At 42.9% G+C, this 288,358-nt stretch overlaps 1 protein-coding gene across 3 annotated transcripts; it reads right to left on the bottom strand.

The window, feature by feature from the left end:
- Positions 1–46,508: 46,508 nt before the first annotated feature.
- On the bottom strand, positions 46,509–280,844 carry HIVEP2 (HIVEP zinc finger 2). Of its 3 annotated transcripts, none has more exons than XM_073671380.1 (10): positions 280,478–280,844; positions 225,804–225,929; positions 154,658–154,742; positions 94,901–94,949; positions 79,190–84,554; positions 75,814–75,965; positions 73,979–74,154; positions 59,229–59,330; positions 52,317–53,200; positions 46,509–48,470 (listed from the first exon to the last, which is right to left on the bottom strand). In XM_073671380.1, exons 5-10 carry the CDS (start codon positions 84,254–84,256, stop codon positions 47,664–47,666), a joined length of 7,188 nt encoding a protein of 2,395 aa, XP_073527481.1. In that variant the 5' UTR covers positions 84,257–84,554; positions 94,901–94,949; positions 154,658–154,742; positions 225,804–225,929; positions 280,478–280,844; the 3' UTR covers positions 46,509–47,663. The 3 variants fall into 3 exon arrangements, with proteins under 3 accessions (XP_073527481.1, XP_073527482.1, XP_073527484.1); XM_073671381.1 differs by lacking the exon at positions 280,478–280,844 and adding an exon at positions 280,080–280,438; XM_073671383.1 differs by lacking the exons at positions 225,804–225,929; positions 280,478–280,844 and adding an exon at positions 202,260–202,665.
- Between the last annotated feature and the right edge of the window lie 7,514 nt (positions 280,845–288,358).

Genomic DNA, 288,358 nt, shown 5'->3' with positions numbered 1-288,358 from the left:
CCCAGGCCACCCCCCCAATCCACACCCATTTACCATTTCATTCTCCCCTGACAGGAGGAGATGTCAGTGGATCGGTGGCAGAGAGGGAAATTCAAAGGCCTGATACTGCAGGCTATAGACCCAAATCAGGGACTGTCCCCTGTAATTGGGACAGTTGGGACTAGAGATGAGTGGATCGATTCACAGGTCTCTGGTCCAGCTTCCAGGTCAGTGGCACCTAGCGGCTGGACTGGAGGCCCGCAACTCTCTTACTATCTGGTGCTCCCAATGCGGCATCATCTGTGTGTCATGCTCATCTCTAGTTGAGACCAATGGATTTCTTTTTTGTTCATTTATTTTTTTGTTCATTCATCTATAGTCGTAGCAGCCAGAACTTTCTCATCTTGATGTAGCTTCACTATATGACATTTGGCTTTTTGGTGTCTGTAAGGTCATGTTCACATGTTGCATAAATACTATGTTTTGTTTTCTGCAGGTGTCTGCAATTACACAATAATAATCTTCTCTGATTATTGTATCTTTTGCAGCTTTTTTATTCCTTTTCCCCCTTATTTGATGCATTTCTGGTACAGATTGAAAGCCGCGATTTAAGTGCTTTTTATAGTATACAGAAAAGCTTTGATTCTGCACTTAAAAAGTAACTGCAGTTTTTTACATGCGTTTTTTAGGCTGCACATAAAAGCCTCTAGAGAAAAGAAAGCACCAAAACTGCACAGGAGGCGCAGTTTTCACCACCAAAAATGCATCAAACATGGGGGAACACGCAAAAAAGAAATGCAGCAAACACACAATAATCAGAGCAGCTGTTAAGACGGCCACAAAACATGCAGGGATTGTCTGACAAACACGGGCAATCCCCACATGTTTTGGGGCCTTCTAACAGCCGTGAAACATGTAGCTGAGAGGACTCAAACTTGTCACCCGAGCACCCTAGGCAAACTTGAGTAACGAGCACTTGCGCTCATCACTAATCTGTATGTAATCTGCCTGTGGAATCAGAGCCTGCAATACAGATCAAGTACACAAAATTCTCTTAGCGACATTACCAGAGCCTTTTGGCTTAGTAGCTTTAGCTCTGTCTATAATGTTTAAGGTTGTGGCTTCAAGACCTGGATACAGGGCCGGCTCCAGGTTTTCTTGGGCCCCGGGCGAAAGAGTCTCAGTGGGCCCCTTTAGCACATACCACGATTCATGATGCACAAATACGGCGGATAAATATTGGTATACACCACAGGGCCCAGCCTGCCACCTTATCCTTCATATATGCAGACATGCACACACACACACAGTATGCAGACAAGCACGTACACACAGTATGCAGACATGCACTCGGTGCTGTCCGAGTCCTGCTTTGCTTCATGCAGCAGTGGTCAGTGTGAGGTCAGTGTGCTGCTGCTCCACCAATCAGGCCCAGTGCTGTCACTTTCCAGACATGGCCGCACGCTGCGTGCTGTGCGGCTGTGTCTGGTAGTAATGACGTGGCAGGTGCAACACACAAGCACAATTAATGGAACAGTGTTGCCCCTGCGTGTCATTACTACCAGACACAGCCGCACATCGCACAGCGCGCGGCCATGTCTGGAAAGTGACAGCACTGGGACTGATTGGTGGAGCAGCAGCACACTGACCGCACACTGCTGCTGCATGAAGCAGAGCAGGGCTAGAACAGCACCGCCAGCCCTGTACAGATGCCGGGGAAGCGGCCCGGGCCCCGATGGCGAGTTGGCCCCCTTGATGGTCCAGGGCCACGGCACTAACCCGCGTACGCCGGGTGCTGACGCTGGCCCTGCCTGGATAGACTCACAGGAAATGAGAAAACAACATTTTTGTAATTGCTTTTTAGTATTTTTAGTAGTTTTATAGGAACAAAAAAATCTGAATTTTCCTCACCTCAGTATACAAGTGCAAAGAAATACACTGCTGTATACAATGTACATGTGTAATCTGCTTCTGAGTTCACTGCCTGCAATACATCTCAAGACTACAAAATTCTCCTATGCATATTATTGTGGGCTGTTGCTCATAGCTAGAGCTGCTGTCTGAGAACATGGATGTGCAAGTTTGAGTCCCAGGGAGTCCTGATCACACGAGAAGAAGCAAATATTATAATTTAATGTATGCACTGAGCAGAGAGATGCCACCTTGCCCCTTGATGAGGAGGAGCTATGGAGCGATGAAGACGTCAGAGAGCAGTAAGTGTTAGAAGCAGGGACAAAACCCCTGACGTGCAGGACTAAGCCCTAAAATCGGGACAGTCCCGCTGAATCTGTTGTTGAGTTGTGCCAATGTGCAAAAGTGCCATGGCTAAACCTGTGAGGTTTTTTTTATCAAAAACTGTGTTTACTAAGTACCCAATGTTATTTATATGCACTATTGCTTTTACTTACGGTATTTACTTACAGCAGGGTATATGTTTATTTTGTTTCTGTCTTAGGTTTTTTCTATTAATGTATTTTTGTTACCTGATGCTATTAACAAGTGATATACTAACATAACCTGTTTTCATTACTAAAACATTTCTTTAAGCCTCTGTAACCTGTTCTTTCTCCTTTCTGCTTTAACGCTTTGAAGTGTCAATAACACCACCTACTCCGCACATAGGTAGTCATACCCACTCTGCTAGCCCCCAAACACATACTAAATTCACAGAACACAATTCATTTCCTAATACTGACAGCTTTTAGATGCCTCAGATCACACTGCTATTTTTAAAATACTCATAAACAGGGTCATGTTCACATTGTATATACCATATAGAAGCATTCCAAACCAACATTGCAGAAGGCAATCTGCCTCTCCCATAGTAACAGCACAGCCCTTACCCTCAATAAGGCTACAATTAGGGTTCGCTCAGATCAGCGTATTAAAAATAGCTCCAATATTCATCCCAAAAAGTTGAACGAGTGGAATTCAAATGATTTTCCTTTTGTCATGCGAGTGCTATGTGATTCAGAGGCGCCAGGTCTTGCAAAGCACAGTGTGGCGTCCCTGCTGCGCATTGGTGCCACAAAACCCAGAAGGGTGCATGGACGGACTTCTCCACAAGAGGCCCTCACTACATTCATACACCTCCACCTTCCACCTCAGACCAGCAGAGGGAGCCCATTAGGGATATATAAAGGGAAGGTGGAGCCAAGCAGCTCAGTGAAGTCTTGGTCTTAGTTTCAGTTCAGTCTGTGAGTTTCCAGACAGGAACACAGCTGAGTGAGCTGAGAGCTTGCCAATGCTCAGAGAGCGGTGAAGACGCAGCACGCCAGCTGCCAAGTAGTAAGGACCCCGAGTGTGGTCGACGGCGAGGCGAAAACAGAGAGTGGAACTTAGGGGGCAGAGGGGCATAGTCAGCTCACCCCGATATATATATACCGGACACCGGGCCCGTGCCTACAGGGACTCCTTATACCCAGTAGGAACCACCGGAACCCCTGGAGAACTACGGGTCCCAGGTCTACCTATTGCTAATTGTAGTACCAGAGCCAGGAGTCACAGAGGTCCCAGCGTCCAGGGAGAGTGATCTCCAACGAGAATACCCTACCACCAGGTCAGCAGGTGCTAAGAGGGACAGTAACCAAGCTAGGCCTAGTTCCAGGCAGGCCAGAAGCTTAGAGAGTAAAGCAACAGTTCAGGAGGCCCTATACCTGCTCACTGGGGAGAGTCCAGAAGTGCGCCCTTCACCTGGAATACCCTGGACCATGCCTGCAGCATCACCAGTAAAGGTACTGAAGCTTACCCCTGTGTGAGTGTACATCCTTCCTCCGGGACCAACCTGCCGTCTCTCCCCTGCACCACCATCCAGTACATCCCCTACACTGCCCTGAGGCCTGCTCCACCTGTGGGGAGCTGTCCCATCATTTGCTGCCCTAACATCTGCCTCAGAGGACTGTTGCACCGCTGGTGATCCTCACCAGACACCACAGATGGTGTTGCGAATAATTCCAAAAACCCCGAATAATAGAAGTTTCCCCATATCACTGATCGCCCTGGGTCACGGACCGGGCCAGCCACCGTGATATTCCCCGGTAACCAGAGGCCCAGCTACCAAGTACCCCACGGCTCTGGGGGCGCGTCATGTTCTGGAGTGACCAACAGTATTGCGTACCCGCTGCCATCGAGTACTGTGCGCCGTTATTGAACTGAACTGTGTGTTAAACTGCGGTGAGGAACGCCGCCATTATCGGGCTGCAGCGCGGGAAGAAGAAGGGCGTAACCGTGGGAACCTGGGAGGCGTAACCACTAGAAGCGCGCGTAGTTGAGGACATGCCCCGCCCCTGAAGTCGAACCAGCAAGCGTCAGATCCTGGAAGGAGCCAGAGGATGCCCTGACATCAGACGCAAGGTCCTAGAAGAAGACCGTCGCCCGTGGAGCTGTGGCCTACCTGTTGAAGAAGGTAGACTCCGGTTCACTAGGGGGGTGCAACAATGGCCGACGACCAGCAAGCCGCCGGAGCACCAGTTAACGCTCCTGATGCCCAACCTGTGCCCGGCGCCGCACAGGCCAGAGCGGCCGCTCCACCAGCAGGGTTCGTAACTCCGTTGATACCTATGGCCCTCTCGTATATCCCTGGAGTGAAGTGGTTCCCCCAGTATAATGGTAAACCAGACACACTGTCCGGATTCAAGAGGAAAATATGCGGCATACTGGATATGTATTCTATGACTGGCAAGCAGAGAGCCGCTGTAGTGTTAGGACAATTGACTGGTGCCGCTGAGCGAGAAGTTGAAACCTGGCCAGCCGCAGACCAAGAATCAGTGTCCATCATCTTTAAAAGATTGCAGACAGCGTTTGAAAACCGCACTGAGACAGATCTCCGGATGAGGTTCTACCAGTGTGTCCAGAAACCCGAGGACAGTATCCGGGACTATGCCTGGCGCTTACAGGAGGCCCTGCGGGCCCTGAAACAGGTTAGTCCAGCCAGCATCCATGAGGAAAATAAAATGCTGACGGAACAGTTCATCTGGGGGTTGAAGTTCCAGGAAGAGAGCAGAATTGTACGGTGGTGGGCCTTAGACCATCCAGATGCCACCTTTGACACCCTTAAGGACATGGCTATAAAGGGCCTGCAGCCCCTGGAAACAACAGACACTGCTGTCCAGCGTTACCAGGGTGGGGCCACCCCAGTGCCTGCAGCACCCACCGCTCCTTCACTAACGGCCAAAACAAGGATGCAAACCGTGCCCCCTAGCGAGCTAGACAGCCTACGCTCTGAAGTGCGCCAGCTAAGTAAAACCCTGGCCACTGTCATGAGCCCCCTGCAGCTACAGACGGTGCCTGAGCCGGAAGGAAGGATCCTGCTAGCTGATAGCCCTGAGGATGTCCCCTGGATGAGAAGAAGAAGGAGGACAACGCCACCCCGTAGGAGGACAACGCCACCCCAGAGGAGGACAACGCCACCCCGTGGGAGGACCAACGACCAACGATGCCCTCCAGAAGACTTCATCTGCTACCGCTGCAATAAAGCAGGCCAGACCACGTGGACCTGCCCTTTAAACGAGGAAACCCTTGGGCCGAGGGCCGACACCCAGGAGTAGACCAACCAGGCCCATCAAACTGGTACCGCCGGTTCGTGGGAGGAAGACCTTTCCTGTCCATTGTGCTGGATGGCATCGCGACACCTGCCCTGCTGGACACAGGATCTCAGGTAACCATCATGCCTGATGTCCTCCACAAAAGGTTCTGGTCCATAGACGAACTTCACCCACCAGATCCAAACCTTTCTGTGTATGCCTCTAATGGCCTCCCCCTTAACCTAGTCGGGGTTAAGGATGTGGCAGTAAAGGTGGGAAGAGTGGAACTGAAGGACCAGGGACTAATTCTAGTAGAGACTAATCCTGATGATACAGACTTGTATATGGTACTTGCCACAAATATTGTTAGTAACTGTTTGGGAGAAGTGTTGTTCTTGCTCCAACAGATGGCTGACACCGCCAGACCAGGGCAGAGGAGGGTGCTCCAGAAAGAGATCCGAGCCCTTATGTACCAGCAAAGGGTAAAGCTATCAGGTGGTGAAATTTGTAATGTACGGGTGACAGACCCGATACCCATTGTGATTCCCCCAATGAGTGAAATGCTGATTTGGTGTAGAGCAGCAATAGGTCTCAAAGGACGGAGCTACCAGGCGGTAGTAGAGCCCCTTAGCTCGGAGTATAAACCTACACTCTTGACTGCCAGAGGGGTAGTGGATGTACGCAATGGGAGGTTGCCCGTACGCCTCCTAAACTATGGGGAGGACGAGATTAGATTGCCACGCTACGCCACTGTTGCCAAACTGTACACAGTAGATAACAACTGGATACACACGACGGAGTCCTTAACCTCACCAGACGGAGTGGAGGATAATGACCCGGGAACCCAGGTGGAGGATTGGTGTCAACAGCTCCATGTTGGGACAGACACCACTCCTGCCCATCAGAAACAGGGTGTACACCGGGTGGTTCAGGAATACGAGCAGGTATTCAGTAGACACCCACTTGACTTTGGGAGGATTAAAGGGGTACAACACCATATACCCACAGGTGATCATCCACCCATCAAAGAACGTTACAGGCCCATACCACCAGCACACTACCAGAAGGCGAAGGAGATGTTGCACAACATGAACAAGGCAGAGGTAGTAAGGGATAGCTGTAGTCCCTGGGCAGCTCCACTGGTCCTAGTCAGGAAAAAGGATGGAAGCATGAGAATGTGTGTAGATTACAGACAGGTAAATCGCATAACACACAAAGATGCATACCCTTTGCGCCGTATAGAGGAATCCCTGGCTGCATTAAAGTCTGCAAATTACTTCTCCACCCTTGACCTCACTAGTGGGTACTGGCAAGTAGCTGTTGCTGAGGAGGATCGGGAGAAGACGGCCTTTACTACCCCGATGGGACTCTGCGAGTTCAACAGTATGCCGTTCGGACTCTGCAACGCCCCCGGAACGTTCCAGAGATTGATGGAGTGCTGCCTGGGACACCGCAACTTCGAGACTGCGCTGCTATACCAGGATGATGTGATAGTGTACTCCAAAACGTACGAGGACCATTTGAAGCACCTGGCAGAGGTATTTGAGTCGCTGTCCCGGTATGGGATGAAGCTGAAGCCCTCCAAGTGCCACCTGTTCAAGCGAAAGGTACAGTACCTGGGGCACATCGTCAGTCCAGAAGGAGTAGCACCGGACCCGGAGAAGTTCACTGCCATCCAGAAATGGCCAGAGCTGAAGAGCCTCAAGGAGGTACGTCAGTTCCTGGGACTAGTCGGGTATTACCGGAGGTTTGTGAAGGACTATACCAAGAAAGCGGCGCCTTTGCAAGATCTCCTGGTAGGGCAGTCCGGGAGAGGCAGAAACCCCCCATTCCAGTGGGGTAAGGAGCAAGCTGAATCCTTTGAGGTGATGAAGGGGATCCTGACCGGCGAAGAGATCCTAGCCTACCCTGACTACAGCCAACCGTTCCTGCTATACACTGATGCCAGCAACGAGGGATTAGGAGCTGTGTTAAGTCAGAAGCAGAATGGCTGAGAGAAGGTGATCGCCTATGCAAGCAGGAAGCTCCGCCCGACCGAGAGGAACCCAGACAACTATAGCAGCTTCAAGTTGGAGTTCCTGGCCCTGGTCTGGGCCATCACCGAGCAGTTCAAGCACTACCTAGCCTCCAGTAAGTTCACTGCCTTCACTGATAATAACCCCTTGACTCATCTGGAAACAGCCAAGTTAGGAGCCATGGAGCACCGATGGATGGCTCGGCTGTCAAACTACCAGTTCACCATTAAGTACCGGGCAGACCGCAAGAATGCCAACGCCGATGCCCTGTTCAGGATGCCTCACCAGTCGGACACTGAAGAAGAAGTGGATGACCTGGAGGAGATTGAGCTACTTGCCTTCCACTGTAATGGGAAGGTCCACGAGCAACGAGCCTCCAGGAGGCATCGCAGTAAGACATTAAACCCTTTGCCTCACCACAGCTGGAAGGAGACCCAGGACAGCGACCCGGTTGTCAGCTGTATCAAAGAACTGATAACCCAGGAAGGTTCCTCCCTGGAGAAGGACGCGTCTCCACAAGCCAAGCAACTGTGGAATGAGAGAAGCCGGCAGTTTATCTATAGAGAGAAGCTGTGCCGAAGGTACGTCAACCCGATGACCCATGAGATGGTATGGCAGATCGTAGTGCCTAGGACAGACATCCAGATGGTGTTGGAGGCCTACCACGATCAAGCGGGGCACTTTGGCTGGAAGAAGCTAGAAACCTTGCTGAAAGGTCGGTTTTATTGGGTTGGAATGCGCAGTTCCATAGAGAGATGGTGCCGGGATTGTGGACCCTGTAGCCTCAGAAGAAAAGACTACAGCAGCCAGAAGGCACCCCTGCAACCCATCAAGACAACTCGACCCTTGGAGATCGTGGCCCTGGATCATGTCAAGCTGTCACCCAGCAGGTCAGGATATTCCTATGCCCTGACCATGGTGGATCACTACTCAAGGATCTGACGGCAGAAAGATGTTTCAGGCGAACTTCTGCAGGCCCCATGGATACCTGGAGCAGGTGCTGACAGATCAAGGCCCTGCTTTTGAAGCCGAATTGTTCAAGGAGTTCAAGGAGTTCTGCCATCTGTACGGGTGTAAGAAGATCCGGAGTACACCGTACCACCCCCAAACCAATGGGTTATGTGAAAAGATGAATAACATCATCATCGACCTGTTGAAGACCTTACCGCTAGAAGAAAGAAACCAGTGGCCCGACAAGCTACCTGACCTGGTAGATTTGTACAATCACATACCTGTGAGTTCCACCAATTGTACTCCAGCATATCTCATGCGAGCCAGACCCGGGAAGTTGCCCATGGACCTGGAGCTTGGTGTAGTAGAACCCGAAGCAGGTATGTCCACTGAGGACTGGGACACGACGCGACAGTAACAGTACAGGAGAGTACAAGCCTGTGTCGAAGACAGTCTGAATAGGGTAAGAGACAAGCAGGAAGCACAGTACAACAAGAGTGCGCCAGCAGAACCCTTAGCACCTGGAGAAGTCGTGCTAAAGAGAAAAAGAAGAAACCACAAGCTTGATGACCAGTGGGAGAGGGAACCCTACACTGTGTTAAATTCAAGATTTGATAACAGGAAGACCAGTTTAATTACTAAGGACGGAGGAAGAATGACTGCAAGGGTATCTAGAGACTATCTGAAGTTGTGTCCAGGTCTGCTAAAGCCCCAGGAAGAAGTGCCTCTCATCATACCGGAGGAGCCTAAAGAAGCAGTAATACATACTGAATTAGGAGATTTCCCAGCAGATTAGCCTCAATTGGATGGAGCAATGATAATACCTGTGATCCCCTTCTACCAACAGCCAGAAGACCCTCCACAGCAAGAAGAACCTGTACGTGCCCCAGAAGAGCCTGCTCATGAATAATCCCCGGAAGAAGGATTGCCAGTCCCGTAGGGAGGTTAAGGCAGTCTTGCAGCCCCTTCACACCTAGAACTGACAGATTGGGAGGTAGTACAAACACCAGTACCACACGCATCCCAGTACTACGTAGGTCAACACGTAGCACGCAAGATCAGACCCCTGTCAGATATAGAGAATAGAAAGGAAAACTCTGATATTATAAATAGTTGCCCCTGGGGTATGTTACTCTTATGTAATTTTCATGTATTTAATTACTAATGTGTTTTGCCTTACAATGGACAATTTATATGAACATTAATTACCCGTAAGGGTATATATAAAGGACTCTGTGGCTGAGGACTGTGAGCAGCCCAAAAACTGTTCATGTACATAATTGCACTCCCTGGAGTGCCCCTTAAGTAACCACTGAACAAAAAAACAAAAACCAGTTTGGTGTGGCTGAAGACGTGGTCCATCACCTGGATCACTTATGCCCTGCAGCCACGCCCAGGGCCTACATTGAGGGTTTTCGGATGAGTCCCTCCTGCTGCTCATCTTCACCAGTGAGATGGACACCAGTTAATGGATCTCACTGAGACTTTAAGAAAAGTGTTGTATATAAGAAAATGTATTAATGTTATTATTGTATTATAATGTTACCTGTAGCGTTTAAGAAAAGAGCCTCCCGTAAGGGAAGAAATGTTATTGTTAACCTGTTTTTGAAAAATGCTTCAGTCCAGGAGTACTGAGTTTTACTAGGGGGGAATGTGGCGCCCCTGCTGCGCATTGGTGCCACAGAACTCAGAAGGGTGCACGGACGGACTTCTCGACAAGAGGCCCTCACTACATTCATACACCTCCACCTTCCACCTCAGACCAGCAGAGGGAGCCCGTTAGGGATATATAAAGGGAAGGTGGAGCCAAGCAGCTCAGTGAAGTCTTGGTCTTAGTTTCAGTTCAGTCTGTGAGTTTCCAGACAGGAACACAGCTCTGAGTGAGCTGAGAGCGTGCCGACGCTCAGAGAGTGGTGAAGACGCAGCATGCCAGCTGCTAAGTAGTAAGGGCCCCAAGTGTGGTCGACGGCGAGGAAAAAAGAGAGAGTGGGACTTAGGGGGCAGAGGGGCATAGTCAGCTCACCCCGATATACAGTACAGACCAAAAGTTTGGACACACCTTCTCATTTAAAGATTTTTCTGTATTTTCTTGACTATGAAAATTGTACATTCACACTGAAGGCATCAAAACTATGAATTAACACATGTGGAATTATATACTTAACAAACAAGTGTGAAACAACTGAAAATATGTCTTATATTCTTGGTTCTTCAAAGTAGCCACCTTTTGCTTTGATGACTGCTTTGCACACTCTTGGCATTCTCTTGATGAGCTTCAAGAGATAGTCACCGGAAATGGTTTTCACTTCACAGGTGTGCCCTGATAGGTTTAATAAGTGGGATTTCTTGCCTTATAAATGGGGTTGGGACCATCAGTTGTGTTGTGCAGAAGTCTGGTGGATACACAGCTGATAGTCCTACTGAATAGACTGTTAGAATTTGTATTATGGCAAGAAAAAAGCAGCTAAGTAAAGAAAACGAGTGGCCATCATTACTTTAAGAAATGAAGGTCAGTCAGTGTGAAAATTTGGGAAAACTTTGAATGTGTCCCCAAGTGCAGTTGCAAAAACCATCAAGCGCTACAAAGAAACTGGCTCACATGAGGACCGCCCCAGGAAAGGAAGACCAAGAGTCACCTCTGCTTCTGAGGATGTTTCTCCGAGTCACCAGCCTCAGAAATCGCAGGTTAACAGCAGCTCAGATTAGAGACCAGGTCAATGCCACACAGAGTTCTAGCAGCAGACACATCTCTTCAACAACTATTAAGAGGAGACTTTGTGCAGCAGGCCTTCATGGTAAAATAGCTGCTAGGAAACCACTGCTAAGGACAGGCAACAAGCAGAAGAGACTTGTTTGGGCTAAAGAACACAAGGAATGGACATTAGACCAGTGGAAATCTGTGCTTTGGTCTGATGAGTCCAAATTTGAGATCTTTGGTTCCAACCACCGTGTCTTTGTGCGACGCAGAAAAGGTGAACGGATGGACTCTACATGCCTGGTTCCCACCGTGAAGCATGGAGGAGGAGGTGTGATGGTGTGGGGGTGCTTTGTTGGTGACACTGTTGGGGATTTATTCAAAATTGAAGGCATACTGAACCAGCATGGCTACCACAGTATCTTGCAGCGGCATGCTATTCCATCCGGTTTGCGTTTAGTTGGACCATCATTTATTTTTCAACAGGACAATGACCCCAAACACACCTCCAGGCTATGTAAGGGCTATTTGACCAAGAAGGAGAGTGATGGGGTGCTACGCCAGATGACCTGGCCTCCACAGTCACCAGACCTGAACCCAATCGAGATGGTTTGGGGTGAGCTGGACCGCAGAGTGAAGGCAAAAGGGCCAACAAGTGCTAAGCATCTCTGGGAACTCCTTCAAGATTGTTGGAAGACCATTTCCGGTGACTACCTCTTGAAGCTCATCAAGAGAATGCCAAGAGTGTGCAAAGCAAAAGGTGGCTATTTTGAAGAACCTAGAATATAAGACATATTTTCAGTTGTTTCACACTTTTTTGTTAAGTATATAATTCCACATGTGTTAATTCATAGTTTTGATGCCTTAAGTGTGAATGTACAATTTTCATAGTCATGAAAATACAGAAAAATCTTTACATGAGAAGGTGTGTCCAAACTTTTGGTCTGTACTGTATATATACCGGACACCAGGTCCGTGCCTACAGGGACTCCTTATACCCAGTAGGAACCACCGTAACCCCTGGAGAACTACAGGTCCCAGGTCTACCTACTGCTGATTGTAGTACCAGAGCCAGGAGTCAGAGGTCCCAGCGTCCAGGGAGAGTGATCTCCAACGAGAAGGCCTTACCACCAGGTCAGCAGGTGCTAAGAGGGACAGTAACCAAGCTAGGCCTAGTTCCAGGCAGGCCAGAAGCTTAGAGAGTAAAGCAACGGATCAGGAGGCCCTATACCCGCTCACTGGGGAGAGTCCAGAAGTGCGCCCTTCACCTGGAATACCCTGGACCGTGCCTGCAGCATCACCAGTAAAGGTACTGAAGCTTACCCCTGTGTGAGTGTCCATCCTTCCTCCGGGACCGACCTGCCGTCTCTCCCCTGCACCACCATCCAGTACATCCCCTACACTGCTCTGAGGCCTGCTCCACCTGTGGGGAGCTGTCCCATCATTTGCTGCCCTAACATCTGCCTCAGAGGACTGTTGCACCGCTGGTGATCCTCACCAGACACTACAGGTGGCATCACGAATAATTCCAAAAAGCCCAACTAATAGAAGTTTCCCCATTTCACTGACCGCCCTGGGTCACGGACCGGGCCAGCCACCGTGATATCCCCCAGCAACCAGAGGCCCGGCTGCCGAGTACCCCACGGCCCTGGGGGCGCGTCAACAGCGTGAGCTGGGAGTAGCTGCTGCTAAAAGCTTATGGAGACTCATAACAAGTCTCCATAGGCTTTTATTGTCGTAATCGTGTAACGTCGAGGGAAGTGCTGGACTACGTTGGACCTGCGTGGAACCCTCATTTTCTAATAAATTGGTGAACTAGGGACAGCGACTTGTTTTTATTTATTTCTTTTTGTGTTTTTCAGGTTTCCATTTACGGACTACATCGGATTCGGTGGACTACATCGGATTCGGTGGACTACATCGGATTCGGTGGACTACGGCGAACCTGCTTGTATTTTTTTTTTAACAAATTGGTGAACCAGGGAAAGAGTCGGGGATAGTTTATTCAAATAAAGTATCTTTTTTGTGTGTGTGTGTTTTTTATTACTGGGTTAGTAAAGGGGTGTCTGATAGACTCCCCTCCATTACTAACCTCAGGGCTTGATGCCAGCTGTGATTTTTGACATATCAACCCCGAACCTCATTACCAAGATAGCCAACGCACCAGGGCAATCAGGAAGAGTGAAGGCAAAGCGCCTGACTTGGAGCATCTCATGTGATGCGCCACTTCTGGGGCGGCTGAGGGCTGGCATTTTTAGACTGGGAAGGGCTCAATAACCAGGGACCTTATCAGCCTGACATCAGCCCGAAGCTGTCTGCTTAGCCTTTGCCGGTTGTCAAAAATAGGGGGTATCCCACATCATTTTTTTCATTAATTTATTTATTACGTTAAACAAGGCAAAACACCCTCTAGTGCCACATGAAAGGCATTAAAGGGTGCAAGTTTATAATATGTAGGGGACTTGTGAAATTATATATCTACAGGACATCTATCTATCTATCTATCTATCTATCTATTCTGAGGGTTCAGGCTGTGAACTTCCTGTGCTTGGCTGATGAAATTTTTTGGTTCCTTTGACATGTGCAAATAAAAATCGGACGGCTGACAGATGGTCCGTGTGCCATCAGTTTTTTTCTTGCACCCACTGACTTGTATTGGTGAGTCTCGTCCGATTTATATGTGGGTACATGCAGCATACAGAAATTTTTTTCCTCACGCCGAATCTGGCTGAGGAAAAATTTGCAGATCAGCAATGACTCTTTGAATAACATTGGTCAGAGTGCAATGCGATGTTTTCTCACATTGCACTTGTCCGATTTATACGCTAATGTAAGCAAACCCTTAAGTTCACCACATTTGGCAGACCTCATTGTACAATGCAGTTCTTGAAATATGTTGGGGGGGGGTATGAAAAAAATAAAATAAAACCCTAACAGACTAAGGGAGAATAATTAACTTAATGGAATCTGTCACCAGGTTTTTGCCACCTAATCTGGAAGCAGCATAATGTGGAGATAGGGCCCATGAATCCAGCAATGTGTCACTTACTGGGCTACTTTCTGTAGTTTTGGTAAAATCACTGTTTTATCAGCAGGAAATTATCAATATAGGACTAATAAATCTGTGATTGGAACAACGGTGGATGTTGAAGTGGGATGGCAGCTGGATGAACAGAGACTGTAGAACAGGAGAATCAGCGCAGGAAGACTGAAGAAGCAGAGTCAGGTCAAAGGCACAATAAAGTAGTCTCATAGATGTAGTAAAGCTGAGGTTAGAAGAATTATGTTAGAGATGGAACAGAGTAGAGTGCTGTAGCAGAGCCCAGCAAAACAGAAGAGATGGGTATATCAGTAGAATAATTTGTAATGATATAGTAGAGCACAAAATATGGCAGAGCTGGTTATTTCAGGAGGCATATTCATGAAGATGTAGTAGGACCAACAACAGCAAAGTACCAAAGCTCAATTTGTCAGGAGACTCATTTTATGAATCTAGCAGCAGTTTTTAAGTCCAGCAGTTGTTGCAGAACTGAATTTTTGGATTTTTCAGCAGACACCTCAATGGCAGATAGATGATATAGCAGAGCCTAACTGTAGTAACAAAGCTAGATTAATTAGAAGGCACCTAAATGACAGATAGGGGAGCCCTTCGATGACACAGCGGGGCCACTAATTAAGTGAATACTGTGGTAGATTGCTCACTCAGCTGCACACAGAGGTAGATACAGGTACGCTGTCTCTTTAAAACTTCTGGTTGGTTTATTAAAGTGCAGCATAAACCAACATTGAATCCATAAAAGAAAACACGGCCCGCTGGGCAAAAAAGGAAAGACAAAGCAAAATGGCAACACAAAAGCACAGTCTTCGTGGTAGCAGGGATCCGCCTGCTCAGCGTTCAGCAACTCCACATGGTTCAGGCTAGCTCCACACAAACAGATCTGGAGTTCCTCACTCCAGGCCTACTGAACCCTGAAAGCCTCAGCAGGCCAAGTATTTAAACCCCAGACCACACCTTGGGATGCAGATATGGAGAACAACCTCCCATCCGCTCTATACGCTCCCTTACAAATGGTGCTTAACCCCTCTCAGCAAATAACATGCTGGAGGAAACTTAACTGTTTTAATTCACTGAAGCTAATAGCCTCAGGGAAACATATCTCCCCTCCAGCACTTTACCAGTGACTTTGTCACAATACTCATTCAGCATCCCACCACCTGAGCCAGTCTATAAAATTTAGAAGCATGTCATCAGCCATGCAAGGTTCTAGGTGCACAGAGAATAGAGAGATCTGACCACTGGAAGAAGAGGACAGAGAGAGCCAACCACTTGCAGAAGATGGATGGAGAGTCCAAAACTGGACCCAGGACAGGTGAGTAACAGGTTTACTTTGAAACACTTTGGACAAATTGACAAGTTCAAAAAGTATGTTCCAGGTGGCTTTTACCTGCGTACTTAGGTCAGATGACAGGGTTTTTTTCTCTATACAAACACATCTGAGCTAGTCAGCGAGAAGACGTCAGGGACCTGCATCTTGAACTAATGAACTTGTCTCTTGCCATACTTTCAATTATGTTTTTCTCTTAAATGATGCAGTGTTTAAGAGCAAAAAAGCTGTTTAGAATGCAGGAGCTGATTTCTGATTCATCAAAAGAAATTATTAAAGCACACTGAGTCTTAACCCCTTCACGACATATGAAGTAAACTTATGTCATATGTCGAGTCCCTGCCTTTGATGTGAGCTCACATTTGCGCTCCACGAGAAATTAGGCATTGCTGTGGTCTGGAAAAATTACATAACGGAAGAGTCTGTTTCTCCTATTACCGCTGGTGAAAATTAAATGTATGAGGCTAAATTTAAATTTTAGTGGAAAAGACCGAATTTTTATAATTCCACTTTGTGTTAATTATTGTGAAGCATCGGAAGGGTTAAGAAACTTTACGAATGAGGTTTTGGAGGGGCCCGTTTTCTAAAATGGTGTCACGGTTGGCGGGTTTCCAATATATGTCTCCCTCAAAGTCATATCAAATGTGAATCCCTAAAAATATAAATTTTGGAAATTTGCTTGAAAATTTTAAACATTGCTAATAAATTTGTAAGCCTTCAAACTGCCGATATAAAGTAGATATATGGCAGAAATTATTCTTTAACTATTTTGTGTTGTATGGCTATGTATTTTAAGCCAGGGTCAGACGTGAATGTGAAAAATCTTCAGTTTCATCCAGAAATCTCGGATGTTTTATATTATTTATTGTTATGCATGTTTCCGCTTTTTATGTCCCAGTGACATCCGTTTTTATACTTCGACATTTTAAAATGTACATGGTCAAATACTATTTCCTTGACTAATAATTGAAATGTATCTTTAACCCCTTAACGACCTTGGGTCTTTCTGTTTTTGTGTTTTCATTTTTTGCTCCCCTTCTTCGCAGAGCCAGAAGTTTTTTTAATTTTCATTCAATATGGCCATGTGAGGGCTTATTTTTTGCGGGACGAGTTGTGATTTTAAATGCTATCACTGGTTTTACCATATCATGTGCTGGAAAACGGGAAAAAAATTCCAAGTGCGGTGAAATTGCATTAAAAATGCAATTCCACAGTTGTTTTTTGGGTCCTTTTTTTGCCACGTTCACTGAATGCTAAATATGACCTGCTATTATTATTCTCCAGGTCATTACGAGTTCGTAGACACCAAACATGTATAGGTTCTTTTTTATTTAAGTGGTGAAAAAAAAATCCAAACTTTGCTAAAAAAAAAATGGCGCCATTTTCCGAGACCCGTAGCGTCTCCATTTTTCAGGATCTGGGGCTGGGTGAGGGCTTATTTTTTGCGCGCCGGGCTGTCGTTTTTGTTGATACCATTTTGGGGTAGATACGATGTTTTGATCACCCGTTATTGCATTTTATTGCAATGTTGCAGCTACGAAAAAAACGTAATTTTGGCGTTTAGAATTTTTTTCTCATTACGCCGTTTACCAATCGGATTAATTCTTTTTTTATATTGATAGATCGGGCGATTCTGAACGCGGCGATACCAAATATGTGTATGTGGGGGTTTTTTTAAATTATTTTATTTTGAATGGGGCGAAAGGGGGGTGATTTAAACTTTTATATATTTTTTATATTTTTAATATTTTTAAAAACATTTTTTTACACTTTCTGCTTCTATAACCTCCATAGGAGACTAGAAGCAGCAGTTGTCTAATTGCTTCTACTGCATACAGGCGATGAGCAGATCGCCTGTATGCAGGAAAAATGCTCCTGTGCTATGAGCGCAGACCCTGGGTTGTCATGCCAACCCATTGGTGACCCGTGATCACCTGACGGGGTCACCGATGGGCGGGGCCTAGGACGCGTCCCGGAAGCGCGAGTTAAATGCCAGCAAATTGACAGCGTGGGTGGATCGCGATTCCACTCGCGACTGTTGCAGGCACATGTCAGCCGTAAGAATCAGCTGACATGTGCTCGGTTCAGTTTGGGATCAGCGCCATAGCCCCCGCTGAACCGGCCTTTCTGACCTGGTGCATACTATTACAGACCAGGTCGGAAAGGGGTTAAAAATCGGATGCTACACAATTGATCTGTATGGGATCTGATTTTTTTGCTCTTCCATAGGCTTGTAAATGCTGTTTTCTAGATTGTTACTTGGACAGCACACGTCTGTATAATATGCTCATGTGAACAAACCCTTAAAGCGAACCTCTGAGCAACATTTTGCTAAGTAAACTAGATCAGCAAGATAAGACTTGCCCACATGGCCACCCCTATTTGTCTCTAAGTCTGGCTGTCTCGATGATGAGGAACATACTTGTGTTTCGGGGCTGCCGGTGGGCAGGTCTTTTCTTGCTGATCTGGCCTAGAACACCAAGGAAAGACCCAGCTTACAGTCCCACCCTGGAGCACGAGCATCTCATTAACTCAAAACTGTAAACACTGATTACACAAGAACCACAAGATGGATTTCTTCACCTCAGGTATCATATTAATCAGTGCAGCAGCCCCAACATGACACTGCCTGTAGTTTACTTAACAAAATAATTGTGACAGGTTCGCTTAAGCCTTATTCAGATGTCTCTTTTTTTTAATCACATTAAAAAAAACAGACCAATTTTCATCAGTGTTTAGTGTTTAGTTTTTTTCCATCAATGTTTTATTTGTGATCTTCTCATATGCAAAAAAAAATTGCACAACTTCTCCTTCCAAGCTTCTCCTAGCATTACAATGATAAAAACTGACAGCAACCGGATTGCATCCGTGATTTTCAGGGACCCATGTACTTAAATGTGCAATTTTGATCAGTGACTCAAAATCAAACATTTCTCGAAAAAAAGACAGACGTGTGAATAGCCCTATGGATTATGATGGTTACATGTTCTATCCATGAAAAACACAGATTGAACACGCATGTGAATCACGGATGCCTAAATGAGGCATTAAGGAGATTACATTTTAAAGTTTGAAAATTGACAATTTTTCAAAAATGTTTGCCAAATTTCAGATATTTTTATAAATAAACTCAAAACATATTGACCTAAATTTACCACTAACATAAACTACAATGTGCCCAGGAGAAAAACAGTCTCAGAATCACTGGAATACGTAGAAGCATTCAAAAGTTGCCACAACATAAAGTGACTGGTCAGATTCGAAAAATGGAGCTTGGTGATGAAGGCACAACCAGGCAGAGATAGGAAAAGGTTAAAAGGTTGGTCCAAAGCCTTAAATGACCTTTATGATTATCTGTTTTTACACCCTATGCACTTTTTTAATTTTCTTTATTATAACATACCCTACACTTCTCAGTATCCAGCTAATCCTTAAATGTTTTTTTTTACTTCACTTCCTAAACGAAGCGTCATCAGGAGGCCTGAGCCTCAGAGTAACGCCTCGTTTGAGAATCCTCTGAGGAAAACACTTTTTCAGGATTAGCTGTGTAAGATGAAGAGTAGGGAATTTTATAATAAAGCTAATTACTAAAGTGTCTAGGGTGTAAAAATAGATATTTATAAAGGACATTTTAGGAATAGGGCCACCCCATTCAAATTTTTGATAAAACGCATTAAAAAGATACAATGCAGTAAATACATTTTAAAAATAATTGGAATAATGGAATTTCAAGTTCTAGAATAGTGCTACATATTATTTTACAAGGTGGTTGTTGAATGCTGTTTCCAAGAGTGTTAGGAGGTCAGATTTGGGAAGGATGGAATCAGTAGGGACCATCCAATGGGTTACATTATCCAAAAGAATATTGAGCGTTGCCAGTCGGTGATGTAGTCCTATACAGCAGGGGCTACAACCACTACTAACAATTTCTGATTATGTGGAGACACTGCTTTGCCACTGGGAATGCTAGCACCTAGTAGTCAATAATCTGATAAATATTCAGGAACGACACAAATAAAGGTCTATGAAGGAATGCGCCAAAATTGTAATTTCATTGGAATAATAAACATTTAACAAAAAAAACTAACATATCTTTAGGGATGAAGTCACATATAGACAGAAATGGATGCTGAATCACACACTAATATTGCAAATTCCTGATTTTATACCATATTTTTTTAGGCTACTTTTTCAGTTAAATACTTATTTTTTTGGGTTGCATTCTAATTCTATACTTAGAGTTCACTTACACTGTATATCTACTTATGCATTTGACATTTAGGCTATATTTATAAATAGCAGATAAATGAAGATAAGAAACTTTGTAGCATATCTTATCAGAGAAACATGCAATTTTTTGGCAAAATGATTGTTGACTAGAGATGAGCGTTGTTCTACTCGAACTGTTCGCCAATCTCAAATTCGAGCTGTTTTGGGCGGTGTTCGAGCCGTTCGGCGAACACGAACAATTTGAGAAAAATTCGGCTGTTCGAGGTTATGTTCGATAACTGTTCGTGCACCAAAATCATAACTGGATTTTTTCTCAGTAATGATGAAAATTAATGTTAATACGCAGTTTGAGTGTACAGCGGGGTGGGGGGAGGGGCAGGGGATGGATCTCTGCAGGAACAATGAAGATCTCCATTTTTTTTTCTCTTTCCCGCATTTGCAGTGGGGAGGTGCAATCTGTCAGCCTATCAGCAGCGCACACACGGAGCGAAGTGCTTTTTTTCACACAAGCAAGGGCATGTGTCATTGGCAGTGTATGTCACATGTCCTTGCCCTATAAGACCAAGCCATTTTCCCCGTTGCCACCATTTTCTCACTGCTGCAGCTGCGTGTTAGACGGCACCGCTGTTGCTGTGTGCGCTATACCTTGTTAATTTCAAGCCAATTTTCGCACAAATATACAGATAGCTTGGGAGTAGGGAATAGTTGTGATTGCAGTCCTTTTAAGGACTAGGTTACAGCATTTCCTACGACTTTTATCAGGGAGGTCTGTGCTCTTAAATAGATAGGTTGTGGGAGTAAAGACTAATTGTAATTGGAGTCCTTTTCAGGACTAGGTTACATGAGTTCCTATCAGTTTTTGCCAGGCAGGTCTGTGCCAGTGCTGTGCAAGTTTTTTTCACAGCATTTGGCTGAATCTAGCAAAGCTAATCCTTTTTGGCCTATTGCAGAGTGTGTTAGTCAGTGGAGTAGCCTATCTGTGTTGCAAGATATAACACCTGTGTATAGAATATCAATTTTTTTACTGCACCTAGTGAAGTAAAATCTTTTGGGCATAGCATCATTCTATTAGTCCATCTATACTGACCTCCATCAGGTTGCAAACTGAATATAATTTTTTTCTGCATCTAGCTCTGAAAACATATTTGGGCTTCTAGCAGTGTGTGGGACTTGGTCTATTAGTCCATCTATACTGACCTCCATCAGGTTGCAAATTAAAAATAATTTTTTTCTTCATTTAGCTCTGAAAAAATATTTGGGCTTCTAGCAGTGTGTGGGACTTGTTCTATTAGTCCTTCTATACTGACCTCCAGCAGGTTGCAAATTGAATATAATTTTTTTCTGCATCTAGCTCTGAAAAAATAGTTGGGCTTCTAGCGGTGTGTGGGACTTGGTCTATTAGTCCATCTATACTGACCTCCATCAGGTTGCAAATTAAAAATAATTTTTTTCTGCATCTAGCTCTGAAAAAATATTTGGGCTTCTAGCAGTGTATGGGACTTGGTCTATTAGTCCATCTATACTGACCTCCATCAGGTTGCAAATTAAAAATAATTTTTTTCTGCATCTAGCTCTGAAAAAATATTTGGGCTTCTAGCAGTGTGTGGGACTTGGTCTATTAGTCCATCTATACTGACCTCCATCAGGTTGCAAATTAAAAATAATTTTTTTCTTCATTTAGCTCTGAAAAAATATTTGGGCTTCTAGCAGTGTGTGGGACTTGTTCTATTAGTCCTTCTATACTGACCTCCAGCAGGTTGCAAATTGAATATAATTTTTTTCTGCATCTAGCTCTGAAAAAATAGTTGGGCTTCTAGCGGTGTGTGGGACTTGGTCTATTAGTCGATCTATACTGACCACCATCAGGTTGCAAATTAAAAATAATTTTTTTCTGCATCTAGCTCTGAAAAAATATTTGGGCTTCTAGCGGTGTGTGGGACTTGGTCTATTAGTCCATCTATACTGACCTCCATCAGGTTGCAAATTAAAAATAATTTTTTTCTGCATCTAGCTCTAAAAAAATATTTGGGCTTCTAGCAGTGTGTGGGACTTGGTCTATTAGTCCATCTATACTGACCTCCATCAGGTTGCAAATTAAAAATAATTTTTTTCTGCATCTAGCTCTGAAAAAATATTTGGGCTTCTAGCGGTGTGTGGGACTTGGTCTATTAGTCCATCTATACTGACCTCCATCAGGTTGCAAATTAAAAATAATTTTTTTCTGCATCTAGCTCTGAAAAAATATTTGGGCTTCTAGCAGCGTGTGGGACTTGGTCTATTAGTCCATCTATACTGACCTCCATCAGGTTGCAAATTAAAAATAATTTTTTTCTTCATTTAGCTCTGAAAAAATATTTGGGCTTCTAGCAGTGTGTGGGACTTGTTCTATTAGTCCTTCTATACTGACCTCCAGCAGGTTGCAAATTGAATATAATTTTTTTCTGCATCTAGCTCTGAAAAAATAGTTGGGCTTCTAGCGGTGTGTGGGACTTGGTCTATTAGTCCATCTATACTGACCTCCATCAGGTTGCAAATTAAAAATAATTTTTTTCTGCATCTAGCTCTGAAAAAATATTTGGGCTTCTAGCAGTGTGTGGGACTTGGTCTATTAGTCCATCTATACTGACCTCCATCAGGTTGCAAATTAAAAATTATTTTTTTCTTCATTTAGCTCTGAAAAAATATTTGGGCTTCTAGCAGTGTGTGGGACTTGTTCTATTAGTCCTTCTATACTGACCTCCAGCAGGTTGCAAATTGAATATAATTTTTTTCTGCATCTAGCTCTGAAAAAATATTTGGGCTTCTAGCGGTGTGTGGGACTTGGTCTATTAGTCCATCTATACTGACCTCCATCAGGTTGCAAATTAAAAATAATTTTTTTCTGCATCTAGCTCTGAAAAAATATTTGGGCTTCTAGCAGTGTGTGGGACTTGGTCTATTAGTCCATCTATACTGACCTCCATCAGGTTGCAAATTAAAAATAATTTTTTTCTTCATTTAGCTCTGAAAAAATATTTGGGCTTCTAGCAGTGTGTGGGACTTGTTCTATTAGTCCTTCTATACTGACCTCCAGCAGGTTGCAAATTGAATATAATTTTTTTCTGCATCTAGCTCTGAAAAAATAGTTGGGCTTCTAGCGGTGTGTGGGACTTGGTCTATTAGTCCATCTATACTGACCTCCATCAGGTTGCAAATTAAAAATAATTTTTTTCTGCATCTAGCTCTGAAAAAATATTTGGGCTTCTAGCAGTGTGTGGGACTTGGTCTATTAGTCCATCTATACTGACCTCCATCAGGTTGCAAATTAAAAATATTTTTTTTCTGCATCTAGCTCTGAAAAAATATTTGGGCTTCTAGCGGTGTGTGGGACTTGGTCTATTAGTCCATCTATACTGACCTCCATCAGGTTGCAAATTAAAAATAATTTTTTTCTGCATCTAGCTCTGAAAAAATATTTGGGCTTCTAGCAGTGTGTGGAACTTGGTCTATTAGTCCATCTATACTGACCTCCATCAGGTTGCAAATTAAAAATAATTTTTTTCTGCATCTAGCTCTGAAAAAATATTTGGGCTTCTAGCGGTGTGTGGGACTTGGTCTATTAGTCCATCTATACTGACCTCCATCAGGTTGCAAATTAAAAATAATTTTTTTCTGCATCTAGCTCTGAAAAAATATTTGGGCTTCTAGCAGTGTGTGGGACTTGGTCTATTAGTCCATCTATACTGACCTCCATCAGGTTGCAAATTAAAAATAATTTTTTTCTGCATCTAGCTCTGAAAAAATATTTGGGCTTCTAGCAGTGTGTGGGACTTGGTCTATTAGTCCATCTATACTGACCTCCATCAGGTTGCAAATTAAAAATAATTTTTTTCTGCATCTAGCTCTGAAAAAATATTTGGGCTTCTAGCGGTGTGTGGGACTTGGTCTATTAGTCCATCTATACTGACCTCCATCAGGTTGCAAATTAAAAATAATTTTTTTCTGCATCTAGCTCTGAAAAAATATTTGGGCTTCTAGCAGCGTGTGGGACTTGGTCTATTAGTCCATCTATACTGACCTCCATCAGGTTGCAAATTAAAAATAATTTTTTTCTTCATTTAGCTCTGAAAAAATATTTGGGCTTCTAGCAGTGTGTGGGACTTGTTCTATTAGTCCTTCTATACTGACCTCCAGCAGGTTGCAAATTGAATATAATTTTTTTCTGCATCTAGCTCTGAAAAAATAGTTGGGCTTCTAGCGGTGTGTGGGACTTGGTCTATTAGTCCATCTATACTGACCTCCATCAGGTTGCAAATTAAAAATAATTTTTTTCTGCATCTAGCTCTGAAAAAATATTTGGGCTTCTAGCAGTGTGTGGGACTTGGTCTATTAGTCCATCTATACTGACCTCCATCAGGTTGCAAATTAAAAATAATTTTTTTCTTCATTTAGCTCTGAAAAAATATTTGGGCTTCTAGCAGTGTGTGGGACTTGTTCTATTAGTCCTTCTATACTGACCTCCAGCAGGTTGCAAATTGAATATAATTTTTTTCTGCATCTAGCTCTGAAAAAATAGTTGGGCTTCTAGCGGTGTGTGGGACTTGGTCTATTAGTCCATCTATACTGACCTCCATCAGGTTGCAAATTAAAAATAATTTTTTTCTGCATCTAGCTCTGAAAAAATATTTGGGCTTCTAGCAGTGTGTGGGACTTGGTCTATTAGTCCATCTATACTGACCTCCATCAGGTTGCAAATTAAAAATAATTTTTTTCTTCATTTAGCTCTGAAAAAATATTTGGGCTTCTAGCAGTGTGTGGGACTTGTTCTATTAGTCCTTCTATACTGACCTCCAGCAGGTTGCAAATTGAATATAATTTTTTTCTGCATCTAGCTCTGAAAAAATAGTTGGGCTTCTAGCGGTGTGTGGGACTTGGTCTATTAGTCCATCTATACTGACCTCCATCAGGTTGCAAATTAAAAATAATTTTTTTCTGCATCTAGCTCTGAAAAAATATTTGGGCTTCTAGCAGTGTGTGGGACTTGGTCTATTAGTCCATCTATACTGACCTCCATCAGGTTGCAAATTAAAAATATTTTTTTTCTGCATCTAGCTCTGAAAAAATATTTGGGCTTCTAGCGGTGTGTGGGACTTGGTCTATTAGTCCATCTATACTGACCTCCATCAGGTTGCAAATTAAAAATAATTTTTTTCTGCATCTAGCTCTGAAAAAATATTTGGGCTTCTAGCAGTGTGTGGAACTTGGTCTATTAGTCCATCTATACTGACCTCCATCAGGTTGCAAATTAAAAATAATTTTTTTCTGCATCTAGCTCTGAAAAAATATTTGGGCTTCTAGCGGTGTGTGGGACTTGGTCTATTAGTCCATCTATACTGACCTCCATCAGGTTGCAAATTAAAAATAATTTTTTTCTGCATCTAGCTCTGAAAAAATATTTGGGCTTCTAGCAGTGTGTGGGACTTGGTCTATTAGTCCATCTATACTGACCTCCATCAGGTTGCAAATTAAAAATAATTTTTTTCTGCATCTAGCTCTGAAAAAATATTTGGGCTTCTAGCAGTGTGTGGGACTTGGTCTATTAGTCCATCTATACTGACCTCCATCAGGTTGCAAATTAAAAATAATTTTTTTCTGCATCTAGCTCTGAAAAAATATTTGGGCTTCTAGCGGTGTGTGGGACTTGGTCTATTAGTCCATCTATACTGACTTCCATCAGGTTGCAAATTAAAAATAATTTTTTTCTGCATCTAGCTCTGAAAAAATATTTGGGCTTCTAGCAGTGTGTGGGACTTGGTCTATTAGTCCATCTATACTGACCTCCATCAGGTTGCAAATTAAAAATAATTTTTTTCTTCATTTAGCTCTGAAAAAATATTTGGGCTTCTAGCAGTGTGTGGGACTTGTTCTATTAGTCCTTCTATACTGACCTCCAGCAGGTTGCAAATTGAATAGAATTTTTTTCTGCATCTAGCTCTGAAAAAATAGTTGGGCTTCTAGCGGTGTGTGGGACTTGGTCTATTAGTCCATCTATACTGACCTCCATCAGGTTGCAAATTAAAAATAATTTTTTTCTGCATCTAGCTCTGAAAAAATATTTGGGCTTCTAGCAGTGTGTGGGACTTGGTCTATTAGTCCATCTATACTGACCTCCATCAGGTTGCAAATTAAAAATAATTTTTTTCTTCATTTAGCTCTGAAAAAATATTTGGGCTTCTAGCAGTGTGTGGGACTTGTTCTATTTGTCCTTCTATACTGACCTCCAGCAGGTTGCAAATTGAATATAATTTTTTTCTGCATCTAGCTCTGAAAAAATAGTTGGGCTTCTAGCGGTGTGTGGGACTTGGTCTATTAGTCCATCTATACTGACCTCCATCAGGTTGCAAATTAAAAATAATTTTTTTCTGCATCTAGCTCTGAAAAAATATTTGGGCTTCTAGCAGTGTGTGGGACTTGGTCTATTAGTCCATCTATACTGACCTCCATCAGGTTGCAAATTAAAAATAATTTTTTTCTGCATCTAGCTCTGAAAAAATATTTGGGCTTCTAGCGGTGTGTGGGACTTGGTCTATTAGTCCATCTATACTGACCTCCATCAGGTTGCAAATTAAAAATAATTTTTTTCTGCATCTAGCTCTGAAAAAATATTTGGGCTTCTAGCAGTGTGTGGGACTTGGTCTATTAGTCCATCTATACTGACCTCCATCAGGTTGCAAATTAAAAATAATTTTTTTCTGCATCTAGCTCTGAAAAAAATATTTGGGCTTCTAGCAGTGTGTGGGACTTGGTCTATTAGTCCATCTATACTGACCTCCTTCAGGTTGCAAATTAAAAATAATTTTTTTCTTCATTTAGCTCTGAAAAAATATTTGGGCTTCTAGCAGTGTGTGGGACTTGTTCTATTAGTCCATCTATACTGACCTCCAGCAGGTTGCAAATTGAATATAATGTTTTTCTGCATCTAGCTCTGAAAAAATAGTTGGGCTTCTAGCGGTGTGTGGGACTTGGTCTATTAGTCCATCTATACTGACCTCCATCAGGTTGCAAATTAAAAATAATTTTTATCTGCATCTACAGTACCTCTGAAAAAATATTTGGGCTTCTAGCAGTGTGTGGGACTATTTGTATTAGTCCATCTATACTGACCTCCATCAGGTTGCAAATTCAAAATAATTTTTTTCTGCATCTAACCCAGCCAATAGTTTTGGCCTAATACCACAGTTTGGCCACTCAGCTCTGCTCGGTTACCATCCATTGTTTTTTTGTGCAAACAACTCCAGAGTTGTGAATTAGTTAACCACCAAAATGAGTGGAAAAAGGCCTGCTGCTGGTGGAAAGGGGAATAGGCGTGTTGGGAAGGGGAAAAAAGGTTGTGTCCGTGGGGTAGGTGTTAAAGCAACAGTAACATCTGCAGAAGAAAGACCATCTTCCAGCCAAACTAAAATGTCTACTTCTTTTAGCGGACAATGTGATAAGATCCCTTTCTTACGGCCACGCCAATCGCTACAAATTCCAGATGAGGCACAAAAACAGCAGGTGCTTCAACGGATATCAAGTGCTACTTTAAGTGGGCTCTCCTCCACATCAACTTCAACATCACAAATACTCCAGTCCTCAAAGGTGTCACCCAAATCGCACTTGCTTCCTCACAGCTCCCAAATCTCCAGCTGCCCGTCTGAGTATGAGGTAGAACAGATGGTTGAGTCTGCAGAGCTGTTTACTCATACTATAGCCTGGGAATCAGAGGTCGACTCCAGCGCTTCTGTGAATCCAGACGAGGAAATGATCTGCACTGATGCCCAGAATCTTTATGAGTCGGATCCAGGACCAGACGCAGAAGGTTCTGACCATAATGTAGACCCTCATTCCCAAACTGTAACTCCTGTTGGTGGAGACAATGAGGAATACGATGATAAGACTCAAATACCTGATTGGAGCGACAACTTTAGTTTTTTGTCAGGGCAGTAACAGGTTGGCTCTAAGGACGACGGGTGTGATAACGCACAGGGTGATGATGATGAGGTCGGAGATCCCACTTACTGTCAACCCACAGTCAGCCAAGAGATGAGGTCAGCAGAGGAGGTGGAGGAAGATGCTAGTGACGACGAGGTCAGGTTGCGCCTTCCTGGACAGAGACGTAGTACTGGAAGCACGTCAACAACTGCATCCTCAAACACAACTCTGCCTCTCACCACAAGTCGTGGTGGCTCTTCAGGTCGCATGGGTGCTAAGCCTTGCATAGCCTGGGCATTTTTTCAGATCGATAAAGATGACCCAACTCGTGTTATCTGTAACATTTGTCAGCAAAAGCTAAGTAGAGGCCAAAAAATACATAGTTTGAGTACTTCATGCATGAACCGGCACATGGACATGAAGCATAAGTTGCAGTGGGAAGCTCAGTGTGCTACAATGCGGCCTAGCCGGCCGGGCCAATCACCGTCTGCCATATCTTGTGCATCCGCGGCCTCTTCATCCTCTGTGACTGGGGGGACAGCAGTCACACCTGTTTTGGGGCGCAGACCTGCCACCTCTTTACCCGCAACAGCCAGCGTGATTGGCAGGTCATCATTTTCGTTGGAGGTGGTAACACCAGCTGGTGTTGAGCGCTGTCCGACATCGATAGCACCACCTTTGGATCAAGGCAACCTAACATGTCCGCCTGCATCTTCCTCACAGACCGGCAGTTTGCCGGGGACACCCTTATCAACCCCGTCTAAGCACAATAGCCAGCCCTCGGTCCCTCAGATGTGGACAAGTAAAAGACCATTTCCTCCTAGCCATGAGAAAGCTAAGAGGTTGAATTTCACCATCTGCAAGCTCTTGGCTACAGAAATGCTGCCTTTCCGCCTGGTGGACACAGAGGATTTTCGAGACCTTATGTCCGTCGCAGTGCCCCAGTACCAGATGCCCAGTCGGCACTACTTCTCAAAGAAAGGTGTGCCTGCGCTCCACCAGCATGTCGCACACAACATCACCGCTTCTTTGAGAAACTCTGTGTGTGACAGGGTGCATTTCACCACAGACACTTGGACGAGTAGGCATGGACAGGGGCGTTACATGTCGCTGACTGGGCACTGGGTAACTATGGTGACAGCAGGACAAGGGGCTGCTGTCCAAGTCTTGCCGTCGCCACGAGTTGTGCGTCAATCCTCTTTATGTCAAAGTTCCTCCACTGCTTCTGCCTCCTCAACCTTCTCTCGGTCTTCCACCTGCACCCAAAGCCTGTCTGGTCATGCCACAAGCTTTCTAACTGCGCAGAAGGGATCCTGCACACCTCCTTACTATGCTGGCAGTAGGGCTCAACGTCATCAGGCGGTTTTTACATTGAAATGTCTGGGAAATGTGAGTCACACAGCTGAGGAGTTGTGGTCAGCTCTGGAGAACCAATTTCATGAATGGTTGTCTCCACTGGACCTGAAACCAGGGAAGGCCGTGTGCGACAATGCTGCAAACCTGGGTGCGGCCCTTCGCCGGGGCAATGTCACACACGTGCCTTGTATGGCTCACGTGTTGAACCTGGTTGTCCAGCAATTTTTAGCCCACTATCCCAGACTAGATGGCCTTCTGCAGAGGGCACGGTCGCTGTGTGCTCACTTCCGCCGTTCGCATCCCGCAGCTCAGCGACTTACATCTCTACAGAAGTCGTTGGGCCTGCCACTTCACCGGCTAAAATGCGATGTGCCTACCCGGTGGAATTCAACTCTGCACATGTTGCAGCGACTGTGGCAGCACCGACAAGCCCTGGTGCAATACGTTCTGACGTATAGCCTGGGCCAACGAGATTCAGAGGTGGGGCAAATCACGCTGGAGGAGTGGTCTCAGATCAGGGACCTATGCACCCTTCTGCACAGTTTTGAAATGGCGACGAAGATGTTTAGTGCTGACGATGCCATTATCAGCATGACTATTCCGGTGATTTACATGCTGGAGCACATGTTAAACAGAATTCGGAGTCAGGTGGTGGCACAAGAGGAGGTGGAGGAAGTAGAGGAGGAGGAGTTGTATGCGGAAGGGCTAACATCTGCAAGGTCCAGACGGTCGGCAGCACCAAGGCGGCAGGCATGTGAGGGTGGGGGAGATGGTTTTACCAGGGCGCATGGTAGCAGCCAAACTAGTGAGGAAGGTGCAGGAGCCCAGGAAGAAGTGGAGGACGAACTGATGGAAGACTCATCAGATGAGGGAGACCTTGATCACATTTCTGTTGTGCGAGGTTGGGGGGAGAGGACAGAGGAAGGAAGCATGATTGTTACCTCGCCACCAACACAACAGGGACTTGGTGCTCCTGGATGCGCAACACACATGAGTGCCTTCTTGCTGCACTACCTGCAACATGACCCTCGAATTGTGAGAATTAGAAATAATCCTGACTACTGGGTTGCCACACTGTTAGATCCCCGGTACAAAAGTAAATTTGCAGAAATTATTCCTGCCATAGAAAGGGATGCACGCATGCAGGAGTATCAGCAGAGACTGTTGCAGAATCTTACATGTGCTTTTCCACAAAATACCAGTGGTGCACGTAGTGAATCTCACAGTTCCAACTTGCCAACCGTGGGACCGTCAAGTGTTCAGCACTCAAACCGTAACAGAACCACAGTATCTGCTGGTAACATCAATTTTGCGGAATCATTTCACCACTTTTTTAGCCCATCCTTTGCAAGGCCACAGGAGACAAGAAGTCTGACACATAGTCAACGCCTAGAGACGATGGTACAGGAGTATCTCCAAGTAAACATTGAAGCCACGACTGTGTCACTGGACCCTTGCTCTTTTTGGGCTTCCAATCTGGATAAATGGCCGGAGCTAGCCACTTACACCTTGGAGATCTTGTCATGCCCCGCAGCCAGCGTTCTGTCTGAACGTGTGTTCAGCGCTGCTGGTGGTGTGCTGACAGATAAGCGCACGCGGCTCTCCACTGATAATGTAGACAGACTCACGTTCATAAAGATGAACAAATCATGGATCCGAAACGACTTTTCTACCCCTGTGTCACCCTGGGGAGAGTAAAAGCTTGATGATTGGTTAAAATCACCCTACCAACCGTTTTAAGCTTTCAAATTACTAATCATGTTTATCTGTATCTTGACTGGAAAATAATTAGGCCATCTATACTAAAGCTTCACCAGATTTAAAATTAAAAATAATTTTTAGCTGCATCTAGCCCGGAAAATAATTTTGGGGCTCCGAGATGCGCAAGGCACATAAGTGCCTTCTTGCTGCACTACCTGCAGCATAACCCTCATATTGTCAGAATTCGAAGTAATCATGACTACTGGGTTGCCACACTCTTAGATCCCCCAAACTTTTCGATCAACCTTTTCATTTTAATAAAGACCAAAAAAATGGTCATTTTTGAAATTATAAGCATTAGCAGGTTGTTAGAAACTGAAATCAAACAGTTTTCAACTCAAAACTTTATTCTAGGTGATGTTACATTTTCACATAGGACCCCTTGTTCGAAAGGAGCTTCTGAACTCTCTCGTCCATTGAATTTGTCAGGTTTTGGATGGTTTCTGCTTCAATTGTTTTGCATGAGGACAGAATACCCTCCCAGAGCTGTTGCTTAGATGTGAACTGCCTCCCGCCATCATAGACACTCCTTTTAATGATGCTCCAAAGGTTCTGAATGGGGTAGAGGTCAGGGGAGCATGGGGGTCACACCATAAGTTTGTCCCCTTTTATGCCCATATCAGCCAGAGATGCAGATGTTTTATGTGCAGCATGAGATGGTGCATTATCATGCAGAAAAATGATCTTGCTGTGAAATACACGGTTCTTCTTCTTGAACCATGGCAGGAAGTGCTGTTTGAGAAAATCCACATACATTATGGAGTTCATCTTTAGCGCCTTGAGGGATCCTAAAGGGGCCGACAATCTCTCTCCCCATGATTCCAGCCCAAAACATTACTCCACCTCCTCCTTGTTGGCGCTGTAGCCGTGTTTGCGTGGGGTGTCCATCAACCAGCCATCCTCCACTCCATCCATCTGGACCATCGAGCGCTGCACGGCACTCATCCGTGAACAAAACAGTTTTGAAATCAGTCTTCATGTAATGTTTGGCCCACTGGAGCCGTTTCTGCTTGTGTGAAGTGGATAGAGGAGGTCGACAGGATGGCGCATGCACAGCTGCAAACCTCTGAAGGACCTTGCATCTTGTTGTTCGGGGGACGTTGGAGGCACAAGCAGCTTCAAAAACTTGTCTGCTGCTATGACAAGGCTTTTTTGCCGCTGCTCTTTCAACCTGACGTAATTGCCTGTAGGAAAGAGTCCTCAATTTGCCCTTATCAGCACGCACACGTGTGTACTGTGAATCAGCTACATACTTCTTGATTGCCAAGACACTTCATCCTGATCATCGCACAATGTTGATTGTAGTCATGCCTTGACCTAAACACTCCACAATTTGTTGCTTCTCAGCAGCCGACACATCCTTTTTCTTTCCCATTTTGGCAGAAAATGTAGGCTGCTTAATAATGTGAGAGAGCCTTCTTAAGTAGTCTTGCCTTTCATTGGACACACCTGCCAAACTAATTAGCACAGGTGTCTGCAATTGCTTACAGTGATATAAAGAGCCCTGACACACATCACCATCAATGAGTTTAACTGACAAACAAACAAATTCTTCCCTTATCACTCCTAAACACTTTTTGTATAATAATTTGGAACGCAGTGTACATGTGCTTTTCCACAAAACACCAGTGGTTCACGTAGTGAATCTTACAGTTCTAACTTGCCAACCGTGGTCTGTATGGAGTTGTTCAATAAAGGGCCCAAAATTAAGATAACATAGATGGGAGAGGTCTCTATGAATAGGAATTCCTAAGTATTTGATACCCTGTGAGGGCCAGGCAAAGGGAAAGTTGGACTGGATGGAATCCTATATGGATTTGGGGAGGGAGACATCGAGGGCCTCAGACTTCGCTGCATTGATTTTAAAATTTTACCATGTAACAAAGTGATCTATTTCAGCCATAACAGCATGGATGGATATATGTGATTGAGTGATATATACTAGGACATCATCAGCAAATAGAGAGCACTTGTACTCGGTGCCTCCCACCTCAATCCACCTAATATTGGGGTTATGGCGAATTGATGAGAGCAGGTGCTCCGTCACTAGGATGTATAAGAGAGGGGACAGAGGACATCACTGCCTTGTCCCATTGGTGATTGTGAAAGGTGATGAAAATGTTCTGACGCACCCCCTGGGCCTTGGGACACCCGGAGCCGGACCCTTTTTGGTGGATGCTGGTGGTTGTAGTCTTCGTGGCGGCGACCCAGTTACGTGGCTCAGGGCGGTCAAACCAGTGGCGGAACTATTTATGTGGTTTTCATGTTTAAATGTCCGACTACGCCACTCGTGGATTGCGGTCAGAGTGAACCGCCGCTACAGGGCAGACCACTGAGGCTGGTGTTGTGGGTGCAGCAGAGCGTAGCATAACTCCCCACGGGAGGAGTATAGCCTCAGGGCAGTGTATGCGGAGGATGGGGGTGATGGTGCAGGGCAGCAGCAGTAACGACACGGAGTCAGTGATGCAGTTCAGGGCCTTTACTCACAGTTCTTATTATCCAGACCACGTCTGCAGGTAACGGCTGCCCACGTCGTACTGTGCTCACCAGGTGAGGGGCTCAGACAACTCCCAGATAACTTTGGAGCACTTCACAGGACCCCCTTTGTGTGTCCTTTGTCTGGCCTTTCTTACCAACACTTCTGTCCGGCTGCCTCGGGCCTCCTCTTGGTAAACTTGGCGCCAGTTTCCCTGACCCTATGTGGTGCCTTCCTAGCGGGTGTAGCGAGGGGCTGCGCCACATAAAATGTCAGAGCCTCCGGTTTCTAGCTGAGGGTCGTTTCCTGCCTCCACTAGTTCGGGGACCGGTCTCCCCCTTTGGCCTGACCCCTCCACGCAGGTGGATTCGGGCGTGCGGTGGCGACTCGCCCGTCCGCACCCCTGGGATCCCTTCATTCCTCGTTCCTGGAGCCTTCTCCGCTCCTCTTCCTTCCTTCTCCCTCTTCCAGGCCTGGGCCTCTGTTACTAGGCCCGCCTCCGGAGCAGAGCTCATGCAGAGCCCCTGCTCCCTGCCACTTCTGCTCAGACTTCTCTGCACTGAACTAAGATGGTGCCCACCTTTTATACTCCCTTCTCAATGCACCCAGGAACTGCTTCCTCCCTGCTCCTGCACTACAGGGTTCCCCTTCCTCAGTGTTCCCTCCCCCCACTCCAGCCAGGGACAGGGACTGTCGTGCCCATCTCAGGGGCATATTGGTCGCCCTGCCCCACGGCAATGTGGTGTAATGCATGCAGGTGTCGGGTCCTGATCCACACTCCATCCTTACCTGAGAGTGAGATATCACACCTCTGGGTGAGGTGCAATACGCCTGTAGCAACCGAGCCCTCAGGGTGCTACAGTTCCATTTATCTTCAGCCTAGGTGACGTATTGCGATACAGGGCCGTGATTTTGGCTATAAAAGGGTCCCCTAGACCCCTACCCCAAGCTTTTTAAGAGAATCATATATGGCGTGCCAGTAGACTCTATGGAATGCTTTCTCCGCATCCAACGAGAGTATCTAATTACAAATTTTTAACTGCATCTAGCCCAGGAAATACTTTGTGCCTAGTAGCAGTGTCTGCTAGTGAGCGGATTATCCCGGCTGTTAAGCAAGCTGCACCACCTGTAGTTTAGACACTTAATTTTTTCAAAGGAAATGCTTCGGGACCATGGGATACTTAGTGAAGAGCATCAGGAGGCACCCCAAGGCATAGGGGCTGGGACTGGCAGTAGGATGCCTTGCGGTGGACAGCCGAGCTCGATCCTTATAAAAGCTTTTTAACTGCAGCAGCTTTAGTGGACGCTACTGGAGCTGGAATTACCGCGGCTGCTGGCATGAGACTTGCCCTCCAATAGATCCTTGTAAATGGATTTAAAGTGTATTCATTCAAATTAGAGAGACAATTTAAATTAAAAAGCTTAGAGCTGCCTCCACCACAGGGGGGCTCGCTCGACCCACCAGCGGACAGGCACCAGTATTGGGAGAGGGGGGCTGGCCGTCAGGGTTCACCGCGGCTCTGGCACAAACCCGGCGACACGGAGGTGGCACGGGCAGGAGCGGACTGGCCGTGTCGGCTTCTCACTTTTTGGATTTTAGAAGGGCATGACATGCCTATATCTGTGTCTCCCCCTCCTTTTACTCCTCCACCTCTTTTATTTTCGCATGACTATATGTACTTGTCACTTTTCCATGTGTTAGTTATGTCTTCTGAGCAGTTTGTCAGCTTTTGGACACCTTTGAAGGTGTTTTCTATGTGTTTCTATGTGTTTTTGTTTGCCTGCCATTGGTTTTAACGGTGTTCGAAGGTGTTCGACGAACAGTTCGACGAACAGTTCGGCGAACACACGGGTGTTCGACGAACCGAACCGAACTCGAACACTACGGGGGTGGCTCAACACTATTGTTGACTGGTGACCAGATCTCCTCCTTCTATCCAAGTTGATGTGCAGCATGTTTGATATACTTTTTATGTATTTTAACTAATTTATTTTTGTGATTAAATAAAAAAAAACTCAATAGAAAATAAATTGTTTGGCAGTACTGTTCTATATCCGGTTGTTATTTAAAGGAAATTCTTGACAGCATTGTTGGCGATGGTCATATGTGGAATTACTGGTCTCAACAGGACTGATAGCAACATCAATGAATGAGTACACTGACACTGTGTGACAGAAAGGGAGGATTCTGAATAATGTGGTTTCTGCGCGAAAGATCATAGATGTGTTAAAGTTATATTTTATCTGTTTTTACAGTGAACCATGTTGGACCACGTCATTAAACTTTGCCAATAACTTTAGGTACTGTCACCTTCTTATTAGCTTGAACTAGTAAGGTAATTGTAGTTAAAGAGTATCTTTCACCAGTTTGAGCATGTTAAACTAGTCACATTGTTTAGGTTATAATTGATAAGTCCAAGGTGTCATGAAGAGGAACAAAGAACATACCTTGCCCTGTGTAGTACAGAGCTGTCAGTGTGGGAGAGTACAGAAGAGTTGCGTGTGATTATAAAGACTTCAAAATCTTGTCTTAGGACAGTTTCAGTGAAGGGAGAAAGACAGAGCTGTGAGAGGAGAGCTGCAGTTACAAACAAGTTTGCAATCACACTCACCTCTGCTCTACTCAAGACAACAGCTAGAGAGATTAGGACATGTTCTTTTTTCCCCATGTTGCCTCCTGCTTATGATTCATCAACATCATTCAGGAGACAAAATACATGCCCCCAGAGAAGAATCTCTGCTAACACCAGTTTATAACCTAAACTTTACTAGTTAATATCTCCGCAAAAAGATGAAAAATTAAAAAATAAAAAAGATGCTATACTCAGCTCTGCAGCTACAATTCCATTATGTGGCCAGTTTCACATGTTAAAACTAGCAAAAGGTCCTCTTTAAAGTCAGAGACAGTTAAACCATACCACTGTCTGGCTCTTAACAATCATTACTTTGATAGAAAAATTGATTTAAGCAGTTTTGCCAATTTTCTACCTCATTTTCCAACAACCATGTCTATAAGTATGTATCCATGGTTGTTGGGAAATAAGGTGAGAATGGATTATATGTATGATAGAGATGAGCGGTGTTCGACTCGAACTGTTTGCCAATCTCAAATTTTTCGATTTGAAAAAAATCTGTTCGAGGTTATGTTCGATAACTGTTCGTGCACCAAAATCATAACTGGATTTTTTCACAGTAATGCTGATAATCAATGTTAATACGCAGTTTGAGTGTACAGCGGGACGGGGGGAGGGGCATGGGATGGATCTCTGCAGAAATAATGAAGATCTCCATTTTTTTTTCTCTTTCCCGCATTTACAGTGGGGAGGTGCAATCTGTCAGCCTATCAGCAGCGCACACATGGAGCGAACTGCTTTTTTTCACACAAGCAAGGGCATGTGTCATTGGCTGTGTATGTCACATGTCCTTGCCCTATAAGACCCAGCCATTTTCCCGGTCGCCACCATTTTCTCACTGCTGCAGCTGTGTGTTAGACGGCACCGCTGTTGCAGTGTGCACTATACTTTCAGTGTTAATTTCAAGCCAATTTTCTCTGAAATATACAGATAGCTTGGGAGTAGGGAATAGTTGTGATTGCAGTCCTTTTGAGGACTAGGTTACAGTATTTCCTATGACTTTTAGCAGGCAGGTCTGTGCTGTTAAATAGATAGGTTGGGAGTAAAGACTAATTGTAATTGCAGTCCTTTTGAGGACTATTTTACAGCATTTCCTAGGACTTTTTGCCAGGCAGGTCTGTGCCAGTGCTGTGCAAGTGTTTTTCACAGCATTTGGCTAAATCTAGCTAAGCAAATCCTTTTTTGCCTCTTGCAGTGTGTGTTAGTCAGTGGAGTAGCGTATCTGTGTTGCAAGCTACACCACCTGTGTATACAATAAAAATTTTTTTACTGCACCTAGCCAAGTAAAATCTTTTGGGCATAGCATCATTCTATTAGGCCATCTATACTAAGCTCCACCAGCTTGCAAATTAGTAATAATTTTTATCTGCATCTAGCTCGGAAAATAATTTTGGGTTTGTAGCAGTGTGTGGGACTTATTCTTAGTCCATCTATACTAAGCTCCTCCAGCTTGCAAATTACAAATAATTTTTATCTGCATCTAGCTTGGAAAATAATTTTGGGCTTGTAGCAGTGTGTGGGACTTATTCTTAGTCCATCTATACTAAGCTCCTCCAGCTTGCAAATTACAAATAATTTTTATCTGCATCTAGCTCGGAAAATAATTTTGGGCTTGTAGCAGTGTGTGGGACTTATTCTTAGTCCATCTATACTAAGCTCCTCCGGCTTGCAAATGACAAATAATTTTTATCTGCATCTAGCTCGGAAAATAATTTTGGGCTTGTAGCAGTGTGTGGGATTTATTCTTAGTCCATCTATACTAAGCTCCTCCAGCTTGCAAATTACAAATAATTTTTATCTGCATCTATCTCGGAAAATAATTTTGGGCTTGTAGCAGTGTGTGGGACTTATTCTTAGTCCATCTATACTAAGCTCCTCCAGCTTGCAAATTACAAATAATTTTTATCTGCATCTAGCTCGGAAAATAATTTTGGGCTTGTAGCAGTGTGTGGGACTCATTCTATTAGTCCATCTATACTAAGCTCCACCACCTGTGTATGTAATAAAATTGTTTTACTGCATCTAACCCAGCCAATCCTTTTGGGCTAATACCACAGTTTGGCCACTCAGCTCTGCTCGGTTCCCATCCATCGTTTTTTGTGCAAACAACTCCAGAGTTGTCAATTAGTTAACCACCAAAATGAGTGGAAAAAGGCCTGCTGCTGGTGGAAAGGGGAATAGGCGTGTTGGGAAGGGAAAAAAAGGTTGTGTCCGTGGGGTAGGTGTTAAAGCAACAGTAACATCTGCAGAAGAAAGACCATCTTCCAGCCAAACTAAGATGTCTACTTCTTTTAGCAGACAATGTGATACGATCCCTTTCTTATGGCCACGCCAATCGCTACAAATTCCAGATGAGGCACAAAAACAGCAGGTGCTTCAACGGATATCAAGTGCTCCTTTAAGTGGGCTCTCCTCCACCTCAACTTCAACATCACAAATACTCCAGCCCTCAGAGGTGTCACCCCAATCGCACTTTCTTCCTCACAGCTCCCAAGTCTCCAGCTGCCCATCTGAGTATGGGGTAGAACAGATGGTTGAGTCTGCAGAGCTGTTTACTCATACTATAGCCTGGGAATCAGAGGTCGGCTCCAGAGCTTCTGTGAATCCAGACAAGGAAATGATCTGCACTGATGCCCAGAATCTTTATGAGTCGGATCCAGGACCAGACGCAGAAGGTTCTGACCATAATGTAGACCCTCGTTCCCAAACTGTAACTCCTGTTGGTGGAGACAATGAGGAAGACGATGATGAGACTCAAATACCTGATTGGAGCGACAACTTGAGTTTTTTGTCAGGGCAGGAAGAGGTTAGCTCTGAGGACGGCGGGTGTGAGAACACACAGGGTGATGATGACGAGGTTGCAGATCCCACTTAATGTCAACCCACAGTCAGCCAGTCGATGAGGTCAGCAGAGGAGGTGGAGGAGGATGCTAGTGACGACGAGGTCAGGTTGCTCCTTCCTGGACAGAGACGTAGTACTGGAAGCACGTCAACAACTGCATCCTCAAACACAACTCTGCCTCTGACCACAAGTCGTGGTGGCTCTTCAGGTCGCATGGGTGCTAAACCTTGCATAGCCTGGGCATTTTTTCAGATCAATAAGGATGACCCAACTCGTGTTATCTGTAACATTTTTCACCAAAAGCTAAGTAGAGGCCAAAAAATCCATAGTTTGAGTACTTGATGCATGAACCGTCACATGGATATGAAGCATAAGTTGCAGTGGGAAGCTCACTGTGCTACAATGTGGCCTAGCGGGCAGGCCAACCACCGTCTGCCCCATCTTGTGCATCCGCGGCCTCTTCATCCTCTGTGACTGGGGGGACAGCAGTCACACCTGTTTTGGGACGCAGACCTGCCACCTCTTTACCCGCAACAGCCAGCGTGATTGGCAGGTCATCATTTTCTTTGGAGGTGGAAACACCAGCTGGTGTTGAGCGCTCTCCGACATTGAGAGCACCACCTTTGGATCAAGGCAACCTAACATGTCCGCCTGCATCTTCCTCACAGACCGGCAGTTTGCCGGGGACACCCTTCTCAACCCCGTCTAAGCACAACAGCCAGCCCTCGGTCCCTCAGATGTGGACAAGTAAAAGACCATTTCCTCCTAGCCATGAGAAAGCTAAGAGGTTGAATTTCACCATCTGCAAGCTCTTGGCTACAGAAATTCTGCCTTTCCACCTGGTGGACACAGAGGATTTTCGAGACCTTATGTCCGTTGCAGTGCACAAGTACCAGATGCCCAGTCGGCACTACTTCTCAAAGAAAGGTGTGCCTGCGCTCCACCAGCATGTCGCACACAACATCACCGCTTCTTTGAGAAACTCTGTGTGTGACAGGGTGCATTTCGCCACAGACACTTGGACGAGTAGGCATGGACAGGGGCGTTACATGTCGCTGACTGGGCACTGGGTAACTATGGTGACAGCAGGACAAGGGGCTGCTGTCCAAGTCTTGCCGTCCCCACGAGTTGTGCGTCAATCCTCTTTATTTCAAAGTTCCTCCACTGCTTCTGCCTCCTCAACCTCCTCTCGGTCCTCAACCTGCACCCAAAGCCTGTCTGGTCATGCCACACGCTTTCTAACTGCACAAAAGGGATCCTGCACACCTCCTTACTATGCTGGCAGCAGGGCTCAACGTCATCAGGCGGTTTTTACTTTGAAATGTCTGGGAAATGTGAGTCACACAGCTGAGGAGTTGGGGTCAGCTCTGGAGAACCAGTTTCATGAATGGTTGTCTCCACTGAACCTGAAACCAGGGAAGGCCGTGTGCGACAATGCTGCAAACCTCGGTGCGGCCCTTCGCCGGGGCAATGTCACACACGTGCCTTGTATGGCTCACGTGTTGAACCTGGTTGTCCAGCAATTTTTAGCCCACTATCCCGGACTAGATGGCCTTCTGCAGAGGGCACGGTCACTGTGTGCTCACTTCCGCCGTTCACATCACGCAGCTCAGCGACTTACATCTCTACAGAAGTCGTTGGGCCTGCCACTTCACCGGCTAAAATGCGATGTGCCTACCCGGTGGAATTCAACTCTGCACATGTTGCAGCGACCTTGGCAGCACCGACAAGCCCTGGTGCAATACATTCTGATGTATAGTCTGGGCCAACGGGATCCAGAGGTGGGACAAATCACGCTGGAGGAGTGGTCTCAGATCAGGGACCTATGCACCCTTCTGCACAGTTTTGAAATGGCGACGAATATGTTTAGTGCTGACGATGCCATTATCAGCATGACTATTCCGGTGATTTACATGCTGGAGCACATGTTAAACAGAATTCGGAGTCAGGTGGTGCGACAAGAGGAGGTGGAGGAAGTAGAGGAGGAGGAGTTGTATGCGGAAGGGCTAACATCTGCAAGGTCCAGACGGTCGGCAGCACCAAGGCGGCAGGCATGTGAGGGTGGGGGAGATGGATTTACCAGGGCGCATGGTAGCAGCCAAACTAGTGAGGAAGGTGCAGGAGCCCAGGAAGAAGTGGAGGACGAACTGATGGAAGACTCATCAGATGAGGGAGACCTTGATCACATTTCTGTTGTGCGAGATTGGGGGGGAGGGCAGAGGAAGGAACCATGATTGTTTCCTCGCCACCAACACAACAGGGACTTGGTGCTCCTGGATGCGCAAGACACATGAGTGCCTTCTTGCTGCACTACCTGCAACATGACCCTCGAATTGTCAGAATTCGAAATAATCCTGACTACTGGGTTGCCACACTGTTAGATCCCCGGTACAAAAGTAAGTTTGCCTAAATAAATCCTGCCATAGAAAGGGATTCACGCATGCAGGAGTATCAGCAGAGACTGTTGCAGAATCTTACATGTGCTTTTCCACAAAACACCAGTGGTGCATGTAGTGAATCTCACAGTTCTAACTTGCCAACCGTGGGACTGTCGAGTGTTCAGCACTCAAACCGTAACAGAAACACAGTATCTTCCTGTAACGGCAATTTTGCAGAATCATTTCACAGCTTTTTTAGCCCATCCTTTGCAAGGCCACAGGAGACAAGAAGTCTGACACATAGTCAACACCTAGAGACGATGGCACAGGAGTATCTCCAAGTAAACATCGAAGCCATGACTGTGTCACTGGACCCTTGCTCTTTTTAGGCTTCCAATCTGGATAAATGGCCGGAGCTCGCCACTTACGCCTTGGAGATCTTGTCATGCCCCGCAGCCAGCGTTCTCTCTGAACGTGTGTTCAGCGCTGCGGGTGGTGTGCTGACAGATAAGCGCACGCGGCTGTCCACTGAGAATGTAGACAGACTCACGTTCATAAAGATGAACAAATCATGGATCCGCAAGGACTTTTCTACCCCTGTGTCATCCTGGGGAGAGTAAAAGCTTGAGGATTTCGTAAAATCACCTCACCATCCGTTTTAAGCTTTCAAATTACTAATAATTTTTAGCTGCATCTTGTCTGGAAAATAATTTTGGGCCTGTAGCAGTGTGCGGTACTCATTCTATTATGCCATCTATACTAAGCTCCACCAGCTTGCAAATTACTAAGAATTTTTAGCTGCATCTTGTCTGGAAAATAATTTTTGGCATAGTAGCAGTGTATGGTACTCATTCTAACCAACCGTTTTAAGCAACTCTGGGGCAATTGATGCCACTTAAGTGGTGTCTGTGCCACAAATTTTTGGAAAAAATGGAGACTCTTTTTGGAGTCCCCTTGCTTTGTTTTACGTGACGTTGCCTTCGTCAATTAGAGGTGGGTTGGGTCTCCCCCCCCCTTTTAACCGTAAGAAAATACATACACTATGGCTTGGGGTAACACAGATGGTTGAGTCTGAAGAGCTGTTTACTCAGAGGTCTGCTCCAAAGCTTCAGTGTCTGCTAGTCAGCGTAGTAACCCAGCTGCAAAGCAAGCTGCACTGCCTGTGTATCTAATAATGATTTTTAAATGCATCTAGCCTAGGCAGACTGTGGGGACCCCTAACCAAACCCAGACGCTCAGCCCCCTAACGCCCCCCTTTCATTGACAATACAATCATGTAACTCTTACAACTGGATGGGTGAGGATCAGTCACAGCTTTATTAACTGTTTATACTCATTCCATTAGAAATGCATTTTATTTCTAAAATAATTCAGCTTGTTGCAGCATGCCCTGTGTCTCCAGTCTCCACAACGGCAAGTGGGCCAACAAGTGTAACTCTCCAACATGTCCTTTCTATTTCCAGGCCACGGAGGATCCTGCTTACTCGTATGCAGGACTCCGACCCCCATCCATCACTCTTAACGCTTGTTCCACTCCGTCCTGGAGTCCTGACAGGAATATGTCCAGTCCAATATCCATTAAGTGAACACCGTCGGGCCGTATGAGGCCTGCTTTATCTCCTTCCAGTTGTCGGTGTCGTATCACTACACAGCCTCTGTCTCTTATAAATTTTGCCATCCGAATATTTATTACCTGCCTTGTCCGTTCGATGGCTGTGATGTCTCATGCACCTTGCCATACCGTTCTCAGCACAATCTCTGACCATACTATAGTTAGTTTTGTGAAAAATTCTCTGAAGTGCTCAGTGTCTAGTTTCATTATTGCCATTAGTTATGCGCTCTTGTGATAATCTATGTCGTTTCCCCCGGCCTGTATAACTAAGATGACCGGACCTCTTGCCTCTCTCCCTACCTTGATTACCTCCATTAGTACCTGTGGCCATTGCAGGCCTCTAATACCTCTCCAGTTCAAATATGTGTTATGAAACTCCAATTTCCTCCCGCCTAGGCGGACTTTCACCCCTCTTTCTGCACAATATATATACAAGTTCTTAATCATTGCATAGCAAAAAAACAGCAAGGAAGTGGTATTTGTATGTCATGTTCTGCTATGCACCTGTTCAAGGCTGAGTTAATCAGAAATTTAAACACACATACCATGTTAAAATCGTATAGCATAGAAGCAATGCATATAAATGTAAATAATCAAAAAGAAAAAGAAAAGAAGAAAAAAGGAACATATATATAATAATAATCTATAAATGATCACTCATAATGATACATCAAATCATGTCTGATGTTTCAACCCGCTGGTACACGTGTATTTAAAGTATAAATCCACCAACTTTCTCTATTAAGGAGCTTTCTCCTATAATCATCCACCAAATCTCCACCAATCGCCACGGCCCACGGAGGGGCCACCACAGTCAGTGAATCCTTCCTTATTTAGTATAGAGTCTACCAATACTTTGGGCGTATTAGCCCAGCTGCGAAGCAAGCTGCACCGCCTGTGTATCCAATGAGAATTTTTAACTGCATCTAGCGTAGGCAGACTGTGGGGACCCCCAACCAAACCCAGACGCTCTGCATCTAACCCAGCCAATCATTTGATAGTATTGCTAGTAGCAGAGTCGCATGGGCTCTAAACCTTGCATAGCCTGTGCATTTTTTCAGATCGCTAAGGATAACCCAACTCGTGTTATCTGTAACATTTGTCACTAAAAGCTAAGTAGAGGCCAAAAAATCCATAGTTTGAGCACTTCATGCATAAACCGTCACATGGATATGAAGCATAAGTTGCAGTGCGAAGCTCACTGTGCTACAATGCGGCCTAGCGGGCCGGGACAACCACCATCTGCCACACCTGTGTCATCCTGGGGAGACTAAAAGCTACTGCGTAGTCTTTTCCAAAAATTTGAGGGAATTACCACGGGAATGGTTTGGAAGAGGTATAAGAGTTTAGGTAGGACGTTCATTTTTAGTATACTTATTCTGCCGAACCAGGAAAAATCCTTCACCGTCCAAGTAGTAAGATCTTTATTGAGTTGTTCAATAAAGGGCCCAAAATTAAGATAAAATAGACGGGAGAGGTCTCTATGAATACGAATTCCTAAGTATTTGATACTCTGTGAGGGCCAGGCAAAGGGAAAGTTGGACTGGATGGAATCCTATATGGATTTGGGGAGGGAGACATCGAGGGCCTCAGACTTCGCTGCATTGATTTTAAAATTTGACCATGTAACAAAGTGATCTATTTCAGCCATAACAGCAGGGATGGATATATGTGATTGAGTGATATATACTAGGACATCATCAGCAAATGCAGAGGACTTGTACTCGGTGCCTCCCACCTCAATCCACCTAATATTGGGGTTATCGCGAATTGATGAGAGCAGGTGCTCCATCACTAGGATGTATAAGAGAGGGGACAGAGGACATCCCTGCCTTGTCCCATTGGTGATTATGAAAGTGTTCCATTTATCTTCAGCCTAGCTGACGGATTGCGATACAGGGCCATGATTTTGGCTATAAAAGGGTCCCCTAGACCCCTACCCCAAGCTTTTTAAGAGAATAATATATGGTGTGCCAGGAGACTCTATGGAATGCTTTCTCAGCATCCAACGAGAGTATCTAATTACAAATTTTTAACTGCATCTAGCCCAGGCAATACTTTGGGCCTAGTAGCAGTGTCTGCTAGTCAGCGGATTATCCCACCTGTTAAGCAAGCTACACCACCTGTAGTTTGGACACTTAATTTTTTCAAAGGAAATGCTTCGGGCCCCCGGGACACTCAGTGAAGAGCATAGGGGAGGCACCCCAAGGCACAGGGGCTGGGACTGGCGGTAGGACGCCTTGCGGTGGACCGCCAAGCTCGATCCTTATAAAAGCTTTTTAACTGCAGCAGCTTTAGTGGACGCTACTGGAGCTGGAATTACGCGGCTGCTGGCATGAGACTTGCCCTCCAATAGATCCTTCTAAAAGGATTTAAAGTGTACTCATTCAAATTACAGAGACAATTTAAATTAAAAAGCTTAGACCTGCCTCCACCGCAGGGGGGCTCGCTCGACCCACCAGCGGACAGGCACCAGTATTGGGTGAGGGGGGCTGGCTGTCAGGGTCCACCGCAGCTCTGGCACAAACCCGGCGACACGGAGGTCGCACGGGCAGGAACGGACTGGCCGTGTCAGCTTCGCACTTTTTTGGTTTTAGAAGGGCATGACATGCCTATATCTGTGTCTCCCCCTCCTTTTACTCCTCCACCTCTTTTCTTTTCGCATGACTATATGTACTTGTCACTTTTCCATGTGTTAGTTGTGTCTTCTGAGCAGTTTGTCAGCTTTTGGACACCTTTGAAGGTGTTTTCTATGTGTTTCTATGTGTTTTTGTTTGCCTGCCATTGGTTTTAACGGTGTTCGAAGGTGTTCGACGAACAGTTCGACGAACATACGGGTGTTCGACGAACCGAACCGAACTCTAACACTACGGGGGTGGCTCAACTCTAATGTATGACAATATGTGCAAGTTACAAAATGTCTTCAATTGTGATGGTACATGCAATGAGCAGAGGATGTTTTTCTTTGGTAGGCTATATACAGAGGTGGCCCAAATGCAAAATCAGCCCCCATTTACCATGTGCCAACAATAATGCTAGTGTCTTCTTATTGGGCAGAGGAGTCTTTCGGCCTGGTACCAGAATCTGGGTCTTCCCACTATCTCTGCACTGCCTCTAATGACTCTTTCAAATGTCGGTTATTTTCTTGTACATGAAAAAAATGGTCTCAGTTTCATCAGTGTGTCTGATCAGATTTTCATCTGTGTCATCAGAGACTGTCTGAGCTTCATCAGTTTTTCTAGGAAAAAAAAGGTTTCTCTAGCTTTTTCCATCAAAAAGTCCATGAAAAACGGACAGCACATGGATGGCATCAGAGTGCTATCCCATTTTTTTCACTGACCCATAGACTTGCATTGGTGATTTTAACTCAACACTCGGATCAATATTTGACAAGTCTCTGTGTGTAGGTCACTTTGTCCCAGGAAAAAAATCAGATATGTAAACTACCTCATAGACTATCATAGGTACGAATGTTATCTGTGAAAAATGTGGCTACAACTTGTATGTGAAAAGTGACGTCTTAATGAGCCCTAACTATACCCTTGCCAAGTAAGACCTGTTTTCACACTGGGATATGGATTATGAATGCAGGAGAAAAAGCGGAATGAAATTGCCAATGCTATGTTAACAGCTACTACGTCACTGCCCAAACACACTATATATACAGTACATAGCCCTTTCCAGTCTGAACACAATATGGATGATAAACGTTCAACACAGTTTCTGCATGTAACTGTATATTTATTTCTTTTTTAAAGAACACTCCTTATTGATCTGTATTACAAACTCGGTTTCACAGAATTATAATCCAGTAATAGCACAATAACCCATTTCCACATAGTCAGATGTGCTTTGTCACCTTTTTTAAAGACACTCCAGTACATTTATTAGGTGATGTGTCCAACTGATAGTTACATATACCTGTACCAGTGATGCACTTGTACATATACATGGGGTGGAATGTTTCCCATATGTATTATTGGAGTATACCAAGCAAAATGTTCACATAAGACCATATACTTGTGATATATTCATAACTGTGTCATACAGCTATTGGAGAAATAAAACCTCACAATAAGCACGTGTTTGTACTTTTAATGCTTTACATTACTATAATTTTAAAATCACAATCCGCAGTTAAGTTATAGTCAATTCAGCAAACAAGGGACAAAAAAATGACAAGAGTAAAGAACTGACTGATATATCCGTAATTTTTGTTGTTTAACCAATGCATAAGTGCATAATAAGATGATATTTCATTTAAATATCTTGCTTACACTATACATTTTTTTTTGTTCTATTTACGCAACAGTAATCCCCATGCTTCACATAGAAAAAAGCAATTCACGACATTAAGAAAAAAATGTACAATTTATGAAACAAAGTAAATAAATATTAGTATTACAGGATTGGAGCTGTACATAAAAGCTGTCGAGTTTCAATCATATAAAAATATGTTTTAGTGCAACCTCACATATATATTGATGCTATTTTTTACTTTTTACATGTAGGCCCAAGTGTCCAAAAAAGAATGAAATTACAATTATTACAAAGCAGATACACAAATTCTAAAATATATACAGGGTACTGCTAAAAATGCTTATAAGAATATAAGCAAAGTAAAGGAAAAGGCACAAACATCTGTACAATTAAAAGTACCAGACCCATTACAAGAGTTTAAAGTTTCGTTTTGGTCAGGCTCATGATGACTTATACAGTAGATATATATATACATGTCTATATATTTATAGTTATCTGTTTTCTTATAATAAAAGTACTTTCAAGAACAAATCATCGTTAAGTACATCAGACATGCTATGAATGTGTTTTCTACAAGAAAAAAGTTTTTTTATTTTATCGTCTACATGCCCATTCAAATCAATGCAAGTTACTAGACTCGCTTGCAGAGTCCTTCCTTTCCTGTGTGCTCGATGGCTCTTCATTCCTGCCATGAAATCCTAACTTTGTCATGTCCATGCTCTTACTATAGAATTTGGAATGAGCTAATGTAGACTGCGATGTACCAAAACTGTCTTTTTCTCCGTGCAAGTCAACATGGGTGGGTGAGGCGCATGCAAGCGACATGCCTGCCTCGTGTCCACTAAAGTGCCTAATGCCAAACTGTGCACTTTCTAATGTTTTTTGATTGGGCTCAGGAGGATGAGACAGCTGGTCCCGCTTCAGCGATAGACCTTCCTCTGTAGCAATCCTCAGGCAAGCAATGGCTTTTGTGCAAGTACGTAGATTTTCTTCTTGCTCCCTCTCAGCAGGCTTGGAGCTTTCATCTGAAGGGCTTTGCCCTGGTGAAGGTAAGAGGGTTGGAGTAACTCCATGTATAGGATCTCCAAGAGGGAAGTCAGAAGAAGAATGTTTCTCAAGGTGCAATGGGTTACATGATTCTGAAGATGGGATTGTTTTGTCATCTGAGCTGCTTAGGTGCAAAGTCGTGGTTGATGACGAGTGAGAACTGGACTGGATTGCAGAATTAGAATTAATAATCTGAATCCCACCTATTGGGATCATAGGTAAAGGTGCTCGTATTTGCTGCTGTGAGTGCAATGGCAAGTGGCTGAAAACAGAGTCTTTGTGGCCAACATGGGCTGGGCCATGGCTTTGGTGTCCAGTAATATCTTCTGGATAAGGAGGACCAACATATGGAAACTGTGGCCAGTTCTTTCGTAAACTCTGCAGTAGATATAAAGTAAAACATTTAGTTAAATGATCACTGTTGTATTAACAAACTCTACATAAATCAATTTTACAAATTACATTACAAATATTACATTCTTTAAATGTCTCTCCTCAGAAGTGGTAATGTGGGCATCACATTGGGTGATATAGTTGCCATAGGATCGATGCCCAAGTCTCTTCCGCACATCTCCTATTCCAATTATTAGGATCTTGACAAATTGTACAGCCTAACATGATAGTCGCATTTCACTTTAACAATTTCTGAGTGTCTATTACTCTGAATTTTTATATATATATATATATATATATATACATATATATATACATATATATTACACTTCGACTTATGTCACCTGATTTCTAAAAGAATATGAAGAATTTCACTCTGCAGAAATACAATGGTTAACATAGTGCCTGCAGTAATAGGATGTAACATGTTTTGCCAAACCCTGTGAAAACAAAGTTTATGGACGCCATTTGTTATGCTCTCTAGATTTCGCCTGCTTTGCTGTTTTATACATAATGGTCCTAATGGGGAAAATAAGATTTCCCAAAAATTGTAAGGTTCCAGCCAAATTTATGACTGTGAATGTTAACGACATAAAAAGTATTTAAAGTTAATAAATGTAATACTCAAGGTGATAATATAAATCTGTTACATCTCACTGGAACAATATGTTCTAAAACAAACAAGAATGTATGCCACAATGGAATAACAGCAGACCATCATACCAAAAGAGGTAGGCAGGTGACAATGCACTGTAAAATCTACATTGTTTACAGTGGAACCAAACTTCATAATGACCTTCAACTCTCTAGACAACATGTTAGAAAAACAGCCCACTCTTTTACACTAGAGGTGGGGAATCTTTTTTCTGCCAAGGGCCATTTGGATATTTATACCATCTTTTGGGGGCCGTACATATTGTGCGCTAACTCCGCCCACAAAGTACGTCCTGACACTGGTGTCATTACGAAATCTTTCATTGCACGCGCCTCAGCGTTCAGCAGTGAACAGTTCATGCGCGTGCTCAGAGCAAGAAGAAATTAATGAGCCAGCGGCCGGCAAAGTACAGCTGGCAGCCCAAGCTCTGTGGTCCCTCGGAATCTGCCTGGGGGCCGGATAAAGATCAATGAGGGCCGTAAATGGCCTGAGGTTCCCCACCCCTATTTTACATAGTAGAGAGTAAAACATATACAGCTATCAGAATTAATCAAATAGTAACATTTTTACCCAAAAAACACCCTGGTGTTGATATATAAACCTCAGCTTTGAGAGTGCTTAAACCATGACCATACTTTGAAACTTATAATGGCCACGAATATTAAATATATCAGTCAAACATTTAGCGAATATACTACGCTTCAGACAAAGATTTAGGCAACCGATATCGATCATAGATGAGCAGAGGTGAAAGTTGATGCTCATGGGCCTCAAAAGTTTGGACACCCCTTCTCATTTAAAGATTTTTCTGTATTTTCATGACTATGAAAATTGTACATTCACGCTGAAGGCATCAACACTATGAATTAACACATGTGGAATTATATACTTAACAAAAAACTGTGAAACAACTGAAAATGTCTTATATTCTAGGTTTTTCGAAGTAGCCACCTTTTGCTTTGATGACTGCTTTGCACACTCTTGGCATTCTCTTGATGAGCTTCAAGAGGTAGTCACCGGAAATGGTTTTCACTTCACAGGTGTGCCCTGTCAGGTTTAATAAGTGGGATTTCTTGCCTTATAAATGGGGTTGGGACCATCAGTTGTGTTGTGCAGAAGTCTGGTGGATACACAGCTGATAGTCCTACTGAATAGACTGTTAGAATTTGTATTATGGCAAGAAAAAAGCAGGTAAGTAAAGAAAAACGAGTGGCCATCATTACTTTAAGAAATGAAGGTCAGTCAGTGCGAAAAATTGGGAAAACTTTGAAAGTGTCCCCAAGTGCAGTTGCAAAAACCATCAAGCACTACAAAGAAACTGGCTCACATGAGGACCGCCCCAGGAAAGGAAGACCAAGAGTCACCTCTGCTTCTGAGGATACGTTTATCCGAGTCACCAGCCTCAGAAATCGCAGGTTAACAGCAGCTCAGAATAGAGACCAGGTCAATGCCACCCAGAGTTCTAGCAGCAGACACATCTCTTCAACAACTGTTAAGAGGAGACTTTGTGCAGCAGGCCTTCATGGTAAAATAGCTGCTAGGAAACCACGGCTAAAGACAGGCAACAAGCAGAAGAGACTTGTTTGGGCTAAAGAACACAAGGAATGGACATTAGACCAGTGGAAATCTATGCTTTGGTCTGATGAGTCCAAATTTGAGATCTTTGGTTCCAACCACCGTGTCTTTGTGCGACACAGAAAAGGTGAACGGATGGACTCTACATGCCTGGTTCCCACCGAGAAGCATGGAGGAGGAGGTGTGATGCTGTGGGGGTGCTTTGCTGGTGACACTGTTGGGGATTTATTTAAAATTGAAGGCATACTGAACCAGCATGGCTACCACAGCATCTTGCAGCGGCATGCTATTCCATCCGGTTTGCGTTTAGTTGGACCATCATTTATTTTTCAACAGGACAATGACCCCAAACACACCTCCAGGCCGTGTAAGGGCTATTTGACCAAGAAGGAGAGTGATGGGGTGCTACGCCAGATGACCTGGCCTCCACAGTCACCAGACCTGAACCCAATCAAGATGGTTTGGGGTGAGCTGGACAGCAGAGTGAAGGCAAAAGGGCCAACAAGTGCTAAGCATCTCTGGGAACTCCTTCAAGATTGTTGGAAGACCATTTCCGGTGACTATCTCTTGAAGCTCATCAAGAGAATGCCAAGGGTGTGGAAAGCAGTCATCAAAGCAAAAGGTGGCTACTTTGAAGAACCTAGAATATAAGACATATTTTCAGTTGTTTCACACTTTTTTGTTAAGTATATAATTCCACATGGGGTAATTAATAGTTTTGATGCCTTCAGTGTGAATGTACAATTTTCATAGTCATGAAAATACAGAAAAATCTTTAAATGAGAAGGTGTGTCTAAACTTTTGGTCTGTACTGTATATCTTATCAGAGAAATCCGCTTCTTTTTCCGCCAAGACTGATTCATTCATTCTCAAAATTCTCAATTCATGGGTAAAGGCTGTATTCAGTGAAGACAGATTATTATTTTACTGTGACAGGAGATGACAGTTGGTGCTGATAAGATTCTATGTAGAGGGGAGGGTGGAACTAGATAAAGAACTGCACCCTCCTCCTCCTCCCTCTACAAAGAATCTTATAAGTAGCAAATGCCATCTCCTATCTCAGTTATATAATATTAAGTCTTCACTGAATACAGATTTTAGCCAGGAATTGAGAATTTTGAGGTTGATCAGTCCTGGTGGAGAAAGAAGCAGATTTCTCTGATAAGATATATTACAAAGTTGCTTATTTTCACATGTACTATTGATTTATGAAACAATAATTAAAACAATGGTTACTCATTAATACAAATCCATAGTTGTATCTTACTGTAAGTATTTGGTTAAGCCATTGCCAGTGAACACATAAAATTTTTTTCTTATAGATTTGGGAGACAGATTTGCCCATAAAATTCTGATGCCAGGTACATATTGAGGGACAAAAATTGCATACTACTAAGTCTTTTTACTGGGCCTTTTAAAAAAAAAGTAGAAAGAAGAAGTTGTGATATTTAAATTAAAACCTCAAATTTGGATAACAATTTTTAAATAACAAAAATAAGGTAGGGTGAGGGGTGTGGGTGGTTTTGAATTGTATGTTACTGTAATGTTTAAAAAAACAAATCAAAACAATAAAATAAAAAATTAAATCAAAGGTAACTTACTCCAGGGCCAAGTAATCCTGAGTCTGAGTGCAAATAGTGACTCATTGGCAAACTTGGGTTGTGGTGTAAACGTCTTCTAGGTGAAAGTGCTCTAAAGCTGCCCATGTATCTCCGTTCTCTTCTAGGAGACAGATCTCGCCCGGTAGAAATATCTTTCCCAGGTGACACTGGCCTCAGTGGTGAAAGATGACGTCTTGGTGATACGTCTCTTCGGGGCGAGAGTTCCCTTCTTAATGCAGCTTCTTTTCTTGGTGACAGGTGCCTCATTGGTGAAGCGTCCCTTCGTGGTGATAAGTGCCTTCTGGGGGACAAATCTCCCCTAAGTGATAGGTACCTCTTTGGTGAATTATCTCTGCATGGCGAAGAATCATATCCTGGAGAGGAATGGCGACTACAGGATGATAAGTCCCTGGGAGATGAACTGGGTTCAGAAGTAAGCATATAGTCCTCATCCATGCTGCCAGGTACATCCATTTTTTCTCTATCGTGTTCCAAACTAGCAAGGACAAGCTTTTGATAGTTTACCATTTGGGAGTCTCCACCCAAAGCATTTGAATTCATGAGAGGTGTAACTTGAATACTAGGCATGGTGGACAAATAGCTCATCAAAGAAGAGTGACCAATGGAGACCTCTGGTGATGATCTTTGTGAAGCTGAAGCAGCAGTAACAGACAATGTTGAAAATCGAGGGGGTTGAGGGCTTGTACTTCTCGATCTCGTTTTTGGTGTTGAGTCACCCTGGGTATCATCAAAATCTTCCTCCTCATCGTCATCATCATCATTATCATCTCCATCATCGCCATCTGATTCCTCTGCATCTGAAAACTGGTGATCAATAGCTATAGTATTCTTTTCTGATTCTTTCTGCATATCTTCAATGTTTCCTGAAATAACAATATTAGAGACATAAGAATTCTATTATGAAGAATATAAAAATAATTTCAGAATTTAGCTTTAAATTTCAAAATATAGTGATTTCAGTGGTCTACTTAGAGAAACATAGACCCAAACAAAATTATTACCATTACAATAAAACTAAGAAATAAAATCTGAAATGCAAATGCATGGTATAATAATTCAAGCTTACATCATGTTTTATTACCTGATGTAATAATTTAGACTTGTAATAAATTTTCTTGATGCAGTGAATGTGTCAAAGGCCAGCTACCAAGTGTATTACACTCTTAGTCACGTTAGGCGACATCAGAACAAAAGCTTGACCATTACTCATCTTCTCATCAATGTAACTTGGCACCAATTCATGGCACTATTGCCACACAATCATTTAATTCTATACTTCACTATTTAGTAGCTAAAGTCACTTTTTTCTTAGTGCAGAAGTCACCTTACCTATATCAATTGTAACATTATTTTGGCCATAATGACAAGCAAATGAATAGGATTGGATCACTTCCTTGCGTCTTCTCAATTCTGTTTTTTAAGGTGTGAACTGTACGAACTGCATGCTATATCTAGTGGAAATCTTAAACTAGAGCCTACATATTTGTCAATTCTATTGCCCAGATGTCTCTAAGTAAGTGACTAAGGGTCCCTAACTGAATGTCAGAATTCCAGTTGTCCTTCTACAGTTTGACCACTAATGGCTGCTATTGTTCACATTGTAATCCCACTCCTTACCACTGGAGGTTGCTGTTGTGTTCTGCAATTGCCCTTTACTAAGATGGCAGATTCTGAACCTGTGGACTCCATCTCCTTTCCTGTTTGGGCCTACTTAAAGCCGCATGGATCTCTCACTCATTGCTTGAGTATTGTGTCTAGCTGTTAGCCTAATTTCCAGTCTCCAAGCTCATGAACATTCTTACCTAGATAGTTCTCACATACCTACGGATTGTTTCCTACAACTCATTTTGTTAACGACAAGAACTTCTACTACCGCTTGCTGTTCTGCTCATGCTCCTTCGACCACTGGTTTCCAGCAGTGCTACGCCAGTATTGGAACACTGCCAGTACTAATCTTTTCAGCAATTAAGGCACTTTTTACCCTACTTTTACATATATATATATATATATATATATATATATATATATATATATATCAAAGAAATATACAAAATAACAATAACACTGATTTAATACTAAATATCTATCTGTTTAAAGTAATAATCTAATCACTTTTCCAATATGTTTTAATTAAAAATTCCCCACCAATCCCTCTCTACTATACTTCTTTATTTATGTTTTTTACCCACTTCCCATTAATTACATTTTGTTTGAAAATCCCCAGTGGATGCTGGGATACTCAAACAAGACATCATAAGGGGGCAGAGGTCATTACCACAGCCTCTGTCTTCACCCAGAAACGAGGCATCATCAATGACGTCCATTTCAGGGACTGGGCTAATCTCTGCTCTACTGAGAATGCACCAGTTGTCAATTTCAACATATGCTCAGTAGGATCTTGTCACTGTGCTAAATTATTTTTAATGCACAGTGATAGTGCGCTTCCTCACCGGCTCTGATGAGTAGTGACGATCCAGCAAGAGAGTGAACTGTCAGTGTGCATTTTAAGGAGAGAACCCGGTGAGCAGGAACAAGCCATGCCCTCAAAACCCAGGGGCTGGTCTCTGTTCTTCTTAATTGCCGGATTATCTCCTTACAATGCACAATGACAGTGTGCTTGCTGGCTTATCACTCTGTAGCCCCTGCCTTTGGCTGCTTCCAGATAAGCCTATTTCACGCTCTGTATATAGACTGCAATGCACGGACTGGCTGTGAGTCTTCCAACTCATGGCCTCACAGGTATATATGGGGCTTTTAGTTTTGGTCAGAGTACACTAAACACAGCCCATGGACTAAAATGGCGGTGTTTCTAAACAAAAAATCCAGGAAACCCATATCATTCATTATCAAACTTATTATATGACCAAAATAAATGTAAACACTGTTGTCTTAGGTCAGCAATAGCAGTGTTTGCCTCTTATATACGGCATTACAATCCATCACTTGTAGTTTAAGTCTGTGTACACTTTACATTCAGGCTTTTATACTTGGTCTGACACTTGGGGAGCATTATAAGTTAATATATATTATATTTAAGTATACCGTGTTGTAGAGACAACCCCATTCAGATGTATGAAAAACATTCCAGCTGCATTATTTTCTGCAGGAGCAAATCTGCCATGTTGAAACCTACTCTTGGGGGCCGATACACTGTGGATTCTGTAAGGATTTGTGGGTGGAAAATCTGCAGGGTATTACAGTAGCAGCAAACCGGATGAGATCTTAATTTAACAATTCTTATTCAGACTTTGCATTAAAAAAATCTGTGCAAACATTGACATGTGAGGCTCATTTCAAATCTGCACCGTTTCAACTTGCGTTGTTTGGTAAATCCATGATATATTGGCAATTTTGTTTAGTCAGGTAACCAATTACCTATAACAATTTAGCCAAAACTGAGATGGAATTTTTAGGATTTATAAATTCCATTCACATTACAGTTTACATACACTGTACAGTCATCTATAATGATACTGCACATGTGAATCAGTAAGGCGAAGGCAAAAACATACCACTAATTTTATTTTAAGGGTTGATTAGGTTGTAAGGTCTGAAATCTTGAGGGGCAAAACAATGTAATCAATATTAGGATATGGTCAAAGTTCGGGTTGATTTTACAATAACGAGAGCTTTGGAATTGTGTTCAGGCGATCTGTTCACTCCCTTGCCTTTCTGTGGCCCTGTGCTTGCTTTACATTTAATATCATGACCTTGTCACCGATACAAATAACAGTCATTACTAAGACAATCACCATTATACAAGTCAGTGAGCTGAACACTTATCTGCTGCTGGTGTCGGGATTTCAACTATTGCTTCAATTAGTGATCCAAGCTGGACTGTGCATACAGTGAGACACCTGTCAAAGATGCACACTCCTTTTCAAGGTTACCCGTGTGTTCATGTAAATTCAAATCTGACCTGGACTCTCATCTCTGATCTGTAATTGTTTAGTTTCTCTGATGTACTTAAATTTCTAAAGCCCCCCATACACCTTAGTTGGCTGTCAGAAGACAAATAGTTCGACGATCATTTCAGCCAGCAGCTATCTCGGCCAACTCTCCCATTTCGGTCACTAGCTATTTCAGCTGTCTTCTCTATGAGAGACCAACTGCTAGACATCCCGGGAGGCGGCTTTTCTCAGGGAGAACAAAAGGATCGGAAACTAAAATCAGACATGCCAGATCCTCATCTCCCTCAATAATCAATTGTCCAAGGATCCCATACACATTACAGCGTCGGCTAAAAACATTGACATCGGTGGGTTCGGCAAACCTTGCTCTAATATGTATGGGCGGGCTTAACAGTTGTGTCCTGTCCTTGACTGTACTTATATGCCTAGCATTTTACACAATGTGTTATAGTATAAAATATAAATATCAAAAAAATAAATAGATAAAGACTATATATATATATACAGTACAGACCAAAAGTTTGGACACACCTTCTCATTTAAAGATTTTTCTGTATTTTCATGACTTTGAAAATTGTACATTCAAATTGAAGGCATCAAAACTATGAATTAACACATGTGGAATTATATACTTAACAAAAAAGTGTGAAACAACTGAAAATATGTCTTATATTCTAGGTTCTTCAAAGTAGCCACCTTTTGCTTTGATGACTGCTTTGCACACTCTTGGCATTCTCTTGATGAGCTTCAAGAGGTAGTCACCGGAAATGGTTTTCACTACACAGGTGTGCCCTGTCAGGTTTAATAAGTGGGATTTCTTGCCTTATAAATGGGGCTGGGACCATCAGTTGTGTTGTGCAGAAGTCAGGTGGATTCACAGCTGATAGTCCTACTGAATAGACTGTTAGAATTTGTATTATGGCAAGAAAAAAGCAGCTAAGTAAAGAAAAACGAGTGGCCATCATTACTTTAAGAAATGAAAGTCAGTCAGTCCGAAAAATTGGGAAAACTTTGAAAGTCTCCCCAAGTGCAGTTGCAAAAACCATCAAGCGCTACAATGAAACTTGCTCACATGAGGACCGCCCCAGGAAAGGAAGACCAAGAGTCACCTCTGCTTCTGAGAATAAGTTTATCTGAGTCACCAGCCTCAGAAATCGCAGGTTAACAGCAGCTCAGATTAAAGACCAGGTCAATGCCACACAGAGTTCTAGCAGCAGACACATCTGTACAACAACTGTTAAGAGGAGACTTTGTGCAGCAGGCCTTCATGGTAAAATAGCTGCTAGGAAACCACTGCTAAGGACAGGAAACAAGCAGAAGAGACTTGTTTGGGCTAAAGAACACAAGGAATGGACATTAGACCAGTGGATATCTGTGCTTTGGTCTGATGAGTCCAAATTTGAGATCTTTGGTTCCAACCACCGTGTCTTTGTGCGACGCAGAAAAGGTGAACGGATGGACTCTACATGCCTGGTTCCCACCGTGAAGCATGGAGGAGGAGGTGTGTTGGTGTGGGGCTGCTTTGCAGGTGACACTGTTGGGGATTTATTCAAAATTGAAGGCATACTGAACCAGCATGGCTACCACAGCATCTTGCAGCGGCATGCTATTCCATCCAGTTTGCGTTTAGTTGGACCATCATTTATTTTTCAACAGGACAATGACCCCAAACACACCTCCAGGCTGTGTAAGGGCTATTTGACCAAGAAGGAGAGTGATGGGATGCTACGCCAGATGACCTGGCCTCCACAGTCACCAGACCTGAACCCAATCGAGATGGTTTGGTGTGAGCTGGACCGCAGAGTGAAGGCAAAAGGGCCAACAAATGGGAACTACTTCAAGATTGTTGGAAGACCATTTTCGGTAACTACCTCTTGAAGCTCATCAAGAGAATGCCAAGAGTATGCAAAGCAGTCATCAAAGCAAAAGGTGGCAACTTTGAAGAACCTAGAATATAAGACATATTTTCTGTTGTTTCACACTTTTTTGTTAAGTATATAATTCCACATGTGTTAATTCATAGTTTTGATGCCTTCAGTGTGAATGTACAATTTTCATAATACAGAAAAATCTTTAAATGAGAAGGTGTGTCCAAACTTTTGGTCTGTACTGTATATATATATATATATATATTTCTGAATTATATTGTAACAAACACATTGAAGGCGTAAGATGATGGGCGTAGAAGAACAGAACACAACTGTTAAACCCCCCACTCAAAAATATGTTACTGGTACATATTTGTCTTATACTTTATATTTTGTTGGAGTTGTCTGGTATGTTGGTCCTATACTATACTAGGTTTTGTATCATACAGATTTCCTCTACCCCAGCTCTCAAAATTGAACCTCTTTAAATGACCATATTCATTAGATTAATATTGGCTCAACCTGCTGATTTTGTTGGGAAAGGTCAACCATCTAATGGTTATATGGCCCTCCCTAGAATGATTGAGCAGTTGGATTTTAACATGCCTGATCCTTTTGTTCTTAGAGGAAATAAGCCGTCTCCAGAGGTGTCACTGTTTCTAGGGGCCCAGTCAAGTGTGGGGTGGGTTTAGGGGGACAGTTGTCTGAAGCTATGGCCAGCTTTAGACACTTTATTGGGAGTAGTGACCTCACTCCTTATATTACACCTTCCCTCTCCATAGTCTTTTGATATGAATATGATATTGTGCTGGCTGTAAGCTCTAATTCTGACTTTGCCCTCTCAAATTAATCTGAAAAATATGTCAAAACTTTTCTGAGTGAATCAAAATAAATCTAGTATTGATAAAAAGATTCTACTAAATCTTGCCTGTACATTACACTGCTAGAATTACATTCACCCTACGTTATTAGGACAATTTCTAATTCAGTACTGGGAAATGAATATATTCACAGACTTGCTGCTGAAATGTATTTTCCCATGTTAGGCAGTTGTGTGGGCGATCCATCTTCTCACACAGACGATGAAGAACCAAATTTAAAGTATGACGTACCTGACTCTTCTATTTCCGCATCATCTACAGATGTCATTGCTACTCCGAGCTCCAGGCACTTCTTCATGTGGGCTTTTGACTTCATATGTTTTGTCAGGTTTCCTTTAAAGACATAAGGAATCAGGTAGAATTAGTCCGGTGAGGAGCTCTATTTTAAGTAATGACATCATTCTCATATTTCTCTACATACTGTGGAACAATACATAATACATTACAATAACGGCAGCTTTGGAAAAACTATTTCTTGTAATGAAGAAGCTGTAAGAATGTAAAATAAATTAACAGACAATATGAAATGCTTAGACACATAGTGTTTATAGCTAATAATCCAATAATGAGGCCATAGGGCTGTTCTAGCATTTATTTTATGTGAAAGGATATAGATTTACATACTAGTCAGTATAAGGACGATCATACCAGTCAGGTAACCATGAAATCATTTAACCTATTAAAGAAGTTTTTTGGTTATGGATAATCCCTGTCCATAGACTGCAGTTTTTTTTTTATAACAAACAGCAAACAACCCGTGCTCTTCTTGCCCTCCACAGATCCAGCGCTGAGTCTCTGTCTCTGCCCCTGGTGTCTGTATTTGTTTTCAGCGCTGAGTCTCTGCCTCTGCCCCTGGTGTCTGTATTTGTTTCCAGCGCTGAGTCTCTGTCTCTGCCCCTGGTGTCTGTATTTGTTTTCAGCGCTGAGTCTCTGCCTCTGCCCCTGGTGTCTGTATTTGTTCCCAGCGCTGAGTCTCTGTCTCTGCCCCTGGTGTCTGTATTTGTTTTCTGCGCTGAGTCTCTGTCTCTGCCCCTGGTGTCTGTATTTGTTTCCAGTGTTGAGTATCTGTCTCTGCCCCTGGTGTCTGTATTTGTTTCCAGTGTTGAGTCTCTGTCTCTGCCCCTGGTGTCTGTATTTGTTTCCAGTGTTGAGTCTCTGTCTCTGCCCCTGGTGTCTGTATTTGTTCCCAGCGCTGAGTCTCTGTCTCTGCCCCTGGTGTCTGTATTTGTTTCCAGCATTGAGTCTCTGTCTCTGCCCCTGGTGTCTGTATTTGTTTTCAGCGCTGAGTCTCTGTCTCTGCACCTGGTGTCTGTATTTGTTCCCAGCGCTGAGTCTCTGTCTGTGCCCCTGGTGTCTGTATTTGTTTCCAGCGCTGAGTCTCTGTCTCTGCCCCTGGTGTCTGTATTTGTTTCCAGCGCTGAGTCTCTGTCTCTGCCCCTGGTGTCTGTATTTGTTTTCAGCGCTGAGTCTCTGTCTCTGCACCTGGTGTCTGTATTTGTTCCCAGCGCTGAGTCTCTGTCTCTGCCCCTGGTGTCTGTATTTGTTTCCAGCGTTGAGTCTCTGTCTCTGCCTCTGGTGTCTGTATTTGTTTCCAGCGCTGAGTCTCTGTCTCTGCCCCTGGTGTCTGTATTTGTTTCCAGCGTTGAGTCTCTGTCTCTGCCCCTTGTGTCTGTATTTGTTTCCAGTGCTGAGTCTCTGTCCCTGGTGTCTGTATTTGTTTCTAGCGCTGAGTCTCTGTCTCTGCCCCTGGTGTCTGTATTTGTTCCCAACGCTGAGTCTCTGTCTCTGTCCCTGGTGTCTGTATTTGTTTCCAGCGCTGAGTCTCTGTCTCTGTCCCTGGTGTCGGTACTTGTTTCCAGCGCTGAGTCTCTGTCTCTGCCCCTGGTGTTTGTATTTGTTCCCAGCGCTGAGTCTCTGTCTCTGCCCCTGGTGTCTGTATTTGTTTCCAGCATTGAGTCTCTGTCTCTGCTCCTGGTGTCTGTATTTGTTTCCAGCATTGAGTCTCTTTCTCTGCCCCTGGTGTCTGTATTTGTTTCCAGCGCTGAGTCTCTGTCTCTGCCCCTGGTGTCTGTATTTGTTTCCAGCGCTGAGTCTCTGTCTCTGCCCCTGGTGTCTGTATTTGTTTTCAGCGCTGAGTCTCTGTCTCTGCACCTGGTGTCTGTATTTGTTCCCAGCGCTGAGTCTCTGTCTCTGCCCCTGGTGTCTGTATTTGTTTCCAGCGCTGAGTCTCTGTCTCTGCCCCTGGTGTCTGTATTTGTTTCCAGCGCTGAGTCTCTGTCTCTGCCCCTGGTGTCTGTATTTGTTTCCAGCGCTGAGTCTCTGTCTCTGCCCCTGGTGTCTGTATTTGTTTTCAGCGCTGAGTCTCTGTCTCTGCACCTGGTGTCTGTATTTGTTCCCAGCGCTGAGTCTCTGTCTCTGCCCCTGGTGTCTGTATTTGTTTCCAGCATTGAGTCTCTGTCTCTGCCCCTGGTGTCTGTATTTGTTTCCAGCGCTGAGTCTCTGTCTCTGCCCCTGGTGTCTGTATTTCTTTCCAGCGTTGACTGTCTGTCTCTGCCCCTTGTGTCTGTATTTGTTCCCAACGCTGAGTCTCTGTCTCTGTCCCTGGTGTCTGTATTTGTTTCCAGCGCTGAGTCTCTGTCTCTGCCCCTGGTGTCTGTATTTGTTTCCAGCATTGAGTCTCTGTATCTGCCCCTGGTGTCTGTATTTGTTTCCAGCGCTGAGTCTCTGTCTCTGCCCCTGGTGTCTGTATTTGCTTCCAGCGCTGAGTCTCTGTCTCTGCCCCTGGTGTCTGTATTTGTTTTCAGCGCTGAGTCTCTGTCTCTGCACCTGGTGTCTGTATTTGTTCCCAGCGCTGAGTCTCTGTCTCTGCCCCTGGTGTCTGTATTTGTTCCCAACGCTGAGTCTCTGTCTCTGTCCCTGGTGTCTGTATTTGTTTCCAGCGCTGAGTCTCTGTCTCTGTCCCTGGTGTCGGTATTTGTTTCCAGCGCTGAGTCTCTGTCTCTGCCCCTGGTGTTTGTATTTGTTCCCAGCGCTGAGTCTCTGTCTCTGCCCCTGGTGTCTGTATTTGTTTCCAGCATTGAGTCTCTGTCTCTGCTCCTGGTGTCTGTATTTGTTTCCAGTGTTGAGTCTCTTTCTCTGCCCCTGGTGTCTGTATTTGTTTCCAGCGCTGAGTCTCTGTCTCTGCCCCTGGTGTCTGTATTTGTTTCCAGCGCTGAGTCTCTGTCTCTGCCCCTGGTGTCTGTATTTGTTTTCAGCGCTGAGTCTCTGTCTCTGCACCTGGTGTCTGTATTTGTTCCCAGCGCTGAGTCTCTGTCTCTGCCCCTGGTGTCTGTATTTGTTTCCAGCGCTGAGTCTCTGTCTCTGCCCCTGGTGTCTGTATTTGTTTTCAGCGCTGAGTCTCTGTCTCTGCACCTGGTGTCTGTATTAGTTCCCAGCGCTGAGTCTCTGTCTCTGCCCCTGGTGTCTGTATTTGTTTCCAGCATTGAGTCTCTGTCTCTGCCCCTGGTGTCTGTATTTGTTCCCAACGCTGAGTCTCCCTCTTTGCCCCTGGTGCCTGTATTTGTTTCCAGCATTGAGTCTCTGTCTCTGTCCCTGGTGTCTGTATTTGTTTCCAGCGCTGAGTATCTGTCTCTGCCCCTGGTGTCTGTATTTGTTTCCAGCGCTGAGTCTCTGTCTCTGCGCCTGGTGTCTGTATTTGTTTCCAGCGCTGAGTCTCTGTCTCTGCCCCTGGTGTCTGTATTTGTTTCCAGCGCTGAGTCTCTGTCTCTGCCCCTGGTGTCTGTATTTGTTTTCAGCGCTGAGTTTCTGACTCTGCCCCTGGTGTCTGTATTTGTTCCTAGTGCTGAGTCTCTGTCTCAGCCCCTGGTGTCTGTATTTGTTTTCAGCGCTGAGTCTCTGTCTCTGCCCCTGGTGTCTGTATTTGTTTCCAGCGCTGAGTCTCTGTCTCTGGTGTTTGTATTTGTTTCCAGCGCTGAGTCTCTGTCTCTGCCCCTGGTGTCTGTATTTGTTTCCAGCGCTGAGTCTCTGTCTCTGGTGTCTGTATTTGTTTCCAGCGCTGAGTCTCTGTCTCTGCCCCTGGTGTCTGTATTTGTTTCCAGCGTTGAGTCTCTGTCTCTGCCCCTGGTGTCTGTATTTGTTCCCAGCGCTGAGTCTCTGTCTCTGCCCTTGGTGTCTGTATTTGCTTTCAGCGATGAGTCTCTGTCTCTGCCCCTGGTGTCTGTATTTGTTTCCAGCGTTGAGTCTCTGTCTCTGCCCCTGGTGTCTGTATTTGTTCCCAGCGCTGAGTCTCTGTCTCTGGTGTCTGTATTTGTTTCCAGCGCTGAGTCTCTGTCTCTGCCCCTGGTGTCTGTATTTTTTCCTAGTGCTGAGTCTCTGTCTCAGCCACTGGTGTCTGTATTTGTTTCCAGCGTTGAGTCTCTGTCTCTGCCCCTGGTGTCTGTATTTGTTTCCAGCGCTGAGTCTCTGTCTCTGCCCCTGGTGTCTGTATTTGTTCCCAACGCTGAGTCTCTGTCTCTGGTGTCTGCATTTGTTTCCAGCGCTGAGTCTCTGTCTCTGTCCCTGGTGTCTGTATTTGTTTCCAGCGCTGAGTCTCTGTCTCTGTCCCTGGTGTCTGTGTTTGTTCCCAGTGTTGAGTCTATGTCTCTGCACCTGGTGTCTGTATTTGTTTCCAGCGCTGAGTCTCTGTCTCTGCCCCTGGTGTCTGTATTTGTTTCCAGCGCTGAGTCTCTGTCTCTGCCCCTGGTGTCTGTGTTTGTTTTCAGCGCTGAGTCTCTGTCTCTGCCCCTTGGGTCTGTATTTGTTCCCAGCGCTGAGTCTCTGTCTCTGCCCCTGGTGTCTGTATTTGTTTCCAGCGCTGAGTCTCTGTCTCTGCCCCTGGTGTCTGTGTTTGTTTTCAGCGCTGAGTCTCTGTCTCTGCCCCTTGTGTCTGTATTTGTTCCCAGCGCTGAGTCTCTGTCTCTGCCCCTGGTGTCTGTATTTGTTTCCAGCACTGAGTCTCTGTCTCTGCCCCTGGTGTCTGTATTTGTTTCCAGCGCTGAGTCTCTGTCTCTGCCCCTGGTGTCCGTATTTGTTTTCAGCGCTGAGTCTCTGTCTCTGCCCCTGGTGTCTGTATTTGTTTCCAGTGCTGAGTCTCTGTCTCTGCCCCTGGTGTCTGTATTTGTTTTCAGCGCTGAGTCTCTGTCTCTGCCCCTGGTGTCTGTATTTGTTTCCAGTGCTGAGTCTCTGTCTCTGCCCCTGGTGTCTGTATTTGTTTCCAGTGCTGAATCTCTGTCTCTGCCCCTGGTGTCTGTATTTGTTTTCAGCGCTGAGTCTCTGTCTCTGCCCCTGGTGTCTGTATTTGTTTCCAGCGCTGAGTCTCTGTCTCTGCCCCTGGTGTCTGTATTTGTTTCCAGCATTGAGTCTCTGTCTCTGCCCCTGGTGTCTGTATTTGTTTCCAGCGCTGAGTCTCTGTCTCTGCCCCTGGTGTCTGTATTTGCTTCCAGCGCTGAGTCTCTGTCTCTGCCCCTGGTGTCTGTATTTGTTTTCAGCGCTGAGTCTCTGTCTCTGCACCTGGTGTCTGTATTTGTTCCCAGCGCTGAGTCTCTGTCTCTGCCCCTGGTGTCTGTATTTGTTTCTAGCATTGAGTCTCTGTCTCTGCCCCTTGTGTCTGTATTTGTTTCCAGTGCTAAGTCTCTGTCTCTGTCTCTGGTGTCTGTATTGGTTTCCAGCGCTGAGTATCTGTCTCTGCCCCTGGTGTCTGTATTTGTTTCCAGCATTGAGTCTCTGTCTCTGCCCCTGGTGTCTGTATTTGTTCCCAGCGTTGAGTCTCTGTCTCTGCCCCTGGTGTCTGTATTTGTTTCCAGCATTGAGTCTCTGTCTCTGCCCCTGGTGTCTGTATTTGTTTCCAGCGCTGAGTCTCCCTCTCTGCCCCTGGTGTCTGTATTTGTTTTCAGCGCTGAGTCTCTGTCTCTGCACCTGGTGTCTGTATTAGTTCCCAGCGCTGAGTCTCTGTCTCTGCCCCTGGTGTCTGTATTTGTTTCCAGCATTGAGTCTCTGTCTCTGCCCCTGGTGTCTGTATTTGTTTCCAGCGCTGAGTCTCCCTCTCTGCCCCTGGTGTCTGTATTTGTTTTCAGCGCTGAGTCTCTGTCTCTGCACCTGGTGTCTGTATTTGTTCCCAGCGCTGAGTCTCTGTCTCTGCCCCTGGTGTCTGTATTTGTTTCCAGCATTGAGTCTCTGTCTCTGTCCCTGGTGTCTGTATTTGTTTCCAGCGCTGAGTATCTGTCTCTGCCCCTGGTGTCTGTATTTGTTTCCAGCGCTGAGTCTCTGTCTCTGCGCCTGGTGTCTGTATTTGTTTCCAGCGCTGAGTCTCTGTCTCTGCCCCTGGTGTCTGTATTTGTTTCCAGCGCTGAGTCTCTGTCTCTGCCCCTGGTGTCTGTATTTGTTTTCAGCGCTGAGTCTCTGACTCTGCCCCTGGTGTCTGTATTTGTTCCTAGTGCTGAGTCTCTGTCTCAGCCCCTGGTGTCTGTATTTGTTTTCAGCGCTGAGTCTCTGTCTCTGCCCCTGGTGTCTGTATTTGTTTCCAGCGCTGAGTCTCTGTCTCTGGTGTTTGTATTTGTTTCCAGCGCTGAGTCTCTGTCTCTGCCCCTGGTGTCTGTATTTGTTTCCAGCGCTGAGTCTCTGTCTCTGGTGTCTGTATTTGTTTCCAGCGCTGAGTCTCTGTCTCTGCCCCTGGTGTCTGTATTTGTTTCCAGCGTTGAGTCTCTGTCTCTGCCCCTGGTGTCTGTATTTGTTCCCAGCGCTGAGTCTCTGTCTCTGCCCTTGGTGTCTGTATTTGCTTTCAGCGATGAGTCTCTGTCTCTGCCCCTGGTGTCTGTATTTGTTTCCAGCGTTGAGTCTCTGTCTCTACCCCTGGTGTCTGTATTTGTTCCCAGCGCTGAGTCTCTGTCTCTGGTGTCTGTATTTGTTTCCAGCGCTGAGTCTCTGTCTCTGCCCCTGCTGTCTGTATTTTTTCCTAGTGCTGAGTCTCTGTCTCAGCCACTGGTGTCTGTATTTGTTTCCAGCGTTGAGTCTCTGTCTCTGCCCCTGGTGTCTGTATTTGTTTCCAGCGCTGAGTCTCTGTCTCTGCCCCTGGTGTCTGTATTTGTTCCCAACGCTGAGTCTCTGTCTCTGGTGTCTGTATTTGTTTCCAGCGCTGAGTCTCTGTCTCTGTCCCTGGTGTCTGTGTTTGTTCCCAGCGTTGAATCTCTGTCTCTGCACCTGGTGTCTGTATTTGTTTCCAGCGCTGAGTCTCTGTCTCTGCCCCTGGTGTCTGTATTTGTTTCCAGCGCTGAGTCTCTGTCTCTGCCCCTGGTGTCTGTGTTTGTTTTCAGCGCTGAGTCTCTGTCTCTGCCCCTTGTGTCTGTATTTGTTCCCAGTGCTGAGTCTCTGTCTCTGCCCCTGGTGTCTGTATTTGTTTCCAGCGCTGAGTCTCTGTCTCTGCCCCTGGTGTCTGTGTTTGTTTTCAGCGCTGAGTCTCTGTCTCTGCCCCTTGTGTCTGTATTTGTTCCCAGCGCTGAGTCTCTGTCTCTGCCCCTGGTGTCTGTATTTGTTTCCAGCGCTGAGTCTCTGTCTCTGCCCCTGGTGTCTGTATTTATTTCCAGCGCTGAGTCTCTGTCTCTGCCCCTGGTGTCCGTATTTGTTTCCAGCGCTGAGTCTCTGTCTCTGCCCCTGGTGTCTGTATTTGTTTCCAGTGCTGAGTCTCTGTCTCTGCCCCTGGTGTCTGTATTTGTTTTCAGCGCTGAGTCTCTGTCTCTGCCCCTGGTGTCTGTATTTGTTTCCAGTGCTGAGTCTCTGTCTCTGCCCCTGGTGTCTGTATTTGTTTTCAGTGCTGAGACTCTGTCTCTGCCCCTGGTGTCTGTATTTGTTTCTAGCGCTGAGTCTCTGTCTCTGCCCCTGGTGTCTGTATTTGTTTCCAGCGCTGAGTCTCTGTCTCTGCCCCTGGTGTCTGTATTTGTTCCAGCGCTGAGTCTCTGTCTCTGCCCCTGGTGTCCGTATTTGTTTTCAGCGCTGAGTCTCTGTCTCTGCCCCTGGTGTCTGTATTTGTTTCCAGCGCTGAGTCTCTGTCTCTGCCCCTGGTGTCTGTATTTGTTTCCAGCGTTGAGTCTCTGTCTCTGCCCCTGGTGTCTGTATTTGTTCCCAGCGCTGAGTCTCTGTCTCTGCCCTTGGTGTCTGTATTTGCTTTCAGCGATGAGTCTCTGTCTCTGCCCCTGGTGTCTGTATTTGTTTCCAGCGTTGAGTCTATGTCTCTGCCCCTGGTGTCTGTATTTGTTCCCAACGCTGAGTCTCTGTCTCTGGTGTCTGTATTTGTTTCCAGCGCTGAGTCTCTGTCTCTGTCCCTGGTGTCTGTGTTTGTTCCCAGCGTTGAGTCTCTGTCTCTGCACCTGGTGTCTGTATTTGTTTCCAGCGCTGAGTCTCTGTCTCTGCCCCTGGTGTCTGTATTTGTTTCCAGCGCTGAGTCTCTGTCTCTGCCCCTGGTGTCTGTGTTTGTTTTCAGCGCTGAGTCTCTGTCTCTGCCCCTTGCGTCTGTATTTGTTCCCAGTACTGAGTCTCTGTCTCTGCCCCTGGTGTCTGTATTTGTTTCCAGCGCTGAGTCTCTGTCTCTGTCCCTTGTGTCTGTATTTGTTCCCAGCGCTGAGTCTCTGTCTCTGCCCCTGGTGTCTGTATTTGTTTCCAGCGCTGAGTCTCTGTCTCTGCCCCTGGTGTCTGTATTTGTTTCCAGCGCTGAGTCTCTGTCTCTGCCCCTGGTGTCTGTATTTGTTTTCAGCGCTGAGTCTCTGTCTCTGCCCCTGGTGTCTGTATTTGTTTCCAGTGCTGAGTCTCTGTCTCTGCCCCTGGTGTCTGTATTTGTTTCCAGCGCTGAGTCTCTGTCTCTGTCCCTGGTGTCTGTATTTGTTTCCAGCGCTGAGTCTCTGTCTCTGCCCCTGGTGTCTGTATTTGTTCCAAGCGCTGAGTCTCTGTCTCTGCCCCTGGTGTCTGTATTTGTTTCCAGCGCTGAGTCTCTGTCTCTGCCCCTGGTGTCTGTATTTGTTTCCAGCGCTGAGTCTCTGTCTCTGCCCCTGGTGTCTGTATTTGTTTCCAGCGCTGAGTCTCTGTTTCTGCCCCTGGTGTATTTGTTTCCAGCGCTGAGTCTCTGTCTCTGCCCCTGGTGTCTGTATTTGTTTCCAGCGCTGAGTCTCCGTCTCTGCCCCTGGTGTCTGTATTTGTTTCCAGTGCTGAGTCTCTGTCTCTGCCCCTGGTGTCTGTATTTGTTTTCAGCGCTGAGTCTCTGTCTCTGCCCCTGGTGTCTGTATTTGTTTCCAGCGCTGAGTCTCTGTCTCTGCCCCTGGTGTCTGTATTTGTTTCCAGTGCTGAGTCTCTGTCTCTGCCCCTGGTGTCTGTATTTGTTTCCAGCGCTGAGTCTCTGTCTCTGCCCCTGGTGTCTGTATTTGTTTCCAGCGCTGAGTCTCTGTCTCTGCCCCTGGTGTCTGTATTTGTTTCCAGTGCTGAGTCTCTGTCTCTGCCCCTGGTGTCTGCACATGGTGACTGCAGACTTCTCGATTTGGACTGGACAACCTCTTGAAATTCGGTATCACCATAATTGTACTAACCTGAAGAATCATGTGGCCATGTAATTTTTTGCTGCGCAATGAACAGCGTAACAACAAGAGCCCAAAAAAAAATTGCAGATTTTTATTTCACCATTTTTGTATCCTATTTATCAGTACATTATATGGTAAAGTGAAGCATGTCATTGAAAACTACAACACTTCCTTAAAACTCAACTCAAAATCAAGCTCTCCTATGGCTATGTCAACAGAAAAATCTAAAAAAGTTATAGTTCTTGGGAAAAAATTAAAGGGCAAAAATGTAAATTTGCCTCGAAGCAGTTAAATTAGCTCAATATCTGCACAAAGCTTTATAAGAAGTCTCATTTTATTAATATTATAATTTTAAAACCCCCACATGTACGCACGCGGGCACATTCCTAAATATGATCCTGCCCCCGTAATAATATGGGCATGCTTTCTGAAGTACCCGCTGCTTGCATATGCTGAGTGCATTAAAGTAAAATAAAAACCTTGCATGTTTTACCTAACAATTAAAAGATTACATGAAGAGCAAAGTCGACTCGACATGATATAAGATTTCTATTACAGCTCATATCGATTTCAAGGACTTCAATGCAAATCCCGGCTTCAATTAATAAAAGCATCTCTAGACCAGTGGCATCAAATGGAAGTCATTTTCTCTGCAAATGAATGTATGTGAACACTAGCTATCAGGACTTCATCAATAATGGATGTAGATACGGATGGAGAGGGCCACCGGGGAGACTGAGGGCCTTTACATTATTGATAAACTTGAAACTGACCCACTGAAAGGACCGTAAAAGCATACTTTTCTTTGAATACCTCTCTATTATACAGCTTGTGTCATCTTTGTTTGTAAGGGTGTACACATCAGCACAAACACGGCAGACGTTAGCGCTGCAACAAAAATGTGTCATGGAGACTTGTGACTGCTCGGCCACTCACTGTAGACAGGGTGGCATTCCTTGTCGTCTACGTATCACATCCATTTAGCAAGCAGCCTGGGAGCTTATCTATTATCTACTGCCTCCTAATAAACACAAAATAAAATAACAGTAATAATATGCTGTAGTCACTCACCTTTTAAAGATAACAAGCTAAAATTTATTAAAGAGCACCCGCCACCAGGTCACAAATGGCCAGTATTTGCTCCTATTTTATACCCGCCGCTCCTTGAGTAATTCGTTTTTTATTGTTTTCTTTTTTTAAAAATTTGCCATACAGTTCCCGAGACATGGGCATTTTTATGTAGTGCTAATTTTTATAGTCTTTACCAAAAGGGTGGTGCTCACAAGGCAATAATGCAGAGGAGCCTAAAGGCATGCCCCAGAGAATCCTATGAGTCACACCCCCTTGGTGAACATCATAAAAACTAGTAATAAAAAAGACCCATATGGCAGGTTTAAAAAAAAATGACAAACGGGATACTCAGGGGAGTAACGGGAATAAAATAAGGTAAAAAATGTGCCACTTTTGACCTGGTGACAGGTCCTCTTTAAGACTGAGGCCTCTTTGATATTGATCATGGGTTTTACATTTTTCTCATTGCGTTTCATTCTAGACTAGTAAGAGAATTGTCCCCAGTAACGTGCAGCTCTATTGCTACAATGATTGGCAAGAGATCTGTACACTATGAGGAAGGGCCTTGTAAAATGTAAATGTCACTACAAGTAGCATTTCTATTGAATGATTGTGGCCCTGATTATGATTTGTGTAGCCATATAACTTGATTAAAGTTCATGGTAGACATGGATTTATCATATATTCCTCATCTTTATAAACACGCCTTTATATGTAAAATCTTTTTTTTTTATAATGGCCCTCCTTGTTTGATTTGTCTATTTGTATTGTGAACATGTGCTGATATACCATGTTTTATAAGGCCCCCATACACAATAGAAAAAAGTTGGGCAAACCTACTGATATCAGCAGGTTTGGAGCAATACATAATTTGCATGGGAGCCTTTTAAATGGGGAACATAAAGATTTGGAGATTGAAATTCAATAGCCTCATCCTTTTGTTCAGTGGGAGAAGATTCAGGCAGCGGCTCTCTCATAGAGTACCGGAGCGCCGTGCTGAGACTGGCGCTCATCTGTATCGGGGTGTCAGGAGAGATAATGGTCAGCTGAATGATCGTTCGGCCGATAGCTATCTAATGTAGCTCGCAATTAAAACCTTATGTGGGAAAGATGGATGGATAAGGGGGGCCACATCCCCCGATATTTACTACAAAAAAGAAAAAATAAGACCTGCACACCTTTAGTATTAAGTTAATATACAGGTGCACAAATACGCTATGTGGTCAATATACGAATATATACATACAGGATGCGTCAGCGCACTGCGACTAATGAATACATGAAGTCCAATATTTTTCCTTTTCACTCCCCATTCAGACGAGGCCCTGTTTGGCACACAGAGGTAGGACGTATAGTGGTTAGGGACCATCCATATTTAGGTACATCTTCATGTGGTTGGATGGCTTTTGCTCTCTTTGATCAAAAACCGCTAACTGAGCACCTTACGTTATTAACATAGTATTATTATTGGACTTCATGTATTCATTAGTCGCAGTGTGTATGTATATGTTAGCATTTCGGTCAGATAGCGTATTTGTGCACCTGAGCATTAATTTAATTAAAGGTGTGTGGGCTCTGTTTTTTCTTTTATTATTTTTTTGTAGTACATATCTGAATTTACAATGTCTTGGCATGTAGCTACTGCTTAATCGTATTAGACCGTAATGTAATTTGCTAATTATTTTTAGAGCATGGTGGTGTGTGGCCAGGACGCTTACCATGTGTAATGTGTTGCTTGGGACATTACTGCACATGCCATATGTTAAGAGGCAGACAATCTCTTCCAACTCACGCAAATGACATCGCCATGAGACCCATCCTGGGCCTATATCTCCCAAATACTAGCTCATTTATTGTGCACAGATCTGAACGAGTCGGTTTAGATGCATAGATTCAGCCTTGCTGAGGTTTGCTGTATGCAATCAATATTTCTATCACTGGCTGCTTAGCAACGGACGACAACCTGTCACTCTGTCACCATTTACTAGTACTAACATAATAACAGTTAGTAACCTTTCACGAGGAGCAAGTGAGGAACAACTAAGATTATTTTCAATGGAATTTTATTCTAATTATAACAGTTTCTCTGCACAGTTTATATATATATATATATATATATATATATATATATATATATATATACATATATATATGAATATATATATAAAACAGTACAGACCAAAAGTTTGGACACACCTTCTCATTTAAAGATTTTTCTGTATTTTCATGACTATGAAAATTGTACATTCACACTGAAGGCATCAAAACTATGAATTAACACATGTGGAATTATATACTTAACAAAAAAGTGTGAAACAACTGAAAATATGTCTTATATTCTAGGCTCTTCAAAGTAGCCACCTTTTGCTTTGATGACTGCTTCGCACACTCTTGTCATTCTCTTGATGAGCTTCAAGAGGTAGTCACCGGAAATGGTCTTCCAACAATCTTGAAGGAGTTCCCAGAGATGCTTAGCACTTGTTGGCCCTTTTGCCTTCACTCTGCGGTCCAGCTCACCCCAAACCATCTCGATTGGGTTCAGGTCTGGTGACTGTGGAGGTCAGGTCATCTGGCGTAGCACCCCATCACTCTCCTTCTTGGTCAAATAGCCCTTACACAGCCTGGAGGTGTGTTTGGGGTCATTGTCCTGTTGTAAAATAAATGATGGTCCAACTAAACGCAAACCGGATGGAAAAGCATGCCGCTGCAAGACGCTGTGGTAGCCATGCTGGTTCAGTATGCCTTCAATTTTGAATAAATCCCCAACAGTGTCACCAGCAAAGCACCCCAACACCATCACACCTCCTCCTCCATGCTTCATGGTGGGAACCAGGTATGTAGAGTCCATCCGTTCACCTTTTCTGCGTCGCACAAAGACACGGTGGTTGGAACCAAAGATCTCAAATTTGGACTCATCAGACCAAAGCACAGATTTCCACTGGTCTAATGTCCATTCCTTGTGTTCTTTAGCCCAAACAAGTCTCTTCTGCTTGTTGCCTGTCCTTAGCAATGGTTTCCTAGCAGCTATTTTACCATGAAGGCCAGCTGCACAAAGTCTCCTCTTAACAGTTGTTGAAGAGATGTGTCTGCTGCTAGAACTCTGGGTGGCATTGACCTGGTCTCTAATCTGAGATGCTGTTAACCTGCGATTTCTGAGGCTGGTGACTCAGATAAACTTATCCTCAGAAGCAGAGGTGACTCTTGGTCTTCCTTTCCTGGGGCGGTCCTCATGTGAGCCAGTTTCTTTGTAGCGCTTGATGGTTTTTGCAACTGCACTTGAGGACACTTTCAAAGTTTGCCCAATTTTCGCACTGACTGACCTTCATTTCTTAAAGTAATGATGGCCACTCGTTTTTCTTTACTTACCTGCTTTTTTCTTGCCATAATACAAATTCTAACAGTCTATTCAGTAGGACTATCAGCTGTGAATCCACCTGACTTCTGCACAACACAACTGATGGTCCCAGCCCCATTTATAAGGCAAGAAATCCCACTTATTAAACCTGACAGGGCACACCTGTGAAGTGAAAACCATTTCCGGTGACTACCTCTTGAAGCTCATCAAGAGAATGCCAAGAGTGTGCAAAGCAGTCATCAAAGCAAAAGGTGGCTACATTGAAGAACCTAGAATATAAGACATATTTTCAGTTGTTTCACACTTTTTTGTTAAGTATATAATTCCACATGTGTTAATTCATAGTTTTGATGCCTTCAGTGTGAATGTACAATTTTCATAGTCAGGAAAATACAGAAAAATCTTTAAATGAGAAGGTGTGTCCAAACTTTTGGTCTGTACTGTGTATATATACATATATATATATATATATATATATATATATATATATATATATATATATATATATATGTACAGATAAATCTGGAGTATAGTGCTACAAAAAGGCTGTACATTAGTGTACAATCCTTGTGCTGTCTGTGTATAACATTGTAATGTACAGGAGAAGCTTTGTCATTTATTTATTTATTTATACATGAAAATCATTAATGAAAGGGTAAAATCCAATATACTGGCCAAACTCTGATTGAAACTGGGATCTAAAACACTGATGACATATGGACCGTTTTTCACATATGTGTAAAATCACTAACGTCTGAATGAGGCTTAAAGAATATCTGATATATATAGATGACTTCTTCAACTTGGTCAAACAATACAGTAGATAGCAGAAGTTAGTATATAATAGTACATATAGTCACAAGGTTTCTAAAGCTGCGTAATAAAGGCCAAGGATACATGTGCCTGGCCCATACACCGCACAGCTTGCTGTAACCAACATTACACTGGAGATTGCTATTTACCTTTAGTTTTGAAAGCAAAGTTGCACAGTTTGCACACATAAGGCCGTACATCCGTGTGGGTGCGGATATGCTTCTTCAGCATGCTTGGTTTCTTACAGCGTATGCCACATTCTTCACATATGTACTTTCCACGACCTCTCCCTCGCACATATACATAGTCTTCATTGGATTTAAAACTGTTGGTTACAAAACAAAAACAAAGTAAAATGTGTTGATTCACTCAATGTTTGTAAAATGACACAAGCAGACGGTATTCAGGAGCTATGAGACAGAAGTAATGAGTATAAGCTAACCTGCTTCCACCAAAACGGAGCTCGTTAGTTCTGAAGTGAAAAGAGTCCCAGGCTTAAAGTGCACCAAGATTGGAGTTACTTTTCTGCAAATACTTTTTTGCTTCCATAATTGATAAGCCCTACAGCTCAAGCTCAAACCAGTATTTTATAAGGTAGGATGTTTTTTTAATAGATATGTTAAAAATGTCATAGATAGATAAAAGATAGAGAGGGTTAGTTTACCATATATCAATAGGTTGCCCTCTACTTTGATATTGATGGCTTATTTCAAGGATAGGGCATCAATATCTGATTGGTGCGGGTTTAGATGCAATCACATCCATGTATCCATTCTGGGAATTGCGTCCATATATGAATCCGGCCTTAGTTAAACAGCAATCTAGGGGCACAAATTCTCATTCCACTGAAAACAAGGGCTCTGTATTCCAAGCATAGTGATGGGGCCTGCTGACATCCAATTTATCCCTTGAGATGATCCTTTATCATTCTGACTGGCTTAAAGGGGTTGTTCAGCCTTAGCCTACAAGTCTGCAGTCACTCCATGTGACTGCAGACTTGTGAATTCTGACATTGTGTGCACTGTGTGCTGTGAGGTTCTCCGGTGCCAGCTCTGGGCACGTGACCAGAAATATATGATTTGCATACATGTGGTCACATGCCGACAAGATGAGCGTGGCCTCGCTCAATGCAAGTGTATTGAGACAGGACACAGTCTAGTTGGAATGTGGCCGGAAGTATGTAAATCGCATACTTGCAATCACATGACTGCCCACTCCCGGCAACGGAGAATCCTCACAGCACACAGGATGTGAGGATTCACAAGTCTGCAGTCACATAGAGTGACTGCAGACTTGTAGGCTAAGGCTGAACAACCTCTTTAACATAAACTGCTGCAATTAGAGCATTTAATACTTTTTTGGAGCAATTCATTTCCATCAATTTATCCTTCACACTTCTCTCTAACATCATGAGCAAAATCAAATGATATATCCAGGGACGAGAGTTGTGAGAATGTGCCTTTTAAGAAAATCTGTCAGGCGATCCATACTGCCCATACCACGGTCAGTGTGAATCAAAGCCTGGCAGCACTAATGCAGTCACGTATATTATTCTATGAAATGCTCTGGCATTTAGTTTCAGAGAAAATATATTTAAAGATCCATCTGGCCACCATAGCCAGAGATGAGAGTAGCCGGCTGTTCTCAGCACCACTGCAGATGATTGACGGGTCTCTCTCTCACTTGTAATAGAGCGAGACCTGGCAATCTCCTGCAGCAGCATTAAGCCATTTAAGCCTTTTATTAGACTGCACAATTTTTACAATGAAGTCATAAAAGGCCCTGTGGTATGGGAATACGAGTCTTCATGCACAATGATTCATGTTACATGTCTAGAAAAATAGAAACTTGTATAGATGTCATTAAAGAAAGTCTACAAATCATAAAATCCTAATAACACAATATTGCTATTGCAAAGATGAACTTATTTTTTCATATGATAAATATTGTCCTTTTATTTGTAAGTAAATGAATATTATCTTACCCTCCTTCAAATATTTTTATCCTCATAGGTTCTGTTTGTTTAGCTGAAATATCTTTCTCTCCATGACTTTCTCCCTTTGTCCTTTCTTTGCTGTTTCCAGCGGTCTTCTTTTCAAGTTTACTGGTAACCAGTAGGGACGGCTCAGGTTTCATCTAAGTCATAAAAATAAATAACAAGAAAGTTGCTGTATTTTCTCTAATCTAATTATATGCATCTCCTTTAACTCTATCAATCTTAATTTCTCTTGTTGCATTTTAAGAGAAGGCAGGTTAAATTCCTGAATTATTCTGGACTGCCCATAGACTTTAAACATCAGGGTGGTCTACGTTGTACTCTATGGTGACATTCTAAAACATCACTGCATAGTAGAGCAGCTGCAAGAGCAGGAAGCCAGCTGTAAGACACAGCCAGACTCCACACAGAGAAGGCAGAGATGGTTTGTTACCGCCTCTACCTTCCCAATCGCTGTATACACAGTGCTGAACAGGCGCTGTGTATACAGTAATAAGAAATGCTGATGACGTTGCCTTCTCCAGACCCAATGGTCATGAGATCGCTGGGTCTGGGGATGAAGCAGGAACTGCTGGATCCTAGGAAACCCAGTTAGCTCTGCCAGCTGGGGCTAATATACCAGCCTCAGGTACAAGGGAAATCAGATTTTAAAAATGTATTTAAATGTTGCAATACTTCCCAAGTTCTGTCCTGACCTTATGGAGGACATATATGAAATAAACAAAAAAACACATAAATAAATAAATAAATAAAAAGTAGGGGAAAAGAATAAATAAAAAGAGCCACTGTAAAAAAAAAAAAAAAAAACGTATCCGATATTTAAAAATAATTTTTAGGGAAAGGAAACACATTTGAAAATGTATTTCAGTTATCCTTTTTGGTCATAAAAAAAAGAAGGAAAACTGCAAAAACAAACGTATTTCCTCTATTTTCCAACAGATATCACCCAATATCGGCCAAAAAATCTAAAAAGATATTCTGAAAATAGCATAAAAAAATAGGTTCCACTCATCATAAAAAAAGATGCAAAATGCTGTGAATCTCCAAAAAATATTACAGCTCTTTAAACCGAGCAAAAAAATCCAAAAATGTCTCTTGTCTTGAACTGGTTGAGTAATATTAACTGAATTAAAACATGTATTACGCCTCTATTTTTTCAGGAGTCAGAGCTCTGCTCTCTGACACAGAACTCCAACTCTTCACACAGTTCCCAGATTAGGTGATACAACTTGGTGACAGATTTCCTTTAACATTCTAGTGGTTGGAAGCAGCAATTTGTACTTAATACAAATAGGTCCCAGAAACCTGAAATCTTTTGTAAACTGCTACTAGAAACACCAAATTAAATTGACCAACACAAGCGAACGTCTTAGTGTTTAACCTTTCACAATACATAAAAAAACATTTAAAGGCTAAAATATATAAAAATAAAATCTGTAAATCTGGTACCACCATCATGGTACTGACCTAAAGAATCATTTTTGACATGTCACCTTTACTGTACAATGACCAAAAGGAGGAAAAGAAAGCAATACAATATCGATGTGGACACATACAGTATATAATATGAAATATATTTGATTGAAAACCAAAAATCAATACTGCATAAAAACTATTACAATCCCCCCAAAAATGCAAAACTATGACATTCCAGTATAAATATACATGTAGAAAATATACATAAATAATAATAGATCCCATACACAGATATGTGTAACGATATATTAAAGGGGATGTCCGGTCAAAAGCGATAAGTCTTCAGTCACTCTGTGTGACTGCAGACTTAAGAATCCCCCTAGTGCTCGCACTGAGCGCTGCGGGGCTTCGCTGGTTTCAGACCCGGTAATGAAGGGTATGTATGAGTTATACATACCCCCGGCCAGTGGGCGTGACCTCGCTCTCCATACACTTGTATTGAGCGAGGTCGCGCCCTCCTGTCAGAAGCGCCAACTGGCCTCTGTGTCACTAGACAGGGCATGGCCTTGAATATGGAGCGAGGCGGCGCTGAATGGCCAGGGGTGTGTATAACACATACATACCCTCTGTTCCCGAGTCTGAAACCAGCGAATCCCTGCAGCGCACAATGTGTGTATTGGGGGGGGATTCATAAGTCTGCAGTCACACATCGTAACTGCAGACTTATCGCTTTTGACTGGACAACCCCTTTTAAGAAATAAACCCTAAGCATATATACATTTCTCATATACTTGAGGTTTATTCCTTAAAATATTGTCACCCGTATCTGTGTATGGGATCTATTTATTATTATTTTTGTGTATTTTGTACATGTATATTTATATTGGAATGTCAGTGGTATGGATCTTTTATCTTAGGGTTTTAATTGTTTTTTAATTGTTTTTATGGAGTATTGATTTTTGGCTTTCTATAAAATATATTTCATATTATATAAAGGTGCGAACATCAATATTGCATTGCTTCCTTCTCCTCCTTTTGGTCATTAAATGTTGTTCTGATGCAGCACCCTAATGATATATCTTTGGGCTGTGCAACTACTGCTACTTCTATATTCTGTACAATGAACGCTATAAGAACAAAACCCAAAAACATTGGCAAAATTGATTTTTTTTTCACCATTTCACCGCTGGTGGAATTTTTTTCCCTGTTTTCTTTAGCACATTATATGGTAAAATGATTCAAAATTACAACTCGTCCAGTTAAAAAACAAGCTCTCATACGGCTATGTGAATGGAAAATAGAAAAGTTGTGGCTCTTGGAAAGAGGGAAGAAAAAATTAAAGCTCCTGTGTTTTTATTAAACAAAAAAAATCTGGAAAAAATGTGCTAAAAACATAATAAAAATGCTCTGTGTGGGAATCCTCTTTGCTATGATGTATCTCCTCTACACATTGCAAATTAGGACTAATACACACTATAATTGTGAATTTATATTTCTATCCATTAGGTGTGTTAACATCATGTTTTGTGATGTCTACTTAGCATGAGGCCATTAACACAATGTGAATAGAGCCATAATAAATCTGAATATAAAAAATATGTCTAAAAATATGTATATATTACTATTCACTCATAGTGCTTGCTGGTTAGGATAAGACTCTGTTCACACCAAGTTTGTTACACATGTTCTGCATATACATCAGAAAAAAAAAATCTATGCCAATTGTACATGGTTTCTAGCACAGTGAAAAATAGATATATGATCATATACCAAAGGCAACCTTTAGGTCCATGATATCCTATGGATTCATTTGGCTTACACATTGGAAGTAATGTGAGCATACTCTTAAATGCATTTTACTACTCCAATTTTTGTGTGCTAATAGTATTTCATTCTCTAATAATATGTGTGTTAGTGGGTAATTTATTACTTATATATTACAACTCACCTTTGCAAACTGAAGTTTCCATACACTTGAAGAAGTTAGTTTTCCAGCACCAGATCTGTGCATAGCAGCCATGGTGTAAATTTCACCCGTATTCTTCTGCTTAGACCTCAGAAGTGATAATGATGTTCTTGTACTAAGGCCTGAAGGGTTGGGATTGCAAGAGCTAATACACCATGCAGCATAAACAGATGACTTCAGTGATTCCTGTTCTGTGTGGTTGGGTTTGGCATAGTTAAGGAAACACCAGCTGACGGTAGTAGTAGTCCGCAGGCTTGGGAACTGGAGAACTTGTTGTACGTCCTCTGTTGAAGAGGAGCTTTGTGACAACTGCATTAATATTCCCACAGAATGCTTTTTGTCTTTCAGTGGTTCATCCTCAAGAATTTCACTTGATGACCTCTGTGGACTTAAGCTCATATCAGAAGCCGTGTCCTCATCGTAAAACTCATCTGGTGACATTCGACCTTCAGGAGCATCACTGGACTTTGAGTCCAACAATGTTTTTTCAACACAAGATGATATGCTTAGTGGTGAATTTGACAGTGAGGGTGAAGGTATCTGAGTGGCTGAAGTAAGACTGTCTTTTTGATCTAATGTTCGTCCTTGTCTTACCAACTGAGGTTTTGAGGTCCGTGACAAATTCTTTTTTATGTCTGAATTAGTCAATTCTACTGCACTTAATTCTTTAACAATTTGTCCATACATCTTTTCATCTTTCACTCGTTTTTGCTGTTTTGTTTCCATGAATAGTTCTAGACTACTTGCAGGAGAAAGCATGCGTTTGCCACCTCCGAAAGATGATGCATTGTCAGAACTAGACACCAGACATAAAGGGATTGCAGAATCTAAACCTAATGGCAATGTCTGTGGCACTTTCCATAAAGGATATTGCTCCAGTTCTCCACAGGGTGCTAGCATTTGGGCTATGTTGAATCCTAAACCTTTCATAGATGCACTTGTTGCCATTACTCTTTGTGATGTACTTCCATCCACTTTGCAGCAGATTACTATGGACGGACTATTAGTTTGAGAGTGAGTAACAAGAATTTGTGAAATGCTAGTATACATGACACTACCATACGATGGCACGTGTGTTTGAATCCTAACTGGAACAACAGGCCCTGACAAAGGCTGAAGTGAGCCAGCACTAGGAGACACAGATAGCTGTTGATCAGTAGAAGAATCACTTGAACCACCACTGTGATCTCTTTGTAGCTTTGAAAGAATATTTTTAGATTTCTTAGAGGACGATGATGATTCTAAATATGGTTGATATCCTTTTTCCATACTATGAATATAGCTTAGAGACTTGCATACAATAGGATCTTGAGTAGTACCGAGGTAAAAGGACGATTGCAGCTCTGACTGTGTTGGAGGCTTGAAATATGTATTTTGTAAAGATTGCAAATGATGCTGGAAATGTCTCTGCAAAGGATCTATACAGGATGGCCACAACAAAGGAGGATGAGTTGGCATTTGAGCCATGCAAACAGAAGTGTAAGGTAACTGAAATGTATTATGAACAGGTGGATATAACATTTTCTCAGTATGTGGAAATATATGCTGCTGTTCTGGCAAATGTCTTTTGGCGATGTAAGAAGATGGTGGTCCTAGCGGATTTCTCAACACATCATGACTTGTTATAGATTGCTGTGAATAATGTGATGAAGTACAGGTAGGTTGGGCAGATGTACCAACAGCTAGATTTAAGGATTCATCAGGAAGATTTATGGATCCTGATAAAGAAGATGATGAAGAACGCTGCCAGGCAATCTGTGAAGACCTACGATTTGCGTAGGCAACATCAGGCTGTTCTTGGTTCCCAAGTTGCTCTTGCTCTGATGGAGAATTTTCAGGGAATCCGCTAAAAGAAGCTTGACGAACGAGAAAACATTTTTTACGCTCACGGGCTGGAGACAAGGTTGTAGTGATGGCACCAGGGACAGATGCATGTGTTAGGTTTCCATAGTCAAAAGACTTACTCCTTATTTCAGGAATCTCGCTTAAACTAGGGCATGGTATCTGCTCAGAAGAAGACCGTCTCATTTCTTTGTGATGGTGGTGGCTGGGTACTGAAAGTGAGTAAGCTCCTGGAGGAACAGTTAAAAATTCAGGTGGCCTACCAATTTCATCCTGCTTTGTGGGGACTGTAGATTTTATTATTTCTTCTCTGTCAAAAGACATTGAGAAGCTAGAACTGTGAGATAAGTTACTTTCCTGACTTGGACTGCGAGACAAACTTGTTCCTGTTGACTCAAAGCTAGATTCACCTGATGAATTTTCCATGTCTGCCAAACGAAGACGCTTCTTCTTTGGAGGTAATTTCTCTGCAGGTAGTTGAGACAGTGTTTCACTTCTTTGGGGCCATTGAAATTCTTCTTGCGTTTTTTCCGGCTCTTTGACAGGAATTTCTGGTTCCTTTTCAGGTTTGTCTGGTTCCTCTGTAACGCGAATCTCAGGTACTGTAATATTGTGTTGACGAACCAATTTAGGAGGCATGTGATATGTAGACTGTTGCTGGTTTTGAGATGGAGATGGCCTTCCTGTAGATTCACTAAGGTCAGGTGTCTGAGTCCATTCTGGACTCATAGAAGACATTGTATTTCCACTGTCACAAGTTTCAGAGGGAGAGCAGGCCTTATCTGGCTGGATAGAGAGAAGTTCTGTGGATTCAGATCTTTCAAAAGAGTTAGGTCTACTCAAAGAGTTAGTGTGTTGTATTACTGATATGACATTACCAGGAGGTTTTCTACTGATTATATCTACTACCCTATCTGTGTCAGAAGATGATTCATCTAACACAGGTACAGGACTTCCAATTTGCTGATGTGATCGACTAATCTCAAAACGATCTTGTGGCCCACTGTAAACATATTCTTGCCCTGAAATAGAAAATCCAATCCTGGCAGGTTCTTGACTTGGTGATTTTGTATCAAAATCTAAAATCACAGGGCTGCTTGCTGAACTGCTAGGCATAGAAATATCTTCTTCATCTCCGACACTCTTTTCTTTCCTACGTTTTCTGTTTTCAATTGTTGTTCCAAAGCGAGGAGGAGAAGGTGCTGTAACATCTACAAAATACTCCCCTGGCTTCATTCCGCCTACATACTGTACATCTCTGTATCCTTGTTTGTGAACTTCATAATCATCCCACCTTTTAGGCTGCATTCCTGAGACATATTCATACACTGAAGCCATTTTCTTTTCTTTCGATGAGACAGGTTTTTCATGCATTGTTTTCCTGCAATATGCAGCAGCAGCATTCTTTGACATTCTGGAATATGCATCAAACTCTGAATGACCCTCTAAGACCAATGGTAACTCAAAAGCACCTTGCCTCCTAAGGAGTCTTTGATGAGAAATACCTGTTGGACCTGGGTAAAACACATCATCAGATCCTGTCATCCGTTCATCAAATGAGTGACTTCCTCTAATAGAAGTAGGGACACTTAAACTCACACCAGAAGATGTTGGCATTGAATTGCTTCTCATAAGTGTTGATGTCTCTCCGGAAGGCTCCAAAAACACTGCTGTTTGGCCCTGTGGCATTTCTGAGTACACCTTTGTTTCTTTCTCAGGAGATTCTCCGATTAGATGTGTTTTTTGCAAATCAGAAGTATGAATTCCAGATAATCTTGATTTCATATTCTTTAATTTGTTATGATCTAAATCCCTCTTTGTCATATAATGTGAGATATGTTCTTCGATCATGCTGGAGTTAACAATTGATACACTGCCTTCTTGACTTTGTAGTGAAGATCTAGGGCTAAGTCTACAGTATTTACCAAAGATAATTTCTTCATAAGAGGTTGCATTGGTATTTGGAGGACTTATATTTTGCTCTGCACTTTCTGATCGAGAAAAATAACCAGAGTCTGTGCTTCCTTTACTATGGGGGCTCAGGAGATTTAAGGACTTCTCATAGTCATGCCCTTTCTTTTCTGTAAGTTTTAGTGCAAGTTTTTGCCTAGCAGTATGTAGTTCATCACTTTTTCCACTTAATGATGGGTTGTGCATTAAATCAGATGTCACATAATGTGGGCTTTCACTAGGTAGGTGGATGCCACTCTTAGGGATTATCAGTATTGGCACTTTCATTGGACCTCCTAATGATTCCTCTGAAGTATGGAAACCTGGATCTATAAATTCCCCACTTCTAACACTCACGTCCAATGGAATATGTGAAATGGGGCTTAGTTTTTCAGAATCTTCAACTAGCAACAATGTCTCTTCATCAGTGTCTGTACTTTGTTCCCCATCAGAATGTATTTCATTTTCTACATCAATGCAAGAAGCCTCAAGGTCTAATTTGGACATACCAGAGTCAGTAAAAGGAACTAATCCAGCTTTAATGGCATGCGCATGCGACTTCCTGTGCTTATATAAATTGCTTTTCGTTTTGAATGAAAAACCACAGGGTACACATGGATACGGGCGCTCTCCAGTGTGAGATCTTATATGTTTTTTCAGCACACTTGGTTTGGCACAAGCCCGTGTACAATACGGACATATATATTTGCCAGGTTTTTTGGGCTTTTGCTCCTTTCTGTGAGTGTCTTCTGGTTGATCAATAGACTTCTGTGAGTATTGGCTATATGATGAAGCAAGTGAAAATTTCTTTCTGGAAAACTCTGCACTTTGTCCTTGAATACGAAGGAATAAGTCCTCTGAAGCAACAGGCAAACGACTGTGATATGGATAAGCATGTCCTTCAAGGCTCTGATGAGGCTTAGCACTGTGCACTAGCCTCTGTTGGTGCAGATTATGCTGGGGAAAAGAAAGTGAATGCCGATGAGAATAGGAGCCAGAACGCTTCTGTGCATATTGCTTTCCTGGCACCTGCTGGCTACTTTCATTTTGTGATCCTACCTTTAAAGAACTGTAATGCTGTACGGACGTTGGGTTTGCAATCAGTTCAGGGTTAGCCTGTCTTTCTCCTTCGTGACTGTCATAAGTGCTCATTGTAACAACAGCTGGATGCTCTTGTCTCCATCTGTTTGATACTTTCTCGGATTCTCCACACCTTGAGGTAGATTCTTGCTCTAATATGGTGTCTCCAGAGTCCATTTTGATTAAGTTGGTCTTCAGTGCTAGCTCACTTTAATGCTATACAGACACATGGAGTGTGACTGACTTTACTCATTAAATCAGAGTCACTGCCATTTTCCTTTTTATCAAGTCACCAATATGTATTTTTATAAATATCTCCATGAAGCAGTATATATTCATTAATCAAAAGGTTCGTGCATGACCAGAAGCTTCAAAAATGAGGTTGAAATATTTTTGTCAATCAAGATATGGATAATCCAGGGAAATTTGTATGACTAAGGTGCAATTCTTGTCAGTGACAGCGTGCATACACAGCCTGAAAAACATAAAAAGAAGAAATCAGAATTACAGTATGAGAATATTTTCCAAGCAATATTGTCCAACCTTAATTATATAATATTATTTATTTAATATTATTGCTTATATAGCACTGACATATTGTGCAGTGCTTTACAGATTGTCATCACTCACTGTCCCAACTGGGGTCCACAATCTAACTTTCCTAACAGTATGTTTTTTAAGTGTGAGAAGAAAATGTAGTTCCCAGAAGAAATCCACAAACACTGGGACAGTATACAAAATGCATGCAGATGTTGTCCATGGTCAGATTAGAACTCAAATTAGTATTCTATGGTTAGATCTGGTTTACTATTCATTTTAATTGAGCAAAGCAAGATGGCTCCACTAATATAATGCAACCAATCCAAGACCAAAAAACACTTGAGATAGGGTTCCTCTGAGCACCCATGGGCTTTGGGCACTAAAGTAAGCAATTTAGAACACTCTGCAGGGGTCACGCTAAGTGTAATGGACTGAAATACTTAAGATGTATTCTGCCAGCTCGAGTTTAAAAAAAGATCTAAGAAGAAAACCCTTCCCATAACTGCTCATTCACGTCATTTAAAAAATTAGCAGCACGAGTGTGAATTTTCCAGGAATAGCCTAGTCACTAAGCTACTAAAACACCCTTGTGATTGGCTGATTAGACTCACTTCTTGCCTTAATTCAACAATCCAACAGAATGAATGAGTTGCAATATATATAAAGTAAACTTTTCTATGAAAAATAAGTGATAAAATATAGTAAGAAAATGACTACACTGACATAGTTATCTGCCAACAAGAACTTTTCAGTAACTATTTAGATAATTCTGGGATATGTCTTTGTTTTTAAGTTCAGCAAAGACGGAGGCGCAGGCACTACCTCAGAGAGAAGAAAAGTTAGTTATCTCTTAGATCCTCTCCTATCTTTCTGACAAGTCTAAGCTCAGTACTTAGTCATTTTCTTTTCTCCATCTAAACATATTGATTTACCCAAATTGTCAAATTATGATTTTCAATACCATCTATATGAAGATGACACCTAAATATATGTTTCTATTTCTAATCTAGATTCTAGCGTCTCTGCTTATTAGCAATTTCCTTACTCATGTCATACAAGCCATCTAAAACAACACAAGAACAAAACAGAGCTTATCATCGTTCACCCAACTAAATCTATTTTTGCACCCAAAATAACCTTATCATTTAAAACCACCCCAATGTCCTCGTCTCTAAGTTTGTTGCCTGCGGGAATCCTTTTATTCTTATTTGAACATCATTTTCACATTCCCAACTCCTCTTACCATCACCAACATAAAGACATTTCCCATGTCCAGCCTTATTTTACATAGGAGTCTAGCAACATGAGATCACAGACACTTATAATCCCGGCTAGACCAATGCAATACCTTCTCACATACTCCTCTTACCACACTTACTACTGTTCTCCTATTTCTCTCCTGCCAAATCATCCCCTCTTATTAGTCAATGGCTGCTCTTTGCACAAAGAATCAAATTGAAAATGCTCATGTAAATTTTACAAATTCCCATCTAATTCTGCTCCATAATACCTTACTATTTTTGATAATGTAAGCAACTCTACATGCAACCACAGCTGTCCTACTGTAGTCACCTCTTTACATTTGCGCATACAACATTCTCTCTTCGAATTCCCTCCCTTGATCCCATCAAACACTCTCCATGTGATTGAAAATGTACCTCTCCTGCAAACATAATCTAAGTTAAAGAGTTCCCAACTGGTATTCCAAGAGGGCCTCCATCTGACATATCTACAAAAGCTCCCTTTTTTTCCCTGTCCTCCTAAATATATTCTCTGTAGATTGCAACGTTATAGAGGTTCTTACATAATGTGGCATATTTCTCAAGCTAAATGTACCAGAAAATTTGCACCTAAAAACTTATTTCTTGACTTGTCTGGTCTTTTGGCAGAGTGGTGTGGCCAAACAGGCAACACTTTGTACCCAAAATTTTGGCACAAATTTCTGGCACAAAGCCAACTAACAGGTGGAGACAACTTAGAGTAGACATTCTAATGATGTACCATATTTATAAAAGAGCATAACCACTGTGATAAACTGGCACATTTTATGACTAGTCTAAGTTTACAATTAGACTAAGGCTGTGTGCCCACGATGCGTTTAAGCGTTTCTGCAGTGGCAATTCCGATGCAGAAACGCTTAAAAAACGCTTGGTAGAAGGTCTGCCATGTTTCCCAATGATAATCCGCATGTGCACATGCTGCGGAAATTTCCGCTGCGGATTATCATTGCGGAAAAAAACGCAGCACTACCAATTATTTTGCGGAAGCGCTGCGTTTTCGCCGCCATTGACTTGCATTGGAACGCTTGGAATCTGCATCACTGGATCTGTACATGCAGAATCCAAGCATTTCAGTGTGCGGATGGTACCCAGGTCTGGAGGAAAGGAGACTCTCCTCCAGACCCGGGTACCATAGAACCTGTAAAAAAAAGAATAAAATAAAAAATAAATATTATACTTACCTTCTGATGGCCAACAGTGTCCTTGGCTGTGCTTGCCGGCAGATCGCGGTGGACTCAAGGACCTGCGCTGACGTCATTTAGTCATGTGACGGGTCACGCGACGCTGACGTCGGCAGGTCCTTCAGTGTACCGCGAGCTGCCGGCAAGCCGAAACGCATCGAATAAAGACAGATTTATTTTTTATTTTTTAACATTCTTTCGGTCACACTATATAAATCCATGCCGTTTGCATGGATTTATATAGTGTGACCAAGTTGTCAAGCACTTTCCAAGTGATGCTAAAATCGCTTGGAAAGCGCTTGTCAACCCGCATGCGGAAATGCAAGTGAAGAATGCTTCACTTCCGCATGTCCCTGGCAGGAAAAACGCATGTAAAATCCGCATGTACAATCCGCATGTACAATCCGCATGCGTTTTTTCTGCCATTGAGATGCAGAAACGCTCAGGAAAAAATCCGGAGCATTTCTGCATCGTGGGCACATAGACTAAGAATTAAACAACATTGATAAATATGCCCCAAAGTATCTTTTGTAATGTACCCTTTGTAAGGATCCCCATTCCCTCAATATTATGCTGTAAAACGCTAAGAAAGGGGATGGTGTTATACAGTGGTGTGAAAAAGTGTTTGCCCCCTTCCCTATTTCTTTGTTACTTCTACGCCAAATGTAATGGGACATACACCTTCCAAAAAGTTCAACTTTTGTCTTGTCAGTCCACAGAGTATTCTCCCAAAAGTCTTGGCGATCATCAAGATGTTTTCTGGCAAAACTGAGATGAGCCTTTATGTTCCTTTTGCTCAGCAGTGGTTTTCGTCTTGGAACTCTACCATGCATGACATTTTTGCCCAGTCTCTTTCTTATAGTGGAGTCATGAACACTGACCTTAACTGAGGCAAAAGAGGCCTGCAGATCTTTGTATGTTGTTTTGGGGTCTTTTGTGACCTCTTAGAAGAGTCGTTGCTGCGCTCTTGGGGTAATTTTGGTCTGCCGGCCACTCCTGGGAAGGTCACCACTGTTCTGTGTTTTCGCTATTTGTGGATAATGGCTCTCACTGTGGTTCGCTGGAGTCCCAAAGCTTTAGAAATGGCTTTATAACCTTTTCCAGACTGATAGATTTTAATTACCGCCTCTGGCTGGGGCTGAGGCAGAGGCCTCTGGCTGGGGCTGAGGCTGGGGCCTCTGGCTGGGGCTGAGGCTGGGGCCTCTGGCTGAGGCCGGGGTCTCGGGCTGGGGCCTCTGGCTGAGGCCAGGGTCTCGGCTGGGGCCTTTGGCTGAGGCCAGGGTCTCGGGCCTGTACCGGGCTGCGGTCGGTGCAGGGCTGTAAGTGGCGAAGCAGTGCGGCCTGCACAGGTTTTTGGTGTGCGCGGCCATCTTCCTAGAGCTGTGATCTACAGGAAAATGGCCACCGGAGCTACCAGTCCGCGCATGTGCCGGCTCGGGCGGCCATTTTCCTGTAGATCACAGGTCTAGGAAGATGGCCGCGCACACCGGAAACCTGCGCAGGCCGCATGCCGCTCACAGCCCGACACCGGCACCAGCCCCAGTACCAGCCAGGCACAGTTGCCGGCCCCAGCCGCTCACCTCTGCTGACGCCGCCGCTACCGCCACCGTGTTCCTGGAGGGCCCTGCAATCCCACTTTATCACCACCACAGCTAACGTTCGGACGATAAGAAAAAAAACAAACATTTTACTCCCAAATACTGGGGTAAAAGAGTGCGTCTTATGGTCCGAAAAATACAGTACTTTGTTTCTCATTTGTTCCTGAATTTCTTTGGATCGCAGCATGATGTCTAGCTTTTGAGGATCTTTTGGCCTACTTCACTTTGTCAGGCAGGTCCTATTTAAGCGATTTCTTGATTGAAAACAGGTGTGGCAATAATCAGGCCTGTGTGTGGCTAGGGAAACTGAACTCAGCTTCCCAAATATGTGATAAACCACAGTTAATTTATGTTTTAAGGGAGGGGCAATCACTTTTTCACACAGGGCCCTGTAGGTTTGGATTTATTTTTCTCTTAATAAAAAAGACCTTCATTTAAAAACTGCATTTTGTGTTTTCTTGTGTTATCTTTGTCTAATATTTAAATTTGTTTTGTGATCTGAAACATTTACATGTGACAAACATGCAAAAGAATAAGAAATCAGGAAGGGGGCAAACACTTTTTCACACCACTGTATAAATGAAAATTAATATCAGCTGCATAATCAAGCCTACATTGATGTCTTGCTCTTTCTATTTTTTACCATTAGGAATCAATGCCCATTATACTCTGTCTAGAGCACATATGTCAAACTCCGGCCCTTAGGCCAAATCTGGCCCACAGAGTGAGTATATTTGGCCTGCGACGCTGGGCATGTCACCCGAGCATATTTGACCCACGACACCGAGCAGATCCCCCTAGTGTATTTGACCTGCAATGCCCGGTCCCTCGCCCAGCATCGCACTTTCATCCAGCATAGCACTTTCAACTATACCGGCATCCTGGATGCCAATACAGTTGTAAGCAATGATAGAGTAGGAAGTATCAGCTGACGCTCCCTTACTCATCATTTCCCCTCTACGTCTCACAGGGGCAGGGGCAATGACATCATTACAAAGCGCCCGCTGTACTGAGATATGCAGAGGATCTGAAGACACCATGAAAAGAACAGAGCAACGGGGGAATGGGCAGAGGTGAGTATTTATTCATTTTTTTTAAATATGTGACCCATTGTAATGTATGGATCACTATGTGGGGTGCATTATACTGTATGGAGCACTATGTGGTGCTCATTATACTGTATGGAGCACTATATAAGACCATTATACCGTATGGAGCACTATGTGGGTCCATTATACTGTATGGAGCACTATGTGATGCTCATTATACTGTATGGAGCACTATGTAAGACCATTATACTGTATGGAGCGCTATGTGAGGCCCAATATACTGTATGGAGCACTTTTTGTGGCCATTAAACTGAATGGAGCACTGAGTGGGGCTATTATAGTGTATGGAGCACTATGTGGGGCCATAAAACTGTATGTAGCACTATGTGGGGCCATTATACTGCATGGAAGGCAATGCAGGGCCCCGTTATACTGTATGGAGGATTAAGTGGGGCCTATTATAATGTATGGAGCATTATGTGTGGCCAGTATACTGAGGGGCTATTATACTGTATAGAGCATTATGTGGGGCCATTATACTGTATGGAGCACTATGTGGGACCATTATACTGCATGGAAGGCAATGCAGGGCCCCGTTATACTGTATGGAGGACTACGTGGGGCCTATTATAATGTATGGAGCATTATGTGTGGCCAGTATACTGAGGGGCTATTATACTGTATGGAGCACTATGTGGGACCATTATACTGCATGGAAGGCAATGCAGGGCCCCGTTATACTGTATGGAGGACTAAGTGGGGCCTATTATAATGTATGGAGCATTATGTGTGGCCAGTATACTGAGGGGCTATTATACTGTATGGAGCACTATGTGGGGTCATAAAACTGTATGTAGCACTATGTGGGGCCATTATACTGCATGGAAGGCAATGCAGGGCCCCGTTATACTGTATGGAGGACTAAGTGGGGCCTATTATAATATATGGAGCATTATGTGTGGCCAGTATACTGAGGGGCTATTATACTGTATGGAGCACTATGTGGGGTCATTATACTGTATGGAGCACTATGTGGGGCCATTATACTGCATGGAAGGCAATGCAGGGCCCCGTTATACTGTATGGAGGACTACGTGGGGCCTATTATAATGTATGGAGCATTATGTGTGGCCAGTATACTGAGGGGCTATTATACTGTATGGAGCACTATGTGGGACCATTATACTGCATGGAAGGCAATGCAGGGCCCCGTTATACTGTATGGAGGACTACGTGGGGCCTATTATAATGTATGGAGCATTATGTGTGGCCAGTATACTGAGGGGCTATTATACTGTATGGAGCACTATGTGGGGCCATTATACTGTATGGAGCACTATGTGGGGCCATTATACTGCATGGAAGGCAACGCAGGGCCCCGTTATACTGTATGGAGGACTACGTGGGGCCTATTATAATGTATGGAGCATTATGTGTGGCCAGGATACTGAGGGGCTATTATACTGTATGGAGCATTATGTGGGGCCATTATACTGTATGGAGCACTATGGACCATTATACTGCATGGAAGGCAATGCAGGGCCCCGTTATACTGCATGGAGGACTAAATGGGGCCTATTATAATGTATGGAGCATTATGTGTGGCCAGTATACTGAGGGGCTATTATACTGTATGGAACACTTTTTGCGTGGGGATTACAGCTGGAGAATCATACTGTAATGGGGTCACCATTCTTTGTTGGTGGGAATTGAGGGAGGGGGTACAGTAGGGTCATCATACTGTGCATGTGGAGGGTACTGTGGATGAATTCACTGTGGGTGTATCATACTGTGTTTGGGGGCACTTTTGTTGGCATCATGCTTTATTATCTGTATTATTCAAGGTTTTTTATCCTTTGTTATTACATATTTAAATTAGGCCATTGGACCATATGCTGTTTACTGATCTTACATATTATATTATTCCAATATTTTATGTTAAGATGTATTAATTAAAATGTACTTTATTCGTGGGACAAGCCTATCTGATTTTTCTTTGCTTATGTAGAAAGCAAACCAAACTGTTTAGAGCTGGTTGATAACACAGTCTCAGCTTCATCTTCCATAATGTATTTAATACAGAAATGGGAAGCATTTACCGTGCTGTGAAATTATAAAAAAGACACATCATTGGACACAAAATAATTTTTAGCCATTTACATGCTCTATACTCTTCAATATTTTGGATGAGTCTCGACGGTTCAATTCTATAAATGCGCAAAAAATAATAACGGATTCCAAACAGAACCACAGTATAGTATCTGATTGATTTTTACAGATACATTGCAATTCTTTAACATCGAAAACTGTATTTTGTCTTGTAAATTTTAAGAATTGCTGATTTATAAAACGGATTCCGTAGAGATTACTTATGGTTAACAACAATACAGATGGATAATTGCCCATGTTTTCTGGATAACGATCAGGCAATTTTTTTATACTCTTATGTGAACTTACAGTGAGAAAGCATGGCAGGTTGAGCAATTTTGAAAAAAAAAATAGCAACACCCTAAATGCATGAAATCTACTGACAACATAAAAAATAAATACATATATATACCACGTATTACATACATACGTATAGAGAACAAAAGAAAATAAATGAGCTTCAGGTTGATAAAAGACCGAAGTTATACATGCCAATCATAATGAAATGGTGTACGCGTAAGATATGCCTAGTTCATTAAGCTGAATACGCCATTTAATGAATTAGGTGCATCTTATAAGTGCCATTCCCCACTGCCAGAGATATACTTGCCCTCTCCTGGATATCCTCATACCTCAATAACCACACATTCTATGTCTCACATTCCCATTCTACCTCCTTATCCTGCCTCTTGTTTGTTGGTGCTCTTCAAGGCTCTGCCCTGGGACCCCTATTCTTCTTCATCTATACCTTTGGCCTGGCACATCTCATAAAGTCCCATAGCTTCCAGTACCACCTATATGCTGATTACACTCAGCATATAGTCCAGACGTCACCACTCTGCTGCCCAGAATCCCACAGTATCATAATATAGTCATAGTCATATAGTCATAATCTCCTTCTCACGCTTCCTAAAACTCATCTTTCTTCCATCTCACTCAACCCTCCTACCCAATCTATCACAATATATGACATCACACTTTTCTCTGTATTACAAGTCTGCTGTCTGAGTGTAACCGTTGATTCCACCATATCCTTCAAACTGCGCATCAAAGCCCTCACCACCTCCTGCCACCTCCAATTCAAAAATATTTCCAGAATCCGTCCTTTTATCAATCCCGAATCTACTAAAATGTTAGTACATACCTTCCTCAACTCACGCCTCGACTACTGCAATATCCTCCTCTGTGGCCTCACGGCTAACACTCTCACACACTTCCAGTCTATCTTTAACTCCACTGCCCCATTAATCCATCTCTCCTCTGACTCCTACACCTCTTCCCTCTGCCAACCCCTTCACTGACTTCCAATTCCCCAATAAATTCAGTGTAAATTTCTAACAATGATTTACAAGCCTGTTCATTATTTTTCTTCTCAATACATCTCCAAACTAATCTCCCGATACCTTCCCATGCGAAATCTCCGGTCTTAAGAAGACCTTCTTCTCGTCTCAGCGCTCATACATTCCTCACCCCAATATTTCCCTGAACATCCCCCATACTGTGAAATTCAGTGCGTCAACACTTTCAACTGTTTCCCATATTTGGAACCGTCAGATGCAACCTGAAAACGCGTCTCTTCAGAAGAGCCAAGCACCTGCAATAACCCCTCTGCCACCTCACTACCACCGGAGGTGCTCCAACCACCTGACCTACTGCTTCCTTCCCAATTACCCTGTAGATTGTAAGCCATGCTCCTCACCGCATTGCACCAGTCTGTAACTGTTATTTACTTTGTTTCATAAATGTTTTCTATATATTATATGTTTGTAATCCTTTTCACATGTACAGCACTCTGGAACTAATGGTTCTTTAAAAATAAATAATAATAATAATGATCCAGTCAAGAACTGGAGTACATTTCTGTCAAAATGTATGCTACAAAAATGGTGTAGATCTTCATGAATCAGCCACAGCTGATTTTAGAAAAATATATCAATAAAATGCACCAAAAAGAGCAGATGTTCGAATAATTTTTTAATCTTTGTCTCAAAAAGAAGGCAATGTTTTGTCAAGCTGCAAAACTGGTCGGATGTGGCATCTGCCAACTTTTTAGGTAAAAAAAAATACTAGTCTAAAGCAGACTACCCAAGAAGTGGTAAGAAAAGAAAGAATCTAATGTGTGCCAAAGATGCACCAAATCTATCTAATAGCTTAAGCTGCTGTAATAGATTGGGGGCCTCTTTTGACTGCGTTGTCTACATTTTTGCCTTTAGATGGCATTAGTAAATCTACTGTAGTATAAAATGCTAGTATAAAAATCAGAATACTATGTTGTATGTTGTAATAGTACTATAACTAAAATGCTACAATGCTGCATTGAAAGGCTTTGGTAAGAAAGGTAATATTAACTTCAAGGAGATAATTAGACTGAAGATATTTCAGATCATTTTATGGTACATATTTAAATCTATTAAGTGGATCTAAAGTCAGTCTGGGTGAACGAAGTGAGCCACTGCCAGAATTATTTGGCAGAATAGTATCTTCCGGCACAACAAAGGGATCGGGCAACTGAATTCCAACTGCCTAATCCTTATCTCCTCCAACATCATCTGTCAGGAGTGAGTCTGAAGGCCCCAATACACATCAAATGGTCAACCTCCCGTGTAGATGTTGATGGGATCCTGACGAGTTTGTAAAGTGAACTGGTAAATTTCTGCAAAGTATGTTACCTTTAAAAATATGTACCCTATTATCCAGTATCATCTCAGCCTATGGTATATCAGGTACTTTACAGCAAGCCCACTTTCAAAACCTTTATCCAATCAGCAAATGTTCTGGTACTTATATACCACTGCAGTAACATTTTTCAAGCTATTTAACTCCATTGATCCACTGAATATTAAAGCATGCACCCAAGATATGAACCGTGACAAACTTCAGAGCAGGCAGACAATGAAAAAATGCACAGCACAAATCTAACACGTACCGTAGTTTCACTATTACATCCTGTGTGAAATAGAATAGATTCTACATTATATCTGCAGTCATCAAGAATAATAAAAAAAAGAAGGTTTTATATATGTACCTGTTCTTTTCAGAAATATCATACACATGGCGGCTGCCTGTGATCTTGCCTGTAGAAGAAAAGAAAAAGTGGTCAGAAGTTCAGCACTTGACACAGGAAAGAAGCCCTGAGATCATAAACGGATGGGACAATATAGTAAACTTTTGAATTCCCTCACACGCAAGTTTTTGGGCAGACCTCATGTTTGCATAATGAAAATCATTGCACCCAGCTGCCAAGAATAACAAGAACAGGAAATGAGCAGTGAAAGCTTTTTGCTCTCGACAAGACTGCTCCTCACCTGGCGTTCTCTGCACCTTTCTATCAATGCAGTCATTTAACACAGGGAGGAGGTTTGTATACTCCACCTCATAATGTAACTCTGGTTAGACAGTAAGCTGAGAAGGTTACGGTATATACAGGTACTAACATTGTTCTTCACCTAGAAATTGAAACAATGTTGTTAAAAAATGACCATACATTATTATACAATGGTGATAAAAAGAAGTAGAGAGGACTTCCACATTTCCATCAGCCATACACTAAAATTCAAAACATAAAAAACTAAAGGTTTGGTTTCGTCATACTGGACACTTTCCATCTCTGACAATAGAAAGTACAGATATACCAGCTGACACTTTTGAATTATCCTTTCTGTATATTGTCACTTTGATATTGCTGAACACAATCACAAAATTATTGCATTTCCTCTTAGAACTTTTGCAAAAAATAAAACCTGACCTAAAAAAAAATGATTTTGAAAGGAAATCAAGAAGAATTACGAAACTTTGGATACTGCTCTAACTTACGATTTGCTAATATGTGACCAATTTTAGGATTGTTAAAAAGTTGCAAAAATTGAACATTTTATGGAGGTGACTGAAGATCTCGTTGTCATGATTTCATGATCATTAATAGTCAGACTAAATTCTGAAAATGGGTTGTCAGAAAACCAGTCTAAAACATGCCAAGTGAATGTGCAGGAGTAATTATATTGACATCAATTTATGGAATTATTCTCAATGCAATTTCCTTATATTTTACAGACTACATTTACTGTATAGGCAGCCGAAGTTTCAGTGATGTGACCATTACCGAGGAAAATCATCACATGATATAGTTATATAATTGTTTACAATCCAAAATAAAGACAGCAAAATGAATGTGTATAAATATTGACATAAAACTCATTATTTGTACATGAATTATTCAGAAGTCTTACGTCTTGTCAAAGGGGTTAAACAGAACATTTTATGATCTGTAATGTAGTGGGAAAATGTAGTAACTCCAGAGCTGAACTTGCTTGAGAACCACATCAACACCTTTTTCAGCAAAGCAGTTGTGGAGAAAGCTGTTGGTGCATACTTATCTCCTCTAGATGTAAAATATTCACAGTGATATACAACCTGATTTAGAAGGCCTAGTGCTGAAGAGATGAAGACATCTTGACATGAGAGCTAAATTCTACTAAAACCAGTAACTTATGTTTAAAGGACACAACATCTGTAGATCTGGAGGCATTTGTAGATCAGAAACCCACATTGTGATAATGTAACCTAAGAGGAAGTCATTATATCAAATTAGAATTTTGTAATATGAGGCTTTTTATTTCTGTTCCATTTATGCACTGAAAAGAATTAGACTATGCATGGTCAAAATTGTAGCCAATTTTATTAAATTTGATTAGAAAAATAGCACCAAATAAGTTATCAGCACCACAGTGGAACCAAACAGACTCCATTATAAATCAATGGGATCTGCGGTCTGCCAATCTGTTAGTTGGATCAAGCACTGCATTGTGGTTTTCATTTATAATCCAAATGTTAATAGAGACTAAAGCCCCCGTCTCACATAGCGAGATCGCTAGCGAGATCGCTGCTGAGTCACAGTTTTGGTGACGCAACAGCGACCTCTTCAGCGATGTCGCTATGTGTGACACTTTGCAGCGATCAGGCCCCTGCTGTGAGGTCGCTGATCGCTGCAAAGTGTCCTGGACCATTTTTTGGTCGTTGCTCTTCCGCTGGTCAGCACACATCGCTGTGTGTGACCAGCTGGAGCAGCGATCAGGCTGGTATCCATGGTAAACATCGGGTTACTAGGGGCACGCGCGCACTTAGTAACCCGCTGTTTACCATGGATACCACTCTGCTACGGTGCGCGGGAGGTTACCGTTCACCTTAGCAGAGTCGTATCCATGATAAACAGCGGGTTACTAAGTGCGCGTGTGCCCCTAGTAACCCGATGTTTATCATGGATACCACTCTGCTAAGGTGAACGGTAACCTCCCGCGCACCGTAGCAGAGTGGTATCCATGGTAAACAGCGGGTTACTAGGGGCACAAGCGCACTTAGTAACCCGCTGTTTATCATGGTTACCAGCCTGCTCCTGCTTCAGCAGCAGGCTGGTAACCGGGAGCAGGACATCGTGGAAAGATCCTTTCCACGATGTCGCTGCTCCCCTGATCGTTGGTGAGCCTGCCTGTTTGACATCTCACCAGCGATGTATTAGCGACGCAGCAACGATCCCTGACAGGTCGTATCGTTGTCGGGATCGCTGCTGCATCGCTTAGTGTGACGGGGCCTTTAAAGTGCATTTAGTCAGGCTGATTTCATGCTGTTACACAGGCCCAACTAACAGTGATGGGGACTAGAGATGGGAGAATTGATTTGCATTTGTAAGACTCTGAGCTATTGGCTATGTCAGTAATATGTAACTACTGGATAGGAGGTCTATGAATCTCCTTATCTCCTGGCATTTCCAGGTCTCCTTTTGTGTGCGTCAAGCCACAATGATCACATCACACCAGCCCAAGAAGAGCCAGGAGTGCTGGGAGGTAGAGAGATTCATAGGCCTCCCAATCAGCGGTCACATATTTTTGACCTGGCCAATGGACCAGAGTCCTGAAAATGTATTCTCCCATTTTTAATGGGGTCAGAACTATCATTTATTAATTTATTTACTTATTTTACTCGCTTTACAGACATCATCATCTCTGTCCCAATTGGTCTCACAATCTAAATTCCCTATCTGTATGTTTTTGGAGCGTGGGAGGAAACAGGAGGAAACCCACACAAACACGGGAGAACATACAAACTCCTTGCAGATGTTGTCTTTGGTGGGGTTTGAACCTAGAACCCAAGCTTTGCAAGGCGACTTGGGCCAGAAGCTGTATTTTGCCAGCCGCCAGCCCTTTCATTTCTTCTTGCTCTGAGCACGCGCACCCAGTGTTCACTGCTGAATGCTGAGGAGTGTGCAAAAAAAGATGATGTCCTGAGATTAGTCCCAGTGTCAGGATGTACTTTGTGGGCGGACTTAGCGCGTGATATGTACGGCTCTCGAAGAATGGTATAAATATCCAAATGGCCCTTGGCAGAAAAAAGTATCCCCACCTCTGCCATACAGTATCATGTTATTGGCAGCATAACCACTGTTTACACAGAGCGATGAGCTGCCATTAACAATTTTTTTTCCGGTACACACAATTTGATCATCCGCGATCAAGGTCTTTGCTTGATCATCAGGTAATCGCCGGCCTGTTTACACAGACACATATTAACCAGTTACCTACTCATCTAAATGTCTAAATGCATTAATTGCTGTTGACATTGTTGCGGGTTCTAAGTATATGATGGAATCGGGCAGATGTACTGCTCTTCATTCTTCCCAGTAAGCAGCACTGCATTTTCCAATTTGTCTACAAAGTATTTAGGATCATGCCACACCAATTAAGACTTTAAAAACCTTTCCCACACCTTTTATTTAATATAGTGGCAATAAATGATACAATGCTGCACACAGAATCCTTTACTCAACACCCTGGGGCTCACAATTCAGTTTCTCTACCTTATACACATGCATGATAGGAGTCGGATGAACATATTAGTATGCTTACGTTGTGAGAAAAAAAGAATGAACAGATAAAAAATAAAGCACAGGAAGATTATATAAACAATGAAAGTATTGCTTGAAACACATGGCCCCGTAGCAGGGTGTGTGGCACACTGGGTGACATTCGAAATACTTGTGTCTTCTTTATGTGCATCAGCAATATAATGTACCCTCCATTGTTATAGTTGTATAACTTCTATGAAAATATTGCCCTGGTATGATTCTAACCCATGATCCTATTTTACAAAGTTATAACAACTACAGGTTTCGAGGAATTCTACACTAAAAAAACAAAGCAAATATTATATAACTGTTTGCAAGCGCTTCGTCTAGAGAAATAGGAAGACATGACACTAGTCTATAGAGGTCATTGTGGATGAGCAAATAAGTAACACATATTTTTGATAGATAAAGAGGAATGATAGAAATGTAACATATTCTCAGTATGAATTCCTAAGTACTAGCTAGGAAACCTTCCACTTGAATAACCAATGTGCCATTAAGACACATTAATGTTCTGGAATATTTGTGAAAATAAGCTCTGGTGACATTTCTCCTTATTTTATAAGGTTAATGTATTAAAAGGAATGAGAAAGCTAATGAAACCCAAATATTATTGTAAGTACTTTGTGTCCACATTTATATTGGCTGACAAAGAGGAAGAAAAGTACACAAGTTTTATTGGTCACTGCACTGTTGTCCAAGGCTGTACCCATTACAAGACGCTTAAAAATTACTTCATTTCCTAACTGAAATCTGGAAAATCTGATAATAAAATCAACTCTGAATAGGGCAGAGATGCTGCTTTACGCTTGGTACAGAAAGTGAATGTCTTAAAATTGAAAGTGTATTTTAATTCTGCAAATAAATGATATAATACAAACAATGGAACATCATATCCATTCAATATACATGGAGGCTACTGTTACATAAGTTCTATTACATAACTACCAAATGCCTTCATTTTCATCTGCCAGTCTTATGGTCCTGTTGGAGCAGAAGGCTGGTATCCTGACGGGTACTATCATGACGCACAGCAGTGATGGTTGGCTTCAGCTGCAGAACCAGGTTTCTTACACTAGCAATAATGGAATTGCAATAGTAACAATGGGGAGCTGTAGTGCTAGTGCCTGCGGACACTTTAAGCTGACTGCTCGGAACTGAGATGAATAGAGATGTGTAAGAAACATGGCTACTTGAGATGAACAGGGACTATCCTGAGTGGGTACACCTTGTCGTGGTGGGATAGTTTTCACACTTTTTTTTGATCAAAAAGGTGTCAATTATTTACCCTAAGTTATATATATGTCCTGCTAATATTTGTTTATTTACTTACTGCACGGCATTTGCTCATTGTTCTTATCCAAGGCTTAGTCTGTTAATGGTCACAATATGAAACAAAATGGCAATTATCATGTAAATAAGTAGTCAATTGCCTTATCTGAACAAAATGATGTATGCAAAGAACAAGACAATGAACAGCACCAGCAAAGATTTCAGTGCAAAGCTCACCAGGTACATACCAGTCCACAATATATCCAAAAATATGGAAGCAGCACCCAGAAATAGTGAAAAAATAGATGATTTTAATGGCCCTTACGGCAACATTTCAGTCCAGCAATGGGGGCTTAAGAAAGGTTCCCATTGCTGGCCTGAAACGTTGCCATATGGGTCATTAAAATCATCTATTTTTTCACTATTTCTGTGTAATGCTTCCATATTTTTGGACATAATGACGCATAAACATACATTACCATCGTAAGGTCAGGCAGGCACCAACGGACGGAGCATATATACAAAAAGCACATCGAGCTGCGGGTGCTGCCTGATCTTTATTATATGCTCTGATCAGGCTGTCTCCCAGTTTCCCATTATCCTTACCCAGGTGCAGTTTTCATATTTTTTAATGCTATAATAAAGGTTATTTTGATACTTTACTAATATTTGTCCAGCACTTTTTTCATACGGGTCTTTTTTATGGTGCTATAGTGGATACTATAGAGTTCTCGCATGTGATACTATATGTTTCTGGTGGGACTTATTAAACAGTACAAATATAGTCCACAAAATTGGATGAGTTACGGGTAACATATGTTATTTTTTATTTCAGTTTTCCCCTCCTGCCTCGTTCAATACCAGCAATCCTGTATTCACAAAACTTGACTGCATGTGAAAATGTTCAATGTATGAACTTAAACATGAATTTTAAAAAGTCTACATGCAAAGGGAAACCTGAGATGGGGCAGCATGATGGCTCAGTGGTTAGCATTACAGCACTGCACTGGGTTCAAACCCCACCAAGGACAACATCTGCAAGGAGTTTGTATGTCCTTCCCGTGTTTGTGTTGGTTTCCTCCTGGTTCTCTGGTTTCCTACTGTAGCATCGGCGTCTCTGCCCCGTGCTAGGCAGAGACGCCGTCCCTCTCACCTCCCCACTCCTGGCGCGGCGTCCTCCAGCGCTTCTCTCCCCGCTGCTTCCGGCACGCGCTCCTTCCCCGGCAGTGTGCTTAGGGCACGCGCGCGCTCCCCCGCTCTTAAAGGGACCGCGCGCGCCGTCCTAAGGAGTCCCCGGCCAATTGCCGGAGGACCTCCCATTTATAAGGCACCTCCTCCAAAATGGAGGTGCCCGAGCTATGTTGTTTGCACTGTGTCTCACCTGTGCTTCAGCCCTCAGGTTCCGCTGCTAGCCTGACTTCCCGTCCTGCATGCCAGCCTGTTACTTGCCTAGTCCGTCTGACCGCTCACTTGGGAGCATCTTCTACTTACCTGCCTTGTCTGCCAGTCCGCTCAGCTGGGAGCGTCCTTCAGTTACCTGCCTGTTACCTGCCTCGTCTGTCAGACCGCTCACCTGGGAGCGTACACCAGTTACTTGCCTGTTACCTGCCTTGTCTGCTGACTGCTCACCTGGAAGCGCCCACCAGTCACCTGCCTGTCTCCTGCCTCGTCTGTCAGACTGCTCACCTGGGAGCGTCCACCAGTTACCTGACTGTTTCCTGCTGTCTCAGTCTGCCCGCTCACCTGGGAGCGCCCGCCAGCTACCTGTCAGGTACCCGCCTCGCCTGTCTACCCAGAGACTGCCCCGGTCACTTGCCGTGACCACCTGCCTATCTACCCAGAGACTGCCCCGGTCACTTGCCGTGACCACCTGCCTATCTACCCAGAGACTGCCCCGGTCACTTGCCGTGACCACCTGCCTATCTACCCAGAGACTGCCCCCATCACTTGCCGTGACCACCTGCCTGTCTACCCAGAGACTGTCCCCGTCATTTGCTGTGACTACCTGCTTGCCCTCCCTGGGAGTCACCCGCTTCCTTACAAGGACTTCCCCCTAGTATTGCAGCTCAGAGGTTCCACTTCCCGGACCCGTAACAGTTAGCTCGGGCCATGGAACCCGGTGGCACCCAAGCTCCCTCGCTCTCTGACCTATACCATGAACTCTCCCGTCAGAGATCCCAGCAGGAGTCCATCCTGAACCACCTGCGGAATGTCAACTCCCGCCTGGACACACTGTCTGCTCCACCAGCAACCACCGCTAGTGTCACGACTCGCACCCCGGCAGCACCGTTGCCCACCAATACCATGGCATCCTGTCCCGGACCCCGGCTGTCTGCACCTCCTCGCTTCGGAGGCGACCCCGCTCAAGCTCGGGGCTTCATAAACCAGTGCACCCTGCACTTTGAACTCTTGACTCACCAGTTTGTCTCCGACCGGGCCAAAGTGGCATTCATCATGTCCCATCTCACTGGGGAGGCACTGGCATGGCTTAACCCCCTGTGGGAGAGAGGGGATCCCCTGGTGTCCGACCTGTCGTCTTTCCTCATTGCTTTCCGGAGAGTCTTTGATGAACCGGGACGAAAGAATTCATCTGCCTCCTCTTTGCTACGTCTCCGTCAAGGGAGTCTCACCGTGGGCCAATATGCCATACGGTTCCGCACCCTTGCTTCTGAGCTTGCCTGGGATAATGAGGCCCTGGTGTCCGTCTTCTGGGAGGGCCTTTCCGGTCGGATTAAAGATGAGCTCGCCGGTCGGGATATTCCTACCACCCTGGATGACCTGGTGTCGTTGGCTACCCGGATTGACATCCGGTTTCAAGAACGCACCAAAGAGACCACCCGTGAGAGAAGGTTTCCCCGCCTAGCTCCTACTTTCCAGAAACCTGTCTCCTCTTCTGTCACTCCCCGGGCACACTCACCCGAGCCCATGCAGGTCGACCAGACCAAGATGGTCAAATCTCGCCAAGAGTCTCGCCGAGCCGAGGGGAGCTGCTTCTATTGTGGCAGTAAGGAGCACTTGATTCGTTCCTGCCCGGAGAGGCCGGGAAACTCCAGTGTCTAGGACCGCTCGGAGAGGTCGCCCTAGACAAAAATAAATCCTCTCCAACCCTGACTTTGTCTGTATCTATCTCCTGGGGAGAGACCCGTCACTTTGAACTCGCCCACCTGGATTCTGGATCCGCTGGAAACCTCATCTCTCAGTCCCTGGTTGAGAAATACCGTATTCCCACCAAGTCTCTGGCTGAACCCTTGTCGGTCACCTCAGTGGATGGAAGACTCCTTCTGGTGACCATCCTGCTCGCCACAGAACCCATAACCCTGCAGGTGGGAATGCTGCACTCTGAGGTAATCTCCTTCCATGTGTTGCCCGGACTCTCCCACTCCCTATTGCTAGGTCTACCTTGGCTCCAAACACACGAACCCGTGTTGAACTGGCATTCCGGTGAAGTACTCCGGTGGGGGCCGGACTGCCATAAGACCTGCCTGGTTCCGGTTCGTCCGGTTCGTCCTCCACCTACCCCAGCTAATTTACCCGGTCTTCCGGCTCCTTACTGGACCTATGCTGACGTCTTTGGTAAGAAGGAAGCAGAGACATTGCCACCTCATAGGCCATATGATTGCCTGATTGACCTGGTTCCTGGCGCCACTCCACCCCGTGGGCGTATTTATCCGTTGTCTGCGGCCGAAACCCGGGCCATGTCTGAGTACATAGAGGAGAATCTGGCCAGGGGATTCATCCGGAAGTCTACTTCCCCGGCTGGAGCCGGATTCTTCTTTGTCAAAAAAAAGGATGGCTCGCTACGCCCCTGTATTGACTATAGAGGACTCAATCAGATCATGGTTAAAAATAAATACCCCCTTCCGCTCATCTCCGAGTTATTTGATCGCCTTAAAGGCGCCAGGATCTTTTCCAAGCTGGATCTACGTGGAGCGTATAACCTGGTCCGTATCCGTCAGGGAGACGAGTGGAAAACGGCATTTAATACCCGTGATGGACACTATGAGTACCGTGTGATGCCCTTCGGTCTCTGCAATGCTCCCGCCGTCTTCCAAGAACTGGTCAACGACATCTTCCGTGACCTTCTTTACTCCTGCGTGGTGGTATACTTGGACGACATCTTGGTCTTCTCTCCGGATCTTCCCTCACACCGGAGGGATGTTCGTCAGGTCCTGCTGAGGCTCAGGCAGAACCACCTCTATGCTAAATACGAGAAGTGCCTTTTTGACCTCTCTTCCATTCCTGGGCTATGTTATCTCCCAGACGGGTTTGCGAATGGATCCCGAGAAGCTCTCTGCTGTCCTAAAGTGGCCCCGTCCGGAGGGCTTGAAGGCGATACAGCGATTCCTGGGCTTCGCTAATTACTATCGTCTCTTCATTCCTCACTTCTCGTCTCGGACTGCGCCCATATCTGCGCTCACCCGTAAGGGAGAAAATCCCAAGGTATGGCCACCCGAAGCTGAGGAGGCCTTCCTTTCCCTGAAGCAAGCCTTCTCCTCTGCCCCTGTGCTGCACCGTCCGGACTGCAACAAACAGTTCTACCTGGAGGTTGATGCTTCTTCCTCTGGAGCCGGAGCGATGCTCACCCAAAAGTCTTCTTCCGGGAGAATGGTAACCTGCGGCTTCTTCTCTAAAATCTTCTCCTCCTCTGAGCGCAATTACTCCATTGGAGACCGAGAACTGTTAGCTGTTAAATTGGCGCTGGAGGAGTGGCGTTACCTGCTTGAAGGGGCTCTATACCCGGTGATCATCTACACGGATCACAAAAACCTGGCATATCTCCAAAATGCCCAGAGACTTAATCCACGTCAGGCCCGGTGGTCTTTGTTTTTTGCCCGCTTCGATTTCATCCTTCATTTCCGCCCGGCGGACAAGAATGTCAAAGCTGATGCCTTGTCTCGATCCTTCCTGTCCTCCGACCAAGAGGAGGAGCCTATGCACATTATCGACCCCTCCAAGGTGATGAATGTGGCCCCCCTGGATTTGACTCGTCTTCCACCCGGCAAGACGTTCGTGGCGCCTCCTGACCGTGAGAAGGCTCTTCACTGGGGTCATTCTTCTAAACTTGCTGGCCATGCCGGCCAAAAAAAGACCTTCCTACTCATTTCCCGGCATTACTGGTGGCCTACCCTGCGTAAGGATGTGGTAGACTTCGTCTCTGCATGTTCATCTTGTGGCTGCAACAAGGTTCCCAGACACTTACCAGCTGGTCATCTCCTGCCGCTTCCCATACCTGTTGCCCCGTGGCAACACATCGCTATGGACTTCATTACCGATCTTCCTGTCTCTGCCGGGTGTACTGTCATTTGGGTGGTCGCTGACCGCTTTTCTAAAATGGCCCACTTCATTCCCCTGCCTGGTCTTCCATCTGCACCTGAGCTGGCTAAGGACTTTATCCGCCATATCTTCCGTCTTCATGGCCTACCCCTCCACATCGTGTCGGATCGAGGAGTTCAGTTCGCCTCGCGCTTCTGGAGAGCCACATGTAAACTGCTGGACGTCACCCTGGACTTCTCCTCCGCTTACCACCCTCAGTCCAATGGTCAAGTGGAGCGGATCAATCAGATCCTTACCAGCTATCTCCGGCACTTTGTTAATGCCCACCATTCTGATTGGGTGGACCTCCTCCCTTGGGCCGAGTTCTCTTACAATAACCACGAGAGCGAGTCCTCTTCCAAATCCCCGTTCTTTGTTGTCTTTGGCCAGCACCCCCGGATTCCGTTTCCCGTCTCCGCCTCTGTGGACAACCCAGCCGCGCAGTCTCTTGTCAGCGAGTTTTCTACCATTTGGGAGAGTACTAGATCCGCACTTCTTCTGTCCTCCGAGCGGATGAAGAGATATGCTGATAAGAGACGTCTGGATCCGCCTCGATTTCGTCCGGGAGACAAGGTTTGGCTCTCCTCCAAACATGTACGGCTCAAGATACCCTCCTACAAGTTAGGTCCTCGCTTCATCGGCCCATTCGAAATCCTCAGGCAAATAAATCCGGTGGCCTACAAACTAAAACTCCCGGCCACCTTACGGATTCCTAACTCCTTCCATGTGTCTCTCCTCAAACCCGTTGTCTTTAACTCTTTTTCCAATAATCCAGGTGCCCCTCCTGCTCCGGTTTCCGCTGATGACGTCTTTGAGGTAGAGAGTATTCTGGCCTCCAAGAGGGTAAGAGGAAAGACCTTTTTTTCTGGTAGATTGGAGGGGGTTTGGTCCTGAGGAGAGAACTTGGGAGCCCAGGGAGAACATCAACGCCCCGCTTCTCCTTGAAAAATTTCTTTCTGGCCAAAAAAAGAGGGGGCCTAAAGGGGGGGGGTACTGTAGCATCGGCGTCTCTGCCCCGTGCTAGGCAGAGACGCCGTCCCTCTCACCTCCCCACTCCTGGCGCGGCGTCCTCCAGCGCTTCTCTCCCCGCTGCTTCCGGCACGCGCTCCTTCCCCGGCAGTGTGCTTAGGGCACGCGCGCGCGCGCTCCCCCGCTCTTTAAGGGACCGCGCGCGCCGTCCTAAGGAGTCCCCGGCCAATTGCCGGAGGACCTCCCATTTATAAGGCACCTCCTCCAAAATGGAGGTGCCCGAGCTATGTTGTTTGCACTGTGTCTCACCTGTGCTTCAGCCCTCAGGTTCCGCTGCTAGCCTGACTTCCCGTCCTGCATGCCAGCCTGTTACTTGCCTAGTCCGTCTGACCGCTCACCTGGGAGCATCTTCTACTTACCTGCCTTGTCTGCCAGTCCGCTCACTTGGGAGCGTCCTTCAGTTACCTGCCTGTTACCTGCCTCGTCTGTCAGACCGCTCACCTGGGAGCGTACACCAGTTACTTGCCTGTTACCTGCCTTGTCTGCTGACTGCTCACCTGGAAGCGCCCACCAGTCACCTGCCTGTCTCCTGCCTCGTCTGTCAGACTGCTCACCTGGGAGCGTCCACCAGTTACCTGACTGTTTCCTGCTGTCTCAGTCTGCCCGCTCACCTGGGAGCGCCCGCCAGCTACCTGTCAGGTACCCGCCTCGCCTGTCTACCCAGAGACTGCCCCGGTCACTTGCCGTGACCACCTGCCTATCTACCCAGAGACTGCCCCGGTCACTTGCCGTGACCACCTGCCTATCTACCCAGAGACTGCCCCCACCACTTGCCGTGACCACCTGCCTGTCTACCCAGAGACTGTCCCCGTCACTTGCTGTGACTACCTGCTTGCCCTCCCTGGGAGTCACCCGCTTCCTTACAAGGACTTCCCCCTAGTATTGCAGCTCAGAGGTTCCACTTCCCGGACCCGTAACACCTACCACACTACAAAGACATACTGATAGGGAATGTAGATTGTGATCCCCAATGGGGACAGTGGCCATAATGTCTGTAAAGCGCTGTGGAAATAATAGCGCTATATAAGTGAGTAAAATAAATTAAAAAAATCATAGTTTGGTTGCAGTAGGCCTATAGACTGTAAAGCCATGGTGTATGAGGAAAACTCATGAAAACAAGAATCACCCAAGTCTTCAAAGAAATTACACCAATTGAGAGCGTGTATGTAAACAGCGTTAAAATAGACACCAATTCTTCATACACATGCAGATTTCAGAATGATGCAGTATATACAAACACAGGAAGTGCGTGAAGAAAGGAATATACAGTGCTGGCCAAAAGTATTGGCACCCCTGCAATTCTGTCAGATAATACTCAGTTTCTTCCTGAAAATGATTGCAATCACAAATTCTTTGGTATTATTCTCTTCATTTAATTTGTCTTCAATGAAAAAACACAAAAAGAATTGTCCTAAAGCCAAATTGGATATAATTCCATACCAAAGCTAAAAAAGAGGGTGGACAAAAATATTGGCACCCTATGAAAAATCATGTGATGCTTCTCTAATTCGTGTAATTAACAGCACCTGTAACTTACCTGTGGCACCTAACAGGTGTTGGCAATGACTAAATCACACTTGCAGCCAGTTAACATGGATTAAAGTTGACTCAACCTCTGTCCTGTGTCCTTGTGTGTACCACATTGAGTATGGAGAAAAGAAAGAAGACCAAAGAACTGTCTGAGGACTTGAGAAACCAAATTGTGAGGAAGCATGTGCAATCTCAAGGCTACAAGTCCATCTCCAAATACCTGAATGTTCCTGTGTCTTCCGTGCACAGTGTTATCAAGAAGTTTAAAGCCCATGGCACTGTGGCTAACCTCCCTAGATGTGGACGGAAAAGAAAAATTGACTAGAGATTTCAACGCAAGATTGTGCGGATGGTGGATAAAGAACCTCGACTAACATCCAAACAAGTTCAAGCTGCTCTGCAGTCCGAGGGTACAACAGTGTCAACCCGTACTATCCGTCGGCGTCTGAATGAAAAGGGACTGTATGGTAGGATACCCAGGAAGACCCCACTTCTTACCCCGAGACATAAAAAAGCCAGGCTGGAGTTTGCCAAAACTTACCTGAGAAAGCCTAAAACGTTTTGGAACAATGTTCTCTGGTCAGATGAGACAAAAGTAGAGCTTTTTGGGAAAAAGCATCATCATAGAGTGTACAGGAAAAAAAAAGAGGCATTCAAAGAAAAGAACACGGTCCCTACAGTCAAACATGGCGGAGGTTCCCTGATGTTTTGGGGTTGCTTTGCTGCCTCTGGCACTGGACTGCTTGACCGTGTGCATGGCATTATGAAGTCTGAAGACTACCAACAAATTTTGCAGCATAATGTAGGACCCAGTGTGAGAAAGCTGGGTTTCCCTCAGAGGTCATGGGTCTTCCAGTAGGACAATGACCCAAAACACACTTCCAAAAGCACTATAAAATGGTTTGAGAGAAAGCACTGGCGACTTCTAAGGTGGCCAGCAATGAGTCCAGACCTGAATCCCATAGAACACCCGTGGAGAGATCTCAAAATGGCAGTTTGGAGAAGGCACCCTTCAAATATCAGTGACTTGGAGCAGTTTGCCAAAGAAGAATGGTCTACAATTCCAGCAGAGCATTGTAAGAAACTCATTGATGGTTACCGGAAGCGGTTGTTCGCAGTTATTTTGGCTAAAGGTTGTGCAACCAAGTATTAGGCTGAGGGTGCCAATACTTTTGTCCGGCCCTTTTTTGCAGTTTTGTGTGAAATAATCAATGATTTGATTTTTGCTTCATTCTCTTTTGTGTTTTTTCCTTGCAAGCAAATTAAATGAAGATAATAATACCAAAGAATTTGTGATTGCAATCATTTTCAGGAAAAAACTGAGTATTATCTGACAGAATTGCAGGGGTGCCAATACTTTTGGCCAGCACTGTAACATTTCACACACTAGAAGCCAAAGCACCTTGGAATGATTGGTAGCAAAACAAATAGGGAGAAAAAGAAGAGAAAGAAAAAAACAAGAAAAAGCTAATGGAAAGAATTAAAACCTAACTGAAATAACTGTTCCAATTAAGGAAAGAAAGATTAATGAAGGAAAGAAACAGTCACTTTGTGTGGAGGGAAAAAGTACTCAATGATTCATTGAAAAGCCAAATTTCTGTTGTGAAACAATGCAGCAGGCCTATTTAGTGGGAGAAATAGTACATGACAACACTGGAAATGCTGTTATGCAAACACTGGATTGATGTATTTATTACCTGTAAATACATAACGCTTTACATCGTATGTTTGCCTGGAGACAGGCTTGTTTGGTTGTAAATTTGCCATCCTACTTTTGTGATTATTTGGGGGATTTTCTCATCACCCTGTGACTTAGTCCATATTACAATTCTACAGGTTTTACAAAATAAAAGGGTTTTCTGACCCATAAAAAACACATTCATGTGGCTGAAATTTTTTAAAGCACCACTCCAGCTCTTTTTTTATTTTACTGCTGGAGTGGTGCTTCCAATCTAATATCCATGTCCTTACTCTTATGCTCACCTGCCGGTGTCTTCTCCTTCTATCGCCGCCACTCTTCTCGTTCTCCGGAGGTCGCAACTCAATACACATCTATGAGAACCTGGTCCTGCCACCCATGGACTTGCATTAAGAGCTTGTGACTTAACTTCTAACTTCTGGCCAGTCAGAAGTTGCAGTCATAAGATGACGCTGTTGTACCAGAGCGGCACCGATAAAAGCTGAAGATGCCAGAGGGCGAGTACAAGGCTGGGTGGGGGCAAGGACCTTACATTAGAGGCACCACTCCAGTGCTGAAAAAAAATGCTGGAGTCGTGCTTTAAGGAAGTATTCTAGTGTTGCAAGGATTTCCAGTCACTTTATGTTGTCATCTAGTGCCACATGGGCAGCCCTTGGCATTAAACGACCAATATATGACACTGGCAAGTCTGATCCAGCCTGCAGCTTGTAAACATTGAGGAGGCTTCACACCTTGCACGGGTGCTACGGCTTCTTCAAACGGCTAACCAGAGGGGGTGCTGATAGTCCCCTACCCATCTAATATTGATGACTAATCCTAAGAATATGACAATTTTAAAAGACTGCATAAGGACTTCAATATTTCATTTGATGGCCTTGTAAGAAATATTAGTATTTGCAAAAAAAAATCAGAAATGCATTGCATCTCAGCCCTTAAAAATTCAGTTTGGTGCTGGAAATGTGTTGAGTCCCCCACCACTTCCTTTAGTCATTACAGCTTGACGATAAATAACCAATTTGTTGATTGTTGTGTGATCATGATTATATGGGTGGACAATGAGTGTTTATTTGGCGATGATCTACTTTATTATAATATTAATAAATACATGGCACCTTTGCAACTAGCAAGCTGCACCCCTGCCATGCCACTTTTGCTTAAGTATGCCATTTATCCCTTTTTTAATGGGAAGTGTGACCGCATTAAGAGGATATAGTCATTTTTACGTAGACAAAACCCTACAAATCGTATCAATCTTGGATTCACTTCAGTCACAGTTCACCTCTGATCACCTATACAACATTTGGAAACTGACTTTTGAAAGAAAAAGGGAGAAAATGGAACAAAAAATGTCAGTGTAATCTGAAAGAAATGTTACATGTCTGGCAAAGTCTGGTTGCCTTCAAATACACTGGACACATTCATGTTACTATTGTAGCATAATCGGCCACCTGATAGCATGGTAACAAAGAGTGGGAGGACCAAAAATAATGAAATATTTGTGCTGGAAATGGCAGAAAATCTGACATATTTGAACTGTCAAGTGATGTCCACATTTCATGCCTCAATACCACATAGAACAAACTAAGAGTGGATGGAAAATGTTTCCCGAAAAGCATGGCGCACACCCAGAGTCAAACTAAACACAGACTTATTTCCACAGGATGGCTATAAAACTCGTACATGGTGCCAAATTCATTTCTTTAGACACCTTCTTTACTGGCAAGAGCAGTTGGCCTGGCCCTGGCTAGTCTCCTATTGAACACGTTAATTGTATGTGTAAGATGCCAAGATACAAAGCATATTGAACTGTGCTGGCTAATGTTCCTTCTGCGTTCACGTGGACAAGACAAATATTTCTATTTTATTCATTACTATTGGGTACACATCTAAGGCTGGCTGCCAGGATCTGTTTTTGTGAACTATGTGTATATGTGTAATTCATCCTTTATGCTTCCAGTATACAAGTACCTCTAAGTGTAGCCTGCAAACTGTAAAGTAGCAGGCCATACATGCCAAAATTGTCACCTACGATGGGCTGTGACCCTCATGAATGACTCAAATTGTTTTCCTGGAAAACCTCTTTTCCTTGGTATTATTACCTACTGTACTTCACACAGTTTGCAGGAGGTATACCTCTGATTTTGAGGATCCAGAATATTAGGGCGCTACAACTATAAAATACAACCGCTCTGCTTCCCTATAAAGAATATTAGCAAGCTATATCCATCTGTAAATTATAGACTTTTCGAAATGGCTTGCTGATGATAGCTCCTACAACCAAGGGAAATGCCAATTTCTTTGTAGCGCTTGATGGTTTTTGCAACTGCACTTGGGGACACTTTCAAAGTTTTCCCAATTTTTTGGAGTTACTGACCTTCATTTCTTAAAGTAATGATGGCCACTCGTTTTTCTTTACTTAGCTGCTTTTTTCTTGCCATAATACAAATTCTAACAGTCTATTCAGTAGGACTATCAGCTGTGTATCCACCATACTTCTGCACAACACAACTGATGGTCCCAACCCCAATTATAAGGCAAGAAATCCCACTTATTAAACCCGACAGGGCACACCTGTGAAGTGAAAACCATTTCCGGTGACTGCCTCTTGAATCTCATCAAGAGAATGCCAAGAGTGTGCAAAGCAGTCATCAAAGCAAAAGGTGGCTACTTTGAAGAACCTAGAATATAAGACATATTTTCAGTAGTTTCACACTTTTTTGTTAAGTATATAATTCCACATGTGTTAATTCATAGTTCTGATGCCTTCAGTGTGAATGTACAATTTTCATAGTCAAGAAAATTCAGAAAAATCTTTAAATGAGAAGGTGTGTCCAAACGTCTGGTCTGTACTGTATGTGTGTTTTTGTAAGGAGAGGGAAGTAATCCTCTGCCAAACACTTGTGGCAAGGGCTTTTCTCCTTTGAGAACTTAAAGTGAATTTGTCAGTAGGATCAATCTCCATTAGCCACTTATACAGTGGGTACGGAAAGTATTCAGACCCCTTTAAATTTTTCACTCTTTGTTTCATTGCAGCCATTTGGTAAAATCTAAAAAGTTCATTTTTTTGTCATTAAAGTACACTCTGCACCCCATCTTGACTGAAAAAAAAACAGAAATGTAGAAATTTTTGCAAATTTATTGAAAAAGAAAAACTGAAATATCACATGGTCATAAGTATTCAGACCCTTTGCTCAGTATTGAGTAGAAGCACCCTTTTGAGCTAGTACAGCCATGAGTCTTCTTGGGAATGATGCAACAAGTTTTTCACACCTGGATTTGGGGATCCTCTGCCATTCTTCCTAGCAGATCCTCTCCAGTTCCGTCAGGTTGGATGGTGAACGTTGGTGGACAGCCATTTTTAGGTCTCTCCAGAGACGCTCAATTGGGTTTAGGTCAGGGCTCTGGCTGGGCCAGTCAAGAATGGTCATAGAGTTGTTCTGAAGGCACTCCTTTATTATTTTAGCTGTGCGCTTAAGGTCATTCTCTTGTTGGAAGATGAACCTTCGGCCAAGTCTGAAGTCCAGAGCACTCTGGAAGAGATTTTCATCCAGGATATCTCTGTACTTGGCCGCATTCATGTTTCCTTCAATTGCAACCAGTCATCATGTCCCTGCAGCTGAAAAACACCCCCATAGTATGATGCTGCCACCACCATGTTTCACTGTTGGGATTGTATTGGGCAGGTGATTAGCAGTGCCTGGTTTTCTCCACACATATCGCTTAGAATTATCACCAAAAAGTTCTATCTTCGTCTCATCAGACCAGAGAATCTTATTTCTCATAGTCTGGGAGTCCTTCATGTGTTTTTGAGCAAACTCTATGCAGGCTTTCATATGTCTTGCAGTGTGGAGAGGCCACTCTGCCATAAAGGCCCAACTGATGGAGGGCTGCAGTGATAGTTGACTTTGTGGAACTTTCTCCCATCTCCCTACTGCATCTCTGGAGCGCAGCTACAGTGATCTTGGGGTTATTCTTTACCTCTCTCACCAAGGCTCTTCTCCCACGATTGCTCAGTTTGGCTGGATGGCCAGGTCTAGGAAGACTTCTGGTGGTCCCAAACTTCTTCCATTTAAGGATTATGGAGGCCACTGTGCTCTTAGGAACCTTGAGTACTGCAGAAATTCTTTTGTAACCTTGGCCAGATCTGTGCCTTGCCACAATTTTGTCTCTGAGCTCCTTGGGCAGTTCTTTTGAGCTCATGATTCTCATTTAGTCTGACATACACTGTGAGCTGTGAGGTCTTATATAGACAGGTGTCTGCCTTTCCAAATCAAGTCCTATCAATTTAATTAAACACAGCTGGACTCCAATGAAGGAGTAGAACCATCTCAAGGAGGATCACAAGGAAATGGACAGCATGCGACTTAAATATGAGTGTTTGAGCAAAGGGTCTGAATATTTATGACTGTGTGATATTTAAATTTTTCTTTTTTAATAAATTTGCAAAAATTTCTACATTTCTGTTCTTTTTCAGTAAACACGGGGTGCAGTGTGTACATCAATGAGAAAAAAATGAACTTTTTAGAATTTACCAAATAGCTTCAATGAATCAAAGAGTGAAAAATATAAAGGGGTCTGAATACTTTCCGAACCCACTGTATGGGCATGTAGCTCATATAAAGTTGAATAAAATGATACCTTAATATCTTATTCCAGAGAAATCCACATTTTTCTTAATTTGTAAATGATCTGGTATGATCTATGGGTGGGACATAGATCTCCCTGAGAATCTGCCTCTAAGGATTATTTTAAATGAAAGGGGGTGTTACCAGTGTGAGACATGTAATGACTGACAGTCTGCTCCCCTGATCTAAATGTCTTACACTGGTAACACCTTTCGCTTAAAATAATCTCTGGAGACAGATTCGCCTACAGATCAGTGTCCGGCCCATAGTACTGAACAGCTCATTTACATATAAGAAAAATGCCAATTTCTCGAGAATAAGACATCAGATTACAGATATCAAGATATAATTTTAATCAACTTTCTATGACCTACATGCCCATATAGACGGCTTAGGAGGGTTGATCCTAATAACAGATTCCCTTTAAGGAGTGGTGATTGACTCCTTCACCCTGATATATTTCAAGGGAGATTTAAGTGGATCCCATACACCTTAGATTATCAGCCTGTTGTAACAAAATTGGTGGGTGAATCCGACTTTGCTTTAATGTATATGGGGGCCATTAGTATATGTAGTTAGAATGGTAGGCAATATTAAGGAATGTCAAGGTCCTCATTTATATGGTTTTAACAAACAATGGTTCCAACCATTGGACTCTGCAGTAACAAGAGAGAAATGTGTAATCTTATAAAATTTACAAACAAATTAAAGGGGTTGTTCAGTCCAAATCGAAAAGTCTGCAGTCCCTCTGTGCGCTGCGAGGATTCGCCAGTCTCTGAGCCGGGACCGGAGGCTAGGTATGTGTTATACATACCCCCGACCAGTGGACGCGGCCTCACTCCATACACTTGTATTGTGCGAGGCCCGACTAGCGACGCAGCTGCCCAGTGGGCATGGCCGACTAGATGGCATGTATGTAGCGAGACCTGTTCAGTTATTTTTATCTAGCACCAGAAAACTCCACAGCGCAATCTAATTCTCCAATGTCATGCACTTTCAAGGCCCAATTTCATAGGAAGCCAATTAGCCAAATAACTAGGTGCTGCAGGCAACAGCGCTGCTTTGAGCCATTTTATGTATATGACTGACATGTATATAATCAGCGGATAATTCTCTGACTTCTTTTTCTTCTGTGGGGCAATTTCAATTCGACAAATACTGCATTGCTATTGCAATTCTGAAAAAAAATGTAGTTTAGGTCAATTTTTACATCCTTCTGCTGTGTGGACAAAGTGAGAGACCAAAGACTGACCCTGAGGTTACACAATGTGGGACGTGGGCACTCGCTGGATTACAGCTGCTGTGTGTGGATTGCTGCGTTCCAGGCAATATGAGCTGTGAGATGATGCTGATGAGCTGCTGGCTACAAAAGAAGACATAAAAGCTACAGAAGATTTCTTGCGTCTACTTACTGGAAACAACAGGGATTTATTTTTACCACATACATCTTCATGTTGCCAGCATAATGCCAGGACCCAATAATTTAATCTGAATGCAGCAATCAAACGTTCACAGAAACACTAACAATCAGGAGCTGAGCGTCATTAAATGCCATTATTATTCTTCTTGGGCCCTTTATTGACATGACTTCTACCAGACAGGAGAAAATGCTACATTCATGACCACTAATTGTTCTAATTGAAGCGGAAAATGGACTCTGTGGCAAATGTAATGCTGTGCTCTTACCACATACCACAAAAAGCAGCAATGACATAATTAAATTCTATAAATTGTCACTTTCTGTGGCTTTAAAGACAAATAAAAAAATTATAGACTAAACTAATCTACTATCCTTAATCTAAAGTCTATCCCAAGTTATACTGGTCAACATTATTGGGAAAAATAATCTGGTAGAAATAAGATGGATCTCAAATTATGATAACAATCTGATCACATTGTATCCAGCTCATACGTCCTCCAGCAATCAGCTGTATGTTGGTGGGAGAATGTGTTTAGGCTCTGTTCACATGTCCAGTAATTAGAACGGATCCAGCAGCAATCCGTTGACAAAAAAGTTGTGCAGATAGAACTTTTGTCCCGCTAAAAGAAAATGAAAAATGACTGGATCCATTTTTTAAACATTGAAGTGTATGGAAAACAGATCAGTTAAATAACCATCCATTATTCTTTCATTTGAAAAGGATGCGTTTTTTGCTTACTGAATCCATTTCAAAGGGAAGAAAACGAATAGCTAATCAACAGATCCGTTTTCCATAGAAACAAAAATGTTAAGAAAATGGATCCAGCTGAAATGAGTTTTTGTAGCCAGTCAAAAAACAACTTATTTATCAAGGGACTGCTGCTGGATCCATTCTAACGGATGAATACTATTACTGGACATGTGAACATAGCCTTAGTAACAGTTTCCTTTTGCCACAGTGCCTCCGTAGGTGCAATGAAGAATTACATAGTTACCATCAAAAGGGTTTTTTATATCTAATAAAGTGATATTAAGGCATGCCCTCATTTAATGATGGTAGAAGTCTGCCTTTACGATCCCCATAAATCCTGAGGGTAAATGGGGTGCAGCGCCTTATCCCATACTAAATTTTCCCTTCACACTGGTGCACTAAGCCACCTGGCAAGGGCCTGAAGGTGGCCACTTCATATGTATAGAGCTTCTCGGCAGTTCTTTGCACATTAATGGTCTGGTCGCTGCTGTGCAGAGAAAAAGCAGCACAGGAGACAATATATTGGTAGCCTCTTCAGACCAGTGGGAGTCCTGGGGTTGGACCCCGACGGAGCTTTTGGTGAGATTTTGTCGCTGAGTATTTTTGCTGCATCCAGTCCGCAGCGTCTTACAGCTCCAGCAGAGTACATGGGATTTCTAGAAATCTCCTGCCCACTCCCACTGGGCTTCTTTTTTATTCAGCATAAACTGACCTGCGGTGCGTGTTTCACATCCACAACATGTCAATTTCTCTTCCGGACACGCTGAGTTTTCTGTGCAAATTTTCCCCTTAGACTTATATTAGATGCGGAAAATTTGCGGGTAAAAAAAAAAAGGACCTGCGTTTTTAGTGCGTTTTCCACTGCGGAAACACATCAGAAACGCAAGTAATCCGCACCTAAGTATATCAATAAAATACCAAATACCAGGAAGTATCAAAAATAAAGCAGTTTTCTTTAACCCCTTCATGCCGCGATACTTTTCCACTTTTGCGTTTTCGTTTTTTGCTCCCTGTATTCCAGGAGCCATAACTTTTTTATTTTTCGGTCAATATGGCGGTATAAGGGCTTGTTTTTTGCAGGACGCATTGTACTTTTGAACGACACGATTGGTTTTACCGTATCGTGTACAGGAAAACAGAAAGTAAGTTCCAAGGGAGGTGAAATTACAAGAAAAGTGCAATTCCACAATTGTTTGCTTTTTTTTTTAATTTTTTTTACCATGCTCACTAAATGCTAAAACTGACCTGCCAATATGATTCTCCAGGTCAGTACGAGTACACAGATACCAAAGATGTATAGGTTCTTTTTTACTTAAGTGATGAAAAAAAAATCCAAAGTTGGTTAAAAAAAAAAAAAAGTCCCAATTTTCTGAGACAAGTAGCGTCTCCATTTTTCGTGATCTGGGGCCGGGTGAGGGCTTATTTTTTGTGCGCCGCCGAGCTGACGTTTTTATTGATAACATTTTGAGGTAGACACGATACGTAATTCTGGCGATTTGATCTTTCTTTCTTGTTATGCCGTTTACTGATTGGATTAATTCTTTTTATATATTGATAGATCAGGCGTTTCTGAATGCGGCGATATGAAATATATGTATATTTGATTTATTTTTATTGCTTTATTTTGAATGGGTCGAGAGTTGGGTGATTTTAACTTTTATATTTTTTTTATATTTTTAAAAACATTTTTTTTTTCACTTTACACTGGTTTCAATAGTCTCCATGGGAGACTAGAAGCTGCGATCATCTGATCGCCTGTGTGTAGCAGAAATGCTCACTTGCTATGAGCGCAGACAGCGCTCGTAGCATCTCGGTAATGACAACTGCAGGGGTCTCCTGCAGACCCCGGGTCGTCATGCCAACCCATCAGTGACCCGCGGTCATGAGACACGGGCGCCGATGGGCGGGATCAGTGATGCGAATCCGGCGCAGTCATGTTAAATGCCGTTGTTGGAGATTGACAGCAGCATTTAACATGTTAACAACCATGGGTGGATTGCGATTCCTTCAGGGGCACATGACAGCAGATCAGATCAGCTGTCATGTCCCTGGAAAGGTGCGGACTCAGTGCCGGAGCCCACATCAAAGAGGAAGACATGCCATGCGGAGGAAAAGTATAATAGAAACACGTCACCACTTCTGTATTTTTCACCCACTCCTGGTTTTGGTTTACAAATACTGAGGTAAAATACTGACCAAATACTGAATGTGTGAACGTGGCCTTACAATGTTATTCACAGACAGAACACTGACTGCATGCTGATGTTATCCGTGTTCTGTAACATGATTTTCACAGATCCATAGATTCCTATGTGTAGTCGTCATGTGTGAAGTCCATAAAAAACGGACATGTCTGTGATTTTTTTTTGCAAACACATTGTCCCCAAACATCACGGCCATGTGAACAGCTCCACAGACTATAATGGGTACAGAACATGTAAGTGAAACATGCAGGTCTGAATGAGGCCTAAGAGTTGTCTTGGAGACCTTGCGTGGAGTCAACGTTTAGATCCTAACCGGCTTAAATAGCGGCAGTTATGTGAGGACATGATAATGTCTTTGGCGACGCAGGGTTTCCATGGCAACTGAGCACCTGCAGAAAGAAAAGGAAGCGTTGGCAATAACTGATTTTATCTTAGCAAACCAGTAAAGTATTAAAACACAGATTTTCAGTTTGTAATGTACAGAAAATGTGTCTAAAAATACTTGCAGGTAATATCGCCGTATGCCAGGCCTGAAACACATGCCCTGGTATAATCAATGACGTCCTTGGTTATTATTGCACTGCGGGTCTTACAGTAAGTTCTGCCCACAGGAAGGAGGAAGTTGGAAATTTCCAAGCACGACATGAGACGAATTGTTCTCACCGCACAGGATCTCTCCTTCACTATTTCACATTGGTCCTTGTGGTCTTTATTCTAGATATGGGCAGCATGTGCTCTGTACGTGTAGGGCATTAGAGCTCCATTACTTCACTGCTGCACCTTTGTAGAGTACGTGACTCACATAGGAAGCCTGCCTGACACTCGCAGAGGATGTCAGCTCGCCGACTGCTTTCACTCTGTACAATGGAGCACATGCAAACCTCAAAACTGCAAGGGAATATACAGCACTCAGTATTCTGCAGCTGAGAAAACAGTGATTTTATCAAAACCGAAGCAAGCAACCCAATACATGATACATCTCTGTAATTAGGGTCTCTGCCCCTACATCATGCTGTCTCAGATGGGGTAGCAAAAAAATAGTGACAGATTTCCTTTAATAAAATATTGCTTCAAAAAAGATTAAAAAGGAAAATGTAAAGTAGTATTAAAATATAGCATTTAATAGATATACATTAAAATCAATATTTAATAATCTCAAAAATAGACAAAACCAGAAGTCGTCCACAAACTTAGGGTCTTCTGATTCAACCATCAACAGCTAATGGCCGTGCATACATGCATAACGTATATACTGAAATGCCAAATCACAGATATATAGGGTTCGATAATCAACCTCAGTTGTGTAAAACACAAGTGTGTACAGTTTTAAACATTAACCCCTATTGGCATTTAAAGCTCAAATTCATCAAGGGATAAAATAATTATGCTCAAAGGGACATATACTGTGTAGTGCTTTCACTCAACACCCGAGCATATATGATTCCTGTGGACCTGTGGATAGTCTCCAAAGGTGTATGCCATACATTTCATATAGTTAAACCGTTAATCAATGCGTACACAGGAGATACCAGGATTTAAAAGTCAGTGCAGATTGAAAGAACAATTTATTACACGGCGTGGACCTAATTTCATACTGTTGCTACCCATCTTCTTCCTACATCTATGTAACTGATCAACACCAATATCATTCTGCATGAGGGGCTACAACTTTCTCTACTCGTGACTAGTGGACACCATTCACAAACTTTTACTGAATTATACTCCATAAAAACATAAAATTAGCCATATAGTAAAGCAGGTAACCAATATGCCAACATTTCCTAATGTCACTTTTTCAAAAATGACAACCACAAGGAAGAAGAAAAATATCAATAATCTTTAAATTAACAAAACATAATTTACCATATTACCTCACCACAATACTAGGTGTGAACAAGTACATAGACAGTTCATAGAGATTTCCAATATCCTGTATATTTTGTGTATATTTTCCAGTAAGGGAGTTCATTATTCATTACCTATACAAGGTTGTAGGCTAAACTCAGCAGCTTGTATGTATTGATCGTTGCTGTTCCAGCCACGTGTCATATTTGCTCAGTACGGGTCATTCTGTTCATTAAAGGGACCCTGTTATATCAGATCTATCAGGTATGACCTAACTATGATACCCTGAATTGTATTAGTGTGTCTGATTATATCCACTAAATATCCACCAAAGTACCAGAGGGGGCTAAAAAGAAAATTCTGTCATCTGTAGTATAATCGCAGGTATTACATGGTTTTGTCAGTGCTGCAGATTTTTAAGAAGGATCATATGTAAGCTGGGAAGTCTCAGATAGCAAAAGGGAATATGGAAAGAAAAAAGTACTGTAAAAGCTGAGGGGGTATATGTGCGTTACTGGTAAACGACCGGACGAGGAGAGGCTGTTTGTAAACCTCAAATCAATCTTATTGTTAAAATACTTGAAAATGTCAACAGATGTTGTGCAGAAAGTCAATGGCATCAGTGGAAAAGAATGGAATGAGCCAGCAAGAAATTTTCAAACACTACATGGAAAAGATGACTAAAAGCAAAGGAAAAGGATTAATGGAATAAAAAAAAAGCAGAGACTGGACTCAAAGATTCTAACACCCCATAGAGTATGCTACCAGCTGATGGGCATGGCTCCATTGAAGACTAGCTTCACACATCTGTGTGTTACCATCCCATAAAAACATAGCAATTTTTCTCAGGTGTCATCCTAGTAACATCCATTTTTTTCCTCATCCTCCTTCTCACTCTAGCAGATGGACTGTCTGAACTTTTTTATCCACTGACTCTTATCATTGTATTACTTAAAAACAGAGGAAGATAGGAATGAACTCTGAAGTACAAAGTCTGCCTTCCTAATTTCAGCTGTGTCTCATACAGTTGTGGTCGAAAGTGTTAGCACCCTTGAAGTTGTTCCAGAAAATGAAGTATTTCTCCCAGAAAATTATAGCAATTACACATGTTTTGTTAGACACGTTTATTTCCTTTGTGTGTATTGGAACAACACAAAAAAAAGAGAAAAAGGCAAATTGGACAGAATTTCGCAGAAAAAAAACAAAAATGGGCATGACAAAGTTGTTAGCACCTTTCCAAAATTGTGGGTAAACAACTTTGTTTCAAGCATGTGATGCTCGTTCAAACTCACCTGTGGCACGTAACAGGTGTGGGCAATATGAAAATCACATCTGAAACTAGATAAAAAGGGGAGAAATTGACTCAATCTTTGTATTGCGTGTCTGTGTTTGCCACACTAAGCAAGGAGAAAAGAAAGAGACGAGAACTGTCTGAGGACTTGAGAACCAAAATTGTTGAAAAATATCAACAATCTCAAAGTTACAAGTCCATCTCCAGAGATCTTGATGTTCAAGTGCACAACATAATCAAGAAGTTTACAACCCATGGCACTGTAGCTAATCTCCCTGGACGTGGACGGCAGAGAAAAATTGATGAAAGGTTACAACGCAGGATAGTCCAGTTGGTGGATAAGCAGCCCCAATCAAGTTACAAAGAAATTGAAGCTGTCCTGCAGGCTCAGGATGCATCAGTGTCAGCGTGAACTATCAGTCAACATTTGAATTAAATGAAACGCTATGACAGGAGACCCAGGAGGACCCCCCATGCTGACACAGAGATATAAAAAAGCTAAAGTGCAGTTTGCCAAAATGTACAGTACAGACCAAAAGTTTGAACACACCTTCTCATTTAAAGATTTTTCTGTATTTTCATGACTATGAAAATTGTACATTCACACTGAATGCATCAAAACTATGAATTAACACATGTGCAATTATATACTTAACAAAAAAGTGTGAAACAACTGAAAATATGTCTTATATTCTAGGTTCTTCAAAGTAGCCACCTTTTGCTTTGATGACTGCTTTGCACACTCTTAGCATTCTCTTGATGAGCTTCAAGAGGTAGTCACGGGAAATGGTTTTCACTTCACAGGTGTGCCCTGTCAGGTTTAATAAGTGGGATTTCTTGCCTTATAAATGGGGTTGGGACCATCAGTTGTGTTGTGCAGAAGTCTGGTGGATACACAGCTGATAGTCCCACTGAATAGACTGTTAGAATTTGTATTATGGCAAGAAAAAAGCAGCTAAGTAAAGAAAAACGAGTGGCCATCATTACTTTAAGAAATGAAGGTCAGTCAGTGTGAACAATTGGGAAAACTTTGAAAGTGTCCCCAAGTGCAGTTGCAAAAACCATCAAGCGCTACAAAGAAACTGGCTCACATGAGGACCGCCCCAGGAAAGGAAGACCAAGAGTCACCTCTGCTTCTGAGGATAAGTTTATCCGAGCCACCAGCCTCAGAAATCGCAGGTTAACAGCAGTTCAGATTAGAGACCAGGTCAATGCCACACAGAGTTCTAGCAGCAGACACATCTCTTCAACAACTGTAAAGAGGAGACTTTGTGCAGCAGGCATTCATGGTAAAATAGCTGCTAGGAAACCAATGCTAAGGACAGGAAACAAGCAGAAGAGACTTGTTTGGGCTAAAGAACACAAGGAATGGACATTAGACCAGTGGAAATCTGTGCTTTGGTCTGATGAGTCCAAATTTGAGATCTTTGGTTCCAACCACCGTGTGTTTGTGCGACGCAGAAAAGGTGAACGGATGGACTCTACATGCCTGGTTCCCACCGTGAAGCATGGAGGAGGAGGTGTGATGGTGTGGGGGTGCTTTGCTGGTGACACTGTTGGGGATTTATTCAAAATTGAAGGCATACTGATCCAGCATCGCTAGCACAGCATCTTGCAGCGGCATGCTATTCCATCCGGTTTGCGTTTAGTTGGACCATCATTTATTTTTCAACAGGACAATGACCCCAAACACACCTCCAGGCTGTGTAAGGGCTATATGACCAAGAAGGAGAGTGATTGGGTGCTATGCCAGATGACCTGGCCTCCACAGTCACCAGACCTGAACCCAATCGAGATGGTTTGGGGTGAACTGGACCGCAGAGTGAAGGCAAAAGGGCCAACAAGTGCTAAGCATCTCTGGGAACTCCTTCAAGATTGTTGGAAGACCATTTCCGGTGACTACCTCTTGAAGCTCGTCAAGAGAATGCCAAGAGTGTGCAAAGCAGTCATCAACGCAAAAGGTGGCTACTTTGAAGAACCTAGAATATAAGACATATTTTCAGTTGTTTCACACTTTTTTGCTAAGTATATAATTCCACATGTGTTAATTCATAGTTTTGATGCCTTCAGTGTGAATGTACAATTTTCATAGTCATGAAAATACAGAAAAATCTTTAAATGAGAAGGTGTGTCCAAACGTTTGGTCTATACTGTACGTAAGCCAGAATCCTTCTGGGAAAGCGTCTTGTGGGTAGACGAGACCAACATATAGCTTTTTGGTAAAGCATATCATTCTACTGTTTACCAAAAACAGAATGAGGCCTACAAAGAAATGAACACAGCACCTACAGTCACATATGGTGGAGGTTCAAAGATAATTTGCTGTCTCTGGCACTGGGTGCCTTGACTGTGTGCAAGGCATCATGAAATCTGAAGATTACCAAAGGATTTTGGATCACAATGTAGTGTCTAGTGTCAGAAAGCTGGGTTTGCGAGCTAGGTCATAGGTCTTCCAGCAGAACAATGACCCCAAACAGACTTCAAGAAGCATCCAGAAATGGATGTGAACAAAGCACTCTAGAGTTTTGATGTGGCCAGCAATGAGTATGGATCTAAGTCCAATTGAACACCTATGGACAGATCTTAAAATTGCTGTTGGGAGAAGGCAAACTTCAAATATGAGAGACCTGGAGCAGTTTGCAAAAGAAGAGTGGTCCAAAATTCCAGTTGAGAGGTGTAAGAAGCATGTTGATGGTTATAGGAAGTGATTGATTGCAGTTATTTATTCCAAAGGGTGTGAAACCAAATATTAAGTTGAGGGTGCCAACAATTTTGTCTGGCCCATTTTTGGGGTTTTGTGTGAAATTATGCCCAATTTGCCTTTTTTTCTTAGTTTTTTTTTTGTGTTGCTCCAATACACACAAAGGAAATAAACATGTGTATAACAAAAAATATGTAACCGCAATCATTTTCTGGGTGAAGTACTTAATTTTATGGAACAATTTCAAGGGTGTCAACACTTTCAGCCTTGACTGTAGATCTCCAGTCTGATCTGCAAAGCTAAGAATAGGACATGGTCTGAGTCCCATAGACTGGAGACATGGATCCAATTTTAAAACTGATATGTGTATCCATCAGTGAAACTTTCTGGGTTGGTCCTCATGCCGTCCCGAGAAAAAAACGAACAACACAAGGATGTGTCACTCATGTGGTAATAATGATGATGGCTAGAGATCAAAAAGACATTATTATTGTAAAGCTAACAATATGAAAGTATGCTCCTTATGATAGGATATTACATCAGAGAAGTTCAAAGCAAAGTAAGATTGTAGTACCACCAAAACATTTCGACCTCCCTTATTGCAACTGAGATCATTAATAGTATGTTGGGATGATGCAAAATTGTGGCAGTATTAAGGCAGTGTGAAAAATTACCATCCACATTCAATAACTGTAGGCCAACCCACCAATCCCCAGACACACTCAGCTCAGCATTTATTCATGTGTTCTCATTGTGGAGAGGGGAATAAGTCATAGCTGGACACTTCTAGTGGTGGTTTATCTTCTATAAAAACAAAGGATCATGCATGTTGAAATGTAACATGTCCAATCCTTCTTTCTCCTGAATAATATGGGCGTCCTGTGGCACCACCGTGATGTCAGCCGCATGCATTGAGACATATCTCTTTAGCACAAGCTGCGTTGTTTTTCCTTTTCATACGCATAGAAACAGGATTTCAGGACAGCCTATTCGCAACGAGATATAAATCATTACAAGGCAGCCTGCTCTGTCGGTTCCTCAAAAGAAGACAAAAGATACAAAAATATCTTGTGCAAATGAAGTGAGCACCACGTCAGCAGCCAGATGAACGTGGGTGGCCAGATAAGACTCTGTTGCTGCAAAGGGCAAATTATTAAGAGAATACTTGTGTTTTTTTTTAGCTTTGTTCTTCCTGCTTGAGCTCACCCATCACAGCACATGATAACATAAGTGACACCTGACAGCCTTCCTCCACCCACGCAGTAATTGCAGTTTCACAAGGGCCAAGGAAATCGTAGCCATCTAGAAACTTGAGGCAGATCTGGTGTCAGAAAAGTGTGTGTTATAAATAGGCGCAGCTGGGTTTATATTTAGCTCCGTGAACTTTTTTTTTTCTTTGTGAAAATCTGTTATCTGACTTAACTATCTGATGCCCAACAGCTTCCTGTTTCTATTTATAATAGGAGACGGCATGACCTGGGTTGAGGGGGAGGACACCTAGACGGAAAAATCAAAGTCAAATCTTTCCACTGCTGCTGTTCTAATCATTTCCCTAGAACAATGCGTTGTATATTGTTACACAGCCTGCCGGTGCAGATCTGACAGTAAAACTGTGCTGCTCCTCCATTTAAGTCCAAAAAAAGAATTCATTTTTTCCAAGACTCTCGTAACATTCTTGACTAAATTCCCCAAGGTTATATTGCAAAGAAGTCATGAAGATGATGGACGTTCGGTATTGCTCCCTGGACTTAGATAAAAGGATCTCCTCGTCCTGGTTAATGTTTCAAAATCCAATTGACAAAATAATATATAATCCACATTGCTCTTTGAAACAGACTTCACGTAATATAGGCTAATAATATGGGATCATCTACATTAATGCATTATAAGCACAGGGAGATCTTTTCCATAGCTACTCCCCGATACACTTCGTGGCCACCTGTACACCTGCCAGATAAAGCTAATATCTATTCAGTCAATCATATGGTAGCAATTAAATGTAGCAAAGCCCACAACATCAGAATATCAAAGAAATGTGTCTGACTATGGAATAGCTGTTGAGTAACTTGAGTATCTCAGACACTGAAATCTTAGTTTCCGCAGCTAGATGCTATGGTCACAATATGGGCACAAACCACATGAATTCATCCTGGGTTCGGTCTACACATCAGGCTGGTGGTGAAATAGTAGGCCAAATGTTTTCTTGGCACACATTAGGCCTTTGAATACCAATGTATGAGTGAACTTCACTTCAAGACCACAATCTACCAACCTATGAATGTTCCTCAAATTGAAAGCTCATTTTACCCTTCTGGCCTGCACACTTACCAAATCATTTCATCAGAGAACGCTTGGACATAGCTGCCAACTTCCATAAATTGTTCCCCGGGAGAAATTAAATTATGGGGCATCCCCTTTTCCTAGACAAACCCTTTTCACATCTCACTCCTGCCTCCTAAATCTGCATCTGGATGCCCCATGGCACAGCAAAAGAAAATGTGCTGGCTTGTCAAAGGCTTGTGCAAGGAATGCCAACTTTTCTTTGAGGCCAAGAGGTGTCCACTTTCTTCCAGAAGACTCTTGGACATTTCAGGAGAGTTGGCAAGTATGGCTTTGTGATGTGCTGGAACAGGATGTGAGCATCGTGTATGGCTAACAATTCTGCAGCAATAATAATATTTTTGGAATTTTATTCAATTAATAACGAAGAGGAATTTGTGACACTTATTGCAGCACCGTAATGAATGAAATCGGTGGTCAGACCACAGCAATGCTCCGCTCTAAGTTTATAGTTAGCATTGAACACGAGACTGTAATCGTAAAATGCCTCAATAATTCACGTTAATCAGGAGTGGAGAAACCTCTGGTGTAACTCGTGCAGCCGCACAAGTGCCCAAAAGGCAAGGACGTCCATTTCTACCTCCAAAGCGACAAACAGCTTATGTCACGGACCCATTATTTGGACTGCGAAGGGCCCATATATTGTTCTTACTGTTCTGTATCCTTAATTATCAGCTTTCTTTTTTTTTTTAGGGTGGCCCAAATTATTTCTACAGGTATCAACTTGCTTAAGAGGTCTTCCAATCAGTAGACAAAATACCAAAATATGTCCTGAGAGCTTCAGCGCAGTTTCTAATACCGTTTTTCTGCCACAGCAGAAGCTTAGGCTTGCTCAGATGTGTATCGTCTACCTCAAAGGAAACAAACCCATGGGATGATCCTGACAGAAGACTGTGCACCACTGGGAGTATCATTCAGGCCCTGATGATCATTGCTTCCAATGGTTGAACGCTTCTGGTGTTCAGATGAACAGAAGTGGGGGTGTTATGAGCTAACCTTAATGCTCGAGTGATAATCCCAGCGGTGTGTTCACATGGTTGTCCGTACCAAGAGTATGCTGCCTTCCAGGCTTTTGTAATGCTTGTCTCACGTAGCAGAGTAAGGCAAGCATTTGATACTATTTTCCAAAATAACTGATGTATCTGTAATTTCAATTTCACTTGTAAGACTACTCTATGTTATAGTATTTTCTATATAAGCCTCTAATTGTGAACTATATTCTTCAGAGAATTAATAATCTCTTGCTTTCATTTCCTTGATTCACAAGCATCATTTTATCAAGCCTGCAGCCAGAGCTTATGTACGTCAGAGGAACAGAATAGCTGCACAGCATTAAAATGTCGAGGCCGGAAGTCAGTCACCCAGGTAAACAGTAAAGGGATTTTGTGTGCTACGGTATATTTACTCCAGGAAACATTGCATCAGCAGAAAACTGTGATTCCCAACCTCCGGCCTCCAGAGCAAAGCGAGGCAGGTTATCCCAGAATGATTGGAAAGTCATTGTAAGAAGTTCATTCTACTGCAGTGAACAGTGAGTAGCCTGGGGAAATTCTAATAAGCATCAAATAAAAAAGTCCCACACTAACTGAGCAGTCTGCAAAAAATAGGAAAAAGAAGCATACTTTTAGAAAATCTCCTTTGTGTTACACAACATTTGATGACTACACAAAACATGTCACAATACAACATAGAAGGATGTTAGGTATAATAATGTTTGTCAATCAGTCGTCAGAGATTTTAAAAATGTATCATCACGGAACCACATTGAGTCAAAAGTCCTCTGACATAAATATTATAGTCTGTCTGGTCGTGTAGTGATAACATACAATGTTATAAGAATACATCAAAAGCAATATACATCAAGATCATGATAAGAAAGTGAATCAATTAGGCTTTAGTATACCCATGATCTATGCTTATACGCTCCAGCCACCAGGAGGCGGATATTTTGCATGGACATGGTATTGTTACAAACGATCTGCCTCCTGGTGGCTGTAGTGAATGTGCATAGATCATGATTAGAATACCTAGCTCTAAAAAGTAAGTCATATTTTTTGGAGAACTGCTAAGTAAATTGGAAACATAATGGCTTGTTATTAGAATGTAACAGGCATGAAAAAACTGGTTGGTCAGCGAATAATAACTGCTATGAAAGTCTTCATTTGCTATATTTTTCCTTTATTAGTATTCTTCTAAGCTGTGTACATTTATATGTATGTATATATATCTATCTATATATACAGGGTGGGCCATTTATATGGATACACCTAAATTAAATGGGAATGGTTGGTGATATCAACTTCCTGTTTGTGGCACATTAGTATATGGCAGGGGGGAAACTTTTCCAGATGGGTGGTGACCATGGCGGCCATTTTGAAGTCAGACATTTTGGATCCAACTTTATTTTTTAATGGGAAGAGGGTCATGTGACACATGAAACTTATTGAGAATTTCATAAGAAAAATAATGGTGCGTTTGGTTTTAACGTACCTTTATTCTTTCATGAGTTATTTACAAGTTTATGACCACTTATAAAATGTGTTCAAAGTGCTGCCCATTGTGTTGGATTGTCAATGCAACCCTCTTCTCACACTCTTGACACACTGATAGCAACACCGCAGAAGAAATGCTAGCACAGGCTTCCAGTATCCGTTGTTTCAGATGCTGCACATCTCGTATCTTGATGGTATGGTGTGGTATATGGGGTACAAAGATAGTAGGGCCATTCTTCGTCAATGGAAACCTCAATGCCACTGGATATCTGAAATTGCTACATGATGATGTGTTGCCCTCTTTATTCACTGAAGATGGCACGTTCCCTGAGTTTTTCCAACAAGATGGTGTACCACCACAATATGGGTGTCAGGTCCGAGCATTCCTACATGAACAGTTTCCTGGAAAGTGGATTGGTCGTCGTGGGCCAGTTGAATGGCCACCAAGGTCTCCCGATCTGACCCCCTTATACTTTTATCTTTGGGGTCATCTGAAGGCAATTGTCTATGCTGTGAAGATACAAGATGTAAACAACGGATATTGGAAGCCTGTGCTAGCATTTCTTCTGCGGTGTTGCTATCAGTGTGTCAAGAGTGGGAGAAGAGGGTTGCATTGACAATCCAACACAATGGGCAGCACTTTAAACACATTTTATAAGTGGTCATAAACTTGTAAAAAACTCATGAAAGAATAAAATTACGTTAAAACCAAGCACACCATTGTTTTTCTTATGAAATTCTCAATAAGTTTCATGTGTCACATGACCCTCTTCCCATTGAAAAAAATAAAGTTGGATCCAAAATGGCCAACTTCAAAATGGCCGCCATGGTCACCACCCATCTGGAAAAGTTTTCCCCCTCCCATATACTAATGTGCCACAAACAGGAAGTTGATATCACGACCATTCCCATTTAATTTAGGTGTATCCATATAAATGCCCCACCCTGTATATATATATACATATATATATATATATATATATATACACATATATATCACTCACTCAACTGTGTTGTAGTTTCAATGCAATCAGTGTTTTATCAGCAGAAGATTATCACTGTGTGACTAGGTCTTATGTGCACAGCAGTCCAGCTAATCTTTGTAACCCGGCCCCCAACACTGATTGGCAGCTTGCTGAGAACGTACACAGGAAGCTGCTAATAAGAGGTGTCGGTGGGGTTATACACAGCTCAGCATTCTGACCATTGCTACATCTACAGTAGAGAAAACAGGGATTATATTAAAACTGCACCAAGGAGTCCAGTAAGTGACAAAGGCTGCCCTAATAGATTGATACAATGCACACTGGGTTTGGTGCTCTTGCTAGTGTAATTGGTGACTTATATAGCCATCCAGTGGACAGCATGGCCACTCAGAATCGACGCCAATAGGCAGAGGAAGATTGAAAGTGCGAAGTGCCCCAGGAGTAGTGACCCGGTGGTGTCTTAATTCACTGTGATTGGGAAACCCACATGAATTTTGGCTGAAGTGTACTTGCACTTCACTATTTTCATTCTTCTAGCACACACCGTTTTCTGGGCCTTTTTGGCAGTAGGATGGGGATTTTTTTTAAACTTTCAGTTGAAGGTCCAGTCAGTATTACACTGAGTAACCTTCACTATTTATTTTTATATATAGTGTCAACCTTTGCACGTGTCCACTTGTCACTAGGATTTTGGCAGGATGTGGTTCTCTTACAGGTTCCTCTCTTGGCAGGTTGAAGGGGAAAGTGTGGCCATCAGGCTCCGCTTCCCCTTGACCCCTGACTCTCCTCTCTCGGGGGGAGTAGACAGTTGAAGGCTTCCAGTTCTTGTCTGGGGGGGGAAATCAGGCAGATGCTGGGAGTAAGACTGAGTCTCCTTTGGCTTCGGCTAGATGTGTCTATTTGTCCTTGATCCTCGATGTGGACTTCTGGCTCAGAGGGACAGGGAATGGTTTTGAGACCCTTCTCCATTTGAGAGGGTTTCAAGAGACCAGCATCCTACTGATTTTTTTTTGTGGCACTTAACCACTTTTTTAAGCGCACTTGAGTTTAGAGCACGAATTCGGGCTTTCAAAAAATAACCCTGAACAAGCGTAGATGAGTGTGTAGAAAGCTACATTAATCCTCATCCAAGCATATCATGTATCTTGACCAGACCCTGGTAAAAACAAGACAGGTAGATTTATCACCAGCACCAATTCCTGTGATTTGATGACCACATGATGAGCACCACTAACTGTACCTGTGAGGTGTAGATGGTTAATTTATCATTAAACTCTCCTTCCACATCTGGGAATGGTACCCAATATAATTATGATATTTGGCGGTATTTAACCTTAAAAAACGGAGTTGAAAAAGGCCAAATTTGCTCAAAACATTGCCATCTCCTATTGTTGTTACGTACTTTTAAATATTCTATGAAAGCTAAGTTTTTAGCAAGAGGTTAATTATTTTGATGCCTTGGATTTTTTGAAAAACAACTGATATTTTGGCTTAGTGGGAAGCCAAACCGAAGGAGAACAGAAATGTTCTGATCCTGCACGGTGCACGGGATCTTTAGATTCTAATGGTACCTGATATCATTCAGGCCAAGGCTTACTGTCTGTAATTCAGTTCTATATGAACAGACGGAATTTCTGGAGTACTCATAATGTCAAATAATAACATCCCTTTATTCCAGTATATGGCAGTCTAGAGATTACTATAACTTGTCATTCTTACCAGCTCAAGAACTGCAAGACAATATGACGTTTTACAATACTCCAAACCAAAAAATAGACAAACATTTGTTACAAAAGCATTTGTTTAATTTTAACTAAAATGTATAGTTTTTACAATTTTTGACTGTACATTTTCTACGGCTGTCTGGTAATCTGACTTCTATGATGTCCTAACTACATAGTAAAATTATTTTACTATATCTATTATATTGATGTGCAGTTTATAGATACTTCTAAAGGAAAAAGAAATTCCAAGAAATCCTATGATCTTAAACAGTGACACAAAGTGAACTGTTATCATAAATATTTGCATGCAAAATTTACATGTCACGGCTCCAAACAAATGAGGCCACTAAAAAAGTCTTTGCTTCCCTTCTCATATAAGGCTTGCCTTGTTTGTTCTACATCCCCATTCAAATCACCAGCTAGTTCTGTACACGTGAACACAAACAGCTGAATGATTTTTATGTATGCTACTGTGAAGAAGGATATCCATGTCATATTTTGGGGATTGTGTCATAAACACAGATGTCACAGACAGGGCCCCACTACCCTCTATGTCTTCCAATTGACTGCTCATTTATGTAGGCCTTGCAATACAAAATTATATCAGTGCAGTAATAATAAAAAGGAAAAATATTGCTAAAGCTCTGGTCGGGGTGGATACTAACAGTGAAGGGTCCCAGTTGGGGATGAGCGGACCTCTGGATGTTCGGGTCCGTAGGGTTCGACCGAACTGTCTATCTCCGTGTTCAGAGTTCAGCACCGTCCGGTATAAACCCTAATTTTACAATTCGGGTTCACTCATCTCTAGTCCCAGTGAAGGACTTGTGTCTAAGCCCCCCTCTATCATGCCCCACCTGTATGTACACACGCACATTAAGATGCATATTCACATTAAGCACATATATATATATAAAATATGTATATGCTAAACATGGTATACGTACTTACACATTAAGCATGTATATACATAGCACAAACATGCACATAAGCATATATAAAATATGCACATACACGTGTTACACATGCATATACACAATTACATTTTTGTGATCCACAAGATTTTTTTTTGCTCATTCATTCACAGCTGAAACTAACAGCCTTAACTTTTTATTTTTTATGTAATCTTCACTTGCTTCTTTTTTTTTAGTTTTTTATGTCATTTTCACAAACACGTATGTAAGCATTACATTTGTGTCAACTTTTTCCATGGGTTTCATGGAGAGAATAAAAGAAATATGCCCTATTTACTCCATCTGTTGATCACCGTAAATAATCTGTTCACTTTATTGTACAGGTCATTATGATTACCACAAGTACCAAATATATTCATGTTATTTACTGGTTTATTTTTAAAAAGTGCATTAAAAATGTGATTATTGTAATTGTTCTTCACTGTGTTTTAGTAATTTTGTAGGAAAAAAAAATATTAAATTTTATCCTTGATATAAAAGTATGTTAGAGATGTACTTGTACATAGTGATGTATCAGAGATACAGAAATCTACTGGTATGTAGAAATGTATCTCTATGTACCAGTACAATATGCCAGTGAAGAAGAAGAATACTATTTAGATATTTAGGCAGAAAAAATCCTCCTATACTGAAAGCTCTAGCCTGTAGCTCACTGTTAAACTGTAAGCATTCCATGCTACAGGTTGTGAGTTTGAATCCTGGGAAATACCACATTTTAAGAAAAGCAAGTCTATTAAATATATATAAAGGCATTCATTAAGCAAAGAAAAAAGCTGTTCCCTATGTCCTAAATCAGATGAGGAAAACTACAAAAGAGAAAAAAAAAAGAGATACATGAAGTGCGACTGCTATCCCATGAACCCGTGTGCAGATGAAAAAGCTGCACATGTAGAATGTGAGCCCTTGAACGTGGCCAAAGGACTTGTGTATGTGAATATATTACAGCTCTGTACATCCTACGAGAAGAAGTGTTATGCGCTTTGAAGAGGGACCCAGCAAGACTGGCACCAAACCAGAAAAACTTGGTACAAGCTGCCCAGCTAGGTGAACCTTTAAGGGCTGGGAATACTCTTCACCCTGCTCCCAGTAAATGGAAGGGGGACTTTGGCAGAGCCCTTCCCAGGCCCACTGTCGCTGGACAGTTGGCATCTGGTGACGCGGCTTGTATTTAGTTAAGACCAGGTGAGTACCTCTGCAAGAAGCCCAGGAAGTGTAACCAGAAGAGAAAATGAGAAAACCCCAGAAAAGATAGCAGCACTAATGCTAGCACCACTCACCACCAAGCACATAGGAACTGCAATCAACAGCAAAGGACTTAGCAGGGAGCAGGATTAAATAGGCTGCCTAATGATCAGGTGTTGAATACCTCCCAATGATCCCCAGACCGCCACTCCCTGCTAGTTTGAACACAAGAATGGACAACATCCCACCACTGCATAGTGCCAGACACCGCAGCATCCGCCACTGCCTGGCAACTAGAGAAATCAGTGAAAGACCGGGCATCCCATGTCCTCACACATCCTAAAACACCAAAACGCGATGCTCCATAAGATTGGTTCAGTCTCCGTGCTTGTGTAGTAACTCCGCCTCCAGGGTCAGGACAATGGCAGTGCCTGTGACAGGAGTAGCGTAGCACTCGACCAGCTCCATGCTCAGGTGGGAGCAGGGGTGGATTAAGAGTAGCAAGGGCCCCGGGCAGTTTAGACGGCAAGGGCCCCCCCCCACACACACACACACACACCTGATGTATCACATGACTTGTCACATGATCCCCCTTTGATAGATCATGTGATAGTTCATGTGAAATTAATTCTGCACAATATTAATATATTAATTATAATTAATTTTTTATATTAATTGTATGACTTAATATTGAGCACAATTAAGTATGCTGACATCCCCCTATGTATGTAGGGTCTCATACTGTATAATATGAGCTTTCACATAATCCTCCTATACACAGCAGGAGGCCGCACGGTGCCCTCCCCCAGATACAGCAGGAGGCCGCACGGCGCCCTCCCCCAGATACAGCAGGAGGCCGCACGGCGCCCTCCCCCAGATACAGCAGGAGGCCGCACGGCGCCCTCCCCCAGATACAGCAGGAGGCCGCACGGCGCCCTCCCCCAGATACAGCAGGAGGCCGCACGGCGCCCTCCCCCAGATACAGCAGGAGGCCGCACGGCGCCCTCCCCCAGATACAGCCAGAGGCCGCACGACGCCCCCCAAGATATAGCCAGAGGCCGCATGACGCCCCCCCCCCCAGATACAGCCAGAGGCCGCACGGCGCCTCCCTCAGATACAGCCAGTGGCCACACGGCGCCCCCCCCAGATACAGCCAGAGGCCGCACGACGCCCCCCAAGATACAGCCAGAGGCCGCACGACGCCCCCCCCCAGATACAGCCAGAGGCCGCACGGCGCCTCCCCCAGATACAGCCAGGGGCCGCACGACGCCCCCCCCAGATACAGCCAGGGGCCGCACAGCGCCCCCCCCCCCAGATACAGCCAGGGGCCGCACGGCGCCCCCCCCAGATACAGCCAGAGGCCGCACGGCGCCCCCCCCAGATACAGCCAGAGGCCGCACGGCGCCCCCCCAGATACAGCCAGAGGCCGCACGACGCCCCCCCTCAGATACAGCCAGAGGCCACACAGCGCCCCCCCCTCAGATACAGCCAGAGGCACCCCCCCAATACAGCCAGAGGCCGCACGGCGCCCCCCCCAGATACAGCCAGAGGACGCACGGCGCCCCCCCCCCCAGATACAGCCGGAGGACGCACGGCGCCCCCCCCCCAGATACAGCCGGAGGACGCACGGCGCCCCCCCCAGATACAGCCGGAGGACGCACGGCGCCCCCCCCAGATACAGCCGGAGGACGCACGGCGCCCCCCCCCAGATACAGCCGGAGGACGCACGGCGCCCCCCCCCCCAGATACAGCCGGAGGACGCACGGCGCCCCCCCCCAGATACAGCTGGAGGACGCACGGCGCCCCCCCCAGATACAGCCGGAGGACGCACGGTGCCCCCCCCCCCCAGATACAGCTGGAGGACGCACGATGCCCCCCCCAGATACAGCCGGAGGACGCACGGAGCCCCCCCCCCCAGATACAGCAGGAGGCCGCACACACACAAACAAATATATACAGACATATACAAAGACAAATACATACACGCATAGGCTGCGTGCCCACTGTGCGTTTTACAAGCGTTTTTGCCACGGAATTTCCGCAGCGAAAACACTGAAAAAACGCTTGGTAATACGTGCCCCATGGTCCCCAATGATAATCCGCATGCGCTGTGCACATGCTGCGGAAATTTCCAATGCGGATTATCATTGCGGAAAAATACGCAGCATGTCCATTCATTTTGCGGACACGCAGCGTAATTGCCGCCATTGGCTTGCATTGAATCGCTTAATATCCGCATGACTACATGTGCACATGCGGATATTAAGCGATTCAATGTGCGGATGGTACTCGGGTTTTGAGAAGAGGAGACTCTCATCCAGACCCGGGTACCATAGTACCTGTAAAAAAAAGAATTTAAAATAAAAAAAATAAAGATTATACTTGCCTTCCGATGGCCTCCAGTCTCCTCAGCGATACGTCCGGTCTGTTGTATGCGTTGCGGTGGTGTGAAAGGACCTGCCATGACATCATTTAGTCATGTGACAGGTCACACGACAGCTGACCGGCTGTCGCGTGACCTGTCACATGACTAAATGACGTCATGAAAGGTCCTTTCACACCACCGTGAGCCGCCCAACACACCGGACGCATCGCTGAGGAGGCCGGGGGCCATCGGAAGGCAAGTATAATCTTTATTTTTTACCATTCTTATTCTTTTTTTTTAACTATTACTTGGTCACACTATATAAATCCATGCTGGTTGCATGGATTTATATAGTGTGAACAAGTTGTCAAGCACTTTTCCAAGTGATACTAAAATCGCTTGGAGAAGCGCTTGATAACCCGCATGCGGAAATGCATGTGAAGAACGCTTGACAAACGCTTCTACCTGGCAGGAAAAACGCATGTAAAATCCGCATGCGTTTCTCCTGCCAGGGAGAAGCGGAAAAATATGCAGCATTTCTGCATCGTGGGCACATAGCCATAAACACATTTGAAACACAAAAATACATATAAACAGACATATCACACAATGATATCTGCACACACTGACACATCACTCACCGTCCCCCTGCTCGGCTCCAATCGTCCAGCTCCTCTATGGTGGTAAGAAGTAGTGCAGGGCGCACTGCATGACGTCACGCTAGCAGACACTGCCGCGCACAGGGCCGTGTCTTCTAGCTGTGATGCACGATATGCAGATATGCGCACAGACACATGCACACGTACATATCTTATAAACACATAAAACTGTCCTGTCCAGCAGAGGGGCCCACTCGCCGTTGGGGCCTGGGCTGCTTCTACAGCATCTGTGTAGGACCTCTGGCGCTGCTTGATTGCCGGCACTTCACCTGACATGGCCAGCGGTCCTGCACAGAGGAAGCAGCCCGGGCCACGACAGCGAGTGAGCCCCTCTGATGGTCCACAAATACATAGATATAGATACATACACACACACATATATACATACATACATATATATATATCTATAACACACACACACTGCACATGGACTTACCCTTTCTGTACATGATGCAGGTTCTTCCATCTTCTCTGTGGGGCAGCCTCCCCTCCTCTTGGGGCCCGACTGCAGAGCTCTGGTGTAATTGCAGGGCAGGAGGGGGAGAGCGGAGAGGTAACATTCAGACCCAAGTAGGGGGCAGGGAGAGCAGTGGCCATGCTGTAAGCTGGCTCTGTGCTTTACTGGAGGCCGGAGCAGGTGGGCGGAGCCTCCTCTCCTGCACTTACACAGTCAGCAGCTGGTGAGTCATCCTCGCAGCGCCGCCGGACACAGCAGAGCAGATTCCATCTTCCGACTCCCGGGCCCTCCTGGCAGTACCGGGCCCCGGGCGGTAGCCCGGATTGACCTCATTATAATCCGCCTATGGGTGGGAGCACAGAACCACGATTCCTAGCAGTATGCAGCCCTACTGTGCTTATGGAGGCAGTTTTTTTATGACAAATTTCATGCTATGTTCTATTGGATACTGTATTAGCCCAATGGTTTCAGAGGACAAGACATCTTGTAGTTACTAAGAACAATTGAGCAGATTATTGTTATAAAGTAATCAAACCAGATCAGACAAGAAGAACAGCGCTGAATTTATCACAGTGGAGCATGCTGTGTGATAGACTTGCCACATATCACTACACGTTAGCCACTTTTCTTCTTTGTGTGGGAACTCTTAGCTGATTTAGTTTACACCAATATTTAATACCAAAACAATGTCATACATAATGTTGCGCCTCATCCTAGCTATGCCCACTTTTCTAGACAGTTTTCAAACCTGTCCAGTGAGGTGTAAAAATGTCGAAAACACAATGGAAGGAATCTATTCATACTGGCGTTTCATACCTTGTTCTAGTAAAATGCACCAGATTTTTTAAGAGCGTGCCCCTTAATAAATTTAGTGCATTTGCGCCTGTGCATGTGCTAAAAATATAATCTATGCCAGCTATTAAAAATGGTGTAGATCTGCGCTATAATATTTGCCAATTTCTTCCTACCCAACTTTGCACATTTTTCTGATCACTACTAAAAATCATGAAAGAAGGGCAAAAACTGCAAAAGGCCTATTTTTTGCACAAAAATGTGCACCAACAAGTCTGTATTGTTCTATGTCAGAGAAGTGGAGTGTAGATCTTGATAATTCACCCCCCCCCCCCCCAACCTCATAATGTCCATTGAAAATCCATGGGGTATTTTTGGAGTAAAGAAATAAGGGTAAAGTAAGCAAAAAAAACCTAGGGGAAAAGAAGGAATTGGGACTTGGTAAGCTAGGGAAGGTGAGAAATTATAAAAAGGGAGCAAGGAAGAACATTACAAAAATGTATCAGTGGAAAAAGCAAAAGCCAACAGGAAAAAGAGTCAAGCCGGTATGTACGAAGACACCACTAGACAAAAAATTCATCTAATTAGGTCAGTTTCACAAAATCCAAAATTTATGCTCCAAATATGGACCACAGTTGCAGTTCTCTTGAGCCGAACTCAATAGCCTTATAGAAGCCTATGATGCTGTTGAGATTGGGGCAAGAGTCCCATCACCAGTATGTACATCACTGTTTGTACTCCGGCTGTGAATGACGGATGTCTAAATACATCCCTATAAAGTAATAAGGGTTATTCTGTTAGCAGTCATGCTACTGGATATAGGAACAGCCATAGTATTATCATGACTTTATATTCTTTTATTGATACACTGCCTAATGCAATATCATATAACTGTTCTTTATTGAGCACATATCTAATTTTTATTTCTTACATTTTATAAGTTGACATGAAAAATCAATTTCACCGATAATATCTTACTAACAATATAAAGACCAGATCTAGTTGTTGACTGCTCCACACAAACTTTTTATAAAAGCATGATGAAGTGTATGTTCCATTATCATGAGGCCATTCTGTCTCCCCTAGGGAATGGAAATAGGGATGTTCTTTTCTCTTAAGTGCAATGACTGCAGTGAAAAGAGGAAAATCAATGCTTATCAGGAGATATTTGTCTGGGACCATGTGTGCTTAATGACATTATTAAGTTCTTACCCCCTTGACAAATGTGTAGAGTGCTGACGTTCAAACCACACCTCTGCATTAAAGTCACATTAACTTCCACTTCAACACTGATTTCCAATAACTCGTAAGATCTGATTTTTCTGTGACTCACGTGATGTTTGAGTGATCCCCACAGTGTCTTTTCGGGCATGAAAACAGAAATGTGGTTCTCAAATAACATGAAAGTGTGTACTGATTTGTACACTGTCACAATTTATTTTTGTCAGTTTGAAAAGAAAAAAAAGAACATAGGGCGTGCCAAGTAAAAAAACATAAAAAGATATCAATTCTTTAGCCATAGACACGAATGGAGAAAAAAGACTGTACAAGATCCGTAGAGTGAGTATTTGCAAAAGTTACTTAATATTTTATGTACAGTTTAATTGTGAAAAGTTTCCCTTTAAGCTTTGCCACCCTCACTATATTTTAATAGCATGTTATTAAAGAGCAATGTAACATAACTCTAGGTCCTTAATATGGAAAGCATTTGAGAACCCTCAAATAGAGTGGAAATAGTAAAAAATATTTTCTGTTTTTTATATCACTGAACACTGTGTAATCCTCCACTTCACCAGAGGTGGCGCTGCAAAAAATTAAACACTTGCTGCAAGCTTCTGCCCCAGCTAATCAAGGGGGTCCCAGTAGCAAAGATCCTGTGATCAGCTTATTGTTGGGCAGCCACAAAAAGTTATAGTTCAAAGTCAATATGCAAATTGCCTCTTCAGAGAAAAAGAGAACTTGAACTCTATAGCACCATCTATTGGAAGCAGCAATCCTAAAAGTCACAATCAACCCTTTAACGAGTCGTGCAATATGACTCTTTTTCTTTGAAGAGGCAATTTGCATATTAAATTTCCCAGTGGAGCATCGCACGGCGAATAAGCCTCCTTACTTTGGCATGCCAGAGAAGGATGTCACTCTCCACAAGGAGAAACGTTACCCCTTAGATCTCAGTTCAAAGTCAAAAACTTCCAGAAGATAAGACTAGAAAAAAGTGTGCTACATTATTGCTGGCTACACATGTGTTATCACAGTATACCATCATGCAAGATGCAGAATTAGAAAAGCGTGTAAAGCCCAGTTTAAGATTTATATACACAGTGTCACTTCTTGCTATTACTATGGATGGCCCACTGCAATTTTCCTGGTTTGGCCACCAAATAACCTCATACACAATTTTTTTTGTGGAATTAAAGTAACGACTCGCTGGTGTTTTATCAGTTTATCGTCTAATAATAATTTTATATATACAGTATATATATATTTATATATATGTATATAGATATATATCTATATACACACAATGGATATAATGTTATATATATATATATATTCATGGGCGCACCCAGGATCAAAACTAGGGGGGGGGGCAAAAAAAAAAATCAAATACTCACCTCACGTCTCATCTGCTGCCGCTACTCCGGGCTCCTCAGGGTCGCCGGCCTCATCCCACTCTGCGCTGTGACTGCTCAGGAGAGAGCGCGGTGGAAAGACGTCACTGCGCCCTCTGACCTAAGACGTCACAGTGCAGCAGCCGCTGAGGATGCAGGACCTGCTGCGGATGACCGGGGAGAGGTAAGTATTGTGCCGGGTGCCGGGGCCCTGAGCAAGCGGGGGTGAGCGGGCGCTGACGGTGAGGGGCCCCCCCGCCTGCTCAGGGCCCTGACATTTGCCCGGGTGCGCCGGGTGCTGACGCCAGCCCTGGTGTGCGGCTTGTGTGTATATATTCCTTATATTATTTTATACATATATATATATCTCCAAAAAGGAAAAAGGCAGCACCCCATAGTCCAAAAAAGTGATAGTTTATTGACCCATCATGCCAGGGCGACATTTCGTTCCACACTGTGGAACTTTTTTATATATAACTGCACAATATATATAAAGAAAGTGCAGCAGCACTTCATTATGGCCAAAATACATGAAGACAATAAAAACATTTGATCTAAACGGTGTTATTACTATAGGAGGTTGTAACTGCCTCCTGTCTACCCTTGCACTTCTCCTATTTAACCAGCAGGTGATGTATATTCTATTCTACCAGCCCATTTAAATTGTAGGTGTTTTAGCCCAGAAGTGACGTGTTCTGTCCAGAGTTATAGGCTTGTAGCCCAAGAGAGGCATGTAGGCAGAGTAGTACCCATCAGACGGGAGATCACCTTGCAGCGGTTGATGGGCACACATGAATTGGCCAATTTATGCGCTAAGAACCTCCATTTTTTTGTAAGTAAAGCTTATTGAGTAATAACACAGTTTAGATCAAATGTTTTTATTGTCTTTATGTATCTAGGCCATAATGGAGTGCTGCTGCGCTTTCTTTATATATATATATATATATATATATATATATATATATATATATATATATATATATATATATATACATATATACAGTTATATGAAAAAGTTTGGGCACCCCTATTAATCTTAAGCTTAATGTTTTATAAAAATTGGTGTTTTTGCAACAGCTATTTCAGTTTGATATATGTAATAACTGTTGGACACAGTAATGTTTCTGCCTTGAAATGAGGTTTATTGTACTAACAGAAAATGTGCAATCTGCATTCAAACAAAATTTGACAGGTGCATAAGTATGGGCACCCTTATCATTTTCTTGTTTTAAATACTCCTACCTATACACAGACGATTTTGCGAGTTTTCCCACCTACAAAGAATCGAGAGGTCTGTAATTTTTATCGTAGGTACACTTCAACTGTAAAAAAAAATCCAGAATATCATATTGTATGATTTATACATAATTAATTAGCATTTTATTGCATGAAATAAGTATTTGATACAATAGAAAAACAGAACTTAATATTTGGTACAGAAACCTTTGTTTGCAATTACAGTGGTCAGACGTTTCCTATAGTTCTTGATCAAGTTTGCACAAACTGCAGTAGGGATTTTGGCCCACTCCTCCACACAGATCTTCTCCAGATCTTTCAGGTTTCGGGGCGGCTGCTGGGCAACATTGTGTTCCAGCTCCCTCCAACGATCTTTTCTATTATGTTCAGGTCTGGAGACTGGCTAGGCCACTCCAGGACCTTGAAATGCTTCTTACAGAGCCACTCCTTAGTTGCCCTGGCTGTGTGTTTCGGGTCATTGTTATGCTGGAAGACCCAGCCACGACCCATCTTCAATGTTCTTACTGAGGGAAGGAGGTTGTTGGCCAAAATTTCACGATACTTGACCCCATCCATCCTCCCTTGAATATGGTGCAGTCGTCCTGTCCCCTTTGCAGAAAGCACCTCCAAAGTATGATGTTTTCCCAACCTTGCTTCACGGTTGAGATGGTGTTCTTGGGGTTGTACTCATCCTTCTTCTTCCTCCAAACACGGCGAGTGGAGCTGATACCAAAAAGTTATATTTTAGTCTCATCTGACCACCTGACCTTCTCCTATGCCTCCTCTGTATCATCCAGATAGTCATCGGTGACCTTCAAACTTGCCTGGACGTGTGCTGGTGTGAGCAGGGGGACCTTGTGTGCCCTGCAGGATTTTAATCCATGACGGCGTAGTGTGTTACTAATGGTAATGTCTGAGAATGTGGTCCCAGCTCTCTTCAGGTCATTGACCTGATCCTCCCATCTAGTTCCGGGCTGATTCCTGATCATTCTCAGAATCATCTTTACCTCACAAGGCGAGATCCTGCATAGAGCCCCAAATAGAGGAAGATTGACAGCCTTCTTGTGTTTCTTTCATTTTCTAATAATTGTGCCAAAAGTTGATTTCTCACCAAGCTGCTTGCCCATTGTCCTGTAACCCATCCCAGCCTTGTGCAGGTCTACAATTTTGTCCCTGGTGTCCTTAGACAGCGCTTTGGTCTTGGCCATGGTGGAGAGGTTGGAGTGTGATTGATTGAGTGTGTGGACAGGTGCAATTAATACAAATAATGAGTGCAGAGTAGGAGGGCTTCTTAAAGAAAAACTAACAGGTCTGTGAGAGCCAGAATTCTTGCTGGTTGGTAGAAGATCAAATACGTATTTCATGCAATAAAACTCAATTTAATTATTTAAAAATCATACAATGTGATTATCTGGTTTTTAGTTTTAGATTCTTTCTCTCACAGTTGAAGTGTAGCTATGATAAAAATTACAGACCTCTCCATTCTTTGTAGGTGGAAAAACTTTAACAACTGGCAGTGTATCAAATACTTATTTTCCTCACTGTGTATGTATATATATAAATAAATAAATATATATATATACATATATACAGTATATATTCATAGACACTAGAGATATTCTGTTTTGATGTTTAAAGGAAACATTTTTAAAAAAATGTAAAAATGAAAAACTAACCTATATTCTTTACTGTTGCGTCTCTATAGAAGCCATACAATCTATGCAAGTGAACTTTGTTCCTCTGTTCTTAGCAGATGCAGATCATGAGAGATGGCGGATAAAGCTGTTTTGCTCTCAACCACAGCTGCTACTGCGTGTCACTATCAGGAAATAGCAGGGGAAGCTCTATGATAATATCATGTGGGTAGATATGCCAAAAAGGGGCTTCTCCGGTTTAACTTGGAAGGAAGTGGTAGCCCGTCCCTTTCATGGAAGCATGGCTCATTGTCTCCATGTGTCCACAGTGTACATTACGTCCTACACATAGCTGTACTGCTGACCTAACGCAACCCCACGTCTCTGCTGTCTCTTCTCCTTCCTGTGTGCATCAACTACATGCTGCTCCCACTAGAGGAAAAAAACAGCCCTGTTCATTCTTAATTGCTGATGGAAACAGTGTCATATTTTCCACAAACCAAGCTTGAAACCATTACTGTACCACCTTCATTAGTTTTTCCACAACATTTTACAGAAATGTCAGGAAACAGCTGCCTGTGAACTGACTGACGAGCTGGGCTTAGCGCAGGAGCGCCACTTCTCCAGGCAGCACATTTCGTTTCTGGAAGCAATAACGAATTTCTCATTGCGGAGTTCAACAAGCTTGTTTTATATACAGTTGCTCAAGGGGTTTTTTTAGACAAGATCTGCTTGCCCGGCTCTGGTGTCTCAGTGGTCGGAGAATCTGTACGGATTTGGAACTGCATACTTCTAGGAAAAGATTGCTTCCTGCAAATTACTCAGCTGTCTTTCTTGGACTGCACTCAATAAAGTTCAAGCCTTGCAAAGGAGTGAAATTCACCAGGATCACAGCAAAATTCTGCCACAGGCGGAAAAACAACATCTTGCTTAAATCGCGCGGCGTTTTCTCTCCCGATTATTGATCTCTTCAGACTGCTTTGCACATAACCACACCGCCTTTATATTCCTGATCCTCACAGTGCAGTCTAAGACCCATCAAACCACACATTGTACATAGTTTTTGGCAAAAACAGTGGAATAGTATACTTCATCATTCAAGCTATTCAGCCGCTGAAACTCTATGAGGCTTTACTTCCAAACTAAGACCTGCCATCTGGTAAAGACTTCAAAGACCTTCAGTTTGCTGGCAGGCTGAATGAACTTGAAAATGATGGTGACAGTGCATTAATGCGGGAGTTAGATTCCTACACAGTTCACAAAAAGGTGTACAGGTCTTAATATATCCAGTTTACTTTCACTTTAAAGAAGGTCCGTCCTCGGACAGTGATGTTGGACCTTTCTCCGATAAATCTTCGCAGATTGTTTAATTCTCACGGTGTCTTTACCAAAGAGCACCGCTGTCTGAGCAGCATTTTTAATTATTTATTAATTAGGCTTTGCTTATATAGTGGTATCATATTCCACAGCGCATTACAGACATTATCTCTGTCCCCATTGGGGCTCACAATCTAAACTCCCTATCAGTATGACTTTGGAGTGTGGGAGGAAACTCACACAAACATGGGGAGAACATACAAACTCCTTGCAGATGTTGTCCTTGGTGGGATTTGAACCCAGGACCCCAGTGCTGCAAAGCAACAGTGCTGGCCACTGAGCCCCTGTGCTGCCCAAACTTCCTACCTCCTTATGAAACTTTCACTTAGAAGTTCGATATCTTCAATACACTCTCAGCATTTGATGGACACTCCAGATTCCTCAGCATAGTAAATGCTGCTTTATGACAATGTATTGAAGGATTTTTGTTTGTCTCATTTCCAGGCTACAGACTCATGTAATAGGAAATCTACAACTTTTTTTTACTATTTAGCAGCCCCTTGACCTCCAAGGGCCTCTACCTTGACAACCCCGACAAACTAATCCCAATTCTGCTGGAACCCTCAGCTGTAAGGTATCCCAATGTATTTAGATAAATGGGATTTCAACTCAGTCCCACCAGATTTAGAAAAGCCTTCAGTCCTGGATTATAGAGAGGGGTATATGAACAACAAGAGTTGTCTTCTTGAGACAACCCTTTAAGGCATCATGCACAAAGTTGTATTACAAGTGAAAATAATTATATCTACACCTTTACATCTTCTATCTGTCGCTGCATTCCTGAATGATTCACTCATATTCCTGAGTAATTTGATTCATAAGTAAAGGAGGCATTACATGCTCTGGGTGTGACAGAACACTTAAAGGGGTTTTCCCATGAACAAAAGTTAATTTTAATCAATAGATCTTGGAATAATAATAATTTCCCCAATTGTATGTGTTTAAATAAAATGTTCCTGTGCTGAGATATACTTATAAATGTGCCCCTGCTGTGTACTTTGTAATGACTGTGTCGGACTGTGTACTAAACATGGTCTGATCATACCACAGCTCCTGAGTGTGGATATACAGACATTACAGAAGGGGATCACAGCTGATTCTTTCTGTGGGGTAAAACATTTCTCTGCCTGTTTTTAAACAATGTTTTACCTCACAGAAAGAATCAGCTGTGATCCACTGCTGTAATGTCTGTATACTCTTTTGCTTCCTTCCCTGCTGTAATGTCTGTACACTCTTTTGTTCCCCCCCTGCCCAGGAGATGTGGTATGATCAGACCGTGTTCCTGTATGATCAGACACATCCATTACACAGTACACAGCAGGGGCACATTTATAAGATTATCTCCGCACAGGAACATTATATTTAAATACATTCAATTGTGGAAATTATTTTTATTCCAAGATCTATTGATTAAAATTAACTTTTGTTCGTGGGAAAACCCCTCTATGGGGTCACTGCCTCCCGAGGTTGTTTCCCTGCCCTGCACAAGCCTCTCCTCTAATATGGTATAGTATTGGGATAAAGACAATTCTACTGGTAGTACTAATAACAGGAGAGGTGGGGGGTATTAACACACATAAATGAATAGTGCACTGAAAATAGAAGCCATTGTGCTTTACTAATAATGCCATGTGATGAGAGAGACCATTTATGCACAAAGTGAACACATTGATAGCAGTCTGGTAGGGCAGGCCACTTGGGACGGTGAATTACTGTCACAGCGTGATAGTTTTATTTTAACTGCTTGCCAATGCAAACACTCAGCTTTTGTGGCAACCTCTGATATTGTCACCTAGTGCTATTAATATTGTTTATATGGCTCATATCAGCACCTTGCATGATGGTTACATTTGCCTACACACAGATCCACTGGCTGCAGAATGAGAACAAAAGAAGGTTCCAACAAAGCTGCAACCATCGCCCCTCGATGCTGCAAAGGGCACTGGCCAGACTTCTCCAGACTTACTCCGTCTCTGTCTGTATTCTCTCTCCCTATCTGCTATTTTTCATACTACTACACACATGTATAGAGAATATGAAAAAGTAATAGCAGTTATGTGTGGAGGCCATAAAGCAAGTAAGCTATAAGCTATAACACACCCACGGTATAACAGATAGTCTTTGCCATCCACGCTATTCATTGGCAGTTAATTTAACAGCCGGTAGTGGTTACATTATTGTCTTTCATTTACAAAGTCTACCTTCTCTCATTATGCAGGCAAGCTCTTTAATTGGTGTAAACCTTGCTCATGAGAGCTCTTAAGAGGGTGGTTTATTCTGCTAGGAATATGAAGTATGAATTTAGAACAATAACAACGTTATTGAGAGAAGCATGATTGCAGCTTGTTTCATCAAAAGGTATTTCTTCAAAAATCGGCACTTGTTTTTGGTGATGGAAATGTTTAAACCATGTACGGTGATAATTTTGGGTTCTAAAGTCGGTTCCACTTTATTGTCTCTAATTAGAAGCCAAAATAGAAAAAGACCAAGAAAACCCACTTGGTGCCGAAAAATCTGGAAAGCAAGAGAATCCAGGACAGAAATCCAAGGAACAGTCAGTTTGAAATGCAGCATACCCACACAAGGATTAGCCCCGCTCAACGGGCTAATCTGCACATGGATGCCCAATGCAGGTTCTGTGCAGAATCCATGCCAGGACGTGAGATGTCCCATATTTTTTTCACAAGACAACTTCCACTGTAAGATCATATCCATGAAGGCAGACACCTTCAGCTTAGCATGGCTTTTGATGCCATGGCTGGAATGGATGTAGATAAATAGCCTCCCAGTGATCTTCTAGGAACAAATATTAGCTCAATGTATTTACATGAACTTTCTTGCATAAATGAGACATACCTAATGTTAAAGCACCGCTCCAATGTTTGTTTGTTTTTATTTCAGTGTTGGAGCAGTGCCACTAATTTAGGTTCCCTGGCCCTAGTATTATACTTACCAGCCGCCGTCCTCTGCTCCTTCTGACACCGCTTCGGTCCCGATCTGCCATCTTGTAACAGAAGCTTCTGACTGTCCAGAAGCCACAGCTAACGGTCACAAGCTCTCAGTACAAGTCTGTAAGAGCATGTTCTGGCTCTCATAGACTAACATTGAGAAATGACTTTCAGCAAATAGTAGAGCGATCCGGCAGATCACAAACTGTAGAAGACAACTGGAGTGGCGCAGATAAAAGATGAAGACCACAGCTGGTATTAGTTGCAGGGAACTTAGATTAGTGGCACCATTCCAATGCTGCAATAAAAATCAAAACACTGGCGTGGTGCTTTAAATATATGTGAAGCCTCTGCACTATTTTTTACAGCACCTAGAAATGTGTCAGGACTTCAGAGTAATGCATCATATTATTACTATTCTATTTCAGTCCAACCAGGCATTGCTTTCAGCCTAAAGCAGATCCATGAACAGATTTATCAATGGACACTAGTTACTAGGGGAGAGGTACTGGTGTGCGGCTCACATGGTCTGCCAAAATTGATACGTTTCCCCCAGGGTGTATGCATGTGCTGTTACTTGACTTCTTTTTACCACATCATATAGAACAAATGTGCATATGTTACTATACTGTACTTATCGGCCAAGGAGAGTTGTAAGGCTATAAGCATGCTTTATACCATAAGATAAACAGTAGTGATGAGCAAGCATGCTCGTTACTTGAGATTTACGAGCATGCTCGGGCATTTTCCGAGTATCTTCAGCGTGCTCGGGTGTTATGTTTGAGTCACGCCATGCACATGATTTGCGCCTGTTTGACAGCTTTAATACATGTGAGGAATACCTGTTTCTTAGACATTCCTCACATGTACTAAAGCTGTCAAACAGTCGCAATTAATGAGCACGGAGTGACTAAAACATAACACCCAAGCACGCTGAAGATACTCGGCGAGCACCCGAGCATGCTCGCCGAAAGGGTTAACAGAACATACTCGCTCATCACTAATAAACAGCTCATATTTATGCCTTTAGCTCAGCACATAGCATGGCATTAATGAAACAGCTTTGCCCTTGTTCTAACATGCCAAACAGTGAACTCTTGCATTTCTTGCTCTTGTCTGCAAAGTGAGTAATGATAAGGTTTTCTTCTTACTTCTTTCTTCTTACATTTTCAAGTGTACATCGATATTACAATTAGGTGATGTTGACAGAGAAAGTATATATAACAACTTTACTATTATTATTATTTTTGAAGAAAACCAAGAAAACCTGTTATTTATGTAAAACTATATATACAATAGCCTTTTCCTTGAAGAGTTGATTTTTTCAGTATACAAAAACCTATCAAATCCTTGTAGCCTGATGAGTGATGCTTGTGATGAGCAAGAACTATATCCCAAAATAATATATAATATGAGCCACAAAACATAAAAAAAAATATGACCAGCACCTCTTAGCAGAAAAAAGTAAATGTGAACACGGGCAAATTGCTGTGATTTCAGTATACACATATAGAAAATGCAGCTGCACACTGTGTGCGCCAAGACTAGGCAAACATCGAATATGACTAGGCAAACATCGAATATATGAATACTGAGCTGTATTATTGCAATGCAGACTATAATGATTAAACTGAGGTACTTAGGGCACAATTTCTGTGATATAATTTCATAACAGACCTTAGTCTAACAGTGTCCTGGCTAAAGGTTCTGAGGAGTTTGGCAAGGGATTATTTGCTTTTTTTCAGTTATTTTTATTTTTATTAGTTTATTACTTAATGTTTCAAAAATAACTTCTCAAGATTACAGCTTTCCTTATACCTGGAGCTGCCTTGTTAAGCTGGATAAAAAGCTCTGTAAGGCTATGTGCCCACGATGCAGAAATGCTCAGGATTTTTTCCTGAGCGTTTCTGCATCTTCCTGGCAGAAAAAACGCATGCGGATTGTACATGCGGATTGTACATGTGGATTGTACATGCGTTTTCCTGCCAGGGACATGGGGATGTGAAGCGTTCTTCACATGCATTTCCACATGCGGGTTGTCAAGCGCTTTCCAAGAGATTTTAGCATCACTTGGAAAGTGCTTGACAACTCGGTCACACTATATAAATCCATGCAAACAGCAACCGGCATGGATTTATATAGTGTGACCGTAAAAGAATGGTTAAAAATAACAAAATAAATATATACTTACCCTACGATGGCCCGCGCTGTCTTGCTTCGCTCGGTCTCGGCTGCCGGCAGCGGTACACTGAAGGACCTGCCGACGTTAGCGTCGCGTGACCCGTCACATGACTCTGACGTCAGCGCAGGTCCTTCATTCCATCGCGAAGTGCCGGGAAGCAAGGAGGAGAGCTGCGCGGGCTGACAGAAGGTAAGTATACATTTATTTTTATTTTATTCTTTTTTTACAGCTTTTTTAATGGTACCTGGGTGTGGATGAGACTCTCCTCTCCTCTACACCCGGGTACCATCCGCACATTAGAACGCGCCAATTATGTAAGTACAGATGCAGTCTTGCGGAATTGGCGCGTTCTAATGCAAGTCAATGGAGGCGAAAACGCAGCACTTCCGCAAAATAATTGGTAGTGCTGCGTTTTTTTCCGCAATGATAATCCGCAGCGGAAATTTCCGCAGCATGTGCACAGCACATGTGGATTACAAATTGGGGGACATGGCAGGCCTTCTACCATGCGTTTTTTAAGCGTTTCTGCAGCGTTTTTGCCGCTGCGGAAACGCCTAGAAAACGCATCGTGGGCACACAGCCTAACAATGGTAGTTGTCTTGGTTTTCAGTGCAGCAGCACTGAGCAGAAACACTATGATCTCCGGTGACATTATTGGAGACAAATTGAAATTTAGTCTAAAAAAATTTGTATATTCACAATAAAGTTTGACAGTAACTGAACTGTTTTTAGAGTGTTATGGACGATCCAATACTGCTCTGTCTATATATTCTCTTTTACTTCCTCCCCTGCTGTAATGTCTGTATACTCTTTTGCTTCCGCTCCTGCCCAGGAGCTGTGGTATGATCAAACCATGTTCCTGTATGGTCAGACACAGCCATTACACAGTACATAGCAGGGGCACATTTATAACATTATCTCAGCACAGGAACATTGTTTTTAAACACATCCAATTGTGAAACTTATTATTATTCCAAGATCTATTGATTAAAATGTACTTTGTTCTTGGGAAAACCCCTTTAAATCTAAATAATGAGATACAGGTAAGGAGTTTATTTATATAACTGTTTTTGCAGGTTTGATATAGGGGAATATATTGAAGAAAGAACTTAGTTTCAATTATTATGGGTAAATGAAACATTACAGAAGGATTTTATTATTATTATTTAGCTATATTTTTTAAAAGTGCAAAATAAACATTTCTATATAATACAGACTTTTACACCGATGAGTACCATCAGTTATATGAGGTTGCTCTATCCTACTTATATAAGCAATGTTCTAAGCATGAAAGCCTGTCTGTGGTAGTCAACGATGGCTTGGAGGCCAAGCCACAGCTCTTAGGTGACCATCAGGATATCATTAGGGAAGGTCGTAAACTGAATATTTTTATAATGCTGTACGTTACTGTCATTTTCTATATTTATGAATGTCAAAATAAACCACAAAGGTAGAAAGAAGCCTGTTCCTGTCAGCAGCTGCCACATCGTAAACTCCGAGGAATGGTAGAAGTAACTTTGCTTGTTTTAATAGGAACAAATCAAAGCAAGGGATTGAAGAGCTGCATGAATGACCATGCTTTTCTCAGGGAGCCAAGTTCAAAAATGGTGAAAAGGATCAAAGACGACTTGCCTGTTCAACATTTCTACCTTGTAACTTCCACCACAAATCAAACTCTATAAGGAGCAGGTCAACTTTAACTTCCAACCTCAACATATTCCTACTGGAAGTCACCTGGTCCAAAATCCCAAAACAAGCAGTCACACCCAGCTAAAGAATGATGGGCATTATGTGCTTCAGCAAAACTGTCCTAATTGATTTATTAGGTAAAGTACAGGACCTCGTGTTCAGCTAGAACAGACCACAGGGCTCAGGTACAAAATAAATCTCTTCCTGGCTCTTGTTTTCTTTAGTTTGTGCCACTTTGGCAACATAAAGATTGAATCTCCTGTTTTCATTTACTGTAGGATCGCAATGATGGTGTTACAAAATTTAAAGGGGTATTCCCATCTCCAAGATCCTATTCCAATCTGTAGTAGGTGTAATAATAATAATATTAGCAAATATCTCCAATTAGAAATGTAGTATAGGTTTTCTGATTCGCTATGTCACTTTCCTCACGGGCGGGCATTGCAGGACCTTAGGTATCCATGGTTACGACCACTAGCAGCTAGCTAACTAACTGTCACTATATCAGTGGTCATAGCCATGGATACCTAAGGTCCTGCAATGCCTGCACATGGGGTAAGCAACATAGTGAATTAGAGGAACTATACTACATTTCTAATTGGAGGTATTTGCTAATATTATTATTATTACACAAACTGCATATTGGAATAGGATCTTGGAGATGGCAATACCCCTTTAAAGTTCATGTCATACCCTCCACTTTCTTGTTTCCTACATTGAAAAGGTAGATATATATATTTGTTACTATCAAATAGGCCACATCCAGGCCACAGTGGTGATTATTGCCCACATGATACCAAGTTTACATTCACAAATCCACAAATTTAATGTAAGAAGGTGCTAGAATGATAGGGAATCACTCAGCAGGTTTTAGCTATGTAATCTCATGTAGGGACAGAGACCCTGACTCCAGTGATGTATCACTTAGTTTACTGCGTTCAGCAGTTTTAATAGAATCACAGTTTTCTCTGTTGCAGATCTAGCAGAGCTTGGAATATTGAGCTCTGTATAACCCAGCCCACACCACTGTGTATATTGACAGAAAGCTGCTAATCAGAGGTGGGGATGTGATTGGACTAGGAGGTACAAGAATGTTTGTCCACTATAGTGATAACCTCCTGCTGATAAAACAGTGATTATATTAAAAAAGAAAAATACAGCCCAGTAAGTGACACATCGTAGGAATCATGGTTTCTTCACTACATTATAGTGTTCTCAGATTACATAGCAAAACCTGCTGACAGATTCCCTTTAATGTAAACTACTGTAAACAGAAATATAGTACAGTCCTCCCTCTCTGACTACAGACAGTTTTTCCAGTCTGGCAATGGAGACTGATTACCCAATAGATGCAATCATCAGTCCCAGGGGAATAACAGCCACAGGCATGTGGTGAAGCTGTGCAGAGAAGGTATACTGCTCTGTTCCTACCCATAGACTGATGTCATTTACATTCAACCGCCAGGCAACATGTTGTTTGTTATTTAGTGAAAAAAAACTGTGAATTGTTTTCTCCATCCTCATGTAACTTTAACACAACTGTAACACAACAAAATATCACAATAAAAAAAGTCTGACATAGATGAGACTTGTCTTAGACTATTCTGCTAAAACTACAAAAATCGAAATATGGGCCAAGTCTAATAGAGAATTCTTAAAAATACAATTCATTAGACAAATCCAGAGCTGGCTATGAGGCTATCTAGTCTGGTGCATTAGACCAAAGGTTGAGCCTGAATTTACAGCCATAAGTATACAGTATCTTCATGTTGTGTATCTGCTGAGGATCTTGTTGCTGAAAGTTCTACAACTGTTCCTTCATCTGAAACAACCACATTCAGATGTATGGAACCTAATTTCAGTCACAGAAATTTCTCCAATAAAATCCGCACTGAGCTACCTAATGCCCCCAATACACCTTAGATAGCTGTTGGACGAATGTTGGCCGTCTCTTCCATACACAGGAGCACTCTTCCTGCCAACATCCCTGGAGGCGGGTTATCTCATGGAGAACAAAAGCATGGGCAGTCAGAAATTGGACATGCCAGTTCCTTAACCTCCCTGATAATCATCTGTCCAGGACCCAATACACATTAGACTGTCTACCAAACCCATCGATATTGGCGGCATCGGCCAACATTAGTCTAATGAGTATAGGGGGGCATAAGTGAAAGTGCTCAGATTGCAGGCTACTTACACATATATACCAAACCGTTACATAATGCATAAATAAGCAAGATCTGCAAAAAAACACACTAGTGCCATATATAAATTGTACCTAATATTTCCTAAAAACTTGTTAGTGGTAGATTAGTGGCCATTAACATTCACATTTGCAAAATGAATACAAAGAAAAATGGAGTAGTTGCCCACAGTAGCCAATGAGGCGGCTGATATTAATTTTAAGGGCCTTTAAAAAATAAGAGGTAAAATCTGAGTGGTTGCTGTAGCCAAATACTCTTTTTCTGTGCCAGTTTTGATATCTCTCCCCCATAGCCTCTCACACTCATCTTTATAATTGAGCATCAATTCATATGAGTAAAACAAAAAAAACACAATACCTTATATGTCTTCTGAGAGAATGGCTAATTGTTAAGTAGACAAATTGTATACTCTTGGTTTTCCGCTCATCAAAGAAGTAGTAATCTATAAAGATAAAAAGTGAAATGTCATTAAAAAAGCCTTAACGGGGACTTGTCATCACTTCTGACATGTCTCTTTTAGTAAATACTTGCACTTCTTATGACGTCTCAATTGTGAAGCATAACTCTGTGTTATACAGTTCCTCTGTTATTCTTCCTTAAAATGTTTGAATAAATTGACAACTGGGTGTTACCTTTCCCCTTGTGTCCTTACGTTGTTTGATATAGTCAGAAATGGACACACACCCAACCAATACCAACCAATTGTTAATTTATTTATACATTACAAGAAGGAATAATAAGGAAAAAAGATACTTTTTAACCGCTTAATGACCAAGCCAATTTTTGGAAATCTAACATGTGTCACTTTATGTAGCAAATAGCTCTGGAATGCTTCAACATATCCCACTATTTTTTCATGATACATTATACTTCATGACAGTTGTAAATTTAGGTTGATATGTTTTGTATTTATTTATGCAAATATGAGAAATGTGACAAAAATTTCAAAAAATTGCAATTTTCAAACTTTGAAAGTTTATCCCTTTAATCCCAATAGTCATACCACACAAAAAACATGAATAAATAACATTTCCCTCATGTCTACTTTACATCAGCACCATTTGTAAAATGTTCGTTTATTGTATTAACATTTTAGAAGGTTTAAAAATGTAGCAGTAATTTTTTTCAAGAAAATTAAAAAACTTATTTTTTTAGGAACCAATTCAGTTTTGAAATGACTTTGGGAGTCCTATATACTGGAAATCCCCAAAACTGATACCATTTTAAAAACAGCACCCTTCGACGTATTCAAAATGGCTTTGAGGTCGTTTAATAACCCTTCAGGTGCTTTTCAGGAATTAATGCAATAAATTTATTTTTACCACCTAAAAGTTGATAACTTCTGAACAGGCCGCTATAGCTGGCAGACTTTAAGGCCATTACTTGGCCATGAACTGCCATGGCAAGCACCAGGACCACACGATTAAGATCCCAGGGTGGCGATGGGGTTAAAGAGGAAGCCCCCACACTCTGTTAATCATCTAGATCAGGGGTCTCAAACTCGGCTGGGTATATGGGCCGCACATGGAAAAAATTTGAATTTGGGGGGCCGCATTCTTTGTTCAATGTGACATTTTTAGTGATACCATTTTTTTTGTATACACCTTTTGAACATTTTTGCCGTGTTTATTTTTTTATGGTTTGGGTCGTTATGGATGTGGCGATAATAAACATGCACTTTTTTGTGTTTACTTTAGTTTACATATAAAACAGCATTTTTAGTGCCCAATATTTTTTCATGCTTTATTTTATTTTTTATTTTTTTTACAATTTTATTTCCCCCAATTGGCCACATACAGTAATATTGTTTTACAATTAGCATCATATAGTAATAATGGAAAACATCTTGTAGTAATGTTCCCCATCCAAGTCCCCATCTTGTACTAATGTGCCCCATCCAGGTCCCCATCCTGTGGCTATGTGCCCCATCCAGGTCCCCATCCTGTAGCAACGTTCCCCATCCTGGTGCCCATCTTGTACTAATGTGCCTCATCCAGGTCCCCATCTTGGGGCTATGTGCCCCATCCAGGTCCCCATCCTGTGGCAATGTTCCCCATCCAGGTCCCCATCTTGTGGCTCTGGTCCCCATCTTGTGGCTCTGTGCCCCATCCAGGTCCCCATCTTGTGGCTCTGTGCCCCATCCAGGTCCCCATCTTGTGGCTCTGTGCCCCATCCAGGTCCCCATCTTGTGGCTCTGTGCCCCATCCAGGTCCCCATCTTATGGCTCTGTGCCCCATCCAGGTCCCCATCTTGTGGCCATGTGCCCCATCCAGGTCCCCATCTTGTGGCTATGTGCCCCATCCAGGTCCCCTCTTGTGGCTATGTGCCCCATCCAGGTCCCCATCCTGTGGCTATGTGCCCCATCCAGGTCCCCATCTTGTGGCTCTGTGCCCCATCCAGGTCCACATCTTGAGGCTCTGTGCCCCATCCAGGTCCACATCTTGAGGCTCTGTGCCCCATCCAGGTCCCCATCCTGTGGCTATGTGCCCCATCCAGGTCCCCATCTTGTGGCTATGTGCCCCATCCAGGTCCCCATCTTGTGGCTATGTGTCCCATCCAGGTCCCCATCTTGTGGTTATGTGCCCCATCCAGGTCCCCTCTTGTGGCTATGTGCCCCATCCAGGTCCCCTCTTGTGGCTATGTGCCCCATCCAGGTCCCCATCTTGTGGCTATGTGCCCCCTGTTCTTCACACACATAAAATAGAAAAAAAAAAAGATGATTCTCACCTGTCCTCCATTCCCTCGGCGGCCTTCCTGCAGATGTGGCCCGCAGGCACCACAGAGTCCGACCCCTTGACGATCCCGACCTGGTCCAAGAGGAGCCGCCGACAGCAGCGCTGCATTGCCGCACAGAGACTGTCTCCCAGCACAGCATTTTCAATGTCAGCCGCCGGCCAATCAGAGGCCAGCAGCTGACATCTGCATATGGCAATGACGTCATACTCGCTGCGCCGACACGCAGATATCAGCTGCTGGCCTCTGATTGGCCGGCGGCTGGCATTGGAAATGCAGTGCTGGGAAACAGTCTCTGTGTGGCAATGCAGCGCTGCTGTCGGCGGCTCCTCCTGGACCAGGTCGGGATCGTCAAGGGGTCTATGCCTGCGGGCCGCATAAATCAGCCTGAGGGGCCGCATGCGGCCCGCGGGCCGCGTGTTTGAGACCCCTGATCTAGATGCTGTAGTCACTATTGCCTGCATTATTTAAGTGGCTAAACGACCATAGTCAGTGCCAACATTGATCATGGCTGATGCTATAGTGTACAGCTGATAGCTGCTGGACTGTCACCCGTCAGAGGATCCTAGTCTCTTATATCGCAGGTCAGTTTTAAGTCGTATTGGCGGTCGTTAAGGGGTTAAAGAAGCATACCCATTTTGTTTGTATAACTGCACACCCCCAACACTTCCCAGGCACCTGTTACTCTGCACTTCTTGTATACAGTGCAATTATTTCCCTGCAATTTAGCCTCCCGCTTTCCTTCCTTCTACCTCCATTTTGATTCTTAGATTCCTTCCTGCATTGTATTTCTCTATGCTCTGTTATCAGTCCCGTGATGCTCAACAACTCTGCTGCTGCTGAGAGGATACCATGATTATTCTTCCCCCTATATTACCCTAATATATTATACATATCCAGACAAGTAGGCTGAACTGTGATCTCCTACATTATAAATGTATCAGAGGAGCTGTGCAATCATCATTATCTGTGATAACTGTTTTTACTCCCCCACCATGGAGAACTTTACTGGTGCAGTCTGTGCACTTTTATGATACAGTAACTTCTGGTGACGGCCAGGGTGACCCCCTACAGAGAACATAAAGCCATGTAATTCTCAATGGCCACCATAAGATCACATGATGTAACTAAAGAGAAGTATACCACAAATTTACAGGTAGAATAGGAACAAGTATACAGTGCTGGCCAAAAGTATTGGCACCCCTGCAATTCTGTCAGATAATACTCAGTTTCTTCCAGAAAATGATTGCAATCACAAATTCTTTGGTCTTATTATCTTCATTTAATTTGCTTGCAAGGAAAAAACACAAAAGAGAATGAAGCAAAAATCAAATCATTGATCATTTCACACAAAACTCCAAAAATGGGCCAGACAAAAGTATTGGCACCCTCAGCCTAATACTTGGTTGCACAACCATTAGCCAAAATAACTGCGAACAACCGCTTCCGGTAACCATCAATGAGTTTCTTACAATGCTCTGCTGGAATTGTAGACCATTCTTCTTTGGCAAACTGCTCCAGGTCCCTGATATTTGAAGGGTGCCTTCTCCAAACTGCCATTTTGAGATCTCTCCACAGGTGTTCTATGGGATTCAGGTCTGGACTCATTGCTGGCCACCTTAGAAGTCTCCAGTGCTTTCTCTCAAACCATTTTATAGTGCTTTTGGAAGTGTGTTTTGGGTCATTGTCCTGCTGGAAGACCCATGACCTCTGAGGGAGACCCAGCTTTCTCACACTGGGCCCTACATTATGCTGCAAAATTTGTTGGTAGTCTTCAGACTTCATAATGCCATGCACATGGTCAAGCAGTCCAGTGCCAGAGGCAGCAAAGCAACCCCAAAACATCAGGGAACCTCCGCCATGTTTGACTGTAGGGACCGTGTTCTTTTCTTTGAATGCCTCTTTTTTTTTCCTGTACACTCTATGTTGATGCTTTTTGCCAAAAAGCTCTACTTTTGTCTCATCTGACCAGAGAACATTCTTCCAAAACGTTTTAGGCTTTCTCAGGTAAGTTTTGGCAAACTCCAGCCTGGCTTTTTTATGTCTCGGGGTAAGAAGTGGGGTCTTCCTGGGTATCCTACCATACAGTCCCTTTTCATTCAGACGCCGATGGATAGTACGGGTTAACACTGTTGTACCCTCGGACTGCAGGGCAGCTTAAACTTGTTTAGATGTTAGTCGAGGTTCTTTATCCACCATCCGCACAATCTTGTGTTGAAATCTCTCGTCAATTTTTCTTTTCCATCCACATTTAGGGAGGTTAGCCACAGTGCCATGGGCTTTACACTTCTTGATGACAGTGCGCACGGAAGACACAGGAACATTCAGGTCTTTGGAGATGGACTTGTAGCCTTGAGATTGCTCATGCTTCCTCACAATTTGGTTTCTCAAGTCCTCAGACAGTTCTTTGGTCTTCTTTCTTTTCTCCATGCTCAATGTGGTACACACAAGGACACAGGACAGAGGTTGAGTCAACTTTAATCCATGCTAACTGGCTGCAAGTGTGATTTAGTTATTGCCAACACCTGTTAGGTGCCACAGGTAAGTTACAGGTGCTGTTAATTACACGAATTAGAGAAGCATCACATGATTTTTCAAAGGGTGCCAATACTTTTGTCCACTCCCTTTTTTAGGTTTGGTGTGGAATTATATCCAATTTGGCTTTAGGACAATTATTTTTGTGTTTTTTTCATTGAAGACAAATTAAATGAAGAGAATAATACCAAAGAATTTGTGATTGCAATCATTTTCAGGAAGAAACTGAGTATTATCTGACAGAATTGCAGGGGTGCCAATACATTTGGCCACCACTGTATAAGGTAATATTAGCTGTATTATATGTACTGGAGGATTACTGACAGTATTAATAAAAACAAAACCTGGAGTGTTTAAAGGGAATCTGTTACCAGATTTTTGCTATCTCATCTGAGAGCAGCAAAATGTAGGAAAAGAGACCGTGATTTCAGCAATGTATCACTTAGATTACTTGGTGCGGCAGTTGTGACACAATCAGAGTTTTTAGATGCAGCATGTAGCAGAGTTCTGAAAACTAACCCCACCCACACCAAGCTCTGTATGTATACAGTCTATGGACAGTGAGCTGCTCATCAGAGAAGGGGGTGTGGTTAGACCAGGGCTCACATCAGCATCAGTCGGGGTAGTGATTATCTCCTGGTGATAAAACCTTCATTGTACGGAAACAACAGCACACAGCATAATAGGTGACATATCGCTGAAATCAGTGTCTCAGCTGCTACCTCATGCTGACGTTAGATGACATACCAAAAACCTGCTGACAGATTCCCTTTTAACGTTGCTGAAAAAAAATCCTGATAAGTTAGAATTCTTCTGTACTTGTGATGGTTGGAGGCAGGTTCCTGTTTAAAGATATTACAGTATTGCACATTGGCAGTTTATAGGCAAGAGAAATACGGTACCTTCTACCTTTTTATCAAGAGTTTATCATGTGTTTGTTTTTTTAAATCCCTGAGATAGTAACCAATGTTCACCGTAAAACAGTGCAAATATTAAAATTTTCCCTAAAAGCTGAATGGTCATGTGCACTGTACTGCAGATTGCTACTACTATTAAGGGAACAAAAATACAGGGGGAAGGAAATTTATATGTCATGACCTACAGGAGACATTGAACATAATACCTTTGCTGACAAGCAATAGTAAGTGGGATTCTTCTATCATGCATTATATTTTGCAATAGATTCTTAGGATATTTTTTAGGATTTCCTTAGACGCCATCTGTGGGTCTTTTTACTGCCTCAGTATCCTTAATAATAATATCCTGCCACTGAAATTGTAATTCCAGCTATGAGAGTGCCTGTGCCCAAGTGCCAAGCTGGAAGTAAAAGAATATTTTGAGGGTTGGTCCCAACCCATAATACTTAACATATGTCTCGTTATCGAAAATGAAAACAAGCAGACATTGATAATGTTTCACTAACCAGTACATGTAAACAGTGCTCCAAATCGGCATTTTAACATATAAGAAAACATATGCTTTGGCTGAAGACCCGTACTCCCTTTGAAACATCACAAGACTTTCCAGGAAACTCATCTGGATTCAGTCTATGCAGGACATTTCAGAAGTTTGGAATTATTACGAGGGATTCGTTTTTATCTTTACAATCCCAAAATGCCGGGAGATTCCTCCATTTTTTGTGCACTTTAGCTCTCCCCAGGCGGTCTGAAGAGTTCAATGAAAACAGCCTTAATACACATTCCAAATGTCTTGAACGCAGTCTTTTCCAATCTTATCTAGAGAATGTGCAGATTTCTAGCAAATTGCTGCAGAGGGGCCTGATGTTGTAATCCATCCCCTTTAGGAGCCAGCCAGAAAGCTAGAACATGGCTTGTTTTTCCTAGTTATAGTTTCCCTTTGTCAATAGCAAAATATTATTTTCCCTTCATGCTGCCAAAATGTTACTTCATATAAGATAAAGTTTCAGAAGATCTATAATCCATTATTAGAACGGATCTTTTAATTACATATTCATCTCATTGATGTATACATAAATTGGCTTCAGATCTCTACTCTAATAAATGGCCCTGACATATGTAGCTGTACACTATTCAGTTATAGAGGTTGTTTTTTTAACGTCATGGGTAAAACCTATAAACAAAATGGAGTTCACTGGCACAAAAGATAGGAAAAAGGATATATTTTATTAAAGCACCACTCCAGTGGGGTTTTTTTCACTGCTGGAGTGCCGATTCAAATGTGAAATACTGGAGCTTCCGGCAGGTCACTTTTCGCCGGGGACTCACAGAAAATGATGAAGGCGGCGGCAGGTGAGTATTAGACAGGGGGCAGGCAGGGGAATTACTTTTAAAGCACCACTCCAGCTTTGTAATAAAGAAAAACGCTGGAGTGGCGCTTTAAATACAAACATGATTAAAATGAAAACAGGGTAATCAAAAACACAGCCACAGTGGACACAACATCAAAGTAGCAGAGACAAAAAATGGAGTGTATGACAATGTTTTAAGTGTTAGAACCTTGCTCTTAGGTTTTTTTTCCTTTGCTGGTCACATAACCTTGTTGGCCTATTTAATCCTGCTCCGCCCTTCTGGCTTTGCTGGACTTCATTGTATATCTACTTTCTAGCTAGCCTGTACTCTGTGTCTTGCTCTGTTAGTTTGCTTGGTCTACTGACCTCTATGTTCTATATATTTTGTTTGTTCGTCTGTCTGCTACTATTTCTGTTAGGAGGTGTCCCATATTCCTCCCAGTCCTTAGTACTTGTAGGGATTCCTTCCCCACATCTATAGGTCTCCGTACAGACTAGCTTAGGACTTTAGCAGGTCTGATCGCAGGATCAGGTCCCCTGTTACATCGTAGGGATTAAGCTGAGTTCTATCGTAGGGACAGATCTCCTCTCTTTCCTTAGCTCTGGTAGCAGAACATAACAGTAAGTCCAGCCCGCAAATTCTCTAAGGAAAGATTTTTCTGTTCCATCATGGTGTCGGTTCAGGATTTGGTTCATCGCCTGCAGGGACTCTCTCTGGAGGTGGCCGAGCTCCGTCAGCACGTGAGTAACTGTCCTGGAGCACATTTCTTGGAGTCTAAGGTATGTTTGCCGGATTTATTTTTTGGTGAACACCGAGAATTTTTTTCATTCAAAAATGCTTGCTTATTGTATTTTCGTTTGAGACCTAAGTCCTCTGGGGATGAATCCCAGCGCGTAGGGTTCATAATGTCACTTTTGCGCAAAGAGCCTCAGGAGTGGGCCTTTTCTTTGCAACCTAGTGATACATGCTTCAGATCAGTGGATAGTTTTTTTTCTGCTTTGGGACTATAATATGATGATCCTGACCGTGTCGCATCAGCTGAGACTGAGTTGAGACGTTTAAAACAGGGATCAGGTAATGTGGAAAAATATTGTACTCATTTCCGTCGTTGGTCTACTCAAACAGGGTGGAACGATTCTGCTCTGAAAAGTCTATTTCTTGCTGGGCTCAGTGAAAGGGTTAAAGACCTGCTAATTGCTTATCCTACACCTGAAGATTTGCAACAGGCTATGCAATTAGCTATACGGGTGGATAGGAGACTGCGTGCTAGGGTTAATGAGAGCAAATCCTCTGCTATGTCAGTTTCTGGTTATGAGAATGTGTGTACTAACAGTGGTGAACCGATGGAGATTGGATCGGTGGCACCTCGCTCTCAAGAAAAAGACCGTCGATTTTCTGAAGGCTTGTGTTTCTATTGCGGAAAATCTGGTCATTTGATTAAAGGCTGTGAGCTTCGTATGAAGAAAGAAAAAAAAATGGTCAGTCACGCCCGTATTGCCTGTTTAAATTCCAAGGGTATATTTTTAGCTGCTTCCACGATTGCTCAGAAAAAATTAATGGAATTTCGGGTGTTTGTTGATTGCGGGTCTACTCTGAATGTAATTGATGGGGGATTCGTGGAAAGACTCAATTTAAAACCCGAACCTTTATCATCCCCCATTGCTGTGGTTTCGGTGGATGGTTCCCCTTTGAAGAATATTACTCTCAAGGTCTGTGAATTTCCTCTCACTATTAATGGTGTTCACCATGAGAAATTGGATTTGGTAGTGTTGAATAACTTGCCTTCTCCAGTAATATTGGGATTGCCCTGGTTAAAATTTCACAATCCTGTACTGGATTGGTCTACCAGTGAAATTAAATCCTGGAGTCATAAATGTTATGACAAGTGTTGTAACGGGCGTATTGCAGCTTTGGATAGGGGAGAATTGCCTGTTCCTATTCAGGATTTTTGGAGAGTTTTTTCTGAGAAGGAATCGCAGGTTTTGCCTCCCCATAGAGACTATGATTGTTCTATTGAATTTGTCCCTGGAGCGACTCTTCCTAAAAGTCGTTTATTTAACCTTACTATTCCTGAGAGGAAGGCTTTGGAGGAATACATACAGACAAGTTTGGCCGCCGGTCACATTAGGCCCTCTAAGTCTCCTGTGGCGGTTGGATTTTTTTTTGTAAAAAAAAAGGACGGCGGTTTACGTCCTTGTCTGGATTTTCGTGAGATTAACAAAATTACTGTACGCAATCCTTACCCACTGCCATTGATTCCTGATCTGTTTAACCAGTTAATGGGGGCCAAGTGGTTCTCTAAAATTGACCTTAAGGGGGCATACAATCTGTTGCGCATGAAGGAGGGTGATGAATGGAAGACTGCTTTTAACACTCCTGTGGGTCATTTTGAGAATCTGGTTATGCCTTTTGGTCTTACTAATGCTCCTGCATTTTTTCAGAATCTGATTAATGACATCCTTAGACCTTTGATCGGCAAAAATGTGGTTGTGTATTTGGATGACATTTTGATTTATTCGCCGGATCTGGAGTCTCATTGGCGGAGCGTGCGTGAGGTATTACAGTTATTAATGGACAATTCGCTTTTTGCTAAGCTGGAGAAATGTGAGTTCGCTGTACAGAGAATTAGTTTTTTGGGCTACATTATCTCCAGCAAAGGTTTTGAGATGGATCCGGTTAAGGTTCAGGCTGTGCAGGAATGGCCTAGGCCTATTGGTTTGAAATCGATACAGAGGTTTTTGGGTTTCGCCAATTACTACAGAAAATTCATAAAAAATTTTTCTAGTATTGTCAAACCTCTGACTGATCTCACCAGGAAAGGTACTGATGCGGTTCAGTGGTCTTCTGAGGCCATTGAAGCTTTTGTGTATCTCAAGGAGAGGTTCACCTCTGCTCCCATCCTTATGCAGCCTGATGTGACTAGGCCGTTTTTGGTTGAGGTTGATGCTTCCTCTGTGGGGGTTGGCGCAGTATTGTCTCAGGATAACGGGGATGGATTACATCCCTGTGCCTTTTTTTCAAAAAAAATTTTCGGAGACTGAACTGAATTACGATATTGGTAATCGGGAATTATTGGCTATTAAACTCGCATTTGAACACTGGCGCCACTTCTTGGAAGGTGCGGAATTTCCCGTTCAGGTTCTTACGGATCATAAAAATCTGATATATCTTGATGCTGCCAAGCGCCTGAATGCCCGTCAGGCTAGGTGGGCACTGTTTTTCTCGCGGTTTAATTTCTCCGTTACTTACATCCCTGGTACTAAGAATGTTAAGGCGGATGCCTTGTCTCGCAGTTTTTCTCCCATAGTCGGTGCTGAGAAAGAGGAGAACATTTTACAAGAAGGTGTTGTGATAGCTGCTTTGGACTCCGTTTTGGAAAATGAGATTCTTAAAGCACAGGAGAATGCCCCTTCTAACACTCCTCATGGGAGGTTGTTTGTGCCTGGGACCTTTAGGAGAGATTTGTTTGTTGAGTGTCACGAATCTCGGTTGGCAGGTCATCCCGGAATCTCTGAGACCAAGAGACTGGTGGGTCGCAGTTTTTGGTGGCCTGGATGGCAGAAGGAAGTCATTAAGTGGGTGCGTCAATGTACTATATGTGCTAGATCTAAGTCCTCACATACTCCTGCTGCAGGGTTGCTTTGTCCTTTGGAGGTTCCCAGTGCTCCTTGGACACATTTGGCTATGGACTTTATAACTGACCTTCCCCCCTCTGAGGGTTTTACTGTCATCTGGGTGGTCGTGGACCGTTTTAGCAAGATGTGTCACTTGGTTCCTTTTGTCAAACTGCCCTGCGCTAAAACTCTCGCTAAGGCCTTTGTCAAGGAAATTGTCAGACTTCATGGCGTTCCTACTGACATTGTTTCTGATAGGGGTCCTCAGTTTGTGGCTCGTTTTTGGCGTGCCTTTTGTGATAGGTTGGGAGTTCATTTGTCGTTCTCGTCCGGATATCATCCTGAATCTAATGGCCAGACAGAAAGGAAAAACCAGGATGTTGAGCAGTTCTTGCGTTGTTTTGTGGCAGACAATCAAGAGGGGTGGTCTGAGTTTCTGCCACTTGCTGAATTTGCTCTGAACAATCATACATCTTCTTCTGCTGGTTGTTCGCCTTTTTTTTGTTGTTCTGGGAGACATCCGTCGTTTGGGTCGTTCTCCAAGTTGGGATCTGCCGTGCCTGAGGAGGAGAATTTTTCCGGTGATTTGGAGAGAGTTTGGACGGATGTGCGTGGTAATCTTCAGGAGGCCAACAGAAAATCTAAAGACTACTTTGATAGGAAACGACAGGAGGTTTTGTTCGCTGTTGGTGACATGGTTTGGTTGTCCTCTAGGAATCTGCGGTTGAGGATTCCTTCAAAGAAATTGGGTCCCAAGTTTGTAGGGCCCTTTAAGGTGCTTCAGGTTGTCAACCAATCTGCTGTTAGGTTCGAGGTTCCTACTTCCTGGAGAATTAATCCGGTATTTCATGTCTCTCTGTTGAAAAAAGCTGTTGTATCGGATTGTGACGCCTCTGCCTCTGTTCCTCCGGTGGTGGAGGACGGGGAATATGAAATTTCTCGCATCCTTAACTCTAGACGGTATAGAGGTAGTTTGCAGTATCTTGTGGCCTGGAAAGGTTTCCGTCCCGAGGATAACTCTTGGGTGAGGTCGGATGATGTTTCCGCGTCCAGACTTATCAGAGCGTTTCACAGGAGATTTCCTGATAAGCCTGGTCCTAGGGGATCCGGAGGATCCTCTTAGAAGGGGGGGTACTGTTAGAACCTTGCTCTTAGGTTTTTTTTCCTTTGCTGGTCACATGACCTTGTTGGCCTATTTAATCCTGCTCCGCCCTTCTGGCTTTGCTGGACTTCATTGTATATCTACTTTCTAGCTAGCCTGTGCTCTGTGTCTTGCTCTGTTAGTTTGCTTGGTCTACTGACCTCTATGTTCTATATATTTTGTTTGTTCGTCTGTCTGCTACTATTTCTGTTAGGAGGTGTCCCATATTCCTCCCAGTCCTTAGTACTTCCCCACATCTATAGGTCTCCGTACAGACTAGCTTAGGACTTTAGCAGGTCTGATCGCAGGATCAGGTCCCCTGTTACATCGTAGGGATTAAGCTGAGTTCTATCGTAGGGACAGATCTCCTCTCTTTCCTTAGCTCTGGTAGCAGAACATAACATTAAGAGCACGGTCATGAATAAGAATGGTATCTAAATATCCTTCAAGAACAACTTTCCTAACCATCTAGGAGCAATTTGGTGATAAACAATGCTTTTTCCAGCATGACTCGGTGAACAAAAACATTGACATTTTGGGTCCATGGCCAGGAATCCCATTGAGAACCTGTGGTCAATCCTCAAAAAAGCGAGCGGACAAACAAAACCACATAAATTGCGATAAACTCCAAGCACTGATTTAACAAGAATCGGTTGTCAGCAGTCAGGATTTGGCTCAGAAGCTCATATTCAGCTGCTAGGGAAAATTGCAGAAATCTTGAAAAATAAGGGTCAACACAGTAAATATTGTGTCTTTCCATAAACTTGAAGGATTTATCAATAAAAGTTTAAAAACTTATGAAATGTTTATAATTGTACTTCAGTAATCATAGAAACATCCAACTATTAGGTCTAAAACCACTGAAGCAGCAAACTATGTGAGATACAAAATTTGTGTCAGTCTCAAAACTTTTGGCCATGACTGTAGTATTTCAGAGCAAGAAAAATTCCCACTACTTCTGCATAAGTGAACTCTACAAAAATCTTTCCACCTGAGAACCAGTGTTGCTAACACATCCATGTTAAGTAACCCGATCCTCCTGGCTCTTCCCATCATTCTTGCAGCTACTAAGTCATTCAACATTAAAATGTAAAGCTACCAAGGTACCGGAGTAGCGAGAACATCTCAAGGAGCATTGGAATGATATTTAAAGGGAATCTGTCAGCAGGCTTTTGCTTTCTCATCTGAGACATTTTTACCTATTAATATGGGCATACAGGTACTTCAGTAGCAGTGACTCGCCGCTGCCTGCGAAGAAGAACGATGAAGCCATTGCCCATGGAAGGGAGGAAAAGGTAAGTATAATCGCTATTGCAGCGCGCAGGCGTGGGATTCCGGGGCCAGAAATACACGTCACGGTATTGTGACACTCATGGGAGGGGGATGCTACTCAAATGAAAACCGGAGGTGGAGATTTCTTGCAGGCACCTCACACCCTGGACCCTGGAAGAAATCATTAGCATAACAGAATAAAAGACGATTTCTGCACATCAAGACTGCAGATATGGGCATACAAGTAAGGCTAGTTTAACCATTCTATTACCTGTATGCCCATATTAATAGGTAAAAATGTCCCGGGGGTGACAGATTCCCTTTAAGTTGTGAATATTAACAGGATGATATGTTGAAAGTCTTTACTAAAAGTTGTTTTTTTTTTTTACTAAAGGCCAGGTTCAGACTGGTGTATTTCATGGTCCGCATGCAAACCGCAATGCCCGGACTGACCACGGGTCTCCCAATCCGAGCTCACAGCCTCATATGTGTCTACGAGGCTGTAAATTCAGTTCGGGAAAGCCACTGTCTGTTTACGCTCCGTTCAATACGTTTGTGTGAACCCGGCCAACGTCTTTAATAAAGACACCTATGTTCAGACAGATTATCAGTTTGTTAATATTGTATTAGTGATATAATTGAATCAAAGTTCATTCTGAAAATGCCTTGCATGCCTCTGCATAATATGGCCTAGGAGTACTTACGAGAAAGCAGATGTCATGGGTTTACCGCAACAGAGAGGGGCCAGAAGACCACAGCGTCTAATTTCACGTACTCCTGCACGGATTAGAAGCATTTCACCATCATATGAAAAGGTGCAGGTTTCTGTTAGTAGTGCAGAAGTTAATCTGTTTAGCTTGAGTACTGCTGGAGCCTTCCAGATTTGATGGCCTCAGCTGTTCAGTATTGGACACTCTCTGATATATATACTCTCCTCCAGCAATAAGGATTACTAATGTTAGGTTAATTCTGCCCTGGTTCAGGAGTGTGGAGCAGCTTATTGTTTGAGGAGGCATTTGGAGTGATGTTCAAAAGACTTTTGGTTGGAGTTTTGTCTGTATGCTTACCCTTATCCTCTCCCATATGTTTTCTTTCCCTTCCTTCACTCCCTGGTGTTCCACTCTGTTGTTTTTGAGTGCATATTTGTGTGATTGGTATTTTCCTTTATCCCTGTACGTATTCTCTTGTTAGTCTGAGTTGTGTATTCTTATATGCTACTATACTACTCCCCATTTCACTGGGTGGGGGAGGGGACCGTTTCAGGCTGATCTAGGAGCCCAGCAAGGTACATGGCCCGGCATCTTCACCATTAGAAGTAATAGGGGGAGCAGGGATAGCTAGGACGCCCACTAGCTTTCGGGATAGGGAAAGAGCCCCTAGCCCCGGGATATCTGAGCCATGACAGCAGAGTAAATAAACCATATACTTTTAAGACAATTATTCCACAATAATGAAGCCATATCCGTTTTTTAAGCCAAATGACCAGAGGGTCAGTTCAGAGCTTTTCTCTTCATTCTCCCTGAGAACCTCATTATCTCTTCTATATGACACATATAAGGCTCACTGTCACACTGTCACAGAATACTGGAGGTAGGGGGCCTAAGCTGACCCTAAGCTGGGGCCCTGACTAATCCCTCATCCTGGAGGTACTGTTAAAGGTACAGAGGTCCAGGCCGCCAGCGTAACCCCTACCTCCTGAGGATCCCTGCACCACAGTAATCTAGTCCTGAGAAGGACCCCGATCACAACAATTGGGAACCAGCGATAATATGCCCACACACAGTATTTAGACGAACGAGACAGTACAAGGGAAAAACCAAAACCACCTTGCATACAACTTCAACAAAACTACAACAGAGGGAACACCAACGGGAAAGGAGATAAATGATAAAGCGAGGAAAGGGAAATAACACTTTCAAATACACTTATCTCAGCAACTCCAAACACCACGATCCGCTCTGTAAGTCTGAATGAAAAGCTTTCACCGACACCTCACAAACAGACCTGCAGGAATATAAAGGAGTCTCACTAACGAAGCATTGATTGCAGCTGGGCGAGGCTGGACCTCAGCTAGCCCAGAGAGAGAGAGAATTAACTCCTTCACTGCCGAGAAAACACAAAGCACCAACAAGTCAGCTGCGAGAAGTCAGGCTGTGTACTCGTGACGATCTTCGTGGCAACACACCCGTGACAGTACCCCCCCTTCTACGAGGGGCCTCCGGACCCTCAGGCCAGGTTTATCCGGGTGAGTCGTGTGGAAGGCCCGAACTAATCGGTCTGCGTTAATATCCGACGCAGGAACCCACATCCTCTCCTCAGGACCATACCCCTTCCAATGAACCAAGTACTGAAGGGACCGGCGATTAAAGCGTGAATCAATGACCCTCGATACCTGGAACTCCAAGTTACCATTGACAACCACAGGAGGGGGAGGTAAAGGTGACGGTACCACCGGCGCCACATACCTCTTAAGCAATGATCTGTGAAACACGTTGTGAATTTTAAACGTAGGGGGGAGGTCAAGACGGAATGCCACCGGATTAATAACAGAACTGATTCTGTACGGCCCGATGAACCTGGGACCCAGTTTCCAGGAGGGAACCTTAAGTTTAATATTCCTGGTAGACAACCATACCTGATCGTTCACACTTAGGTCCGGACCAGACACTCTCCTCCTATCAGCCATACGTTTGTATCGGTTCCCCATAGTATTCAGATTCTTCAGCACCCCTCTCCATACTGAAGCGAGAGATGAGGAAAATCGTTCCTCCTCCGGAACCCCCGAAGAGCCCCCCCTACTGAAAGTACAAAACTGGGGGTGAAAACCATATGCCCCAAAAAACGGGGACTTACCAGTGGACTCGCTCCGCCTATTATTGAGAGCAAACTCTGCCAGAGGTAGGAAAGAAGCCCAGTCCTCCTGGTTCTCTGACACAAAACACCGAAGATATGTCTCCAAGCTCTGGTTCATACGTTCCGTCTGACCATTGGTCTGAGGATGAAAAGCCGACGAGAATGACAAATGCATCCCCCGCCGTGCACAAAACGCCTTCCAGAACTTGGACACAAACTGAGACCCCCGATCAGACACCACCTCGGAGGGTACCCCGTGAAGCCTCACAATCTCCCCAATGAACACCTGCGCAAGAGTTTTAGCATTAGGGAGAGCCGGAAGAGCGATAAAATGTGCCATCTTGCTGAACCTGTCCACTACAACGAGTATGACCGTTTTACCCGAAGACGGAGGGAGGTCCGTAATAAAGTCCATAGACAGATGAGTCCAAGGACGCTCCGGGATCTTCAAAGGTAAGAGGGCCCCAGACGGACGGGTATGTGAGGTCTTAGAGCGCGCACAAACCCCACAGGACGCGACAAAAGTTACCACCTCTTTATGTAAGTTAGGCCACCAAAACCGACGCGAGAGGAGATCCACAGTTGCTTTACTCCCCGGGTGTCCTGCAAAAACTGAGTTATGGTGTGCCTCGATCACCTTTTGTCGCAACTGATCTGGAACGAACAGTCTCCCCGGAGGTCCAACAGGGGCGTCCCCCTGAGCCTCCAATATCTCCTCCTCCAGCTCAGAGCATACTGCCGAAACCACCACCCCCTCCTGAAGAACAGGAATCGGGTCGTCCGTATTCCCGGCCCCAGGGAAACTACGAGATAAGGCATCCGCCTTTACATTTTTAGACCCAGGACGATATGTAACGACGAAATTAAACCTGGTAAAAAACAATGACCACCTAGCTTGTCTGGGATTCAGACGTTTAGCGGACTCCAGATATAGCAGGTTCTTGTGATCGGTGATGACGGTGACCGGATGAACTGCCCCCTCCAAAAAATGGCGCCACTCCTCAAAAGCTAACTTAATGGCCAGGAGTTCCCTATTGCCGACATCGTAATTCCTCTCAGCGGACGACAATTTTTTAGAGAAAAAGGCGCACGGATGCCACTTACCAGGGGACGAACCCTGTGACAATACTGCTCCCACCCCTACCTCGGAAGCGTCTACCTCTACAAAGAATGGCTGAGACGCATCAGGTTGAATGAGTATGGGTGCCGAGGCAAAACATTTTTTCAAGGAGGAGAATGCTTGACAAGCCTTGTCAGACCACCTAGAAAAATCCGTCCCCTTTTTAGTCATGTCTGTGAGAGGCTTAACCACGGACGAGAAATTACGAATGAACTTCCGGTAATAGTTAGCAAACCCCAGGAAACGTTGTAGTGCCTTAAGATTCTCCGGCCGATCCCACTCAAGAACTGCCCGCACTTTCCCAGGGTCCATACGAAAACCGGACGCAGAAACCAGGAAGCCTAAAAACTGGAGTTCCTGTACGGCGAACACACACTTTTCCCACTTGGCATACAGTTTATTATCCCGCAAGATCTGTAACACCTGTCTAACGTGCTCCTGATGAGACACCAGATCCGGCGAGTAAATTAAGATATCATCCAGATATATGACAACAAACTGTCCCACCAGGTGGCGAAAAATATCATTAACAAAGTGTTGAAACACCGCCGGGGCATTAGTCAGACCGAATGGCATGACAAGGTTCTCATAATGCCCCTCCGGAGTGTTAAAAGCCGTCTTCCACTCATCCCCCTCCTTCATCCTAATCAAATTGTACGCCCCCCTGAGATCCAACTTAGAGAACCATTTGGCGCCCACGATCTGATTAAAGAGATCGGGAATAAGTGGGAGCGGATACGGATCTCGGACCGTAATCCGATTAAGTTCACGGAAATCCAGGCAAGGGCGTAGGCCTCCATCTTTCTTCTTAACAAAGAAGAACCCCGCGGCCACCGGTGAAGATGAAGGTCTAATATGCCCCTTAGCCAGACTTTCAGAAATATAATCCTTCATGGCCTGCCTCTCAGGACCAGAAAGGTTATACAACCTAGCTTTAGGTAACTTGGCCTCAGGGAGCAGTTTTACAGAACAGTCATACTCGCGATGAGGAGGTAGTTCCTGACACCCATTCTCCGAGAATACATCCTCAAAGTCTGCCAGAAATGGAGGTAAGACCCAAGGAGTAACCGCACCGATGACCGTGTTCATGCAGTTTTTATTACAGAATTTACTCCATTGGCTTATCTCTCTGGTTTGCCAATTAATAACAGGGTTATGCTTAGCTAACCAAGGAAGGCCCAACACTATAGGAGTGGGAAGACCCTCCAACACGTAGCAAGACAACAGTTCTTTATGTATTGCCCCCACTTGAAGTTTTACGCCATGCACAGCTTGCAAAAAACTTCCCTGACCGAGAGGCCTGGCATCGATCGAGAATATGGGGATGGGTTTAGCCAACTCACTCAATCGCATACCTTGAACCCGGGCAAACCGAGCATCAACCAGATTAGCCCCGGCCCCACTATCCAGAAGAACAGATATCCTCTCAGTTCTCGTACCCACCACCACCTCCGCCGGTACGAGAAACTGAGACGAACCTAGGGACGAAATACCTACTCCCAGATTGCCGTCCACCACACAACCTGGGATCAACAGTTTTTTCGACGACTCTTTACTCAGCAAGGGGCGGGATGGACACCCCCCAATAAAATGTCCCTTTTTCCCGCAGAGGAAACACCTTCCTGTCTTATGGCGCACCACCGGTCCCCTTCCCCGAAATGATGTCCCTCCTAATTGCATAGGCTCCTCCGGACTGACCAGGGGAACCACCATATGAGGGGACCTTGTAAGAGGTGGAGACATTACAGGGGGTAGAGTTATCCCGCACCTCTCCCGAAGCCGTCTGTCAACGCGAATAGCAAGGGCCATAGCGGCTTCCAGTGACGCGGGAGAGTCATACTGTGCCAACACATCCTGTAATTTGTCGGATAAACCATGACAAAACTGGCTCCTAAGAGCCGGGTCATTCCACTGGGTGTCCGTGGCCCACCTACGGAACTCCGAACAGAATTCCTCCGCCGGACGATCTCCCTGCTGAATCCTACGTAACTTAGACTCAGCAAGGGAGATCCGATCTGGGTCATCATATACGAGTCCCAAAGCAGCGAAAAACCTATCCACTGACTGGAGAACTGGGGAGCTAGGGGGAAGAGAGAACGCCCAAGATTGTGGGTCCCCTTGTAGGAGCGAGATGACAATTCCCACCCTTTGTTCTTCACTGCCCGATGACCGAGGCCGCAGCCGAAAGTACAATTTGCATGCCTCCCGGAAAACAAAAAACTTGTCCCGCCCCCCAGTGAACCTGTCAGGGAGAGCTACTTTAGGTTCTGGTCCGGCTTGCTCCAGAGGATGCAAAACCTTGGACCTAACGTCCGCCAGCCCCATGGACAAACTCTGCAACTGCTGAGCTAGACCGGCTACTGGATCCATGGTAGCTGGAGAAAAACTAAGTTGGTCGGTGAAAATGTCACACTGTCACAGAATACTGGAGGTAGGGGGCCTAAGCTGACCCTAAGCTGGGGCCCTGACTAATCCCTCATCCTGGAGGTACTGTTAAAGGTACAGAGGTCCAGGCCGCCAGCGTAACCCCTACCTCCTGAGGATCCCTGCACCACAGTAATCTAGTCCTGAGAAGGACCCCGATCACAACAATTGGGAACCAGCGATAATATGCCCACACACAGTATTTAGACGAACGAGACAGTACAAGGGAAAAACCAAAACCACCTTGCATACAACTTCAACAAAACTACAACAGAGGGAACACCAACGGGAAAGGAGATAAATGATAAAGCGAGGAAAGGGAAATAACACTTTCAAATACACTTATCTCAGCAACTCCAAACACCACGATCCGCTCTGTAAGTCTGAATGAAAAGCTTTCACCGACACCTCACAAACAGACCTGCAGGAATATAAAGGAGTCTCACTAACGAAGCATTGATTGCAGCTGGGCGAGGCTGGACCTCAGCTAGCCCAGAGAGAGAGAGAATTAACTCCTTCACTGCCGAGAAAACACAAAGCACCAACAAGTCAGCTGCGAGAAGTCAGGCTGTGTACTCGTGACGATCTTCGTGGCAACACACCCGTGACACTCACCCCATGAGAAATGCTAACTTCATAGCTTTCTTCCATGGAAACCAAACATACAAACATTGTGTTACACAATTTTACCAAACATCTGTCACAATTCTTTGAAAAGTTACCTGTTAGGTGATATCACAACTAAGCTATGTGTGATCTGCACAGTATTACTGGGAGGTGGAAGATTGGAAGCAGAATACAGAAAATTATTCTCTGAGGCATGGGAAGGGATGCACTTAACCACTGTTGTTCTTAGAACGATATCAGGAAGAATATGTAAGAAGTACAGGATTACTGTCGACCTTCTACTGCAATATTGTATTAAAACAGATAAAAACAATTACATTGAATTATGATAGTAATTATAAAGTCAAGATGACTATCAGATAGTTGTTAGCTGAGAATCTTTCAGCCAACCTATACCTGCATTGTCTTCGTTTATAATGTACCGGCATATATTGTTTATATCAAATAAGGGCATATGAGTGTCTACCAGAGAACTAGGGTACATAGGTATGGAAGCAAAAGGACTTGAAATTCAGCGTGTCTGATACAGCACTTGGACTGAGAATTATTCTCACGAACATTACATTTCTTGAAAAATACATCTAAAAAAAATTATGAACTGTTGTAAATTACAAATATATGCAATTTTAGGCACTAGATGGATTAATATCTTATAGGAAAGATTAACACACTGTATGAACTTTCCCTGTTCCTCTGAGGGTAGCCGTACAACCCAGCCTCCGACAGTGACATCTAGGTCAGATGTTAGTACTGCAGTCTGTGACTGGCTGCAATGGTCATATGGAAGAAGATGGATTTTTATCTAGATCTGCAGCAAAATCCACAATGAATGGGTTTGTTCTGACTTTTGAGTTCCCTATTGTATGTTCAACATGGACTCTCCCAATGTACAAAACTCTGTACAAGTTTTAGGCAGGTGTGGAAAATAAGAAAGCTTTCAAAAATAAAAGAATTAACAGTTTAGTGTTAAAAGAGCATGAATTCTTCTAGGTACACTTGCAGAAAATAAGGGATTTTATAGGATTATAGCCAGATGTATGAGTAACCAATTATACCAAACACGAGATAATGATCATCATTTTCATGTGTAGGTTGAAACACAGTTTTTTTGTCTTTTTTGAAAGAACTCGGCAGGGAGGTTGTTCCACACATCTTGGAGAACTAACCACAGATCTTCTCAGGATGTAGGCTTGTGCAAATCATTCTGTCTCTTTACGTAATCCCATACAAACCCAATGATGAAGAGCTCAGGGCTCTGTGGGTCCATAATCACTTCCAGGACTCCTTGTTCTTCTTTACGTTGAAGATAGTTCTTAATGACATTGGCTGTATGTTTGGGGTTATTGTCCTGCTACAGAATAAATTTGGAGCCAATAGAATGCCTCACTGATGGTATTACATGATGAATGAGTATTTGCCTGTATCGGTTTGGAGGGCAAACCTTCACTTAGCTGTTCCCCACCAGCGGGAGCGGCACCCTCCAGAACATTTCAAACGTAGACTACGATTGCAACAGCGTGGTAAGCTACACCAACTTCCTACTATTTGCCTGTATCGTCAGCATTGAGGACATTATTAATTCTGCCTCAATCCTCCTTAATTTGCTGAAATGCAGACCCAAATTTTTAAGGAACCTGTAAAATGCTTCACTCTAGGCTGTAGACAATGTAGACACTCGTCATTGTACTGCTCTTCAGCTCTTTGGTGAACAAACTTTCTTCTGTTACAGCCCAATATATGAAACTTTGGCTCATCAGTGCGGAACACCTGATAAAATTCTTCTGCACCTCGGTAACTATGTTTTCATGCATAGTTGAGTTGTTTAGCTTTGCTTTATGTAAAAAGTAATACTTTTTGGCCACAATTCTTCCATGAAGACCAATTCTGGCCAGACTTCTCTGCTGACTACTGCATTTACAATTCTTAACTTTTCCCATTTCGTTCTGATTCTTTAAAAGAGATTGAACAGCACATCTTGAAACCCCAGTCTGCTTTGAAAACTTTGTCTGGGACAGACTTTGCTGGTCAAGTATAACTAAATTGCGTCGTGTTGCTCTGCTCCGTCTTTCCATGTTGTATGACCAATGACATGAAACTGTCTTCCACAACCTCACCTTTGTAGAAAATCTGTCTGTTCTTCACCCAGTTTTAAACCTCCTACAGTTTTTTTTGTTAAAGTGTTTCTGCCTCTATGAAAATGATGACTCTTATTAGTTGTTTGGTATAACTGGTTACTCATACAACTGACTTTAATCCTACAAAACTGCAGACTTTATGCAAGCGTACCTAAAAGAATTGGTGCTTTGATGCTGTTTTGAAAGCAAAGGGCGGACTGGTCACATCAAATATTGATCTGATTTAGGTTCTGTCTTTTCAATTAGTATTTGTTAATTGATAAAGATAAACTATTAACACTTCTATTTTAGAAATACTTTCCCGCATTTTTTTCACATCTGCCTAAAACTTTTACACAGTACTGTCTGTACATGATGAACATAAAGACCTGATAACATATATGGCTATATGCGGAACAGTTTCATGTCATTAACAGGCTCCCACTGTGAAAATAAAGTGGAAAGCGTATGTTTTTTTGTGGGATCCCTTGGGCTTAAGAAGCTCCAAAACATAATATGGGAAACCATTGATTTTGGCTTTTTGTACAAATGATATAACGTGACTGGAAATTCTAACCTTCCCCTGTCTGCATAAATGAATGAATGAATGCATGAATGAATGAACAAATATATTTAAATATGAATTGCCACCCCATTGAAAGAAGGCTGCAAATGAAAGGTCCATATGAACTTTTTACATGTAGTCTACTAGTACCCTCTCCAGCTGCACATTAACTCTAAAAAAGCAGAATACTTTCCCATATTAGAGGGAAATAAGCGGAAGTTAAATCAACCACCATGCTTTACTGCACAAAAAGAAATCAAATATAGCCCTGACTTCTAAATTTGACATCTAAGTCATGAGTAGCGATAGTAGAGGGTATCAATGAACGGCTGCGTACCTGACCACAAGTAACAGAAACTCTAACAACATGTGTGGGCTGAAAATCGCAAAATACAAAAAGAGGTATCCTGTGGAAAAAATGAAACCACTTCCCATATTACATGCAAAAACATTCTGAATACAACCAAATTTACCATGTGATCTTGTAAAGCTGCTTAGTGGCTATTTACGTCTCCTGAGAGATACCACAAGCTTTGAAGCCCATGTTAACTCATACTGAATGCACATACTCGCCCCCAATATGTTACAATCTGTGGATCCATAGTATACTTGTTTCAGGGATACAATGATAGCCTAAGGAGGACCCATATGATCAGAAGAACGAAGGTGCTTGCTACAGTTGCATGGTCCCTTGACTGCACTACCTGACACAACCCTGTTCATCCAGCTGTTTGGATCTGCGTAGGAGCAGTAGACCTTGTCTATAATAAATTCTAGAAATGTCTATACGAGTTTTGGATCGCCCCTCGTACATGGACACATAGAGTCCAATTCATGATTTGTGGGGGGGGGGGGTTAAGTCACTTTTCTTATTTTGTCTTGTGGTATTCCTTGACGTTTTTGTGACCCACCCATTCTTAAAAATGTTTACTCTACATTTATGTCTTTCTTCGTTTTTGGAGGGGGGAGGGATAGGGGAGCTTTTTTAGCAAAATGTAGCATATTCCACTCCATATTCAATGTAGCAGATTTGCGCAAAAAAAAATTAACACGTTTCTAAAAAGTCACAAGTGATGAATCAGACGAAAACATCTGGAAACCCCAAACCCTGCTCACTATGGCGAACATAAAAAAAGGCTCATATGAGGTCAGGTCAGAAGGTCCGTGGAGAGCCGGTTTGCACTCAGACTGTAATTGTCAGACTTGTCAAACCAGTTTTATACAGAGAAGTATATTGGAAACATTTGTACCTTTTCTCTTAGGGACACACTCTTGGCTTTGGTTTACAAACATTATTACAAAATACCAACCAAAATATTCACGTGTGAAAGTAGCCGAAGGCTAGGTGCCAAGTCTGTGCCTACAGTACACATCGGGAGACTCTCCAGACATATACTAAGCGTGTATGCCGGACAGTGGGATCGGACACCGTGTGGAGCAAGCCTAACACAATGAAAAAAAGCTGTAGGCCTTGTTCACACATAGCGTAAATGCTACCTCTTTTTATCTGTACGTGTTCACACCAAAATAGAAAATAGCTATCTTCTCTTATTATTCCATTTTTGCTGCATTTTCCCCTTTATTTCATGCATTTTAGGAGCAAAGCAGTGTTTTAATGCCTTTAGTACAGAAAGTTGTGTTTTTTACATGGAGGCCTACAGAGAAAAAAACACACCAAAAAACATCTGTAAATGCACAGGGGGCATTTTGCAGCAGATTTTCTGCACAAAAAATCTGCAGAGGTAAAAACGCAGCATCTACACTATGTGTGAATATAAATATTATATGAGATTTACCCCAAATTTAAATCAATATCTTAATCCGTTATGACTGTGGTTGGATGTTATTGTTTTCTAACCTTCCAAGGAAAGTACATGATGCTGCGTAGATGATTCCTACAGTCACAGTGCCACTAATCAAACCATGAAACCCTATACTGACATACTTGGGGAATAAGTCACTTTCCCAGAAGTGTCCGACCACCAATGACTATTTTTGCAATTCAGAATATGTTTCTGATTCATTTCTTTTTTTGCATTGTGGTTGCTCTACATGATACCTGAACAGAGCTCCTTTGTAGTCAAAAAAGTAGAAGTAAAGAACTAGCCCATGTCAAGATTAGGAGTACTACTAGATGTAAATAAGAACCATCTGGAGGGGGGCACTTTACTAAGGGGAAGAGCTGGTAGAGCTGTATGCCCACAGACTGTATGGCAGTGCATCTGCTGCCATTTGACTGGTTATGTAAGGAGATACTTATTTTATAGAAGCAATACTGAATTCAGACGTATATGGAGATATAGTTATAGTCTCATGGACCTCTATGGTAGCCCTATTATAGACACAAACAAAAGGGGCTGTAACTTGGCTGTGCGTCTAAGACACTTGGGCCTCATTTTTATTTCCGGCACATGTTCATGTTTTTCAAGACTAAAACACATAACGATTATAGTCTTTGGGCATCATCAGTGAAATAAAGGAAATGTCCATCTTTTCCAATTCACAGCTCCAATTTGCCCATTTAAGTGAATGGGTCTGTGAAGATTAACGGTTACAAGCTGGATGCCATCCGAGTGCTTTGTGAGACATCTTCTCAACAGGAGTCGACTGAAATTACCTTTAGGCCACGGCCCCACTATCAGTATTCGATCAGTATTTTTTCTCAGGAGTGGGAGCCAAAACCAGGTGAGGAACAATCAGAGAAAAGGTATAATAGAAACAAGTGCACCAATTCTGCATTTATCACCCACTCCAGGTTTTGGCTGACCGAATACTGATAGTATGGGCCGTGGCCTTAAGGTCCAACTCTTCGCTGAGATTTGGCTTTAATTTAGAGTGTTTGTTTTTTTTCTATTATCCTGATTCCTGACTTTCTGTTTATGAAGGTGTTGGGAATGTTGTTACTCTTGCACCTACGTAATATCTTAGCAGCGATGGTTCACCCTTGGTGACATTGTGGAGTGCTACAAATCTTTTTCGATGTGTTAATCACTTTTCACTTAAAAGTAACATTGAATGGAAGACAAGCTGCTGTCACAGAACAAAAGTGTTAATGAAATCTGGAGATGGAGGATGTCACTTTGGCAGATGGGAAAGGTGTTTAAAATACTTTCTTGCTGAAAGTTAATTGCTCTGAAGCCTCTAAAATTCTAAATATTAGTGCACCACATTTAAAGATCTGTTTTACAAAAATATCCATACAAGGTGAAAAGTAGCAACAGTGTAACAGAAAAACTACACTTGTGGGTCTGCAACAAGACAATTTTTTTGTATGTTTTAATAAAAAAGATGTTTAACTTCTAAATTAAAGAGGTTGTCCTGAACTTTTACATTGATGGCCTACCCTTAGGATAGGTCAACTATCTCTGATCGGTGGGGGTGCAACTCCCAGCACTCCCACCAAATAGCTGTTCCCGATGCCAACGGACGGATGTACTGAGTTGCGGAAAGCCACAGCTCGCTCTGGCAACGGTATAGTGGCAGCGACTAGGTACTCCACATATAACCTCTATTGATTCAAATAGGGGGCGGCTGTGCAGTACCCGGTTGCGTCCACTATATGGTTGAAGGAGCTGTGCTGTGAAACAACTTAATTCAGTATATCTAGCAGTCGCCAGGAACGGCTGATTGGCGGAGGTGCTGGCTGTCACACCCCCACAGTCAAATATTGATGATCTTTCCTAAGAATAGGTCCACCCCTTTAAAGAAACAGCATATTTCGCTGTGGTATGCTCTTTCCAGCGAGTTACTTTCCATTCTCACCTGAGTCTGGTTTGCACAGGAGTCAGCAAGGTCTGTTTTTTTCCCCAGAAAATCGCCACTGTTGTCCAGTGACAGTGTCTGGTATTGCAGCTGATAATTGTTAATTCGCAACAATTTCTGCCTTTATCAAGATATTGGGTACAGAAAATCAGTAAATATATGTTTTCCAATTTGCAGTGTAAGGTGAGAACTTTATTTGTAAAATATCAATATATTATGCATAAAATTTACATGGTCTAAGTTTGCAATATACTCATATGATAAAACAATATAAAGCACCATTGATATCAGGGAGGAAAGAAAAACTGCAATCCTGAGATTTAATGGTATTTGCTGAATTATCAGGAGCTGGATAAAATGAAAATATGGAATTTTAATTTAAATCAGATATTTAATTTAATCAGATATTGGATTCCATGATTCCCTATATCAATGGTTGTGATACTCAGATAAGAATGGATGGACAAAAAACATCAAAAATAAAGGTTGAGAAATTTATTTTTGATGCAACTTTTTTGCTGTTACTTTCGGGGGCGCTTATGGAATGCCTATTACTGACTGCTGTGTCTCTGTACACTTTTTTAAATAACTATATGTAAGTATTAAGGTGCATAAGGCTTTTCCACTAATGTCATGTTTTATCTACAATGATTGCGATTACAGGGTAAATCACAACTAATAAGGGACAACATTATGTCACAATTTTTAGAAGGAAATAGGAACACCCCACTATATGTAAATGTCACAAGTAAAAATGAAATAATTTTGCAAAACAACTCAATTGACACATAAAATGACTAGGTCTTAAAAGTCAGGTACAAATAATCCAAGGTCAGACATCACTTCTGCTTATCAGTCACATCTTGGCAGCGCAGCGGACCTTCGGTGAGATCATTATGCTGGCAATGTAATCATTTTGCTTTTAACTCTAGGTCAGTACATTTTAGCATTTCATACCATACAGACTCCACTTGGAACAAGTATTTATTGTGTGGACTAAAAGCGAAACTTTCTTCTACATTTAATGAGTAGAATTAAAAATGCTTTTTAATAACAATATATTAGATGGTGAAAAGCCATAAGACGCACCCAGTGATCAAGGGACTCTATGTGCCTTAAATTACAGTGACTCGGTGTGCCTTACATTACAGGGACTCTATGTGCCTTACATTACAGGGACTCGGTGTGCCTTACATTACAGGGACTCGGTGTGCCTTACATTACAGGGACTCGGTGTGCCTTACATTACAGGGACTCGGTGTGCCTTACATTACAGGGACTCGGTGTGCCTTACATTACAGGGACTCGGTGTGCCTTACATTACAGGGACTCGGTGTGCCTTACATTACAGGGACTCGGTGTGCCTTACATTACAGGGACTCGGTGTGCCTTACATTACAGGGACTCGGTGTGCCTTACGTTACAGGGACTCGGTGTGCCTTACGTTACAGGGACTCGGTGTGCCTTACATTACAGGGACTCGGTGTCCCTTACATTACAGGGACTCGGTGTGCCTGACATTACAGGGACTCGGTGTGCCTGACATTACAGGGACTCGGTGTGCCTTACATTACAGGGACTCGGTGTGCCTTACATTACAGGGACTCGGTGTGCCTTACATTACAGGGACTCGGTGTGCCTTACATTACAGGGAATTGGTGTGCCTTACATTACAGGGACTCGGTGTGCCTTACATTACAGGGACTCGGTGTGCCTTACATTACAGGGACTCGGTGTGCCTTACATTACAGGGACTCGGTGTGCCTTACATTACAGGGACTCGGTGTGCCTTACATTACAGGGACTCTGTGTGCCTTACATTACAGGGACTCTGTGTGCCTTACATTACAGGGACTCGGTGTGCCTTACATTACAGGGACTCGGTGTGCCTGACATTACAGGGACTCGGTGTGCCTGACATTACGGGGACTCGGTGTGCCTTACATTACGGGGACTCGGTGTGCCTTACATTACAGGGACTCGGTGTGCCTTACATTACAGGGACTCGGTGTGCCTTACATTACAGGGACTCGGTGTGCCTTACATTACAGGGACTCGGTGTGCCTTACATTACAGGGACTCTATGTGCCTTACATTACAGGGACTCAGTGTGCTTTACATTACATGAGAAAACGCTGTGGGGACAAATCAGCACAATAGGGTGTTATCCAGACAACAATGTGACGAGTAAAGCGCTACTGCTCACGTGATGTGAGTGTATAAGACACAACACTAGTAGAGTTTGAGGATGTAATATCCAGCTGCTGCAGCTCCCCAGGTAGGAGGATCCAACGTAATATTGAGGTACAAGGAGATGGAGGTATCCTGCGCTGCTGGCTGTAGAATCAAGAAAATCCAATACAATGTGAGGAACAGTGCGGTTTAATCTCAACTCTTTTCGAAGTACTCTTCATCAGGAGTCTCACAAAGCCGTGCATTGGATTTTCTTGATTGTACAACCAGCAACAAATGATACCCCAACTCCTATTTCCTCAACTTTACATTACATGGACACTTTATGCCTTACATTACAGGGATTCTGTGTTCCTTAGATTTTAGGGACTCTCAGTGCCTTACATTATAGGGACTCCAAGTGGCTTACATTGCATGGACTCTATGCGCCTCACATTACAGGGACTCTATGTGCCTTACACAGACTCTATGTGCCTTAAAGAAGCACTCCTCCCATCAAACTTTTTATGCTCTTAATATATTGCATCTTATTATATAGCACTGTGTACTTACAATTGCTCATTTTGTCCTTCTACCCAGCTAATTCTTCTCTTTTCCCATTAGGTTTATGACATCACATGATTAAAAACTGACTAGCTGAATCCTTCTAAGCGCTATGTAGAAACAGGAAGTCTATTTTGCCTGTATAAGTCATCACTGCAAAAGTCCCTGGCAGGGGGAGGAGGAGAAGCTGGGTAGGAGGTGAAGAGGAAAATGATAAATACAGGAACATAGAGCAGAGACAAGCAAAGAATTAGCTGGGTAGAAAGGCAAAATGAGCAACTGTAAGTGCACAGTCCTATATAATATGATGATTGCCATATATTAAAGGGGTTATCCAGCCCAAATCGATAAGTCTGCAGTCACTCTGTGTGACTGCAGACTTTTGAATCCCCCCAGCGCATGCACTGTGCGCTGCGGGGATTCGCCAGTTTCTGAGTCGGGACCGGAGGATATGGATGAGTTATACATACCCCCGGCCAGAGCCCGTATAGAGGATGTGACCTCGCTCCATACACTTGCATTGAACGAGGACGTGCCCCAACTAGTGATGCAGCCGTCCAGTGTATGGAAGCGAGGCCGCACCCATTGGACGGAAGTATGTAGAGCGCATACATACCCTCGGGTCACGGGTCAGAGACTGGCAAATCCCCGCAGAGCACAGTGCCTGCGCTGGGGGGATTCATAAGTCTGCAGTCACACAGAGTGACTGCAGTCTTATCGATTGGGACTAAACAGCCCCTATAAGAGGATAAAAACTTTAATGGGATTGCTTCTTTAAATTACAGGGACTTTATGTGCTTTACATCACGGGGACTATGTGCCCTACATTAGATACATACATAATGTACATACATACAGTTTTCTAATAATATCTATTGGAGTTTTCATTGCTAGCTACTACACGAAACATTATATACAACATAACTATTTAGCAATTTCTCATGTTGTAGGATCTTCCCAGCATGCCCCTTCTCCCCTTCAAGTGCATTACACTTTTTCTTCTGTTAACAAGTGCCTGACTCATTAATACCCAAAGTATTCACTTCATATCTGCCAAAAACCATTTTAGAGACTATGGAAGGATCAAGTTTTAATGCAATACAAAATACATATTCACTCAATGAAATAATCCATCTTTCACATGTGAAATTATAGACAATAAATATGCAGGAACCAAATGGAAACATCTGTATTACAGATCAAGCAGCTATTCTTCCATTTATAAACCCGAAAGAATTGTAGATGTCAGACACTGCCCCTATCCTTGTCTATTTTACTGAAAATTGAAGAACTTCGCTGGTATAAAAACAAATCCAGGTCATGAATGTAAAGTCAATATGTGAAAACTAGTTTCATACACTGGAACAGGGCAGCATGTGTATGATTTTCTGCAGGCCTCATTTAGATACATGAAACAGATGTACAAATTTCTGCAAAAAATTATTTAGATTTGAGAGTCCTCAGTGGTTGATTCCTTTTAATGGCTAATTGAAAAGATGGTAACAGATTGCAAGCTTTCGAGGCTACTCAGGTCTCTTCATCAGGCTATATAACCCAAAATCTGAAGAGTCACATATTTATACAGACTATAAGGGGCTCGGCTCCTGAGCCCATTCCATTCAGCCCACAGCGTCCTGTGAAAAAAATGTACGTCAGAGGCAGTTAAAGGGTTAATTACAAAGCATGCAAATGATTATGTGAATGAACCCTTATCAAACACACACAGTGGACAGCTGGCATTGTTAAGGCCCCGTCAGACTTAGCGACGCTGCAGCAATCCCGACAACGATACGACCTGTCAGGGATCGTTGCTGCGTCGCTCTGTGGTCGCTGGTGAGCTGTCAAACAGGCAGGCTCACCAACAATCAGGGGAGCAGCAACATCGTGGAAACAATCTTTCCACGATGTCCTGCTCCTGGTTACCAGCCTGCTGAAGCAGGAGCAGGCTGGTAACTATGGTAAACATCGGGTTACTAGGTGCACACGAGCTCCTAGTAACCCGCTGTTTATCATGGTTACCACTCTGCTACAGTGAGCGGGAGGTTACCGCTCACTTTAGCAGGCTCGTAACCATGATAAACATCGGGTTACTAGGTGCGCGTGTGCCCCTAGTAACCCAATGTTTATCATGGTTACCAGCCTGATCGCTGCTCCCGCTGGTCACACACAGCGATGTGTGCTGACCAGCGGGAGAGCAACGACCAAAAAATGGTCCAGGACACTTTGCAGCGATCAGCGACCTCACAGCAGGGGCCTGATCGTTGCAAAGTGTCACACATAGCGACATCGCTGGTGAGGTCGCTGTTGCGTCATCAAAACTGTGACACAGCAGCGATCTCGCTAGCGATCTCGCTATGTGAGACGGGGGCTTTAGCCATAATATGCTGAGATAAACTCTCTTTCATACCATCAGTTTCATGAAATAAGCGAGTAAAGGTAACAAACAGTTAATAATATAGCGTACTACTGCAAAAATATGCTAATTAAAGCTTCACTTCAAGTATGAACGACAAATAGCAAATACGAGATATACAGATGTAGACATCTAAACATTTTCTCCAAGACAACAGGGCGCTCCATGGAAAAATGTCACCGTTTCCATAGTAATTCCATATTCCTGCTAATGCAGAATATCATAATGTCTGATCACAAAATAAGACATACAGGCACCTGCCACATGGATGGAATAAGAAGCTCTCCTCCATAGTAAGCAGATACAGACGCGGCTGTAGTACAGGCACCATGGCACTCATTTCTGTGCCAGTGATTGGAAGAAATCATCCTGCGTGTTATCTGCACCAACAGTCAGAATGCCTAGAGTATACAAACATAGCAGAGCGGGAATGATGGGGAGCTCCATGGGATGGCCTTTCATGGCATCTCCTTGGTGGTGGTTTCCTTTTACATCGCTAGAAATATAACAAATATACAGTGGCGTACCGCCAATGGCGGCAGGCCACACGACTGCTATGGGGCCCAGGAGCCAGGAGGGCTCGATGTCAGCGCCCGCATCGGGCCCCCCCTGCACAGCCAGCGCCGCCCCCCCAACCCGCATTCAACTGTATCAGCAGATGCTGATACGGTTGAAAGCAATGATGGAAGTGGTAGCATCAGGAGACACTCCCTCTCCCATCATTCCCTCTCTGCGTCTGACGCAGCGGCGTGATGACGTCACTTCATCGCGCTACGCTGGGTGAGGCAGTGAAGCTGATGAGACGCGATGCAGAGACCGAAACAGCGGGGGAACGAGGAGGAGAGGTAAGTATGTATTTATTTATGTTTTTAAATCAGTAAGTACGTGGCACCTATATTACTGGAGGACTGTGGCTGCACTATGCCCTATGGGGGCGGCACTATGCCCTATGGGGGCCGCACTATACTGTATGGAGGACCATGGTGGGGTCCATTATATTATGTGGAGGACCTTGGTGGGGTGCATTATATTATGTGGAGGACTATGGTGGGGTGCATTATATTGTGTGGAGAACCATGGGAGATGGTGTGGAGCACTATGGGAGGGTGCATTATAATACATGTAAGCCTATGTGTGACCATTATATTTGGAGTGTTATGTGGGGCCATTATATTGCGTGCAAGCAATTATACAGTGCGAAGGTTTGTGTGGGGTCCATCTTACTGTTTGGAGGGCTAGTGCGGGCTATTATACTGTATGTAGGCCTATTATACTGCATGGAGGTCTGTGTGGGGATCACAGTTGGGGGATCATATTGTATTGGGGTCACCATACTTTGCGTCGAGACTTGAGGTGGGGTACAGTAGTGTTATTATACTGTGTATGCAAATACCGCAAATATGTATACGGATTACAAATACTTTGTTGGGGAATAGAGACAATGAGGATCTGTCACTAGGTCAAAAGTGGCCAGTTTTTGCTCATATTTTATTCCCCAAGCTCCCTCCTATGTGGTTCCAGAGATATGGGCCTTATTATTTAGTGCTCATTTTTATGCTCTTTATGAGGGGGCAGTTCTCAAAGGGTAATAAAGCAGAGCAGCGTAAAGACATGCCCCAGAGAATCCTGTGAGCCATACATCCTTGGAAAAAACATAAAAATAAGCACCACTGGCCACTACTGACCTGGCGACAGGTTCTCTTTAAGAGAGGGGAATCCTTTATTCACAATCCTCACCTACTAGACATAAAGGAGAGTGGCTACAGATTGCACGTCTTCCTGTGGAGAACCCAATGCATCTGAGCTTTACATAGGCAGCACAATGACTTCACATGGAGCTGTGTAGTGCAATCTATTGCCCTGTAGAGGCACTGCAGGAGATTTGATAACTTGCTGCTAGGTTATCTCTCAGATTGACAGTTATCTCTAGGGGTCCATTATATCAAAAAGATATAAAAAACAAGCAACCATTTTAACAATCCCCCAAAGTCCTAGTGTATTATCACAGTCACTTGACCTGACCAGGGCAGGCAGAGGAAAAGGAATACTAAACTGCTTTCTCGTAGACACAGAGGACAGGAGATATTACTAGGAGTGAGGGGAAGGGAGAAAATCACTAGATAACAAGTATTACCCCACACCTGCCCTAGACCATCACGGAAGTGCACATAGCCTCATAATGAACTCACTATTCAATATGATAAGAGAAGCTGGAATTAAAGGGAATCTATCACCAGATTTCTGCCACCTCATCTGAGGCTTAAAAAGAATCTGTCACCAGGCTTTTGCCTCCCTGAGAGTAGCATGATTTAGAGACAGAGACCCTGATTCCAGTGATGTGTCGCTTACTGGGCTGCTTGCTGTAGTTTCAAGAAAATTAGTTTTATATCAGCAGGAGATTATCACTAGAGGACTAGTAAACTATTCATGTACTGTTCCACCTCAACTACTGATTGACAGCTTTCTGCCTATGCACAGTGCACACAGAAAGCGGTAAATCAGTGGTGTGGGCAGAGGTTTTACAGAGCTCAGCATTCAGAGAACTGGTAGATCTGCGGCAGATAAAACAGTGGTTTTAACAAAACTGCAGCAAGCAACACAATAGGTAATACGTAGCTCGAGTCAAGGTCTCTGCCCCTACACCCTGCTGCTCTCAGATGGGGTAACAAAAACCCGGTGACAAATTCTTTTTAACCTCTTCAATAGGGGAACAATTTTGGTTTCTGAGAACCTATAAAAAGAATACATATGATAGAAATCCAACAAATGTAAAAATGTTACTTAATATACTGTAGATAAAATGAAAATATAAAACTGCAGTAATAATGCTTGCTGTAAAGTGTACATCCTATTCACATAGCAGTGCGTCTAACGTCTGTTCATATTGTTTCCTCCATGCGATAGTAAACCATAACAATAGGCTTCATGTGGATGTCCTGTTGCACCTGACCTTAACAGTCCAGTTCACGACTGGTATGAGGTCAGCAGGCCAGCAGACTTTGGGTGTGCAACACTGAAATCCCATATCAAAAATGGCAACCAGCCACATAGTAGAAAAACAACTGTAAAGGCTTCCTCCTGACGCTTCCTGTCACCTGCACTGGGATTTGCATTGGGTGACTAAGAGGAAAAAACAGTTTTCCTTTTCTTTAGTTAGAGGACAAAGCACCCCAGGAATGATGTGAAATACAGAGAATCAAGTGAGTACTTCTCGGCAAGTGAGTACTTCTCGGCAAGTGAGTACTTCCAGCCGCCAAGACTGATAACAGCTGATCCGCAGAGGTGCCGGGTGTCAGAACCTGGCCGATTAGACACTGATGACCTATATTAAAGGTATCAATGTAAAAGTAGAGGACAACGTCTTTAAGCAAATCAGAAGTTAGGGCCAAAGTTAAGTAATAATGTTTCTCTTACTGTCAAGATATTGCAATTTTTCTATTCATCTTCATCCCTATGGTATTTTATTACCTCCGATACCGGTCAGTATACTCTGATTTTATTGCATTTCTTAATCAGTTATAATATCATTGCTGGGTGTTTCTATGAAATTTCATCAATACAGACTATTATATTTCCTGAATTTACTATAATATCATTAAATTATCACTGTATTCTTGTTTTGCAGTATATTATCAATATGAAAATTTAAATCACTTAAAGAGGACTTATCGCCATGTGAGAAATGGCCAGTTTTCGCTTAATTTATTCCCATTGCTTGATCCATAAGTTACAAGAATAGTTCATGAATTCAAACTTAAAGAAACACTAGCTACATTACCTGGACGTGGCAGAGAGAGGAAACTATAACCAGCTGCCAGCAGATTTCTGAGGAGGCAGGTGGTCAAAAACACTTGACTTACTGCAAAAGACTTCCAGCATGATTTGCATGGTAAGGTACATAGTAAGCTCTGTAGGTCTCCATGTCATACTTCAAGATACACAGCTCTACTGACCCAAAAGCACAAGAAAAGTTATAAATAAGCCACAGAAAATATGGGATTCTGTTCTTTGGAGCAAAGAAACACAACTGGAAAATTTCAGGCCTAAGGAAGACGAAGGAAGCATACGCTGAAGAGAACACACTGCTTACAGTGAAGCATGGTGGTGGCTCAGTGATGTTCAGGGAATTCTCTGCTATATCTGGCAGTGGTAATCTGCAGCGTGTGGCGGGCAAGATGGATTCAGCATCATGAAATCCTAAGAGAAAACTTCATGCCTTCAGTGAGGAAACTGAAGCTTGAGTGCGATTGGACCTTTCAAACAGACAATGATCCCAAGCATATCTCCAAGTCCAAAAAAGCTTGATTTCAGAATAAGTCCTGTAAGATTATGGAGCGACTGTCAAGGTCACTTGATTTGAACCCCATAGAAAATCTTTTGAGGGATTTGAAGAAGGTGGTTGCAGCAGGTCAAAGAGTGATTTTATCAAAATGACAGCATACAGCTCAGTAAGTGACACATCAGTGGAATCAGGGTCCCTTTCTCTACATCATGATGGTGCCAGAATGGGCAGCAAAAACCTGGTGACAGATTCCCTTTATGCCTGGCGCAATGCTCTCACATATACCTGGCATACCGCTCCGATGTACACCTGTTGAGTTATGCAGGCTAGCATGTAGAATTTCTCCCATCAAGAAACACAACTTTTTCGAAAATTTGTTAAAGACTATTGAACAATGTCAGATTTTATAATAAAAAGTGTTAAGCGGGGTATAATTTTTCCCAAATATGCCACAAAACTGCTATAATTGCAATAATAAAACACCCACACTATATATTCTTAGTGTTTATCCTATAAGTGTTTTTAACCCTGGTCAGTAAGTACCAGCTCGATATCGACAACCCATAGAGCAGTAAGGCTAGCTGGTGGTCCACTGGTGAAGATACCCCCTGCCAGGCAGCCGCACAAACCAATATGGATGCAGCAGAGCAAGCGGAGCAGAACGCCTCAAACAATGGGAAACTGTACCACAACACCCAAGAGCCTTAAGTGACAAGCCCAGCTCTGCTATGTCTATGAAAGGGCATCTGTCTGTAACCTGCTAGCTGTCTACCAAACAAGGTTAAAGTCATAGGTTGTTTGTCAACTGGTATTAGATAGATAATAACACAACGATTTGTATCTGTCACGCAGGACAAGTCATATACTGTATCTAAGTGTCTCCATGAAAAGGATGAAGCTTGTCACTGAGGCTCCGTATCATCTGATAGCATCAGTTTCAAATCCAGCAAATCTTTTTTCATCTGTCTACTTTGTATTACCTTGTCTAATAAAAAACCTGTCCTGACAGCCTTGTAAGAAAAGTGTACAACAAGGACTTGTCTTCTTCTTCCTAATGTAACTGATGTGGCCAAATGCCAAGAAGTCAGAATAATGTGTTGCATAATTTAACAGTGCAGAGGAAGGTCACTGTGCAAGCTGCAATATCTCTCCTTCCTGTGATGGGTAGTCAGGCAGATGTGCAGTGCTTATCAATATATCTATATACAGCGGGTGCAATAAGCATTGAACACGTCACCAAGTAAATATATTTCTAAAGGTGCTATTGATATGAAATTCTCACCAGATCTTGGTAACAACCCATCCAATCCACACAAGCAAAGAGATCAAACCATAGATGTCCATATTTTAAGTTATGTATAATAATGAGAATTGACACAGGGAAAAAGTATTGAACACGTGAAAAAATAGAGGTGCAAAAAGCCATGGAAAGTCATGACACCAGCTGAAATCTATCAGTAATTAGAAAGCAATCCTGCCACTTAGTGAAAGATAATACCAACTGGTTCAACTGATGGCTTATAAAACATTGTCTCATTACCAAGGTGCCACACAAGAAACATCTCATGATGGATAAAACCAGTGACCTGTCTGAAGACCTTCACAACATTATTGTTGCAAAACATACTGATGGCATTGGCAGAAGAATTTCTAAACTACTGAAGTTTCCAGTGAGCACTGTTGGGGCCATAATCCTGAAGTATAAAGAACATCATTTCACCATAAAACAACCATAACTATGTGCTCCCCACAAGGTCCTTCCTGCATGGAGTAGAGGTGCGCATTCCTGACCCTTACTCCATTAATTGGCTATGGAACTGCCAACAATGTCTGAATGCTGTACACTGTTTCTTTGGCAGTTCCATAGTCAATGAATGGAGTGGAGGGTAAGAACTTGCATCTCCACTCCATTCAAGACAGCACGCTGCAAAGTCCAGTTCATGGGATCAGTGGGGATCCCAGCGGTCAGGCACCCATTGATCACTGTTATCCTCTACCCCCTATGGGGTTCAAAAGCAGTACCTACACAATTAGCGATCAATGGTATCAACTATAACTTGAACTTGTGCCAGCAAGTCAAAAAAACAAGATTCACACAGCTCTGCAAATGAAAATGTAAAAGTGTATGGCTTTCAGAATATAGTGAAAGTAATACAACTTCTTAAAAAAAAAATATTTATGATAAAACATAGTAAAAAAAACAGTATTACAATTTTAAAAAATTAAAATATCTTTTTTTTTTCATTTTCTCCATATTGCGTTAATAAGTTAATCAGAAAGAGATATGTAATTCAAAATGGTAGCATTGAAAAAATTCTAAAATTGTCCCCAAAAAAAAAAACGGAATCCACAGCAGAAAAAAACAAAGAAAGGCCAAACTGGTTGCAGGGGTAAGGGATTAGCGTAGGGGAGCTCAAAGGCTATATTAGGTTTCAGCCACATATTGGAGGGACTTTTGGGACCTTCATCTAAAGCCCTGAAAAACAGGATAGAAATGGAACCATTGTTATTTTGTGCTCCAGCTGGTGCCGTTTCAACAGTTTCCGTATAGTTTTGGTTGGCAGAAAAATGTAGCAGGCTGCGCTCTGTGCCTGCCACAATAGATGGACCCAGAACAGAGGCCATATTGGGCACAAAGTGACTCTGTCTTCCCTTATGATAGTGAATGTCTCTGTTGGGGGTTCTGATCGAATCTCGTTTTTGAGGGCTTCAGATAGAAAGCTCGATAGAGCTACACACGTGGCAGAAACATAATATGTACATAGCCCAATAGTAGTGTATTTTTTTTTTATATCACCACACTTTAGGTTCTGGTGGAACAATTATCCAGGCACTTAGGAAACATTGACATCCAACAGGAGAAAAGTCATTAATGGCCTGCATTCTCAATGCTCGTCATATAGTGATGGGCATATTGCTAGCCATGAGCTCTCATTATCTCCACAGATCAGGGCTGCTATAGAAAATGTGAAAAATAACCCTCAGGTCATCAATGAATGAAGTTGTGTCAGAACCCAAGTTCTCTGCTAGGATGGTAATCGAACTGTGCGGATATAGTTCTAGCATTTACTGGTGGATTTAGTAATGGGCAGTAATTTTCCTTCCTGAGTTTGGAGCACATAAAATACTGAAGTGAAGAGTTCTGAATCATTGCCATTACCTGAGAAAACCCCAGGAAGTGGTTGGAAATGAGGAACGAGATGAGACTTGCACAAGCATGAGATCCTATCACATCCACATTACACTTTACAGCTGCTGCTCCCATGCTGACGTCCACAAACTACAGCAACAATGAAGATTTTGTGAAGGCTGGCAACAACTAATCTTGTCTCAGACAGATCAGGGGAATCATTTGCATCCTAGTGAGTAAGTAACTTGGGAACTTGCCCAACAGATTAGTCATTTACCACATTTTCATGATCTACCTACTGTACTTAACAGACCTGTTCTTTGTGTGTCTTTGGGTTTGGGTCTATATCTATATTACCCAAGACTGTTGACTTCTGGAAATGAAGGAACCAAATGTGTCAATAATAAGAGAGTGGAGTTAGAGTCATGCTTAAACCCAAGGCAATAGAATGTGTTTCAAGTAACCCTTTGGGCAGATGTTGTGTTTGCCTACAAAGTCATGTGTCCTCGTACCACTACAAGTGTCTGGAACACCACGTAATAAAGCTGCATGTTACGTGGTATGTACTATGTTTTAGGATATGTTCACACGTTGCATTTTCACAGCATTTTTGCTGCTTATTTGATGTGTAACATTAGTAGTGCTTTACAGTGTTAGCCTAGTCAATGACACTGACACATATTCTGAGCCTTGCTGCATTTATGCCAAGACTTGGCATGTCAATTCTTTTTACATGGTTACATAGGTTGAAAAAAGACCTAGGTCCATCATGTTCAACCTTTCTCCACCAATTATAAATTCTTTGCCACTAAATTATCTATAACCCGGCAGCATTTTTCACCCATTCAAATTAAAAACTGCAAAAAAAAACACTCATAAAAAATGCAAACCAGACACAAAAGGTGTGAACATACCCTTAGCCACAAACCACTGTCCTAGCTGTTCACCATTCAACAATCCTAAATTCTTGTATTATATAATTCATTGGATCCGATTCATAAAAGCAATTTTGCCAGTATTCTGGTGTAAATTATTTTGAAAAGTTGTAGAATTTTGCCACAACTTCAGTTGAGTTAAAATTTTGTGACTTTTGGCGTTGAGCTGGGACGAGATGAGCTGTGGTGTTCCCATCGCCAGAAATCTTACTTGAGTCAGGGACTAGAGTTAGATGTCTGTCGTGGTGGATGGAGGTGCACACCCCTCATCAGTCACCCCTGATCATGAACATGCACCTTCTCATGAATCAGGAGCATTTGACTCCACCACACCCCCTCATCAAGACTGACAAGATAATCACCAATCTTAATGAATAGGGACAATTGTCTTCTTCTCAAATCTATCTACATCACCTTGTGGTCAAGAATGACCTCAGTTTAGGGCTCAGTTTTTATGTATAGTAAATATAATGGCGGCCCACTATATTAGTGGTGTCCAGAAAAGTATATGTCATCACCTCGTGTGTACCTGCTATATAACCTTACTGTTCAATCTATGTTTCTATCTTACAATATGTTGAAATCAGGACCAGATGTGAAATGAGCTATGTTATCATATCTAATAATAATGCACAAGGATAGATATTCTAATTTTGTTGTCTCAGATGCACAGTTCATAAAATAACCCTGTGGCTTGAAACAGAAAGTTCCAAAAAGAGACACATCATCATTTGTATAAATGCATAAAACGACTGTGTGCGCTGAGATCTGTTTACTAGCTTTAACCAGTATAATAACCCCTCTGTTTCTTAACAGGTCCCAACTAATCCTTCTGGATCCAACTGACCTATTCTATGGTCCATCAAGTTTCCACCATGTCCTTGAGCCTTTGATGGTAATAGCTTGATAGTCTGAGCTATTCAAAAACACGGCAACTCGGATGAAACACACAAATGCTTGCATAAAATATATATATATTATATACACAAATATATAAATATTTTTTTAATTACATTTATAAATACAAAATGTAAATTAATAAAAACCCTTGTTATATGGGGAGAAGACCATGCACTACTCAGAGCCTCTTCTGTTGTGGCAAAATAGACAATATATGGTGTTCTTATTTATGGAAAAGTTAAGTCTCCTCCATGAAAAATAAAGTGGATCAAAATTCCCATCCACATCAATATTTATTGCATATCTGACTTAATTACTGGCAGAAATGTAAATGTAGGGCCTTTCACATGAATGTTATCTTACATCCATACAAGAATGATCACTGAATTTGACAGAAATCTGAAGAGATGTTGTTTGGGAATCTTAGTCTGCTGCCTTGAAGCACTCGCTTACAGAGATCTGCGTTTTTTTTCTCATGCTGGTTTGACATAACAAAAAAAAATCACAACATGCTGCGAGTGGAACCACAAATCGGATCGCACGCACCTGTACAAGTCTATGTGTGCTTGTAAAACAACAGACTACACTCAGATGTCATCGGAGTGCAGTCCGATGTACCCACACAGAGACAATGGAGAACATGGAAAAATTAATTTCTCTGTCTTCTCCACACCTGTGATACGATTCTCTCATGCGAGAGGATCGGGTCACAGTAAACTGACACTCGGATGAAACTCAGATCAGAGTATGATTAGAGTGTCGTTACCATGAGAAAATCAATGCTCATGAGACCCCGACCTAAGGGTTATAGAAGACATTCTCGCACCTCAGTCATTACTTCTGCTTTGGCTGAGGCAGGAATAATGCCATTTTCACAGGCGGTTCCCATATGGTGTCCACAGGTGAATAGCTTTACAGAAAATAAACTTTTTTTTACATTTCATTCTTTGAACCAAGCACAAGTAAAACATATTTGAAATATATATTACTGACATTTTTCAGCCCTGTAGGACTTGCAGTCCTGGGTGGACCGTGGAGAACTGAACCGTAGTATTCTGCAGTGCTAAAGTGTCTCCCAGAACAATAAGTGAAAACGCAACATTCATCATAAATCTAAACTGCTACATTCTCTGAAATACCATGCAACTCTAATGGTCTGTTCACCCGCTTTATTAAAAATCTGCATACATTACGCAGGTTTTTTATGGTGCATTTTACAGTTGCAGAAAAATGAGATTTCTAAAATTTAATTCACACGGTGCATTTTTTTTTCTTGTGTTTCTTTTTAAGATGTAGTGTGTTTTTTTTAAACCGCAGCAAGTCAATTGTTTCAGTGTTTGTGCAGCTTTTTTGTCCATTTAATTGAATGGGATAAAAAAAAAAACACCAAAAAAAGTTGAGACAATTGACTCAAAAACGCAAGAAAAATATGCTCTTTTAAAAATCTCATTGCACCGAAAAAAAAAAAAAAAACGATGCAAAAAAACCAGTGTGTAAAAATGTGCAAAAATACCCTGAGTGTAAATTGTGCAGCCGGCCAAGCAATAAATCTCCTCTCCGGGCTGACGAGTCCTGAAGGAAAGCTTGCTTTAGGGTTGATTACAATAACACCAGTGATTGAATGAATGGAAAGGAGAAACCTACAAATGAAAGTACCAGGGAAGAATAATACATATTGATTACGCTGCCATTAGTGGGAGCAGAAGTGTACCCGCACTCTCCACTACCGAGTAGTCTGCGCTTTCCAGCACATGTGAAAGGTTTTGCTGTTTGGGTCACAGCCTGTTTGGAAGGAATGTAGAAGTCTTGTAAGTAATACACCTCGGATTTTCCACTCCTGCTGTGCCCACATCCTTTTATCAATTTTACACGAAACAAGAAAATTCCTAGAAACGTTCCCATTAAAAGAAGCATTTGGCGTAATTTAAAGAGTTGGAAAAAATGCCTCATGCCCTTTGGGAGTGCTGCGTGGGGCATTGCACGATGTACTACAACTTCCACAAACAAGCTGTCCTTTGAGAAGAGTGTGTATTAAGAGACGTCCATTACTCATACATATAGAGCTTTATGCTTACAAATGGTTCTGATTTACGCTTGTCTCTCCAGTCACTTATCCCAGCATCCAAGAACATCAAGGTTCACAGCTAGCAAAAAGCAGTAAAGTCTTCTAGCAAGCTGTTACCCAGCCGCGTAAGGGAGGACGCCTCTGCATGAACAGATGTGATCGGTGCTCTCGGCTACAAGTCTGCCGCAACTAAGTGGCCCCAAATTACAACAGAGAAAAATTTGGCAAATCAGAATTTAGGACAAGAAATATTTTCGTGTTTATCAGCTCTAGTTTTCACACACTTTATTGAAGAAATGTTAAGTATATAGTCCAAATGACAACTCTTTTCTCAAGTCCTAATAAAAATACATAAATGCATGATCTTCAACTAAGCTGTTAAAAGTGGGATCAAACAAGTATGTACATGTATGCCTAGTACACAGACCCTTATGGCAGCACAAGGGTTTAATATCAGAAGGCCATATGCATTCAATGTCAATATATCAGATGACTCACATAGATGACTTCCAAAACCCAGACCTACAGGGGTATTCTCATCCCGTCCATTTATGGCACATCCATAGAATATACCTGAGATGTTTAGAAGATGCAGAATCCACCAATATCACCTGCATCTAACTCAACAATGAGGCCGTCGGTTGATGCTTTCAGTGGAAAGATGATCGAATTCCAATACAGATCAATGGGAATTCCAACCACCTCTCCATTGACAGCAGCATGTGTCAGGACCCAGTTCTCACAATCGATGCAGATTACATTGCTGAGATTATAATTTTATTTTCAAAGATGCCCATTCTTCGACCTTCAACCATGGTTGTCTGCTCCATTTCCAACCCTGACCTTGACACCGGAGGGAACTTCATGTGCCTGCACAACATCAGTGTTGTGTGTTAAGAAGGATGGCTGAGAGCTCATTTTCATTGCTAAACTTGTCCCCTTCTCTATGGATGCATCAGACATGATAGACAATGGGGCAGCTTAGATACTGAAATGAGCACTGAATCAGCCTCCTTTCCAGCATCCCGATGATGATGCACCTAACAGAAAATGCTCTGTGTTATGTAGGTCGCGGAATTGGAGCAGTCAAACATTATTCCGAAGATAACAAAGTAAAATTGGGCACCTTTAAAAATAAAAGTATAATAATAAGTTCTTTAATACACAAATACATCTAAAATAATTTTTTGTTAGAAATAACAAATCCTTTAAAGCGGTTGTACCAAGTGTGGAAGTTTTTCCCTATCCATAGGATAAAGGATACCTTCCTGATTGCTGGTAGTCCAATTGCTGGGACTCCCACCGATCACAAGGACCAGAGCTCTGAAGAGCCCCCTATGAATGAAGCAGTGGTCGATCATACGCACTGGCGCTCCATTCATTCATTCATAATGGGAGTGTTATAGACCAGCCAAACACTGTGCTTGGCTATCTCTGGCGGTCCCATAGAAATTGAATGGCGAGATCAACCACCACTCTCTATGAACGACCACCATTCTTTGCACATGATCAACCACTGTAGCTTAATGGTTGGCACTGTTGCCTTGAAAAACTGTTGTCTTGGGTTCAATTCCCACCAAGGACAACATCTGCAAGGAGTTTGTATGTTCTTCCCGTGTTTGCGTGGGTTTCCTCCGGGTTCTCCAGTTTCCTCCCACACTCCAAAGACATACTGATAGGGAATCTAGATTGTGAGCCCCGATGGGGACAGTGATGATAATGTATGTAAAGCTCTGCGGAATATGATGGCGCTATATAAGCAAAGCATAAAAAATAATAACCACTGCTCTTCAGAGCTCATGTTCTCAGTGTCAGTTGATGTCCCAGCAGTCGGACACACCGTGATCAGAAAGTTATTCCCTATCCCATGAGTAGGATATAATGTGTAAAATTTGTACAACTCCCTTATATAAATGGTGTTAGAAGTCAGAAAGACATCTCCAGGATATTCTACTCGTTGACTGTCTTCTGCTGCATAATGAGGGTACATCAGGTCACTTCTTACCACTTGGTGAATATTAACCTACGCTGAGCTCTGTTTTTTCTCCACTCACCAGGAACATTTTGGCTTTAGAGTTACATAAAGTCTTGCACACTGAGTAATATAGCAAAAGCCAAATGTGTGAAAGTGGACAGAAACCCTTCCCTGAGTGGACCTCTATTAAATAAATATTCAGTTATGAACAATGTAAAACAAATAATAATGATGGATTAATATTTCCAAGTGATATGTGTCGCTGCACGTAATCCGATAGTCTTTCTGGATTGTAAATTTTTGTGAAGATTTGTTACCAATAAGACAAGGGCTCCAATATTTAGCCAATGTCAGAAAGTCAGTCCACTCATAACATCCAATATGCAAAAATCATAACAATATTCTAACATTGTCTAGAAGGCTACTTTAATTCTATTTTTTGCATTGGTGTGCTGCTTCCATTTTTTTGATAATCTTGAAGGATTGGTTTTTGCCTAGGGCACCTTGGCACCCACCATCCTCTGCTGGTCCTGCCCTATATTTTCATTTTTAGATAGAGAGATTGTAAAGGAGGTTTCTAGCTTGGGAAATTGCCGTTGACAAAATGCCCTGTGGTATATAAAGTTCACTATTGATCCTATTTAGCTACATAGCCATGCGGATATAATAATAAAGCAACAATGATTTAATGATGCACTAATATAATAATTAGAACTACATAACTGCAATAAAGCTACGTGTAAGGAATGTACTCATTGCCTTGAGCTAATACCGCATATGTGTTCTCATCTTAAACACCTTAATTTCTGCCATTCTTGTAATTTGCCAAGATTATGACGCTATTAATCACAGTGACAGGTCAAATGAGCTGCTACATATTTACTTGTAAATCAAATGCGTTCATTTCATCACCTACAATTCTATCGCATACATAGCAGCAGCGGTGTGATCCCGTCAGAGCCGCAATTGCACAGATGTAGCGGGGCCGAGTTTGACAAGTAACAGAGTTAAGTTTGCCATCAATCACGCACACATCTAGAGCTACGGGTCTTAATGTTGCATAAAAAAATGTATCACTATAGTTAAAAAAAAGACAGATACAGCTCTCCAACATCTAGGAGAAACAGGTCTTGTAAGAATGAGGTCTACTTCTACTTTTAATTTGTTTGCTTTTCTTTTCCGGACCCAGTAGAAGTGCCAAGCTCAGGACACCAATGTTGAAGGGTGGTGTCTTGGTTTAGTGGTGTCTTGGTTTAGAGGCTACATTTGTTTTGCACTGTTTAGTCGTCTGTATATCGTGTGACTAAAATATTATTTTTTTGAGTATCTGTTATTTTGTAAATGGGGTAAACAGAGCCACTGCCGGACACAGACAGAAGAGGTCCCTCTGCAAGAACAGTCTAAGGGCTTTGCAGTCCAGTCGCTCATCATAATGCACAATTGCTTTGGAGGTAGACGTGACCCCTTATCTCTTGGGCTCCCCTGCGGCTGCACAGGTTGCACCAATGATATTGAGCTGAACAGAGCTTTACTAGGCTACATGTACAGTCAACCCCTAATACATAACAAGAATAATTCTGCTACATCCAAATCACAATCTGCAGGACTCTTCTTTTCCTGTCATATGCATGACAACATTTTTATTATATAAAAAGACAACTAAATCCACAATTAGGGATGAGTGGACATGTGGAGGTTCAGGCTTGTCAGGTTCGACCGAATTTTAGTCCAAATTTTGGTTCAGGTAGCTGTACCCGAAAATTGAACCAAAACCCCATAGAAATCAATGGGGATGCGAACTTTGGAGCTGGAAAATATCTCTCTCTCCTCCCCGAACTTTAAAACGGACTTCCAGGACACGTCCGTGTGTGGAGTTCAGGACCTTTACAGTTCAGGTTCGCTCACCTCTATCCACAACCTAAATCTAACCTGTAATATACAGAATTCTATTGCTTAGATCACTAATACGTTACAATTCACCCGGGACGGGATTGTCACATTGCTAAGGCACTGTGCTTCCATACCTATGTATTTCGGGAAAGTCAATTCTGCACCCTTGAAAAGTTCCAGGCTGATTACCTCTAGGTAGGTCTTCTCGCTCTGACATCTCTCAAGGGCCTTGTGAATCATAACACAAATCAAAGTAGGCTTTCCAGGCACTGTGCCATGTGTACGGCATTACATAGGAGTGCAGGCCTCTGGGCTAGAACCATACTGTGCTACTAATTTCTGGCACAGTCTGTTTCGAGTACATCTATTAAGTCCTGTATGAAGTCAATTAATGGACGTGGCGTTACAACTTATCCAATGATAACTGCAAAGTGATTTAGTAAAAATCTGCACCCTCAACCTATGAGGGTATACATATATTCATGCAGTTTTCCTATTACCATATGTAATAGACTGATATTCCTATTCTGCATAACGCCATGAGTCTGAGAAGCGCGGCATACAATGAAATAGTTAATATCTAGGATGAAAGTAAAGACTTACCCAAGGTCATAGAACAGAGAGGCTGAGGCTTCCAGCTACCCACTTCAGATACAGGAAATTTCACTAGAATGCAGATTTTATATCCGTCGCTCACCAAATAGGAAGGAATCAAAGCCTTTTACCGTCGGGGTGGCACAATTTGAGCTCACAGTCCGTCTTTCTGTTCTCTTCCCAGTGTTTCCACACATCCACTGCCGGAGAGAAATGAATCGCTACTACCTGCATTTTCTTCCACTGCAATCTTGTGTCTCCAGCCATTCAATAAATGCAATAGACTTGAAATTCTTGTTATTCATTCCCATGAGCGGAAAAAAAAAAAAAAATCTAAACTGCAGCCGTGACTCCCATCAATCATAAGTCACTCACTGATACAGGGTGCAGGAGGAGACCTACTGATGTCAGCCAGTCACTAGAGAAAATACCCACTGATGACGCATATCCAGGCGTAAAAATAGCTACAGGGCCCCCACAGGGATTCTTCAACAGACACATTTAGCTCTGCTTAGGAGAGCCATGCAGCAGAATGGAAGCTGAAGCCACAGACATGAACAACGCAGAGATATCCGCTCCCCTGTTATGTATACACCGCTGCAATATAGGCCTAATTACACCAAAACACTACAACATATAATGTGCCCTGCCGCCTTCCACATACAAATCCAGCTTCATTCATTCCGCAGAATCTACTCAATTAAATGACTTTATACAAATAAAGGTTCTTTATTACAAAAGTCACATTGAAAAGTAGAAAGCGCACAACAATGAAGCAAAGCAAAAGCCTGCTATAATCTTATAAACTAGAAAATAAACCAAATGAGCACTTCACAGGCTAAACACAGTCAATGCTTTTTATTGGGAAGCAGATGCCTTCCCTGAGTACAAGGAGAAACGTAATTATCACAAGGAGCATCCTCAGATTATCATTAAGGTTCGGAGAATATATTTATGTATTGAGGTCATCATAGGTGACCTGCTGTTAGATAATGTGGACCTGAAGTTATGTACTAGGGAAATGCATATAATAAAAAGTTATTACATCCATGTAATAGATGATAACTTGCTGATCACTGGGGGTCCAACCACTGGGACCCTCACTGAACCCAAGTATAAGGCACTGAAATGCGTCATTCTTTCTTTATGGGACTGCCAAAGATAGCCGAGCACAAGAGTATGTTCTCTCATGTGAATCAGATCAATTATGTAAATGACACTCGGCTCAAACTCTGATCAGAGCGTCAGCTTAGTGTGATTCGATTCACATGTGTGGAGAAGATGGAGAACAAGATTTCATCAACTTCTTCATTGTGTGAGTCCGGACTGTATTCGGATGTCATCCGAGTGCAGTCTGATGATTTCCACGGACCCATAGACTTGAATGGGTGAGTGCAATCCAATTTGCGCAGCAACTCACAGCATGCTGCAATTTTTTTCTCATGCCGAAGCGGCATAAGAAAAAAAAATGCTGATCAGCACTGCTCCCTAGAATAACATTGGTCAAAGTGCTATCCGATAAAACATCTGATAGCACTTGTTCGATGTATACGTTCGCGTGAGCGAGGCCTCATGGTTACCACCTGCGCAAGGTACGGTAGCATCTCCCCATTTATGCGAATAAAGCCATGCTGTAAATACTATGACTAGGAGCAATGCTGACCAGTGGAGCCTTCAAAAGGGTCGTAGTACTAAATTAGCTCTGTGGCTCCTTTATACACAAGATCAGTGGTAGTCCAACATCTGACACGCACATTGATCCAGAGAATTAGGAAATCCTAGTGATATGCCATTGCATTGTGAGTGGGGAACATCCAGCTAAATAGGACAGCACATTGTAATGATAGATCTGATTTAATTAACCGAATGATGCCGCAGGAGGGAAAATATCAGCATAAAATCAGCTTGAACCTTTAGCAACCTGCATGGAATATGATTATTAGACCGCTGTCTTTTTATTACGTTCTTTCTGAGGCATCATCCACATGGCTCTGCCGGAGCATGTACTGTTATTCCCTATGGCTCCGTAACATGGTAGTGGATAATAGCGCTAAAGTACAACATCTGATGGAGCATGTCAAGATTTGTTTTTATCAGATTTTGTATGAAGCTAACAGAAAAATATCTTTCTATTCTTTCATATGAAATCAGAGGCATATGTAGATATAGTAGGGCTCCATAGGATTGTAAAGGTGCCATATCACAGCTCAATACAACCTGGGGCTTTACAAAGCTGTAAAATGACTACAGGTAACATCACGTCAACTGTGACACTTGGCAACCATATCAATAGTACTTCTACAGAAAGGAATTGGAAGGAAAATCAGTTGCATAAAGTACAACATAGTACAATTGTTTCTGCAAAATGTACATAGATTTATGTATTATGCTGTAAAGTGCTGTGCAAAAATATTAGTCAGGTGAGAAATAAATGCTGCAAAGTAAGAATACTTTCAAAAATAGAGGTGTTAATAGTTTATTTGTATCAATTAACAAAATGCAAAGTGAATGTACTAAAAGAAATTGAAAATTAATATTTGGTGTGACCACACTTTACCTTCAAACCTCATCAGTTCTTCTAGGTACACTAGTACAAAGTCAGAAATATTGTAGAATTATAGGCAGGTGTAGTAGTAACCAATTATACCATACAAGTGATAATGATCAGCATTTTCATATACAGGTTGAAAGACAGTCATTAACTGAAACAGAAACAGCTGTGTAGGAGGCTTAGAACTGGGTGAGGTACAGCCAAACTTTGCTACAAAGGGTAGCTTGTGGAATACACTTTCATGTCACATGTCATACACCATAGCAAGACTGAGCACAGCAACAAGATAAAAGGTAGTTATACTGCATCAGCAAGGTTTCTCCTAGGAAAAGATTACAAAGCTGACTGGGGTTTCAAGATGTGCTGATCAAGTTATTTTGAAGAAGTAACAAAAAGTAACAAAAAATGGGCAACACTAAGGATTGTAGATGCAGCTGTCAGTCAAGGAAAGTTAGTGCAGCAGATGAAAGACACATCATGCATCAGCTTAGAAAGGGTAGCTACCAGTGACATCCGGCTTAACCCATCTACTTTCAGAAGAAGTCTGGCCAGAAGTGGTTTTCATGTAAGGATTGTTGACAAAAAGCCATATTTTTCACATGGAAACAAGACCAACCGACTCCACTATGTATGAAAACATAGGAAATGGGGTGCAGAAAATTTGGAGCAGGTGCTCTAGACTGATGAGTCAAAATCTTCAGTACTTTCAGTAACAGAGGACAGATTGTTTGCCAAAAAGCTGGGGAGAATGAGAGCGGTACAATATTGAGTGTCTGCAGACAACAATAAAGCATGGTGGAGGGTTCTTCCAAGTTTGAGGCTACTATGTTTTTCTGTTGCCTGCAGAAACTCATTATTGAACTGCAGTCCGGCCCTTTGGGGATTGCCTTCAATTACAGCAAAACATTTAATATATTGACTCATTACCTGCTGCAAATTTTCTGAACCCCAGTTCCTATGTTTTTGTACATAAATTCGCTTGACCTTATTTACATATTGAAGGTATGGCCTTTTTTGCCGAAATTCTTCTCCTGCCCAGAATTCTCTGAACAGTAGGTGGTTTTAGCTGGGTCCAAATAGATGCTCACGGGTGTGAGCTGATGGTACTGCTGGACATCTTCCAATTTTGACGGGAAGTTAGCATGATGTGGCTTTTAAAGTTTCCTTGGCCAACCACTGCATCTATGGTTCTCAACGTTGCCCATTTCTTGGCATTCCTTCACAAGTAATGAACAGGACATTTTAAAATCACTGTCTGCTTTGAAATCTAGTAGAGAGCTTGCCGATGCAGTATAAATGTTATTTGTATTCAGAGCTCAGTCTTGCCATGGTGTATAACCAGTGACATGAATCTGTTTTCCACAGCTTCACCATTGCCGCAGAGATTGCCTGTTCCTCACCCAGTTTTAAACCTCCTACACAAATTTTCTGTATGTGTACCTAGAAGACTTGAAGCTGTTTTTGAAGGCAGAATGGTCACACCAAAGGTTGATTTGATTTACAGTTCTCTTTTGTTTATTCTGTTTTCATTTTGGTAATTAATAAAAATAAACTGTTATCACTTCAATTTTTGAAAGCATTCTTGCTTAGCAGCATGTTTTCCTTACCTGCCTAAAATTTTAGCACGATATTTTATGTATATGTACACACCTTACATATGTACATACACACACTGGTCAGCCATATCATTTCAACCATTGACAGATGGAGTAAATACCATGAATTATCTTGTGACAATAACGCCTGCCAGGGAGTGTATTATATTAGCAAGTGAACAGTGAGTTCTTGAAGTTGATGTTATAAAGTGTAAGGATCTAAGCAACTTTGACAAGAGCCAACTTGTATTGGCTAGATGACGATGTCAGAGTATCTCCAAAATACCGTACTTCTTGGGCCTTCCAGGTATGAACCTACCAAAAATTAATCAAAAGAAGAGCAACTGGTCTAGCTGGCTGCCGAAGTAATGGCTCCATAATCTTCTTGATAAGAGCTAATGAGGAGTGAGGGCTAGCCTGTCCCGCTGGAATTGGGATGGTTGGAAGGCATGTAAGTAGTCTCCTTCATGGCCTCCTTCTTTAATGGCAGTGGCCTTTTTTATTTAATGACGGTGGCCTCTTTCAACATGATAATGCACACCGCCATGGACTATCCAGATCTCAATCCAGTTGAGCATCTGTGGGATTTCCTGGAAGGCAAGTCCAATCCATAAAATCCCCATCTCATCTTATAGGACTTATAAGATCTGCTGCTAACATCTTGGTGTTAGATAACAAAGGACAGCTTTAGATGTTCTGTAGAGTCTGTGTCTTGCTGGGTCAAGGTTGTTTTAGGTCTCATTCAGATGTCAGTGCTTTTCACGAACGTCAAAAAATGGTCCAAGATTCATCAGTATTTTAGATTTGAGTGTCATCTGTGTTTTTCACGTATAGATAAATAATTTACACAGTTTCTCCTATCCTTCGCAATGTTAAACACGGATGGCTGTATATGTTTTTCTCGTATCCATAAAATTGTAATGGTACTTTTAATCCGTGCTGGGAAAAAACAGACATGTGTACAACCCCATAGACTATAATGGGTATGTTTTGTATTTGTGGAAAACACGGATAGAACACATATGTGCAAGACGGACGTCTGAATGAGGCCTCTGGGTACCTAATCAATATAGGGCATGTCATTTTACTTTAATGGCTGACAGGTGTCAGCCATTGGACACTACCTTTAGACTATCATGACTTTAGTACAACGTCATTTTCATTTTCTGTACAAAGTACATTTCCTAAATGGGACCTGGGTAAAGATAAGCTAGAAATTGATAAGTCGCTCTTGGCAATTATTTTAGATTTTCCCCACATTACTTTTAATAAACTAATAAATCTCTCCTAATATAGTTACTATTTTGCTGAGTTGTAAGACTAAAATGACATATATAAGAGAAGCTAAGTTGATGGTATAACATGTAACTATTGTACACTAAGGTACGGTAATATACAATGAACACCTTCATCAAGCAGGCACTACTGTACATACTTTACAGCATGCTGTTTTATCATCATCCTTGCATGAACATTGATTTTCTAACTAAAATATGTAGAAAAACAGGAGATATTGTTATTGACATAGAAAAGTAAAGCATCCAAAACTATTAACACCTGAAACACAAAATAGATGAGCCGAAGCCAAAAAGAAAAAACAAGAACATCCAGCTATTCTAGTTTCCCCGCTGCAAGCACGACATTTCTGGCTCATGGGACTTGCACGGCGCAGCACCTTGCCTAGGTAACATAACAGATATAAACATTACTACTCATTCTGACGATATGTGCAGTACATTGGGGGTACAGAATATCTATTGTGACTCAAAGCAGGGCATAAGATAGGTATCTAGTGTGAGGAGGCTAAAGTTAATGGTACGTACACCTTTGCTACATTTTTTGTTAGAATATTTCTAAAAAAAATAAAAAAAATAAAAAATCTTTTTTTTTTTTCAAATACTGATTAAAATAAAAATCTTACCATTTTGTGTCCATAGCTTGAACAAAGATTTACTTGTCTCAATGGCTATAGACTACAAATAAAGCCTGTGTAGTATAAAACTGCAGTCAGCACAAAGTAGGAGACAGAGGGAATGGAATATGGCTGCAGATCAGTCTTGACAGAGTTTACCTGTAGGCCGTTGCCATGGAAAGACATAGGTCTGTATAGGAGCTGTGTGCATAAAACGTTAGGATAGTCTTAACTTAGTAAGTGATACTAATGAAAAACAACTGAAAGGTCAGTTTTTTGAATTAAGTAACATGAGTGTTTATAAGGGCTCACTCCCACTGGCGTATAAATCAGACGAGCGCAATCCGATAAAAAAACAGATTGTACTCGAAGCAATGCTATACAATGAGGCAGCGGAGATCAAAATTTTCTCAGCTGTATTCGGCATGAAGAAATAATCGCAGCATGCTGTGATTTCACTCTAAAATCGAGAAAAAAAATCGGATGCCATAGGGACCCATCAGTATAACATCCGATTTTTACGGATACATTACAATTCTGTAACATAGGATACTGTAAATGGTCCTGTAAAAGATTAATAGCTGCTGAGTAAAAAAAGTAGATATGGACTGCACAAGGATAACAAGTGAGAAAAAAATTGTCTCACTCTTCTGGATGAGAATGGGATCGATTTCTTATATGTCAGTGTGAGCAAACACTAAAAATGTCAACATTTTTCTGAAATTGTTGCACAATTTTAAGACACAGTTGTTCATAGATACAGATTGATGAACCTCTGACCATCTTTGTTTCGGAGAGACTCTGCCTCTCTAACATGCTTTTTTTATACAGCCATGTGACTTATCTGAAAATAGTCCTTCCAGTTGTGTTTCATTAGTACCGCTTACTTTTCCAGCCTTCTGTTAACCCTTTTGAGAGGTGTTGCTGCCGCCAACTTCTAAATGAGTTCATTTTTTTCAAACAACATGGAAACATGCCTACATTTCAACTTCTGATACATGCTCTGTGTACTGTTGTGAAGAAAATATGACTAGCAGAGATTTCCAAATCATTGCATTCTTCTTTTCTTTACATTTTACAGTGCCCCAACTTTGTTGAAATGGGTTTTAAACCTAATTTGTTTTAATTTTTTTTTTTCAAAAGCACAGAGGTAATAAAATGTAGCAAAGGTTTAAATACCCTACCCCAAAACTTATATAGAGAAATATTATTAGTATTATCATTATTAATATATCCATCATTTTGCAGACTTGAAATCCCTCCAATTAGATGAGATTTTGAGTGCGTGTGATGTTTTTCCTCTCCTGCATTCATTTATTTGCCATAAAGAGATGAGATTCAGCATCGAGTGCTAATTACGATATATTTGGAAGATACCATCCTTTTTTTAAAAAAAAAAAATGTATTACCCAGAATCCCAGATGAATTTGGTAGTTACCCCTTATTGATAAATATGACATCCCTCTCTCTTATCACACCTAGAGTCATTCTTCCTTTAGTGCTGAAAGGAAGCATAGAGGTTCTTAATAAAGGTCCACAGAAATGGCTGCATTGCAGAATCTTTCAGTTTCGTCCTACATCAATAAACCAAATTTATATGTTGCACTATCTCCGCTGTATAATGATTGCACAAGGTTTCAAGATAAAACAAACACATCCATAAATCCAGCTGGTTATGCAGGCAGGAAGGAGCCTGTGCCCATGAGGCCACAGACAAACAGTGTTTTTGCTTTTCTTGTCTAGCTAAAAATACAAGTGCTAATTATTTTTAGCTCCAGGACCAAGAAATACATTCACATTTCTGTCTGTTGCACATGTTCTGTCAGTCTGCTGCGGCACTTGTCAAAGCTGTCCTCAGGCACCCCTACCCATATCAGCACAGTGCTAAATTAAAGATGTCTGCGGATACAGTCAGTAGTGGGCTACCCGTATTGTGTCTACTAGGATTAAGATGATGTTATGAGCTTCAACATACAGGAGAAAAAGCAGTGGCGTTAACTTTCTTCTTCCATAAAGGTACTGTATACACTGTGTGCAGGGTAATGCCATGAAAACTGATCTCCACGCTCCTTGAAAACTTGTGGACTTAGACTAGTCTTCTGTAGTAGGATTCATTTAGAGATTTGTTTATTAAAGGGCTAATCCCATCTCCAAGATCCTATCCTAATATGTAGTAGGTGTAATAATAATAGTAATAATATTAGAAAATACCTCCAATTAGAAATGTAGTATAGGTCATCTGATTTGCCATGTCTCTTACCTTATGTGCAGGGCATTGCAGTAGCTTAGGTATCCATTGTTACAACCACTAGCAACTAGCTGTCACTATATGAGTGGTTGTAGCTATGGATACGTAAGCTACTGCAATGGGAAAAGTGACATAGCAAATCAGAAAAACTATACTACATTTCTAATTGGAGGTATTTGCTAATATTCTAATAATATTATTATTACACCGACTACATTTTAAGATAGGATCCTGGAGATGGGAATACGACTTTAAAGATGAACCCTCATTAACATTCGTTACTTCTCTTTAAAAGAGTAAGAGTAATTTTTTCTCTTTTTTTTTCATAAATCAATAGTAAAGGTGAAAATTTGAATCTTTTCGATATAACTTATCAGAGAAATCCGCCTCCTGGACTGGTCATTAATTCTCAATTCACGGGTAAAATCTGTCTTCAGTGAATACAGATTTTCCCATTACTGAAATAGGAGATGGCAGTTAGTGCTCATAAAGTTCTATAAGGGCACTGTGACAGTCGATTCAGACGCAGTTACAGTAGAATGTCTGTCTCTAGCGCCTTCCTCTTCAGCCTTCCTCCATTAGAAATGACAGTTGGTGCTTTTAAAATTCCATCTCAGTAATGTGAAAATCTGTATTCACTAAAGACAGATTTTACAGCTTATACTTATGAACGAAGAGTGACAAACCAGTCCAGGAGGAGAAAGAAGCAAATTTCTCTTATAAGATATATTACAGAGTTGTATATTTTCCTGTGCACTATTGATTTAGGAAATAAAAATTAATACGACGGTTACCCTTTACGCACTGGGAGAAATATTTATTCACATAATTACGTTTTTTTGGCTGTTAGTGGCACACATCGTATGTACGAGGCTTAGGACTATACTTCTTACATTCATAAAATATTGAATTATAACGAATAGTTCAAAAATGTAAACTCCATCAAAGCTGGCGAATTTCAATTCTTTCTATTAGCCTTTATATTGTTTGAGTAAGGAAAGAATTGGCAATGGTCTGACTGGTGCAGGGGAAGAGTTGGCAATGATCTGACTGGTGCCTATCTAACCTGGTAAAAACTGTCCATGATGCGGGTAGTAATCAGCATTCTCTTGGAACAGAAAAGCTGTCACTGTTTCTTATTTTGACTTCTGCAGTAGGCTATGTTCACACTGATAATGTAATCTGAATTTATAACAGGAGCCATGATGACTGACGGATCCACAACCCCAATAACTTATGGATATGGGTATGTTTAAGGTTTAATTTAAAAAAAAGTCTTGTATTTCTCTAGGAAAATTTCTAATGTTTTGCATGCTAAAACATACTTGGATTATGAAAATGTCCAAATCTTTTCTATAGGTTGTTTACAAATATGATACTACAATGTAGTCTTTGTTATGTTCTGCTACCAGAGCTAAGGAAAGAGAGGAGATCTGTCCCTACGATAGAACTCAGCTGAATCCCTACGATGTAACAGGGGACCTGATCCTGCGATCAGACCTGCTAAAGTCCTAAGCTAGTCTGTACGGAGACCTATAGATGTGGGGAAGGAATCCCTACAAGTACTAAGGACTGGGAGGAAAATGGACACCTCCTAACAGAAATAGTAGCAGACAGACGAACAAACAACATATATAGAACATAGAGGTCCGTAGACCAAGCAAACTAACAGAGTTAGATACAGAGCACAGGCTAGCTAGAAAGTAGATATACAATGAAGTCCAGCAAAGCCAGAAGGGCGGAGCAGGATTAAATAGGCCAACAAGGTCATGTGACCAGCAAAGGAAAAAAAACCTAACAGCAAGGTTCTAACAGTCTTCTCTCCAGCCTACCTTTACTCATGCTTTTCCACATTTGGTAAGTCTAGATTCATTTCTATTGTACCCTATTCGAATGCTATCTGTATTTGGGAAGATAGACTATATGAGCACTGTGACCTTTTTCTATGTAATTAATAGATTTACCTTTTAGTAAATATTTTAAATGGAACCTGTCACCAGGTTTTCCCCATATATCCTAAAAGCACCACCTTTAAGTCCTCTTAGACATCACTCCAGCAATCTGTGTACAGGCCCAAAGCTCACCCACATATCCATGAAAATACCTTTTTATAATTCTCTGGTCCATTGGGTGTTGCAAGTCTGTGCTCGGTGCACCGGCTTCACTTCTGGGTCGTTGGTTCCCCCAGGAAAGCACATGCGCAGGTTTGTGCTTCACAGACTAGAGATTTGCAGCATTATATGGAGAGGGTAGGAGAGAGGTCTGACGATTGCGAGGAGAGAAGAGGTGCGAGCAAAGACCTGTGACACCAATCAGACCGGACCATGCCGATTATCATACGTCATGGGGGACTTATAAGAGTTATTTTCATGGATCCGCAAAAAGTGGGGACTTAAACCCAGATTGCTGGAGTCATGTGTAAGAGAGCTTAAAGGGGTATTCCCATCTCCAAGATCCAATCCCAATATGTAGTAAGTGTAAAAATAATAATAATATTAGCAAATACATCCAATTAGAAATGTAATCTAGTTCTTCTGATTGGCGATGTCGCTTACCCCATGTGCAGTGCACTGCAGTAGCTTAGGTATCCATGGTTATGACCACTCATATAGTGACAGTTACTTAGCTGTCAGTGGTCATAACCATGGAAACCTAAGCTGCTGCAATACCCTGCACATGGGGTAAGTGAGATAACGAATCAGAAGAACTATACTACATTTCTAACTGGAGGTATTTACTAATATTATTATTATTACACCCACTACATATTGGGATAGGATCTTGGAGATGGGAATACCCCTTTAATTTTTCTTACACATCACTCCAGCAATCCTCAATGTAAGTTTATGAGAGCATTGTTCCAGCTCTCACAGACTTGCATTGAGTAGTGACTTCCATCCAACAAACACTGGAGCGATCCAGCAGGTCAAAACCTGCAGAAGACAACCGGAGCGGGGGGATAACAGATGAAGACGGTGGCTGGTAAGTATAATACTAGAGGCAGAGAACTTAGATTAGTGACACCACTCCAGCCCTGCAAAAACCCTGGAGTGGTGCTTTAAAGTTGGTACTTTTAGTTTATATGGGGAGAACCTGGTGACAAGTGCTCTTTAAGTTCTAAATAAATATAGGCAAGCACATATAAGTAACTCTATGCATAGAAAAAAATCAGTTATAAAACTGTGGTGCCCATGATCCTCACATCGTCTACACCCCACAAAACTAGCAGGACTTTTCTTCTCTTGTCTCTCTTGGGCCTGTTGATGTTGTTAGCAAGCGGAGGTTTTTGTAAGTGATCCAGGTGTCATGCAGTGGAAGAGCATCCTTGTCTGAGGAACACTAGCCCCTTGTCTTCTCTCACAGAGGTACTTCTGTTCATCTGGATGGTGAGGAGCTGGAGACTTGTGGCAGGGTGATAAAGTTGTAAGACTTCAACAGAGAAGACTTTGGTTGATTTTACACCCAGGCCTCCAAGTATTTCCCTATTTTATGACTTTAATCGCCACTTTGTGCTCTTTTCTTTCCAGAAATATGTGGTCAGAAAATGATAACTTTCTGAGAAACAGCTGTTCATATATTTATTTCACTGAATGTATATTTAGATTTCATCTGAACTGTTAATCCAGACTACGCAAAAAATGAATGCTAATGTAATACAGTAATGGCTTTCAGAAATAAATGCAGGAAGTCTTCACCATTTCAACCTCCTCCGCAAAGAATAAATAAAGGCGAACTCCAAAAATGCAATAATCAGTCTAATTGTAACGTCCATGGCCATCAATGAGTTAACATTTGTAGCTAAATAATACATGTAATGATCAGTATGAAGTGAACTGGATAATTAATTGCAAATGTTTCTATTCCTTAAATTACAGAAGGATTAAAAAGAATCTGTCACCAGGCTTTTGCCTCCGAGAGTACCATGAAGTAGAGACAGAGACCCTGATTCCAGCGATGTGTCACTTACTGGGCTGCTTTGTGTATTTTAAAGTAAAACATTGTTATAATCTCTTTCTAATCTGCTAATCTTCTGAATAATAATATCTTGCTATATAATCCCCAATACTCATGAGCTTCAGCTATTTATGCCCGCCACCACCTGTTTGGCAGCTTATTGCCTATGCACAGTATAGACAGAAAGCTATTCATCAATGGTGGGGTTAGACAAAGGACAACAATGAGAAAATTAGCAGATTAAATAAGTAATATTATCAAAAATACAGCAAGGAGCACAGTTGGTGATACAGCGTTGGAGTCAGGGTCTCTGGTGCTATTTTATGTTTCCATCAGATTATGGTTGACAGATTCCCTTTAAGAGTCTGCTAAATGCCTAATGTAGAGGCAGATGTGGAAAATATTCCAAATCTTATTAAAGGGGTAGACCATCGGTCTTTGTTTTCAAGCTGTGTTAGGTTAGCATTAGGTGTGTAAAGACCCCTATACACATTATATATTGTAGCTGTCAGATTAACCATCTTTCTCAACTCCCCCAAGGAACAACTTAAAGAACACCTGTCAGCAGGATTGTGCTTAGTAAACCACATGCATTGTCAGGTGGGCGACTTTATACTAAGTAAAATGATACCTTTGTTGATGAAATCCATCCGGCGGTTCTTTTATAAATTTTACTTTCATTTCTGACGTAATGATATGCATGTGCTGTGGCTCTCTCATTATGTATTCATGTATGCCTATCTGTGCCTTGTGACAGGTCTCTGTACTTTCTGTGACCTGCCTACTATTTTACATACTGACTGTGTAGTTTGTGTCACAAAGTGAAATTTACATTCCCCAAAATGGCAGCGACGGCCAGCGCATGCGCAGTAGCATCTCTCGTTTGCTGAGAGATGCTACGGCGCACGTGCGGACGCCATTTTGCTAAAGGAAACAGAAATGTGCCTGCAGCAATATGGCCCCCGCGCTTGCGCAGTAGCATCTCTCGGCTAGCGAGAGATGCTACTGCGCATGCGCTGGCCGCCGTGGCCATTTTGGGGAATGTAAATTTCACTTTGTGACACAAATTACACAGTTAGTATGTAAAATAGTAGGCAGGTCACAGAAAGCACAGTGACCTGTCAGAAGGGACAGATAGGCATACATGAATACATAATGAGAGCACCACAGCACATGCATATCATTATGTCAGAAATGAAAGTAAAATTTATAAAAGAACCGCTGGACGGATTTCATCAACAAAGGTATCATTTTACTTAGTATAAAGTCGCCCACCTGACAGTGCATATGGTTTACTAAGCACAATCCTGCTCACACAATCATGCTTTAAAAGAGCGTCTGTTATGACTGCTAAAGCACATTCACACGGGTAACGTACAAACCAGGAAGACTAATACCTGAACCTGACAGGTCCCTGTTCAGTCTAGGAAAAACACTTCTCTGACCCTGGTCTGTCCTTGCCTGACCGCAGAGGTTGGCACCCTAAGATAACGTAATGGCGCCCCCACTCGATGGTGGCTTACCCTGAATGTCCTTTGCAGCTCCTAGGATCACTACACAAGCAGTTCCCCGAGGAATAAAGGGATCACTCACAAAACCACTGCAACCAACACAAACTACAGCAAAGAGAATGAATCCAACACAGTCTATCACCAGCAGGAAACACCAGTAGGGAAAGGTACCGAAAGGTGATAGGACAGACAAACCGAGTAAATGAAAAACACCTGTTACCCAAAACCGACAGAAACAAAGATAACTTAACTAAAACACCCAGAGAAAAGGTGTATCTGCTGTGGCTCAGTGGAAAGAGACTCTGACCACAGAATCAAGGGTTAGAATCCAGAAGCATGACAGCGTCCTTCTGTTTTTAAAGGGGAGAGCAGAGAAATAACTGTCTGGCATACCTCCTGAATAACATAGGGGCCCAGCGTCTGACCCTTATCTTTTCCAACATTATCTGTCCAGGGCCCCCCTACATATTAGACTGTCGGACAATCCCGTTGATATTGGTGAGCTTGGTCAACTTTAATCTGATGTGTATGATGGCCTTAAAGTTTAATTTGTTCTTTTTACCCCCAGCAAGCCTTATCAGTTAAAAAAATGTATTCTTGGAAAATCCTTTTAAATCATTTACGTGCAATGCGCCAAAGCGACATATGCACTAATTCAAACATATTGGGGAAAACACAAAGACAAAGCCCAATGTACGAACTATACATAGTACACATACTTAATTGTACATACCAATACAGGAATTCCCAAATCTACACAGCACTAATGTGTATTCAGGCCAAAGCAAAAAATATTACAGAAAAAGTGCATAAAACTGCATGAACAATTTGATGGTGACCATTATACCTTAACCGAAAGGGCATAGCACACTATCATTTTGAATCCATTCATTAGTAATTTTTCAATGCAATCTCCATTCTTGTTTCCATGGAGCTAAACCTCTCATGTTGTATGCCAGCGAGGAACCAATCTGAAAGTCCTCACTTCCAAGCACGACATTGTGGCTACATTATCGTTTGCTGCCTGACTATTCTGCTCTAACCATTTCTACATAGGCAGGGGGTAAAATCACTGAGAATGTAATATGAGCATCTGCACGGAAGGTTTAGAATTCTTCATTAAACAGCAACAACAAATCTCGTTTTATTTCCTACCAATATCTTGTGAGACAGACTGCTCAAATGACACTTTTAAGCTCTATTCACAGATGTATACTTTTATAGTGCAAAAAAATACCATGCAACTATATACTAACTGTATACATTTTGTGACAGGCCTTTTTTTCTGATGAATCCAATCCTGTAGTCTGAAAATATCTGTGTCTTCTTAGAAGTGCAGTAGTTGTTGCAGTAGTAGTAGTAAAAAAAATTAAACTATGCAAGAAAGACATTTTTGTCGTAAATCTGCATAATATAGCATAGACATATAGGAGACGATTAGGTTAAAGGGAACCTGTTATGTAAAACAACACTACTAACCTGCAGATATGGGATTAACAGGTGGATGCGTAGGGTTATGACACCATGCGGAACCTGCACTGAGAGCCCCGCTGCCCGGAGAAAATTAACTTTATTCTTCCCGGCAGCATTCAGTGGTTAGTCATAGGGGTGGGGCTGTCATGAGTTCAGTCAGTGCTCTAATGATGAGCCTGCCGGGGGCGTAGTTACAGCCGCCACTCTCTATACTCAGATCAGTGACTACAACCGTGTCGGCGACACCCCTTTGACTGAACGCCGAACGCTGTCGGGAGGAATAAAGTTAATTTCCTCCTGGCAGTGGGGCTCTCAGTGCGGGCACCACATAGTGTCATAACGCTATTCTCCAGCAGATCAACCCCATATATGAAGATTAATAGTTTTATCCTACATGACAGATTACCACGATGAGTGTTTGGTGAGTTTGTGCCGCTGCATATTTTCACTGTGCAAAAAAATGTAGCATCTTATAGTTCCAGCAAAGTGGATGGGATTCACAGAAATCTCAGGCCCACTGTGCTTTTTTGTGACGCAGTGTAAACTGACCTCGGGAGCGTTTTTGAAATCCACAACATGTCAATTTCTCTTGTGAGTACGCTGAGTTTTGTGTGTGGATTTTCCTGCAGAACTGCATTAAATACCGGAAAATCCACAGGTAAAAAAACACATATGCCTCTTTAGTATATTTCCGCTGTGGAATCGCACTAAGAACTCATGTAATTCACTCATGACTGTATCAATAAAGCCAAATATCAGTAAGTATCAAAAACAAAGCAGCTTTATTTAAAACATGACACACCAAGAAGAAACAAAATGCAGTGCCAAAAACGTATGTGAAAAAGAACATACGCAAAAGCACAATGAAAAAAAACACAAGAAACCTAATAGGTGCAGAAAATCCGCACCATCAAAAATTCATTAAATAATTCTTGTGAGAATGTACTCTTAGATAGATAATGTTAATAAATAACCATAATTAATGGGTTTAATTCGTATAGAGGCTCACGCTGGTAGCCTGGACAGAGATGGACGTGTCCTGTATACAGGTCTGGCGTTCCATACTAAAGAAATTGCACATTGTCGTGTCACCAAATGCTTTAAAAATGTAACATGTATACTTTCTTGAAAAGCGGATTTTGCTGTAGGATTGGTGTTGTTATGATTTTCCCCATACAGATCAGAACATGCATCATAACTACAATTTCTAAGTCACTTAGGAGGAGGAAGTAATTTAGAAGAAGCGAAAACAACCAACACCACAAGACTAACTAGTGAGGTTATCCAAAATAGTCTACGCAAATACCAAGACAGGTTTTATTTGCATATGTCACAAAGCATTATGTTTTACCATGCGATAATTGCTCTGTAAAAGCTCTCCTGAGTTTTGTGTACTGAAGCCTGCTACATATAAGAATATACTCAAGATTCTTTGTAGAAACATCAATACTTCTTGGATTCCTCAGCTAATTTTAAATTTACGAAAGGTTGTCTGGTGCTAAACTGCATGATGATTGGATTTGTTTCCATGGTACAGTTGTCCTGGATGATTTTTTTTAGCTATAAAGCTTCTGTATTCTAAGCTTTATCCCATAAATGACATTTATTTTGAACATTATAAATTCATGGAACAGATATTCTTCAACATATTCAAGGGGTTGTTCAACCACTACAAAAATCTTACAAATATTATAGATGGTTTGCAAACGATAAAAAGATGGATACTCACCGGCTCTAATGGCTGTAGATCCACCACTGGCTGCTCCGGGACTCTGCCCTAGAAAAGCAAGCAATGACATCCCACTCTTTATCTGACCCCTCAAGCTACTAGAATGGGACGTCATTGGATGAGCTTTAGATCATGTTAGTGAGCATGCCTTCTATTATCAGTTTAAAACCATTCTTAACAATTTTAAGATTTTTGTAGCGGTTACACAACTCTTTAAAATCAAATTTGCTCCTCAGCTAAAAAATTCCCAAAGCAAATAAACAATACAATAATAAGCGTCAAACACTTGCACACCATATGTATTGAACAACAACCCATGGGTCACACGTGACTCACAGTGCACCTCTCCTTAATATTTGTCAAGTGAAAAGATAATTAAAGCTGTAGGGGATTCTCAGTGTTTCCTGGCAGCTAAAAATAATCATGGCTATATAACAACATTGTAGACAAGCATACTAAATCCTTAGTGAAATAGAATAGAAATATCGTTAGTAAGTAGCCAGCTGTAATTTGCTGACAGCATTGATACATACCGACACCATGGACAACACTTATATTCTGCTCATGGCTCCTACAGAAGATGAAAAAGTGTATCTAAGAATTATAAATTTATTGCGCACATCCTTAAAAACACTAGGGGAACTATCATTGTGGCTTGGTCCTGATGAAGAGGTTTGGAAACCTTGAAACGCGTTGACAAAATAAATAGCATTTATATTTCATCTCAGTCTCCAATCGTATTTTGGACATTTGGCAATGCAGATTTTTGACCACCATATTCCTCATCAGTTGCATCAGTAGCTAATATATGGCATTCTAATTTGTAGGTTTTTGTACCCCAAGGATCCGATCCAAAATGAGAGGTCACTACAGCAATTTAAGTGAATGGGGCTGCAATACAGTTTCCTGCACAGTGGCTGGAAACTGGGAGCATTGCAGTTGTAAGGAACTACATACAATACAACCAGTCCCATCAACTTGACGCATGGTGGTGCCCGCCAAAAAAGTAATACCTACCTAATACACAGTGCCAGCCATTTCACACAATGCATAAAAAAGGACATGCAAGAATGGCAAACCATTTCAGCCGCTGGGGCCCAGTGTGCCCAAATGTGGGGAGGACAAAGGCTAACTTGAATACATTTTTTTTATCATTTACATATGTGTCTTATTCACTGCTAGTATATAGTTTTAGATGGTTTATTCTCTGCTGGCGTATAGTTATCTATATGGCTTTTTCTCTGTATATAATTCTGTGTGTGGGGGCTATTCACTGCTGGTATATAGTTAAGGACATAGTCTATCCATTGCTGGCATATAACTATGTATACAATTTATTTACTGCTGGAGGAGTGCCAGTTAAATTTTCGCTTCAGGCAGCAAAAAAGCTTGAATCACTGTGCAGAAAAATGGCTAAACAAAGCTTGATCCCTTAGGTCTCTGGATCCGCACTTTAAATATTGAGGGGGTCCTTGCACACAGGCCATAATCTTGAGGAAGTGGTGGAATATCATAGCAAAATGTTTTCATTTCCAGAATGGGAAAAATTCTTTGAAGAGAAAGTATGACCTGTATTTTTTCAGAATTAACACCTGATACTGATAAATATTATTTTTTTTCTTCTATTTTTATTTTCTGATTTTTTGATTCTATATTCTGTGTATAATCCTAACCTGAGCTACTGTTAACAGCATTTAGAGTTATGCTTTACAGCAGACACTTGGACCACAGGAAACTGTAAACTGGACATGTTCAATTATGTCTATGCAAAAGTTTTTTAGGCATGCTCTGAGACCTGCTCAGAGTGTATTGTGCAGGAAGGGGGAGGAAGTAAGCTGTGTCTATTATCTACTGGGAAAGTGTGTATAAAAGTTACCTTTCCTAGTAATCCTGCTTATGATAATAATAGAGGACTGCTATAAATTGATCTCTACAGAACAGAAGTGAAAACATTTCAGAATTTATTTAATATAAAAAAGAACATTTTAAAAATTATGCTTAACATAAAAACTTGATTTAAACAATAGCTTATTTTCAATGACACATTCACTTTAAACATATTTTTCTAAAGAATACAGAAACTCTACTGAGACACAGGAGCTGATGCAGATTTTGGGTGAATAGAACAATGAGATTATCTCCGTAGTAATTATTATTAAAAATATCAGAAAAAGCCTTTAATGAGGCAGAATATTCATATTTAGACAGTGTGAAAGTTCTCACTCAAGTAAATTGGTAAAAATATAGACATTGCAACAAAGCTGCCATGAAATATGCAGTGTCATATAATGTCTGCTTTTTGAATGGTTCTGAATTCATCCAGGTAAAGCCGATACTTCTACCTTAACATTTTTGAGTAACTAATTCCAAGGTCACGGTGTGTATGAATATCTGTCCCTCTTTTTTCTAGAAAATTAATCCATTTTCTGTGAAAAAGATTAATAGTTAAACCCATTAAGCAGAGACATGTCATACGATTGTCTCTGGTGCCAGAAAGACTTTGGGAATAAGCTTTGCACATAGTGATAGTTTGTGTTAACACAATATAACCTGACCAAAAAGTATAGCTATAGTATGTGGCCAAAAGAATGGAAAACCCTTGCAGTTACTATTGTTGGCTATTTTAGCAGATAACAGGAGAGCACTTTGTGTTCAAATTTGTAAAGCAAACTGCAATGGCACGCTGGACCTTTAGCTATACTTAAAGGGGTTATCTGGAACTTATTTTTTTCATATACAGTGCTGGCCAAAAGTATTGGCACCCCTGCAATTCTGTCAGATAATACTCAGTTTCTTCCTGAAAATGATTGCAATCACAAATTCTTTGGTATTATTCTCTTCATTTAATTTGTCTTCAATGAAAAAAACACAAAAATAATTGTCCTAAAGCCAAATTGAATATAATTCCACACCAAACCTAAAAAAGGGGGTGGACAAAAGTATTGGCACTGTTTGAAAAATCATGTGATGCTTCTCTAATTCGTGTAATTAACAGCACCTGTAACTTACCTGTGGCACCTAACAGGTGTTGGCAATAACTAAATCACACCTGCAGCCAGTTAACATGGATTAAAGTTGACTCAACCTCTGTCCTGTGTCCTTGTGTGTACCACATTGAGCATGGAGAAAAGAAAGAAGACCAAAAAACTGTCTGAGGACTCGAGAAACCAAATTGTGAGGAAGCATGAGCAATCTCAAGGCTACAAGTCCATCTCCAAAGACCTGAATGTTCCTGTGTCTTCCGTGTGCGGTTGTTCGCAGTTATTTTGGCTAAAGGTTGTGCAACCAAGTATTAGGCTGAGGGTGCCAATACTTTTGTCCGACCCTTTTTTGGAGTTTTGTGTGAAATGATCAATGATTTGATTTTTGCTTCATTCTCTTTTGTGATTTTTCCTTGCAAGCAAATTAAATGAAGAGAATAACACCAAAGAATTTGTGATTGCAATCATTTTCAGAAAGAAACTGAATATTATCTGACAGAATTGCAGGGGTGCCAATACTTTTGGCCAGCACTTTAAGACTAAGAACTTACTGGCAGGTGGTTGCTAACTACCCACTTATACTGCCCAAAGTCGATCTCTGCTTGTTCCAGCCAGCAATTCTTCTGTGTCCGGTGACGTCACATTGACATAGTTGATTCTTCTCTTCCACTCTGCTCTGTCGACGGGACGTCACTGCCAATGTCATGCTGATTGACTCCTAGCTGCAATGAGCCGGCAGTCAATCAGCATCATGTCGGCAGTGATGTGAGGTCAAAGGAGTTAGTAGAGTCACTGTCTGTGCCAGAAGAGATCATCACCAGGCAGAACAGGCTACCTGCCGGTAAGTTCTTAGCCCCATACGAAATAATAACCAAAGTCCAGGATAATCCGTCAAAGGAAAATTCAAAAGTTTGGAAGTTATCCCCAATCTATGAGATAGAGTGTAACTTCCTAATCGCTGGGATTCTGGCAACTGTAACCCCACCACATATCCTGAGAACTTGAGCTCTGAAAATTTTTTTGTAAATGGAGCAGTGGTCCATCATGCACACTGCCGCTCCATTCATTTTTAATGAGACTATCGGATAACCATGCACTGCACTCAAATGGTCTTTGACACGCCTAAGATAGAATGGAGCACTAGTGCCTATGATCGACAACCACTCCATTCACACGGGGCTCACCAGAACTATGGTTTTCAGGATTGGTGGGGGTCCCAGCAATCAAACCCCCAGTGTTCGGGAAGTTATACTATATCCAATGGATAGGGTATAACTTCCAAACTTGAGGATACCCCTTTAAAAAACTTTTGTAATATACTCAGATGACTCCAAGTCAAGAAATCATCACTCAACTTCTCAACCACCCCATGTTCTATAATCTTGTATTATGTCCTTCAAGGAGAGTCGAAGCAAGAAAATAGAAATACTTCTAATTATGATATGAGAAATGTTTCATATCTGGATGAATAAAAATTAAAGTGTTATAAAAACTCTCTGCCATTGACTTCGGAACTACAGTGTTACATTAATATCTATTATTTGTCTACTTGGTTATGTTACCATTGATTTCACAGCCACAATTAGCAAATGTGCAACAGGAAGAGCCTGGTAGTGTAGTAAATATCATTCTTCATAGAATAGAGTATGTCTATTTATTCCGTATGACATTAATATGTACTACGTGACGGATACAAAGAAATTCCTTGGTTGCACTACAGGCAATACTTTACAATCTGGTAAGACTTCCAGAAATCCTTTATGACACAAAACAGGTAAAACTAAAAAGACAATAATTAACGTTTAAAAAAAAGAAGTCTCCGTTCTCTACACAGCACAATTGTAACATACAAGCTGTTATATTCCTATTTTAGCAGATGATAATCCCACCTGGGAATGCTTCTTGTGCTCCATATCATAACACCATTATACATGGCTCACAATGGAATCTACATTTCACAGTCTCATCACAGTAACATGACTGACAGCCCATTCAACTGTAAAATTCAGCTACAAAGAAAAGCAAAAACTTTACTAGTCACCCAAGAGTATAAAACTATTTAAGCAGAACTACAGGACAGATGTAGCTCCCGTTACTAGAGCCTTTGATGTCATGTATCAGGGTCTGCTTACAAGAACTGATACTCCACCATGTAGGACTGTCCACCATACTGTGCGAGAACTACAAAGGTATACCAGCCATGTGTTCAGCATAGGCAGCCTGGAGTATCAGCCTCACTACGACTTGTGCACCACCCCCTAGATTACTTAAAACCTATGTAGCTTCAAGGATTATTTACTAGAAGTCCATTCTAAGAATAGATCTCTTCCCAGTGAAAAACAGCCGTGCCTATGTGAAGTTACAGAAAACCTGTCACCAGCTCAGAAGTGGACAGTTTTTGCTCTTATTTTATTCCTGCTGCTCCCCTAAGTATTCAGTTTTTTTGGTTGTAGAGTATATCGGCCTTTTTATTTAGTGCACATTTTTTCAGTCTTTACCAAGAGGGCGTGGCTCACAGGATCCTCTGGGGATGTCTCTTTAGGTTGCTCTGCATTATTATTACTACCCCGTGAGCCCCGCCTCTTTGGTAATTACCATAAAAATTAGAACTAAATTAATATTTCAGGAACTGCACGGCACATTTGGAAAAAACAAAAACCTAGAATACTCAGGAAGCAGTGGGAATAAAATAAGAGCAAACACTGGCTACTTTTTGCCCGGAGATGGTCCTCTTTAAATTGCAGGACTTTAGTAGATACCCACAATATTGCCACTGACGTTTGGTCTGACATATAGGCATAATACTAATGTGTCATTATGCATATGAAATCCCTTCCCACAGCAGCCAATTTTCATTTTACCGCTTTCGGGTTTTTCCTTCCCTTCTTCCAAGAGCCGTAACGTTTTTATTTTCCCATCTACACAGCCGTAAGAGGGCTTGTTTTTTTTTTGCAGGATGATTTGTGGTTCTGAATGACATAGTCAACTTTACCATACAATGCACTGGAAGACAGGATATACATTTCAAGTGTGGTGAAACGGTGAAAAAAATAAGGCAAGTCCGCCGTTGTCTTCTAAGTTTTACTTTTACGGTTTTCATTGAGAAGTGAAAATGACCTGGCAACATGATTCTTCAGATCAATGCAAGTATGATGATACCAAACTGATATAGTTTTATTTTTCGTTAGGTGGTAGGAAAAATCAAAAATCTGTAAAAAAAAAAAACAAAAAACGTGGGGGTTTGTATCACCATATTTTGATATCCCTAATTTTTGTATTTTTTTCGTCAAAGGACTGTTATGTGAATTTGTTTTTTGTGTAGAGAGCTGTAATTTTTGTCGGCACCATTTTATGGTACATACAATGCTGTTTTCCATATAGTGAGAAAGGAGTGTCAACCCGAAGACAGGAATTACCTAGACTGTTTTTGTTGGTTTGTCTTAGATTTTAGGTCTGCAAACTTCCAAAGTTCATAAAACACTGCGATTCCTTGTGATCCCAACATGAAAACTCATTTCCTCTGCTCCTGAATAATAATATTAATAAGTCCTCTCTATTTTTAAGATTGTTTTAGATTAGTTTTAATAAAATGTACTTACGCTTTAGGTGAAATACTCCTCAGCGTCAAGATATCCAAGTAGGTTACAAGTCTTGGAGGTCATAACCTCAACCATCTGTGAATTCTAGGGAACCCTTCTTTATATTTCCAAGAAATGTCCAGGCAGCTGGAAAGTAAATATATACCGGTGATTGACTGAATGCACCATGTACACTAGAGAGAATATATGGAAGCGTCTACACAACCTTGTTTTACCAATAGTATGTTCGTCAGTGTGCAACTTAATATGTGATGTTCCCCACCAGGATAGCATAAAACTGCCGGCAATGAAAGAAGCACCGACCAATTCATACAATAAATATTGTGCATGTGGCACACTCTCTAATAGAAATTCTATGTTAAAATTAATTTCAATTTCATTCCCTATGTTAAATTACTACTTGTAGTACATAATGCATAGCTAAAAATGATTGGGTTTGGTTCCATCTGTTGGTAAAGACACAAAACCTGTGTTTTCCTTAATTCCAATGGTAATTTGAGGAATTTATTTTAAAGGATATTATATACAGTTGTGCTCAAAAGTTTACATACCCCGGCAGAATTTTTCCTTTCTTGGCCTTGTTTCAGAGTATATGAATCATAACAAAAAACTTTTTCTCCACTCATGGTTATTGGTTGGGTGAATCCATTTATTGTCAAACTACTGTGTTTTCTCTTTTTAAAGCTTAATGACAACAAAAAACATCCAAATGACCCTGATCAAAAGTTCACATACCCTTGTGATTTTGGCCTGTTAACATGCACAGAATTTGACACAAATGAGTTAGAATGGCTACTAAAGGTAACCTCACCTGTGACCTGTTTGCTTGTAATCAGTGTGTGTGCATAAAAGCTGAGTGAGTTTCTGGGATCTAGACAGACTCTTGCATCTTTCATCCAGCCACTGACGTTTCTGGATCATGAGTCATGGGGAAAGCAAAAGAACTGTCAACGGATCTACGGGAAAAGGTAGTTGAACGGTATAACACAGGAAAGGGATACAAAAAAATATCTAAAGAAATTGATAATGCCAGTCAGCAGCATTCAAATGGAAAATCAGGGGCTCTGTAAAAACCAAGCCACGGTCAGGTACACCAACAGAAATTTCAGCCACAACTGTCAGGAAAATTGTTCGGGATGCAAAGAAAAACCCACAAATAACATCAGCTGAAATTCAGGATTCTCTGAAAACTAGCGGTGTGGTTTTTTCAAGATGCACACTAAGGAGGCACTTGAAGAAAAATGGGCTCCATGGTCGAGTCGCCAGAAGAAAGCCATTACTGCGCAAATGCCGCAAAGTATCTCGCCTACAATACGCCAAACAGCACAGAGACAAGCCTCAAAACTTCTGGAACAAGATAATTTGGAGTGATGTGACCAAAATTGAACATTTTGGCCACAACCATAAACATTACATTTGGAGAGAGGTCAACAAGGCCTATGATGAAAGGAACACCATTCCTACAGTAAAGCACGGAGGGATGTGTGAGCTACAAAGGCACAGGAAACTTGGTAAAAGTTGAAGGAAAGATGAATGCAGCACGTTATACGCAAATACTGGAGGGAAATTTGCACTCATCAGCCCGGAAGATGCGCATGGGATGTACTTGGACGTTCCAACATGACAACGATCCAAAACACAAGGCCAAGTCGACCTGTCATTGGCTACAGCAGAACAAAGTGAAGGTTCTGGAGTGGCCATCTCAGTCTTCTGACCTCAATATCATTGAGCCACTCTGGGGAGATCTTAAGCGAGCAGTTCATGCTAGACAGCCCAGGAATTTACAGGAACTGGAGGCTTTTTGCCAATTAGAATGGGCAGCTTTACCATCTGAGAAAATAAAGAACCTCATCCACAACTGCCACAAAAGACTTCAAGCTGTCATTGATGTTAAAGGGGGCAATACACGGTATTAAGAACTGGGGTATGTGAACTTTTGATCAGGGTCATTTGGATGTTTTTGGTTGTCATTAAGATTTAAAAAGAGAAAACACAGTAGTTTGACAATAAATGGCTTCACCCAACCAATAACCACGAGTGGAGAAAAAGTTTTTGTTATCATTCATATTCTCTGAAACAAGGCCAAGGAAGGAAAAATTCTGCCGGGGTATGTAAACTTTTGAGCCCCACTGTAGCTGTCCATTAAAGTGCAATGTATTAAGGTTACTTGGACACATTCCTCTATGCACTAGGGTTATTCAAATTTAGGTAATGAGGGTAAAAAAATAGATTTTGGGTGGAAGAACCTGCTGACATTCATGTTTAAAGTGGTCGGAATAAGGCTGGGATCACACCAACGTATATTCTCTCATGCGAGAGAATAGGGCTGATTATGCTGATCAAACTTTGATCAGAGTGTGATCTAATTTTCTCAGAATTGGAGAAGAAAGAAAAAATGTCTCCATATTCTTCATTCTGCCAGTCCGTGAAAATCGCACCGTACTCTGATGTCATCTGAGTGCAGTCTCATGTTTTCCATGGACACATTTACAAGTGCAATCAGAATATTGGATGCAAATTGTGCATGCTGCGATTTTTTCCTTGGACAGAAACTGTGAAAGGAAAAAATTGGACATATGCACGTCCCATAGACTAACATGGGGACGAGTCAGAAAATACAGTCGTCGGCATGAACCCTACCCAACCTCTGATTTTAGGTGAAACAGTTTAATAAATAGGTTAATTTTAACCCTCTTGATCAGGAGATACTACTTATCCCTATATGGAAGCTCCATGTAAATTTGGTTAATGCAAATAGGCAAATATGTGGAGTCAGCGGCAATGGAAAGTTCGAAGGTTCATTCATATAAGGAAAAATTACCAGTAACAATATGTTGATGCACCAAACTAATAACTGGTACAAATAAAACATAATAATAAGAAGTTAAGCCAAAGCCTATATTCATGTAGTACAAGAGTTTCTCTCTTCAATGTTGCTAAATTACAGTTGTCATCAATGCAATTGTACAATAATCATGAATTATTGCCTAGAAACGGAGTATGTGAATGATTGTAGAGTTAGAGATTTCCTAAACTAACAGACACTGACATTTTATTAGCACATTTTAAACAACTTTATTGCGGAAAGTATACAGAATCCAGAAAGCCCAATTTATCTGGTGGTTTCACTTTAAACTTTTAAAAGTAATTAAGAAATGTCCAAAAGTCAGATCAGAAGCCAACAGAAGCGAGGGGAGTGCCCTGCCTGCTAACTTCTACCATGAGCCTTGTGTTTACTTGGGGTTATGCAATAGATTAGGGATTTTCCAGTCATTGCCCCTTGGATGAAGCAATAAAGATACAGCAGATAATTACACCATTGTTAGCAGGGAAAGCACATTCCTCAGCAATAACCGCACTACTCTCATAAAGAGACATATTGTACTTCAGCCTAGTCACCTCTCCAATCTGTTGGTAAACTTGCTTCATGTTTCCATTTACGGAACCTGTACCTGTGGCTACAACAAGTATAGCCGAAGTCACCTACGGAGCAATACAAGCCGATGGTCTGATCTGAGACCCTCATAACTAAGGCTCTGTTCACGTTATTATGCCTACTTATATAGCGCCATTAATTGCACAGCGCTTTACAGACATTATGGGCACTGTCCCCATTGGGGCTCACAATCTACATTCCCTATCAGTATGTCTTTGGAGTGTGGGAGGAAACCGGAGAACCCGGAGGAAACCCACACAAACAAGGGGAAGAACATACAAACTCCTTGCAGATGTTGTCCTTGGTGGGATTTGAACCCAGGACCCCAGCGCTGCAGTGCTAACCACTGAGCCACCGTGCCACCCAAAAAACATAAAACAACATGAAACTTGGCAATAAAAAGGATATGTGGGTCTTTAGGGGCATTATCCTTAAGCAATTCTGGCAAAACCAGTAAGTGAGGTAGGCTAGTGAACAACCTCTTTACGAAATATGTCACCCATACAAAAAGTATACTCAGCAAGTGATTCCAGCAAACCATAAAGAAAACTTCAATTTACTCGATATTCATAAAAAAAAAAACTGAAAAACTAGAAATGAACATGTTACTTGGCAGAAATATATATTATTATTATTGGATAAGCAAACATGGGCTAAAAAGGAGGGAAGTGTGATCACACAGTTCAATCCCACAATGCAAACAGAGCTATCAGTTATTATATTACAAGGACAAGGCGTACAGAAAGAGTTGAGTCCCATGGAAAAACATATATAATCCAATCATACACTAGATAACAATAGATAATAAGTCAACCACGTTAGTTAAAAAAAGGTAATCAATAAGTAGCACTACGCTCTTAAACTGCTAAGACCTAAACCTCCTGCTGTCATTCAAGTACAAGTACGGACAGTCTACCAATACTTCTATATCAATCCACCATGCTGCCTTTTTCTAAAATATATAAATGAATAGCTTAAATTACAATACCCTAACTTACTAAAGATCCCATACAAATTCAACTGTCAGCTGAACCTGCCCATATCGACTAGTTCAGCTTACAGTCTAATGTGTATGGGAGGGAAGGTCAACTGATTGTCCTGCGAGATGATGATCGGGCATGTTTGACTTCGGACTGCCGATTGCATTGGTCTTCCATAGATAAGCTGCTGGCCAACATGTCAGCCAGAGGCATTCTCATAGAGAACACAGGAGTGCTTTGTGCTCTTGTGTATGAAAGAGTCGGCTGTCGGCCGAATGATTGGCCAAAGTACAGTTTGGCCAACAGTCATCTAATGTGTACCTATCACAGGGCTGTAAAGTACAACCACAGTCCAGAGACTCTCATCTATTAATGGGCTATGAGTAGTGATGATCGAACGTGTTCTATTAACCCCTTTGGCGAGCACGCTCGGGTGCTCGCCAAGTATTTTGCCGTGCTCGGCATTTCTTTCAATGTCACCGCAACTGAAAGTGTCACGGCTGTTTGACAGCTGTGCCACATGCAGAGATTGCCTGTCTGACAGGCAATCTCTGCATGTGTCACAGCTGTCAAGCCGCCGTGACACTTGCAGGCACGGCAACATTCAAATAAATGCCGAGCACGGCAAAATACTCGACGAGCACCGAAGGGGTTAATAGAACACGTTCGATCATCACTAGCTATGAGCCTACAGCTTATGAACTGCCGCCATAATGAAACTGTATGAACATAAACGATTGTTTGAACTCTTGTTTGTTCGTTCACACGTACTGCCAATGACAACTCCATATCAGATCAGTGCTCGATATGGCAGATTATCTGTATAAGTTGGTCCTGACAAAAGCTACAAACATCAGAGAGATCAAGAAGTGTTCTTCCCTGCAGTGACTACTTCTTGACCATAAAGACCCCAGCTGAACCACAGCTATAAATAATCTACAGTCAAAATAGAATTTGCAGAATTTTAGCCACAACTGGTCTATAGACAGCGTCTGCTTCTACAGGAAATAGCAGTTCTGATAATAAAATTAAAATATGTGAAAGCCACGTTTTTTTCTATTGGAAACCCAAAAATTTGTACCTTTCCAGAAACACTACAGAAGCACATTTTATTGTAATTTACTATTACCTAGCCTACTTTATTCGACAGACAGACATATAGCATCTATCAAGAGTATCCCCCAGCCCCTTTGACATTTTTCGTGTTTTATTGCAGCACAGCAAGCTTAAAGAAGCACTCCCGTGAAGATTTTTTTTTATAAATCTGTATGTATGTTTATGTACTGTAGTGTGTATATGATAATATACTCTCTTATCGCGGCCTTCTTCGGGATCCAGCACCGTTCTGCTCCTGCTCTCAGTGACGTCACCGCTCTTCAGACTCTCTGGATCACACTGTGTTTTGGTCACCCAGAAGTGGCTTTTACATTGTAAGCCTATGAAGTGTCAGAACGAGGTGCTATGCGTTGTAAAAGAGACTTATGGCTCACGGATAGAGCACAGATTGAGCCGGAGAGTCTGAAGTGTCGTGACGTGACGAGAGCAGGAGTGGAATGGCGCTGGGTACCGGAGAAGACAGTGATAGCTGAGTATATTAACACACACAGTACAATAAATACACATATACACAGGTTTAGTAAAAAAAATCTTCATGGGAATGCTTCTGTAAAGGAAACTACCGCAATAATAAATAAAAGGTGTTGAATGTGGTAACTCTGTATTCATATCTGAATTTTATATTTAAACATGGTCACGTGTAGTCACACATCCAAAGGTTTGAGGTTCCAATACACATATTAGAAAAAAAAAGTCACCCAACACTAATGATTTCAGCGGGATTGGCCAATTCCCTCATGTATATGGGACTTTTCTGACTCTAAGTCAACAGTTGAGGGCAAGACGCAACAGGCATGATTCCCCAGTTTTCCCCTCTGCAGGCTCTAGCTCTTATTTTTTGTTTTCTTTGAGCAAGTGGATGGACACTAGATGCTATGATGTCTCTTATGTATAGCAGAAAAAAGAATAGAAGGCGCTCCTAGTGTAGATCACCCACTGGTGTGATAATAGATGTGAGTTGTTACACTCACCTGATTTTGTTGTGCAAAGCAGGCACAACGCTGAGAATCGCCTGTGTGGTTCCCCCGTTGGCTGCAGCTGTGCCTGCTGATTCCTGGGCCGGTGAGCATCGGAACTGTGAACTGACAATATAGAGCAAAAGACGGGCTGGAGAAACGCTACCAAGGAGGTGATGATTCGAGGGGGGTAAAGTATAGAATATTTATTGAACTACACAGTACAGAGTCGATCAGACTCCTTCATCAGGTATATACCTGATAGAGTCTGATTGACTTCGAAACGCGTAGTTCAATAAATATTCTATACTTTACCTCCCTCGAATTATCACCTCCTTGGTAGCGTGTATCGAGCCCATCTTTAGCTCCATTTTGTCTTATATATAACAGACATAGACATGAGGGATCCCTACTCTCCTGTCTGTATGTACCACAAGTTCAGAAGAAGCAGCAGTAGCATAGGTGGCATTATACAGCATTACTGAGCAATGTAGCTGTAAATCCAGCACTGTCCACTGTTTTAAGATAAAACATTTAAAGGGATTGTCACCTTTCATAGAAGAACATACTCTCAGTTTATTGAAAAATAGTACTTTACATTCATTTGATCCTTGCCATATGTATAGATCATGTACCCCAAGTTTTTCACTACAACATTCAATAATTTTTTTTCTCTACTGCGATTGGGACAAAACTGCACAGTTTTGCCACGATTTTCAAAAATGGTTCACAAAATGCTGCAGCTTAACCGTTACCAAAAAAGCATTGTTGCCACAATGTCTAAATACAGCCTAAACAAGATTAAAATGGAACATACTGACATCTTAATTTCTCAGCAGTGCAGCCGGAGGGCTATACCATCATGCAATCATACATCAGTCTATAAGATACATCTTTCACATTTTTTATATACACGAAATAGCTTTATTCATTTCCTTTATTATTCTTTTTGTGAACTTTGTTTCATTTTTTTTAAAGCAAGGTGACTCAATGTGTCACTTTTCACCCCCTATTGATCACTGTTTATTGCAGGCAATTTTGCAAGAATTACAGACTTGTTTTATATTGGTAGGTTTCTATCACATGTGAAGACTACTTTTTACGTGCAATGTAATAGACACTAACAGGTAATAATAATAATAATAATTTTTATTTATATAGCGCCAACATATTCCGCAGCACTTTACAATTAAGCGGGGACATGTACAAACAATAAATTCAATACAAGGTGAGACAGTTTAACAGTTACATCAGGAGTGAGGTCCCTGCTCGCAAGCTTACATTCTACAAGGAAATGGGGGGACACAATAGGTGGAAAGTGCTTGTTATTTCAGGTCTGGCAATTATAATAAGTCGGGATTACCATATAAAGCTGTATGATCCAGTCATCAGCCTGTATGTTCGAGTGCAATACTCAATTACCGAGTTGCAGTTATCGTGTGCATGGAGGGTATAGAGACAGATGAACAGTAGGGGGCAGATTCTGAATAGTATTTAGGAGGGAACAGGGGAAAGTTAGTTTACTGGGTATTTGAGGTGGTAGGCTTGTTTAAAGAGATGGGTTTTTAAAGCGCGCTTGAAGACATCGGGGCTAGGCATCAATCGGATCGTCTGGGGTAGAGCATTCCAGAGAACTGGTGCAGCACGAGAGAAGTCTTGGAGACGGAGGTGCGAGGTTCGGATTATGGGGGATGTTAGTCTTAGGTCATTTGTGGAACGAAGGGCACATGTAGGACGATAGACTGAGATGAGAGAGGAGATATAAGGTGGTGCAGAACTGTGGAGAGCTTTGTGGGTGAGAGCAATGAGTTTATAGTGGACCCTGCAGCGAATAGGTAACCAGTGTAATGACTGGCACAAGGTGGAGGCATCGGTGAAGCGGCTGGTCAGAAATACGACCCTGGCTGCCGCATTCAGGACAGATTGGAGAGGGTAAATTTTGGTAAGAGGGAGACCGATCAGGAGAGAGTTGCAGTAGTCCAGACGAGAGTGAATAAGAGCGACAGTAAGAGTTTTAGCAGTTTCAAAAGTGAGAAAAGATCGGATTCTGGAGATGTTTTTAAGATGCAGGTGACAAGAGCGAGTGAGTGATCGGATAAAGGGAGTAAAGGAAAGGTTAGTGTCGAATATGACCCCAAGGCAGCGGGCGTGCTGCTTGGGAGTTATGGTTGAACCCTCCAAGGTAATTTCGATGTTAGGTAGAGTTAGGTTAGTAGAGGGGGGAAACACAAGAAGTTCAGTTTTGGAGAGATTCAGTTTAAGATAGAGGGAGGACATGATGCTAGACACAGCAGACAAACAATCCTTGGTATTTTGTATTAGGGTAGGGGTGATGTCAGGGGAAGAAGTGTATAATTGGGTGTCGTCAGCATAGAGATGATACTGGAACCCAAATCTGCTGATTGTTTGTCCAATAGGGGCAGTGTATAGAGAGAAGAGGAGGGGGCCTAGGACTGAGCCCTGCGGAACCCCGATAGTAAGGGGATGAGGAGGGGAAGAGGAGCCGGCAAAAGATACAGTGAAGGAGCAGTCAGAGAGATAGGAGGAGAACCAGGAGAGAACGGTGTCCTTGAGGCCAATGGAGCGGAGCATAGTGAGGAGGAGCTGGTGATCCACAGTGTCAAATGCTGCAGAGAGATCTAGGAGAATGAGGAGGGAGCAGTGACCTTTGGATTTGGCTGTTAGTAGATCATTAGAGACTTTAGTGAGGGCAGTTTCAGTGGAGTGTAAATAGCGGAAACCAGACTGTAGAGGGTCGAGGAGAGAGTTATCTGAGAGATAGCGGATTAGACGGGAGTGGACCAAGCGTTCCAGGAGTTTAGAGATGAAAGGAAGATTAGAGATAGGTCTGTAGTTAGCAGGGCAGTTCTGGTCCAGGGATGGCTTTTTAAGTAAAGGGGTTATGAAGGCATGTTTAAATGAGGAGGGAAAGATACCTGAAGAAAGAGAGAGGTTAAATATTTTAGTCAGGTGAGTGGTGACCACCGGTGAGAGGGACTGCAGGAGATGTGAAGGAATGGGGTCACTGTTGCAGGTTGTAGGCCGAGAAGAAGCGAGGAGCTGGGTAACTTCTTCTTCTGTGACAGGCTCAAAGATGGCAAGGGAGCTTGAAGTGTGGCAGGGAAGGGGATCCAGGCACTGAGGAGATTGGGCTGAGATGTCCTGATGGATGTGGTTGATTTTTTCAAAGAAATAAGAGGCCAAATCCTCCCCGCTGAGGTTGGTGGTGGGGGCCTGTGCTTTAGGTTTCAGGAGGGAGTTTAAGGTTTCGAAAAGTCGTTTTGGATTGTTGGACATTGACGTGATGAGGGTGGTGAAGTAGGATTGTTTAGCCAGATGAAGGGCAAAGTTATAGGTTTTGAGCATGAATTTATAGTGGATGAAGTCCTCTGCTAAAAGAGAACTTCTCCACTGACGCTCAGCACACCTTGAGCAACGTTGAAGAAAACGTGTTTTCATCGTGTGCCAGGGCTGCCGTTGTCTGTGTCGGGTCTTTCTGCGAGTAGAAGGAGCCGCTTCGTCTAGGGCACTCTTCAGTGTATTATTGTAGTGTGACAATGCTAAGTCTGGACAGGAGAGGGAGGAGATGGGAGCTAAAGATGTGTGGAGATTGTCCATAAGCTGCTGGGTATTAATGGTACATGTGTTCCTATAAGTGTGGTAAGTGGGGGTGTCCCGGGTGAGGAGACAATTCTTAACAGAGAAGGAAAGAAGGTTGTGGTCCGAGAGCAGGAGAGGGGAGTTGGTAAAGTCATCCAGCGAGCAGAGACTGGAAAAAAACAGGTCCAGAGTATACCCGTCTTCAAGGATAGGAGAATTAGTAAACTGTGAGAGACGGAATGAAGAGGTTAGAGAAAGTAGATGAGAAGCAGATTGGGAGAGGGGATCATCGATGGGGATGTTAAAGTCGCCCATGATGAGGGTGGGGATGTCAGAGGATAGAAAGTGAGGAAGCCAGGTGGCAAAGTGATCCAAGAACTGGCGGGAGGAGCCTGGAGGGCGATACACAACTGCCACTCGCAGGGAGAAGGGTTTAAAGAGTCTGACGGTGTGGACTTCAAAGGAAGGAAACAAAAGTGAGGGAACCGGGGGGATGACCTGGAAAGCACATTGTGAGGAAAGGAGCAGATCAACACCTCCACCCTGTCTGTTGCCAGGTCTGGCGGTATGTGAAAATTTCAGCCCACCAAACGAGAGAGCAGCAGCAGCAGTGGTGTCTGGCTGCTGAATCCAGGTTTCTGTGATAGCCAGAAGGTTAAGGGAATTAGAGAGGAAAAAATCATGGATGTAAGTTAGTTTGTTACACACAGACAGTGCGTTCCAGAGAGCACAATGGAAATCGATAGGGGAGGGCATGCACTGAACGTTAATAAGATTAGCAGGGTTTCTATATGCAGCTGGAGGAGAGTAATGTATGCTAGTGGAGGGGGGCCCAGGGTTGGGGGAGATGTCGCCTGCGACTAGTAAAAGGAGAAAGAAGAGAAAGAGCAGGTGGTCTAATGATTTGTATGAACGTTTTGAGTGCTGTATGGAGGTAGAGGATAGTTTGCAGTGGGTGAGGAATGTCAGTAGAGCCTCAGAGTTATTCATGGGAGAGGGGAGAAGGGAGGGGCCGATATAGAGTGAGTGCACAGAATGTGTTGAAGGGCGGGTGAGTTGTGAGAAAGCAGAAGTGGAAACAAATAAAAAGCAGATTGTTAAGACAAATGCATAATGCAATATGACTGACCGAGAAGCATGTTTGTATGAATGTCTTATGCACCTTACCTGTCTCCTGCCCAACTGCCATTGTATAACTGCACTTTAAAAGATTGCACTTAAAATCTATTGCACGCGTGACCCAGCACGCGTGCTATCCTGAGCCAGAGCTGAATATATATGAAATGAAATGTCTGCTATAGACCAGCACCAATTGGTCATACTGAGTAATTAGCCAATTAGCACAGGGCTAGAGCAAGCAATGCTATGTAAGATAAACACAGAGGCCATAAAACAGTGAATAGAAGGCTTTGAACATTTTAAGATAGAAACAGGACAAGAAAAACCAAAAATACACAGGACCAAGGAATTAAATACCATTGAAAAATGTTGCTAGAGAATATGACTCTGTTCACACTTATCAGACAGCACACAAACGGATGGATGAATTAAATACCATTGAAAAATGTTGCTAGAGAATATGACTCTGTTCACACTTATCAGACAGCACAGAAACGGATGGATGAATTAAATACCATTGAAAACAGGTACTGTAATAGGTGTATTAAAACAGTAAATTATACATCTGTTCTTCTGCAGTTTGTCATTGTTGAAGTCACATACTTTGTCTTGTCACTGTTCCAAAGAAACAACACAAGATGTATCTTACTATAAAATACTATAATCAATATGAGCAGAGGGGGGAGAGGAACTGGTCTGGCACATGCCCTTAAAATACAAGTTTGTGTCCTTGGAAAACCACAGTGTTATGGAAACAAGCATGGCACTAAAAAGTAAATCAGGGAGCTCAGTATACAGATAAATTGTTTTAAACTATATGAAAAAGCTACTGTAAAAAGGAGGGTATCTAACAGAAGAAGAAAGTTAAAAAAAAGGAAGCTTGTGTAAGGGAAAATAAAACTTTGATTTAAACTCCTATCATTTTGGATACAGAATTCGTAATTTACAAAAAAATATTCAATGTTTTCCTCCATTAATGTACAATATTTACTCGGGCTAGGTTCACATTAATACAGTACACTACATTGAAGTTTCAATCAGAATCCTCGAAAAACTGTACTCCATAGGGAAACCAGACAGGACCCGACATAGCCATTCATTTGAGGGAAGCTGATGGAGTCACTGTGGACACAGTCTGGCCTCACTCCTGGCAGTATTTGTCTTTTTCAGACATGCATAAATACGTGGTCGGCGACGAAGAGCACTGTATTACTGTAAACCCAACCTCAGATTGCCATTCCTCTGCAGATCTGCCTTTTCAGGTTGGTTGCAGAATAGTCACCAGAATATCAGTGCATGGGCAAGCAAGGATATTGTGATTAAAATATGAAACAGTGAAAAAGTAGTAAAACACAAGGGTAAAACGTAGCTGCCATAAGTAGTAAGATATGACTTGCAATCATATATATATATATATATATATATACACATGTATATATATATATATATATATATATATACACATGTATATATATATATATCATACACATATAACATTTCTTATATATATGCCACCATCATATTCTGAAGCACCTTACAAATCATCACTGTCCCCATTGGGGCTCACAATCTAAATTCCCCATCAGTGTGTCTTTGGAGTGTGGAAGGAACCAGAAGGAAACCCACACAAACACAGGGAGAACAAGACCAGAGGAAACCCACACAAACACAGGGAGAACAAGACCAGAGGAAACCCACACAAACACAGGGAGAGCATACAAACAAACATACATAGGGAGAGCATACAAACTCCTCATAGATTTTAAGCAACAGTGTCAACAACTAAGCCGTCCTGCTGTCTATAAGAAACGTTAGTTGGATACTTTAGAGTGCATTTCTCAAGTTACAAACTATAGAAATGATACCTGAAAGTATAGTCAGTATATGGATATTTTCTAGATAACTTTGCTCTTTAGGTAGTAGAAAAATTATTTAACAAGTGTTCTAGATTTTCTACCATTGACTTTGACAATCATGCTTAACTTTGACCCTAGATATAAAATATAAGCTTTGTACCCCTAGTAATCAGTTACAACTATAATGAGAGGTCGGTATCTTTTTCAGACCTTTACCAGACATGACTTCAGAATGAGTCAAAACAAAACTCGCCCAGTAAACATCTAAGTTACTTCTCAAATATGTTTATTGTATTGTGTTCTCATCTTATCTGGGTAGGGAGTTCCCAAGAACTGAAACCTAAGCAAGTAACTGAAGTGATTCCCCTTGCTTGACCCAACATAATGAGGAAGTTAGTACAAAATTCTGAAAATAAAACTATACATATGAATATACACATCTCCTTCGGCAATTGCGCAGGAGGCGTATTATACTGACACTCGACCAAGTAGGCTTTATACGATTACAATTAGAACTGAAATATATAGGTGTCCATCAGGTTTCTGGCAGAGTTCTAACAAATTTGACGGTAAAAATAGCAAAGCAGAGCGGTTTATGGTCAGATATACCAGACAAAAAACTGTAAATTTGGTTAATTGCATTTTTTATTGCGTTTTCGTGTGCGTTTTTTTACATGCATCTTTATCGCGTTTTTGACGTTGCTGTTTTTGTCTTTTCTTGGTATGTCATGCTTTAAATAAAGCTGCTTTCTTTGTGATACTTCCTGGTATTTGCTTTGACAACATTTTTTTGATATACTTAGGTGTGGATTACATGCGTTTTTGATGCGTTTCCGCTGTGGAAAACACACTATACATGCATGTGGGTTTTTTACCTCCAGCATTTCCGCTGCTAATGCAAGTCTATGGGGAAATTATGCACAGAAAACTCAGCGAACCCGCAATAGAAATTGACATGTTGTGGATTTGAAACGCATACAGCAGGTCAGTTTACGCTGAGTAAAAAAGCCCAGTGGGCAGGAGATTTCTATAAATCCCATCTACTCTGCTGGAGCTGTAAGACGCTGCGGACTGGACGCAGCAAAAATACTCAGCGACAAAATCTCACCAAAAGCTCATCGTGGGAACGTAGCCTTAAAGTCGCAAACTTTTTGTAACTTGTAATTTGGTAACACCTCAAAAAGTTTTATGACTGAATTCTGTCACAAACTGTTTAATTAATCAGGGGCTGAAACTACTGCAGATGAATTAATGTAAAGAAGCACCAGTGTGCCTAAGTAAATGCGTATCACAGTGTATTTCCTGAAGAGGGTCTAAGTCACTATTTCAGGTGGTTTCAAATATGCTCCAAATGCTTCTTCTTACCTTGGTGTTTTGAGAGGTTAAATACGATGGCAGTCACCTAACTAAGGACATCTTGGTGCAATTCCAATTTCACACTGCAAATCTGCCAGTATAAACAGAAGTCTCCAGTGACTAAGCACTTCTTTCAGTACAAGACTACTTATGGTTTAGATGGCATAAAGTCACAAAGAAGTTGCTTAATGCTAGCTTCAAAAACATTTACCCCAACATAGAGAGAATAATATACCAAGTACAGAAATATCTTTCAACAGCGCCGTTTATACAGGTTCTGTAACCGACACCCTCATCATCTTCTTAGCTACTACTAATACGTTTTCAATATTCCAACGAGTCATAAACGCAGTTATCTCTTATAGATAAAAAAGCTGGTATTGGCTACATGGTAAACTGTGGCTAAAAAGACCTTGAACGGTCACAATCATCTGACTAGGGCTTGCAGAAATCCATGCACCTACTGCAGAAATCAAAAACTCAATCACACATATGGAAAGGATATTCCAGCAGCAGAATTTTCTGCAACGATTGTGATGTGTGTGAATGCACCCGAAAACTAATGATAGGTTCAAATAAACTATAATATTGCTCTAAGACAGTGTATTAATAGTTTTGGAACGACAAAGCCCTCCAGCTATCACATCACATGGTCTAGTGCAGCCAAAATGGAGGGCTATCACAACCAGTCTAAAAGATAGGGGCCAGCCATCGAGCACCATTTTAAGCTTGTACAGTGTAGGGATAGGAGTTAATTCTACATAGGGATAGAAAAAGGCCTACTCGGATTGAGCTACTACTTCAGTGCTCAAGCAGATTGAAAATGGGAGTTGTAGTCTCACTCTGTGAATACTAATCCAAACATTCCACTGATAGGAAGGTGCTGTTGCTCTATAAGGTACCGTCACACTTAGCGACGCTACAGCGATCCCGACAACGATACGACATGTCAGGGATAGTTGCTGCGTCGCTATGTGGTCGCTGGTGAGCTGTCAAACAGTCAGATCTTCCCGACGCAGCAACGATACGGCGACCCGTAGCGACCTGTATAACGACCTGTATAACGATGCAACGCAAATGCACGCCTATGTGTCTCAGTTATGAGTCGCCAACGAGGTCGTTGGTAAGGTGTCAAACACACCGATGCAAGCTACCCAGCGGGGCCTCAACGATCAAAAAAATAGTCCATTTCAACACGACCAGCGATCTCACAGCAGGGGCCTGGTCGCTGCTACGTGTCAAACGTAGTGAGATCGCTGCTGAGGTCGCTGTTGTGTCACAAAACTTGTGACTCAGCAGCGATCTCGCTAGCGATCTCGCTTAGTGTGATTTTAGATATACTGCAGTAACAGCCTTTTTTGCAACAGCCTTTTTTAAAAATACTTCACACACTGCAAAAAAGGAGGGCAGTATTAAACCCTTCAGTGATAATTTTGCTACTAAAACAAAGTCTTGAATCCAAGGCTTGTGTGTCATACATTCTTAGGAGACCTCAGAATGTTATACATGTATTTTCCGAGCAATTCGAGGCTTCTTAGTTTTGCAATTCATGGCAAATTTATTTGATGCAAATTACATTTATGGAGAAAATTCAGCAAAGCTAGCAGATTTGAATTTCAAATGATGTGCTCATCTCTAATTATTACAGCTGAACAACAAGGTTTCTGCACTGAATACAAGACCCTTGGAGACAGGACTGCACTGTGAAGATTTTTACAATCTTCCAGCATGAACCACAGGTGGTCCGACTGTGATATCTTTATAAAGCAAAATCTACTAATTAAATATATTGAGGAAATGAAGAGCTAAGGAAGTCCTGGCTAATTTTATTTTCTAAATGTTAGTGCATGTTAGAGCTCAGCTTAATACATATTAATATGGCTATATTATGTCAGGAGTAACACTAGATGTAATAAACATAACATCAGAAAAATTATTATGAAAATTGGTCCATTGTCAGGAATATTATATCTTCTAGCCCTCAGATACATCCTTATAACATAGTCTTGGCTGACATGTACAATTACAGAATAATATAACTTTCTCACAGACACTTGATCTTTTAAGACTTGCAAGTCTCGGCATGGTTTCTTCTCTCCTATTATGTAACTAGCATGTGCAAGTGATAAACTTAGCACGTGTGTAGAAATTACTCATATGTACTTACTTAGAACATAATTTGGAAGCAATAAGAAGTACATTTAGTAACCCTTACTGTGGCATTTCATCACATTAAGACAAATCATTTTACAGACACTTAGCCAATGGGAAGATTAATATACAGAAATAATGGAAGATTGGATGGATCCTATATTACTTGATAACAGTCCAGTACTAGACATGGAAGGTGGATTTAGTCAGTTTTCTGTATTCCATCCATATACGCTGTTGTAAAACAGTCTGTTGTCTGCTGACAGATTAGCTGGCATGATACTGCATTTCCTATCCATTTCTTCATCTTTTGTTAAAATGTTCCAACTTGTAAAGTGAGCAGTTATGAAGTGATAAAATTCCACGTAGACAGCATTGATTTAAAGGTCCGTTCACACAGCCCAGTACAAACTGTATAGAAGCAGATCTATGATTTTTTGCAAAAATAAACGATCCAATCAGTCAAAAAGATTTGACCATTCATAGGTTCATGGGTGGCATGTTTACACAGTTAATGATAAGGAACATGCATTCTTATGATGGCTCATTCATCAATTTCCATGTAAATGGACCTTTAACCTAAAATAAAGGACATACCTCTGAATGGCTAAGAGCTGTAAATTTACGGCTGTAAGGGCTCCCCAGGTTAGGTGGATATTATGAGGCCCAAGTCCGGGTGGGCACACAGACCCCGAATACTGATGCAGCCAGCTGGAAGGCATGTGGGCAACGAGGATTTGGCACACACGGGAATCTCAGGAGCAGCAGGACGGATAAAGTAGAATCCAGCAGAGATGGAAGAAAGTAAAGCACAGTATGCACAGAAGGTGGAGCACACCAAAGAGGTTTAGAGACCCAATCCCAAGACACAGAACGGTGTGTATCTAAATGGGCCTTAAATAGGGAGATGATGACATTGATCCAGTTCGGGCAACATGCAAATACCCAACGGGGAGCACAACAGAGGGCAGTGGACGCAGTGGAAGGAAACTGAGCCAGGATACCCAGGGCAGGATGCTGGGCTTTAGCTATTGTAAATTTATGGTGCAGGGTTAAAGCTCCTGCAATCTAACAGTGGCAGGTCAGGTCTCTGGGTGTCAGCCAGTGACCAGGGAAGAAGACAGAAGGTTTTTATTACTGCTTCTGTCTTCTATTTCACTCAATGAGCACTATCCAGTGAACAGCATGCTCAATGGGTGTCTGGCTAGCATACCAGAGCAGTTGTACTCTAGCAGACCCAGATTATCTCTACCAATTGTACATGGCAGTGTAACTGGGGCTACAGTGGATGCTTCACCTACAGTGGAAAAACTGATCAAGGGAAAAAAAATAAGTTTCCCGCTGCTCTTTTATGATCTCTTGGGGGCAGATTATGTAAAAATATGTACATATATACGGTATATAGCATCTGTAAAACAAAAAAAAGTAATAAGAAACAAAAAGTTCCTACAGCAAAAAATCTGAGCAAAAAAAAACAAAAACATTTTTTAATAAAAAATACATTTTATTACATGCTTAGAAAACTTCACATATCAGGTATCTACAAGACTGTAATCACCTAGAGAATTCATTCTACCTGTAATTTGGGGCGAAATGTGAACAGTAAAAAATATAAACAAAAAATCGAAACAAAAAGTTGCTTTTTTTCTATATTTAAGTTGCAAAACCGATTACATAAATTACACAGTAATTTATATGTACCCCAAACAGTAAGTCAGTTTATCCAGCATAAAACAAAGCCTCATGCAGCCACATCAGTAAAAAAAAATTAAAAAGTTATGCCTGCTGAACTGTGGAGAGGCAAAAACAAAAAGAAAAAATTGGCCAGTCATTAAGAGGCTAATACTGACCTCTTTATTACTACTTCCCCACTATCAGTATTTGGTCAGTATTTTTTCTCAGGAGTGGGAGCCAAAACCAGGTGAGGGACAATCAGAGAAAAGGTCTAATAGAAACACGTCACCAATTCTGCATTTATCATCCACTCCTGGTTTTGGCTCCCACTCCTGAGAAAAAATACTGACCAAATACTGATAGTGGGGCCGTGGCCTAACAGGGCTTCTTAGACATGAATCACCAATGAAGTCTGATGTTGCGGAGTATTATAAATGGGATTCCTCAAATCAATTTTATTTCACAACAAAAACACCTGTTTACAGTGGCAGTCGAATGTTTTCAATAAAAAATAAATGTGTGGCAAAAAAAAGCATGCAATCACCTTACCTAGTTATTATTTTGTCAATATCACAATCATTAGGGAATACTGCCATTTACAAATATCGGAGTTATCGGGCCTCCATCGCCCAGGAACCTTGATGGCCATATAGCGATCTCTGGTTAAGACTGAGTGTGATTTGCTTTTTTGAGGTTAAAAGGAGTCACTGACTCATTTGCCTTCATAATTTCCATAAGTTTTAGCAAAGAGGTCCATGTGCATGTGCAGCCACCTTTCATATATCTGGCTGAGGGGTCAGCTAGATATGAAGTAGGATGGGGGCCTCCACCAATTTTTTTTGCCAAGAGGCCTCAAAAAACCTTGACCATATAAATTGTTTTCCATCGCTTTTTCCTGCGTGATTTAAGCAGATTTTATTGTAGTAAATTCTGCTATCATAAACCTTTACCAAAATATTTGTTTACGCTCTTAGAATAAAGGGGATTTATTTAGGAGATCATCGCTCCAGTAGAAGGCCAAGTGCGTGGTTTAGGTAGGCAGCTCTCCCAAGACTTTTTCATTCTATGCATCTCTGCCAGGAGCTAAAACCCTGAGTTCCAATTCAGCTTAGTTTAGTCCATTGCGACTTTCAACACAGCCTCATATCATGATAATTTTAGTAAACCTGCATTACTATGGTTATGACTGCAGCTCTAATTACTGTATAAAATATTTCTTGTCTTCTCATATACTGTATGTCTCTAATAGTGTTGAGCGAATTTGTTCGGCACTTCAAATTCGTGTTCGGGGTTCCGGCTTGTTCGCGTCAAAAAATCAGCTCCGCCCACGAACATCCCTGATTTGCCACGCTGTCACGCAGATGATTTTTGGCGCGAAAAAGCCAGAACCCAGAACACGAACCCGAATTTGAAACAAATTCGCTCAACTTTAGTCTCTAATGCTCAGTGGGGAAATAGAAATACAGGAAATAATACTTGTGTTAGCAGGACATTGTGGCACATCCTGGAACACAACATATGGATATAAAATTATGATGCACAAGCAATACAATCCCCTTCAGAAGAGACCACAAGTATAAGTGCAGCAAGATGCGCACACATCTTTAAAAAACAACCAAAGTAGGCAAATCCATGTTTACAATGCATTATTCTTAATGTAGACAGTAATTGGGAATGAAATATATGTACATCACGGATGAGGAGGGAAACCAGTGTTTCCCCAACGCCTTGGTGGTTTTGTGGCCATTAGTCACCCATTCTGGAAACAGTGACTTCACTGGAACTGTTTGGGTTATTGGTCCAAGAGATAGATGCACATTACTTGCCAGGTCACTCCTTCATGCCACTGGCCAGAGCCATCCCTCACACCATCAGAGTTGTTGGGCAGAGAAGTGCGCTTGCGCAGGATCGCGATGCCGGGTACGTTGTGTAGATGACGTAGGATGGCATCACAAGGCGAAGGGAGGCACCAGACCATGACAAGCGACGCCCATCAGACCTGACCAGCCCGTAGGTGAGTATAATAAAAGGTGTTTTTCTTGTCTTGGAGACCGGATTGGGGGCATAAATATTAGAATGCTGTAATCAGGGCTGAAAGGTACTGGCCTTACCTCATATGGGACAAACCTGGTGACAGGTTCCCTTTCAAAAGAATATCCACCCAAATAGGCCATGTATCAGTCAATTAATGGTTATATGTACAGAGATACTGGTGAAGTTATAAAATCCTGGCTGCCAGCAGCCACTACTAAAGAGAGCTTAAATCCTTCTTTGAAACTTCCTCTAGTGGGAATGCACCCTCCCTTTGTTGTCACCGTGATCAGTATTAATTGGAGAGATTTAGGATTTAGAGGGAATCTGTCACCAGGTTTTTGCTACCTCATCTGAGAACAGCATAATATAGGAAAATAGACCCTGATTCCAATGATTTATCACTTAGTTTACTGGGTGCAGCAGTTGTGATACAATCAGAGTTTTTAGATGTGGCAGAGCTCAGAAAGCTAACCAGGCCCACACCACAGCTTTCTGTTTATATTATCTACTGACAGTGAGCTGCTTATCAGAGGAGGGGGCGTGGTCGGACCAGAGCTTATGTGTCATATAGTCCAGGCAGTGATAATCACCTGGTGATAAAACCTCCACTGTTTGGAAACAACAGCACACAGCCTAAAAAGTGGCACATCCCTGAAATCTGTGTCTCAGCCCTAAACTCATGCTGTCCCCAGATTACACTGCAAAAATCTGCTGAAATTCCCTTTAAAGCTCTGAGATTTGGAGTGTCTTCATACTCAACCTGTATGATGTGCAGTGAAAGTGGTATATAGACCATCTGTAGAAAGATGATCATGTATTCCTGCGCTCAATTTGTCTAGGTATTGATTTTTAAGGCTATGTTCATGCTACATTTGTCACTGAAAAAAGATCCAGATCCATACACTTAAAATATCCATAGCCCTCCATTTAGCCTATGTATAAAAAAAGTGTCTTTTTAACCTACTGATGAGATCTAGGCTTAAGTATTATTTATTTAAGGTGGTATGTGTTTTTTTTATAATGGGAGTCAACAGGTAATGTATCACACTGCATGACATGTGACATTTGTGAAGGTTATTGCTTGATGGATGGATCTATATGGAAGCACCCATTAGATTGGAAGCCTCTGCTTATTCCACAATCGTTAGTTTTAAAACACAAAGCTTGAAAACCAAACAGACATACTATTTGGTAAAACATGTGGATGTGTCACTGGATACGATTTACCATGCATCCTGTTCGTATAGTTGACAAATTGCTGCATAGACATGTGGCTGGTCACATTCACATTCCCCTCTATACTCCATACTGTTACTACTGGGTAAATTGGTGCATGCGACAGTATTAGTCTAGTCTAGCATTAGTCTAGTGTTCCAGTGTCTCCATATTTCTTCTGACTAGCAGAAAACTGGAATATACACAGTGATGAGTGACTTCTTCACAATGCCGAAATGACAAGGTTACGCCAATTATGCTCACACTTGTCATTCGTACACTATACACTATTCGACATACCATATAATTAAACAAAAAAGCAAATTGGTCCTAAAAATCTTTATTGTGCCTACATAGCAATAGCAGATTCTACTAATTTCCAGAATCAGTGGATTTCCAGTGAATTTGCCCTCCACTTTGGGATTTACACAGCCGCCAACATTCTGGTTCATTGCCTCATCATTTGCAGAGTAAATATACACACTCTTCTTATATAATGTATTAGAACAATAAGTCTGAGCTGGATTTCAAGGAAACAAATGTACTTCAGGTTCAGACATGCGTCATGCTTCAACACTGGGTCCAAGTATTACTCTTTGGCAGTGATATCCCAAAAGAATACATTCCACGCACAGAAGTTAACTGTGAAAGGTGCAGTGCATATTGGCTGGGGCCGTTGCACATTTTCCTTCTTTTCAGGCCTGCCAGAGACACAGTTTTCCTTCAACAAATGTGTATAAGATAGCTGTGCCATACAAGGAGAAAAAATGACCTTGCAGTTAAAGTAGCATTCCCTGATGCTTGGCTACACCGGAGTTCAAAAGGCAATGCTGAACTATGTCATCTGCAATCCACGGCTCAGGCACCGGCTACTATGATATTCATATGTAGTTACAGTTACCTTTTTAAAACCAAGAAATCAAACATCACAATGATCCATGGAAGCCAACAAAGATAACATGCAGCAAGCCAAAGTAAGAGATGTGGAGCAGACCGATTCTAAAGAGATTTCCCAACCCCATAAAGTTTACCATTGTATAAAATAACAAAAAGTAGTAAAGTCTTACAATTCCCCTGGCCTCTGCTCACCAAGCTTCAGAGATGACGTGGGTGTTAACACATGGCCGCTGCAGCCAATCACTGGATGTAGCATTGCCATGTTGACACCACTAAAGTCACTGATTGACAGCAGTGTCACATGTCAGATCAACATGTCATCACGGAGCCAGGTGAGGATGGAACAGTGGGGAACCTGAAAGGCATCGGCTTGAAAACAGTAGGAGATTGGTAGGGTAAGCATTGTCTCATTTACACAGGTTGATGATTGATAAACAACCATTTCTTCTAAGGGCAGGTGCAGACGAGCGTCTATCCTCTTATCCGAGAGAATCGGGTGGATTATGCAAATGACACTGAGCATAGTACAATCCCATTCTCTCGGTTGAGGAGTCACTAGAGAAAAAAAATTCTCCATCTTCTCCATTCCGTCAGTCCATGGAAATCGAACTGAACTCAGATGTCATCCAAGTGCAGTTCGAGGTTTTCCACTGATTCGCTGACTTGCATGGCCGAGTGCAATCTGAATATCGGATCAAACAAGGGCATGCAGCGATAGCTTTCTTCATGCCCAAGGAAAAAATCGGACATGTGCACGGCCCCATAGACTAACATTGATCCAAGTGTGATCCGATGTTTTTTCAGATCGTACTTGGACCAAAAATACTCTCGTCTGCACCTGTCCTAATGTGCATTTCTGATCAACCCATGTAAAAATGTTCCCCAAACACATGAGCACTAAGCAAAGGTTTGTTTGTCAGCTAAATACATTTTTATGCTAGCATACTATTGGTTATTAAAAGTAAATGCCCTCCTTCAAACAGGGGGTGTGCTGCTGACAGTTATAAATGTATATAAGGGTGAAAGATTTCACAAACGCTCATCAGCACAAGCTGCCAATGATAACTCCATGTGGATGGAAGCAAATGAGTGTCAATCAGTGCTTGGTAAAAGCAGATTATCATTATTATATAAGTAGACTGCCTAGACTGCATTTCATATGTTATTCGATTGTAAGTACTTTGTAGACATTTTCATGTACCAGGATACAGGTGGTGCTAAAGGTGTCCGGCAGTGACATATTCCCTCTCCCTACTGAAATATCCATGAGTGAATTGGTATAATAGCTAGCTGAGAATGTGTGTGGCCACTTATATTTGGTAGATACACACCTTGGTACAGTAGATATTGTGTGCACCAGGAAATGTCGACACAAGCCTACTTTCAATTGAGTTACACCTTGATCCAGAATGGATCAAGAATGGTCCAAAACACGGCCAGGTCCACTTTATTGTGAAGCACGGAGGAGCAGAGCGACACAGTTTTGGTACACAAGCCTTTCTCAGCTCTGTACTGAACATACACAGTTTCAGAAAGGCCCGTGAGATAAAATGCTAGGTGCTTCTGTGCTCTACAAGCAGGCATTAAAGTATACCAGGGGGAGTTATAGACCCTTCTTGCACAAATAGAACTCTGTCATGGGATAGATATGGATATGAGATACACAGGATACAGGATAAGGAACCCTGGCAAAATATTAAAATGCAAGCAAACAAGCAACACACACATAACAAGGAGATTTCTATCTGGTTTGCACAAATAGGAGAAGAAAGGTCCAAGATTTAATATTTACATTTGTCAGCCTATAATGGTAGAATCAGGGCAGTCACACGGCAGACAGAAGACCAGACCAGATGGACAACATGTATAACTGTGCTTGTATTCACACATACGGTATATACCAGCCAAGGATGCTGGAAGACAGTGCTCCTAGAAATGCGTTACTTGTACTTTTTCCTATTTATTTCTAGGACTTTTTCTGCGCATTCATTTGCCCCTAAGGCTGCATTCACACATCCGTGTGAGAATTACCAAAACTGAACAATTTTTTCTCAGATGTCACCCTAGTTGCTTCCATTTTTTTCTCTTCACTTCTTTTCACTGAAAATGTGTGCTTGCTTCCAAGTCAGTAACAGAACCCTAGAAGATCACATTTTTATTCAAGTTTATCAGTAAGCAACAGATCCCTGAAACATGGAGGCCTTCAGATTTGCATCAGTGTTTCACGGATCCACAAGTACAAGTCTGATCTGCAAACACATCACAACAGCTATGCTATTGTCTTATACTCGGATCCGTGATTTTCATGGATGTATAAACAGATCCATCTGTGTGCTCTTCAACAGAAACATCGGACAACACACGGACATCTCAGACAAATGTGTGAATGCAGCCTTAGCCATGCTAGCTCCAAAACTCTCGATACCTCGATACAAGAAGTAAATAGCGATGAGTGAGTATGCCTCATTAACGGCGAGCACGCTCGGGTGTTCGCCGGGCTATCTCTGCATGTGTCACAGCTGTCTAACAGACGTGACACTTGCAGGCGCGGTGACAATGAATGAATCAGCGAGCACGCCAAAATACTCGGCGAGCACCCGAGTGTGCTCGCCAAAAGGGTTAATGAGGCATACTCGCTCATCACTATTTACTTTTCACAATGACATTCACTAATGGGATAGCAAGATTCCTTTCACTTATAGTCATGCCTGAAACCTTCACACATACCGTTGGAGAATGTAGAAGAAAAAATAACAATGGAGAAGAAATCCCCAATCCTGCTCCCGAGCATTATAGATCACATAAACATTTGTTAATGTTCTGGATGAAATCCAACAACAGATCTATGTGACAGCATGTCAAAGTTGTATGGGTGCGGTGGAAAATGCAGCTCACAATTCGCAACACACAAGAGGGAATGATGACAGCATTTTCTACACGGCTTCACGGTTGTACAGATTTTCCTTTGCAATCATTTCCTTGTTCATAATTTTTCATATCCGACTGTTCCAAGTAGGAAGCCAAGGACTAAGTATAAAACGGAGGCAAGATACGTTTAGGAAGATCATTAGAGAATTAAAAACAAGTACAAAGACACAGCGAGGGTTAGGCTGAGTACACACAGTGTTTGCCCCTAACTTTATTTGGGGCTTACGTCCGAACCATTGGGTCATTGACTATAATGATGCAGAAGGAGTCACTGTGTGCTCTGTTGTGCATCATTTTCAGCAGTATACGCCAAATGGAGGCAGGCAGCAAGATGTAGTCGAAGAAATATCCAGTTCCCATGATCCAAATAAAATAATCGATGGCTTTATTGAATAATCCACAAAAAATATGAACAAGACACAGAGTGTAGATATGCCACGCATTTGAGATCAATTATGATCCTTCTTCATGGCATGAAACATACACAAATAATGACGTTTAAATATACACCAACCCTCATGTTCATTGGATGTCAAAATCACATGGAAAAATGCAGGTGTGGATTTATTGAACCAATGAAGGCTGAATATGATGTCTGACAGAGCACAAGGTTCTTTAGATAGACCGACTGGCGGCACGATAGGATCACCGATGGGTACATTTTTACTGATCAGCGGTTGTTTGATGAGTAGATCACTCAGTACACATAGGCTGCCATAATTCTCGGCAGAGTGAGGCCTGTTTACACAGGAAGATGCATCGCCGAGAACAATGGTTTTTGTGCTGCATAAAAAAAATAATTTCACCTTATGAACTTGGGTCTTACTCATTAATCGGGTGTTTACACAGTAAGATAATCGTGAAATTAGCATTTCTTGCAGTGTAAATGCCTCTTTAGTGATCTGACTACCTGCTTTCTTACAATGTTAGACTTTGTTCACACTAGTGACTTGACTTTAAGTTGTAACAGTTATGCCAACCATGCTGGACTCATGGAATGTTGAACTCCATTGACCAGTTTCTGGTATATGCAAGCAAAAATAGTGTTGTAGACTGTGCTGTTCTTGCTGGTAAAGATATTGGAACCCCTTAAACTAAAATCTATAACGTGCCAAAAGCATTAACTCTGAAACATAATTAACGGCACACGTCAAACACTTGACTCATGTTTATTGTCATGATCTATGTAATTGAATGATCATAACAGTAATTACTCACTGCAAAAATATATATGAATAATAATATAACCCTAACAAGATGGCTACTGTTTATTACACATATTTAATTATTGTCCATAACACAATTCTGAAAATAATCAGTGCTCTAATGTGTTATTACACCTACATGTATGTGTACAGCCATCATGTCAATTATTAATATTTATATCTGGAACCAAATTTTTGTAGGCGCATGAGTGGGACTTTCTGGTTAACCTTTGGCATACGGATCACTTACTATCAAATGCTTAGACTAGCTTAAAAACAGTCTAAAATAAGAAATTATTCCAAACCCACAAGTGTACAAATAGCATTGCTTGACATATAATTTGAAGCTTATTTTAAGATTTATAACTTCTGCAATGTACCCAGATTATTCTTAGTATAATTTACTGTTTACTAACATAAGACATTTGTAATGCAGGACAGACATAAGCCCACATTTATCCGACAGTAACTATGTAGCCAAAGGTAGGGATATCTTACCAGTACTATATTAATAAACTTAATTCAAAGGGTTTGTCAACTACTGACAACACTTTCTCAAATGGTATACTCCCCAAAATAAAATAAAAAAATACTCATCTCCCATACTGGCGCTTTTTCAGCAACGTCAGCACTGTGTTTGCCAGCGCATATGTGAGATCATGTCACGTGAGAGCTGCAGCCTCCTAATATCCTTCAGCCTTCCCAGCTCCGTCAGATGGAATTCCATCTGATGTAACGCGTCAGTCCATCATTGGCCTGCGAGGAGATGGAAGTGTCCCACGTTCCCCCTTGAAGACACATGGATTGTTGTAATGTGTATTTTAACATGCGTTATTAGTGATAGCATTGTAGTTTCCCCAAAAGTAGGGAAAAATAAGGTTAATGATTGGGACTAGCCCAGAGAGGGAGGCGCTAATTGGAAGGGACAGAGACAGTTTCCTGTAAGGAAGTCGGATAGGGCCCAGTGCACAGTAGAAGCAGACTTATGGTCTGACCAGCGAGTAGAGCAGCATGAGAGGAGATCGAGGAAACAGATATTGAGATCCAGAGTAGAGACAAGGAAAAGAGATAGGGGCGAGTGATTTACTAGAGACAGAATCTGGGGCAGGAAGCCTATAGGGTCAGTCCCGAGTTCACAAACCGAAGAGGTAACAGGAAAAATCACAGCAGGAAACGCGAGATCAAAAGAGTACCCCAGGCGGTAGTTCGAAGGCATTGGCAAGCAGAGAATCTAAGTAATGGCCATAGTGACAGAAGTAGCTCCTGTAAGGGGAAGAGGACTCGGATCCGCAGGTTGAGAATTTTGACTCTCTTTTCCTGAACTGTAGTGTCATTATTGGGGACAATGGAAGCTCCCGAAGCACTATGCTGGGTTGTGGTGAAAGCAGAGGAACCGAGACAGAATCGTGTGTTTAGGAATAAAGAATGTGTATAAAAACATTCCATGTGTTAAGTGAAACGTCCATGAAGATTTGCACCCGCTATCCACTGTACATATTCCTCCTCATGTTATAGTTCAGTAAAAGACAGTTAATTTTTAAATGGTGGTCTCTCTCATTGAACTCTATAATATCTCGTCCTGGAATGCATAAGTCACTGGCACCATGCAGCCTACCCAATAATTAAAGTCCATACACCCAGCCGGGACCTCCATTTTCATGTGGCGTGTCGGGGCATGAAAAACGGTTACCTCGCCCACGGCTGCCGCCCCACACCACGTTACAGGCCGCTGACAGGCTACAGGCATAACAATGTCATGTGAGGACCAGGAGACACAACGCCTACATTGCAGAAATGTACTGATCCAGGAAGTGAGTATGTGTTTTTTGTTTTCTATTTAAAGAATCACTCCTCCCATCAAAGTTTTTATCCTCTTAATATATGGCAGTCATCATATTATATAGCACTGTGTACTTACAACTGCTCATTTTGCCCTTTCTTCAGCTAATTCGTCTGTTTTCTCTACTCTATGTAGAAACAGAAAGGCTCTTGTCCTTGCATTTATCATCCATCTCTTCACCTCCTGACCAAGCTGCTCCCCCTCCACCCTCCCAGGGACTTTTGCAGTGACTTATGGCTCATACAGGGAAAACTGACCTCCTATTTCTACATAGAGCTTAGAAGGATTCTGCTAGTCAGTTTTTAATCACGTGACGTCCTAGACTTAATTGAAAACAGAAGAATTAGCTGGGTAGAAAGACAAAATGAGCAATTGTAAGTACACAGTGCCATATAATATGATGACTGCAATATATTAAGACGATAAAAACTTTGATGGGAGGAGTGCTTCTTTAACATGGGGACTATAGCATTTAAGAACAAGTGTTCCAGTAGTGGAAACCCCTTTAAGAAAGAAAGGGGTGTGGAAGCCTCTAGTATGACTTCTTTATATATCCTTTACATTGATCTCTTATAATGAACATCAGAGAAAAATATTCCCAACTGGAAAAAAATTAGACTTAAATGGACCAGGAGTGATAATCAACAATTGTTAATTATCTCCTCTAACTACACAAACTGACTGGCGGCTCTAAACGACGGCTGATCTACAACTTGTTTGCTGATCAGCTCACATTTAAAGCCTGTTAACTCAGGCAGACTGCTCTAATGATGCGCACTGAATGATCAGCATTAGATCGCTCAGTGTGCATCTTGTTCTCGGCAGCGCGAGTCCTGTTTACACAGGATGATGTGCTGCCAAGAATGATAATCTTTTGTACTGCATAAAAGATCCTTTCACCCAACAGATGAGCGTTTTGCTAATAGTTCATTCGGTGCATAGCAACCTGTTTAAACTGAAAAACTGTCATGAAACAAGCGTTCTTAGGATAATCTTTCAGTGTAAATGCACCTTATCCAACTCAGTAATCTCAGACTACCATGATTTATACCCCAAGTATCTTTCCTGGTCTGGAACCTTTATTTATCTACTATTTATCTATTATGCAGTGGTTGTGACATTCGGAAATGAATCCACAGGTGTTCCAGTGATGGCGCACCCTAAGCTGTCTCTTATTCACTGACCCCTGATGTCCTCGCAGTTCATCTATGGACTGGGTATTATTTCTCATTTAATTTTCTGTTTTAATGTAGCATTCATAAATGTTTCACAGTGTGATCAATGGTTGTGGATGGAATTATTCTATTAAATCTAGTAGTAAAGCTGGTCACACGCCTTAGACGGCTGTCGGCTGACAGCTATCTTTTCCAACTCTCTCATATGCATGAACATTTGGCATGCCATAGTATTAATGTGTTTTCAATCGTGACAAGGCTAAAAGTACGTGCCAGACATCTCTGGTGGCGGCATATTGTCTGTGGGGACAAAAGGACTGGGCATGAAGATTCATACTACCCAATCCTCCCAACCCAATAAATATTAACCCAATACCCAAAACCCAATAAATATTAGATGGCCAGTGGTCCCACATGTATGGGGCTTTTAAAGATATATAAAACAGTCAAATTGTAGAGCTTTCTGAGGAAGAAATGTCTGACATACATATGAATAGGGTCTGTAAAAAGAAAAGGAAAACTTGTCAACTGTAAAAAGGAAAGAGTGTCGAAAAAAGTTTATTTTTTACAGAAAAGTTGTTAAAATGCACACAAAGCGGGTCAGAAATCTCTCACATCCACTCAGGGTTGTTAATCATTAGCAAGTAAAGGTGGCCATACACATTAGAAGAATATCAACTGACCCAACAATTTTGACAAGATTGGCTATCTAATGTATATGACTCTCCGCTAACAAAAGATGTCAGAGAAAAGAAGGGTTGGGCATTTAGGGTTCCAACAAGCCGGATCCTTTTGTTTTCACTAGAATAATATAAGAGTGGCTTACTCCTCTAACCTCTAACTCAAGGTTACTTGGCTGAGCATACGTGTTCAGGAGTGAGGGTGGACAAGCGTTTAGCCAACAGCTAGCTACAGGGCATGGATCAAGAACAAAAATCACATAACAGCAATTTTTTAAAGAAGGTGTACTAAGTAATTCAATTGTACAAAATAAGGATCAGCTTCAGGGAGAAATATAAGGCCTCATTCAGACATCCATGCATTTTTAGGTATGCAAAAAAAACAGTTTGAATTTCATTGGTGTTTGGATCCAAATTTCCATGGGCTTGCATGGGTAATTTTAATTTGTGACTCTGATTAAAAACGGCCAATTCTCCATGATTTGTTTAGGTGGATCCGCAGTGGGCAAAAAAAACAAGGACATGTGAAAAGCACTAGAGACTTTAATGGGTGTGTGTTATATCCAAGGTGCCCTATAATGTGGGCACCATTACACAGAACTGTAACCACAATAACAAAAGGTGAGAAATGGTAAAAAGTACAGGGTAAAACATAAAAGACAACTCTACAGATTTAAAGAGTTAACAGAACCAGATTTTTAAAGAGCATTGCCCTAGTAGGAGTCCCCTGCTAAGATTAAGAAGGATTTATAGGACTTTCAGGATGCCAAATTGGCAAAAGAAAGGCGTAAAAACTGTGTGACACCTCCGACTTACAGCATAGGTGGTTCCTGTGTTTTGTGGCATCTAAATTACCCTTTTGAGGGTCACAACACTGTGTCAACTAAATCCTCATGAGTCAGAACTGAGTAAACGTACTGTCTGAAAAGCAAGTGACAGCCTCACCTGAAAATCTGTACAGCTTGCTTCTGAGAGGAGTGATATATCCTACAGCACTATGTTAGTGGGTTTTTTATCCCTAATGCGTGTCACATTACCGACATTTTCTGCTATTGCCCAGCAGCTGGTAAATAACTTTGTGTATTTTATTTTCCAAAGTTTGAAAATGTTGAAAAGAAAAAAGTTCCACAGTAACTGAATGTGCTAAACAGGAGGGTGTAAAAGATTGCAGTTCCTGTAAAACTTGCTAAGCTGAGAGATTTGTTAGCAGGCCTTCTCACTTTTTCTCCTCTTTTGACAGGCTAAGCTTCACGCACAGATGTCAGCAAGCACAACTTGGAAAAAAGGTGTGTAAAAGCATCCAAGGTGTGCTGCCGCAGTAGGCATCTATTAGCCTTATGTGCTACTTTGTGTATTTCAAGGTGTAAATTGGCTCAGCCTTTAGCTAATACAAAGCTGGAGTCAGCATAATAACACAGAACAAAAAAAAAAAAAAATAGATAAAAAATCTTCTACAACCTGCCGCAGCATGGAAGTTATAGAGAAACAATAGAAGACATCATCACGTCTTAGAAGTAGTTAATTATTTTACATAAAGGCTTATCTAAAAAAAATAAAAAGGTCCAATGGCAGGGATCAAAATAGCACCCCCATCTTTATGGTGCTGCATACTGGCTCCAAGGAAAAGGGGCTTGGTTCTAGCTTGCCCTCTCCATCCTTCTTCCAGGATGCTTGTGTCGATTCCTTCCCTCCGTGTTTGCTGACAGTGCAATCCCCTTGGAGAAGATAGTTCTTTTCAGATTTTACAATCTTGCCCAATAGCAAAAGGGATGATGCTGACATTGATTGCCCCCTTCTTTTAGCACTGGCTACCTCTATGATATGCTAGTTCTTCAGTATATTTCGCAAACAGTAGATAGGAAAATGAAAGATCATTCATTTCCATCCTTTTAAGGTACCCACACAACTTAAATAGTTGTCAGACAACAGTTATATCTTCCAACTCTCCCATACACATAATTCCTTGACCAAGCGTTCATGTGTTGTCAAAGGGGAGACGAGAGAAAGCTGTGGCCAAACACTTTTGGTGGTCGGTGTCACCCAGGAGTGCCAATGGATGGTTGAATTCAAAGTGTCCAAGTCTTTTCTCCCTTGACATTATCTATGAGAAAAGAGTCGAGAGGCCCCATACACATTGGATGACTGGTGGGTCCAGCTAAAAGCATCAAGTTCGGATGACTTTATTCCGATATATATTAGGACCTTTTACATGGCCGATAATAAGGATCATTTCTAGGAATGCTTGGTTCTCAATCATTGGCCTGTCTAAACAGATAGAAAGAGCAAAAGACCCATTCATAGGGTGAGAATCATCATTCTCCTATAACTTGATGCCACATGATATTCCATGTGCACAGAACAATCATATTAGTGATCATTCTGTATGCATGACAGTGTCGCTAACCAGTCTATGCAGGCCATTAAATTAGTGCTGATCAGCTTGCATGCTTTCATGTAGCCGATTGGTGTTCTGATATTGGCAGTGGTCGGCCATATGGCTTATGACTATTACCATTTAGGCGCTTAATCTGGTAATAGTCATAAGCTATAATATATATTATGCTATAATATAATAATATAGCATATAATAATATAATATGCTAATTTCCCATTATTAGTATCCATTTTTTCAGGATTTTTGCATGATAGCGGGTGTAGAGTATAAGTGGTGGGAAACACCAGCCACCTTTTTGGGTTGTCCACAATCAGTAGTGCTACATACAGTTTTAAAGGGGTTTTCCCAAGATTTTCTACTTGATAGACTTACTCTATGTAAAAATCTGGTAACAAACCTTACTTGTTACCTACTTCTCCATCGACATGGGAATGACCGCTGAGTTCAGTGACTGACTGAAGCAGCCTCATGCCATGGTCTGACATCATAGCGGCAGCCATGTCCACAAGGACCTGGGGCATGTGCAGAGAGAAGCAAAGTAAGGCTTATTTTCTTATTTCAACATAGAGAAAGCCTATGGAGTAAAAACACTTTAGCCTAAAAAAACCTTTTTAACACATCAATCTAAATTGTTAATTCTGGACATATCCATAAGACACTGTGCAGCTTATACTCAGTGCCATTGGGCAAAATGACCTTTGAGAAGGCAGGACTGTTGTCAAGAAAATATCTTACTAAACCTTCCAACCTGTGTGTTATTCTTCATTTCATTCATTGTTTTCAGCCAGTAAGCTGCACTTACACTGCAAATTTATAGCATTTGTAGGAAAGCTCATTTCACGATAATCTTGTAGTCTAATCAGGCTGCCAATCACTCAATGTACGAGCAAAATGCTTATTAATCGAGTGGAACGATCTTTTGGTTTTTCACAAAAATTCATTGTTTTCGGCAGCGGCATTGTCCCGTGTAAACATTCTTCTTCAGCATTGCGCTGCCGATAAGAATGGCAGGTTATGTGCACTGAACAATCTATTACAATCTATTTAGGGGTAAACAGGCTATTAAACGAACGCCCATCAGTAAATGTTTACCGATTGGCGGTCGTTTAGTGCCACCGATGGGACAGTGTACAAGGACCCTTAGACTCCGTTTAAACTTGTGTTAGCCCTTTTCCATCAGGTTTCTCTTTAACATTCAAAATAGTGTACAATCTTGCTCTACTTTATCCTGCAATAAAGAAGAAGACTGATGGACCCATTTTAGCCAGTTAAAAAAGCATACAATAAGAGATTAAGCAAATGAATCATAATGGATCATCATATTGGTCTGGACCTCGCATAATGGCTCTATCTGTAGCAGAGGCCATTACACTGTGCTGGATCTGAAAACTAACCCCTTCCATCTAAGTTTCCATTATTTTGACAGTAACGATAGGGCCTCATGCTGTACTAGTCATGTAGAAAGTTACAAAACAACTTATCACAAGTGTGAACAGAGCCTAAAGCTTCACTATGCAACACAACACCAAGCACTTACTACGACCTTCACTCACTATTTCATATTAATTGCTTTACACAAACCATGCACAAAAGTGACTAAAGATGGAGAAATGATTTACTTTATTGCAAGTAACTAAGTAATGAAGTCTGACAGCAGTAATATGAAATGTGTGCAAGATCACTAGTTGCACAAGTATGCCCCGAAAGCGTGAGATCACCATTTTCCAGGAAATCCGTGAAGTCGCCACTAAGCAGAATGCACAGTGCCTTTAGAAAGAGACTGTCACCATTTATCACAAACTACGTCACAACATTGACAGAATTTCCTGCGGCCATCCTATAAAACCAGCAGCACAGGTTTATCCACCGATAGTGTCTACCATTTCCTGTTCTGTGACATTGCTGTCTTTGTGAACTATTCTCAAAGAAATCTTTAGTAAAATCTAAAATATTTAGAAATACTAAAGGGGTTTTCTTTGATTTTGAAACATGTAGACAAAGTAGAAAATGGGTTGGTTACATAAAGAAATAAGTGAAAAAAGGATTCTAATCTAATCTAATCTGATGCTCCGGTGGTCCCCCACCTCCCGGTCTATTCTTCTGCTTATGTCCTACAAAGATTACTGCTTACATATACTGTACACCATTCAAGTGACCACTGCAGCCAAACACTGACCGTAGCGGTCATGTGCCATACATTTTTTTTTCAATTTCACACATTTTTTGCTCTTTGTTTTTTTTTACATCCTGGAAAACCCTTTTATATAAAACTAACTCTCAAAATGAAAGGCGGATGTATGAGCGAAGAACTCATTGTCGCTGATCTCTAGAAAGAAATCTCCGCTTTGCTTTAGTTCACCTCTTGAACTATTTGCTTTGTGTATTCCGGCTTTAACTTGAGCAAATGCCTTGAGGGCTGCTCAGCAAGTAAGGGGACTTTGGGAGATACTCCGGCACCACTATGTGCGTCAGACAAGGACATTCCACCTTGTAAAAAGTATGTAACGTCTCACAAAGCCAGAGGACAGAAAAAAAACTGCAAATTCTTTTCATTTTCACTAGTCAGTGTCAGACCTAAAGTAACATGCATGCAGCGTTTTCACAGTGGGCTTATTATGAACAATATTCGGTATTTCTATGTGCAATACTGGGGCGCCAGGAACATAAACAATAGAGACCTGTGAACGCCCATGGCTGGCCTTACACCTTTATATAGTTCTAAACTACCATGCTACAAAGTCATGGGGAAAGATAAGTGTTCTGGATTTACTAACAAATAAAACTGTCTATAGTCATAAACTAGATGGTTGACGTACAGAATACAGGTTCAAAGGGAGAAAACAGCAGCAATAAGGACGCTCCATCAATAAGTTGATATTTCGTTTCAGGTAACTATGTAGCTGGTTTTATAATTAACTACTTCATACGTTTTATAATATTTAAACACACAGTAAAAAGCTGCAAATATGTTCTCTTAGCATGGTAGTCCCATCAGGACATCCATTTTTTCTTGCTGCTGCAACCTTCAGCAATCAGCTGTGATCCCCAGGACAAGCGGCAGGCAACTTCAGGAGAGACGTGGGTGGGTTTTCACGCTGTAAATGGTCACTGTTGATTCAACAAACGTTGCTTAAAACAATAGTACTAACAAATAAAAGAAACTTTATAATATAACTTATGCTTCTTTCTCCACTTATGAGTCCCCTTTACTCATCATCCTCTCTGAAAAAAATCCAAAACCTATCTTGCTAAACATAACACACACTACCGGATGAAGGATCAGATTAAAACAGCCCATTGGAGTCTATGAGGAGGATAGCAGGGCTGTGGAGTCGGTGCCCATTTTGGTGGAGTCAGAGTCGGTATAAAATGTACCAACTCCGACTCCTAAAATATATAATCAATTGGGTACAGTAATTCAATGCAGTTTGTGGGGAATATTTTTTCATAAGAATTTGGGAAAGTTATGAAATGTCCTATAAATGTCTGTCTTCTTCCTGATCTAAGGGTCTGGACTTTTAGCTGAGATGAATCTGTGCTACAGTAAATTTATCACTGAAACATGAGCCATGTATGACGGAGTCGGAGTCGTGGAGTCGGTGTCATGGAAATTGAGGAGTCGGAGTCGGAGGTTTGGCTTACCGACTCCACAGCCCTGAAGGATAGGACAAAGTAGAAGCAGAATGAAAGCGGCAGACAGGTTATACTGCTACTTTCTACCTCCCCCGAGATACATTTACAGCTACACTGCTCAGTACTGCTGTATAATGTCCTCCCTGCAGAGAGGTTATACTGCTACTTTCTACCTCACCCCTGAGCTACATTTACAGCTACACTGCTCAGTACTGCTGTATAATGTCCTCCCTGCAGAGAGGTTATGCCGCTACGTTCTATCTCATCCCTGAGATACATTTACAGCTACACTGCTCAGTACTGCTGTATAATGTCCTCCCTGCAGAGAGATTATACTGACACTTTCTACCTCACCTCTGAGATACATTTACAGCTACACTGCTCAGTATTGCGGTATAATGTCCTCCCTGCAGAGAGGTTATACTGCTACTTTCTACCTCACCCCTGAGATACATTTACAGCTACACTGCTCAGTACTGCTGTATAATGTCCTCCCTGCAGAGAGATTATACTGACACTTTCTACCTCACCCCTGAGATACATTTACAGCTACACTGCTCAGTACTGCTGTATAATGTCCTCCCTGCAGAGAGGTTATGCTGCTACGTTCTAACTCATCCCTGAGATACATTTACAGCTACACTGCCCAGTACTGCTGTATAATGTCCTCCCTGCAGAGAGATTATACTGACACTTTCTACCTCACCTCTGAGATACATTTACAGCTACACTGCTCAGTATTGCGGTATAATGTCCTCCCTGCAGAGAGGTTATACTGCTACTTTCTACCTCATCCCTGAGATACATTTGCAGCTACACTGCTCAGTACTGCTGTATAATGTCCTCCCTGCAGAGAGGTTATACTGCTACTTTCTACCTCACCTCTGAGATACATTTACAGCTACACTGCTCACTACTGTTGTATAATGTCCTCCCTGCAGAGAGGTTATGCTGCTACGTTCTAACTCATCCCTGAGATACATTTACAGCTACACTGCCCAGTACTGCTGTATAATGTCCTCCCTGCAGAGAGATTATACTGACACTTTCTACCTCACCTCTGAGATACATTTACAGCTACACTGCTCACTACTGTTGTATAATGTCCTCCCTGCAGAGAGGTTATACTGCTACTTTCTACCTCACCTCTGAGATACATTTACAGCTACACTGCTCACTACTGTTGTATAATGTCCTCCCTGCAGAGAGGTTATGCTGCTACTTTCTACCTCACCTCTGAGATACATTTACAGCTACACTGCTCACTACTGTTGTATAATGTCCTCCCTGCAGAGAGGTTATACTGCTACTTTCTACCTCACCTCTGAGATACATTTACAGCTACACTGCTCAGTACTGCTGTATAATGTCCTCCTGCAGAGAGGTTATACTGCTACTTTCTACCTCACCCCTGAGATACATTTACAGCTACACTGCTCACTACTGTTGTATAATGTCCTCCCTGCAGAGAGGTTATGCTGCTACTTTCTACCTCACCTCTGAGATACATTTACAGCTACACTGCTCACTACTGTTGTATAATGTCCTCCCTGCAGAGAGGTTATACTGCTACTTTCTACCTCACCCCTGAGATACATTTACAGCTACACTGCTCAGTACTGCTGTATAAAGTTCTCCCTGCTGCTGCTTCTGAATATGTGCTGCCTAAATACAGGAGAGCAGGAATCCCCCATGTGTATGTGTACCTTACATAGGGGACATCATAGGAGCTAGTCTCTACCCACTATATCAAAGACAACTGAAAATTACAGATGTAACATGTAGAGGGGAAATCTGTTGAAAATGCAAGATACAAGTCACATAAAAGCCACAACTGGTTATTCCTCATGAGAACACACATGACAACTTATTCTGAAAAGTCACCTGAAATGACAGGTACGCTTTAGGGCAGGTTTATGAGTAAGAACTCTGCAAGGTGGGAACAAATGTCAAAACATCTCATATGGCAAATAGTTGGTAAGTACTGCAATAATGTCAAGCCATAAATTACAGAATGACAACAGCTCTGTGCTTTGAGGGCTCCAGCCTTCCACAGAGGTGTATTAGGCCTAAACTGTACCTCTGTATGCCTACATTTCCATACGGTGGCATCTGGAAGTTTCTGCCCCCCAAAAATGTGGCATCCTCTATACAGAAGTTCCTCCCTTAAAGTCATGATTGTCCATATACTGCACCTAGTCTGTACGGCACCACATGAAGAGAACACGGCTTCATATTAGGAGTCGTTCAGACTCCCTGCACATCTTCTTTATGAGTCCAAATGCAAAATAATCCTCCTCCCCCCATCAGCTGTGTCCTACAAGTGTCTGTTCTAGGGAACAAAATTTTGGCAGTTTATGGACATAAAAGTTTGAGAACATCAAGTGCGCATTTGAATCCTTCATTTTTAAAACTCCTGGAATCTAACACTGTGCTCAAGTAAGTTCTTCATTCTGCTTGTGAAATTAAAGGAACATTAATCCTAATATGTCTACATGAGAGATGATGGAATCTGCAAAGATTCCAATTTTGCCAAATCATAAGGATTTTATGGGGAAATTAATTTTACAGCAAAGTTATTCAATGTGAATTGAATGTCCATTATAATGCTGTGGGGTCTCTCTAGACCTCATAGCATAATAAAATATAAGATGTAAAAAAAAAGAAATGAAAGGGGTTGTCCAAAACGAACAGTAAATTTCACACTAAATGTCTAGCTATTTAATTTAATAATCTAACTACTTTTCTGATGTATTTTAATTGAAAATTCCCTACTGTTCCCTTCTCTACTCTAAATTCTGTTGTTTTTTTTTAACCTTCAGATCACATACTGATTGCACTGGGGATTCCCAAACAAGTCTACAGGGATCTGGCGCTGCTGTCACCACCCTGAAATGGGACGTAATCAGTGATGTCCATTTCAGGGACAGGGATATTCTCTGCTCTACTGAGTATGCACCAGTTGTCAATTCTGAGGCATGCTCAGTATGTGGTCCCTGCTCTATAGTCCTTTCAATGCGCACTGACATTGCGCTCCAAGTGACTTGCCAGCAAGAGAGCACATTGTCAGTGCGTATTGAAAAGGAAAGAATGCACCAAGCAGGGAGAGAAGAGGCCAGCTCAGCGACTGCAATGGACGTTACTGCCATCAAACAGGATGTCATCAGTGACAATTGTTATAGGGGCAGGCGTAGTCTCTGCACTCTCTGTTTGGAACGTTATCTCCTTTTCAATGTGCAGTGTGCTCTCCTGTTGGCTCATCACTTCTCTTTAGGCCCATCGATGGAGCACAATGTCAGTGCCCATTGAAAAGAATATAGCGCAGGAAGCGCTCAGTAGAGCAGAGACTAGCTCAGCCCCTGAAACGGATGACACTGATGACGTCCTACTTCAGGGTGATAACAGCAGTGGAGGCAGTGATGCCCCCTAATGACTCATTTGAGAATCCCCAGTGCATGCTGGGATACTCAAACGAAATGTCACTGAAAGATAATCATGAATGAACGTTCCTAAAAAAGCTTGTTTCACAATTATCATGCAGTGTAAACAGGCTGCTGATCACCCGAAGAATGAGAAAAACACTTGTTGAATGGGTGAAATGATCTTTTGTGCAGTGCAAAAGATTGTGGTTCTCGGCGGTTCATCGTCCTATGTAAACAGGGCTCGTGCTACCGAGAACTATGGCAGCCTGTGCGCACTGAGCGATCTATTACAGATGGCTCACTGTGCATCGTTTTCTATGGTCTGCCTTTATAAATAGACTATTGAGCGACCACCATTTGGTAAAGGCTTACCGATCGATCAGCAGTGGTATCGTGCCACCAGCCAGTCAGTATAAACAGACCTTTATGTATCTCCAGTCCTGAGAACTTCCAGAAAAACAGCCATGCCCATTTACATAGAATACCAGCACTTTATGTAAGTTACATGCTTACAGCTTTATGCGGAGTTCCCACGATGAGTATTTGGTGTGTTTTAGATGCTGCGTATTTTCGCAGTATATTATAGTTCCGACAAAGTTGAATGGGATTTGTAGCATGTGCTTTTTTTATGCAACATGAACTGACACGTGGAGCATTTTCGAAATCCACAAAATGTCAATTTCCCTTGTTGTAAATATGCGTTTTATTTGCGGTTTTCCTCTCTAGACATGAGTGAGACGAGGAAAATCCCGCATGTAAAAAAAAGTATATGCTGTGGAAACGCACAAAAACGCCTGTAATCCGGCCATGACAATATCAGTAAAGGTTTATCAAAGTTAAGCAACAGGAAATTTACAAAACAAAGCAGTTTTATTTAAAACATAACACACCAAAAGAGAGAGACAAAAACCGCAGCCGAAAAAACGCAATAAAAACACATGTAAAAACCACACTCAAAAACGCCATGAAAAAAAGAATGCAACCTAATTTAGCTAATAGGTGCAGAAATGCTGCAACATGAAAAACTCATCGTGGGAGCAGAGCCTTAGACTAGTCAGTATCACACAATCATTTTAATGTGTGATACAATCTTACTCTGACCCAGCAGCCATATTCTGTCCACTGGGCAAGGTTTCAACTATGTCAGGAAATCCCTTACCTGCTCCTGCCTGTGCTATAATCAGCAGGGCAGCCTGGAATTCCATAAATCTGATGTTCAGATAGACATAAAACACAACACACCTCCGATGAATTATCGTGTCACCTAGGCTAAGGGACAGCCTCGTCTGTCATAACCGTGAATCATCACTTGCCATTACAAAAGAACATTTAGTAGCTGCCTCTGATAATCTGCATAATGGATCACTCAGCTGATATAGTTGCAATCTTTTATATCAATATGTCGCACATAGCTCCGTTAAGATGGCCATTGTTCACCATTCAATGGTCATTTTCATTTGAGAAGATACTTTGATTACCATAAACCAGTTAAAATTATGATCTCTTCTAAAAGACTTTCTGCCCAAAAGCCAATTGTACCTGAAGTTAGTCTAATTTTTTTTTTTTTTTTTACCTTATTGCATTTGGTTTTTCAGTATTCCATCATCCAATGCTAGTAGGACAACCAAACAGTCATGAATCTACCGGTTGAAGGGTCACTCCCGAATCAGCACACTTTGCATAGATCAATAGCAAATATGGGACCTTGTAATATATCTTATCAGAGAAACGTGCTTCTTTCTCCACTTATGAAACACTTTTTTTCTTTCCCTTCAATCCCTGCCTCCTGAACCTATCATTCACTCTGAAAAACAGCTCAAATCCGTCTTGGCCAAATCAAGCTACACTGGAGAGGAGGGAGAGGAGAATCAGGAGCTGGCAGAAACACAAAGCAATAGATATCGGCAGAAGAACTGGATGCACAGCTGCACACCCTCAATACCAGGATGGACACCAGCTAATCCTTCCCCATGTTCCAGTTCTATCTCTGCACATTGTTTCTTCCTATTCAGCTCTTTTGCTTTTATTTCTGATAGGTTTTAAACTCATGTAAAGGATCCCTGCTCCTGCTTTCTAGTAAGAGTTTTATTTCAACCCAGTGATGCATTCACAGATACACTACTTAGTACAGCTTTATAATGGTCTCTATGCTGCTGACGCTTCTGAGGATGTGCTACAGAGACACTGGAGAGCAGTGAGACCCTCATTTCTCTGTGTGCTGTGTACGTGAGGCATCATTCCAGCAAGCGTCCACCTACTAGCTTAGAGACAACGATAACTGCAAATCATATAATGGACAGGAACGGTCTTATGTCTCATGTACACACACATGAAAACACCAGATTTACATCTCTATGTGTTAACTGTTACTACCCAGCCTTCTAAAATAGCCAAGCAGCTTGTAAACCAAAAAGTAACACTACCACGTATAACAAAAAGAAGTGTGGCTTACGTCACAGGGCATAATGCTGTTGTGTTTCATTATGAATAGTAAGAATGAGAAATGAATAATCTGCTTTCAATCACTTTTCTTGCTGACTCTTTCTTCTTATATCTAATGTGATCTTTTGCTTATGAAATTATTTGATATGTTCTTAGGAAGACATAGCTGTGCTTGTTTGAGCCTCTATCAGTGCTGATAAACTAGGAGATTAATAGCAGAAAACAAGTGCTATGCTGGAAACCATGAGTGTAAGGCACTTGTTATGCACACGCCCGGGCTAAGCGGCGTGTGCGTGTGATTGGTAGTGATTCCACTGGACCGTGCCGGAGAGTGAATGCCTGGAGGGGCGTGACTAAGTATTCACCCGATCCGACCAGGGTCGCACGACGGCATACGACGCCAGTGCACCAAGGAGGAACCGAGCAGAGGGACCAGGTGCTACTCCAGGACAGACCCCGGACACGGCTGTTGACCCACACAGGGGAATACAGGAACAGGCTGGTAGGCTGGCACACAGACTGGAGGGTATAGGCAGGCACGACTGGTATGCAGGCAGGCGGGTATGCAGGCAGGGGGGTAAAGGCAAGCACAGCTAGAGTGCAGACAGGGAGGCACTAGCAGGTAGGAGCACAGGCGGGATAGGACCCAGTACACACCGGGACTCAGGAACAATACAGGCAGAGGGTTACAGGCAAGCACAGCTAGAGTGCAGACAAGGCTGAGCAGGGAGGACAGGGCTCTGTTCACACGGAACAGACAGGAAGGGAAAGACAGAGCCAGATACTCACACAGTACTTGCAGAGACAAGAAGCAGGAGTTAGGTACGAGTTCAGACTCTGCAGAAAAAGGAAGGGAACGGACATAGAGGCAAAACAGGTAAAGGACAGGAGAGAGTTCAGACTGGAACTGAGTGTACGGAGGAGACCGACACTGCAGAGGGATACAGGAGCGGGTCTGGGAATACGGCCCCCAGAGAGGCGGGACGAACAGGCAAGGAGCGTGTACAGACAGGTCAGACAAGATACAGGAACAGGTCTAGGTAATCGGCCCCTAGGAGGCAGGAGGAACAGGCTAGGAGCGTGTTCAGACAGGACAGACAAGAGAACACAGAAAGGACTCAGTTCAGACACGGGAACTAATACCGAAAAGCAGGAGACATACAGGACTCAGTTCAGACACGGGAGCTGACACCGCAAAGCAGGAGAAATACAGGACTCAGTTCAGACACGGGAGCTGATACCGCAAAGCAGAAGACATACAGGACTCAGTTCAGACACGGGAGCTGATACCGCAAAGCAGGAGACATACAGGACACAGTTCAGACACGGGAGCTGATACCGCAAAGCAGGAGACATACAGGACTCAGTTCAGACACGGGAACTGATACAAAAAGCAGGAGACAAGAGACGGGACCTGGCACCTTCAGAGTGCAAGCACACACTGAAGGAAACACTATGCTCAGGCAGGGATAGAAGGGAGCTGCTGAGCTATATACCAAGTGACAGACAGCAATAGGCTGAGGACGCACAAGGGGTGTGACCCACAGCAGGTACAAAAGGCAGGAAGTGATCGGGCGCCGCCCTTAAGCAGCAGAAACAGACACAAACAGACAGCATGGAGGGAAGCCAGAGAGACATTCTGGACAGGAGATCAAGTGCGCCCTCTTGCACAGTGGGAGATGGACCACCATGCAAGGACGCCGCCAGGTATGTTACAGTACCTCCCCCCTTACGCCCCTCTTCTTCAGGCCTGCCAGAATCTTCTGCAGGGAATTCGAGGACCAGTCGTTCACTGGGTTGGAGGGGGACAGAGACTTAAGGGTAATCTCTGCTTCGAGGTACATCTTGTCAAGCTCACAGGAAGAAATAGACGGGTTATCAGGTACATAATGAGGAAAAGTCACTGTCTCTTTGTTATCTGGTGGTATCCCGGAGGATTCAGGAAACAACTGGAGGTCCTCCGCCGGGTCAGAAGAGTGCAGAGGCTCAGAGAAAACAACTGCTTCTGAGTACACTAGGTCGGACTCACTGGAGGAAGCAGGCGAGGTATCGGGTACCGAGTATAGGAAAGTCTCTGTCCATTCACCACCAGGTGGCACCCCGAAGGGTTCTGGAGACAGCTGGCGGTTCTCCGCCTGGTCAGAGGGGTGTAGAGACTCACGGGTAACCTCTGCTTCAGAGTACACTAGGTCGGACTCACTGGACGAAGCAAGCGAGGTATCAGATCCAGGATATAGGAAAGTCTCTGTCCATTCACCACCAGGTGGCACCCCGAAGGATTCTGAACACAACTGGAGGTCCTCCGCCTGGTCGGAGGGGTGTAGAGACTCAGGAGTAACCTCTGCTTCGGAGTACACTAGGTCGGACTCACTGGACGAAGCAAGCGAGGTATCAGATCCAGGATATAGGAAAGTCTCTGTCCATTCACCACCAGGTGGCACCCCGAAGGATTCTGAACACAACTGGAGGTCCTCCGCCTGGTCGGAGGGGTGTAGAGACTCAGGAGTAACCTCTGCTTCGGAGTACACTAAGTTGGACTCACTGGACGAAGCGAGCGAGGTATCAGGTACAGAGTATAGGAGAGTCTCTGTCCTTTCGCTACCAGGTAGCACCCCGAAGGGTTCAGGAGACAACTGGAGATCCTCCGCCTGGTCGGAGGGGTGTAGAGACTCGGAGGTAACTACCACTTTGGGGTACCCATTGTCAGGCTCACAGGACGAAGCGGACAAAGTATTGAGTACCGGGTGTAGAGAAGTCTCTCTCCATTTGTCATCGAGTGGTATCCCGGAGGGTTCAGGAGGCAACAGGGGATCCTCCGCCAGGTAGTAGAGGTGCACAGACTCTGAGGTAACCACAGCTTTGGAGCATCCTTGGACATGCACACCGGTTAAAGAGAAAGAAGCATCTGATGCCGGGTGCAGGAAGTTCTCCTGTGTGGAGTCTGGATGGGCAGAAGTCTCTTCGGCCAGGAGAACTGGTGCACTACCCACGCACATTACCCATTGGGGTTTCTCCGGGATACAGGGAGATGAAGCTTCAGTAGGGACTTCAAGGTTGGGGTCAGGAGGTCTCAGGGAGGACAGACCCTGGCGTGACGGCTTGCCTCTAAGTCTAGCACGTCTGAACTGCCTCTTGAGGTTGAGAGAAGTATTCCGGAAAGCGTAGTCACCCTGTGAGGATTCTGGGTGGGCAGTAGTCTCATTGGGCTGGAGGACTATTGCGCTACCCACACACATTACCCGTCGGGGCTGCTCCGGGATATTGGGAAGTGAAGCTTCAGCAGGGGCTTCAGAGTTAGGGTCCTCGAAGACCATACGAAAGGCCACCAGGAAGGCCTGCAGGTCAAGGATGACAGGATCCCATGCTTCCCATAGGGGGGTGACCCATTTCAAGGCATCACCCGCTAGGTAGTCAATCATAAAGGCCACTTTAGCCCAATCGGAAGGAAAATAGAGAGGGTAGGCCTTAAAGTGTAGCATGCATTGCTCCACAAATGCACGACACTGTCTTGGATCCCCATAGTAACGTGGCGGATCCGCAGGAACGAGAGCTGATAGATCCATCTGGACGGGTGCGTAATTCGCCTGGAACTCAGCTAAAGGGGGAAAAAAAATTATTTATTTATTTTAATGCATGTATTCGCTGGAAAAACTTCTCAAAGAGCGAAGGCCGTGGGGCTCAACGGGAACCATGGCCTGAGCATGCTGTTATGCACACGCCCGGGCTAAGCGGCGTGTGCGTGTGATTGGTAGTGATTCCACTGGACCGTGCCGGAGAGTGAATGCCTGGAGGGGCATGACTAAGTATTCACCCGATCCGACCAGGGTCGCACGACGGCATACGACGCCAGTGCACCAAGGAGGAACCGAGCAGAGGGACCAGGTGCTACTCCAGGACAGACCCCGGACACGGCTGTTGACCCACACAGGGGAATACAGGAACAGGCTGGTAGGCTGGCACACAGACTGGAGGGTATAGGCAGGCACGACTGGTATGCAGGCAGGCGGGTATGCAGGCAGGGGGGTAAAGGCAAGCACAGCTAGAGTGCAGACAGGGAGGCACTAGCAGGTAGGAACACAGGCGGGATAGGACCCAGTACACACCGGGACTCAGGAACAATACAGGCAGAGGGTTACAGGCAAGCACAGCTAGAGTGCAGACAAGGCTGAGCAGGGAGGACAGGGCTCTGTTCACACGGAACAGACAGGAAGGGAAAGACAGAGCCAGATACTCACACAGTACTTGCAGAGACAACAAGCAGGAGTTAGGTACGAGTTCAGACTCTGCAGAAAAAGGAAGGGAACGGACATAGAGGCAAAACAGGTAAAGGACAGGAGAGAGTTCAGACTGGAACTGAGTGTACGGAGGAGACCGACACTGCAGAGGGATACAGGAGCGGGTCTGGGAATACGGCCCCCAGAGAGGCGGGACGAACAGGCAAGGAGCGTGTACAGACAGGTCAGACAAGATACAGGAACAGGTCTAGGTAATCGGCCCCTAGGAGGCAGGAGGAACAGGCTAGGAGCGTGTTCAGACAGGACAGACAAGAGAACACAGAAAGGACTCAGTTCAGACACGGGAACTAATACCGAAAAGCAGGAGACATACAGGACTCAGTTCAGACACGGGAGCTGACACCGCAAAGCAGGAGAAATACAGGACTCAGTTCAGACACGGGAGCTGATACCGCAAAGCAGAAGACATACAGGACTCAGTTCAGACACGGGAGCTGATACCGCAAAGCAGGAGACATACAGGACACAGTTCAGACACGGGAGCTGATACCGCAAAGCAGGAGACATACAGGACTCAGTTCAGACACGGGAACTGATACAAAAAGCAGGAGACAAGAGACGGGACCTGGCACCTTCAGAGTGCAAGCACACACTGAAGGAAACACTATGCTCAGGCAGGGATAGAAGGGAGCTGCTGAGCTATATACCAAGTGACAGACAGCAATAGGCTGAGGACGCACAAGGGGTGTGACCCACAGCAGGTACAAAAGGCAGGAAGTGATCGGGCGCCGCCCTTAAGCAGCAGAAACAGACACAAACAGACAGCATGGAGGGAAGCCAGAGAGACATTCTGGACAGGAGATCAAGTGCGCCCTCTTGCACAGTGGGAGATGGACCACCATGCAAGGACGCCGCCAGGTATGTTACAGCACTGTTCACAGCACACATCTGACAAATATATTTGTTACCTCAAAAAAATAGGATATAAAAGTATAGTGTAAAGTTCTTAAGTTCCTATGAGGTAAAAGTGCAACATAATAGTGTCCTTTTGACTTAAAGCGACTGTGTCATCAGAAAATGACCTATTGCTTGAATCAGATTTTTGTGTGAAAGGGAACCTGTCACCAAAATAAACGCTATTAACCCACAGATATGGGGTTAATAGCGTTATTTACCAGCCCGCACTTACCTGAACGCTGCGAGGAGAAAATTAACTTTACTCCCCCCCCCCGCAGCATTTCGGTTTCAGTCACGGGGCGGCACCGGTGCGGGTTCAGTCACCACACTGTGTATCGAGAGTGATGGCTGTGACCACCCCCCCGGCCCTGACTGACAGCAGCTCTGCATTGGGGCCGGCTGTCAGTCAGGGCCGGGGGGCGCGGTTACCTCAGCCGGTGACTGAACCTGCGCAGAGTTCGACCCGTGACTGAAACCGGAACGCTGCAAGGGGGAATAAAGTTAATTTTCTCCTAGCAGCATTCTACTAAGTGCGGGCACTATTAACCTGCAGATTAACTCCATATCTTCAAGTTAATAGCATTTTTTCTGGTGACAGGTTCCCTTTAAATGTATTTTTTTAATGTTTGGCAATTTTTTTTTTCTAAATCACAATCTTTGTGAAAAAAAAAAAAAATAGAACTCTTGCAATTTTCTCACTAGCCTCTGGTACTTTTTTAGACTCTAACTTCCTGTGGTTTCAGGAAACAATACATGAACATAGCCACAATGAACAGACTTTGACCCTATCTTTCATAGTAAAGTATCTAATGAAGTCATTGTGAAGAGAGGGGAAGCAGCGCACATGGAATCACGTATTGTGATAGTTGGATCCTGTGTTATCAGCTTTGTATTGTGATGTTAACTGTCATTGTAAGTCTGCTTGTAACAAGGAGCCTCCTGATACTTTTCCTCAAAGAAAGAGTCAAAAAAGCCCCAGCAATCAACTTGAAAATTGCAAGATTACTAATTAGTTTTTTTGTAATAAAGATTGTGATATAGAAAAAAAATTGCCAAAATAAAAAAAAAATGCAAGTAACACAAAAACCTGATTTATACAATAAGTCATTTTCTGATGACACATCCCGTTTACGTTTACTAGTAATATAAAGTAATATTGTAAAAAATATATATACTGTATATACATAAAAGTAATAATATAAATAAAAAATATCTAATATACAAATTAATAGCATATGTATTACAGATTACTTTGGAACTGAGAAATCTCTGAACATTTAAAGAGAGTCTGTCAACAGTGAGGAAGATTGCAGTTACAGTTTCTGAACCAATATTAATGAAACTGTGTACAAAAGAGCAGAGTGGAAGGAATAGTCAGGAGACCTGCGAATGCTTCAGTGTCCTGTGCATAAACCTGTGAGATGTGTGGGCAGCAGGAAACAACACAAGACTGGTCAAACATCACATCAGGAAGGGCCGCCCACGCAACAAATAAAAGAAAAAGAACACATTAAGTAGGCTTCCTCTACACATACTTTTTTTGACATGTACCACCCCCAACCTAATTACCTCCCATCCCAAAAAAAGGCAAAATAGAACTCCATACCTAAACCATAGTTTGTTTTTCAAAGGCATACACTATAAAAATGCATAAATGCAGCAAAAAAAGCACAACAACAATAACTTCTGAGCGTCGGCCTCCAGTAGACATAAATGCTTGAGAATGATGCACGGCAGAGGACCATTATAGTCTATGGTACTGTCAGCGCATATGTCCGAATCCCGTTTTCCTAACTGTTTGCAGTTGTGTTTCAGAATTTCTTGTTCACATTTTTAGTATTTTTTGCTGGCAAAAAAAAAAAAAAAGAGCAAGAATGCAATGGTGTGTAAACGTACTTTACCGAGGCTTTGTAAAGCTATAAAACGACCCATAATTGCCGACTAGACGCAAAATTCCCTACAAAATGTATTGATAGGTTTATGGGGAAATGAATGTGTATTATGAGGATGGTTTGAAGATTGTCGGAACTTTTATACAGATCAAGGCTTCTTTGATTTAGAATCACAAAAAGGGCAATTTCATGGAGCAATAAGCAATTGGATTGCCACTGTGTATTGTAAAAATACACCTGCTTGGCCTAATAAGAAGATTTTATGGGCCGATCATTATACCATATGATAGCGCACAGACTTCCCATGAAATAATGGACCTTTGGGCCTAGATTCTCTATGATCTCTGGGATTGCACCAATCCATTAAGCTCATGCACATTCCATATTGTGAGCTCGTTTTCATGAAGGACACCAGCTTAGCATGCTCTTCATACAAGTACATAACCTCCGCACATAAATCCTACAGTTTGACGTGCTCTGATTCATGCGTTATCACCATCACTATGGCTTCTGAGAAATAATATGTGGGAGGATCCCTGAAAAGCGTGTCGGCATTCCATGAAATGTCTGTGCACACTGGCCAGGAATGTGATGGAGCGGACGGTGTGCACACATCCCCACTTGTATATTTTACTTATATGTCCAGTTGTAGTAGTCGGGTGTGCAAAGGAATCTGTTACAATTGGAAATGAAAGCAAGAGGACAAGGAAGGAATTCTCGTTTAATCCATTGCTTCTCAAAACAAAGACGACACTTATCTCCGAGTATTGACCTTGGTGTAATCAGGGTTCAGTGCTTCGTGATGTCACCAAGAGATTGGTTATCATCTAGGTGGGGTGACTGCTATTAATCATAAACAGATAACATGTCAGACCAGGGCTACATGGTAACTCAGCCCTGGGCAGGTCAAACAGCTGAATCACATGATACAACTACAAAAGAAGTGAATGGAAGGGCTCGTTCACATACGAGAAAAACACACCGATTATTCTGATCTGAGAGTGTGATACAAGTGTCATCTAATCTTCTCATACGTAGAGAAACTTAAAAAAAAATTCTCCACCTTCTCCATTGTGACAGTGCATAAAAATCAGAGCGCACTTGGATGTCATACAAGTGCAGTCCGATATTTTCAGGGACCCATTGACTTCCATTGCTGATTTTGAACCAATCATCGGATCAACATCGGACATGTCTTCGTGATTTTCTGCCGATCTCTCGAACAGCGAAAAATCACAGGCATGTGAATGGCCCCATGGACTATCACAAGTTCAAGTGCTATCGCTGAAAATCATAGACAGCACTCGTACGTAAAATGGAACATCTGAATGAGGCCTATGGAGCATTTAGCATTCCCTTCTACTGGTGGGACTTGTAGGGATGGTCATCTGCATTGGGACCCTAAGTTATGACGACTGCACTAATTTGAACACAACTGTACATGACAACAGTGAACTTAGATGTCACGTGTTCACCAACCCTAGCTGGGCATATCACTTTAAAGAGTAACTGTAGTATTCATTTTTATTTCATGAATCAATAGTACACATGAAAATAAGCAACGTTGTCATATATCTTATCAGACCATTTTCTTTCTTTCTCCTCCTGGACTGATCTCTCACTTTCAATTCACGGGTAAAATCTGGATTCAGCGCAGACAAACTTTCCAATTACTGAGATAGGAGATGACAGTTGGTGCTTATAGCATTCTATAGAGGGGAAAGGAATAATAATAACCTTTATTTTTATATAGCACCAACATATTCCACCGTGCTTTACATACATGATCATCACTGTCCCCATTGGGGCTCACAATCTAAATTTCCCATCAGTATGTCTTTGGAGTGTGTGAGAAACTGGAGGAAACCCATGCTCCTTGCAGATGTTGCCCTTGTTGGGATTTGAACTCAGGACCCCAGTGCGACAAGACTTCAACGCTAACCACTGAGCCACCGTGCTGCCCGAGGAAGAGGAAGGAGGCACTAGACTCAGACACATCTTGTCTGAAAGTTCTCCTGAAACAACAATTACTGTTCTCCATAGAACTTTATGAGCACCAAGTGCCATCTCCAATCTCAATAATGGGAAATGTATTCACTGAAGACAGATTTTACCCGTGAAATGTGAATTTTGAGAATTAATGATCAGTCCAGGAGGAGAAAAAAAGCAGATTTCTCTGATCAGCTATACTATAACGTTTCTTATTTTCATTTGGACTATTGATTTATGAAATAAAAATTAAAACAACAGTTACTCTTTAAATCAACCCAACCAAATTTATACCATAGATTTAATATCATATAAATTATGACTTTTACACGTTGTTTATAAAAATAACCTAGTCGAATATATTACCCTTCTACCAGCACATAGCTGTAACTGATCTGTATATGGCTTCTGAATGTATACAGCGAGAATATTCCATCACATTGCTGTAGCTAGTAATGCCATACAATCCACAAGAGATAAAGGAATAATGTGCTACAAGCAATTCTGCAAGGCTCTGGCTATTTATTTGCTTCTCTAATCCAGGGCACGCAAAGGGTGGGAAAAGCAGGAAAGGATCTGGGATTTTCCACTGAAGGATCCCCCAAGCAAGCGGGGATAGTACTGTTCTTCTGACATAGGAAATCCCATGGGACAATGTACATTGGATAATGCACAGTTTCCCAGGCTGCCAGCAGAGATGACGACACGCCAGCCTATCTACAATAGATCATCGCTATTACTAGGCATCCATCATTAGAAATATCAAGACAGAAAGTGAGCTTCATTCTCTCCCCGCAGGGTAATGTTCTGCAAATGCAAGAAGAGAAAGAAGGAAAGAGGGAGAACATCTGGCCTGATGGCAGGCAGAGCCCCTTGTTAACCCCCTTCCTGTGACTATTACACGTCATGGAACATTCCCGGAACGGGCCAATGTTCCACCCACTCCTGAGAACACACAGGCATCCGAAGACACAGGCGAACACAGACACAGACAGTGCAGATCAGGGACTGAATGGGGGAAAACATGCAATATCCCAGTTATCCATACACAGCCCTGCAGAATCCAATACCACAGCTATGCCATAGAGGTCAATGGGAGAGAAATGATCAGGATTATTACGGCTAAGAAGAAATTCTCAGTTTATTATTATTAATCTTACTCTATATGCTGTGCAGTTCATTGCAAGCTATTGGTCTCTGTTATCAGCCAATTGTGGCTAAATACAGTGATCCTAAATCGAGTTCTAGAAAAATGGCTGCCCCACAATCCTCCTTTTATCTAACACATCCCCAGTTCTGAGACCCTCCAGAGACGTTGTCTACAGATTTGTGAAGTAGATTTTACAGGCTATAGTGCCAGTATTCCTTTAAGAGTCCAGAGTAAATGTGGACACAGGGTTAAAGTTTCTAGATACATAGACAGACAGACAGACAGAGGAGCATGAATATTTCAGCAGCTCATAGTACAGACAACAAAAACAAACTAGTAGTAGTGTCACCGCAACACTGCATGGTCAGATGGGTATAAAGCTATATACATAGGCATGGGATACACACAGCATTCCTGGCAAAGGGATCATTTACTGTATACAAGTAGTAGCATTACCTCATTAGGAGCTTAGTAACATGGATAAACAACTGCACCATGTACATGGCCTGTAGTGTGAACGTGGCCCAGCAGACCAAAGAAACTGTGCACAGATCACAGGTCCCATGTAGCTGCCATACAAGTAAAAAAATATATATATAATATATCCTATGTCTTATATATATACACAGAGAACACACAGGGTGTATATATATATATATATATATATATATATATATATATATATATATATATATATATATACACTGTGTATTATCTGTATAGTTTGTATACATATATAAGACAGGATAGAGCTGATGCCAAGCTCTGCCATGGAGTGACCGTGTGTATTCTCTGTATATATAGATATGTGTTTATATATGTATGCGTGTATATATATATATATATATATATATATATATATATATATATATATATATATATATCACAGATACAGAGAATACACAGGGTCACTCCATGGCAGAGCTGGGCATCATGCCACACAGGCTGCCACACATGATGCCGATGTGGGTTCTGCCTGGAGTGTGGAGAGTGCCATTTTCCTTTCTGTAGCCGGAGATGAGTAGGAAACCTTAAATAGACTGAGCCCAGGCGGTTGCAGGTCTCTGCCCCCCTCTCTCCCTGACTGCTGTCATTAGGAGCCATACAAATTCCTGTGGATATTACGCAAACCCCTTCCTAATCTGCATACATTCCCAGCCTGGGTATTCCCCACATTTCCCAACTAAACATGAGCCACCCCTCTATAGGCACAGGGCACTCATGTAGCGAGGGGGTGGGCTCAGGTCTATTCTTTATACTGGGCTTCCTATTTCTGTAGAATTAGTGGCATCCATGTCCCTGGCACTGCGCTGCCTGCAGTGGGGGAGGTGGTGAGGCTGGTATTCAATGCCAGTATTACTCACATAGCAGTGCTATGGGGACAGCACCCCATAAACCAATAATAAAGCAGGCTGTGACAAGGTGAGGATTCGTTACAATGTAACGGCTCCCACACACCAGCAGATACAATCTGGGTCATCATCCATATATGCCCTCCTGGGGTGCCAGCTGGACATGGCATCAGTACATTGCCAGCTAGAATCTGTCCTAATACTGACGATGAGAAGAATGAGGAGATGTGCCTACCTGCTCTCCCCGATGCCCTCTGGACACTGGCACAGGAGAACCACTGACATGGGGCTTCCTCCAATCCCAAGGCTCTATGAGGGGATCACCCAGCACACAGAAGGGGCTGAGAGATATTAGGAGTGTACAGGAGATGCCATGGCACACTAGTGATCATTGCCAAGGCAACAAGCAAAGGGCTATAGTACCCAGCTCCATGCCACACATTACACATCCAGCTGCAGTGACGACATGTACCTGGCACAACTAGATGCCACACTGGCACAACAGTGGGGGTCAGGACCCCCCTGGATGCTGGGGAGGAGGTGGGACACAGACCTTATAACATGCAAAAGGGGGAGGTTGCAGTCACTCACCGGATCAGAGGCTCAGACGATCAAAATAAGAATGCCAGTGGTCGTGGGCACCAAACTAATAATCCCGGGCACATCCTCCGGAGGACACATGTGTAACAAGTAGTTGGTGATCGCCCCCTCTCCTGCCACCACTGACAGCCCGGAGAGGCTCCTATGGACGTGCTCCTTCCTGTGCACTGGGCTGTCAGTGGGAGCTATGTGTGGGCATGATGTGTGTGCTGGGCAGGGGCAGGAAGAAGAGGGTAAGGGAGAGTTCACACCAGGAGGGGGAGGGGAGAGGAGAGGGAGGGCTGCTGTAATCTGGGGGATCCCTGGGAATAGGAGGCTGGGAAGATCCGCGCTATCACTCAGCCTGGCACAGCAGCTGGCACACACAGGGGCACAACAAACGGCAGTACCTGTCAGAGATAGGAAGGGGCAGGTGCAGGAAGCAGGGCCATGACTGACATGATGGTGGAACGTCCCCTGGTTGTCCCTGTGATGGCAGCACAGGTTGCCCTCAGTTTGCCGGTGCTGCCCTCTGCATTGGTGAGCGGCTTCTTCTTCAGAGGAGGAGGAAGAGGAGGAGGAGGATTGCTGCCTCAGGTGGCGAGCGCAGCAAAATAATGTCTGCTGAATCCGGGGGGAGAAGTGCAGCCTGAGCCGGCGTGTGGGCAGAGAGCAGCTCCGGAGCGGGCAGACAGCAGGGTTATTCCTGGCAGCGCTTCCCAGAACACAACTTACAAGGAGGAAGAGAGCGGAGCGAGCAGAGCGGGGACGAGAGCGCAGCCAGTGACGTCATCGGATCCCCCAGCGCGTCCCGGGGAGAGGAGGAACCAGGCACACACAGCACTGACAGCAGAGACAGCGCTGACAGCAGAGACAGCACTGACAGCAGGGACAGCAGAGACAGCAGAGACAGCACTGACAGCAGGGACAGCAGAGACAGCAGAGACAGCAGAGACAGCAGAGACAGCACTGACAGCAGAGACAGCACTGACAGCAGGGACAGCAGAGACAGCAGAGACAGCACTGACAGCAGGGACAGCAGAGACAGCAGAGACAGCAGAGACAGCAGAGACAGCACTGACAGCAGGGACAGCAGAGACAGCAGGGACAGCACTGACAGCAGGGACAGCAGAGACAGCAGAGACAGCACTGACAGCAGGGACAGCAGAGACAGCACTGACAGCACTGACAGCACTGACAGCAGAGACAGCACGGACAGCAGGGACAGCAGAGACAGCAGAGACAGCAGAGACAGCAGAGACAGCACGGACTGCAGAGACAGCACGGACTGCAGAGACAGCAGGGACAGCAGGGACAGCACTGACAGCAGAGACAGCACTGACAGCAGAGACAGCAGAGACAGCACTGACAGCAGAGACAGCACGGACTGCAGAGACAGCGGGGACTGCAGAGACAGCGGGGACAGCACTGATAGCAGGGACAGCAGGGACAGCAGAGACAGCAGGGACAGCAGAGACAGCAGGGACAGCACTGACAGCAGGGACAGCAGAGACAGCAGGGACAGCAGGGACAGCAGGGACAGCAGGGACAGCAGAGACAGCAGGGACAGCACTGACAGCACTGACAGCAGGGACAGCAGGGACAGCAGAGACAGCACTGACAGCAGAGACAGCAGAGACAGCAGAGACAGCAGGGACAGCAGAGACAGCAGAGACAGCAGGGACAGCAGAGACAGCAGGGACAGCAGGGACAGCAGGGACAGCAGGGACAGCACTGACAGCAGAGACAGCACTGACAGCAGAGACAGCACTGACAGCAGAGACAGCAAGCGGCACTGACAGCAGAGACAGCAAGGGGCACTGACAGCAGAGACAGCAAGGGGCACTGACCAGGCACACACAGCACTGACAGCAGAGACAGCACTGACAGCAGAGACAGCAGGGACAGCAGAGACAGCAGGGACAGCAGAGACAGCACTGACAGCAGAGACAGCAGAGACAGCAGAGACAGCAGGGACAGCAGAGACAGCAGGGACAGCAGAGACAGCAGGGACAGCACTGACAGCAGAGACAGCACTGACAGCAGAGACAGCAGGGACAGCACTGACAGCAGGGACAACACTGACAGCAGAGACAGCACTGACAGCAGAGACAGCAGGGACAACACTGACAGCAGAGACAGCAGGGACAGCAGGGACAACACTGACAGCAGAGACAGCAGAGACAGCAGAGACAGCACTGACAGCACTGACAGCACTGACAGCAGAGACAGCAGGGACAGCAGAGACAGCACTGACAGCAGAGACAGCAGAGACAGCAGAGACAGCACTGACAGCAGAGACAGCAGAGACAGGAGGGACAGCACTGACAGCAGGGACAGCACTGACAGCAGAGACAGCACTGACAGCAGAGACAGCAGAGACAGCACTGACAGCAGAGACAGCAGGGACAGCACTGACAGCAGAGACAGCACTGACAGCAGAGACAGCACCGACAGCACTGACAGCACTGACAGCAGAGACAACAGGGACAGCAGAGACAGCACTGACAGCAGAGACAGCACTGACAGCAGGGACAACAGAGACAGCACGGACTGCAGAGACAGCACGGACTGCAGAGACAGCACTGACAGCAGAGACAGCACTGACAGCACTGACAGCAGAGACAGGAGGGACAGCACTGACAGCAGAGACAGCACTGACAGCAGAGACAGCAGAGACAGCACTGACAGCAGAGACAGCAGGGACAGCACTGACAGCAGAGACAGCAGGGACAGCAGAGACAGCACTGACAGCAGAGACAGCACCGACAGCACTGACAGCAGAGACAACAGGGACAGCAGAGACAGCACTGACAGCAGAGACAGCACTGACAGCAGAGACAGCAGGGACAGCACTGACAGCAGAGACAGCAGGGACAGCAGAGACAGCAGGGACAGCACTGACAGCAGAGACAGCAGGGACAGCAGAGACAGCACTGACAGCAGGGACAGCACTGACAGCAGAGACAGCACTGACAGCAGAGACAGCAAGCGGCACTGACAGCAGAGACAGCAAGGGGCACTGACAGCAGAGACAGCAAGGGGCACTGACAGCAGAGACAGCAAGGGGCACTGACAGCAGAGAAAGCAAGCAGCACTGACAGCCGAGACAGCACTGACAGCAAGCAGCACTGACAGCAGGGACAGCACTGACAGCAGAGACAGAACTGACAGCAGAGACAGCACTGACAGCAGGGACAGCAGGGACAGCAGAGACAGCACTGACAGCAGAGACAGCACTGACAGCAGAGACAGCAAGCGGCACTGACAGCAGAGACAGCAAGGGGCACTGACAGCAGAGACAGCAAGGGGCACTGACAGCAGAGACAGCAAGCGGCACTGACAGCCGAGACAGCACTGACAGCAGAGACAGCAAGCAGGACTGATAGCAGAGACAGCACTGACAGCAGAGACAGCACTGACAGCAGAGACAGCAGGGACAGTAGAGACAGCACTGACAGCAGAGACAGCAAGCGGCACTGACAGCAGAGACAGCAAGAGGCACTGACAGCAGAGACAGCAAGAGGCACTGACAGCAGAGACAGCAAGAGGCACTGACAGCAGAGACAGTTAGCGGCACTGACAGCAGAGACAGCAAGCAGCACTGACAGCAGAGACAGCAAGCGGAACTGACAGCAGAGACACCAAGCGGCACTGACAGCAGAGACTGCAGGGAGAGCAGAGACAGCACTGACAGCAGAGACAGCACTGACAGCAGAGACAGCAAGCGGCACTGACAGCAGAGACAGCAAGGGGCACTGACAGCAGAGACAGCAAGCGGCACTGACAGCAGAGACAGCAAGCGGCACTGACAGCCGAGACAGCACTGACAGCAGAGACAGCAGGGACAGCAGAGACAGCACTGACAGCAGAGACAGCACTGACAGCAGGGACAGCAGAGATAGCACTGACAGCACTGACAGCAGAGACAGCACTGACAGCAGAGACAGCAGGGACAGCAGAGACAGCACTGACAGCAGAGACAGCACTGACAGCAGGGACAGCACTGACAGCAGAGACTGCACTGACAGCAGAGACAGCACTGACAGCAGAGACAGCACGGACTGCAGAGACAGCACGGACTGCAGAGACAGCACGGACAGCACTGACAGCAGAGACAGCAGAGACAGCAGGGACAGCAGAGACAGCAGAGACAGCAGAGACAGCACTGACAGCAGAGACAGCAGGGACAGCAGAGACAGCAGGGACAGCAGGGACAGCAGAGACAGCAGAGACAGCACTGACAGCAGAGACAGCACCGACAGCACTGACAGCAGAGACAACAGGGACAGCAGAGACAGCAGGGACAGCAGAGACAGGAGAGACAGCAGAGACAGCACTGACAGCACGGACAGCAGGGACAGCAGAGACAGCAGGGACAGCAGAGACAGCAGGGACAGCACTGACAGCAGAGACAGCAGAGACAGCACTGACAGCAGGGACAGCACTGACAGCAGAGACAGCAGAGACAGCACTGACAGCAGAGACAGCACTGACAGCAGAGACAGCAGGGACAGCAGAGACAGCACTGACAGCAGGGACAGCACTGACAGCAGACACAGCACTGACAGCAGAGACAGCACTGACAGCAGAGACAGCAAGGGGCACTGACAGCAGAGACAGCAAGGGGCACTGACAGCAGAGACAGCAAGGGGCACTGACAGCAGAGACAGCAAGCGGCACTGACAGCCGAGACAGCACTGACAGCAAGCAGCACTGACAGCAGGGACAGCACTGACAGCAGAGACAGCACTGACAGCAGGGACAGCACTGACAGCAGGGACAGCAGAGACAGCACTGACAGCAGAGACAGCAAGAGGCACTGACAGCAGAGACAGCAAGGGGCACTGACAGCAGAGACAGCAAGGGGCACTGACAGCCGAGACAGCACTGACAGCAGAGACAGCAAGCAGGACTGACAGCAGAGACAGCACTGACAGCAGAGACAGCAGGGACAGTAGAGACAGCACTGACAGCAGAGACAGCAAGCGGCACTGACAGCAGAAACAGCAAGAGGCACTGACAGCAGAGACAGCGGCACTGACAGCAGAGACAGCAAGCAGCACTGACAGCAGAGACAGCAAGCGGAACTGACAGCAGAGACAGCACTGACAGCAGAGACACCAAGCGGCACTGACAGCAGAGACAGCAGGGACAGCAGAGACAGCACTGACAGCAGAGACAGCACTGACAGCACTGACAGCAGAGACAGCAAGCGGCACTGACAGCAGAGACAGCAAGGGGCACTGACAGCAGAGACAGCAAGCGGCACTGACAGCCGAGACAGCACTGACAGCAGAGACAGCAGGGACAGCAGAGACAGCAGGGACAGCACTGACAGCAGGGACAGCAGGGACAGCAGAGATAGCACTGACAGCACTGACAGCAGAGACAGCACTGACAGCAGAGACAGCAGGGACAGCAGAGACAGCACTGACAGCAGAGACAGCAGGGACAGCAGAGACAGCACTGACAGCAGAGACTGCACTGACAGCAGAGACAGCAGGGACAGCACTGACAGCAGAGACAGCACTGACAGCAGGGACAGCACTGACAGCAGAGACAGCAGGGACAGCAGAGACAGCACTGACAGCAGAGACAGCACTGACAGCAGAGACAGCAAAGACAGCAGAGACAGCACTGACAGCAGAGACAGCAAGCAGCACTGACAGCAGGGACAGCACTGACAGCAGAGACAGCACTGACAGCAGAGACTGCACTGACAGCAGAGACAGCAAAGACAGCAGGGACAGCACTGACAGCAGGGACAGCACTGACAGCAGAAACAGCACTGACAGCAGAGACAGCACTGACAGCAGAGACAGCACACACAGCCCTGACAGCAGAGACTGCACTGACAGCAGAGACAGCAGGGACAGCAGAGACAGCACTGACAGCAGAAACAGCACTGACAGCAGAGACAGCGGGGACAGCACTGACAGCAGAGACAGCACTGACAGCAGAGACAGCAAGCGGCACTGACAGCAGAGACAGCACTGACAGCAGAGACAGCAGGGACAGCAGAGACAGCACTGACAGCAGGAACAGCACTGACAGCAGAGACAGCACTGACATCAGAGACAGCAAGCGGCACTGACAGCAGAGACAGCACTGACAGCAGGGACAGCACTGACAGCAGAGACAGCACTGACAGCAGAGACAGCAAGCAGCACTGACAGCACTGACAGCAGAGACAGCAAGCGGCACTGACAGCAGAGACAGCACTGAAAGCAGAGACAGCAAGCGGCACTGATAGCAGAGACAGCACTGACAGCAGGGACAGTAGAGACAGCACTGACAGCAGAGACAGCAAGCGGCACTGACAGCAGAGACAGCAAGAGGCACTGACAGCAGAGACTGCAAGCGGCACTGACAGCAGAGACTGCAAGCGGCACTGACAGCAGAGACAGCAAGCGGAACTGACAGCAGAGACAGCACTGACAGCGGAGACACCAGGCGGCACTGACAGCAGAGACAGCAAGCGGCACTGACAGCAGAGATTGCAAGCAGCACTGACAGCAGAGACAGCAAGCGGCACTAACAGCAGAGACAGCAAGCGGCACTGACAGCAGAGACAGCAAGTGGCACTGACAGCAGAGACAGCAAGCGGCACTGACAGCAGAGACAGCAAGCGGCACTGACAGCAGAGCAGGACTGACAGCAGAGACAGCACTGACAGCAAGCGATACTAACAGCACTGATAGCAAGCGACACTGACAGCAGAGCAGGACTGACAGCAAGTGTGGCGCCCCTGAGGGTTCGACCGCCACAGGGATGCTGCACTTCTCTAATGGAGTGTAGTATTCCTCCTCTGAGGTAAGAACAGTGTGATAGTCGTGACCCAACCTTTGCATCCAACACCACATTTCTCCACCAGAGGGAGCTATTATGCACTAGGTGCTGCTCCCCTGGTTACAGGGAGACTGGGGAACCAAGAGTTAGGGGAACCAGTTAGTGGGTGAGGGTGGAGGACTTACAATTTAGTTACACTTAATATTTTATATTTAATAAAAAGCCATCTTTGGTCTTGGTCTTTTTCGCTGGTCCTTGTTAGTCAAGGCCTTTCGGCTGTTCTCTGTGCTGTCATATACTGTGTGAAATGTTATCTCCCTCCCGGAGCGCAGATCCTGTGTGGGCCTGCACCGGCAAGGGACACAGCCCTCGTACCTTAGCCTTGGGACGAGGGGCAGGTTGCAGACGAGGAATGTCTCATCCCGGCCAATGACCAGGACCAAGAAGGCCCGGAGCTCAAGAGTGTGGCTCCACAGCAAATGGATCCCAGGCAGGATGCAGACGGAGCGGAGTACGCCACCTGTCCTCGCCATGCTGATATATTCAGAGGGACTCCGGCTGCAAGAGGGGTACCGGCCCCCGACACCCGACCTTGCTACTCCACGTCCTTGTCGGGAAAGCCCGGTAGGCCCAGAGGATCCCACTGGGTATCGGACGGAGCGGAGCTGCCACCCGTGCCCTTGCTCTGAGAGGAGTTCAGAGGGAGTCCCGACGTATTTGCACACACACGGACAGGAAAGGATTTGGTCTGTAGTTCAGGAACACTCTGGTGTTGGGTCCCGACTGAATGCTGGACTTACTCGGAGGTTGTCGGACCCCCGTCTCTGGTGACCGCAGGATTCCGCGGGGAGCAGGGAGTCGCCTTCCTTCTGCCATCTCTAAAGTGAGTAAAGCCTTGGAAGTTCACCCCTATGGCCTCCGGACTGTTATTTCTGCGCCACACCGCGAGACGCGGCGCCCGTCTCCCTCTACTACTACCCCCTCCATCCTGTCCCTCTGCCCTGAGGCCTCGCTCCGCCTGTGGGGAGTAGTAATAACTTTGGCCGCCATAACACCAGGCCTCAGCGGACTGCAGCGGCGCTGGTGGCCCTTCACCAGGCACCACAGGTGGCGTAGTCGTTAAATCAGCCACTCAACCCGGATGAGCTCACACCATCCTAATGTGACGGCCCTGAGCACGGGTCGCGTCCGGGCCATGGCTGCACCCCATCTCTTCATCACAGGACCCGACTCCGAGTCCCCCATCACCCAGGGTAAACTAAAGGGCCTTTTTGAGCATGAGGCATCACACAAGCAGCACTGACAGCAAGCGGCACTGACAGCAGAGACAGTACTGACAGCAAGCAAATACTAATGGCACTAACGGCACTGACAGCAAGCGATACTAACGGCACTGACAGCAAGCGATACTAACGGCACTGACAGCAAGCGATACTAACGGCACTGACAGCAAGCGATACTAACGGCACTGACAGCAAGCGATACTAACGGCACTGACA

The sequence above is a fragment of the Phyllobates terribilis genome, unplaced genomic scaffold (assembly GCF_046119375.1).
Source record: "Phyllobates terribilis strain yellow unplaced genomic scaffold, ASM4611937v1 Scaffold_3__8_contigs__length_932513732, whole genome shotgun sequence".
Lineage (NCBI taxonomy): Eukaryota > Metazoa > Chordata > Amphibia > Anura > Dendrobatidae > Phyllobates > Phyllobates terribilis.
Note: the sequence above shows the minus strand (reverse complement) of the source record. Positions and strands in the feature narration are given on the sequence as shown.

Coding starts and splice junctions, on each gene's coding strand:
- HIVEP2 (XM_073671380.1), bottom strand. CDS start 84,256: ATGGACTCTGGAGACACCATATTAGAGCAAGAATCTACCTCAAGGTGT. Junction 75,966..79,189: donor GGAAACTTCAGTTTGCAAAG/GTGAGTTGTAAT, acceptor TTTATGACTTAG/ATGAAACCTGAGCCGTCCCT. Junction 53,201..59,228: donor TGCGGAAATAGAAGAGTCAG/GTACGTCATACT, acceptor TTGTTATTTCAG/GAAACATTGAAGATATGCAG.